The 288,358-nt window shown below is 42.7% G+C and overlaps 6 protein-coding genes, 1 long non-coding RNA gene and 2 pseudogenes across 11 annotated transcripts in view; 3 read left to right on the forward strand and 6 right to left on the reverse strand.

The window, feature by feature from the left end:
- Positions 1-5,488: 5,488 nt before the first annotated feature.
- LOC311126369 lies at positions 5,489-6,479 on the reverse strand. The gene is made up of 3 exons (XR_014612980.1): positions 6,395-6,479; positions 6,192-6,276; positions 5,489-5,537 (listed from the first exon to the last, which is right to left on the reverse strand). It is a non-coding gene; the product is annotated as an uncharacterized lncRNA (long non-coding RNA).
- Positions 6,480-17,058: 10,579 nt separating this feature from the next.
- On the forward strand, positions 17,059-36,459 carry LOC311126382 (dihydroorotate dehydrogenase (quinone), mitochondrial-like). 2 transcript variants are annotated; one of them, XM_084200386.1, is made up of 9 exons: positions 17,059-17,127; positions 17,585-17,794; positions 18,113-18,312; positions 31,294-31,376; positions 33,033-33,220; positions 33,724-33,837; positions 34,870-35,023; positions 35,163-35,322; positions 35,433-36,459. In XM_084200386.1, exons 1-9 carry the CDS (start codon positions 17,110-17,112, stop codon positions 35,524-35,526), a joined length of 1,221 nt encoding a protein of 406 aa, XP_084056512.1. In that variant the 5' UTR covers positions 17,059-17,109; the 3' UTR covers positions 35,527-36,459. The 2 variants fall into 2 exon arrangements, with proteins under 2 accessions (XP_084056512.1, XP_084056513.1); XM_084200387.1 differs by having other exon boundaries at positions 17,079-17,197.
- Positions 36,460-47,782: 11,323 nt separating this feature from the next.
- On the reverse strand, positions 47,783-62,319 carry LOC311126371 (trace amine-associated receptor 13c-like). The gene is made up of 3 exons (XM_084200378.1): positions 61,913-62,319; positions 53,286-53,639; positions 47,783-52,597 (listed from the first exon to the last, which is right to left on the reverse strand). Exons 2-3 carry the CDS (start codon positions 53,551-53,553, stop codon positions 51,696-51,698), a joined length of 1,170 nt encoding a protein of 389 aa, XP_084056504.1. The 5' UTR covers positions 53,554-53,639; positions 61,913-62,319; the 3' UTR covers positions 47,783-51,695.
- A 14,652-nt stretch (positions 62,320-76,971) lies between these two features.
- On the forward strand, positions 76,972-79,938 carry LOC311126372 (haptoglobin-like). Of its 2 annotated transcripts, XM_084200380.1 has the most exons (4): positions 77,118-77,206; positions 77,548-77,666; positions 78,722-78,990; positions 79,167-79,938. In XM_084200380.1, the coding sequence occupies exons 1-4, from the start codon at positions 77,202-77,204 to the stop codon at positions 79,740-79,742; spliced, it is 969 nt and encodes a 322-aa protein (XP_084056506.1). In that variant the 5' UTR covers positions 77,118-77,201; the 3' UTR covers positions 79,743-79,938. The 2 variants fall into 2 exon arrangements, with proteins under 2 accessions (XP_084056505.1, XP_084056506.1); XM_084200379.1 differs by lacking the exon at positions 77,548-77,666 and having other exon boundaries at positions 76,972-77,206.
- Positions 79,939-99,248: 19,310 nt separating this feature from the next.
- On the reverse strand, positions 99,249-101,610 carry LOC311126374 (sulfotransferase 2B1-like; the record flags this gene model as incomplete). Its single annotated transcript, XM_084200382.1, has 6 exons — positions 101,411-101,610; positions 100,822-101,030; positions 100,572-100,698; positions 100,378-100,475; positions 99,522-99,702; positions 99,249-99,373 (listed from the first exon to the last, which is right to left on the reverse strand). Exons 1-6 carry the CDS (start codon positions 101,547-101,549, stop codon positions 99,249-99,251), a joined length of 879 nt encoding a protein of 292 aa, XP_084056508.1. The 5' UTR covers positions 101,550-101,610.
- Positions 101,611-127,742: 26,132 nt separating this feature from the next.
- LOC311126375 (dipeptidase 1-like) lies at positions 127,743-140,241 on the forward strand (annotated as a pseudogene). The gene is made up of 10 exons: positions 127,743-127,870; positions 128,177-128,362; positions 128,798-128,877; positions 131,912-132,062; positions 132,579-132,647; positions 134,726-134,902; positions 135,766-135,850; positions 138,930-139,005; positions 139,682-139,815; positions 140,053-140,241. The product of its transcript is annotated as a dipeptidase 1-like (transcript).
- Positions 140,242-141,292: 1,051 nt separating this feature from the next.
- Positions 141,293-153,001, reverse strand: LOC311126377 (putative solute carrier family 22 member 31; the record flags this gene model as incomplete). The annotated part of the gene is made up of 8 exons (XM_084200383.1): positions 141,293-143,834; positions 144,048-144,159; positions 144,487-144,701; positions 144,903-145,011; positions 146,566-146,711; positions 146,851-147,019; positions 152,517-152,671; positions 152,880-153,001. Coding segments are annotated over 8 exons (1,473 nt in total), but the record flags the coding sequence as incomplete, so codon positions are not given.
- A 61,714-nt stretch (positions 153,002-214,715) lies between these two features.
- Positions 214,716-219,106, reverse strand: LOC311126378 (2-hydroxyacyl-CoA lyase 1-like; annotated as a pseudogene). Its single transcript has 8 exons — positions 219,009-219,106; positions 218,777-218,849; positions 218,511-218,588; positions 218,240-218,334; positions 217,828-217,940; positions 217,086-217,221; positions 216,632-216,738; positions 214,716-214,841 (listed from the first exon to the last, which is right to left on the reverse strand). The product of its transcript is annotated as a 2-hydroxyacyl-CoA lyase 1-like (transcript).
- Positions 219,107-236,490: 17,384 nt separating this feature from the next.
- The window catches only part of LOC311126379 (serine/threonine-protein phosphatase 6 regulatory ankyrin repeat subunit A-like), a gene marked incomplete at its 5' end in the record, with an annotated part of 89,409 nt that continues 37,541 nt past the window's right edge, over positions 236,491-288,358 (reverse strand). Inside the window, 23 exons of the mRNA XM_084200384.1 lie at positions 236,491-236,863; positions 237,069-237,160; positions 237,289-237,371; positions 237,466-237,548; positions 237,675-237,820; positions 238,034-238,205; positions 239,231-239,450; positions 239,674-239,791; positions 240,014-240,101; positions 240,584-240,785; positions 241,565-241,639; positions 241,816-241,842; positions 242,059-242,170; positions 242,632-242,772; positions 243,111-243,179; positions 243,764-243,910; positions 244,179-244,293; positions 244,565-244,643; positions 245,027-245,230; positions 247,485-247,636; positions 248,068-248,155; positions 253,158-253,358; positions 253,486-253,556. Coding sequence (XP_084056510.1) covers positions 236,571-236,863; positions 237,069-237,160; positions 237,289-237,371; positions 237,466-237,548; positions 237,675-237,820; positions 238,034-238,205; positions 239,231-239,450; positions 239,674-239,791; positions 240,014-240,101; positions 240,584-240,785; positions 241,565-241,639; positions 241,816-241,842; positions 242,059-242,170; positions 242,632-242,772; positions 243,111-243,179; positions 243,764-243,910; positions 244,179-244,293; positions 244,565-244,643; positions 245,027-245,230; positions 247,485-247,636; positions 248,068-248,155; positions 253,158-253,358; positions 253,486-253,556 — 2,978 coding nt within the window. The 3' untranslated portion in view covers positions 236,491-236,570. The remainder of the gene's footprint in view (positions 236,864-237,068; positions 237,161-237,288; positions 237,372-237,465; positions 237,549-237,674; positions 237,821-238,033; positions 238,206-239,230; positions 239,451-239,673; positions 239,792-240,013; positions 240,102-240,583; positions 240,786-241,564; positions 241,640-241,815; positions 241,843-242,058; positions 242,171-242,631; positions 242,773-243,110; positions 243,180-243,763; positions 243,911-244,178; positions 244,294-244,564; positions 244,644-245,026; positions 245,231-247,484; positions 247,637-248,067; positions 248,156-253,157; positions 253,359-253,485; positions 253,557-288,358) is intronic.

Below are 288,358 nucleotides of genomic sequence, written 5' to 3' on the forward strand. Positions count from 1 at the left end.
CGCTAAATACAGGGAGATTCTTGAGGGAAACCTGTTTCAGTCTTCCAGATATTTGAGACTGGGACGGAGGTTCACCTTCCAGCAGGACAATGACCCTAAGCATATTGCTAAATCAACACTTGAGTGGTTTAAGGCGAAACATTTAAATGTCTTGGAATGGCCTAGTCAAAGCCCAGACCTCAATCCAATTGAGAATATGTGGTATGACTTAAAGATTGCTGTACACCAGCGTAACCCATCCAACTTAAAGGAGCTGGAGCAGTTTTGCCTTGAAGAATGGGCAAAGCTTATAGAGACATACCCCAAGAGACTTGCAGCTGTAATTGCTGCAAAAGGTGGCTCTACAAAGTATTGACTTTGGGGGGGTGAATAGTTATGCACGCTCATGTTTTCTGTTTTTTGGTCTTATTTCTTGTTTGTTTCACAATAAAAAATATTTTGCATCTTCAAATTGGTAGGCATGTTGTGTCAATCAAATGATACAAACCCCCCAAAAATCAAATTTAATTCCAGGTTGTAAGGCAACAAAATAGGAAAAATGCCAAGGGGGGTGAATACTTTCGCAAGCCACTGTATACAGACTCTCTAATAGGTTTCTGATGAGGAGAGGAGAGTTCAGTTCATTAGACCAGTTATTTGTCACATCAGACTGCATGTTAAACTGTCACTTCCTTTTCAGCTCCGTATCATCTGTCAGTGCTAATGTCAGGAATGAGGAGTGAGTGACTCAACTGGTCCAGTCAACATTGTTACCATTATCAATACCAACATCAAAGAATTGTTATCCAAAAATCAACAGATTGATTTCAAACTGAACACCCATTTGTTGACAACTCCAACGTCTAATATCGATTTAAATTGGACGTTAGTCTGATGTATTTGCCCAGTGAGTTTTGTTGGAGACCGTTATGACCTGAGCACCCTTTCTTGTATGATTAGCATATCAGTAGTAATTATTCTGTTATGGGTTAGGTTGAATAATCTATGTGTATTGTATTTAGGCATAGGGAAAGTACAAAAGGGGCCTGTCTCTGAGTGCAAGAATGATTCCATAAGGGTCGGATAGGAGCCATTTATCTGGGGTTAGAACATGTTTTGCAGAAATTAATAGAAACCACCTGTCTGGGTTATGATAAGGTCGCGGTTAAGTTACTGTCCAACTGTTTAGTTTCTGTGGGAAGTGAGGAGATGGCTTTCAATGTCGTAGCTGGGGAGTGGAGTGAAGATAACAGGATGCAGATAGCGGAATCGTATCTCAAGAAGGGAGGACAGAGCCAGACCGCCATCTGACCCAGCCTGGATCATCCTACTGTGACATTTACCTCATGTACTGTACTGTAGTTAAAAGACTGTGTGACTCTGTATCATTATGTTATTCAGCTGAAGCATCCAATTGGGTGTAATAAATCTAGTTTGAGCCTTCTTTGTGTCCGCCTGGAGTTTGTACCAGAAAGTTAGAACGTAACAATTTAAACTGACTTGGATAGAGCTGTTTATTCACATGAGCTTTTGCTGGGCAATCCATTAACTCCATAGCTTGCAGTGACACACAGAGTTACGAACATGAGTCAGAGGAGTTGCTTCGACAATCTCAGACAGGAAGTAAGATAACTGTCTGGGGTGATATGAGTGTATTACTATTGGGTGTTACACCTTCTTTCATAACAATCTGCTGAGCACAGTGAAAGTAGGACTCATGTTGTGATGGGGATGGATCACTGGAATATAACCTTATTTAGGGAAAAACAGTCTCAAAGACATGCCTTGTTTTAATAATTTTGTAAATGTATTCCAATAAATAAATACATAATACTAATTGAATCCACAGATACAATCACCTCCCAAATTATTGGCGCCCTTGACAAAGATGAGCAAACAAGACTATAAAATAAATAATACAAATACTGAGGTCTATTGTATGCTCAGATTTTTTAAACTTTATTTTATACTAATACTGTTGAAAGAGATTTTGTTGAACCTTTTACTGCAGTGGGCTAAATCAGGGTCACACAGTGTTTCTTGGTAGTAGTCTTAAATTAATCTACTTTGAAACAAAAGTATACACCTCACACACGGTTATGTGCTTAAAAAAACAAGATATAGAGTTGAAATGTATTACATTTTGAGTTTGCATCCCATTATTACACTTTATATACATCACAGAAGACTGAAATATAACAAAACCGTTTGACATAAAAACACTGGATGTTTATTATGTTGATTCATTATGAAATTATGAAAAATATTAATAACATTCCACCCATGAGGCCACTAGGTCATTTCACTGCAGGAAAGGGTTACCAAGTAAAACAAAATCTCAAAAAGATACTGTAGGTGTCTGTCACGCCCTGGCTCTGGGGACTCTTGTATGTTGAGCCAGGGTGTGAGTTTTCATTGTTTTGTGTTCTAGTTTGGTATTTCTATGTTGGCCAGGGTGGTTCCCAATCAGAGACGGCTGTAGCTCGTTGTCTCTGATTGGGAGCCATACTTAGGTAGCCGTTTGGCATTGTTTTGGTGTGGTATCTTGTTCCGTTTGGTTTGTGTAACCGTAGGACTTCACGTTTCATATCGTTTGTTGTTTTGTTCGTTGTGTTGTACATTCAATAAATATTATGTACGCATATCACGCTGCGCCTTGGCCCGCTTCTTCTCAAGACGATCGTGACAGTGTCCCAATTATTGGCACCACTAAAGATTCTTATAAATAAAATCAAACAAAATAAAATCTGCATTAACATTCTACTTTTACAAAAATTTATCTCAGTTTAAGGAACTGTATCTTCCATGGCTTCCTGTTTCAGTGGGGTATAAAAATGAGGTAACACACATGTAAAATCCCTTTATCATCCATCACCATTGGGAAAGGCAAAGCACTCACAAATGAAGAGAGACAAATGGCTGTAGACCTTCATAAATCAGGCAATGGTTACACAATATATATGTGTATATATATACAGTGGGGAAAAAAAGTATTTAGTCAGCCACCAATTGTGCAAGTTCTCCCACTTAAAAAGATGAGAGAGGCCTGTAATTTTCATCAACAAATGAGAAGAAAATAATCCAGAAAATCACATTGTAGGATTTTTTATGAATTTATTTGCAAATTATGGTGGAAAATAAGTATTTGGTCAATAACAAAAGTTTCTCAATACTTTGTTATATACCCTTTGTTGGCAATGACACAGGTCAAACGTTTTCTGTAAGTCTTCACAAGGTTTTCACACACTGTTGCTGGTATTTTGGCCCATTCCTCCATGCAGATCTCCTCTAGAGCAGTGATGTTTTGGGGCTGTCGCTGGGCAACACGGACTTTCAACTCCCTCCAAAGATTTTCTATGGGGTTGAGATCTGGAGACTGGCTAGGCCACTCCAGGACCTTGAAATGCTTCTTACGAAGTCACTCCTTCGTTGCCCGGGCGGTGTGTTTGGAATCATTGTCATGCTGAAAGACCCAGCCACGTTTCATCTTCAATGCCCTTGCTGATGGAAGGAGGTTTTCACTCAAAATCTCACGATACATGGCCCCATTCATTCTTTCCTTTACACGGATCAGTCGTCCTGGTCCCTTTGCAGAAAAACAGCCCCAAAGCATGATGTTTCCACCCCCATGCTTCACAGTAGGTATGGTGTTCTTTGGATGCAACTCAGCATTCTTTGTCCTCCAAACACGACGAGTTGAGTTTTTACCAAAAAGTTCTATTTTGGTTTCATCTGACCATATGCCATTCTCCCAATCCTCTTCTGGATCATCCAAATGCACTCTAGCAAACTTCAGATGGGCCTGGACATGTACTGGCTTAAGCAGGGGGACACGTCTGGCACTGCAGGATTTGAGTCCCTGGCGGCGTAGTGTGTTACTGATGGTAGGCTTTGTTACTTTGGTCCCAGCTCTCTGCAGGTCATTCACTAGGTCCCCCCGTGTGGTTCTGGGATTTTTGCTCACCGTTCTTGTGATCATTTTGACCCCATGGGGTGAGATCTTGCGTGGAGCCCCAGATCGAGGGAGATTATCAGTGGTCTTGTATGTCTTCCATTTCCTAATAATTGCTCCCACAGTTGATTTCTTCAAACCAAGCTGCTTACCTATTGCAGATTCAGTCTTCCCAGCCTGGTGCAGGTCTACAATTTTGTTTCTGGTGTCCTTTGACAGCTCTTTGGTCTTGGCCATAGTGGAGTTTGGAGTGTGACTGTTTGAGGTTGTGGACAGGTGTCTTTTATACTGATAACAAGTTCAAACCGGTGCCATTAATACAGGTAACGAGTGGAGGACAGAGGAGCCTCTTAAAGAAGAAGTTACAGGTCTGTGAGAGCCAGAAATCTTGCTTGTTTGTAGGTGACCAAATACTTATTTTCCACCATAATTTGCAAATAAATTCATTAAAAATCCTACAATGTGATTTTCTGGATTTTTTTCTCTCAATTTGTCTGTCATAGTTGACGTGTACCTATAATGAAAATTACAGGCCTCTCTCATCTTTTTAAGTGGGAGAACTTGCACAATTGGTGGCTGACTAAATACTTTTTTCCCCACTGTATATATATATACATATACCACTAACAACTATTATGGCAACAATTAAGAAGTTTAAAACCACTGGCGCAGTGGTGAAGTTGCCTGGTAAAGGACCCAAGTGTATCTTGTCCCTACTCACGGTGAGGAAGACGGTTTGATTTTATGGGGCGGTTTTGCTTCCACTGGTCCTAGGGCCCTTGTTAAGGTCAACGAACAGTATCATGAACTGTACAAAGTACAGGGACAGTTGTTTGGCTAAAACTTGGATCTTCCAGCAAGACAATGACCCCAAGCACACATAAAAATCCACAAAGAAATGATTAATTTACCAAACAAATTACATTTTGCAATGGCCATCTCAGTCTCCCGACTTGAACCCCATTGAAAACCTGAGGTTTGAACTGAAGAGGGTAGTCCATAATCTCAGACCGAAGGATATCAAGGATCTGGAAAGATTATGTATGGAGGAATGGTCTATGATCCTTCCCAATGTGTTATTTAATCTCATAAAACATTCAATATAGCTCAGGTTTTGTATTATTTATGTTATTCAGTCTTGGGTGACAATGATTTTGGAGGTGTTACTTAAAAGTAATTATAAATGAACAGTGTAAAACAATATATCAGCAGTTTGTGATAAAATAAATATAATATAGAGTAATTCCATACATTGAGTAAGTTCATACAACGCACAAGAATAAACGTTTCTAACTATCAACATATTAAAAATATTACAATTTCAATGATACAATAGTTTTCAATACATTCATACATATTATGCTTTATACATTTCTTATAAGATAAGAGTAACAAGTATTCAATGAAAACATTACAACTGTATTTTCAAATAACTTATATTCTCAATTTGCCACATTGATAGTCAGTGCAGCAGAGCAGAGGATGTCTGTTGTAGGGCATCAGGCCTTCCAACCCCATTGATCCTCTGGAGACAGCATGTCAAGCTAAATTGTGTTTCCTCAGTGTATCTCCCTGCCCGAGTACAATTTACACATTTCCTGTTGTTCTGTAAAACAGATAAGACGGGCCTTTTTGTAAGGACTTTTCTTTTCAACATCTCAGAAGGGAAGCTCAACAGAACAGAATACCTGTGAGCCTCTCAGGCACAATGTCATGGTGTGACATACTAACACAGGTTTTTATATTTTTAAATGTTTTTAACCTTTATTTTACCAGGTTAGTCTCATTGATATTAAAATTCTATTTTGCAATAGAGGCCTGGCCAAAATAGCAGCAAAATACTACCAAAATACTATGCTTCTCATACTATTTCAGAGTAAAACAGACTTACAGCTCTATTCCAGTCTAACATGCATATACTATTAATTATGCAGAATAGACAGGTTTCAATAGTTTGACAGAAGCCATTCATATCCAAGGCTTTGTTGTATATCTGCATGAGAGTAGGTGTGGACATGAAAACCCCCCACATTTTCTTTGACTCTCTCTATGACAGTCACTTTAGATACTGACTGTAACCCTTCTCTCTCTGTAAAACCCTTGATCAATACTGAGAGTTGGGTTGATGTAATTGCCTTTTCTGAGTACTAGTACTGAGAAACACAGATAAAGTATGCCTTTGCAAAACTGTCACTAAGGTAAAGCATAATGGTTTTGTGAGAACCCTGTACAGTAGGTATTCTGTGGTAGATTATCTTACCTTTCAGGAGTAGTCCAACCTCCTCACTGTCTTCTACTGCCACTGGCTTGAGGAGGAGGGCAAAGAAGATCGCCATGCCAATCACCTGAGAATAAACCCAAGAATCAAATGAAATTCTTGTTTTTACATCTGCTGATAATTGACTGATTGAACAGAACTTCAGGACTATGTTCTTCATGTAAGATATAGAGCCCTGGTCTTACCTTAAGAGGCTGCATGATGAAGATGCTCTGGAAGAGGGACATGGCCAAAGAGATAACCCACTGGATGGACTTCTCCTTCCCATAGGAAAAGCCGTACATCAGGGTGAAGTACGTGGACACAACACTGATGGAGACGAGCAAGAACCAGCCCACGAACACAAACCACCAGGGTAGCCAGCAGCTTGAGCTTTTCCTTTTCTCCTTAGCAACACGGGCAGGACTTGGAGAGGAGTCACAGAGGAAACACAAGTCTGTTTAGGTACTTGGTCAGAGTAATGTATGACAACGATATTCACACAAATACAGAGAAATTCAACTGTATTGGAAATTGAGAGGAAGGGAATGACGTGTAAAGTGTTTTTTTGAAAAGCCAATCTTTTAATGTTATTTCTATTCCCCTCTCTGCACAAGTATATTGTCCAACCTGTAAGCCATGTGGCTGGTAAAAACCATCTCAGACGTCTTCAGTAGCAGGTGGACGGTGTTCAGGATGTGTTGACGGGCCTCTGGGGTGGGGAAGGCACTCTCATCCAGCCGCTCCAGGCACATGGACAGGTGGTGGAGGAAGTACATGACAAACTTGCTGCAGTAGACCCAGTGTGGGTCACTCTCACTCAACCCTAGTGATACGAAGGCAGATATGTCAAATTTCAAGACATCTCCAACAATTACAATGATATCAAAACCTGTGTGAACTGGAATTACGTGACTGCAATTCCAACTATTGCGTTAATGTGACTTCTAAGGTTGCTCTTGCAGTGTCAGTGAAGCACCTTGCATAAGCTGAATGACCCCTTGCACTCTGTCCAAGGCTGAGCAAAGGTCATCGCATGACTCCGGCTTTTTCTCTAGCTCAGGCACTTTGTTCCTCTGGCTCTTACAGAGCAGATTCACCATCTCCTCTGTGTCCTAGATAGGGACACAGTACACAGGAATACAGTACTTAAGGACAGAACAACTTATTGGTTGCTATAACCAATAATATATCGTATGGCCTTGAAGGTAAGACAAAGACACAGCTTAAAGGAATAAACAAAGGGAGTGTTTGAAGGTTATAGATAAAGTATGGAGCTGAACTATAACACAGCAACAACACTTTCTTTTGAAAATGTAAAGAGAGGACCTTAAGAATGGTTGGCATGGTAACAGCAATGGGTTTCAGGCCCTGCATATCGTGGGTTTTCTCCTTTGGTTGGACGAATCGTGGCTTGATACTGCGGAATATGGTGATGATGAGGATGTTGATGGGGAACATGAGCAAACCGCTTTCCACCCCCACCATGATCTCCTCCCAAGTGACCTCTAACGAACCTGGGACAAGAAAACACACACCATTATGGAGTCAAGGCACAATAACAGAGGTTATCTCACTCAATATATAATTCAATGTCTGAACACTTGTTGTGTTGTTCTGGGTCAAGTATGTCTCAGCCATATGAAAGGTTTATCAAGGGCTTGGGGTCATTGAATAACCACTATGTGCTGTGTGACAAGGTCTTTCAGGGCTGGTTAGTTGAAAGAATGTGGCTGAAACGTTGTCCATTGAAGGGTTATGAGGAGCCATCCACTGCCTACAACTACTAGTAACTCTGTGAACACCAAGGACAAAAAAGCCTTGAATGGGACCTGGCATTTATAACTGAGACAAGTCCTTGTCTTTGATACTTAACGCAGCTGCATCTAAAAAGTCAGATATGTTATCATCCATATTGCAGGCTAATCGTAATTCCCATGTATTGCACTGCTCTCTTTTTACTGTAGAAAATACTTTTTCCGGTAGCCAAAATGTCCCAATTCTATGTGAGTGGAGAATAAAATTGCCCATCCTTATCAGAGGCAGCTCATTAGCTGTGGGCTATGAACGGCACAGTCACAAAAGAGGACTGATTAACTCACCCACAAGGACTTATCCAGTTCCCAATATAATGTTGTATCTCTATGGATTTACCAATGGTGAAGATAACAGGAGACTGCTGGTTTTTGGGGATCTTCCAGAAGGCGATGTTGATGGCCATGGTGCAGAGCAGGAGGCTCATGCAGCAGGACACCCTCTGTGCTCGGGTGAAGGGGCTACGCCAGGGAGGGTCTACGATGGACACCCAGATGTGCTGATCTCTGAAGCCTGTCGACGTCCTGGTCTGGAAAATATTTCTAGGACATAGAAAGTGTGGGACATTAGGGGATGACCAGGGTGGAAGTCATGGATATTACTTTGGAAAAGCAGACTAGGATACAAGGGTTCAGAATTAACAATCCATGACACATTGCAAGATGTTTGATCTTGCTTAGAAATCCTCTACATAAATATTGTAACATTGTACTCTACTGGTGGTCAGTCACCTAAAGCTTCTGATCTCATTCTTCTTGGCAGCATTGAGGGTCTTCTTGGTCAGCCCCTTCCCTCTGTCGGAGCTCAGCCATGATGAGGACAGGAAGTGCCAAACCTTCTGTGTCTGCAGGTCTTGGATTGTCACCTTGTTGAGATACCTGGTGGGAGGAAACGTGACATCACACTCAGGAAACTGTGTATTATTCCCTCAGTGTAGAGATAGAGATTCCTAGAAAAGAAAACAAGTCCCTGCCAGCATAGCAGGGGTTGCAATGTTTTTCGTTGTGGTATTTAAAGGCCCAGGGCAGTCAAAACCTTGATTTTCCTGTGTTTTATATTTCCACACTATGAGGTTGGAAAAATACTGTGAAATTGATGATAATGCCTTTTAGTGTAAGAGCTGTTTAAAAAGACAGCCTGGAATTTCAGCCTGTTTTGGTGGGATGGAGTTTTGGCCTGCCTGGTGACAATAGACCAATAAGAAAGAGAGTTCCAAACCTCTCTCCCAATAACAGCTATTTTTCCCCTCTTAGCAAAATTCTTTCAATTTTCATTGAAAACAATCAAGGTACTTAATTGTTACCCAGAAATGATTTGATATTGAGATCAAAACGGCAGCATTGGACCTTTAAGACAGGTGTTAAACAGCCAGTTAAAGGGGCATTTTAGGAGAGGAGGAGGCAAAGATAATATTTTGAAGTGTCATTGTAATGAAACTCAACCAGGTCTCCTGGGGTGAGGGGAGCAAAGCTTGATAATGTCACCCCTAAACTACTTTAACAGCCCAGTATTTATAGGTCCTAGTTGTCCCTGCAGGTTCTTAACAGAACCTAAGAGTTCAGTGTGCCACAAATCATTTTTAAACATGCCAATGGAAAGTATGGAGTGATTTCAAAAAGATCTTGACTTAAACAAAAGTCATAATAATTACAAGGATGATGGTGTGATCTGCCCTGCTGCTTACCAGGAAGGGTGCCCCCCAGAGTTGTCATGGCACAGCTGGATGCCCGTCAGCTCCCCTAGGGGAAAGGGTGTGGTCACCAGGAACAAGTCCACACCCCTTCTCTCAAATACTGGTTTATCAGGGTCACTTAGGTGGTGGGGCTCGCTTTCCCCCTCTGTGCCAAACAACTTGACTGTAACCTACATAAAAAAATACTCTGATTAGGAGCATGGATACTGGTATTGATATTCCTATGCTAAGTAAACTGACCACAGAAATGAATGAAGGATCTATTCAGTTACCACCCCATCTTACATTGGCAGAGGTACCCGCCCCTCTCCGACTGCCAGTCTGGACATTCAGTAGGTAGTTATAACTGGCACATGGGTGGTTATCCTTCAGGAGTGTCATCTTCCTCTGCGAACAAAACAAGTGTTTCAGTGAGTGTGTGTGTATGTGTGTGTGTGTGTGTGTGTGTTTGTACACGCCTTGATAGACTCACCCTGGTGAGTGCCCTCCTGTCTGCATAGCAGGCCCAGAGCAGAGTGACCAGGTACAGGCCAAAGAAGGCAGAGAGCAACACCACCACCACATAGTTCTCATTCACTTTTGAAAAGTACTGAACTGTAAGCGACACGTCCACGTAGTTGGGCATCACAATGAAAGAGCTCCCAAACGATGTCAGGTGGTTACACAGACAATGTGTCATCCTGGGAGTTGACTGTATACCCACCTAGAACAAGACAACACAGACAAACCCAATGTCACAAACACACATACCTACACTGACCAATTGGGTTTGTTCATAAACTGATGTCAGCAGCCTCACCCAGCAGCCAGCTATGCTCCAGGTCAGCTGTTTAGTGTTCCAGTACATGCACTTAGTGGTGAAGGTGGTGATCTGTAGTGTCAGGCCCTTGCTCCACGTTGCGTTAAACAGACTGGCATTCACATACCAGGTGCCTATTTCCTTTTCCATCATCTCAGGGGTGACCAGCCAGCGATAACCCTCTGAAAGACCACAGTAGGCTATGAACATGGCTTACTCTGTACCACCCAGACTAAGAAAGCAAACCAACAGTACCTTTGAGAGCCTGACCTCCAATTACAGTGTGAAATGTCGGACCGACATGTCTTAAAGCTTGTGAGTCACCATGAATATCAAAGTAGTATGTGAATCTACGTACATACCAGTCAGCTAGATTGACTGAAAGCAGAAGCACAGCGGATGTATTGTTATGCCTAGCAGTAATTATGGTGGTAAAATCCTCCTCTACCTGTTTGTCTCAGGACGGTACGGTGTTTATAATGGGTGTCATTGGGTGGGGAGCCCAGGCCCAGCAGCAGCTGTAGGGACACATTGACACTGGGCTCTACGGTGAATATGACTGTGATGTTGGGGTCTGTAGTATTGAAAGAGGTCCCAACCCGAGCCCCTTCCTCCAAGGATACAGTCGTGCCAGAGAGCACAGGAGCATCTGGGCGTGGCAGAATGATCTATAGAGAAGGGAGAGAAACAACCAAACCTATTTACATTGGTTTCCTCATCTTTGTTAGGGAAACGAGGATGAAATGACAGCAGATTAAAGTTAAAGAAGTTGGCCTATCCTGTAGCCTACCTCAATTAGCTCTGTCAATTTTTGTACACTGATTTCCTTCAATCCATCCCTTAGTACAATAGTACACACTGTTCCTGTGATATTTTCAGTCGACGGAAATGGGTTGCCTATAAAAGTGGTCACCTGAGAGGAATAAAAAAAATATCAGAATAAAATACTATTTGCACAACAAAACAGCATCATCAATGTTGTTTATCGTACAGACCTGTACATTAACAACTGAGAGGTTTTTCAGAGAGGAATTCAATGCAGAGAAAGATGGAAGCTTGATGTATGCATCGTCCTCTGACCCTAGAACCTTGTTATCCATTTGTGATGGGGTGAGGCTGAGGGAGACGAGACAAGAGTCAGATGGCTCACATTCAAGTAGAGGACAGCAAGACGCATAGTTTTACTGGTGCTAAGTAGAACCATATATGGTTCTTTGATTTGTCCCCATAGGGGAACCCTTTTTGTTGCTAGGTAGAAACCTCTATGAAGGGTTCTGCCTAGAACCCTTTGATCCTCTAAAGGTTCTATCTAGAACCCTCTATGAAGTGTTCTACCGAGAACCCTTATATCTTTGAAGAGTTCTTCCTAGAACCCTCAATGAACGGTTTCCACCAGTCTTATAATCCTTTAAATTAAACTCTTTATGACAATACATTACATTTATCATAAGGCCTTTCTTTGAGGGCTTAGTTATACCCTAACACAGTGGTGTTAAGAAACTCCTGGTTTACAGGCCACATTATCCTGGCTTGCAAAGTGATGTGTAGTTCCTATTGGAATCCAGCCAGAGTGAGGATATCCAACAATTGGCACTTTCAATCGCCCACAACTCCTGAATCAACACTGGAAATTATTAATGGAATACCAGATAAATACACAAATATTCCCATATAGGTACAGTTTAAAACATTCTCACACCAATCTTTTTACATTTATCAGATTACTCAAACTCCGAATGCTAAAATTTAATAAAAATAAAAATAATAATAAACCTTACTCAGATTAAGAAGGGTTCTATGTAGAACTACGGTTATGAGTATGAAAAAGGTTCTAGGTAGAACTATTTGCCTTACAAAAAACCATTGTCTTTCAAAAAGGTTTCTTCAGATGAAAATGGTTCTTTGTAGAACCCTATCCCTCCGCAAAGAACCATTTTAGAACCCTTTTTTATAAGATTGTAGAATTGGAGGCTATACCAATGAGTGAGATGGAGGAGCCCCGGGTTGTAAACACTAACCTGATCTGGTAGATGCTGCCTGTTGGGTGCTTCATGAAGAAGGGCTCATTAGATTCTGTGGTCACCACTAAGCTTACTGCCTTATAAATCTCAAAGGCCAAATCAAACATTTCCTTGTCCTGTTTGAAGACAGCAGAACATCAGCGAAATGCCCTATCTATGACCTCCACTTTTGTCATATGTCCCAACATTAAAAACAGATGTATACTGTTGGTTTACAGTAGTATGTAGGCATACATTAACATTTTACATGCACCTACTGTGGAATAAAGATGAAAGTTATAATTGCTTGACCCACCACATTAGTGTCACTGTCCACGCCACATCTTTTCATTTTGAGGAGTATGACTCCCCCAGCGCAGTCGATGATGAGGCTAGAAGTCGTGTTATCTAATTTCAAATTACTTGGAAACAGTAGCTGGGCTCCCTGTAGTAGAAGCTCAAGGTATTTTATCTGCTGAAGAAGGGAACACAGGTCAGGCCCAAATTAACCAGATTAAGCACTATCACTTATTTAATCATATTCACTGTTTGCTGATTTGATAACAATACATCTCTGTGGTGAGAGAGAGCACTTTGACTGAAGGTTCCAGTGGCCCTAAACTCTGTAATCTACTCCACTGACCACACCCCTCTTACTACATGTCCATCGTCATTGTGATACTTTACCCCGTTGGCGTCTGTAGGCTCTCCTATAGCCATTTCCATTCTTTCCAGTTCCATTTGAGCCTCCTGAAACGAAACAGAGGATAAGACTATAAAACTCCCAACCACTGAAAACTATAATTGTGACAAATATCACACTGCACTTTTAACACAGCAGCATTTCTGACCTTGAGGAGCTCATCCATATTGGTCACCTTATTCTCCATGCTAGACAGACTCCTTGACATACCTGTAGGATAAGAGAGAGAGAGGGGGGGGGGAGAGAGAGAGAGAGGGGGGGAGAGAGAGAGAGAGAGAGAGAGGGAGAGAGAGAGAGAGAGAGAGAGAGGGGGGGAGAGAGAGAGAGAGGGAGAGAGAGAGAGAGAGGGGGGGGGGGGGAGAGAGAGAGAGAGAGAGAGAGAGAGAGAGAGAGAGAGAGAGAGAGAGAGAGAGGGAGAGAGAGAGAGCGAGAGAGCGAGACGTTTAGTTCATGGAAGTACATGATTGGTTAAAACGGTGAAACAAATTTGCCACCATACTTCCCACCAACTCACGGTTGACTTTAATTTGATGGCTTCTCTGGAGTCTTGATTTGCCACTTACTCCTTGTTTGTCCTATGGAAGTCAACAAGAACCATTCAAAATCATAATACCTTTACTGACACTGCACCATAGGATTACAACAACGGATAAAGCCCACTAATAAAAGCCACTTACCATACTCTTTGATGCATTTGAAGAGAAATTCAAATCTGTAGAACAAGCACAAATTTCATGCAGGATATCATTGAGGCCTCTACACTAAATAAGGAAAGAAAACGTTGCAACATATCTGTTTACAATAAGAATCAGGACACACTATATTTTTTTAAGGCATGTTAAAATGGGGTTACTGAAGGTGTTGTACCCAGGGTGCAGAGGTATCCACGCCGGGCACTGCAGTTGGTTGAGGTCACCAGCTGAAAGGGATCCATCATCACATATGTGCAGAGGAGCGGGGTACTCCCATTCCCCTTAGAAGTACCATTCTCTCCTGTAGCATTATACACCACATACACATGAAACAATTATTTGAAAAGCTATGAAATGTACTGTTTTCCTTATAATACTGTTATTTTAATATTCTGTTTTCCAACAACAATGTTTTATTTAAAATGTCCTTATATTATAGCTGATGGATCAAGTGTGAAAGCTTGGTTCTAAGCTTACCCTATGGCTATGTTCCAAGACTATGGTGGAAATATGTTATATTATATGAGCTTATGAAAATAATGGATTTCGCTGATATCATTTGATACTGATAATCTGTCAATAGTGAAGACATGTGCTTCTCACATGGTAGCTGTCAGAGTTTCCAGTTAAGACATGCTTGTCATTTACAAAGTGCCTCTGTACAGCTCAGAAATTCCTTTATGACCATAAGCAGTGGTTTAATTATGATTACTAAACTTTAGCATTTAATTACATTTACATTTACATCATTTAGCAGACGCTCTTATCCAGAGCGACTTACAAATAGGTGCATTCACCTTATAGCCAGTGGGATCACCACTTACAAATTCAATTCAATTCTCATGGTTCACAGAGAGCTTAAACCGGCAATCAGCAGTTGAAACAATAACAAAGCGTAATCCCCGCCACTGTTTCACTAAAAAGCTGAGGGATGGGGCTAGAGAAATGTACCCACTGGGCAAAAACTGGTTGAATCTATGTTGTTCCCACATAATTTCAACAAAAAAATTCAAGGTGATGAAGTTGAATCAATGTGAAAAACTGATTGGATTATTTAAAAAGTCATCAACGTAAGGGCATTTTGTCATTTTTTTCACCCAACTTTTAATATAAACTCAATGACATGGTGACATTTTTCTTTTGATTTCATGTTGAATTCATGTAAGTTGACAACTCAACCAAATGTAAATCAAAACTTGACGCGGAACTGATATCTGTGTCCAGTGGGTAACCACTGTCAAATTAATAGACAGGCCTATGAACACAAGGACTGGCCATCCATGATATCAACGTTATAGTTTTAAACATGTTTTGAGGCTATACAGTGTTTTGTTTTACATTTAGTTTGTTTACAAACATTGGAGTAAAACAAGCTTATATTTTGGGTTTTGATAGGGGTACGACACTTGAACTGAGCTCATGAGGCATTTATAAGTCATATTCTTCAAGAATCAATGGATACATATAATTAATTTATAATTTATGTGGTCCTCTGTAGCTCAACTGGTAGAGCACGGCGCTTCAAATCAAATCAAATCAAATCAAATTTTATTGGTCACATGCGCCGAATACAACAGGTGCAGACATTACAGTGAAATGCTTACTTACAGCCCTTAACCAACAGTGCATTTATTTTAAACAAAAAAAGTAAGAATAAAACAACAACAAAAAAAGTGTTGAGAAAAAAAGAGCAGAAGTAAAATAAAGTGACAGTAGGGAGGCTATATATACAGTAAAATAAAGTGACAGTAGGGAGGCTATATATACAGGGGGGTACCGTTGCAGAGTCAATTTTAATCGTCCATTTTATTTTATCTTATTTGTGCTTGTAACGCCAAGGTAGTGGGTTCGATCCCCGGGACCACCCATACACAAAAATTTATGCACGCATGACTGTAATTCGCTTTGGATAAAAGCGTCTGCTAAATGGCATATTATTATTATAAGTCCAAAAATATATGTAGCTACAGCAGATTGCCCAGTAATTTTTCAATTAGAGCTATAGAGAAATCAGTGTCAAACAAAACTTCTGCAAAAGAAAGGGTGCAGCCTGGAACCATAGTATAGAGTGGTTTTCTAGTGGTTTACCAGTATTTTTACTCACCAATCACCGGCCCCTGGTACTGCCCTAACACCCCCGTAGCTACCCACCAAGTGAGGTTCTCTGTGTGTCTCTCTTTTGAGAAGTCCTGAAGAAAGCTCTTAGTCTTGCAGTTCAGGGCCCTCAGAAGTTTCCCTCCTCGCTCCTTGCAGGACTCCTGGGCTTGAGACCAACTCTTTGGCTTTTGAGAAAACTCATAGGCCATATTCCTGAACACATGTTTGAATTCTATAGAAGTGGCATTATCTGCATCATCTTCACTGCATGGTGTACTGACGGTAGATACAATCCCAACAGAAATCCACAAAAAGAAAGAGGCTTGTATGAACAAATCCATTATAGGTGGTAGAGCTATGGTAGCCTACAAACTGCAACAAGTACTGCTCTCAGAAGAAAGGCACACTGCCCATCTTATGGAAATTAGAAAGCTTTCTTTAGAAAAACGGTGAATACACTCTTACTACATTAGGAAAATCACTGCAGACACTCAAACAACATGCAAAGTGAAAAAGTGCCTTTACGTCACTCAAGGGCAGAAATGTTGAAGAAAAACCTTTCCCAATCTACTCCACTTTACAAGTCAATTTGATGTAGCCTAATATTGACATTGAACAGGGTTGTAACAATACATCTTTGGTTTTCAATTGGTTTATGAAATTAATTTAGGCTCATACGCTATCCTTTAATTTTAATCGTCCATTTTATTTTATCTTATTTGTGCACATTTATGCAGAGAATTACTAGAGTTACTAATGAGTCCTTTGTCATATTCATATTAATTTGTTATATTCATCATAACAAATTGTAATGTTTATTATGCAGAATCATCATTGAACTCATCATTGTGGTCCTCTGTAGCTCAATTGGCAGAGCATGACGCTTGTAACGCCAGAGTAGTGGGTTCGATCCCCGGGACCACCCATACGTAAAAATGTATTCACACATGACTGTAAGTCGCTTTGGATAAAAGCGTCTGCTAAATGGCATATTATTATTATTTAACTCTTATTTGACATTTTCAGAGCTGCCTTTGAACTATCGCGAGATTACATTCAGGAAGTGATTCTCGGCAATGTGAGAGAAATGCTTCCAGACATTTTCAAAGTGATATAACATCCATGGCGGGACAGCTGAAGGTAACATCATTGATCAAACAGTGATGTTTTAATCGTTTGTATTTGTCATGAACAATGTTTTGACTATTTGGTAAGCGAAACTGGACAGTAGCCACTTCACGTTAGCTACTACAGTCAGAGTGTTGTTGAATGAAGTGAGCTTGCTAACTTTGCTTGCTACCCTGTGGCTAGTTAGCTTGTTCTTGTAACAAGTCTTTGTTAAGTGATAAGCTAGTTAACTGTTTGCTGGATGCTGAATGACTAGACAGACTCAGGCATGCTGAATTATACCCACTGGGTTGTACGCATGGGTTGTTAAAAGCTGGTAGTCTCTCTGGGTATTCTGGTTCACTCTCCCTCATCTAGTGATTGAACAATTATTGCAATTTCACCTGATGTGCTTCAACAACAGTATGCCAATTAGTAAACATCATATTTCAGTTTATTCCCATCACATTGTTTAATTTTTTGTTTGCAGCGTCTGAAGGACGCAGTGAAGATCATAGGGTCCGGCAGCGTCCTGTTTGTCTCCTACCTTACCGCTGTGGGAGATGAGCGCTTCTACGCCAACCAGCTCATGCCCTTGCTGCAGAGGATTATGGGAGCAGAGACAGCCCATGTCATGGCTGTGAGGTTCATCGGCCTGGGTCTGGTGCCTCAGAACCACTACCAGGACCCAGCATCACTGGTTAGTGTGGAAGGAGGTGTCCTCTAGCCTGGCATGCAAACTGATTTTGCTATGTTCGGGCTGGTTTGACCTGGCTAGGTTCATTCCTGTTTTGACTCCTCACTTACACTGAATTGCCTTTGTGCTGGTGTAAGATTAGAACGGAATGTATGCTTTGTTTGAGATTACCTTCACTCCCACTGTCTCATAACTCAACTAGCTAGTCAAATCTAATTTTAAACCTTTTTAATCTAAGTTGTGACTGTTCTTTTGGTCACTGTGTACTTCCATGGAATTTAGGCAACATTTATACCTGGTGTTGTTAATTCTTATCTCCAGGAAGTGAACGTCATGGGCCTTAAGTTCAAGAACCCCATAGGGATAGCAGCAGGATTTGACAAGCATGGGGAGGCTGTTGACGGGCTGTATAGACTAGGCTTTGGCTTCGTGGAGGTGGGGACCATCACCCCCAAACCCCAGGAGGGGAACCCCAAACCACGTGTGTTCAGACTGACCACTGACCAGGCGGTCATCAACCGGTACGGTTTGAATGAATAAGACATGGCTACTGAACCATGGCATGGCTGACTGTCATTCATTATAGACAAATGTTTTTAGCTTGTGAATTCTGTGTTGTTATCAGGGTGTTACACTGCCACCTCCTTGCGCTCGCTTTCATACTCTGAAAGGTGCTGTGAAATGAGATGCCATGGCATGGTTATACATATTCATGAGTTGTTAGAACACAGTACTTTGCGTATATGAAAGGACATATTGGTTGTCAGAGAAGTTCATCCTAAGCTCAAGAAAAAGCAGCCCAGATCCAAACGTAAATCAGGTATTTGTAAATAATTGTTACACAGTAAAGAAGTCTGCATGTTGTCATGGCTGTCTATGCTTGCTTGACATCGTTCTAAACATTTAAGAGCAAACCACTGGGGAAAAAAAATCTGAACCATCCCATTTTCTTCAGGGATGGGAGCGATAATTTTCTGTAATTTTCTTAAGTGTTTTGAATAGCAAATTCTAAACAGGCTGACTGACGTTGACACTGCCCTAGCACAACAACATACACTACCGGTCAAAAGTTTTAGAACACCTACTCATTCAAGGGTTTTTCTTTATTTTTACTATTTTCTACATTGTAGAATAAAAGTGTTAAACAAATATTTTATATTTGAGATTCTTCAAATAGCCACCGTTTGCCTTGATGACAGCTTTGCACACTCTTGGCATTCTCTCAACCAGCTTCACCTGGAATGCTTTTCCAACAGTCTTGAAGGAGTTCCCACATATGCTGAGCACTTGTTGGCTGCTTTTCCTTCACTCTGCCGTCCGACTCATCCCAAACCATCTCAATTGGGTTGAGGTCGGGGGATTGTGGAGGCCAGGTCATCTGATGCAGCACTCCATCACTCTCCTTCTTGGTAAAATAGCCCTTACACAGCCTGGAGGTGTGTTGGGTCATTGTCCTGTTGAAAAACACATGATAGTCTCACTAAGCCCAAACCAGATGGGGTGGCGTATCGCTGCAGAATACTGTGGTAGCCATGCTGGTTAAGTGTGCCTTGAATTCTAAATAAATCACAGACAGTGTCACCAGCAAAGCACCCCCACACCATAACACCTCCTCCATGCTTTATGGTGGGGTGGGAAATACACATGCGGAGATCATCCGTTCACCCACACCGCGTCTCACAAAGACACGGCGGTTGGAACCAAAAATCTCAAATTTGGACTCCAGACCAAAGGACAAATTTCCATTGCTGGTGTTTCTTGGCCCAAGCAAGTCTCTTCTTCTTGGTATTCTTTAGTAGTGGTTTCTTTGCAGCAATTCAACCATGAAGGCCTGATTCACACAATCTCCTCTAAACAGTTGATGTTGAGATGTGTCTGTTACTTGAACTTTGGGAAGCATTTATTTGGGCTGCAATTTCTGAGGCTGGTAACTCTAATGAACTTATCCTCTGCAGCAGAGGTAACTGGGTGTTCCATTCTTGTCGCGGTCCTCATGAGAGCCAGTTTCATCATAGTGCTTGATGGCTTTTGCGACTGCATTTATTATTTTTTTAACCTTTATTTAACTATGCAAGTCAGTTAAGAACAAATACTTATTTACAATGATGGCCTACCCCGGACAACTTGTGCGCTGCCCTATGGGACTCCCAATCACAGCCGGATTGTGATACAGCCTGGAATCGAACCAGGGTCTGTAGTGACGCCTCTAGCACTAAGATGCAGTGCCTTAGACTGCTGCGCCACTCGGGAGGCCAGGAAAATCACTTGAAGAAACATTAAACGTTTTTGACATTTTCCGTATTGATTGACCTTCATGTCTTAAAGTAATGATGGACTGTCGTTTCTCTGCTTATTTGAGCTGTTCTTGCCATAATATGGACTTGCTCTTTTACGAAATAGGGCTATCTTCTTTATACCCCCCTACCTTGTCACAACACAACTGATTGACTCAAACGCATTAAGAAGGAAATAAATTCCACAAATTAACTTTTAAGAAGGCCACCTGTTAATTGAAATGCATTCCAGGTGACTACCTCATGAAGCTGGTTGAGAGAATGCCAAGAGTGTGCAAAGCTGTCACCAAAGCAAAGGGTGGCTATTTGAAGAATCTCAAATTTAAAATATATTTGGATTTGTTTAACACTTTTTTGGTTACTACATGATTCCATATATGTTATGTCATAGTTTTGATGTCTTCACTGTTATTCTAAAATGTAGAAAATAGTAAAAATAAAGAACCCCTTGAATGAGTAGGTGTTCTAAAACCTTTGACCGATAGTGTAGTTGGGTTAATACAGTGAGCTCCAAAAGTATTAGGACAATGACAATTGTGTTGTTGTTTAGGCTCTGTATTGGGACAATGACTATGTGGTTAAAGTGCAGACTGTCAGCTTTAATTTGAGGGTATTTTCGTCCATATCAGGTGAACCGTTTAGAAATTACAGCACTTTCTGTACGTAGTTTCCCCATTTTAGGGGACCAAACGTATTGGGACAAATTCACTTACAGTATGTATATTAAAGTAGTAAAACGTTTAGTATTTGATCCCATATTCATAGCACACAATGACTATATCAAGCTTGTGACTACACACATTTGTTGGATCCATTTGCTGTTTGTTTTGGTTGTTTCAGATTATTTTGTGCCCAATAGAAATTAATGGTAAATAATGTATTGTCTCATTTTGGTAAATTTTATTGTAAATAAGAATAGAATATGTTTCTAAACACTTCTACATTAATGTGGATCCTACCATGATTATGGATAATTGTCATGTGAATTTCTATCTCTAATTCAACCTAAGCTTGAATCATTACCAGAGGTTGTAAGGCTCTGGTTTTAATCATCAATGTATCAAGGTCCACAACCCACAAGTATTATCTTTATATTTATTCATGGAGAGCTCTGACGCCAAAAACACAAACATACGATTTTATACCTCCTGAACTTGACTCCTCCCACCTTTAGGTGGCTTTTCTAAACAGTTTCCGCCTTCCCCTTCACCCTTGAATGTTTAGTACCGCCCCCTCTATTAGTGGGTTGACACTACATGATAATTCTAACATTTATACTGTATTTGGGGTGAAATCCTTTAGTCATTATTCTTAAAATCCAAATTAATCTAACAATCCACCCCTTTGACTAAATATTCCCACATTCAGGATAAATGTATTTTACAAGCATGATTAATCTCAGAGATCACATCAGAACTAATAAACATTTCATCCAATTGCGGTCTTTCAGGGTCCAAATCCTCGTCATCCACCAAGCCTGGAGGATAGTTTTTCACATTCCCCTGGTCAGAGTCCGGAGTCAGTCCATCTCTCATTGTTTAGATACTGCATTTCACCAACACCTGACTCACCAATCCTCGGACACAGGGAACAAGACAACAACCACATAATACAAGAATACCCATACAAACACTGACCGCTCCTAAGATGGTGGCTGCTAGGGTTTTCCATTTACCAAATATTTCATCAAACCACCCTATCCACAATGTACTAACTTCTGAGTTCAGTTCATCCTTCACTTAGTGCAGTTAATTCTGTAAGAGCTCTGGTGACTGTCCCATCCAGTGTGGTGTTGTTAGGGATAAATGTGCAACAATGGCTTATCTTTCTATAGACACCGGCCCTTTCTGCCTGATCTAGAACCAACCTCTACTAAGTTATGAGCGGGATGGCGGATAATCGCTCAGAGATCCCCTTTACTGCATCTCTAGTCTGATCAATAAATCGTTGTTGGTTGTAATATATATAATTTATCCAATCCATATTTTTGTTTATTGTCACCCACCAGAAAAATGTTGTAGTAAAACTCTCCCATATTTGATTCATAGCTTTGTATTCGTCTGGAACACCCCTGGGGATGCCTATACCATCTATCCAAATTGGGCTATTTCCTTCCTGACCTATATTTCTTTTTCTCACCACACATCAGTCAGAGGGATGGTTAGGCTCCTAATTTTTTTCCTCCCTTCCTTATCTAAATCAGTCACATTAATTATCTCCTTACAGCCATCAAAATCACCCAAGTTACGGGTGCCATTTCTATGTCTGTAACACTGGTATTCGCCAGGAGTTAAAGTGAATCTAGGTGGGCTGGCCCAGTATGTCAATTTTGCCAGCCCAATACCTGTGCAATTTGGCTCTTTTTGATTGGACCCCAGGTCTAATACACAGGGAAACATTGCCTTTGGCATTGGGGCGGTCAACATTGTCGGTCGCCCAATGGAGCATGCATAACAATTGGTCTCTCCCAAGGCCCTATAGCGGTGTACTTCATCCACTTTAACCAGATTCTCATCAGGGACCCCCTCCACTTCCCCTTGGTTCCATTCTTGGAGGAGAAAATCTTTCATAGTGGACGGGTTAGTCGAATTGACTCCGTCATCCCTTGACTGATTTACTCGGTCTATTGCTGTTAGTGGATTAATGACAGTACCTGTGCTTTCCATATCTTTTGACTCCATCAAATGTAATCTTAGACAAGTATCCCATCCGTATTTGTCCGTGCAAGCCCAGTAAGTTATTTTCATGTCCTCTTTAGTGACCTTTACTATCGTTACTACCATCTCCGTGGGGATGTCGTTATACCTTCTTATCCTCCATCTGGACGTCCAGCCCCCCCCCGTCTCATATCTCCGTCCCCCAGTATGTCTAAATACCTGAGCCCAGGAACAATCCGCCGAGGGAGCTGAACATAAATACAATGGGATTTTATAATCCCACCTTGCTTGCTTATCTGCCCTGATAAGATCCCTGATCCTAATTTTGAATCTTACTCCCCACCCTTCTCTGACCCCTATTTTGTAGATCACTCGTCCTTGACGGTCAGTATGTCGGGTTGCTTCCCTTTTATTTCTTAATAATGGTAAGGCCATAGCGTAATTGGTGCGAGGTGGTGGTGGATCTTGACATACCAAGACTATTGCCGAGACTATGATGCAGCTCAGGGTCACCCATATTCCCAAAAACCGCCAACCCTCTCCTGTCTTGAGTCCTTCTGCTCGGTACCACCCCATACTCACACCCTAGGAACACACTACAGTGATGATAGGTCTGGGTAGGAGATCTTCGTTGACAGAGGTGACCCCCGGACCCTGTGGCCCAGTTCTGCTCGCCAACTCTGCGTGTGCTAAGTGGTGCTTGTATGTGGTCTTACCTTCTTGCAGTGGGTAACATGGACCCAGGTTCCTCTCTCTGCTATTCTAATGGCCAAGGCGGTGACCAACATAACCTGATAGGGCCCTTCCCAACAGGCCTGCTTCCAGTTTTCCTTCTAGTGACTGGATGCTCACCAGTCACCTGGTTAGATAGTGGGTCACCTTCTCCTTTAGTTCACCTGTGGGGCACAAAACCTCTGACATACGGGTGTGGTTAATAAACTATCTTCACACATGTTCAGATTAATCTAACAATTTCTGACTGCATTCTCTTTTTAGACTGTATCTAAAACATTATTTTTTTAAAAAAGTATTTTGTCCTCTCCTTCGTATATTATTTAATCCTACAATTAGCCTCTTCCCCCCTCTTGACACATAGTTCTGCTCATGTGTCAATATTTACCACCTACCTAACATTCCCTTAGGTAATTTATCAACCAATTGCCAAGCCTTTCATTTTTGAGATTGTCTTTTGCTTCGTTATTGCTCCTCCCACTTCCTTTGTCTTTTATGGCGGCTAAATTCGACTTTCATTCAGTTCAGAATCAATTAGTAATCCAATCAATCAATCTCTTATCTTGTAAAAACACTTATGTTTAGTTCAAACTCTGTTCTACCCCAGCTCTCCCGGGCTTGACCTGAAGACTGATTGTTGGACATGACAAGTCCATATTTAGGTCACCTAAGTCTTCTGCCTAGCAACAAAGAATAAAAACCTCTATGTTCGTGATTAACCCAGTTATCTCTAATAGCCCACCAAAAAAAACCCCATCATCTTTAAATCACGACCAATGTCATATCCCTCTTTACTCTCTACCATTTGGGTAACATCCCTGATATATGTATGCCTCCCTAGAGTTCCCAATGATTTTACCATGGGCCGCCATTGCCTTCCCATAGATAAGATCACTTAATTTACCCGTATGCAGTACATAATGGAGTACCCAAGCTTTACAGCAGTCTATCCTTACCAAAAAGCTCATCATTCTTCATCTAAAAAAAATTTCTCTAGTCCCTATCTACCTGATCCTATTGCTAAATCAATGATCAAGGCAATAGTTGTCTCGCCTTAGATTGTACATTCCTCTGATTACTGCAGCTTATTCCATTAATTTAGGTTCAAATATCCCCCCAAAAAACGTTCCATGAACTGTTGAAAATCCCCTAAATTCAACATAACAACCCTTTATAAACATCATGCTGGGTGTGTTTTTTTTAATTTGAAAAACCCAATTGAAAAATAACAATCAAAGATAGTTAGGCTCAACTTAATTTGGTAGCTCCCTCTTATGACCTAAATACTGCCTAACTTCACTACTGCTCCCCCTTGCCCTGAGCAATATTCCAATGAGATAAGCTAATCTCTTTCTCCTGGTTATACATTTTGTTAACCTTCAATTACCATCCGTAATCTAAAGATGGTAGTACATACAAAACATGATACAGATATCCCCAGTCCTAACCCATGAATAATGTTTGTATCAATTTAATTCCTTATAACTAATCCATAAAATCACTCAAAATTCCTCGAGTATACAAAGATTATTTAATTGATTACTCTAAATCTGCTACATGTGATCTCATTTCAAATGATCCATTATCAATTATTTGATCCACCCCCTAAGAAAATCTCTCTCCCCTTCTATTCTGGAGTTCTACCTCTACCAGCTATTTCCCCTAGTGGCCATTAAATACTCAGCTCCCGTATGTTCTTTTTCTTACTCTATCCTGTCTACTATTCCGCTCATGATGGATTGCATCTCTCTTGACCTCGGCTAACGAAGTAGTTCCCCATCCCACTAAAGTCCTCTTAATATTCCTGCTTATTTCTGGTCATTTCGTGGTCCTCTGTAGCTCATGCTGGTAGAGCACGGCGCTTGTAACGCCAAGGCAGTGGGCTCGATCCCCGGGACCACCCACACACAAAAAATTTTATGCACGCATGACCGTAAGTCGCTTTGGATAAAAGCATCTGCCAAATGGCACATCATTATTATATTATATATTTCCCTGTCCCTGGGGAGGCTCAGGTATGCCACTTGGCCACTGTCTTCCTGTTTACATTCATGTACTTTGGAGAAGTCAGCATGTCGTTGGTAATGTTCCCTTAAATTATTACACAACTCAGTTATTTTCCCAACATATTGCCCATCATTTGCCCATGGTAGGACTGCTCCATTGGCATCCCCTGAAACCCACTGCCCCCGAACAGCTGCCCAATCTTTCCCAACTAGGGTTCTGACTGCCCTTTCAATTTCCCCTGTGTTTAGCTTAAAGCTTGCTGCTAGACTCTCCAAATCCCTCCTGAACCCCTTTATTCCTGTCTTAGGGTGCACTACACCCTCTATAGCTCTAACTACATCTCGCTGTGTCCACGCCCTATATACATCCAGTGTGTCTGGTGCTTGCTCCTCCCCAGCCCTTGGGCTCGGCAAGGCTATCAAAGGGTACTGGTCATCCCCTTAAACTGTGTATTTCCTCTCTACTCTCCCTGAGTTCTGTAATTTCCTTCTGTAAAACTGCTTGTTGTCTCATCTTCTCCTGCTTGTTTTTCAACCCTAAACAGTTGCCTTCTCTCCATTTATTTTATTCTCTCCTCCTTAAACTGTGTACTTATAACCAATGTTTTTTCAATCCATCATCCTAATAGTAAAAACGATATCCCATTGTTCACATAACGAAACCAAATTATTTTTTAGAATCCACCATTTATTTTCATCCACCACTGGTGTTACTCAACCTATACAATAAAGTAATAACCATTTGAATTCATCAAAGCACTTCCTCTCAGTAAAGTCTCCCGACCTCCACTTTTCCCGCCAACCAGAGCCACAAATCATTCTCCTTGTCCTCAACTCAACCCTCACAGCTCTATCGCTACTTCAGTTCGCCATCCAATTTCTTCAACTGTTCTCTCTGATTCGGCCCTAATCAATAAAACAAATACTTGATATCGTTGATAAGCATACACTTAAGGATGATATTCCATAATGTCATTCGTACTTGTAACATGTTTTCATAGACCTATCTAGAATACTACTAAAGCTATCTTATGCAACTTTTAATACACGTAAAAACTCTCTCTCTCTCCACCCATTCCCTATTGAATAAGTGAGTTTTTAACCCCCAACCACGCTCCAAATCTTCCCTTTAGCATTAACCAACCAAATACTAAGTAGTATCCGGTTACCATTCATCCCAGCCGTTGAATTCCCTCATACACACATATTTCACCTTATGCCATTCAAATGCCCAACACAACATAATAGTTCAATGCAACCCTCTATTGGTTCTGCAAGTCGCTCCGGACCAGAGCGTCTGCCAAATGACCAAAAATGCAAATGTAAATATTCTCTACTTTCTCACTCATGACGTACGTCTACGTTTGAGTGTGAAAGTTCATACATATGCATCGTTGGAATTTTATAGGTACCTCTCAAATAATCGCTTTGTGGTGTTTTTAGCCAATTCTTAATTGACACCAATCATTTTTTCAAACATTTTACCCGTTGAACCAAAAAATTGACTGTCCTATTCCTTTTCTTTACCCCTGCAGTCACGATGGTTAAATATTCCTTTGTTACCGTTAAAGCACTTTCGCGCTTAAAAAAACACTTGCTCTCTCTAGCCCCTCCTTTCGCTGTTTTTTCAAATTCATTTTATATGCATCTGCCTAATCATATACAGTGGGGAGAACAAGTATTTGATACACTGCCGATTTTGCAGGTTTTCCTACTTACAAAGCATGTAGAGGTCTGTCATTTTTATCATAGGTACACTTCAACTGTGAGAGACGGAATCTAAAACAAAAATCCAGAAAATCACATTGTATGATTTTTAAGTAATTAATTTGCATTTTATTGCATGACATAAGTATTTGATACATCAGAAAAGCAGAACTTAATATTTGGTACAGAAACCTTTGTTTGCAATTACAGAGATAATGTTTCCTGTAGGTCTTGACCAGGTTTGCACACACTGCAGCAGGGATTTTGGCCCACTCCTCCATACAGACCTTCTCCTTCAGGTTTCGGGGCTGTCGCTGGGCAATACGGACTTTCAGCTCCCTCCAAAGATTTTCTATTGGGTTCAGGTCTGGAGACTGGCTAGGCCACTCCAGGACCTTGAGATGCTTTTTACGGAGCCACTCCTTAGTTGCCCTGGCTGTGTGTTTCGGGTCGTTGTCATGCTGGAAGACCCAGCCACGACCCATCTTCAATGCTCTTACTGAGGGAAGGAGGTTGTTGGCCAAGATCTCACGATACATGGCCCCATCCATTCTCCCCTCAATACGGTGCAATCATCCTGTCCCCTTTGCAGAAAAGCATCCCCAAAGAATGATGTTTCCACCTCCATGCTTCACGGTTGGGATGGTGTTCTTGGGGTTGTACTCATCCTTCTTCTTCCTCCAAACACGGCGAGTGGAGTTTAGACCAAAAAGCTCAATTTTTGTCTCATCAGACCACATGACCTTCTCCCATTCCACCTCTGGATCATCCAGATGGTCATTGGCAAACTTCAGACGGGCCTGGACATGCGCTGGTTTGAGCAGGGGGACCTTGCGTGTGCTGCAGGATTTTAATCCATGACGGCGCAGTGTGTTACTAATGGTTTTCTTTGAGACTGTGGTCCCAGCTCTCTTCAGGTCATTGACCAGGTCCTGCCGTGTAGTTCTGGTCTGATCCCTCACCTTCCTCATGATCATTGATGCCCCACGAGGTGAGATCTTGCATGGAGCCCCAGACCGAGGGTGATTGACCGTCATCTTGAACTTCTTCCATTTTCTAATAATTGCGGCAACAGTTGTTGCCTTCTCAACAAGCTGCTTGCCTATTGTCCTGTAGCCCATCCCAGCCTTGTGCAGGTCTACAATTGTATCCCTGATGTCCTTACACAGCTCTCTGGTCTTGGCCATTGTGGAGAGGTTGGAGTCTGTTTGATTGAGTGTGTGGACAGGTGTCTTTTATACAGGTAACGATTTCAAACAGGTGCAGTTAATACAGGTAATGAGTGGAGAACAGGAGGGCTTCTTAAAGAAAAACTAACAGGTCTGTGAGAGCCGGAATTCTTACTGGTTGGTAGGTGATCAAATACTTATGTCATGCAATAAAATGCAAATTAATTACTTAAAAATCATACAATGTGATTTTCTGGATTTTTGTTTTAGATTCCGTCTCTCACAGTTGAAATGTACCTATGATAAAAATTACAGACCTCTACATGCTTTGTAAGTAGGAAAACCTACAAAATCGGCAGTGTATCAAATACTTGTTCTCCCCACTGTAACTTCTAACTTTTTACTTCGAGATGCCCAATAAATTCATACCTCTTCTCCCAAATGGATCCATAAAACATGTTTCTTCGATCTCTTCCTAACATATATCTTTCATCCCCCGTTAATTCTCGGACCTCTTTAGAAGATTTATTTCCCATGGTGGAAAAATAAAAATCCCCCCTTTAGTAATAATTCCCAGAATTATTCTTCTAGGAGCTATTATTTTAGTGCGTCTCTTGAGCCAATGTATGATCTGCTTTTGTAATTAACCATTTAAAATTATTTAACCCCTAACCCAGAGTTTTTTATTTAAAACTCCGGTTTCATGAAAGGGGTCGATAACCATTTTTTCTCACGCGACCAATTTTTTTTTTAGCTCCTTCCTTGAAACAATTATCACGTATACTGATGGATTCTCAAGTCTCACACGTACACAACATTATACAGTCATTTGCTAAACCTATTTGTAACCTAGAGGTCGTAACTGCTCTAGTTTCATGAAACACACAGAGTTCTAGCAAATCCCCAGTCGTATACGCGACTTTTGACCTGTTTTATGTATCCATAGCACACGACAAAAATCATCCCTTTCCCTGTTTATCGTAGCACTGTACCCAGTACAGTCTCAATAAAAACTAGTTTACATTGGTGATGGCCTTTCACCCCTTGTCATTTCGGACTAGATTATTCTGGTAATAGCTATTTACCTAGGGTCAATTGCGGACCCTCCCCGTTTCGTAATAATTATTACTTCCTTTGAGATTTTGGTAACTATTCTCTGCCCTCCACAAGAATTACTATTCTCATACAAGTTCAAATCATTTCACCAAAATCCATGAATAAAAATTACTGACCTTTTCCTTGCAGTTTGGATTTAAATGCTTTTTCAAACTCGTTAACGTCTTTATCGTTCATAAGAGTAATCACCGGCCTGTTTATAACCTTAACGTCGAAGGCCAGGACTATTCTCCACGGATGCAATCACCCGGCCGTGCACGGATTCGGTGTCCTTAGAACGATAAAGACGTATTTAAGCTCCGCTCAAAGGACCAATCTGTCATGTGAATTTCTATCTCTAATTCAACCTAAGCTTGAATCATTACCAGAGGTTGTAAGGCTCTGGTTTTAATCATCAATGATTCAAGCTATTATCTGTATATTTATTCATGGAGAGCTCTGACGCCAAAAACACAAACATACGATTTTATACCTCCTGAACTTGACTCCTCCCACCTTTAGGTGGCTTTTCTAAACAGTTTCCGCCTTCCCCTTCACCCTTGAATGTTTAGTACCGCCCCCTCTGTTAGTGGGTTGACACTACATGATAATTCTAACATTTATACTGTATTTGGGGTGAAATCCTTTAGTCATTATTCTTAAAATCCAAATTAATCTAACAATAATCCTGAATGAATTGTGAATAATGATGAGTGAGAAAGTTAGACGCACAAATACAGTATCATATCCCCCCCACCACCAAAAACTAAATGCTAACCTCCCCTGTTATTGTAATGGTGAGAGAATAGCATGTCTTGGCGGTATGATATGAATCACTCATCATTATTCACAATTCATTCAGGATTTTCCGTAATCATGGTAGCATCCACATTAATGTAGAAGTGTTTAAAAACATATTATATTCTTATTTACAATAAAAGTGACTCAAATGACACAATACATTATTTACCATTCATTTCTATTGGGCAAAGAATCATCTGAACAGCAAATGCATCCAACAAATTTGTGGAGTCACAAGCTTGATGTAGTCATTGCGTGCTATGAATATGGGACCAAATACTTAACTCTTTACTACTTTAATACACATATAAGTGAATTTGTCACGATACTTTTGTACAAAAAGTGCTGTAATTTCTAAATGGTTCACCCGATATGGATGAAAATACCCTCAAACTAAAGCTGAGTCTGCACTTTAACATCATTGTCATTGTATCATTTCAAATCAAAAGTGCAGGAGTACTGAGCCAATACAGCAACACATTTGTCACTGTCCTAATACTTTTGGAGCTCACTGTGGATGTATCCACGTTGTTTTTCTTTGATGTCATGTAGTCAGTAAATGAGAATAAGCATTCGTATATTAGGCTAGAATCAATATGATTAATTCAATTTAGCATGGACCATATGCAGGTATGTGAGGTGCTCAGACTAACAAACCTCTCATATATTAATATGCCAGAGTTCTTCTTTGACTACTCGGTGTACAACAACACAGCTTCCCAGAAGTTAAAGTCAAAAAGAGTGCATAAGAAGAGCATGAAATAAAGGCCTCATTTCATTATGGTGTTGTTTATTAAAGTTTTACTCCACTGACTGAAATTATTTTGCCAAAAAACACATCTGGATTTCATGTATCATGGATTTTAGTAATCAAATGAATTGAATATGCACTCTTGACAGTCAGGGATAAACACATACTGTATCATAATGGCATGATAAAGGAATGGATCCTAAATTGCTGATAGTTGCTTTTTTGACATGTATGGCATTTTGTGTATTACATAAACTTAACCTCTTGATTATGTTGTGGGTATGTTTCAGATATGGGTTCAACAGCTTTGGTCTTGCAGCAGCACAGGAGAGACTAAAGGCAAGAGAAGGCACCCAGGTAGAGCTGACTAAAGGTACTAGAGAGACAACTCATGTTTCTGTCCTGTCTGTCAGACTGATAGGTTTGACAGCGCGCTGATAAATGTCTCAGGGGCACACAGCCAATTACACTACACTAATCCTCTGCCCCTATTTTATATGGACATTATCTTTCCCCAGGCTCAGAGACGTTCCTAATACCAATCACACTCTAGCAGAGGAGCTAGTAAACGCTTACAAATGATTATCCAAGTCGGAACAGTACTAGCCTATACAGTCTTGTATTGACAGACAAAAAGCAAACAACTGAAATGTTTTTGTCAAGTGTTATCGACAAAACATTTTGACTGTTGTATTTTTAAAACATTGCTTTATATCTTTAATGAAGAGCATTTGGTTCAAGTTTCAAGTTTGATTTAATTCAATTTGCCATATTTTCAGTAAAATAGAGCATTAGTAACAAAATGTCCCCACTGATTTAGATTGTGACATTAAGCCAAAATCACACGGGGTGATGTCCGTCAACGGCGTGAATTTGCGCGTGCGAGAACAGCAAGCATTAATTCACATAGACCACGTACCGTAAACCAGTTATTAAGCCGTATTTGTCATGGAAAGCTATTATAAACAGTTGTATACTCTCTTGAAATCTTAGTTACCTCATTCCTCAAGTTTTCCAGCCATAGTAGCCTGGACTATATGCCCATGATCTAAATCAAAACAGGTAGACTGCTGTATTGTTTTCAAATAGGTAGTCTATTTGTCAGATAAACCATAGCCTACAACCAATTTACTTTTTAACCATACAACTTTACTTAGCAAAGTAGGGAAGATCATAACAATACCTAGAATTCCCTTTCTACAAACGAACAGATTTAATTAATTTGAACTAAGGCACTCACTAACCATGCACATTGTTTGAACTGTATTTCAATCCAATCAGCTGTAAGCAACAACAGTGATACTGTCAAGATATGACATTGACAACGAGATATATAATTCAGAAACACAATCCAGTTTATAAATGTAGAATGTCATTGCGTTCATGCATTGCTACACCGTTTTTCATAAGGACTAGCCTATAGGCCTACATAATGTTGGCTTGCAGTTAAACTTATGAACACTAAATAGACACTTTTTAACTATACATTTCACAATTCCAGAGGTAACAATGCACCAACAGTCTATTTTTTGACAATTTATCAGCTCATTTTACCAGCATTGTTCTGCGTAGACGCGAGAAAAATGTTCTTGCTTCCTAACGTCTCGATCACACCGACAGCGTTATTGCGCACAATGGTACGCAGCATCATCTGGATATGTGTGCAACAAAAGTTCAACATTCACCTTCTGCTACCATTTCTGTCAAGCCGTCTACACATACAGTTTGATGCATACGTTCGATAAATCCAACTTATGCACCACACAGAACGTACTGCAACTGCCTCTGCAACTCAATGCTGCAAGGCGAACACAGTGTTCCATTGGAAATTAATGGACTTCTGGCGTACCAAAACGCAATGTCGATGTGATCAAGGCGTAATTTGATGCGCTATACGCTCGTGACGCAGTTGACGCTTGCGGCCTGTCTGTTTTCTCTTAATTCACTCCCATGCATTCTATTTACGTTCTGACCTTAACCTCTCCCAGGGACTCAACTGGAATATATCCTGCTGTCTGTGTGTTTTTAGCTGGCCTGCCCCTGGGCATCAACCTGGGAAAGAACAAGCTGTCCCAGGATGCAGTGGCAGACTACCAGGAGGGGGTGCGGGCGCTGGGCCCGCTGGCTGATTACCTGGTGGTGAACGTGAGCAGCCCCAACACCCCAGGCCTCAGGGACCTGCAGGGGAAAGGGGAACTGCGAAAACTGCTGTACAAGGTCAGTGGCTGGCAATGTTTGACTGACCTAGATATGATTTATTTATATTTTATTTAACCAGGATGTCACACTCAAATGTGATATCATAAATTGTATTTATTTTATGTTTGTAGTGTATGTATCATTGGCTTTCCAGAGAGCATGTTGTTGCAACTTTTCCTTTATTGAAGTCTGGTGTTTCTGTTCAGTTCAACTTTATTGACATAGCTGGTGATGTTTTAATATGGATTTCTATGTCAAAAGATAATTGACTTCCCATTTAGACAACATACACATCACACAAGCAAGCAAGCACAGCACTGTTTGGATTGAACACGAATAACCTTAGAGAAAACTGCTTAGGTGTATTGCCGTTGTTTGGTCTTCATGTTGTGCTGTACATTGTCACATCTCATTGACCTGTGTGGATGTGATGGTTATAATTGATTGTGTGTCTGTGGTGGCTCATGTATATATCCCTGTACCCTCCTGTCTTCCCCCCCTGTTCCCCCTCTCCCATCCAGGTGCTGAAGGAGCGTGATGCCCTACAGGGGGGGAGCAGGCCACCTGTACTGGTAAAGATCGCCCCTGACCTCACCGCCCAGGATAAGCAGGACATTGCTGATGTGGTCACAGAGGTCAGTCAGAGGCCTAGCCACACAGGGGTCAGTCAGAGGCCTAGCCACACAGGGGTCAGTCAGAGGCCTAGCCACACAGGGGTCAGTCAGAGGCCTAGCCACACAGGGATCAGTCAGAGGCCTAGCCACACAGGGGTCAGTCAGAGGCCTAGCCACACAGGGGTCAGTCAGAGGCCTAGCCACACAGGGGTCAGTCAGAGGCCTAGCCACACAGGGGTCAGTGTGATCCTGTGGGCCTCTCTATGTAGCCTACTCACCAAGCCTTAACCTACAGTATATAGCCCCCAATGACTTGGGGCTGCTTACTTTGGTCATCCGTGTTTCTCCTGTTTGCTCATCTTCCTTGCCACACTTCTCACCCCACTCACGTAGTCAGCTTGTGTTCTGTAGGCGTCATCAGAGCAGTCCTGCTGCCGTGGGTCTTAGCCAGCAGAGGACATATCACCAAATTGATTTGAATGCATTAGTGTTGCCTCCTCTCCACTCTCTATGTTAAGGGGACTGGAGGAGTGTTTCTGTTTTTCTGTGTTCATGGAAGCAGACAGACTCCAAATGGGAAAAGGGAGACCGATAGAAAGCACAGCAAATATTTGAAGAGTATTAGATACGTTACGGTAAATCTGTGTCAGACAGTCCATTGGTGAGCTGTGTCCCAACATCGATGGCCAAATGTTGATATTTTTCCCACTAATTGGTCTTTTGACCAATCACATCCGATCTTTTCACATCCAATCTTTTTCAGAGCTAATCTGATTGGTCAAAAGACCAATTAGTGAAAAAAATATCAGAATTGGGCTGCCTGTCTTAACGCAGCCTGAGTGTATTCGTTCAAGTGTGCCTGGAACAATTAGAATGCTACACTAACTCCAATAGAATACAGGACTCACTTTTAAACAGATTACAAGTGTCTGTATCATGAAAAAAGAAAGTTAGGATTTGTTCATCTTAATTCTCAATGATTGGATTGCCTAAATTTGTTTGATGTGGTGTTATGGGGTAATGTCAAATAGGTAATTATGGTTTGTGTTTTAGCTTGGTGTGGATGGGCTGTTGGTGTCCAACACCACAGTATCCAGGCCTGAGACCCTACAGGACCCCCAGAGTAAAGAGGTGGGAGGGTTGAGCGGCCAGCCCATCAAGGAGCTCTCTACACGCACTGTGAGAGAGATGTACAGCTTGACAAAAGGTAGGTAGGCTCCGTGAAGGATCATCATAACACTGCTGCAGCTGATACTGGCCTGATTGATTGATTGATTGATTGATTGTGGGCTGGGGTGTATAGAATGTTCTCTTTATTCACCCAGTATTGCTCTTTCTCATTGAAGGTAAGGTGCCAATCATTGGAGTTGGGGGTGTAGCCAGTGGACAAGATGCCCTGGACAAGATCTGTGCTGGAGCCTCATTGGTCCAGTTGTACACCGCTTTAACCTATCAGGGTCCACCAGTTGTCACCAAAATCAAAAGGGAACTAGAACAGCTTTTAAAGTAAGTGTGAACTTGCATGTGTTTTTTTTTACTGCGTGACTTAATATGTAGTTTCATCTAGTCAAATTGCTTTTATTTGTCGTATTCTGACGTTATCCTATGTTTTACAGAGAACAAGGATTTGCAAGCATATCGGATGCTGTTGGAGCTGACCATAGAGGTGCTGACGGGAGATTTCAACAACAGTCTAGAGAGGGACAATGATCAGGATCAGTCGGCTCTACAGGTTAGATTGACTACCATACAGACTGATGCCTTTGTCAACTTCCTGCCTTTACTTGAAGTCTATAGTACATGAAGTTGCTTGTAACGACTAGCTAGAATGATATCTTTGCACTCAAATAGTATGGCAGTAACAGCAGTATTGGGAACCTGCCCCATTTCACGGTTCTTACTGGATCTGTTGGTTATTGGGCAATGTAACCGTAAGAATGGTTAAGTACCAAATGACACCAAAGTGCTGACAGTATTTTGACACTAGCAGTCACATTGTCATGTGTAATGTATGTAAAATAAAAATCGAATGTTTTTAAAATGATGTTAATATAATGTGTGCTCTATTTAGAAATACTGTGTGCTGCTATTTATGTAACTATGTGAATATAGAAATTGAACATTTGTTCACAAAGAACTTGGTTTCCATTCAAAGTGCTTAACTGCAAGTCCCTTGTAAATCGCTGAACTGCTACCCACATAATGGAGACCTCATCTGAAATTAGAAATCACCTAGCAATGAGCGGAATGACAATTACCTGACAATTACCATTTAAACTTGCGGCAGTAGTCAGTTAAACACTGAGGAAATATAACAGCTTTGACATTTAAAGAAAGGGCAATAGCACAATTACTGGCTTAGTGTCAGAAGGCTTTAAATACATATGATCACACTGTAAGATGGTAAAAACTGCCTTAACTCTCAGCAGTATAGCAGTGTAACTGATGAGAAGTGTACCAGAATAAGCTTCAGAGGTCAGTGACAAAGAGAGCCAAGTCCAAGAGGTTGCACTGATGGTTCTTTGTCCAATTCCTGACCTGTTGCGTACGCTGAATTGAATTGTAATGCCTCCTGTTATGAGTGTAATGTCAAGGGGGTACTTTATGTATGTTAAGTCATATACATTAAACTATATACATGAACCTTCGAGCACACGCCTCAGGCAATAATAAATGTCCAGTTCAATTCTTATGTCTTGACTGTGCATGTTTTTGGGTGGTACGGGAAATGCTGTAATTGATCATCATAATCCTGGTCGGTCTTATTGAGAGTCTATCAGAACCTGTTGGTACTCCTGTCATTCTCAGAACCTCGCTTGTACTTCTTCTCCCCTGCCAACATCTGGTGTCTTGGCAGTTGACCTCTTTAGAGATTATCCACTTCATGGCCCTTAAGGCCTTGTGTAAACCCTGTATGGCATTATAGCTCTCCTTCAGTAGAGGTTACTCACTCACCACCCCCTGAGCAAATGTTTCTGCCAGAGTTTGTCCATTGTACATATTTTCCCATGTCAGAATATCCTCTCACCACTACTCTCCTGAGTGAGTTTGATATATTCCTAGGGTAAAGAAGTTACTGTTCTTTATGTTGAGTCCTTCCAAAGGGATCATGAGAATTCAAGCAGGCACAAAAGCAATCTTACTTCCTCTGATATCCATGTTGACTGAATGTCTGGTCTGACTGCTGGGTTTTGATAAGAGAGGATTGATATAGGGGAATTGTAATGCTTATAAAAATGGCCTTTGTCTTCTCCTTAACTGAACTGCATCTCTGCAGTATATAGGCTGTGGGCATCGGCAACAACCCATGGCTCGTGATTAGATATCAGCCTGGCTTAACTCAGAGGCACTGTACTGTAGCATTGTGGGTAAATAAATGTTATTCTTAGTATGCTAACACATTTCCTGGAGGGTCTCCCTGACCCTGACTGCTGACGATCTATTGGCCACTGCTGCTGATCTCAGAATACATGTGGGTCAGAATGGACCACCTGTGGAGTGATCCTTCCCTTCCTCCAGAGAGTCCAGACAGACTTACTCCCCAAAAGCTGGATTTGTCAGAAAATGAGTGCGTTGACGGAGAAGACTGGCACATAAACAAAACAGACCCATCTGATAATCTGAGGAGAGACCACTTGTCAGACATACAGTTTATAGATGATGCTATGTGTATACAAAACATGACAGACTGACCAGGTGAATCCAGGTGAAAGCTATGATCCCTTATTGATGTCACTTGTTAAATTCACTTTAATCAGTGTAGATGAAGGGGATGAGACGGGTTAAAGAATGATTTTTAAGCCTTGAGACAATTGAGACATGGATTGTGTATGTGTGCCATTCAGAGGGTGAATGGGCAAGACAAAAGATGGAAGTGCCTTTGAACGTGGTATGGTAGTAGGTGCCAGGAGCACCGGTTTGTGTCAAGAACTGCAACACTGCAGGAGTGTATCAAGAATGGTCCACCACCCAAAGGAATTTTTACCATTTATGCACCTGCAAATTACCACGTGAGATAAATGACACAGTAAACAAGAACTTGCCTCCAAACAAACAGGCCATTTTTTGACTTTGAAGTGAAAAATCTCAATTTCAGTTAGGATTTTTTTAGGGGAGGGGGGGCCTGTGCAGTTGTTAATCAAACAAATACATGTGTGAACACATTTTTCTTTTTTTAAACTTATTTAAAAATTAATGGTGTATCGTTTAAGGGTGTCATTTATATATGACAATATCTGTACTTGTCTACAGTCATCAGGTGTGCTGTAAGTGTGAATCTTTGCCTGCTGTCAGCAGTGGTTCATAGTCACCCCTGCTCCCAGATGGTGTGATTCAGCTCCTTGTGAGCAGTAGCAGCTGTGTGGAGACATGTCTTGACAGCTAACCTCAGGCCCCAGTAATAGCACTGAATGCCTCTAAGTACTTACCTTCTTCGATTTAGGCATCCTCATTCGTTCAGAGAAAACACACTACAGTGAGTCAGTCCACCAACATGTGGATACCAATACACTCTTGCCCAGAATCTGCATGCAAAGCTTGTAAACATCTTTTATTTTTTTTTAGTCATTTTAGCAGACGCTCTTATCCAGAGCGACTTACAGTTATTGAGTGCATACATTTTTTTTTTTTTCATACTGGCACCCCGTGGGAATCGAACCCACAACCCTGGCGTTGCAAACGCCATGCTCTACCAACTGAGCTACATCCCTGCCGGCCAGTCCCTCCCCTACCCTGGACGACACTGTGCCAATTGTGCACCGCCCCATGGGTCTCCCGGTCGCGGCCGGCTACGACAGAGCCTGGATTCGAACCAGGATCTCTAGTGGCACAGCCTTAGACCACTGCGCCACTCGGGAGACATGTTGACCAAACTTAACAGCTGCTCTCTGTTCCTGGAGCATGCAAAAGAAAAATTAACTACCCTAATTTATTTTTGGGTCCTGACTCTTTGACTTTCCCCTGAACGAATTAGAAGACTGCGTCACATAGCCCCATATGTACTACTCGCTGCTGGCAGAATACACTGCCTGTGTGGCTATAATATTCAAATTGCTGGTCTATTTTTGTACTGATGTCCCCTCCCTCCGCTCTCTTGGTCCAGTCCAATGATGGTTCTCTCTTTTCTTTTATAGATGATGAGGTTTACTTAAATGTGATATTTGTGTTTTCTTGATGTGCATTGAACAGCAAAGTCAATAAACCATTGTTTAACTCAAATGGACTCTTATCTAGTTGTTTCAAAAGCTCCACTCATAAGATACATTAGAATTGAGTAGAGCTGAGTCTTTTGGATCGTTGGTCTTTATTAAACTAATCAACCTTGAAGGTTGATCCGATAGTGGATATATGGAGAATACAGTAGAAACTGTAGTCACGTAAGGTGGTATTTTTTATACTGTTTCTCAATGGCTGTGTTTACACAGGCAGCCCAATTCTGATCTTTTCAGAGCTGATCTGATTGGTCAAAAGATTTTGAAAATGTATGATTTCGATATATTCCCTTTAGTAGAATGTACTTACAGTAGTAAACCCAGTGTGCATTGAACATGTACAAATTCAGAATAGGTTGCAATACAATACAGAAGGGTATAATAAGGCTATAGGTATTTTCCTCCCTCCTTCTTCTGCAACACTTCTGGAGATCAGCTACTGTATCCATATCGACTCTGTAGGGTGGAGAGGTATCATCACCATATCAATGGAAGTTTTACATCTACCCTAGCTGATCTTTGGCTCGATGAGAAACATCCAGTTCCCTGGCGTTCAGTGAGAGTCAAGATGCCTTGGCTTTGAGTAGACAGGTAGGTACCAGTGTTGTAACTTTACTGTAGATTCCTAGTGAGAAAGCCCCAGAGATGTATTGTAGGCCTGGGTTTACTCCTGGCCTTCCATACAGAGTTTTTCTCTCATGTTTTACAATTGGGTTGTAAAGTAGGAATAGGTCAGACAGATAGGATGACATAAACAGAGTACCTGAGGCAGGAATGACAGCTGTTATCCTTTCAGGTCACCCACCTCACCTGGTGCTCTGTGAGTGTGCCTCTGTGCTCAGTGTTCAAGAGGGTCAGAACGGTTCTGCTGCTATGCCATGATACAAGGAACCTATGGCATCGTCAAGCAGTTCACAGCATACAGTTGAGCAGATTACACGACCGCGTGTTGGAATGTAGTTTGATTGAAGTGGTTGCTATAGCCTGGTGTCTTATCCCAGATGGCAGTTGTGAATTTTTGATTTAATTCAGGATCCCCATAAACCAGCGGCAATGGCGACAGCTAGTCTTACTGGGGTCCGACACATAACGAAAAAGACATTACAGACAGAAGACTTGGCAATTTATATACATTTAAAAAACATTAACATGTAGACATTCCAGACTTATATATATTAACTACAACTAAAGACAGACTTTAAAAAAAACAAAAAAACAATACAACCAAAGAATAATAATGTGTGTAGAGTGTGAATGCCAGGGGAGACTGTGTCTTGGTCCTTGCAGTCACAGGTGTGAGATTTGAGGGCTGTGCCATCCATACTTCCCTGCCCATTATCAGCTACTCTCTTGATAGAATTACACACAAACACACACACACAACAGCTCTGAATGTATGCAATAAAAGCAACGGACAAGGTTGTAAAATGCTATTGTGGGTCCTGTACTAATATTTAGGTTCTATTTGATCTTTATTTAGCTATGTCCTGTAGATATTTGGGTGTTATATAACAACACAGCTGCTGATAACCCAAGAAAACACACAGTACAGAGCCATGCAGGAAAACCATATGGGACTTCAGCTGCTCTTATCAGCTCAGGAGAGTGTGAAACAAACAGGCTAGTAGAACATGGGAGACAATAGTACTAATGGTGGTCCAGTGGCTGACAGGGTAGACTGCTGTTTCGTTATCAAGTGAGTTCTTCCTTGCTATATCTAAAGTTAACTATGGGGAAAAACAGCCATCTCAGACTTTGACAATCTCTTTATCCATCTATCACGCTCTCTCTTCATCACACTTGCAGTAGGATGGTGGGTCTGTAAAAATCTGGAGCTGTGAGTGGAGGATGTATTATTCTGTGTTTTTATGCTTTTCCAAAGAAGACAACCAGTCTTTCATAGTTATTTCGATACAATTTCCCCCTAGATTATGTGCCGTTATGACTAGGAGGCTGTGTGAATAATCAAGTTGACATGGCGGTTAGCTGGGGGAGGGGAGGTGGAAGGGAGGGGGTGGGAGGCGTAGCCTACCTGGTCTCGCCGAGGACACACTGTCCTGTCCTTGCTCTGCTGTGATCGTATGATGCAGGCATCCTCATATGACATCCATATTGGAAACTCAATTATCCTTCAGGTTGAAATTATACTGCATCTCTATTGTTAATTCCAATCGTTGCCAGGGGACAGAAATGTGTGTCCTTGAGTTTATTGTCTAGCTGATTGTTTGGGATTCACTCTACATTTCTGTCTGAGTTTTGAGTGACACTTGAGTCATTGTTGGAGTGAGGAGGAAAAGTAATAAGTATTAACTATGAATGTAGCTGATTTCAAGGCAAATAATGGGTATGAATGTATTGATCTATTAGTCTGAGAGGAGAGTATGAACTAGAAACTCTTTGCTGACACACACAATAACAAAACATCAAGTCCCTGACCCACTTTTACTATTTGCTGGATAATGGGGAAAAACTGTCTTCAAATTATTTCGATTTTTATATATTGAGCTCCCGAGTGGCGCAGCGGTCTAAGGCACTGCCTCCCAGTGCTAGAGGCGTCATTACAGACCCTGGTTCGATTCCAGGCTGTATCACAATCCGGCCGTGATTGGGAGTCCCATAGGGCGGCGCACAATTGGCCCAGCGTCGTCTGGGTTTGGCCGGTGTAGGCCGTCATTGAAAATAAGAATTTGTTCTTAACTGACTTGCCTAGTTAAATAAAGGTACAAAATATATATACAGTGAGGGAAAAAAGTATTTGATCCCCTGCTGATTTTGTACGTTTGCCCACTGACAAAGACATGATCAGTCTATAATTTTAATGGTAGGTTTATTTGAACAGTGAGAGACAGAATAACAACAAAAAAATCCAGAAAAACGCATGTCAAAAATGTTACAAATTGATTTGCATTTTAATGAGGGAAATAAGTATTTAACCCCATGACTTAGTACTTGGTGGCAAAACCCTTGTTGGCAATCACAGAGGTCAGACGTTTCTTGTAGTTGGCCACCAGGTTTGCACAAATCTCAGGAGGGATTTTTTTCCCCTCCTCTTTGCAGATCTTCTCCAAGTCATTAAGGTTTCGAGGCTGAAGTCTGGCAACTCGAACCTTCAACTCCCTCCACAGATTTTCTATGGGATTAAGGTCTGTAGACTGGCTAGGCCACTCCAGGACCTTAATGTGCTTCTTCTTGAGCCACTCCTTTGTTGCCTTGGCCGTGTGTTTTGGGTCATTGTCATGCTGGAATACCCATCCACGACCCATTTTCAATGCCCTGTCTGAGGGAAGGAGGTTCTCACCCAAGATTTGACGGTACATGGCCCCGTCCATCGTCCTTTTGATGCGGTGAAGTTGTCCTGTCCCCTTAGCAGAAAAACATCCCCAAAGCATAATGTTTCCACCTCCATGTTTGACGGTGGGGATGGTGTTCATGGGGTCATAGGCAGCATTCCTCCTCCTGCAAACACGGCGAGTTGAGTTGATGCCAAAGAGCTCGATTTTGGTCTCATCTGACCACAACACTTTCACCCAGTTCTCCTCTGAATCATTCAGATGTTCATTGGCAAACTTCAGACGGGCCTGTATATGTGCTTTCTTGAGCAGGGGGACCTTGCGGGCGCTGCAGGATTTCAGTCCTTCACGGCGTAGTGTGTTACCAATTGTTTTCTTGGTGACTATGGTCCCAGCTGCCTTGAGATCATTGACAAGATCCTCCCGTGTAGTTCTGGGCTGATTCCTCACCATTCTCATGATTATTGCAACTCCACGAGGTGAGCCCCAGGCCGAGGGAGATTGACAGTTCTTTTGTGTTTCTTCCATTTGCGAAAAATCGCACCAACTGTTGTCACCTTCTCACCAAGCTCCTTGGTGATGGTCTTGTAGCCCATTACAGCCTTGTGTAGGTCTACAATCTTGTCCCTGACATCCTTGGAGAGCTCTTTGGTCTTGGCCATGGTGGAGAGTTTGGAATCTGATTGATTGATTGCTTCTGTGGACAGGTGTCTTTTATACAGGTAACAAGCTGCGATTAGGAGCACTCCCTTTAAGAGTGTGCTCCTAATCTCAGCTCGTTACCTGTATAAAAGACACCTGGGAGCCAGACATTTTTCTGATTGAGAGGGGGTCAAATACTTATTTCCCTCATTAAAATGCAAATCAGTTTATACAATTTTTGACATGCGTTTTTCTGGATTTTGTTGTTGTTATTCTGTCTCTCACTGTTCAAATAAACCTACCATTAAAATTATAGACTGATCATTTCTTTGTCAGTGGGCAAACGTACAAAATCAGCAGGGGATCAAATACTTTTTTCCCTCACTGTATATATATATTTTCAGACTTTGCTACTGTAGACCAATACCATCTTTCCCTTCTGTGTCTTCTATATATGAATGCTATTGGCTACTTTCAGAATTTAAGCAGCAATCAATGCTCATCACTTTTTCTCACTCAAACAATGATTCTTGTGTCAGTAAAAACGAATTGATGGTTCAGAAATATAAAATGGATCACAAACAAAATAAGATAGATAATTAGCTCAAGTGCATATATTTCTGTTCCCTAGCCTCATCATCAATCCACATACAATACGTACATGGAGAAGAATGTCAGCAGGTCATTTTTTCAGAAACATATTTTATGGCATAGCTTTCAGACATCAGTAGCAGAGCAGCATTTTTACCTCAGCATCTTGGTGAAATATTAATGCCCATTGAGGGCATATGAGTTTACACCTCCTGATGTTCTGTTTCTAAACCTTGAGAGAGATGTATTTTACCCCAACAAGACCTGTTTGGTATTGTTTGAGAGTGTTCCCCCTGAGCGATCTCTGACTCTGTTCTCTGTACTCCTGCCAGGGCCAAAAAGAGACCCGGGCCACAAGTGGACATTGTTTATGACCAATTAACAATTCATAAGCACCATAAACATAGAGGGGGAAAACATAGCAGACTTCACGTAACGATGGTAAGGTTCTCAGTGTGCCCTAGAAAATCACCTCGCTGGCGGCCTTGTTTTCAAAGACCTGATTTCCATGTTGTGTTCATATGAGAGTGGAGGGGTGTGTGAGTGGAGCAGAGGTCTGAGATCAAGAGAACAATACTGCCCTGTTGTGACCCAGACTGAGATCACACACCAAGAGCCAGTTAGGTACCTGGAGACAGAGATAGGAACCAGGAACCAATACACTATACTGCTGCGTTAGGACGTATTTATATTGACGGCCATCCATTGTGAGCCAAGTTGTTGTGAGAAGTAGTTACATAAATGAAGTTGAACCATAGGCTTTGATCCCATAGTACACTAATGGACATTGGCTTAAGGAATGTCTGGGGGAAAGTGGCCACTGAGTGAGAGATTAATATTAGAAGGCTTTTCTTTTTGGTTGAGTTGGAGATGTGAATACAACATATAATTTGTTAAGTTGTCGACAAGTTAATAGGCTATTTATTGTTTTTCAAAAGTGATATTGAATTGTGTTTGGTTGTCAATGCAACCCAATATCAACATTTGAAGAAGATGGACCTTCTGCTTGGATAGTTCCATCTGTGCCACTGACTTAGTCTGGCTTTAAGAAGACCTATCTCCTTCAAATGTTGATATTTGGTTGCGTTGACAACCAAACACAATTCAATGTCACTAAATATCATTACATTTGAAATCAGGGGTTGAAACCCTAGGCCTATTGTATTGTCTATTGTTAGTTGAATTCTGGGTTGAATTGAAACAATAGCTGTTGATGACTTTGCAAATGCTATATGAGCCTCAATAGCATCATGGATGTTATATGAGTGGTAAAGTATTTTTTTTGTATATTTTATATATTTTTTATATATATTTTTATATTTTATATATTGTATATTGAATTTGTCTCTGTTAAACCTACCTTTAGGAATGACTTCGATAGCAACATTTAATCTATTTAGTTTTAAAGTGAAGATCTCTCAAGAATCATTCTCATGATAGCATATTGGTAATAGTCAGTGACTAATGTCATGGGCTGGGCTTGGTTAAAACCCTGGATGGGAGACCAAAGGGTTGCTGTAGATAGGTCCATTCTCCAGTAAAGGGTGCTGCCCAGCAAAAAAAATAATCTGATACTGGATTTAAAGTTGAAGATCTGACATTGTTTTAAAGGTGCAAATTCAACATATTTTATACAAGGTTTGTCTATGTTGGAATTTGGTTACCATGATGACATAATCCTGTGGTTGAAATTTCACCCTCAAAACAACCGTTTACGTTGATTACCTTTTTTCAAATCCTATGTATTTTTGACGTAGATTCCACATCACAATGCGTTGACAAATTACATTGAAACAACGTTGATTCAACTAGTTTGTGCCCAGTGGGAAGGCAATGCTTCAGTATTCATAGAATACAGTGATTGTTTAAAGGTTCTCCCTCAAATCCATTGTGCAGTTTTGTATGTTATGCTGAGGGTGGATGAATATTTTTCTTATAGTGAATCGATCTTTGTCTTTATCAATGGAGCCTCTGATTGTTGAATGGTGAATCACCCCATCTTCAGACAGACACTGCCCACCTGTATAGAGAACAAACCCATGACAGCTCTCCAAACTGTGACTGAAGAACACTGGCTGGCTCCATGCACGTGTCGTAAACATCTTCAAATCTCTCTGTGAATAACAAATGCATGAAGGTCTCTCCTTTTGTTTACTGGAAAATGTAAATGTGTTTGTTTAAAGCAAAGCATCTTTCTTTGTGTCATTTTAAAAGTAAATAAAGGAATGAATGGTGATATTTGACAGGGAGGTTGTTTTGTTGAGGTTGTTCCAAGAGCGTTATCAGTAGCTGACACTGTTCTTCCTGTTAATTGTTTGGGTCCTATTTACCTGGGTGGTAGTGAAAGGAGCTTCCCTCAGGCACCTTGCATCAGAGACCTTCGCTCTAGAGAGTAACAGGCGGGATTAATGCCAGCCTGCCTAATCGCCAGAGTTGCTATAAACATGACAATTGCAATGGAGTAATGCACTTTTTAAGCACTTGCTATAGTCAATCTGCTTTTCAACCTTTGTCTTTTGGTAGAAGACAAGCTTAAAATCATATCCAATGCCTAATACAATTTCAAGATGGTCAAACATTTTTTATTTATGTAAGCGTTGTGAATGGGTAAGTTCACTAACCTCAGACTGGCTAGTCACACAGCGAGAGCAAGCAGGCTACATCATCTCTTTTTCCATAAAAGTGTAGCCACCTCACCAAACACAGTGTTGCTAAGATGTCTACAAGGACTCTGTGTTTCTGTCCCTCACCAGCACACCAATATACCATGAAAATGAAAAACATCAAAAGGAACCAAAACATAATAGCTTTTGCTACCAAAGATATAAATATTCCCATGTGTGTATTTCTTTTAAGCCTAAAAGTTGTCTGTGAATCACTTGGCAGGTTAAAAAACATTTAAAGTAGCACCTTGTTTACCATGGAGTTGCTCGTTGTTACTGGAAAAATATACAACCTGTCAAGTTACCCCACGACAGTGCCTCAAATGAAAAATATTACCATAATTGGATTTCTCATCTTTATCCGGCAGCATACTTGGTGCCAACTATTTGAGATTTGCAATTAGGCAGTAGGAACTTTAACCATGAGCTGAGAACACCCTCTCATTAATGACTACCTTTCAGCTGAAAGGGAAAAAATGGTTTAGAGCTGGTTGGGTGGCAGAGATGTCTGCAGGGGCAGTTTAAGGATGCAATTAGCCAGTAGCTGTAGAGCTTTCCTTAACACAAAAAGGAGTTCCTGTTTTCATCTCAACACATAATTAGATGAACCACAGATGGGCTGTCAATGTCCAGAGTTCCTGGGGAAATGAACAGTGCTGTCATTCTGGTGGCCACGGAGTCAAAGCGCTGGGTACATACAGTATGCAAACAGAGACCTACAAACACTGTTGTCAGACTGTTAGTTGTGCCATAATGATACAGCCCAAATTATAGGTCCACTTTTAGATTGTGAAATGAACAACACACAGCAGCATATTCTAATCATGCTTCTCTCTCTCTCTCTTCTCCCTCCTCCCCATCTCTCTCTCTCTCCCAGTAAGCGGTTCTCTTGACAGTCCAGTGTTCTCCTGAGGCTTGCCTTGTGTCACATGACCAGCCATGTGTCAGATCATTTATGTCATGGTAGCGCTGCAGGAGGAATATGCTTTTATCACATCTCTGCCAGCCAGACCTCTGCTCTAACATTACATCAGCCTCTCCCCATCCATTTCCATCTAATGCTTCCTCGCAGCATATCCAGATTTCTCTAATTTTGAGGAGGGAATGTGATATCCAAACAACCCCCGCCAGCACATGGGAGTAAGGAGTAGCTTCCTGATTATATGCACATATACTAGGTCTACCATTTGGTGATCTGTTTTCAGTAAAATAACACATATTCTGGGATGGCATGGTCGTACATAAATAGTGATGGTAGATAAAAATCTATTATATATCTTTTTTTTTGACATATCACTCATAAGGATTTGTGTGAGAGATCACATTGTAGACATTGTCAGAACTCTTGAGGCATCCAGTGGCTTGTTGTCTACAGCTTGCAGGGTGTTCCCTTCTCCACTAACGTTTCTCAAATGGAAGGAAGTTTGATCCTGATGGGGCCACAAAATGGTTGGTTCTAGTGTAGCTTGTGTAACTGCTGAGACGGTGAATTTTAGAGCAGAGGCCTGAAAGACATTTGGTACTGTCTGAACACATTAATCTCATGAGTGAACACCATTCAACTCACAAATGAAGTGTTTCCAAATGCATTTATTACAAAATCTGAGATCATCATATAATGAATAATGCAATACTGATAATGTTCTGTACAGTGTTTAAATATTGACACAGCAATGTTCACATTGGTTTATGTACAAAGTCTCTAAGCTTGTAAAATATTTCAAAACAGATATTTAATTTTTCATGATATATCATCATTGTCATTGTGACAAAATGTACCAAAACAGCTTTTTAGTACAGGTCATATGGAAATTATCTTGATTTCTTTGGGTGATGTTTATTGAAAATGCTACAAAATGTTTATTTGCAGGTTTACTTTAAGTCATGTAATTTTGAGCTAGATATTATTTGAATTTAAATACATTGATTAGCATTTATTCGATCAACATTGTATGAGTGCTGTAAATATCTTAAGCATGTTTTTCCCTGAATAATAATTATTTTATACTCAACATACACTACCAATCAAAAGTTTGGACACACCTACTCATTCAAGGTTTTTTCTTTATTTTTACTATTTTCTACATTGTAGAATAATAGTGAAGACATCAAAACTATGAAATAACACATCAATCATGTAGTAACCAAAAAAGTGTTAAACAAACCAAATATTTTATATTTGAGATTCTTCAAATAGCCAACCTTTGCCTTTATGACAGCTTTGCACATTCTTGGCATTCTCTCAACCAGCTTCATGAGGTAGTCACCTGGAATGCATTTCAATTAACAGTTGTTCCTTCTTAAAAGTTATTTTGAGGAATTTCTTTCCTTCTTAATGCATTTGAGTCAATCAGTTGTGTTGTGACAAGGTAGGGGGGGTATACAGAAGATAGCCCTATTTGGTAAATTATGGCAAGGACAGCTCAAATAAGCAAAGAGAAACGACAGTCCATCATTACTTTAAGACATGAAGGTCAGTAAATACGGAACATTTCAAGAACTTTGAAAGCTTCTTCAAGTGCAGTCGCAAAAACCATCAAGCACTATGATGAAACTGGCTCTCATGAGGACCGCAACAGGAATTGAAGACCCAGAGTTACCTCTGCTGCAGAAGATAAGTTCATTAGAGTTACCAGCCTCAGACATTGCAGCCCAAATAAATACTTCACAGAGTTCAAGTCACAGACACATCTCAACATCAACTGTTCAGAGGGAACTGTGTGAATCAGGCCTCCATGGTCGAATTGCTGCAAAGAAACCACTACTAAAGGACACCAATAAGAAGAAGACACCAGTGGAAATTTGTCCTTTGGTCTGGAGTCCAAATTGGAGATTTTTGGTTCCAACTGCCGTGTCTTTGTGAGACGCGATGTGGGTGAACGGATGATCTCCGCATGTGTATTTCCCACCGTAAAGCAGGAGGTGTTATGGTGCTTTCTGGTGACACTGTCTGTGATTTATTTAGAATTCAAGGCACACTTAACCAGCATGGCTACCACAGCATTTGCAGTGATACGCCATCTCATCTGGTTTGCGCTTAGTGGGACTCTCATTTGTTTTTCAACAGGACAATGACCCAACACACCTCCATGCTGTGTAAGGGCTATTTTACCAAGAAGGAGAGTGATGGAGTGCTGCATCAGATGACCTGGCCTCCACAATCCCCCGACCTCAACCCAATTGAGATGGTTTGGGATGAGTTGGACGGCAGAGTGAAGGAAAAGCAACCAGCAAGTGCTCAGCATATGTGGGAACTCCTTCAAGACTGTTGGAAAAGCATTCCAAGTGAAGCTGGTTGAGAGAATGCCAAGAATGTGCAAAGCTGTCATAAAGGCTACGGTTGGCTATTTGAAGAATCTCAAATATATTTTGATTTGTTTAACACTTTTTTGGTTACTACATGATTCCATATGTGTTATGTCATAGTTTGATGTCTTCACTATTATTCTACATAAAAATTAAGAAAAACCCTTGAATGAGTGTGTGTCCAAACTTTTGACTGGTACTGTATAATGTTCAGAGAACATTCAGAGATGAATGAAGCACCTTTAATAGGATAAATATCAACTTTACAGCTGCTAAACAGAACAGATTAAAGAGATGATTTGGTCTTTGTGGGTCATTCACACTCAAAACATAAGATAAGGCATTTATAAATTGTTCATTTATGTTTCGTATACATTTTTGCTTGTTGTACCATTCATTTTTCCTTGTGTAGACTGGCATCCATGAGAAGAATAAGGTAATTTCCATGTAAAAGGACCCATGAACACCAACATGTAAAGTTCATAGGAGCATGTCAAATTGGGTGTCAAATGAAAGCGAAGTCTATCTTTTTTTTCAACCATTTTCCATCCTAGAAATGAGGAATAAGCAAGTGCTTTGATTTTCTGGAAAAGGAGGCTTAGAAAACATCTACCAGAAAAAGTCTTAAAAGGTATTAGAAATACATCAAAACACAATAATGTTGAAGTAAAGACCCCTGCCAACTAATATCAATACTTAAATTTCGTTTTGGAGAAATGTTTCTGCCTTCTGTAAGTTTAAGAAACATTACCTTGTGCCTTGAAATAGTAGTCACAAACCACAGTTGGGTTCACAAGTTTGGACAGCACAGTTCCGTACAGTAAAGAAAAGTAGAGTATAGTTCAGTACAGTACTGCACAGTAGAGTAGAGTTTAGTACAGTACAGAGTAGAGCACACTAAAGATGAGTACACTATATTGTACTGTACTGTACAGACCACTACTGTACTGATTTCTACTCTACTGAACTCTATTGTTCTGTACTCTACTGTGCTGTACTTTGATGTCTAAACTTGTGAAACAAAGGCATCTATGATTGGTTCAGATTTGGTCTGGTCCAGACCAACCAAATTTGGTCTTGTTTGGGGGCAGAGCTCATTAAAATAATAGCCAGTGTGTAGAATAATTCCCAAATATGCAAAAGAGGATATTGCATATTTATACCTTTGTGTACCTATTTAGAATACACCACCATGAGGAGAATGACATTCATATTCATATCCATAATTATGCATTTCTGTGTAGTACAGATCAGGGACCCATGATGAAATTCTGTTACCGCAATTCCGTTACCAGGTATAAATCCACTTCACTTACTGTAGTTCAATAACCAAAATAGATTTTTTCAAAGTCAATGTGTCATATCATAGCTGACATTCAATATTTTCTGCAAACATTGTTGAATCTTAATTTGGAACAGATATTTAACAGAGTTTTTGGAAAACGTGGACACATAAAAAAGTGAGGGAGATTTTACTGAATTCTGTTTCCAAATTTGCATCTGCACAGTTCTTCCAGTAAATGTGTTTTTTGTCCTTGTGCATTGTATGGTTGCTTAAACTTCTAAATCAATGTTTTTTTGTTTGGCATACATTTTAAGTGAAAAGAGTCTCAGTGCAATTCCGTTACCCACAACTATACAAAACATCAACATGTTTCTCTCTTCATTTAGATTCAAAACATTCTTACAATTCATTCACTCACATTTGATTAGGCCATCCTCATGAATATAATGTTATTATAGCAAAAATAAAAGCTATTATTGAGAAAGTTGTGCAAAATTAACATGTTTCTGGACAGTCACAAAACATGTCGCAAAACAAATGAAAACCATACATTACTTACATCTCTATGATAAAGTGCATGTTATTAAGATATTCCCAAAAGAAATCTCACCTAGTCCAATGAGAAGGCTTGAATCATATGATTTAAATGATGCTGGGAATAGCTGGCAACTACTAGATACCGCATAGGTTTACTACAGTTATGTTTCATTATTTAGACACAGTGAAAAAAATGGAAACAATTCCTTTTCCAGAATTGTGTCTTTTTATTTTTATTTTTTTTAAAACCTGAAGTTAAATGCCGATTAGATCCCTCTCTCCATAGTAAAGTTAAAGAAAAGGGCACTGGTTGTCTTTTCAAAATAGTTTCAAGGAGGTGGGGTTGGGAGTGTAGTCACAAGGTGTGTGGGGGGGGTGTAGCTCCACCTTTCTCCCCGTGGGAAGGTGAGTGCTCCCTCTGAAACAGCAGAGTCACTCCCTTCCTGAAGCGCTGGTCTCTCACGCTGTATATTATCACATTACAGCAGCTGTTCCCAGTCAGGATCCAGAAGGCTACGAAGGAGAAGTTGCACCAGGTGTAGCCCACCACGTTGCCCAGCACAAACACAGCGATGGGGGTGAAGGAAGCCGTGAAGGCAAACGTCAGAATGCTGATCGTCTTGGCAGCCTTGATGTCAGAGAAGGAGGGTCTGTGTTGGCAGCCGCCTCCCCCTCCCTCGACCCCCACATTCCCCTCTGACATGAGCTTACGTTTGCGTGTGTAGCGGCGGATGCTGGTGAAGGACAGGATGTTGAATAACAGGGTGCCGCCCAGAAGCGTGAAGTCAAAGACGGGGAACAGCAGGAGGATGCTGGCGTCAGAGGGCAGCGTGATTCCATCCCACAGGGGGACGTAGTTACACATCCGGCTGCACTCACTGTACTCCAGTGTGAAGTTGTTGCTGAGGATGAGGGGGGCCAGGGCCAGGAGGAAGCTGCCTGCCCAGGAGAAGAGCATGAGAAACAGGGTGCGTCTCCGTGTCACCAGGTGGTCCTTGTGGAGGGGCCATAAGATGGCCACACAGCGCTCTACCGTCATCAGGAAAATAGTACTGATGGAGACAAACGTACAGCCAGCGAAGACTGGACCAATCAGCATGCAGGGCTGCCAGGGGCCCACCAGACCCCCCATGGAGGGGTCAGTGGCCCCCTGGTACCAGACAGGAGGGGAGCTGGTCACCATCAGAGAGATCTCAGTGTAGACAGAGAAAGGAACCACCAGTACTCCAACCATCATGTCCGCTATGGCCAGAGAGACTGTCAGGAGAGAAAGGTCATGCAAAATTATATTCACAGTTCACACTCAACCACGTACAGTACAAATCCCTGTGTCCTTAAAGCTGATTTTACATTCAATTCCATGGGGAAAAAATCTACAGTACTGCGTGGAAATGGTTTTGCGGTTCTTGAGGCAATGCACAAAATAATCCTTGATTGTGACTGAACAGCATTGAAGATTGATTTAGTTATCTGCTAAACAACAAGCACCGATCGTCTTCCTGCCAATATAACCAATAAAGGGTGGCAGGTAGCCCAGCGGTTAAGCGCATTGGGCCAGTAACCGAAAGGTCTCTGGTTTGAATCCCCGAGCTGACTAGGTTAAACATCTGTCGATGTGCCCTTGAGCAAGGTATTTAACCTGTAAGTCGCTCTGGATAAGAGTTTGTTAAATTACTAAAAAGTGAAATGCAAGCAATATAAACAAACTCTAGAAACAGAACATTTAATGAATTAACCTGAAACCTGTTGGAATATAAATATATAAATAAGTATTTCACCTTTCAGTGTCAAGAACACCAAAGGTTGTTCTTCCATGTCAGTGAATCTATTGCACACGTGTAAACATAAGCAATTTACATGTGACTACCATTCTCCCCTATCCAAATCAACAGCATTTCTAGACAGTAAATGAGCTCATTCTGAATCAGTTTGTTTGTTTGTTTACCTTTGAGGTATCCCTGTGGTGTGCGGACCTGTCTTGTCTGCATGAAGACGGTTAGCGTGACCACGTTGCCCACCACTATGGCGAAGGCCAGACTGACCATGAACACAACGGCCAGGGTACGGTTCAGCAGGCCACAGCAGCAGAAGGTGCAGAAGGGGGCCAAAGACTGGCCTGATCCCGGCCTAACCAGGGCTGCTGCTGTCAGGTTGGGGCACACAATCGCCTGTGTGCCCCATGGAACACTCAGGTTGGCCAGGAGGTCAGTCATGGTAGTCCGGACAAGGCCCAGGACAAACCTCACTACTAGGAGGACTTTGTGCTCCTGGTGCCCATGTGCTGGACTGAGAGATGCTCCTGGAGAGACAAGCAGGAACATTATAACCAAGGTAAACCATCAAACCTGTCCAAAGGAAAACTACAAACACTGCTATGTAACACATCATACAGAGTTGATTTGCATGATAACACTCACATCACCTGCTGTGCTATCTAGCTATATGTTTCCTAAAATGACCTACAGGTAACTGCCAAAATAAAGGAAACACTTGAGTAAATGAGGGAAACAAAGTTTATTGAAAGCAGGTGCTTCCACACAGGTGTGTGTGTGTGTGTCAGTCACCAGATGTCAACCAAATTAAACACTTATGGGAGATTCTGGAGCAGCGCCTGAGACAGCGTTTTCCCCCACCATCAACAAAACACCAAATTATGGACTTTCTTGTGGAAGACTGGTGTCACATCCTTCCAATAAAGTTACAGACACTTGTAGAATCTATAACAAGGCACATTGAAGCTGTTCTGGTGGCTCGTGGTGGCCCTATTAAGACATTAAGACTTTATGTTAGTGTTTCCTTTATTTTGGCAGTTACCTATACAGTATGTTCTGCAGATGGGCACTGCTAATGACACCTCACAAATATCCATCAACAGACAAACTCTATTATTATACAACAATAAAGAAAATTGCTTGCTATTGAGGTATTGAATATACTGCAAAATGGGCAATCATGACGTATTCAAAGGAAATTACATGTACTGTATGCTTCCCAAATCATTGTAAGTACACTGTGTACCCCACAGCTATATGTATGGTGTTTATTTTTTATAGTACTTCTGATATTAAATCAATGCATTGTTGGGAAAGAGCAAGCAAGTAAGGCATTTCACTGTACTTGTGTACATGACAATCAAAACTTGGTGTTGCACTGTACTGTACATTTGTCATAAGCACATCATATTATTTTCAAAGGTTTTTTTATTCGGCATTTTTTATGATTATACAGATAACACAGACAGAACAGGTAGAGGACAAAACACACAGATCTCCTACCAAATCAAACCCACCCCAACCCTCCCATGCTCTAACAGAGCCCCACCCCAAAACCAGACTTAAAGCAGGAATGATATACAATGAGTAATATAATAAAATAGTTTTTTTTTTAAATACAAAGATATTGTAAAAAAAATAAGTAAAAAAAATAGAAAAATAATTATACAAATTCGAATTTGGGTTGGTTTATGGAGTTGTGAAATTGTCTTCTACAAAGAATAGGAAAGGTTGCCAGATATTATACAATGTAATTGCAGATCCCCTAACGGAGTGGCACATCATATTCTATGCACATCACACTGCTTGATTTGGGGACTTGTGAGATCCATTGTTTTGTTTCACTGTCATTTACAGTCAGGTCCAAAATTATTGGCACCCTTGATAAAGGGTCTGCTAAATGGCATATTATATTATTATAAAGATGAGCAAAAAATACTGTATAAAATAACAGCCTGGCCTCAAAGACTAGACGTAACATAGTAAAGGTACATTTGTTACACTCAAATTAGTACAGTATGATATGTTAGCGCAGTTTCTCTGGACCCCCCAGCAAAGTATAGACTACCAATTACTGTTCATGGTTCTGAAATTGTGACATCTACACGGCTGCCTAATCGATAGGCTAACAGATTATATGGTGTTAGTGCTTGTAGTAGCCTATAGCTTTGCTTTAATGGATACATGTTTATTTTTATTTGGTCCTCATTTTCTCATGTTAAGCCTAACCTATATGTTTCGTGAAGCTATAGGCCTACGGTGTCGCAATGATGCTATTTAGAATGCTGGCTGGCGCCAATAATGTATTGACTTGTTCAGTAATTAAAGTGGGAAATTCAACATTTCAGATTGTAAGATTCATTTTTGATGCAACAGCATACTAAATCAGTACCCAATAGATTTTTTAGAATATACAACTGTCCTATAGCCTATCTTAGCCGTCCTTGCACTCTCTCACAGCTTGGACAGAAAGTTTGTGCTGCATAAAACCAGTCTATTAATGCCAAATAATACAATCAGTCCACCGTCAAAACAATAGCTTACTAGGGATTGTTTCATTATGCAGACAATGCAGTCTAGCCTACTAGCCTATCTATAGCTATGAACAGTATTTAGCTGGTAGCTATTTTATATTACACATTGGAACTCGGGGCTATCAGTCTCATCACTAATAGGCTTTTACCGGGGCGGAGGGTTGCTCTCATGAGCGCCGCTGGGTCTCTGACAGTCATCAGCTTGGTTTTCTGGGAGAGGAGGAGGGCCGGCACTCTCGAGAGGAACTGTCACTATTCAAGGGGATGAAGAAGAGGAGAAGCAAGCTCACGGTCATTGCCTGGCCCAGGCAGTGGGGTCTCTAGTGCTAGCTACTGCATAACTAGGCATACTAGCTTCCACCTGCGATGGTGTTTTGTCAGACGAGGACGAGGTGGTAGCTTTGCTTTGCTGATGTGGTTATCTTCTGTAATTTGGCACGAGCTTGATCAGATAAAGCTTTTTGGTGGAGTTTTTGTGCACCACTTTGTCTTGCCTTTTGTTTATCCATCTTGAACAACTCACTCACTCTCCATCCGAGTCCGACCTGTATCACCTAACTTTTTTGATCTTGATAGCCGAGGCAGGTTGCCACCGGCGTCGCTGAGAAATGGGCTAATTAGATGCATGAAAACTATGTTTGCTGTCTGACTCAGCTACTACCCATGTTGATTGGACAACACAAACACTTTGCTTGCTACATGTGAAAATGAAAAAGGACGGTTACTTAAAAAATGTATTATTAAAACTTTGCAACTACTTACTACTTTTTAGCTTCTTTGCAACTACTTCCCTAACCCTAACCTTAACCCTAACCCTAACCCTAACCCTAACCCTAACCCTAACCTTAACCCTAACCCTAACCTTAACCCTAACCCCTAGCCCAGTGGTTCTCAAACTTTTTGGGGCCGTGGACACTTTTGTGATAGCAAATTCATCAGTGACCCCCTCATAATCAGAACACAACTCGAGTGAGATAGAAAATACCATACAAGGAGTTTTACCATGACTTCTTGTGCAAGGCCGGACAAACCAAGTCTCAGGCCCTGGGAAGGAACATATTAAAGGTCCAACTCTTGGCAATGGAGAGAAAAAAATTATGTTTTCAAGCTAATTTCCTGCAATTCTACACATTTTGTCACATGGCAGACAAATGTTTTGTTGTTGTAGCTATAAATCTAATATCCTGTTGTTCTACACATGTCATGTGGCAGAGAGAAAACCTGGCAGTTTTAAAAGACTGTCACCTCTCATTGAAGCCATGGAAGTTCAAGGCCGACCTCGCTACTGCAGGCATTGTTAGCAGAAAACAGGATCCCCCATTATAGTGAATGAATCATTGTGTAAATAAAAACATGGTACCAATAATTGCTTCTAATACACCAGATGTATGCCCTTGAACCGATTATGTTTAAATCACATTTAAAAAGCATTTTTGAAACGGTCTGTTTGAGATACAAGTTTGAGGTAGCTTTTTTAAGTGTTTTTTCTCCAATTTATGCTTTGGCCACAAATACGAGTATAGGATGAGAGTCAACATTATTTGGGTAGGAGTTACCAGAACATTAATTTTATACAGTTAGATTTTCACTGGACAATTACTTTAAATTACAGTGCATTTATGTTTAAAAAAATGATACATGAAGTATTGAGTTGAAAAATGTATAATTGGTGGAGTACTGTGGATACCAATATCCCTGTGAGCCTCCCAGGCCCATGTTGCCCAGGGTTTAACCCAAATATATCTGAATTCTAGTCTATGGACACAATAAGCAAAAATGTGTGAGATGTTTGAAATGATTCCCTTTGTTTTGGGCAATGATAATTAGTGCTGTAAATGCAGGATAATTGTGAGTTGTTTTCACTCACTCAGATTCACAATGTTCTTTAACACATTTCCACATTCTTTATTTAGTTTTCTTGCTTTCTGCTCACTGCAGTCAGTATAACAATTCATGATTTTGTTGCGCTGTTCTGTCAGTGTTCCCTCCAATTGCCTTTTTCTTACTAGATGTCTGTCTCTCTTGATATCTTCATGCACACCAGCCAAGGGGATATTGTGTAGGAGATTGAAAGGCAAAGGTATGTAGTTGTCAGCTGAAACCAAAATGTGGTTCTGAACATTGAGTACTCTTGGACTATTCGTTTCGAAGACAAGCATAAAAATGTTACGCAAAATTATTGGCACCCCTGTTTTCAATAATCTAGCATCCTCCCCTTGCGAGGATAACAACACAACCTTTTTCAAAAATGTTTTATGATGATTGGAGAACACATTGGGAGGGATCTTATACCATTCCTCCATACAGAATATTTCCAGATCCTTGATATCCTTTGTCTGCTCTTATGGACTGCCCTCTTCAATTCAAACCACAGGTTTTGAATAGAGATCAAGTCCGGTGACGGCCATTTCAAAATGTTGATATTGTGATCAATATAACAATTTCTTTGTGGATTTTGATGTGTGCTTAGGGTTATTGTCTTGCTGAAAGATCCACTTGCGGCCAAGTTTCATATGCATAAGTACTTCATACCTACTGTAAAATATGGTGGTGGATCTTTTAAGTTATGGGGCTATTTTGCTTCCACTGGTCCTGGGGCCCTTGTTAAGGTCAACGTTATAATGAACCTTACCAAATACCAGGACATTTTAGCCAAAAACCTGGTTGCCTTTGAAACTTGGCCGCAAGTGGATCTTCCAGCAAAACAATAACCCCAAGCATACATCAAAATCTACAAGAAAATGGTTCACTGACCACAAAATCATCATTTTGCAATGGCAATCTCAGTGTCCAGACTTGAACCCCATTGAAAACCTGTGGTTTGAATTGAAGAGGTCAATCCATAAGCACAGACAAAGGATATCAGGGATCTGGAAAGATTTTGTATGGAGGAATGGTCTAAGATCCCTCCCAATGTGTTCTCCAATCTAATACAACATTTTAGAAAAAAAGCTCAGTCGTTATACCTGTATTGAAAACAGGGATGCCAATAATTTTGATTTCTATCTTTTTGAGATTTGTTTTATTACTTATTAAACAAAATATCTTTCTCTGAGCAATTGTATTAGTATAAAATAATTTCCCATTTTTTTTTGCATACAATATAGCTAATTATTTATTTTCAACCAAGACTCAAGGATAGACATAACATAGTCAATATAAATCTGTCTCCCTCCATTTAGTATGATATGTTATGTTTCATATGGTGTGTGTTCATTTGTAGATGTCCATCATCCATTCCGTATGATATGTTGCGAATTACAATTTTATTGGTCGCGTACACATATTTTGCAGATGTTATCACAGGTGCGGGGAAATGCTTATTCTTCTAGCTCCAACAGTACAGTAATACCTAACAATACAAAACAATATACACAACATTCAGCCAACTTGACACAACTGTGGGAAGCACTGGAGTCAACATGGTCCAGCATCCCTGTGGAACGCTTTCGACACCTTGTAGAGTCCATTGGGCTGTTCTGAGGGCAAAAGGGGGTGTGGGAGGGGGTGCAACTCAATATTAGGAAGGTGTTCCTAATGTTTGGTATACATATATATACAGCTCCTCAGGCAGCAGCACTCCCACTTCATCTTACGTTAGGGACAAAGATCAAGGGTTCTCCAGGGACTGACAGTCTTCTTCAAGCAAATTTTCATCCAGTTTATTAACGTTGAGGATGAGTGCCATGGGATCTATCAGTATGGCCCAGCAGGACATGCCACAACAGGCCTAAGTGACATGCCTCACATGTTTAAGATAATGCACACAACATAATGGAGCCCTTAACCTTCAAGTCACATACAAAGGTTTTTTTCTCTACCATGCAATCTTCGAACACAGACGTATGTGTGTGTGCAACAGGTTGAATGAAGCTAATGAATCCAACATGGACAGAGAGGCTGCATTGTTTTGTTCATTATGAATCATGCCTATAGACTAATCACCATGACTAAATAACTCAACTAAGAGCAGCAATTGACTCCACGGGTCATAATGGGAGGTGGTAGCTCAACTCGCAATATTTAATGCTCTTATATAATGACACATAACCTGTGGTGTAAAGTACTTAACTAAAAATACTTTAAAGTACTACCTAAGTCGTTTTTGGGGGTATCTGTACTTTACTTTACTATTGATATTTTTGACTACTTTTACTTCACTACATTCCTAAAAAAATACTTTTTACTCCATACATTTTCCCTGACTCCCAAAAGTACTCATTACATTCCGAATGCTTAGCAAGACAGGAAAATTGTCAAATTCACACACTTATCAAGAGAACATGCCTGGTCATCTCTACTGCCTCTGATCTGGCGGACTCAAACACAAATGCTTTGTTTTTAAATGATGTCCGAGTGTTGGAGTGTGCCCCTGGCTATGTGTAAAAAAATACATTGTAAAAATTGTGCCGTCTGGTTTGCTTAATATAAGGAATGTGAAAGGATTTATACTTTTACTTCTGATACTTAAGTATATTTTAACAATTACATTCACTTTTGATATTTAAAACCAAATACTTTTAGACTTTTACTCAAGTAGTATTTTGTTGGGTGACTTTCCCTTTTACTTGAGTCATTTTCTATTAAGATATTTTTACTTTTACGCAAGTTTGACAATTGGGTACTTTTTCTACCACTGCACATAACTGAGATTCATAGCTGGTAAAATCCCTGAGTGGTCAAATAAAAACGGTGGGGATAGAGAAAATCTGATTATAGTTATTATTAGAAATTAAACTGAGCCTTACACTGAGCATTCCATCTCAATTATATGAGGATTAAGCACGACAAAGAAATCAAAATGCTGAACAAAAGAAAAAAAAACATTACAGACTTTTCTTTTGAGCTTTGGGGAGGTACAAGATCTGTACCCTTGTTAACAGTCTTTGGTTGTAACTAAAGTGGAGATGACAGGCAGAAATGTCCCCTGTGTGCCCATAACAACACCTGAGGCTGTGGGGGACAGGACACTGTAACAACAAATACACAACTGATCCTCACAGCAAGACATGACTTCATCCACACAATCTTTTAGTTTTACCACACAATTAATCTCACAACCTCCAAACCATTGCAAATGATAAAGGAGATGCAAGTGTGTGTGCATTAGCAGTATAGCAATAGACTAACAAATGCCTTGCCCTTGATACAAATTAAAATTGATACACAGGCGTCTGTGCAAAGTCAAATGTCTAAGTGGTAGGCAGAAGTGTGTGGTGAACCTTTGGGGAGCAGTGGTAGCGGGGCTCATGAGGTTTGTGTTTGTCATGCATGCAGTGGATGTATGTTTGTCTGTGTGAGGAGAGCTGTGGCGGTCTCCTTGGGTGAGAGGCGTGGGGAAGACTGCTAGATTAGGGGCTAGGTCAGGGCTCCCTCCCTGGAGCAGGAAACGCTCATCTGGAATAATGGGCTGGCCATCTCTACTCTATGTCCCCCCAAGCCAGGGCTGTCTTCACTGTCACGGCCTAGCTGTACATGAACACAGCAGTGACTCCTTCATCTCTCTCTCACACTCCCTCTCCTCCTTTCTTCACTTCTCCAGTCCACTCAGTCTCTGACTTCTCCTCATACTGCATCTCTCTTCCCACCTTTCCATTTTCACACCTTCTCTCATCTACCTCTTACTTTCTCAATCAATCCATTTTATTTTGCTGTTGCAGGATGTGTGAAGAGCACTGTGAAGAGCACTGTGAAGAGCACTGTGAAGGGCACTGTGAAGCGCACTGTGAAGAGCACTGTGAAGAGCACTGTGAAGAGCGCTTTATTCCTTAATCTGTCTAGCTATCCGTTGATCTACAGCTATTCCATCAATCCACCCCTCGCTTGCTCTGCTGATCTTTGTTGTGTTTGTTAAAAAAGTAGTCTCATTGCTCTACTCCCTGTCAATATACTGTAGTCTCAATCACACTCATCTAATGAACAGGCCCCCAACCCAGAGCACATCACTCCATCCACAGCTCTAGGGAGAGCCAGCAGCACAGGATTTACTGAGCACAAGCAACACATATTGTGAGTGTGACTGTATCTGTGTGTACGGTATGAGAGAGGGGAAAGAAGAGTGATAGCGAGACACAGTACGTCATTGTTTGCATGCATGAAATATCCATAACTCAGCACCTGGTAGATATTCAGTTTTCCCAATTATAAACAGATAGAAATGCCATGCATCACAAGTAATTAATTTCAATAAAAAGGTGTACCTCAAATCTAGGAAACCAAACACTATAATTTCAGTACAACATGCAGTTGAGTCAAGAGAATCTCACCTGCATTGTCACTGCACTTGTTAAAGGTCCACTTTTAGTGCCTGCAATATTGTGAAGAAGTATATGGTCCAATGGTCATTAATGTCCTTTTATGAGTAAATCCTGAAAGGAGACAAGTGGAGGAAACAGCAAATGTATAGTCCTGGTATCACACTGCCGCCATAGACACAACAGAATTCGTACACCTACAGCAGACAGAGAAGCACTGCGCCACTATACTGTCTTGCACTCTTTATTTACTTAATTAACTGCCTCTGTGCTTCAGCCTTCTCTTTCTCGGTCTGTCTCTCTTGTAACCTCTTTTGCGCCCTCTCTCTCACTATATCCCTCTCTCTCCCTCTCTAGTAGTCTCGGAGTCACTCTCACATGAGCACGCTCTCTTGCTCTTCCACAATTACAGCTGCAAGCTACAGTCCACACACAGCAGCTTCTCTCTCCCAGTCTCTTTCCCCCCACTCTCCCTCCCACGTCCCCTCCCCCTTCTGTCTCTCACCATTCCAAGCGACTTATACACTGCTCAAAAAAATTAAGGGAACACTTAAACAACACAATGTAACTCCAAGTCAATCACACTTCTGTGAAATCAAACTGTCCACTTAGGAAGCAACACTGATTGACAATACATTTCACATGCTGTTGTGCAAATGGAATAGACAACAGGTGGAGATTATAGGCAATTAGCAAGACACCCCCAATAAAGGACTGGTTTTGCAGGTGGTGACCACTGACCACTTCTCAGTTCCTATGCTTCCTGGCTGATGTTTTGGTCACTTTTGAATGCTGGCGGTGCTTTCACTCTAGTGGTAGCATGAGATGGAGTCTACAACCCACACAAGTGGCTCAGGTAGTGCAGCTCATCCAGGATGGCACATCAATGCGAGCTGTGGCAAGAAGGTTTGCTGTGTCTGTCAGCGTAGTGTCCAGAGCATGGAGGCGCTACCAGGAGACAGGCCAGTACATCAGGAGACGTGGAGGAGGCCGTAGGAGGGCAACAACCCAGCAGCAGGACTGCTACCTCCGCCTTTGTGCAAGGAGGAGCAGGAGGAGCACTGCCAGAGCCCTGCAAAATGACCTCCAGCAGGCCACAAATGTGCATGTGTCTGCTCAAACGGTCAGAAACAGACTTCATGAGGGTGGTATGAGGGCCCAACGTCCACAGGTGGGGGTTGTGCTTACAGCCCAACACCGTGCAGGACGTTTGGCATTTGCCAGAGAACACCAAGATTGGCAAATTCGCCACTGGCGCCCTGTGCTCTTCACAGATGAAAGCAGGTTCACACTGAGCACATGTGACAGACGTGACAGAGTCTGGAGACGCCGTGGAGAACGTTCTGCTGCCTGCAACATCCTCCAGCATGACCGGTTTGGCGGTGGGTCAGTCATGGTGTGGGGTGGCATTTCTTTGGGGGGCCGCACAGCCCTCCATGTGCTCGCCAGAGGTAGCCTGACTGCCATTAGGTACCGAGATGAGATCCTCAGACCCCTTGTGAGACCATATGCTGGTGCGGTTGGCCCTGGGTTCCTCCTAATGCAAGACAATGCTAGACCTCATGTGGCTGGAGTGTGTCAGGCATTGATGCTATGGACTGGCCCGCCCGTTCCCCAGACCTGAATCCAATTGAGCACATCTGGGACATCATGTCTCGCTCCATCCACCAACGCCACGTTGTACCACAGACTGTCCAGGAGTTGGCGGATGCTTTAGTCCAGGTCTGGGAGGAGATCCCTCAGGAGACCATCCGCCACCTCATCAGGAGTATGCCCAGGCGTAGGGAGGTCATACAGGCACGTGGAGGCCACACACACTACTGAGCCTCATTTTGACTTGTTTTAAGGACATTAACTCAAAGTTGGATCAGCCTGTAGTGTGGTTTTCCACTTTAATTTTGAGGGTGACTCCAAATCCAGACCTCCATGGGTTGATAAATTTGATTTCCATTGATCATTTTTGTGTGATTTTGTTGTCAGCACATTCAACTATGTAAAGAAAAAAGTATTTAATAAGATGATTTCATTCATTCAGATCTAGGATGTGTTATTTTAGTGTTCCCTTTATTTTTTTGAGCAGTGTAGTATATGCCCTATGTCTTGTGCCCTCTCTACACTCATATAAAAAAGGTGCTATCTAGAACCTAAAAGGGTTATTCGGCAGTCCTCATAGGAAAACCATTTGAATAACCCTTTTTGGTTCCAAGTAGAACCCTTTTAGTTCTTGGTAGAACCTTTTTGGGTTCCATGTAGAACCCTCTGTGGAAACTAGTGCTGGGCGATTAGTGGTTGAGGTCGATTCGGTTTTGGTTTTTCTAAAAAAATTATCACGTTTTTAGATTTTGGTTCCGATCATTAAAAAAAACATTAAATGCATTATGAAATAATTACATTTGTCACACCTACTCCTGCTCCCTCCCTCCGGCACTCGACGTCGCCGGTCTACTATCCTCTGTGACGTTCTGGCTCCGGGACTCTTAGTAGTGAGCCAGGGTTGTCATTTTCATTTGGGTGTAGTTCTATGTGGGATCTAGTTGTTTCATTTCTATGTTTGGTGTTGATGTTGATTTAGTCATATGACTCCCAATCGGAGGTAACGAGTGTCAGCTGTCGGCTCGTTATCTCTGATTGGGAGCCATATTTATACTGTGTGGTTTCACCTTGGTTTTGTGGGTTTTTGTTTCCTTGATGCTGTTAGTCTTTATCAGTATTGAACTTCACTTTCGTCATATTTGGTTTGTTGTTTTGATCGTGGTTTCTTTATAATAAAGTCTACGATGTTCGCTCAACACGCTGCGCTTTGGTCTCCTCCTTTTGACGATCGTGACAGAAAAACCCACCATAAAAGGACCAAGCAGCGCGTCCAGGAGCAAAGGGTCTGGACATGGATGGAACTGTTGGACGGTAAAGGGTCCTGGACTTGGGAGGAGATCCTGGATGGTATGGATCGCCGACCATGGAACGAGACGGTGGAGAGGCGACGGCGAGAGGAGCAACGGCATCGGCAGGGCCATCGTCGGAAGGACGAGAGGCAACCCCAAAAAGTTTTTTGGGGGGGGCACATGGCTTGGGCGACTGAGCAGCAGGAGGCTGCCACAAGGCAGATTCAGAAGGCTACCAGGTTAAGGGGGCTGACGGAGGCAGAGAAGGGACGGATTCAGGAGGCTACCAGGTTAAGGGGGCTACTGGGAAAAGCAGGGAAGGAAGGTGTAGAGGCACGGCGAGAGGTACTGGGGTGTGTAACCAGTCCGGTCCGGCCCGTTCCTAATCCCGAGGTACAGTCAGTAGTGTGTGTCCCCAGTACGGTACGGCCTGTTCCGGCCCCTCGCACTAAGTGTACGGTGCGCGTCGCCAGCCCAGCCCGGCCTGTTCCTGAGCCTCATACGAAGCCTACGGTGCGCGTCGCCAGCCCAGCCCGGCCTGTTCCGGCCACTCGCACCAGGGATACGGTGCGCGTCGCCAGCTCAGCCCGGCCTGTTCCTACTCCACGCACCAGGGATACGGTGCGCTTCGCCAGCCCGGCCCGGCCTGTTCCGGCCACTCGCACCAGGGATACGGTGCGCGTCGCCAGCCCAGCCCGGCCTGTTCCTACTCCACGCACCAGGGATACGGTGCGCTTCGCCAGCCCGGCCCGGCCTGTTCCGGCCTCTCGCACCAGAGATACGGTGCGCGTCGCCAGCCCAGCCCGGCCTGTTCCTGCTCTCCGCACTAGGCCTTATGTGCGTCCCCAGGGTCCAGCATGCCCTGTTGCTGCTCTCCGCACTAGGCCTTATGTGCGTCCCCAGGGCCAAGCATGCCCTGTTGCTGCTTCCCGCACTAGCCCTGAGATGCGTGTCCTCAGCCCGGTACCTCCAGTTCCGGCACCACGCATCAGGCCTACGGTGCGTCCCCAGGGCCAAGCATGCCCTGTTGCTTCTCCCCGCACTAGCCCTGAGATGCGTGTCCTCAGCCCGGTACCTCCAGTTCCGGCACCACGCACCAGGCCTACGGTGCGCCTCAGACGGCCAGAGTCTGCCGTCTGCCCAACGGGGCCTGAACTGTCCGTCTGCCCAACGCCGTCTGAACTGCCCGTCTGCCCAACGGCGCCTGAACTGCCCGTCTGCCCAACGCCGTCTGAACTGTCCGTCTGCCCAACGCCGTCTGAACTGCCCGTCTGTACTGAGCCTGCAAAGCCGCCCGTCTGCCATGAGCCTTCAGAGCCGTCCGCCAGACAGGATCAGCCAGAGCCTTCCGCCAGACAGGATCAGCCAGAGCCTTCCGCCAGACAGGATCAGCCAGAGCCTTCCGCCAGACAGGATCAGCCAGAGCCTTCCGCCAGACAGGAGCAGCCAGAGCCTTCCGTCAGACCGGATCAGCCAGAGCCTTCCGCCAGACGGGATCAGCCAGAGCCTTCCGCCAGACGGGATCAGCCAGAGCCTTCCGCCTGCCATGAGCAGCCAGATCCGTCAGCCAGCCATGAGCAGCCAGATCCGTCAGCCAGCCATGAGCAGCCAGATCCGTCAGCCAGCCATGAGCCGTCCAGCCAGGATCCGCCAGAGCCGTCCAGCCAGGATCCGCCAGAGCCGTCCAGCCAGGATCCGCCAGAGCCAGCCAGCCAGGATCCGCCATTTAGTCAGGTGCTGCCCCTTAGTCCAGTGCTGCCCCTTAGTCCAGTGCTGCCCCGTAGTCCGGTGCTGTCCCTCAGCCTGGTGCTGCCTCTTAGTCCGGTGCTGCCCCTTAATCCAGGTGGGTTTAAGTGGAGGGTGGTCATTGGGAGGAGGTTAAGAAAGCGGGTAGTAACTATAGTGGGGTGGTGGTCAAGCCCGGAGCCGGAACCGCCTCCGGGGAGCAACACCCACCCAGCCCTCCCCTATTGGGGGGTTGTGAGGCGCGGTCGCAGTCCGCGCCTTTAGGGGGGGGTACTGTGACGTTCTGGCTCCGGGACTCTTAGTAGTGAGCCAGGGTTGTCATTTTCATTTGGGTGTAGTTCTATGTGGGATCTAGTTGTTTCATTTCTATGTTTGGTGTTGATGTTGATTTAGTCATATGACTCCCAATCGGAGGTAACGAGTGTCAGCTGTCGGCTCGTTATCTCTGATTGGGAGCCATATTTATACTGTGTGGTTTCACCTTGGTTTTGTGGGTTTTTGTTTCCTTGATGCTGTTAGTCTTTATCAGTATTGAACTTCACTTTCGTCATATTTGGTTTGTTGTTTTGATCGTGGTTTCTTTATAATAAAGTCTACGATGTTCGCTCAACACGCTGCGCTTTGGTCTCCTCCTTTTGACGATCGTGACATCCTCCAGTCCTGGCAACCCACATTGCGCACACCTGGCAACCATCATTGCGCACATCTACTCCCCATCGTTAAGCACACCTGGACTTTATTACCACCCTGATTACTCTCCCTTCATATAGCCCTCACCAACCTCAGGCACTATTGGTTATGTTTTCATGTTCAGATGCTGCGCTTGTTTTATAATGAACCATGTTTGTTGTTCTTATTCAACTCACCATCTGTACCTGTGTCTTCCTTACAGAATACTGCCTCTGAAATTATGGAAGCAGCAGATGATTACACCATCTTTGGGACGGTCGAGGAACAGGGTCATCTACTTCACCACGACCAGCTGGCTCTACTGGGTACGACCATGAAGGAGGTCCTCCGCGTTCTCCACTGCCTCGACACCACCAGCGAGGTTCTACATATTTCTACCACAGGTCGTCACAGTGAGCCAGTCCCCCAGCCTACCCAGCCGTCCGCCCAGGTCAGCGATGCCCGACTGTCCCTTGTGGAGAAGGATGATGGCACTCCATTGAAATGCCGTGGCTTCCTACGCCAGTGCTCCCTCTATTTTGCCTATCAGACCGGAGCCCCCACCACCGAGAGGTTGCCATGGTTATTTCCCTGCTGTCCGGACGGGCGTGGGCTACGACCGTTTTGGAGAGGAGCAGCTGGGTTCCTATGAGAGGTTCAGGCTGGTCTTCGACCATCCTCCAGAGTGGGAGGTGAGCGACTTTTCCAACTCCAGCAGGGTGCCCAGACCGCTGCGGCGTACACCCTCACCTTTCGGACTGTGGCAGCCTCCAGCAGATGGAATGAGCCGGCGCACCGCACTCTATTCCACAGTGGTCTGCGTGAAGAGGTCCAGACGGAGTTGGCATGTCGGAATGACAACATATCCTTGGACGCTCTCATCGCGATGGCCATCCGTCTGGATAACCTTCTTCGGGAGCATTGGTGTCCACCTTGCCACTCACCACCCTTTTATTGACTGTCCTGAGGCAAAGCCTGAACCCATGGAGGTAGGGGCCACACTTCTCTGCGGCGACAGCTGGGGTTCTGTCTCTATTGCGGCCAGGCGGGGCACCAGCTTCAGTGGTTTCCGGTGCTTCCTAAGCCGGGGTCCACTAGAGCAGCGGGGCAGCCCCGTGACCTTCCGTCTCCCAGGATCGGCGCGAGTGTCCCATTATCGTTTTCCGCCAAACCCTTTCTGGTTGCCATTTCGCTGGCTGTCCCTCAAGTGTTGTCTCTACAGCTCTAGTGGACTCAGGTGCCGTGGGGAACTTTATCGACCAGGCCCTTGCCTCCTCCCTGAACTCAACTTCATACCCGCTCTTCTCTCCTTTCCCTGTCCAAGACCTGGATATGCAACCATTGGGATCTGGCACAATTACTCATGTCCCAGCACCACTCACCCTCACCGTGGGACCCAAGCACCAGGAAAGCCTTCCCTTCGTCATCATCACCACACCCGTACACAGTCATCCTCTGCCTCCCCTGGCTCCAACTCCATAACCCCACCATCTCCTGGTCAAAGATGCGTATCACCGCCTGGGGACCAGGATGCCGGAGGACCTGCTTTCCCACACACTGTGGTTCCACATCAGTGGAGGGTCCTGTGCGTGTCCTCCAGCCCATCAAGCAGTCCTCCTGTATCATTGGCCCCATGTTTTGGGATGTGGACAGCCGCCAGGCTCTGGAGAGGGAACCCGCTCCTGCCCTCCAGCGCGCATCTACGTCCCCACGGGGTGAGAGATCGGCTGTTGACCTGGGCACACACATCCCTTGCCGATGGACACCCAGGGAGCACCCGCACCATCCAATCGCTCTCTGATAAATACTGGTGGCCCACCTTGGTGCAGGACGTTGCCCACTATGTTAACTCATGTTCGGACCATTAACTTTGTAACTGATCTCCCCCTTTCTGATGGGTTTTACCACTATTCTGGTTGTTGACAGATTCTCCAAATCCTGCGTTTTCTTTTTGTTTACTCCTGCTCCCTCCAGCGCTTAACGTCACGGGTCTACTAACCACCGGTCCTGGCAACCCACATTGTGCACACCTGCCCCCCATCGTTAAGCACAACTGGACTTCATCACCACCCTGATTACTCTCCCTCCATATAGCCCTCACAACCTCCGTCATCAGGCAGTATTGGTTCTGTTTTCATGTCCAGATGCTGCGCTTGTTTAGTAATTCTCCATGTTCGTTATTAAACTCATCTGCACCTGCTTCCTGACTCCCTGCATCTTTGTTTCAACAAATTATTTTAGGGGAAATTCCAAAGAATATTAAATTGCCAAAACATTGAAATCAGGGTCAACATCAATAGGAAATAACAAAATATTTCAGTTGTGTATGTATATAAAGTAGTTTATTTGACTTTATTTTTCATTCCTTAAAGTCATCTCATCTAGCAGCCAGACAACGTTATTTCTGTGCTCCCCGTACTGTCTTTGGTCATCCTATTTAGCTAGGCTGGCCTGCCTAAGTATGATGCAGAGCTGTCTGACAAAATTAAAGCAAAGAAGCAACCTGGACTCAGTGGTAGACGTAAAATAGCAAAAGACATTCAGGACACTTCAATTATACTGAACTAAATATTAATGCAGCAATTTCAAAGATTTTACTGAGTTACAGTTCATATGAGGAAATGCATTAGGCCCTAATCTATGGATTTCATGACTGGGAATACAGATATGTGTCTGCTGGTCACATACAGTAACTGGTTTTTATTTTCTACATTGTGGAATAATAGTGAAGACAAAACATGTAGTATCCAAAAAGGTGTTAATCAAACTATATTTGAGATTCTTCAAAGTAGGCACCCTTTGCCTTGACAGTCTTGCGTTATCTCAACCAGCTTAATGAGGTAGTCACCTGGAATGCATTTCAATTAACAAGTGTGCTTTGTTAAAAGTTCATTTGTGGAATTTCTTTCCTTAATGCGTTTGAGCCAATCAGTTGTTGTGAAAAGGTAGAGGTGGTATACAGAGAGCCCTATTTGTTAAAAGACCAAGTGTCCCACATAGTTCTTGACTTGATTTCTCTCGTGAATAATTTGATTTCTCTCTAGAGAAACGGCGCGTTGGGATAACAAAAAAACGAACTAAATGGAATTCAAGTAATTGAACTGACCTCGGTCAATTAGTTGTTTAGTAACCGGGGGAAAAAACAAAATTTCAGTTAATCGCTGAACACTTCCAATCCTCGCTCTCCATTTACTGGGAGTGGATATTTTAGCTTCACCCCTCTTCATATCTCTCCATCCCTCGCTCTCTTTTCTCCCTCAATCAGTCCTTTTCCTGTCACTCCACAGTCAACAACGTCTAACCCAAATTCGATGCACAAGTGTCTATGGGTTTTTGGTTTTTCCTTTCAATAAAGACCTAGACAACCAGGTGAGGGGAGTTCCTTACTAATTATTGACCTTAATTCATCAATCAAGTACAAGGTGGAGCGAAAACCCTCTGTGGAATGAGGGCGACCGTCAGCCCAGCTCCTGTAGATGCGGTAACCGCACATCGCTTAGGGCCCCTGGCACGGGTCACATCCTGCCACGGCCCTGCTGCAGCCCTCAGGGAGGCACCACCCCAGTGAACTCCCCCCTCCACTATTCATGGCTGCTTCACCCAATCATAACATATCACAATAACATAACAACAGCTTGCAGTCAACGGTAGATCCACAGAGTCAGGCAAACACTTCTCACTAGATGTAATATTGGGGTGCTGAACTATTAATGACTTGCTACATAATTGTTAGCAACATATAAATGAGCTTCATATAAATGCACACACTCAATCTCATAGCAATATAACAAGGTAATTCTTCTTTCCGATATGGATAATCTGGCAACGTCAAAACATTCCCCCTAGCATGTCCATGTTTGTCTTGTCTTATAATGCATTTGTGTGGTATGGAGTCCACATACCTACAAACCCATAAGGCTATATTAAAATGGCGTGCTGACTGTTAATGGAGTAGGACAAACATATGACTTCACTGTCTATTGTGGCTTCAGTTAAAGCTCATGCAATGAATAATACAACAGTCTCCACCTGTATCTGTGCAGTCAATTGGCCTGACACTGATTGGTAGTTGCTATTTATATTTATATTTTCCCTCCAAGATCACTCTCAGTCAACTTGTCCTTGGATTACACAGACTAAATAGAAAAACAATACCGCAGAGAAAAGGCAGTTCTATGTTCATTATCCTATTTTAAAAGCTAATCAGCATGTGGTGACATAGACTGATGCAAAATAGAAATGCCAGGAGAAAAACTCTCCATGTAACTAAATGATGCTCTGAGTGAAAGTAAGTTCACCCATGCGGTTAATTTGACACATTTTCAGAAAGGACTTTTGTTTTGCATGAGGGAATGTAGCTAGCTAATGAGTTTGTCAGTCCACTCCAGCTGAATAATATGTATATATATCCTATTAAATTACTATTCTAGTATTCAAATTCCTAATTCTATGGTCATATGACCCACAATGACAGACAACTGGGGCATGCAGCTGATTGGTAGACTACTACGCTGACATCACAATGTCAGACCCAGGAAGCACTGATCCCATTGCCTTCCCATGCCTTCTTCCCATTTTCTCGGTCGGTCACAGCACCCCACCCACCCATTTCTCCACCCCCTCCCACTCAATGACCCCATACCTCATATGATCTGCAAAGTCCCTTGGTGTCCTCTCACCATATGGTCCCCCTCAGCACAGCACAGCCCACCCCATCTCTTTAAAGGTACAGCACCCTGGTGAGAATTTACTGTATTTTCAACCACATGGCTGTCAGGTAGAGTCATAGACTACAGATTTAGCATCTGTACTGAGAGTGGTGTTATTTATATTTTTGCTTTGAGTGCTTTACTCTGTAGATTCTCCTCTTTTCAATTGTCAATTCTTCCATCCTGTCTTAGAAGCAAGGGCAATCTGCAGTTCGAACAATAACAACATTTTAGTAAAGGGATGAGGGAGGGGGCTGGAGAAACGTAACCACTTTCAAAATTATAGACAGAGCTATGTATGCAAGGACTGACCATCCATGGTATCAGAATTATAGTTTTAACTATGTTTTGAGGCTATACAGTGTTTGTTTACATTTACATTGTTTACAAAGAATGGAGCAAAACAAGCTACTATTTTGCGTTCTGATGGGGTACAACAGTTAAACTAAGGTCATGAGGCATTCATAAGTTATATTCTTCATGAATCATTGGGTTTAAATCATTGATTTAAAAGTCAGAAAATTGATTCACACAAAAACTGCTATGCAAACTGAGATTGACAGGCGAAAGGTGTACATACTTGAAAAAACAGACAGAGAACACTATAACCCTGCCTGTGATGTTTCTCTGTGTGCTGGAAGTCTGCAATGTTAATCACATAAATAGATTTATTGAAATGTTGTTGACAAGCAGCCAGCAGCCAGTCCTCCAGACTTATGCCTGAGCATCTTGGTCTGCTCACACAAGTTGTGCTCTGCTTTGAAACTAACACAAAAATACATAGAAAGTCACTGATTTAATATGTAATATTTGTAACAAACATTTGTAACAACAGATGACTTGGTGTCTGTTTATATGTGGTCTGACAAAGGTTTGAGGACAGTGAAGGTCAAATGCGTGAACATAATAAATTATTGCATTCTGAAGAAACAAATCTATAAATTAAACTGTTGACATGATTGTAGGAGTCATTCAAACTAAAAGACTTAAAGAAAAGTTTCAACTTGCTTTTAGGTTGGGGTAACAGACGGTGCCAAACAAAGAAAGTCCATGGCCCACTTGCCTGACTCCTGCTATTCAGAAGAGGAAAAAAATGCATTAAGTGTCCGGAAAAATACACTGAACAATTTACGCAGATAGAGAGGCTCCTCAATGGGAGCATCACTTGTGAATCCAATTAATTCAACTGAAATACAATGAACTCTTATGACTCAGAGCAATGGATTTGAAATATTTGTTTAAATAAAATATCTAAGAAATGAATGACGTTCAGAGTTACAAAATTCCTGTAGTTGTCATTCAAGGCTATGTGATAACTTGTTGATCTAAGGAATCAGTGTGTGGTGTAAACCTTTGTTGATTCCCTATTGAATAGCAGTGATTGAATCAACATGAATAGCTTGAAACATTTGTGACTAAGACCTTTGTATAGACAGACATAGCTATCCTGATTTGTGCTGCAGCGAGAGTAGAGAGGATGCCGAATGCATAGTGCAGCAACGTGAAAGAGCAACCATACAGAGAACAGCTGAAGAGTAAAGGCTGGTAACAGTCCACTAACTCATCTCTTTCTCCTGCTTTAAAAAGCTTTTACTGCAGTGGACTAAATCAGTGTCACACAGTGTTTCTTGGTAGTCAAACAAATCTACTTTGAAACAAAAGTACTCCACTCGCAAGAGTGGAGTAATTTGTTCATAACCATCCTCCTTTTGACTGCAGGAAAGGCCTACAGCTGGAATCCTTAATGGTGAAACTGACACATCCGTTTGGGATATTACAACAACAAAGAAGTTACTGCAAACAACAAACACTGTTTTTTTTCCCTCTGACATCATTGCATGAGCGATAGAAGAGCACAATATGTACTGCCATTTTTTTTATGATGCTGCCGGAAGCTCCTCTCCTCTCCTCAGTTTCAACAACAAAACAAAAACAATAACAAAAAAGACACACACACACACACACAAACACACACACACACACACAGATTTGGCCCTCAGATCCTCAAGAAGTTCTACAGCTGCAACATTGAGAGCATCTTGACTGGCTGCATCACTGTCTGGTATGGCAACTGCACCGCCCTCGACCACAAGGCTCTACAGAGGATGGTGCGGATGGCCCAGTACATCGCTGGGGCCGAACTCCATGCCATACAGGACCTTTATACCAGGCGGTGTCTAAGGAAGGCCCAGAAAATTGCCAAAGACTTCAGCCACCCAAGCCATGGACTGTTCTCTGTGCTACCGTCAAGCAAGCGGTACCGGAGCAACGGGTCTCAGACCAACAGGCTCCGAGACAGCTTCTATCTTGAAAGCAATTAGACTGCTGAATAGCTAATCAATGGCTACCCGGACTATCTGTATGGACTATCTGCACTGACTCTACCTGCACTGGCTATATACACACTCACAGGTCTCTATCCACACACACACACACACACATACACCCAGCATATACGCTGCTGCTACTTTTATTATTATATCCTGATGCCTAGTCACTTTGCCCCTGCCTACATGTACATATGTACCTCAATTACCACGTATCCCTGCACATTGATATGGTATTGGTAGTCCTTGTATATAGCTTCATTCTTGTGCGTTTTATTTCTCATGTGTTTTTTATATTTTTATCTAAAACTCTGCATCTTTGGGAAAGAGCTTATAAGTAAGCATTTCACTGTTGTATTTGGCGCATGTTACGAATAACATTTGATTTGACACACACACACACACACACACACACACACGAAAACGCTAAATGAGATGGCTGTTGGCTGTTTTTATCTGTACACGTACCTGTACATCATGTCCTGTCCTGTAGTGTGCTACACCACACAACACACAGGTTCTAGTCTGGGATCACAAGGCCAACGGACAGTCAGTGTTTGTGAGAGTGTGACATAGATTATTATGTAACATCAGGCACTAAGAGCATGACAGTTCAGAGGCATCAACAGCATTATAGTGCCAGGCAAACAAGCAGGCAGGCAGGCAGGCAGGCAGGCAGGGCATCCATCCCTCTGTCCTTGAATCAGTCATTGCATTATGCCAGCCCACCTGTTTCAGAGGCATGAATGAATGAGACCAATGAGACCATCTGAGAGACAATCTGCAAACAAATTTTGCACTGACAAAAAGGAGGATGGTTATGAACAAACTACTCCACTCCTACGAGTGGCCATAAGAATGAGATCGCACACTGATGTCAGAAGGTGCTTTCAACTGGGATGTGGTAGTAGCACTGTCCTGCAGTCAAATGAACTAGTGGCCTCATGGGTGGAGTGTTATTCATATTTTTCATAATTTAATAATTAATAAACATTTATTTAAAAATTAACGCAGAAAATCCGGTGTTTCTATGTCTAAAAGTTTTGTTATATTTCAGTCTTCTATGATGTATATAAAGGGTAATATTGGGATGCAAACTTAAAATGGAATACATTTCAACTCTATATCTGACACTGTACAGGTGTCTTCTTTTTTTTAAGCCCATAACCATGTGTGTAAGGTGTATACTTTTGTTTCAAAGTAGATTTGTTTAAGACTACCAAGAAACACTATGTGATCCTGATTTAGCCCACTGCAGTAAAAGGTTAATAATACCACCAATCTCTGGTCTCTGGTCCACCAAACAAACATGCCCCCTCAGCCGTCCCTGGACAGGTGAACTTTACAGAATGATTCATTAAATAAACATAGTACTTTTCAGATAATGACCAGATTTCCCAGTAGAAGAAAGTCCTTAATCCTACAATTTCTTTCCCCAACATCAGAATATTATTTATTTGCAAGGCTGGACTTTTCCTAATGTTGTTGAGAGCCAAGAAGCATGGCAAAAGGACAGACAACTTGTTTACTCAACTTTACACAACCAGGCTACCTGTGCTTTCTCCCTCAGTCAACAGCCAAGTGGAATTCACATGATTTCGCAAAGCTGGTATTTTAAAAGCTTGGATCCTTTACAACAAATGCAAAGTTTGAAAGTTTGTTTCTTAAATACTTTGTTCTTGTACTGAATTCTTTATAGTTGTGTTTTTCCATCATATTTTATGATGGGCCCCGTGTAGCTCAGTAGAGTATGGCGCTTGCAACGCCAGGGTTGTGGGTTCGATTCCCACGGGGGGCCAGTATGAAAATGTATGCACTCACTAACTGTAAGTCGCTCTGGATAAGAGCGTCTGCTAAATGACTAAAATGTAAATGTACATTTTAAGTAACTTGTAGAAAATACACTTTCTGACACCGTCAAGAAGCATTATAACCATCATAATCATATAAGCCAGATTGGCCTATCACGTACAAGCCCTTATATCAGTCATTAGTCAAAAAGTGGGTGTCTTGTCCTGCTCCTGAAATCTGCTCCTGCATTCATCCCAGTCATCAGCAACAGAGAATTGGGGGAGGTGCATGTTTGACATCAATGTGTGCGCAATTAATTAACAATTTAATATGGTACTTTTTAAAAAGAAATTCTATAACATAAACATACTGATGACACGTAGGCTATGGTGTAATGGAATGTTTTGCCTTGCGTGGTAGGTTTTGTGGGTTTTGACAGTCTTTTGTAGGTGTCATAACCAGCCATAAAATAACGCAATATATGTCACAACAGGTCTAAACATATGTGTCATGACAGTGTTATGACCATATTATAACAGGTTATGACAAGTTATGTCAGCTGTTATGACATATTATGACATGGTTATGACCGTATCATAACGTGTTGTGAAGCTGGGTGTCAAGTAAAGTGTTACCAAAGTGAGTCATAAACAGCAAATGTGAGTCAACAACAACAATTTTTTATTGGGTTTTTCCAAATAACATAATCAAGCAAACGTTTGGGGGTAGTGATGGTACCACATTTTTTTAAATAACACACTCTGATGTAGCATTTATATGCACCTCATTTACTTGCAATAAGCCAAGCTGACACACAAATTATAGATGTGCTGTGTCCTGTTCTGTTCTGATTTCATAATTCAGACCCTATGAAATTATTTATCCCTCAGATGGTCTTCTCTAAAACTAGTTGGCTGTGGCTGAGCTCCAGATGGGGCCAGGGTTTGGACATGATCCCAATAATGGGTTGGCATGAACAGAGATATCGCAATCTCTCTGATTTTCGGGAATCAGAACTGAAGCTGTGTCCAGCAAAATTCCTAGGGGTGGGCAGACAGGGGGTGAGTTCTCTCCTCAGCATACATAAGGCCTTGGTCCCACAACTTCTCACAGAGTACATCATCTTTACAGAGACACAGCTCAACATACAAACTGATATACAGATATTTCCATCAAAATGTGGTATGTTATACTTTTCATATTCTTTCCTCAACAAAACCCTAGTTGCCTGGAAATTGTTGTCATTGCAATACCAATCCAAATGAATCTCTGAAATGTCTTTGGACAATGGATCTTTGTAAAATGGCAGGGAAATGGCAGGGAAATGCAGCTACTTAAATCTTTTAAAAATCTTTCAAACTGCTCTAGCTAGAAACTTTTTCTAAATATAGGTAAACATGCAAACCCAGAGAGGCCCTAAATAAAGCAACAGTTAGTTGTGGTACTAGTGAGTGTTTGGGCTCTCTCTGTCAGTTAGCTCTGTGTGTGTGTGTACTGTACTCATGTGTTCCTGCTGTCCCCAGGTTATCCCTAGCAGTGCTCCTCTCTGCCTCCTGTGTCTGTTTGGCACAGGATAAGGTAAAAATCAAAATCAAAATCAAAATCAAAACACCAGAAGCACTGGAGATGTCAGACAATCCAGGTGACTACCTATCTAACTGACACATAGCCAACTCCCTGCTTTATGCCAATACAGGCTTACTCCTTCTGATTTAGATTAAAATGTCAACAAAGTGAGAGGGCGGAAACGCTTTCTAACAAAAACATGTACATTTTAAAGATCAAGGAGCATGGACAGCCTTTCTTATCCCATGTCTATGTTAAGGTGGGTATTGGTTACACCATTGATGCAGAATATCCTCCAAAAATATTGGACATACACATTGCACACGTGTTTTCACACGTGCAATTCTTCTATTTCCAAAACATATTATTTTTGCTGGCCCATTGTGACTGGTTCGTGTAAGGCTATAATCGATGTTCTGAAGCCAATCTTCACTATGGCTCCCCTCAGGCTACTCTGAGCTGAGCAGATACAAGCTGTTCCTATTCAGCCTGTTGGCTTCTGTAAGAGGAAGGGAATACAGTAGCTGTGGCCAAAATTAGGATGTCACCATCACTTTCAAGTGAGAACCTTGTTAAGTCTCACAGCTCACAGCTATTATCCTGATTATCTTAAAAATCGATTCAGCAGCGACACACATGAGATGACAAAGATCAAAGAGAAGGCAAGCAGGGAAGAAAGGGAGGAGAGATCCTTAGTCTCAGCTTCCTCCAAGCTGAATGGTAAAATATGTCATTAGGAAAATCTGCAGAACATGAAAGCCTTTTAAAGCAAATTTCCACGAAAAATCCACCTCTCATCAAGCGTTTCAAGGAAAATGTTTGAGAAGAGAAACGACACTAATTCCATCCTCATCAGATTTCTGCGTATTGTGACCAGGTAATTCTGTGAAAGCTAACCTTGTCTGGCTCAAGTCATGAACACACTTCTTTTTTGGAGATAATTGTAGCTGATGAATGAATTTACTCAGATTTTGTCAGGTCAAAGCTAAATGTCTTTTACAGCTGTGTTTGATTTGCACAGCAGTATGTGCTAGGTGGTGCGAGGGAGTTGGGGGTGTTTTAACCATATAGAGATTGTATAGATTGTATAGAAATAATCTCAAACTCCATGTTGTTGTGTTTCTTGCCCAGGCCTGCGCTCCAGGCGTATGGTTGGGGGCATACTGGCCCCTCACGTCCCCTGGCAGGCCATGGTCTACCTGAGTGACAACGTCATGAACGGAGGCTTCGCTGGGGGAGCTCTAATCTCTGACCGCTGGGTCCTGACCGCTGGCAGGAACCTGTTTGTCAGGAAGAGTCGGCAGGACACCCAGGGGAAAGAACCAACCATCCCCAAGGTGTACCTAGGCATCACACGACACTCCCAAGCCGATGCCTCCAAAGAAGTTGCAGTAGAAAAGGTGAGCTAGTATGCCCATTACCATCTCGCTCAAAGAATATTCAGACAATTCAGCAAGCCGAACTGCACTGGGCCCTCTCACCTACAACATCATTTTCAGTCTTACAGGTAGTTAGAGCACAAATACAGTAGATCATCAAAAAGAGGTCCTATGAATTATTCATTTTCCCCTTCTAGGTGGTTCTGCACCCAGGCTTCCAGAATGTTTCAGACTGGGACAACGACCTGGCTCTGATTCAGCTGAAGGAGCCATTCAACCTGAGCGAGGCTGTGATGCCCATCCCTCTGCCTGAGAGGGGTGAGGACCTGGCTGAGGCAGCCCAAGAGAAAGGCATTATCACAGGCTGGGGCTGGGGGGTCCACTTCACGCCTGCTGAGTCACTGAAACACCTGGTGTTGCCTGTGGCATCGCACGGCTCCTGTAAGGCAGAGTACAACCCCGGTGGCCAGGTGCTGAGCAGCACTCCAACCGTAGACGACAACATGTTCTGTACTGGAGCCAGCAAGTACCAGGAGAATGTGTGCTTTGGGGATGCAGGCGGTGCACTGGCAGTCCAGGACCCCAAAGATGGCAGAGTGTATGCTGCAGGGATCCTGTCCTTCGATAAGGCCTGTGCCGTGAGGAAATACGCTGTCTACATGAAGCTCTCTGCCTACATGCCTTGGATCAACAGTGTCCTCAGGGACGACAGTGAGAAATCAACCAGTCTCCGCTCCAGTGTAATGTCTGAGATGTATTCAAGGCAGTTGTAGCCTCCACTCAGCACAGTTTCAGATATGAGAGCCTGGGCTCATAATCTCCATTATGCCTTTGCAAACAAAGTCATTTTCTGCCTTGATCTTGTAAAACTTGAATTGAGTGTGTGTCCCCGTCTGAATGTTATATACCCACACCCAATCCCTTGGGTTGATTTCAAAGGACTTTCAATAAATTCACCTCTCTTAAGAAGTTTGGTTTCCGATGTTTCACCTTACAACTTTTATTGACATTTTCTTCAACTCATATTAGAATGCTGGAAAACATGTTTTAGATCATCTCCACAAGCTGTAATATGAGAGCATGTTAGAGCCATTAAAACAAGTAGGATACAGCTAGGACATGAGACGATTTTCAAGTTAATTTAAGTGATGGAATTATTAAGGACAAAATGTCATCTGGCCAAGGAGGATATTGTGATGAGATTCTAGCTGCTAGATTTCTCCGGTCTTTGTCAACCAGGAAGGATTTTTAAATGGATTTTTCATGAAAACCACCCAAGAAGGAAATAACTTGTTTTTCAAACAAATTTGTAATGGTATTATTCTATTATAAGGTACTGCCCAGCTTTATGGAAGACAGGGGTGGGGGGCTAGAATCCCTCCCAGCAGGGGTATGGAGGTCCTGTCACTCCTGGTTAGTGACTCATTTAAATACAGATGACAAAAGTGTTGTTATCATAGCTCTCTTGCTTTGGAGCAGCCTGCTGTACCACCATTTTTTCAGTTTCAACAAGAGATATCTCAGATGTCACATGCATAACGTGATGATCATCTCAACCATATACATTTAATCTCAATTAAGGAAGTGAATTGAAATTCCATTTCAAGAATTGAAAAATCCTCTTTGATGATAAACGGTACCTTATGGTACTTTCCCCAACCCTGATCTCTTGAGTTGAAGTATTGTAGAGGTGCCAGCATGATATAGCATAGCTTTGACATAGCAGAGCCTATACGTATAATGGAATATGTTATCCAGCCCCCATAAAAAACTGAAAGTGAAAATGTTTCAAACTCCTTGTAAAACCTGAATTGCATAATGACACACAAATACAGTTCCATGAAAGATTCTAGCTTCTGCCAGTCACATGAAACTGCTTTCGTGTGTGCATGTGTTGCAGAGAAGGAGGGACAGAAAGAGTGAGAGGGAGAAGAAGAGAGAGAGATCGATTGTTGTGCATACTAGCCCTCTCTTCTGGAAATCCAAGAACCTGAGAGTGTTTGTATATTTTCTGCATTACATCGGAGGGACAGACAGATTGAGCTACCTTTCATCCATTTAAACAGTGGGAGCTCTTTGTCATGTAATTTGTCGCTGTGAAGTTAGTGAACGGTGGTTCCTCAGAGACTGACAGGCAGTAACGAGCCTCTGGCCACTGTTGTTTCATTACGTTCCAGAGCCATGGAACATTACAGACAGAACAGTTCTGCCCAGGAACGTCATGAACCCCAAATATCTGAGGTGGCACAAAGTATGTGAGGATGGCTGGGGGTGGTCCAATTTGGGATTTTTTAAACACCTGAAACAGATTTTACCAGCAATCTAGAGCCATAATGATTATGCTTAATTCTACTGTTATGTAAAAAAAATATACATCTATCTTTCTGCATATCTAAGCATACCTTCTTGAGCTGTCTGTATCCTGCTGGTTCTTTTTTTTAAAGAAACTAAATATGCTTCTTTGCATTTCTGTTAAAATCTGGGTAAAAGATTGAAATGAATGTGAGTCTTATTCAGTATATTTAGTTATTGCTTGTTTTTCTAAAGTCTACCAGCCTTGCCAGCAGGCATGCCAGCTAAGATAGTTAGACAAGCTAGCTACTTTAAATTGATTGACAGCTTTAAATGGCTTCTTGGTGGCTAGTTATGAGGTTGGTGTAACGATCTCGGTTGGACAGACGCTGGGAGACGGGAAGCAAGTACAGGGTGGTTATTTAATAAATAAAAAACATGGTTCAAAACACGGACAGCGTCTGGACAGGGGAAACGAAACAACATCAATGCAGACATGGGGATCAAACTGGGGAACAGACAGATATAGAAGGGGCAATCAACGGGAAGGAGTCCAGGTGAGTCCTATGAGCGCTGATGCGTTTAATGATGGTAACAGGTGTACGTAATGATGGGCAGCCTGGCGCCCTCAAGCGCCAGGGAGGGGGAGTGGAAGCAGGTGTGACAGTACCCCCCCCCCCTCTAGGGACGCCACCCGACATCCCACCTGGGCCAGCATGACGGGCTGGCCGAGGCATGGAAGCCTGACGAGCCGGCCGAGGCATGGAAGCCTGACAAGCCGGCCGAGGCGTGGGATGTGAGCCTGCTAAGGCGTGGGATGTGAGCCTGATGAACCGGCTGAGGCGTGGGAGGCTGACGAGCCGGCTGAGGCATTACGTGGGATGGGAGCCTGCTGAGCCAACCGAGGCAAGGAAACCTCTTGAGCCAGCTAAGGCATGGAAGCCCGACGAGCAAATTGAGGCACCCCCGGTTCCTTCGGCCGCGGCAACCGGACCTGACGTCACCAACAAAAAAACAAAACAAAGATCCTGAAGCTTCCTATATGGGTGTCTGCATTCTGTAACAATCTCGGTTCGACAGACGCTGGGAGACAGGAAGCAAGTACAGGGTGATGATTTAATAAATATAAAACATGGAACAAAACACGGACAGCGTCTGATGGTAACAGGTGTGCGTAGTGATGGGCAGCCTCCCCCTCCCTGGCCCTCGAGCGCCAGGGAGGGGGAGCAGGAGCAGGCGTGACAGTTGGGAGATTAGGAACCTATCTGGGCTAGCTAAAGCGAACTTCGTTATTATTATTATTATTTTTAACAGGATAAATCTGAGGCAGCCCCTGTGCCCACTATGGGCATAACGCCTCTGGTTCTGCCCTGGTTTCATGTCAGTCTGTCTGTCCATCTTCAGAGCCACAGTTATCATATTTTAGGAGAAGACCCAGATGCAGACAATGTTGAAGTAACAAAAGATTATTACAAAAACAGGGGGCAGGCAAACGACAGGTTAATGGCAGGCAGAGGTCAGTAATCAAGATCAGAGTCCAAAAGGTACAGAACGGCAGGCAGTCTCAGGGTCAGGGAAGGCAGAATGGTCAAAACCGGGAAAACAGGCACTTGCGAAAGACAGGCGCAAGGGGAAAACCGCTGGTAGGCTTGACAAAACAAAACAAACTAGCAACAGACAAACAGAGAACACAGGTATAAATACACTGGGGATAATGGGGAAGATGGGCGACACCTGGAGGGGGGTGGAGACAATCACAAAGACAGGTGAAACAGATCAGGGTGTGACAACAGTTGATACATACGGATTGTCATTCCTCACCAGTATACTGTCAATTGTACTGTAAGGATATGATTAATTATATTTTTTCTTCATATCAAAAAACTGTTGTGTAGTAACAGGTCCCAGAAAAGAGAACATTATCACTCAACAGGTATGCTCAGCTTTCCACCAAAATGTCTCAAAAGCCTAGCTTGATAGGGGCAATAACTCCTCCTTGTTTAACGATATACAAGTGACAGCATTTAGGCTAGTATTGTGAGATATCACATTATGAACTAAATTGAGCTTCTTGATGTTAGTCTGGTGGGATCTGATAAGCAAGACACAGTAGGTGAAAGATGAAGATGTCCATGTGACTACACAGTATGACGTAACATACTGTAAACTCATCACCACCTAGTGTTGAGAACTGAGGAGAACAGAGGAGAGGGCCATTTTGAGATATTGAAATTCCAAGAACGTGGAACGCTCTTCCGCTGCCACATGTACAGAGACGATGCGCTGTGGTTCTTGGTACTTCAACACCCATCTCTGTTGACAACAGGTTGTCCAATTCCCTAAAAAACTGTGGTGGAAAGGAACCATTGATCTCAGGAGAATAGAGTAGCTTACCTAAGATATCAACCCAGAAACTGTTATGACAGGTGGGAAGATTCAATTCATACTTGATCATTGAAAATGTACTTTAGTCACTCTTCTATAACGTAGCTATTTCATTACAAATGAGTGTGCATAAGGGAAATGGTTAACCAATCCTAATACACTACCAGAATGACTCAACATGATTTCTAAGCCATTTTTTGATGGAAACACGACCTTCGTGTTTGAGGTTTTAAGTAGGCATTTTTAAAGCAATTCGATAACAGAGTGAAGTGGTGGGTGCACCTCCGTCAAGTTAAAATATGAATGTCCCTGTCAGGGGTCATTACACTCTACTAGTCTCAGTGTGTGCACCCTCGCTAAGACTGGGGTTCCTGCTGTGCTGACAGAGTTACATAATGTCCCTCGCCCCCGTATTGAGGGGTGGTATCAAGGGCTAGGCCTCATGGTTTCTCTCAGCTCATTGGCGCTTAGATTCAGCAGCTTGGTAGTTTCATCACCTTATCCAACACATAGTCTAACCTAGGCCGGGTTCCTCAGGGGTCTACTGATAATGTGCTCTCCCTCATCATTGTTACTACGAGACTTGCTGTGTACACTTGACATCTGTGTGAGCTTTTGAAATTGTGTTGTTTTTTCCTGCAAGGATACACCGACAAACAACTGCAAAGCTACAAGTGATGCAACTATTAGAAAGAGAACATCAGGCATATATAGTACTTTATGTGTTAATGTTTGTACCTATTTTAAATACACATTTAAACACAGACAGCAAGTTCTGATGTAATCACAAATTCTTCTGGACAACTCTGATCTCCTTCATTGTCAACAGTGGAGCCCTTGCGTGCAGTGGTTGGCTTACCATTAGGCAGACGAGGCAATTGCCTCAGGCCTCATATACTGTATCATCAAAGGGCCTCATGAGTTGGGCATAATTGAAAAAAAAAATATATATATACAGTGAGGGAAAAAAGTATTTGATCCCCTGCTGATTTTGTACGTTTGCCCACTGACAAAGACATGATCAGTCTATAATTTTAATGGTAGGTTTATTTGAACATTGAGAGACAGAATAACAAAACAAAAATCCAGAAAAATGCATGTCAAAAATGTTATAAATTGATTTACATTTTAATGAGGGAAAAAAGTATTTGACCCCTCTGCAAAACATGACTTAGTACTTGGTGGCAAAACCCTTGTTGGCAATCACAGAGGTCAGACAATTCTTGTAGTTGGTCACCAGGTTTGCACACATCTCAGGAGGGATTTTGTCCCACTCCTCTTTGCAGATCTTTTCCAAGTCATTAAGGTTTTGAGGCTGACGTTTGGCAACTCGAACCTTCATCTCCCTCCACAGATTTTCTATGGGATTAAGGTCTGGAGACTGGCTAGGCCACTCCAGGACCTTAATGTGCTTCTTCTTGAGCCACTCCTTTGTTGCCTTGGCCATGTGTTTTGGGTAATTGTCATGCTGGAATACCCATCCATGACCCATTTTCAATGCCCTGGCTGAGGGAAGGAGGTTCTCACCCAAGATTTGACGGTACATGGCCCCGTCCATCGTCCCTTTGATGCGGTGAAGTTGTCCTGTCCCCTTAGCAGAGTCCCCTTAGCAGAAAAACACCCCCAAAGCATAATGTTTCCACCTCCATGTTTGACAGTGGGGATGGTGTTCTTGGGGTCATAGGCAGCATTCCTCCTCCTCCAAATACGGCGAGTTGAGTTGATGCCAAAGAGCTAGATTTTGGTCTCATCTGACCACAACACTTTCACCCAGTTCTCCTCTGAATCATTCAGATGTTCATTGGCAAACTTCAGACAGCCCTGTATATGTGCTTTCTTGAGCAGGGGGACCTTGCGGGCGCTGCAGGATTTCAGTCCTTCACGGCGTAGTGTGTTACCAATTGTTTTCTTGGTGACTATGGTCCCAGCTGCCTTGAGATCATTGACAAGATCCTCCCGTGTAGTTCTGGGCTGATTCCTCACCGTTCTCATGATCATTGCAACTCCACGAGGTGAGATCTTGCATGGAGCCCCAGGCCGAGGGAGATTGACAGGTCTTTTGTGTTTCTTCCATTTGCGAATAATCGCACCAACTCTTGTCACCTTCTCACCAAGCTGCTTGGCGATGGTCTTGTAGCCCATTCCAGCCTTGTGTAGGTCTACAATCTTGTCCCTGACATCCTTGGAGAGCTCTTTGGTCTTGGCCATGGTGAAGACTTTGGAATCTGATTGATTGATTGCTTCTGTGGACAGGGGTCTTTTATACAGGTAACAAGCTGAGATTAGGAGCACTCCCTTTAAGAGTGTGCTCCTAGTCTCAGCTCGTTACCTGTATAAAAGACACCTGGGAGCCAGAAATCTTTCTGATTGAGAGGGGGTCAAATACTTATTTCCCTCATTAAAATGCAAATCAATTTATAACATTTTTGACATGCATTTTTCTGGATTTTTTTGTTGTTATTCTGTCTCTCACTGTTCAAATAAACCTACCATTAAAATTATAGACTGATCATTTCTTTGTCAGTGGGCAAACATACAAAATCAGCTGGGGATCAAATACTTTTTTCCCTCACTGTATCTGCTTACCTAAGTTAACTAATTTCTTCAGTAAAAAGACAGGTGCTGGTGATAATACTGCCATTGTCGTCGAGGCAGAGGCCATGTATCTGATGCTGCCCATCTATCTGATGCTGTCTGATGCTGTCTGGCCTCAGACTGGACTCTGCCTGGAGCCTCCAAATCACTAAGTCCGCCCCTGCTTGCGTGCAACTCTTTGAGGAAGGTTTACAGTTCCATGCATTACATTTCATGCACTATTGCCTTCTCGCACACAGTTGAAAGCCCTGCCTCCTACACCTCTGATCCACTAACTGGCCTCTATAACCTTACACGACCTAGAGGGACCAAGACAATAGAGGAGAGTGGGTATTATGAGTACTGACACTCTCACTAGTTTCAATACCAGCATATCCCCACTTATGTAATCAGAGGCTAAATATTCCACATTTTGTTGTGTTACAGCCTGAATTCAAAATGGATAAAAAAAAGTATAATTCTCACCCATATACCCCATAATGAGAAAGTGAAAGCATGTTTTTAGAAATGTTGGCAAATTTATTGAAAATGAATTACAGAAATATTGCATTTACATAGTATTCACACTCCTGAGTCAATACATGTTAGAATCACCTTTGGCAGCAATTACAGCTGTTCGTCTCTAAGTGCTTTGCACACCTAGATTGTGCAACATTAGCAAATTATTCTTTAAAAATTCTTCAACCTCTGTCAAGTTGGTTGACAGCCATTTTAAATTCTTGGCATTTAAAAAATCCCTAGTCCTTCCTGATGACAAGCATACCCATAACCTGATGCAACCACCACCATGCTTGAAAATATGAAGAGTGGTACTAAGTGATGTGTTGTGTTGGTTTTGCCCCAAACATAACGCTTTGTATTCAGGATATCAAATTAATTTCTTTGCCACATTTTTTGCAGTTAATTTTTTTTGGGGGGGTCATAAGTGCCTTTCTTTGTGAGGCATTGGAAAACCTTCCTGTTCTTTGTGGTTGAATCTGTGTTTGAAATTCACTTCTTGACGGAGGGACCTTACAGATAATTGTATGTGTGGATTACAGAGATGAGGTTGTCATTCAAAAATCATGTTAAACACTATTATTGTACAGTGAGTCCATGCAACTTACACTACAGTATATATACAAAAGTATGTGGACACCCCTTCAAATTAGTGTATTCGGCTATTTTAGACACACCCGTTGCTGACAGGTGTATAGAATCGAGCACACAGCCATGCAATCTCCGTAGACAAACGTTGCCAGTAGAATGGCCTTACAGAAGAGCTCAGTGACTTTCAACGTAGCACCGTCATATGATGCCACATTTCCAACAGGTCAGTTCGTCACATTTCTGCCCTGCTAGAGCTTCCCCGGTCAACTGCAAGTGCTGTTATTGTGAAGTGGAAATGTCTAGGTGCAACAATGGCTCAGCTGCGAAGATGTAGGCCACACAAGCTCACAGAACGGGACCGCCGAGTGCTGAAGCGTTTAGCGCGTAAAAATCGTCTGTCCTCAGTTGCAACTCTCACTCCCGAGTTCCAAACTGCCTCTGGAAGCAACGTCAGCACAATAACTATTCTTCATGAAATGGGTTTCAATGTCCGAGCAGCGGCACACAAGCCTAATAATCTGGGTTTGGCGGATGCCAGGAGTATGCTACCTGCCCCTCGCTCTACAACCTAAATTCATGACGCAATCTGAAGTGAAGAGGAGGGTAGATTTAACTATTTGACAATCATTCCATGCAACTGAAATAAAGTATTTCCTTGTTTACCATAGCAACTCTACTGTGGTAATTTACTCTACATGTTTTATGAATGGAATACTCATGTTGGTGTAGCCTACTCTTTTATTTTTTTGTTTCCAATTTATGTAATAGATTAATTACAACAATATCCCTGCACTCTCCATATTTAAAATGTGTAACTAAATCAACCCAATTGTGATTGAATATAATCTATAATTTAATATTAAATTAAAGTTATTTCAAATGGCACATATAATATTTTGTCATTTAAGATGAAACATTTGAATGAAGTATAGGTCTACTACTCCTATACTGTATACTTCTACTGGTATTTTACATTCATCAGCCTTACGGTTTCTGATCCCCTGATTTCAATTGGGACGGGAATAGAGAGCCTAGACGACGAAAGTTGCAGCTGCCTTGTATCAAAGTGAGATCAGCTAAATCACTGGTTTATTTTTGTGGGTTTTGCGTTGTAATCAAGCTTCTTTTAGCAAGCTGGTGCATGTAATCTCCCGTTAGTATCGTTTTAAGAAAGCCATCGCTAACACAGTGCGAAGTTCAGCTTCTTCGTTAAAATTGACCCAAAATGTTTTGGCCCGTAGCCATAGTAAAAAAAAAACACGATGAAGGCTATAGGCCAAAACGTGTTGGTTTTAACAATAAATAAGCATTTTATTCACTTCCACACTCCCCCTAGGTTTGCTGAATTTCTTCTTTACTTTCTGCCCAGTCTTTAAAAGTGCGTAAAACACTTAGTCTCTCTTTCTGTTCTCATAGTCTCACCTACACTTGGCAGTGTCCTTTAGAAGAGACTTGAGACTTGTATGCAACTTCTGGGGCTTTGTGTCCAACAAAGAGACAGACACACACACACACGTTTGTTTTACTATCCTTGTGGGGACCAAACAATTGATTCCCATTCAAAATCCTATCTTCCCTAACCTTAACCCTAACCCTAATTGTAACCCTAAACTTAACCCTAACTCCTAACCCTAAACCCTAACCCTAATTGTAATCCTAACCCTAATTGTAACTCTAACCCTAAACTCTACCCCTAAGCCTAAAATAGCCTTTTTCCTTGGAGGGACCGGCGAAATGTCCCCACTTGTCAGAATTGTCCTTGTTTTAATGTAATACCAGAAGTCCTCACACGGATAGTAAAACCAAAAACACACACACACAGCTCATTCCCCAGACATTTGTCTCATGTGCATGAAACGTGAGTGAGGTGCTTTGTACTTTTATGTTGATATTGGGTGATCACAATGTGTTCTGAGGTCTGATTGGAGGCTGACTTTAATTTCCTGTCTTCCTGTTTCCCTTCTCATCTGCCTCCTCATGTGTTCCTCTGATATGAGTTAATGTTTGTGTGTGTGTGTGCAAGTGTGTTTCTGAGAACGTGTTTGTGTGTAAAAAAAAGACATTTCCCATAGGGCCTGAGTTATCAGACCATTGATAGATGGGTAGAATGTGGCTTTAGAGGGAGCCTTATCAGAAAGCCTTTCATGTTGCTGAACTGACAAATAAAAGTCAAACAGCCTTTCAGAGTAATATTCATTAATAATATGTTTTTTTCAATCGCTCTGACGTTGTGGAGAGGACACTGTGTACACAGCTGTTTGGCTGTGTCTCACGTCCTCCACTGCATCTGGGAAACGAATAGCTGCCAAGCCAACCATAAAGGAAACAGTGACAGCTGACACAAATGTACCTTTCCAACAAGCAACAGTATCAGAGATACTGTATATCCACAGAAGCCTGTGAACTCTACCAGAAAATTAATATTGAACTAGTCCGATATTTAATTGTTATAGATATGGCCGGTATACAAACACACATTTGATAACGCTAGTACACACTTAGAAAAGAGGGTTCGTCAAGTGTTCTTTGGTTAGGGTAATGGTGTTAAGTGGAACCATAATGACTCAACGACCCCTTTAATGATTATTGGCCTCCACCCACACCTGAGAAGCTGGGACAGCTCTGACTGGTTGTGGTGACCGTGGCTAACTCTCCCATGAATTAGCTCCCAAGGATACTACTAGACTCAATGGTGTTGTATGAGTGACAGCCCCTCACTCCAGGTGGGAGCTGAGGGGTAATGTTTTCCCAGTGACAGAATAAAGAGAAAGTAGAAAAGATAGAGAGAGTTTTATATGGAGTTGAGAGGACTGTATGACAGGATGCCAGAGACACCAACATGCAGAGATCAAGTCACTGAGAGATATGATGTAAGAGAATACTTTATCACACAGGGCATCAGAAAATACTGGAAAATATTGCACCTTTTGACAATTCTTCCATGTGTCCGAACCCCCTGCAACCCCAATCCTCTCCTGTTTAATGTGGCTTTTTAAATCACACACACAGTGGGGATAATTGAATTAAGTCACTAATAGAGACAGGGAGTTATCACTGTCTCCAAAAGCAGATGATCTGATTTGTTTATATCCCTGGCCTGTGCATAAGGGCTGAAGAAACCACTCTGAAAGTTACTGGATTTAAATAGATGACTATTCAGTGCTGCAGACAGTGCTGTGTATGTGTGACATATTTCATCTTTCGTTCTGTGGTTTCTCTGCCCTTTGTCATCCATTCTGATTGAGTTTGCAGATGAGGTTATATAACATAACTGGTTCACGTTCATTATGTTTGATTCATATAGCAGAGGACACGGCCATCTGAATTACATGATCAAAACATAGATAAGAAAGATAAGCAGCTAAAAAAAAAGAAATCAAATCAAATAATAACAAGCATTCAGTTTTGTCTGTACCTGTTGGAATAATGTCATAGCACATCATCTAGCTATTATTACCAGAATCCACAAATTATTTTCCCTTCTGACCCTAGATTGGCATATCTCACCATTTGACTGCAACAAGTGTAATTCTCCCTGACTACTGACATTACAAGCACTATGACAGTCAGTGTAGCATTAGAGACCTCTACAACAGTATGACTGGTAAAGCTCTCTGTAATGATGCTGTCTCTGTAGGAAGGCACAGGCTTTCAGCTGCTTGATTATGTTTGAGAATACATTTTACATTCAGATGAAGAACATTATTAATTATTGACTCATGAGACGGCATTTCAGAGTTGTTACTTAGTTCACTGATTCTTAGTTACTGAATGTCAACATGCTGCCCAGACAGGCTCTTAAGATGATAAGAAAAGAGGGAAAACGAGTTCAAATACAATATTGAAGCCAATTGGCTGAAAAGATCAGGCATGAAATTATGTTTTTCACAGTCTGAATCGCTTAGGGGAAACGTTGTGGTTCTGCTTCAACTGATCAGCAACCACTGTGCACAAACTCAACTGCTTCACTCTTCATTCATTCTTATTTTTTTCTTCTTGGGTCTGAGAGGCAGTGCTCATTGGCTTTGATGTCATCTGGTAATTAATTCACGATTAACAAGGTTCCGGCTGACAGAGTTTGATTGAACAAAAAGGCCAAGGCTTAACTTCCTGAGAAGTGGATGAGATGATGTTGTAATTGGAACCAATTTGGATAGAGGCACAGAGAGGAAAGGCAACTTCCACTCGACACTTACCTCTAGTCCCTTTGTATGCTGAAGTGAGTAGCACAGCCAATGAGGTTTACTTTTTTAGGAAATATTAATTATTCTGCTGCTGTTAGCAGTGGTTTGATGATCTCCCCTTCACCACTATTCCTGATGAATTTTAGTGATTCAAATGAATAATTCACCACATTCCCAAAAAAATTATGTTCCAGGCCTCCAATCTCACCTCCTCTGGAACATTTTTAATAAATTAATACAATTTACAGGAACTTCCTTCGGAATGGGAATCAGCCGATGATTCACAATGACCCTAGGCACCCCAAATCTCTGGGTGGTCTGTTTTTAACCAATTGTAAATTAAATATTTTTCATATTGAGTTCCTCATGGAAAGCTTTCAAAAGTTGCATAGTCATTTTATTTAAACATGTTTCTCTGACTAAAAGCTCTGCTGTGTGAGAGCCGGGTGATGATGATGATAATTTGGACAAAGAGACAGACCAACAGGCAGACAGACAGACAGACAGACAGACAGGCAGGCAGGCAGACAGACAGACAGGTAGACAGACAGACAGACAGACAGACAGACAGACAGACAGACAGACAGACAGACAGACAGACAGACAGACAGACAGACAGACAGGCAGGCAGGCAGGCAGGCAGGCAGGCAGGCAGGCAGGCAGGCAGGCAGGCAGGCAGGCAGGCAGGCAGACAGACAGGCCTGGTTTGGAACTATAAGAACTGGGGACGTTGGTCCCAGATGGCACAGGAACCCTGGCTGTCTCAGTGACTCTTCCAAGACACCTCCTCCACTCAGGAATGAAACGCTCATTACTGCCCCAGGCCAGGCTCTACACAGCTGCCCCATTACAACCAGGGTGTGCTGGACAGAGACATGATGTGTGTGTATGTGTGTGTGTCTCCTGGTCATCAGCATTGAGACACACTATGGAGTAAGGAGCTGCTCTGACACACACGGTACCCAACACTGTCACTCACACTCCACTACAGAAAAAACTCATTCTGTTACATGGCCTTTTAAGGGTCCTCTGTCTCTGTGGCTGAACGTCATGGACCAGCAGGTAATTATAACAATATGCTCTATTCAGTATTCCAGAGACACTCAACACTATGTGTGTGTGTGTGTGTGTCTTGTATGTTGTAAATATACTATAAGTTATATTGTATATCTGTGGAGCGCGTGCCTGTCTCTGAGCAGGAGTGACTGTGTTCTGTCTCTAAGGGTGGTTGGTGGGTGGGTTATAAGCACGGGGCTGGGCTTCTTTTCTTCACAGCTCCCTCAGTGGCTAAGTGCCTTTCCAGGTTCTGACACGATGGGGCATTACGATGGTGTAAATGAGAGTGGACAGGTATTAAATGCCATGTCTGTCACACCTGTTTTAGGCAGCAGCTTGCGATGGCCTTCTCTCTTGTCCTCACCCAGCCTTATTTACAGGAGAGGCATCTGGACCATGGGTAGAGGGGGAGCTCAGGTGGCCACACTGATCATCTCTCTCTCTCTCTCTCTCTCTCTCTCTCTCTCTCTCTCTCTCTCTCTCTCTCTCTCTCTCTCTCTCTCTCTCTCTCTCTCTCTCTCTCTCTCTCTCTCTCTCTCTCTGTCTCTCTCGCTCTCGATAGTTTTCTTGATCGTCTCTCTCCATCTCTCTGACACACACACACGCGCGCGAGCACACACACAGGGTCATCACCCGGGGCACTGTGGGGACGTTGAGGGTGAATGCCAGTGTATTGTGTTGGCTAAACATCCCAGAGCATGTCACACAGTTCCCCTGACACCCCTCCCCCCATTTCCCCAGAGGGATGCAGCTCTGTGTCCTTATGTCCCCATGTCTCTGAGACCACAGTCTGGCTGGAGCCACAGCCATGTGCTGCTGGATCTGAAGGAGGACATGTTATGTGACTCACAGCTGTAGTCATTTAGCATATAAAATAGTGTGTCTGTGTCACGCCTTTCTCAAAATCCATATGAAAACATGTTGATATTAAGATGGCTGGAGCCAGGTCTAGTCTATAATGGCATGGGTGATATGTGGACCTCAGTAGGGCAGATAGGGCTCTTGTTCTGTGAGAAATGTGACTTTGGATGTGAGAAATATGCTCTTTATTCAACCATGATGATTAATTATAATGGAATGCATATACAGTATAGTGCACAATGACTAAACACTTTGGTCACACAACCATCAGTGCTAGTCTCTGATACCTAGGAGGGTTCTGGGGAGAGTCCTCTTCAGACAGACAACTCTCCCAACAAATCACGAGGTTTGCTAAGGCAGGGCTTAAAATGTGGGCGGGAGCTGTGCTCATGTTTAGCTAGGGCAACAAGCGGATACGGCAGTGACGTCACCGGTGTCGCGCATCCCATTTCCAACTCGTTCTCTATGTCCCAACTCACGCCGGAACTTCTACAGACGCGTATGCAGGAAAATTGGTACATTGTGGGAGGCAACCCGTCTGTCTAGAGAGACTATTGTCATGCTACACATTCAAGGTCTGCTGAGATTTGTCTGATTTCACTCCCACACAACAATTTCTCTGTTATTTAATAAAAGAAAAAAGTGACTCAGTGGAGTCTCATACAGTGAAAGCTGTAAAACTTCAGAGCAGACCAATACCTATATTCACCAAATGTTGTGACAGATATTCACACTGACAATTATCTCTCCTCTTAGCCCAGTGCACAGGTGGAGTGGTGTGAAGAGGATCCCCACGAGCACTGTGCGTGTGTCTCAGTCAGAGTAAAACTGAGGTGGTCTCTGGACAACATGAGGACTCCAGAGGAACTTATGACAACAAACTGTGTTTTTCTCCTCTTAGCCTGTGTTTCCATTAATTGTTTCACTGCGCATAACTTAATTAGCAGTTGTTAAAATAACACGTGCACTGCACAGTTTGCATTAGCATAGCTATGATAATTATATGGAGTGAATGTGAGGACAGCTATTGTGAGGATTTTAGCCCTTTGCTGCCCTACTCCTCACTTAGCTCTGCCTGTTTGCTAGGTGCAATTCCACGACAGGTTGGCCCAAAGATATTTATGATGTTTTGGATCTTCCTGAAATAAAACCATATAAAGGCCCTTTGGGGGAAGGATGTTTTGAACACCTTTGAAGTCTAAATCCAAAATTATTATTGAGAAATAATTGATTAGAATTGGGAAATGTGTGACACTACAACGATGAGTCTGTATATGCTACAAAGTCAGTCTTGGTGTCATTTGAAATATGAGTAGTGTTTAGACTAAGAATAGCTAAATGTCTTTACATTCATTTATCCAAAACATCATAAATATCTTTGGGCCAATCTGGTGTGGAAATGCAAATTCAACATACACTATATATACAAAAGTATGTGGACACCCCTTCAATTGAGTGGATTCGGCTATTTCAGCCACACCCGTTGCTGACAGCTGTATAAAATCGAGCACACCGCCATGCAATTTCCATAGACAAACATTGGCAGTAAAATGGCCTTACTGAAAATCTCAGTGACTTTCAACATGGCACCATCATAGGATGCCACCTTTCCAACAAGTCAGTTTATAAAAATTTCGGCCCTGCTAGAGCTGTCCCGGTCAACTGTAAGTGCTGTTATTGTGAAGTGGAAATGTCTAGGAGCAACAACGCTCAGCCGTGAAGTGGTAGGCCACACAAGCTCACAGAACGTGTTGCAACACTCACTACAGAGTTCCAAACTGCCTCTGGAAGCAACCAGCACAAGAACTGTTCGTCGGGAGCTTCATGAAATGGATTTCCATGGCCAAGCAGCCGCACACAAGCCTAAGATCACCATGCGCAATGGGAAGCGTCAGCTGGAGAGGTGTAAAGCTTGCCGCCAACGGACTCTGGAGCAGTGGAAACGCGTTCTCTGGAGTACTGAATTACGCTTCACCATCTGGCAGTCCGACGGATGAATCTGAGTTTGGCGGATGCCAGGAGAACGCTACCTGCCCCAATGCACAGTGCCAACTGTAAAGTTTCATGGAGGAGGAATAATGGACTTGGGCTGTTTTTCATGGTTCGGGCTAGGCCCCTTAGTTCTAGTGAAGGGAAATCTTAATGCTACAGCATAGAATTACATTCTAGACGATTCTGTGCTTCCAACTTTGTGGCAACAATTTTGGGGAAGGCCCTTTCCTGTTTCAGCATGACAATGCCCCCATGCACAAAGTGAGGTCCATACAGAAATGGTTTGTCGAGATCAGTGTGGAATAACTTGACTGGCCTGCACAGAGCCCTGACCTCAACCCCATCAAACACCTTTGGGATGAATTGGAACACCGACTGCGAGCCAGGCCTAATCGCCCAACATCAGTGCCCGACCATAACTAATGCTCTTGTGGCTGAATGGAAGCAAGTCCCCTCAGCAATGTTCCAACATCTAGTGTAAAGCCTTCCCAGAAGAGTGGAGGCTGTTATAGCAGCAAAGGGTGGACCAACTCCATATTAATGCCCATGGTTTTGGAATAAGATGTTCGACGAGCAGGTGTCCACGTGTAGTGTATATTCATCCAAAGACCCATCACCATGCCCTTATTCTGAACTATAGATTCATAGAGTTATATTTGGGTGGTGTATGAGGGCAGCAGCAGGTCTCCAGGTGCAGTGATCTAGCTCTAGCTCTTTCCTCTGATAAACAGCAAACACTTCTCATCAAAGAAACATTCCTGCCAGGTATGCGCTCTCTGAAGCACCACTTGGCTTGTCGTGTAAGTACTAATCAAGGGAACACTCATTGGATCAGCGTGATACACTGCAACTCATTGATATAAGCTATGATCGGGGGGATTATGACCTTTGTTAGTGTTCGCATAACGTCACCATAATGTTCCCAGCTTGACAGGCCCAAGGGGGATGGTGACACATGACGCGGAACTTACCACCAGTGAAAGAAGAGACCATTTCCTCTTTGACTAAACCACTTCCTGTACTAATATTGCTGATACATGGCATACAGGGACAGAGTTCGGGTTGACCCCCAGAAATAGCTCTGTGGCACAACACTTTGAAATGGAATCCAGTGGTGTATCCTGACGTTTTTTTAAATTTATTTATTTTATTTCACCTTTATTTAACCAGGTAAGCCAGTTGAGAACAAGTTCTCATTTACAACTGCGACCTGGCCAAGATAAAGCAAAGCAGTGCGATAAAAAAACAACAACACAGAGTTACATATGGGGTAAAACAAAACATAAAGTCAAAAATACAACAGAAAATATATATACAGTGTGTGCAAATGTAGCAAGTTATTGAGGTAAGGCAATAAATAGGCCATAGTGCAGAAATAGTTACAATTTCGTATAACATTGGAATGATAGGTGTGCAAAAGATGATGTGCAAATAGAGATACTGGGGTGCAAATTAGCAAAATAAAAAACAATATGGGGATGAGGTAGTTGGGTGGGCTAATTTCAGAAAGGCTGTGTACAGGTGCAGTGATCGGTAAGCTGCTCTGACAACTGACGCTTAAAGTTAGTGAGGGAGATAAGAGTCTCCAGCTTCAGATATTTTTGCAGTTCGTTCCAGTCATTGGCAGCAGAGAACTGGAAGGAATGGCGGCCAAAGGAGATGTTGGCTTTGGGGATGACCAGTGAAATATACCTGCTGGAGCGCAGACTACGGGTGGGTGTTGCTATGGTGACCAGTGAGCTAAGATAAGACAGGGATTTGCCTAGCAGTGATTTATAGATGACCTGGAGCCAGTGGGTTTGGCGACGAATATGTAGTGAGGGCCAGCCAACAAGAGCGTACAGGTCACAATGGTGGGTAGTATATGGGGCTTTGGTGACAAAACGGATGGCACTGTGATAGACTACATCCAATTTGCTGAGTAGAGTGTTGGAGGCTATTTTGTAAATGACATCGCCGAAGTCAAAGATCGGTAGGATAGTCAGTTTTACGAGGGCATGTTTGGCAGCATGAGTGAAGGAGGCTTTGTTGCGAAATAGGAAGCAGATTCTAGATCTAACTTTTGATTGGAGATGCTTAATGTGAGTCTGGAAGGAGAGTTTACAGTCTAACCAGACACCTAGGTATTTGTAGTTGTCCACATACTCTAGGTCAGACCCGCCGAGAGTAGTGATTCTAGTCGGGTGGGCGGGTGCAAGCAGCGTTCGGTTGAAGAGCATGCATTTAGTTTTACTAGTGTTTAAGAGCAGTTGGAGGCTACGGAGTGTTGTATGGCGTTGAAGCTCGTTTGGAGGTTTGTTAACACAGTGTCCAATGAAGGGCCAGATGTATACAAAATGGTGTCGTCCGCATAGAGGTGGATCCAAGCGTCACCAGCAGCAAGAGCGACATCATTGATATACACAGAGAATAGAGTCGGCCCGAGAATTGAACCCTGTGGCACCCCCATAGAGACGGCCAGAGGTCCAGACAACAGGCCCTCCGATTTGACACATTGAACTCTATCTGAGAAGTAGTTGGTGAACCAGGCGAGGCAGTCATTAGAGAAACCAAGGCTATTTAGTCTGCCAATAAGAATGCGGTGGTTGACAGAGTCGAAAGCCTTGGCCAGGTCGATGAAGACGGCTGCACAGTACTGTCTATTATCGATCGCGTTTATAATATCATTTAGGACCTTGAGCGTGGCTGAGGTGCACCCCTGACCAGCTCGGAAACCGGATTGCATAGCGGAGAAGGTACGGTGGAATTCGAAATGGTCGGTGATCTGTTTGTTAACTTGGCTTTCAAATACTTTCGAAAGGCAGGGCAGGATGGATATAGGTCTATAACAGTCACTGACAGCTGACCACAAGACCCATGACACACAAGCCCCCACAAAGACAACTCTGGGTTCATCTTCAACAACCAACCCAGACTGAATTACATGGCATTAGGTGGACATATGTGGGTGTATATTTTAGCAGCATCAATGAGACAACCAGAGCACTATGATAAAGACACATGACCACAGTCTCTGGTGGGTGAGACAGTATCCTAACTGTCACGAACGCTTTCATTACACAACTCACCATCCTTCACATTATTTTAGTTGAGGAGCACATGGAATCTGGGATTTCATAGGCCTAATGATGATATCTGCCCATATGTTAGCATCAGTCACATAGTTTTCCAACAACTCAGGGCTATGAACCTTACTGATGGAAGTACAGTACGTAGCTATGAGCTATATATGGGAAATCCAGGTTGTTCGGAGTCAAGCTATGTGACTGACGTAACAACAGCTGTTAATGTACACGTCAGCCTTTCTGGAGTTAATGTATCAGCCCTTCTGCTTGATGCACTGCCACACACTGGGAGGTTTTCTAATATGTCAATGTCAGGGAGTTAAATGTTTCCCTCTCAGATCCCATCAGCAGGCTAATGAGAGGGACAGGCTGACAGTGCTAGCTAGGGAGGAGACATGGTTTATTCATCTAGCTATTGCAGCACAAGCCAAGATGGAGGAGAAACTTCAGTCTCATTCGGTTAACTGTAACATTTCGATTTTATTAGAGGTGGAAAAACCCAACTACAACAACAAATAGGTCACCCACCATATTTGTTTATATTAGCATATACATTTATTGTATAGTTTTACTATATTGGCTTATGTACATTACATTTACATTCATGAAAACACAGAGAACATCAGTGGGACAATTCCAGGGTTTGTATGAAGCGTATCCATCAATCTCCGGCGGCATGAATAAGGGCCCTATCCTGATCCCCAAAGGCCTGTCCTCCTCCTCCTCCTCCTCCTCCTCCTCCTCCTCCTCCTCCTCCCCCTCAGGACTCAGGAGGACACTCCCACAGGAAGGTCAGGGGACAGTCTTGCATCTGGCAGCTGTAGACAGTGTCGAAACAACCAATCTGCTCCTCTGTGAAAGTGTTTCTCCAGTCACCGATTTTACCTGCAAAAAGAACTTCATTATTATGGCCAATCTCTCTCCACAGCACTGTGAGTGCAGGGGAGGCCTATGGCATTGTTCTATCCTTCTGACGCTGACTGACACATAACTCTAGTCAGGATTGTACTCCTGTTGAGCAAGGGAGCCTCACCTTTCCTCATGAATTTGCCTTTGTTGTGGTCCATGATCTCCTGTGGGATCAGAGTGTAGTTCACCATGGCATTGTCTCTCATGCTGCTGAAGCTGCAGTGTCTTAGGGAGCTGGTTAATTCCTTGCCCACCAGGGGGCTCTGCAGGAAAGAGCTGATCCTCTCAATCGAGCCTCGCAGGTCCTGAGGAAGGTCAATGCTCTCTCTTATTATAGATATGGACAAAGAGGGTTGTTTTCACAAGAGGCTGAATCGATCCTCTATGTCTAGTCTATCCACAATATTTGTGGAATACTAAGAGATCAAACGCTCATTAAGTTGGATACAGTGAATATCTACAATGCAAGCAATTATTTTTCCTAAAACAATGTTCATGCAGTATTTGATGTGCACCTATTCTCCAAGAATAAATCCTAATGTCACTTAAAATAGCATCTCACAAAGGTCTATTTATAATCTATGATTAATATTTTAATGTCTCTGATTTAACCAAAAAATTTGTTATTTCATAGTTTTGATGTCTTCACTATAATTCTACAATGTAGAAATAGTGAAAATAAAGAAAAACCCTTGAATGAGTAGGTGTTCTAAAACCTTTGACTGGTAGTGTATGTCTGAAGGCTAGCCTATTTATGTAGTCAACACAACCTTAGAGACTCATGAGACTGCTGTGATACAAGTGTTGTGTTTTGATGTCCTTAAATGGACATGTCTACAATATGGTTAGTGGTGACAACTTCTATGAGGAAGAGCCTCATTTACTGAAGTTTTACTGCAGAGAATGTAATGGGTTGTTTGCTGAGCAATTTATGACAACAACAATAAATAGCAGACAGTAATAGACAATAGCTCTCTTACCAGCCACATCTCCTCATAGGAGATATAAAGAAAATGTGCCAAGACTCCTGCTTGACTGGTCCAGCCTTTCACATGATCGAACCAGGACCCATAACTCACTGTAAAAATGGTCAACATTGGATTAAATCTGACTGTTAACAGGAGGATTAAATCCCAGAACTGCCCAAGGTACAAATCATTAAGTGTCAACTCACCTGTACCCTCTAGAAAACCATCCAGAAACTCATCAAATGAGTTGGGCTCTGGGAGGAACTTGGCCATTTTATGGAAGTGGTAATATGACACAGCAACATCTTTGGGGTTTCTGGCGACATAGATTACCTAAGAGATGGGGTGGAGAGAGTGTCACTAACTGTCAACATATCATTTCCATAGAGTTGCTTTACAAAATAGGAAATGTCTCACAGCATTGAGAATAGTATTTTCAACATAACCACATCTTACCTTAGCTTTGGAACCCTGGAGGGCAGAGGCCAGCAGGTGGTAGGGCAGGTGAGTGGTGATGATTCGGGGGCCCTGGGAGGCCCCCAGCACCTTTGCACAGTAATGCTGTTCCAGCCAGGGGGCTCGGGCCCAGTTGGGCACAGTTTTGGAGAGTTGTGGGTCCCCTCTGTTTTTCACAAGAGTGACCACTTCCTGCATCCAGGTAGTCCCTTTAACCAGAGATCACAGAGAGAAAGAAAGAAAGAAGAGAGAGAGTTAAAGAGAGAGCGAGAGAGAGAGTGAGAGAGAGAACTATATACCTAATACCTCTTTCTTCATTGAACCCCTCCCTAAACCAGTACAAGTTCAATAAAGACAGGTGGTCTGAGAGAAGTGTATCCTGAAAACAATTCATCAATGACAAGTAAAACCAACAGTAACAATACAATAACCTACTATAGTCTGTACATATGCAGTTATTAAAGCCCTGACTGTCTGCTTCAACTGCAAAGTGTGTGAAAGAGGGAGAAGTACTGTAGTTGGCTATTGTTGCAGCATGTCTAATGTGTTGTGACACCGAGCAGGTGTGTGACAGCTGTCCTTTCCTCACCTGATTTGGGGTAGGTGGCAATGACTGTGTCCCTGTCCTGGAACTGGAAGTGGAGGGCATAGTTCAGGGAGTCCTGGGTGTGAATGTGCCCAGGGAATGAGATGTGATGGAAGGTCTCTGTCACGTCCAGCCTGGCCATGTCTGTCCGTCTGCCTGCCTGTCTGCCTGTCTGCTTGTCTACTTAACTGCCTGTCTGCCTGTCTGGCTGTCGGTCTGCCTGTCTGTCTCTCTGTCTGTTCGTCTGACTGACTATCTGTGAGGAGGGAAGTATGAAATGCTCTGGCTTGCTACAGACCTTAAATAGCCAACCAACAAGATACAACAGGAACTGTAAGAGGAACTCATGGGAGAAAAGCTGAGTGGGTGACCTTAATGTTGTCTGCATGGAGGGGAATCTCCCAGGAGGTACTGTAGCTATGGGAATTACCACTGAGTAAAATGATCTGCACTGCCTGTACATAGAAACTGTCTCTGAGCCTGGTGGTCTGGGTCTTAAAGCTGGAATCCCTAGTTTCTACATCAATTTTTGGACTTATAGACAAATTTTCTTTTTTTTTTCTCACCTTTATTTAACCAGGTAAGCCAGTTGAGAACAAGTTCTCATTTACAACTGCGACCTGGCCAAGATAAAGCAAAGCAGTGCGATAAAAAACAACAACTCAGAGTCACATATGGGGTAAACAAAACATAAAGTCAAAAATACCACAGAAAATATATATACAGTGTGTGCAAATGTAGTAAGTTATGGAGGTAAGGCAATAAATAGGCCATAGTGCAAAATAATTACAATTAGTATTAACACTGGAATGATAGATGTGCAAGAGATGATGTGCAAATAGAGATACTGGGGTGCAAATGAGCAAAATAAATAACAATATGGGGATGAGGTAGTTGAGTGGGCTAATTTCAGAAGGGCTGTGTACAGGTGCAGTGATCGGTAAGGTGCTCTGACAACTGACGCTTAAAGTTAGTGAGGGAGATAAGAGTCTCCAGCTTCAGAGATTTTTGCAGTTCGTTCCAGTCATATACTCATTGATGCTTAAAGAATATAACTTATAAATGCCTCATGAGTTTAGTTCAACTCCTACCGCATCAGAATCCAAAATACAAGCTTGTTTTACTCCAATGTTTGTAAACAAACAAGGCCCAGTGCAGAAAACATGTATTTTCCTGTGTTTTATATATATTTCCACACTATGAGGTTGGAATAATACTGTGAAATTGTAAAAATTATGATAATGCCATTTTAGTGTAAGAGCTGTTTGAAAAGACCACCTGAAATCTCAGCCTGTTTTGGTGGGATGGAGTTTTGACCTGCCTGGTGACATCACCAGGTGGTAAATTAGTAAGAAAGAAATAACAGCTAGTTTTCAGTTTCCCCTCCTCACTCAGACCACTCCCAGAAAGTCCTAGCAAAATTCTTGCTTGAGAAATTGCTATTTGCTAAAAAAGCTATTTTTGTTTCATTTTGACCATTTTAATTGAAAACAATCACAGTAAGGTATTTAATTGTTACCCAGAAATTATTTAATATTGAGATCAAAATGGCTGCATTGGACCTTTAAGGGCTCCTCTATTCAATCCTTACTGCGGAAATTCAGTGTTACAGAATGATTGAAATTTAAAGGCAATGTTCCTGCGTTAGCGGAGACAGCATTCACGGTAAACACTGCTTATGTCGGCTCAATCAGAAATGACCTTTACATTTATATTGCGCAATCTGTAATGCTTCAGCGATACAGATTGAATAGAGCCCTAAAACTATCATTTTGATATCATGGAGGTCCGTACTTGTATCCATAGCTCTGTCTATGAGTTTGAGAGTGGTTATATTTCTCTAGGCCCATCTCTCAGCTTTTTACCAAAACACAGGCAGGGTGACGGTTTTGTTATTGTTTCAATTAAGGATTCTAGCTTTAATACTTCAGTACTCTCTGCCAGACTGAAGGATTTGCCTGATTCATGACCAGGGTGAATGGGGTCCCTGATTATACTACAGTGTTGAGTTAAATTTTTTCCACTGCTTTATTGACTCAAGGACCAGAGTTGTTGATGATGAGCGAAGAGTCCGGAGGGCGCTCTAAGGACGTTTTATCTAAGAGTTGATTATCATAATGCAAACAAGTCATGACCTTCGCAACTCATCTCCATGGTCATGGATAGATAAGACTCAAGGCTCTCTTTACTGCTCCTGATAGAGAGCTGACTGTAATCTGATTCAAATTAACCTCTCACCTCCAAACACTTATCTTTAGAGAAGACTTCAAAGTAACCAATCATAAGAGGCTATTACGGGATGGTCCTCACAATAGTCAGGATGATAAGCTAATGATACCCATAAAAACGATGAATTCAGTCATAAATGAATAAACCAACACAATGGCCAACACAGTGGTTAGAGTGCTTGCACTGAGATTGGAAGACTGGGGGTTCCATCCCTGGTTGAGTCATACCAAGGATCGAACCTCATGCCTCTCTGCTTGGCACTCGACATTAAGGAAATGGATTGGGGGTAAGGTCCTGCGACTGACTAGCGTCCTGTCCAGGGGGTGTACTTGCTCCTGCCCCTATGTGTCATTCTGGCTCAGACAAGGCTTACTTGTCTAAGGCTTACTATTTAGGATTATTAGGAATACCTGTAATGTATCATATGCTATTTAGCAGCAAAAGTTTCCCAGATGTTAGAGTTGCTTTGCAGCGGGGGCGCTGTTGGAAGCCAAGGATGTAGCACGCGTCTCCCTATCGCTCCTGAATTAGTGACCAAATTTATATATTTAACTTTGCAAAATTGCATACATTTCTGTTTGCCCAGGCGTCTGAAGAGACCCATAAACAACTCAGTTCAAGTTTAATAAATTTAAATTCGTAATGACATCAACCCGGCCAAAAACAGAGTCTGCAAGAGCAGGCCGCAGCAAGCCTGCAACTTCTCCCGACTCACCCCCGCCACCGAACGCTGCCAATGCCGGCCCCACGGAAACACTGACTGTGGAGATGCTGCAATCCGTGATAGGCACCCTCAAAACCGACATTTTCGGAAAAATTGACTGTCTCTCTACCAATCTCAGGTCAGAGATATCAACGATCAAAGACGAGCTTAAAAAATCTATCGAGAGTATACAGAATAAGCTCGACGCACATGGGGTGACTTTATCGGATTTGGAGCGAGGTGCTACAGACCACAGCACTCGCATTAGCGAGCTAGAGGCTAACGTCGGCTCATTGACAACTAGGGTGGCATTCCTCGATAATAGATGCGAAGATATGGAAAGTAGAATGCGGAGGAACAACATTCGTCTACTGGGAATACCGGAGGGAGTGGAGGGCCCAAGGCCCACGGAGTACATGGCCCAGCTACTTCAGGAGCTGCTCGGGCTAGAGGAGAAGCCATTGCTAGACCGGGCTCACCGCACTCTGCGTAGCCGACCCAGGGATGGAGAACCCCCGCGACCATTTGTCATCAGGGTGCATTTCTTTCACGTCCGCAACGACATACTGAGAAGATCGGGAGAAGCATCCCCTCTTCTACATAAGGGTAAAAGAGTCTCGATATTTGCGGACTACACAACAGCTGTGGCTAAGAGGCGGGCTAGCTTTGGAGCTGTGAAACGCCAACTACACGCCTGCCCGGGCGTGAAGTTCGGCCTCATCTACCCTGCGGTTTTGAGACTGACTTTACCGGACGGCTCCATGCACAGATTCGAGGACCCGGCTATAGCGGCAGATTTCATCAACAAGAACGTGAAAGCGGCTGTTGTACCGCATGGTGTGTAACAAAAGGTTGGCTGGCTGGTCTTCCTAGCAGGCTAGTTAGCAGGCCGAATGGGTGACTAACGAAGCCATCTTTGCTGGGTTCATCGACATATGAAGGTCATTCTCTTTTTTATCTCTTTATTTCCAGCCCAGGTTTGCCGCCTCTAATGCCAATATCTGGGGGTCTGCATGGCTGTTTCAGTTTGATCATTTACCATCTGCGCCGAGGTTAAACCTCTCTTAATCGAGGATAGTTTTCCTTAGACTCTGTTGGGGACCATTCTATCCATGTTTGGCTTACTCTAGTTAAATGGTCACTAATCTTAGGTAGCACAGAGTAAGAGTTATCATGCTTAGCTCTAAACTTTCTTTGTATTTAGGGTTTTGCTTGCATCTCATTTGGGGAGATGCTTCGGCAAGGGCGGGTGTGAGGGAAGGGTTTGTTCACTCTCTATTTGTATATAGTTTGTATGTGTTTTTTGTGCCTCTTCGCTTGTCTTTGTTTTTTACATTTGCGCTTTTAGGTTCAACTAAGATCTTCAGTTTACATTGTACCTTGTCCTTTACACATCCTCTCTCTCTCTTAAGATATGACTCAGCCTAGTGTAGCCCATACTGCTGGAGGGAATGGCTTTAATTTTCTTACTTGGAACTGCAGGGGCATAAATAACCCAGTTAAACGTAGTAAGGTGCTACACCATCTTCATCATTTGAAAGCTCACATCATCTTTCTCCAAGAAACTCATCTGAAGGTATCACAACACTCAAGTCTTAGGTGCAGATGGGTGGGTCAGGTGTTCCATTCCTCATTTCAGAGTAAGGCGAGAGGGGTGGCTATTTTACTTCACAGATCGGTACCTTTTACATGTTCTAAGGTGATCGCAGATCCCCATGGTAGATATATAATTGTCAGTGGTAGGCTGCTCAATACAAAGGTTCTTCTTGTTAATATCTATGCTCCTAATTGGGACAATGGTGATTTTTTCAAATCGGTTTTCTCTACACTCCCAGATATGTCCACCCATATGTTGATTTTAGGAGGTGACTTTAACTGTTGGTTAGACCCACAATTGGATCGATCCTCCACTAAACCTACCACCTTATCAACCTCAGCTAGAGTTGTTCGAACCTTTATGTCTGAATTCGCAGTCTCAGATCCTTGGAGAATGGTTAATCCAGCTGGGAAAGCATACTCTTTTTTCTCATCGGTTCACCACACTTTTACGCGCATAGACTACTTCCTTGTTGACGACCGGCTCCTCCACTCCATATCTTCATGTTCATATAACCCAATTGTTGTATCTGACCACGCCCCTGTTACTATGGAAGTAGCTTTTCAAAATGTTGACAATCAGCGACCGCCTTGGCGACTAAAAACTCAACTGCTCAGTAATGAACACTTTGTCAATTTTGTTTTGAGTCAAATCGACTTTTTCATGATTACAAATAGAACCCCAAACATCTCTGCGTCTACTCTCTGGGAAACTTTGAAAGCTTATATCAGAGGTGAAATTATCTCCTACACCGCACATGAGAACAAATTGAAAAGGCATAGGTTATCTATGTTAACACGCTGTATTGCCCAATTAGATGACATTTATGCCGTTTCACCATCCCCGGATATTTATAAGGAACGTTTAACTCTGCAAGCAGAATTTGACACACTATTAACAGACCAGGTTACTGAAATGCTTGTCAAGTCTAGGAGCACTTACTATGAACAAGGAGATAAAGCCAGTAAATTATTAGCTCACAAGTTACGTCAACTATCATCATCATCTCAGATTACAAAAATTCGTACATCATCTGGGATATCATTAGATCCTGGGGGGATCAATGAGGAGTTCAAGAGATATTACCAGTCTCTATATACCTCTGAAAGTAAAGCGGATACACTGGAATTGGATGATTTCTTCCACTCACTTTCTGTGCCTTCGGTCGGCCGGGATTTGGTTAAAAAATTAGAGCAGCCGATCACTGTTGAAGAACTGTCTAACGCTGTCAAATCCCTTCAATCTGGGAGAAGCCCAGGGCCTGATGGCTACTCGACAGAGTTTTATAAAAAGTTTATCTCCAAAATAGCCCCTATTCTAATTGAAATGTACAATGATGCATTTGTAAATGGTGCTCTCCCACATACTCTCACTCAAGCAACCATTTGTGTTATTCTTAAAAAAAACAAAGACCCTCTTGACTGTGCATCATACCGTCCAATTAGCCTGCTAAATGTGGACTATAAAATTCTAGCCAAAATTCTGGCAACGCGGCTAGAAACAGTCCTCCCATCAATTATCTCTCCGGATCAAACAGGATTTATAAAAAATAGACACTCATTCTTCAATCTCCGAAGATTATTTAATATTATATACAATCCTTCTGTCGACAATACCTCTGAAGCCATTATATCCCTGGACGCGGAGAAAGCGTTTGATCGGGTGGAATGGAAATACCTTTTTTACACTCTAAATAAATTTGGCTTTGGCTCCAAATTCATGACCTGGATAAAACTTCTGTACTCATCCCCCCAAGCCTCTGTCAGGACTAATAACACTCAATCAGATCGCTTCCCTTTGCAAAGATCGACACGTCAGGGTTGCCCTTTAAGTCCCTTACTGTTTGCCCTCGCCATAGAGCCACTTGCAATAGCACTTCGCTCCAACCCCCTCATCAAAGGCATAGTCAGATACGGACACGAACACAAACTGTCTTTATATGCAGATGATTTATTAATATACACATCCAATCTTTCTGTCTCTGTCCCTGCTGCCCTTGCTACTTTCGCATCCTTCGGTCACTTATCAGGGTATAAACTAAATCTCAGTAAAAGTGAATTGATGCCACTTAACATGGCTGCAAAAAAATCCCCTTTACATAACTTGCCATTTAAAATAGCTCACAGTAGTTTTATTTATCTCGGGGTACATGTCACAATTAGGTTTGAAAACCTTTTTCAAGCCAACTTTGCTCCTCTCTTAACCCGTACTAAGGACGATTTGGAACGGTGGTCTTTACTACACCTCTCCTTAGTTGCTAGAATTAACTCTATTAAAATGAATACTCTCCCTAAATTCTTATACCTCTATCAGTGCCTTCCAATATTTCTACCCAATACATTTTTCAAAAAGATCGACGGCCTAATTCTACCCTTTATATGGGACAAAAAGCCTCCTAGGATGCGAAAACAGCTCTTGCAGAGGCCCAAACCAGACGGCGGTCTAGCTCTACCAGATTTCAGATTCTATTATTGGGCCGCTAACCTTAGGATCATTCAGTACTGGTTGCAGAGCAGAGTGATATTCCCACCCCCAACTTGGCTGGAGATGGAGGCTGCCTCGTCTACACCGGCATCATTGTCTTCCCTCGCTCACTCCTCTGTTACAGGCCCTTACTCCTCCTTCACCAATAATATATGTGTCAAAACAACATTGAAGATCTGGAATCAATTTAGGCGCCACTTTGGGTTTCAAACAACCTCTTCCTTGGCTCCGGTAGCCTCAAACCCAGCTTTTCCCCCATCTATGATTGATGGTGCTTTCTCAACATGGTCTAATCTCGGTATTAAAAGATTCAGAGATCTGTATACTAACAATACATTTAGTACGTTTCAACAATTATCAGCTAAATTTGGTCTCCCCAGACATCATTTTTTTAGGTTCTTACAAGTCCGGAGTTATGTCCGCAGCATAGATCCAGGATTCCCCAACCTTTCTGGTGGAACACAGTTCGACACATTTCTCACCCCACTTCCTAATCAGAAAGGCACATTGTCAATAATCTATAGTCAAATTTGCTCACTACAAGCCATCTCATTAAACAATATCAAATCCTCTTGGGAGGAGGAACTGGGTGAGGAAATATCTGATGAACTATGGGAAGGGGCACTCAAAAGGGTACATAGCTCTTCTATTTGCGCTCGACACGGCCTCATCCAATGCAAACTCATTCATAGGGCCCACTGGACCAAAGCAAGACTATCAAAAATTTACAAGGATGTGAACCCTAATTGTGTTCGATGTAACCAGTCCCCTGCTAATCATGTGCACATGTTTTGGTGCTGCCCATCTCTTGTTGGTTTCTGGAAAGACATCTTTAACACACTCTCAGAATTAAGCGGCACACAGATCGAGCCAGACCCTCTCATTGCATTATTTGGAGTTTCCTTACCCACAATACAATTGACCAAAATGAATAAGGATGTAATTGCCTTTGTCACGTTGTTAGCGAGACGATTAATTTTACTTAGATGGAAATCCCCTGCAGCCCCTTCTCATGCTCTTTGGATTAAATCTATTTTGAATTGCATAAAGTTGGAGAAAATAAAACAGACACTCAATGGGTCTGTAGACAAATTCTATGCAAAGTGGGCTCCCTTCTTTTCTTATGTTAAAAGAATACATTTCCCTGCAGTTCCAGAGTGATGTGTATTTATATATTGGTGATGTAAGAAGCCTGGTATGTGCATATACGACATCTCGGATGTTAAGGACGGTAATAACTGTGCTAGCTGACCTATAACAACTAGATCAAAACAGATATATTTCCCTCTTTTTTTTTTTATATAATTTTTTTTATTTTATTTATTTTTTATATTTTTATTTCTTTTTTTTTCTTCTTTTTTTTGTGTTTTATCTTATTTATGTGTTTAATGTCTATTTTTTCTTTCATGTCTGTCTCTCTATGTTTTGCTGTATCGTTGTCTTCAAATTGTTGTTCCATATTCATACCAAATAACTTTCAAGTGCAATTATTTACTAAATGCTGGTACTGAAAATTCAATAAACAAAGTATAAAAAAATAAATAAAAAAAAGAGTTACTTTGCAGCTTCCGGTTTCATTTCCAAAATAAAAGTCTAGAGCTTGTTTTAGAACTGCATTCAATAACAACGTTATACCAGTAGATGGCGTAGAATAGGATTGGGCCTTCAGCAAATGACTTGTGTAAATATGATAAAGACACAGAAGGGCCTTGTCTAGAATAACCGCCTGAGCTGCAAAACAGAAAGTAAATATGATTTAGGCTAGGCCTATTCCGCTATCTAAATATGACATGCTGTTGTGTGTTATTTAATGGCCAAATAATTGCTTAATTTATTTTTTATAGCCGAATGGGGCTACTGTGGTGATCATGTGTGAATCACACTTTTTCCAGTATTTGGGAGCACGGACAGTAGGCCTTATATTAGGCATTTTGACTGTTGTATTAGTGAATTCCACTCGGTATGTAGGCTTGTTACAGCCATTTGCGTTGCACAATCCCATCAAGCAGAGGCTATATCCATATCAATAAATGAGACAAAACAAAATATTGATTAAGTCTTGGCTATAACCTGTCCTGAGTTTAATAGCCAAGGGGTCCCAAATGGTCAAGACTATCTATAGCCTATTCTTATTGCCAGATCTGTTTTCCCTATCAGCCACTGCACATGCTTCTTCAACTATTTTGTTAAAAATATATTTAGAGGCTATATTTAGAGGCCCGTGAGCTAGGGACTCTTTTTAAGGGGATCCCTATAATAAACACAGTTATAAAACACAAATAGAGTTCTAAAATTATTCCGCAAGACACCAGTAACCAAAATGATAGCCTAAATTGCAATGCCTACAAGTTGAAGGCCTATTTTTTATTTGGATAGGTCTAAATTAAACATTTAATTATTAAAGTGATAGGCTAAAGAACTTTGGAGAATTTTGATAATTTTGAATACACACATGAATTTCAATAAACAAATGGATAAGACTGTTCTACTCTCTTTGATTTAGTTCCTTTTGCAACTCAGACAAATTACTGAATGGATGACATACTGACTGACTGAACTGAATGAAGGATTAATTAAATGTTCAAATATGTTGGAATAACGAGTTGCACGCATCATGCATGCTCTGCACTTTATTTGGCTAGTAGGCAAATAAGCCTACATTAGGGTATAATGACTCTATGGCTGCATGCCTCCAGAAGGGCATCTTCTGAGGCTGAGGGGTGCTTTTCCAAAGGCGCATGGTTCTGTGGTGTCGCATGGAGATCACAAGCTCTTCAACTGGGCAGCAGTGTGGCGATGGAGGGAATAACCTATAGGGAGACCACTGCGACAGAGTTATTGTAAAGTGTGGGAATAAGCTTATGCCAGATTTAGCCTACGTTTAACCTCTCTCTTGTTCATTTCAAAGTCCATATGTTTATGACCTGATTCATAGAAATCATGTAAAATCATTTAAAATTCATATTAACCCCTCCTACAGAATATGCTTTGGCAAGATTTTGAGTGACGAAATAAATATCAAAATGTTATATTTAAAAAACATTGAGTGGCAAAGACTCCAGTAGTCATACATGATTCATAGATTCACCAAACATCTATTATTGTTCTATGTTTCATTATTCCTGGTAGATACTATTGGTTATGATTGCAGACAGAGCCCAGAGAATGGGATGGTGCAATAATTAATTAGTCATATTTTGATAAGGTGCATGCATGGTGATGTCCACGTCACCCAGCGATATGCCCATGCTGTAGAGATACACCTGGCAGACTATAACACTTCACTGTTGTAGGCATAATACAGCGAGTGCTATCTAGACTTGCGCTGGCAAACAAATCCATTACATTAGCTACCTAAATGTGAAGTAAACTCAACTGAGAAGTAATAGAGAATGGAGACTTTTAAATTGAAAACGTGCAGAATACCTCTTTCTGGTTTTCCTGACTTCCGTTTCTTTTTTCACTGTGTTATGCTTGTTTGCGTAGCATTCCACACATCCCGTTTGGTGTATGTTTTTTTTGTTGGTGAGATGAAACTGTCAAAAATCTGAAAGGTATTATTGTACGACAGAATTGCAACACAAGATTTGTTCATGCCTAAAATGTCAGTCCGTAATCGTAACATGGTGTTTGTATGTTCTGTAGTATCTGAGGAATTTATGACTTTGTTAATGTTTGCAAATGGTAGCTTAGAGAATGTTGATTTGGCCCAGGGAGACATCTGGAGAGCAGTTCTATAGGAGTACCCTAAAGCAGAGGAAGTCTGTTAGGTGACCTCCTGGGATCCGATCATTTTTTAAATGTTTTTAAATATTAGTGTGATTTTAGTATTTGGTTATGAATCAAAGGGGCGAAATAGAATGTGATTCATTTTTATATTTTTAGTTGATATTGATGTTTTAATTTGAATGTGTTGTTTTGCAAAAGATACTGTTTGGTCTTTTCTTTTCTTCCAGAAGCATATGGGGGAATATGTAGAGGGGATTCAAATACTCAAACAAGGACAATATGAAGGGACAATATGAATGGACTGGAGGAAGTGGAACAAGGAAGATGTGGAAATGTTCAGATTCCATCATCAACAATGCATTGGAAGTCGACACTGCTGAGGAGATGAAGTGTAGTGGACTACATTCCAGTGTCTGCAATGATATATAGACATATTTGCATGTGTAATACATAATTTGTGTCATATTCTTTCTGTATTAAGTATTAATTTTTGAAGAATGATATTTGCTGTTATTGGGTACATGTGGGGATCTCAGATGTTTTTGTTTATTTCGTGGATGCTTAGGGACATGGGGTCTAGGCAGGGATAGAGAGAATCCACAGGAGGGTCCGATGGGTCGACCAGCCTGAATGTGGACATTTTTTGATAGTATTTTGTTTGCTGAGGCTTTCATGTGTATTTAATTGCATCATAGTTTCAAATGCATTGATAAAGATTTATGAATTGATCTGGAGTACTTAAGTGGTTGCCTGGGGCAGAGGGGCCGTGAGAGAAATTTACTGTCTTGATTGATGGATGGATATTTGGAAAGAAGGCTGCCAGACAGGTTTTTCGCTCTCACACTCCATAAAGATTTGTTCATATTTCATAGAAATGTATTTACACTCCATAAAGATTTGTTCATATTTCATAGAAATGTATTTACACTCCCTAGAAAAATGTCTTTTTGGTTTGTTGTTAAAAGATACTCAAGAAGAGAAATTGTTATTTGTCATAAACCTATTCTGTTTGTTTTCGAGACTTAATTTGTCTCGAAGGGGGGAATATGTAGTATCTGAGGAATTTATGACTTTGTTAATGTTTGCAAATGGTAGCTTAGAGAATGTTGATTTGGCCCAGGGAGACATCTGGAGAGCAGTTTTATAGGAGTACCCTAAAGCAGAGGAAGTCTGTTAGGTGACCTCCTGGGATTGGTCTGTAGGGGAAACACCCATATCAGATTACATAGGATATACAGTGGGGAAAAAAAGTTTTTAGTCAGCCACCAATTGTGCAAGTTCTCCCACTTAAAAAGATGAGAGAGGCCTTTAATTTTTATCATAGGTACACGTCAACTATGACAGACAAAATGAGAAAAAAAATTCTAGAAAATCACATTGTAGGATTTTTTATGAATTTATTTGCAAATTATGGTGGAAAATAAGTATTTGGTCAATAACAAAAGTTTCTCAATACTTTGTTATATACCCTTTGTTGGCAATGACACAGGTCAAACGTTTTCTGTAAGTCTTCACAAGGTTTTCACACACTATTTTGGCCCATTCCTCCATGCAGATCTCCTCTAGAGCAGTGATGTTTTGGGGCTGTCGCTGGGCAACACGGACTTTCAACTCCCTCAAAGATTTTCTATGGGGTTGAGATCTGGAGACTGGCTAGGCCACTCCAGGACCTTGAAATGCTTCTTACGAAGCCACTCCTTCGTTGCCCGGGCAGTGTGTTTGGGATCATTGTCATGCTGAAAGACCCAGCCACGTTTCATCTTCAATGCCCTTGCTGATGGAAGGAGGTTTTCACTCAAAATCTCACGATACATGGCCCCATTCATTCTTTCCTTTACACGGATCAGTCGTCCTGGTCCCTTTGCAGAAAAACAGCCCCAAAGCATGATGTTTCCACCCCCATGCTTCACAGTAGGTATGGTGTTCTTTGGATGCAACTCAGCATTCTTTGTCCTCCAAACACGACGAGTTGAGTTTTTACCAAAAAGTTATATTTTGGTTTCATCTGACCATATGACATTCTCCCAATCCTCTTCTGGATCATCCAAATGCACTCTAGCAAACTTCAGACGGGCCTGGATATGTACTGGCTTAAGCAGGGGGACACATCTGGAACTGCAGGATTTTAGTCCCTGGCGGCGTAGTGTGTTACTGATGGTAGGCTTTGTTACTTTGGTCCCAGCTCTATGCAGGTCATTCACTAGGTCCCCCTGTGTGGTTCTGGGATTTTTGCTCACCGTTCTTGTGATAATTTTGACCCCACGGGGTGAGATCTTGCGTGGAGCCCCAGATCGAGGGAGATTATCAGTGGACTTGTATGTCTTCCATTTCCTAATAATTGCTCCCACAGTTGATTTCTTCAAACCAAGCTGCTCACCTATTGCAGATTCAGTCTTCCCAGCCTGGTGCAGGTCTACAATTTTGTTTCTGGTGTCCTTTGACAGCTCTTTGGTCTTGGCCATAGTGGAGTTTGGAGTGTGACTGTTTGAGGTTGTGGACAGGTGTCTTTTATACTGATAACAAGTTCAAACAGGTGCTATTAATACAGGTAACGAGTGGAGGACAGAGGAGCCTCTTAAAGAAGAAGTTACAGGTCTGTGAGAGCCAGAAATCTTGCTTGTTTGTAGGTGACCAAATACTTATTTTCCACCATAATTTGCAAATAAATTCATTAAAAATCCTACAGTGTGATTTTCTGGAATTTTTTTTCTTAATTTGTCTGTCATAGTTGACGTGTACCTATGATGAAAATTACAGGTCTCTCTCATCTTTTTAAGTGGGAGAACCTGCACAATTGGTGGCTGACTAAATACTTTTTTTCCCCACTGTATGCTATGGTTTGGGACAAAGGACGGTGAGAATAGCATATTTGAATTTGGGTCGGCTGTTCTCCGGGTGCCTGCAGACATCCATAAATTGAAGCTGGAATACTCTGATATAATAAACCTTTATGATCAAAGTACAGCGTCAGCGGATTTCCTTGTCCTCCACAGCATAATTAGCAACGTTTTCTCGACACAACAGTTCACAGATGAAATTTCACACAATCCTAACAATTTACATATGGATTTTTTTACGATCCTTACGATACGTACGTTCAACCTTTTGGCAGGTATCTCGCTCGATATAGTACTGTTGACCAATCACTGACAAAGGGGATCCGATCTGTAATAGATTATGGAAGTATAGCATATGGTTCGGCAGCCCGGACCTCACTGGAAAGGCTAGATGTCATACAGCGGCAAGGACTCAGAATATGTAGTGGGGCGTTTCGAACGTCCCCAGTGGCTGCATTACAGGTGGAGATGGGGGATATGCCATTGCAGATTAGGAGACAGCAGTTGGCAATGAATTATTGGGTCAACCTACAGGGACATGGGGTGTCTCATCCTGCGAAAGGGATTTTACAGGCATGCTGGGAACATGAGCGAAGACAGAACACAAGCTTTGGGTGGATGGGTAATACCAGGCGAAGGAGATGGGGCTGTATGGAAGGGAGTTTAGTCCAACGGTAGTTATTCCTATAAATCCACCATGGCTACTCCCGCCTCCAGTAGTTGATCTAGAAGTGTTGGAGAGACTACAGAAAGATAATCTGGCTGTATATACGGCAGAGCTGATGGCCATACTGCTGTTGGCCTTGCAGTGGGTGGAGGAAGCTAGCAGAGTAGTTATTTGCTCTGACTCATGTGCAGTGTTAATGAGTCTCCAGTCCTTTAGCTCACGTAGCAGACAAGACCTTCTTTATGAGGTGCTACAAACCCATGGCAGGATTAAACAGATGGGTATTCAGATAAGATTTACTTGGGTTCCAGCCAATGTGGGGGTGGAGGGGAATGAGGCAGTAGATGCACAGGCTAAACAAGCACTTAGTAGTGGGGATGTTGATGTTGTAGTGTCAATGAGCAAGGCAGAGGCAAAAAGACTGATATATACAGTGATGGGCACTGCGTTCATCCACCTCTGGCCTGCTGGCTCCCCTACCTCTGCGGAAGCATAGTTCCCGCTCAGCCCAGTCAAAACTGTTCGCTGCTCTGGCACCCGAATGGTGGAACAAGCTCCCTCACGACGCCAGGACAGCGGAGTCACTCACCACCTTCCGGAGACATTTGAAACCCCACCTCTTTAAGGAATACCTGGGATAGGATAAAGTAATCCTTCTACCCCCCCCCCCCCCCCCCCCCCCCTTTACTCCACATAACAGACTTCCTCTGTTTTAGGGGGCCCCTATTGTAATGCTTTCCAGATGCTTTCGCAAGCTGAGTCAACTTCCTCTAACACACCATTTGCAAACGTCAGCAAAATTGTAAACTGTTTAAATACTACACCCTGCTGAGGCCAGATAATACCGTGGGAGAAGGCAATAACAATTCACTGGAAATAATGTCATTGTATAAGACTGAGCAATATCATTTCAGGTGAAATTCATTGTTACTCATATACAGTGGGGAAAAAATTAGTCAGCCACCAATTGTGCAAGTTCTCCCACTTAAAAAGATGAGAGAGGCCTGTAATTTTAATCATAGGTACACGTCAACTATGACAGACAAATTGAGAAATTGTTTCCCAGAAAATCACATTGTAGGATTTTTAATGAATTTATTTGCAAATTATGGTGGAAAATAAGTATTTGGTCACCTACAAACAAGCAAGATTTCTGGCTCTCACAGACCTGTAACTTCTTCTTTAAGAGGCTCCTCTGTCCTCCACTCGTTACCTGTATTAATGGCACCTGTTTGAACTTGTTATCAGTATAAAAGACACCTGTCCACAACCTCAAACAGTCACACTCCAAACTCCACTATGGCCAAGACCAAAGAGCTGTCAAAGGACACCAGAAACAAAATTGTAGACCTGCACCAGGCTGGGAAGACTGAATCTGCAATAGGTAAGCAGCTTGGTTTGAAGAAATCAACTGTGGGAGCAATTATTAGGAAATGGAAGACATACAAGACCACTGATAATCTCCCTCGATCTGGGGCTCCACGCAAGATCTCACCCCGTGGGGTCAAAATGATCACAAGAACGGTGAGCAAAAATCCCAGAACCACAACAGTGTGTGAGACAAGCAGCAACAGTGTGTGAAAACCTTGTGAAGACTTACAGAAAACGTTTGACCTGTGTCATTGCCAACAAAGGGTATATAACAAAGTATTGAGAAACTTTTGTTATTGACCAAATACTTATTTTCCACCATAATTTGCAAATAAATTCATTAAAAATCCTACAATGTGATTTTCTGGAATTTTTTTTCTAATTTTGCCTGTCATAGTTGACGTGTACCTATGATGAAAATTACAGGCCTCTCATCTTTTTAAGTGGGAGAACTTGGACAATTGGTGGCTGACTAAATACTTTTTTCCCCCACTGTATGTATATATATTTTTTAAACCTCAATTGTATTATACACTGAGTCTACCAAACATTAGGAATATGTCACGAGATTTTCTATCTCTAATTCAACCTAAGCTTGAATCATTACCAGGGGTTGTAAGGCTCTGGTTTTAATCATAAGTGATTCAAGGTCCACAAACAGCAAGAATTATCTGTATTTTTATTCATGGAGAGCTCTGGTGCCAAAACCCATACACTCCTGTTTTATACCCCTTGACACACAAAGGCACTTTGCTCCGCCCACCTTTAGGAGGCTTTTTTTTAACCAGTTTTCTCAGTCCCCTTCACCCTAGAATATTTAGTCCCGCCCCCCTCTGTTAGTGGGTTGCCACTACATTATAATTATAACACAGTTTACACATTTATACTGTATTTGGGGTGAAAACCTTTAGTCATTATTCTTAAAATACAAATTAATCTAACAATCCACCCCTTTGACTACATTTCTTCACATTCAGGATAAATGTATTTTACAAGCATGATTAATCTCAGAGATCACGTCAGAACTAATAAACATTTCATCCAATTGCGGTCTTTCAGGGTCCAAATCCTCGTCATCCACTATGCCTGGAGGATCGTTTTTCACATTCCCCTGGTCAGAGTCCGGAGTCAGTCCATCTCTCATCATTGTTTAGATACTGCATTTCACCAACGCCTGACTCACCAATCCTCGGACACAGGGAACAAGACAACAACCACATAATACAAGAATACCCATACAAACACTGATGGCTCCTAAGATGGTGGCTGCTATGGTTTTCCATTTACCAAATATTTCATCAAACCACCCTATCCACGATGTACTAACTTCTGAGTTCTCAGTTCATTCTTCACTTAGTGCAGTTAATTCTGTAAGAGCTCTGGTGACTGTCCCATCCAGTGTGGTGTTGTTAGGGATAAATGTGCAACAATGGTTTATCATTCTATAGACAACGGCCCTTTCTGCCTGATCTAGAACCAACCTCTACTAAGTTATGAGCGGGATGGCGGATAATCGCTCGGAGATCCCCTTTAATGCATCTCTAGTCTGGTCAATAAATCGTTGTTGGTTGTAATAGATATAATTTATCCAATCCACATTTTTGTTTATTCTCACCCACCAGAAAAATGTTGTGGTAAAACCCTCCCATATTTGATTCATAGCTTTGTATTCATCTGGAACACCCCTGGGGATGCCTATACCATCTATCCAAATTGGGCTATTTCCTTCCTGACCTATATTTCTCCTCCTCCTGATTATTCTTCCTGTCACTGGTCTTTGATGACTAATTCTTACAGGTTTGGACCAACAATATTGGTGCACAAATACCCACCCATCCTTCTGGTAATGTCTGTCGAATGCTCCCTTTGTTAGTACATGCCCACCCTTATCAGTCAGAGGGATGGTAAGGTTCCTAATTTTTCCCCTCCCTTCCTTATCTAAATCAGTCACATTATTTATCTCTTTACAGCCATCAAAATCACCCAAGTTACGGGTGCCATTTCTATGTCTGTAACACTGGTATTTGCCAGGAGTTAAAGTGAATCTAGGTGGGCTGGCCGAGTAAGTCAACTTTGCCAGCCCAATCCCTGTGCAATTTGGCTCTTTTTGATTGGACCCCAGGTCTAACACACAGGGAAACATTGCCTTTGGCTTTGGGGCGGTCAACATTGTCGGTCGCCCAATGGAGCATGCATAACAATTGGTCTCCCCCAAGGCCCTAGCGGTGTACTTCATCCACTTTAACCAGAGATTCTCATCAGGGACCCCCTCCACTTTCCCTTGGTTCCATTCTTGGAGGAGAAAATCTTTCATAGTGGACAGGTTAGTCGAATTGTCTCTGTCATCCCTTGACTGATCTACTCGGTCTATTGCTATTAATGGATTAATGACAGTACCTGTGCCCTCCATATCTTTTGACTCCATCAAATGTAATCTTAGACAAGTATCCCGTCCGTATTCGTCCGCGCAAGCCCAGTAAGTTATTTTCATGTCCTCTTTAGTGACCTTTACTATTGTTACTACCATCTCCGTGGGGATGCCGTTATACCTTCTTATCCTCCATCTGGACGTCCAGCCCCCCCCCCCCCCCCCCCCCCCGTCTCATATCTCCGTCCCCCAGTATCTCTACATACCTGAGCCCAGGAACAATCCGCAGAGGGAGCTGAACATAAATACAATGGGATCTTATAATCCCACGTTGCTTGCTTATCCGTCCTGATAAGATCCCTAATCCCAATGTTGAATCTTACTCCACACCCTTCTCTGACTCCTATCTTGTAGATCACTCGTCCTTGACGGTCAGTATGTCGGGTCGCTCCCCTTTTATTTCTTAATAATGGTAAGGCCATAGCGTAATTGGTGCGAGGTGGTGGTGGATCTTGACATACCAAGACTATTGCCGAGACTATGATGCAGCTCAGGGTCACCCATATTCCCAAAAACCGCCAACCCTCTCCTGCCTTTAGTCCTTCTGCTTGGTACCACCCCATACTCACACCCTAAGAACACACTACAGTGATGATAGGTCGGGGTAGGAGATCTTCGTTGACAGAGGTGATCCCCGGACCTTATTGGTCCAGTTCTGCTCTCCAACTCTGTGTGTGTTTCAGTGGTGCTTGTATGTGGTCTTACCTCTTGCAGTGGGTAACATGGACTCAGGTTACTCTCTCTGCTATTCTAATGGCCAAGGCAGTGACCAATATAACCTGATAGGGCCCTTCCCAACAGGCCTCCTTCCAGTTATTCTTCTAGTGACTGGAGGCTCACCAGTCACCTGGTTAGATGGAGTGGGTCACCTTCTCCTTTAGTTCACCTGTGGGGCACAAAACCTCTGACATACGGGTGTGGTTAATAAACTATCTTCACACATGTTCAGATTAATCTAACAATTTCTGACTGCATTCTCTTTCTAGACTGTATCTAAATTTTTTATTTTTTTAAAAAGTATTTTGTCCTCTCCTTCATATATGATTTAATCCTACAATTAGCCTCTTCCCCCCTCTTGACACATAGTTCTGCTCATGTGTCAATATTACCACCTACCTAAACAATCCCTTAGGTAATTTATCAACCAATTGCCATGCCTTTCATTTTTGAGATTGTCTTTTGCTTCTTTATTGCTCCTCCCACTTCCTTTGTCTTTATGGCGGCTAAATTCGACTTTCATTCAGTTCAGAATCAATTAGTAATCCAATCAATCAATCTCTTATCTTGTAAAAACACTTATGTTTAGTTCAAACTCTGTTCTACCCCAGCTCTCCCGGGCTTGACCTGAAGACTGATTGTTGGACATGAAAAGTCCATATTTAGGTCACCTAAGTCTTCTGCCTAGCAACAAAGAATAAAAACCTCTATGTTCGTGATTAACCCAGTTATATCTAATAGCCCACCAAAAAAAAACCTCATCATCTTTAAATCACGACCAATGTCATATCCCTCTTTACTCTCTACCATTTGGGTAACATCCCTGATATATGTATAAAAAGCTAAGACTGTTTGGGAAGAGAGCAACAACATAAACTGTTCTTCCTCCTCAGAGTTCCAAATGATTTTACCATGGGCTGCCATTGTCTTCCCATAGATAAGATCACTTAATTTACCAGTATGCAGTACATAATGGAGTACCCAAGCTTTACAGCAGCCCCTCACCCTTAGCAACATTCCAATGAGATAAGCTAATCTCTTTCTCCTGGTTATACATTTTGTTAACCTTCAATTACCATCAGTAATCTAAAGATGGTAGTACACACAAAACATGATACAGATATCCCCAGTCCTAAACCATCAATAATGTTTGTATCAATCTAATTCCTCATAACTAATCCATAAAACCACTCAAAATTCCTCGAGTATCCAATGATTATTTAATTGATTACCCTAAATCTGCTACATGTGATCTCCTTTCAAATTATCCATTATCAATTATTTGTTCAACCCCCTAGGAAAATCTGTCCCCCTTTCTATTGTTCCTGTCCCCCCTGTAAATGTCATATTTCAGTTTTTAGCCAATACAATCACGGTTACATCAAATGTTCCCTCAGTTAATGGTATTTTCTCCCTAATATTTCATACTCTTCTTATTTCCCTAAATGATATTTAATCCCTTGCCTTTCCTCTACTATCCTTCTATCATTACTGAATCAATGATAATAACTGTAATAACTATCAATAATAATTGTAATAACTATTACAAATTATATTGTGCCCTTTTTCTGATAATGTTATAATTGTAGCCTATTCCATCACTTTAGTTTAAAATATACGTTTCTTTATAACAAATCCAGAACCCACCACAGGCTGGCGCTATTCCCCCAGCACAACAGCCAATGCCACTTGCTTCCCCGTAACGAAAATAAATTATCGTTCTAAAATTTACCAACTATTTGTATTTTCCCGCTAACCCATTTCAGTTCGCTATTCAATCTCTTTAACCGTTCTCTCTGATTCGGCCCCAATCAATAAAACAAATACTTGATATCGTTGATAAGCATACACTTAATGACATTCCTACCATCTGAACTATGTACTGTCTCTCACCTCTCCCCCCTTCTCCTGCTCCTTCCTACATTATGGGGGAGGCGCGGGGACCTTCCCTACAAATCTTCCTTCTTAGGAAATAATGTCATTCGTACTTGTAACATATTTTCATAGACCTATCTAGAATACTACTAAAGCTATCTAATGCAACTTTTAATACACGTAAAAACTCTCTCTCCCTACACCCCTTCCCCATTGAATAAGTGTGTCTTCCTAGTTACCCCCCAACCACGCCTCAAATATTTTATTCAGCATTTAACCAACCAAATACTAAGTAGTATCCGGTTATCATTCATACCAGCCGTTGAATTCCCTCATACACACAGATTTTACCTTATGCCATTCAAATGCCCAACACAACATAATAGTTCAATGGAACCCTCTATTGGCTCTCTACTATTTATACATTACTTCTATAACCACTTTAGTTATGGTCCGATTACCCATTAAACCTTATCACAAAACCGTATCACCTAATCAAACAACGGCACAACCTTAAACTCATATCGGCCGGCTGGTAGCCCAGTAACCAAGAGCACCGTTTCAGTAACCGAGAGGTCGCCGGCTCCAACTCCCGAGCTGACCAGGCGAAAAATCTGCCGATGTGCCCCCGAGCAAGGCACACAACCCCCACTGCTCCTGCAAGTCGCTCCGGACCAGAGCGTCTGCCAAATGACCAAACATGCAAATGTAAATATTCTCTACTTTCTCACTCATGACGTACGTCTACGTTTGGGTGAGAAAGTTCATACGTATTTATCGTTGGAATTTTATAGGTACCTCTCAAATAATCGCTTCGTGGTGTTTTTAGCCAATTCTTAATCGACACTAATCATTTTTTCAAACATTTTACCCGTTGAACCAAAAAATAGACTGTCCTATCTCCGACACTGCCCTTTCCTTTACCCCTGCAGTCACGATGGTTATGACCTGTTCTGTTACAGTATCTACACGGGGCCATACACCCTTGCCAAATATTCCTTTGTTACAGTAAAAGCACTTCCTCTCTCCTTCGCGCTTCAAAAAGACCCTCGCTGTCTCTAGCCCCTCCTTTCGCTGTTTTTTCAAATCCGTTCCACAGTTTACATGCATCTGCTTAATCATAACTTCTAACTTTTCCACATCGAGATGCCCAATAAATCCATACCTCTTCTCCCGAATGGATCCATAAAACATATTTCTTCGATCTCTTCCTAACATATATATTTTATGCCCCGTTAATTCTCGGACCTTTTTAGAATATTTCTTTCCCATGGTGGAAAAATAAGAAATCCCCCCGTTTAGTAATAATTCAATCCAGAATTATTTTCCTAGGAGCTATTATTAGTGCGTCTCTTGAGCCAATGTTATGATCTGCTTTTGTAATTAACCATTTAAAATTATCTAACCCCTAACCCAGAGTTTTTTTTTAAACTCCGGTTTCATGAAAAGAGTCAGATAACAATTTTTTCTCACGCGACTAATTCAGTCCCTCCTTGAAACAATTATCACGTATTCCGATGGATTCTCAAGTCTCACACGTACACAACATTATACAATCATTTGCTAACCCTATCCGTAACCTAGAGGTCGCAACTGCTCCAGTTTCATGAAACAGACAGAGTTATAGCAAATCCCCAGTTGTTTACGCGACTTTTGACCTGTTTAATGTATCCATAGCACACAACGAAAATTATCCCCCTTCCTGTTTATATCGTAACACTGTACCTCGTACAATCTCAATATTAACTAGTTTACATTGGTGATGGCCATTCACCTCGTGTCATTTCGGACTAGATTATTTTGGTAATAGCTATTTACCTAGGGTCAATTACGGACCCTCCTTCCTTCCATCATAATAATTATTACTTCCTTTGAGATTTTGGTAACTATTCTCTGCCCTTCACAATAATTACTATTCTTATACAAGTTCAAATCATTTCACCAAAACCCATGAATAAAAATTACTGACCTTTTCCTTGCAGTTTGGATTTAAATGCTTTTTCAAACTCGTTAACGTCTTTATCGTTCATAAGAGTAATCACCGGCCTGTTTATAACCTTAACGTCGAAGGCCAGGACTATTCTCCACGGATGCAATCATTCGCCCGTGCACGGTTTCGGTGTCCTTAGAACGACAAAGACGTTTTTAAGCTCCGCTCAAAGGACCACTCTGTCACGAGAAATCTATCTCTAATTCAACCTAAGCTTGAATCATTACCAGGGGTTGTAAGGCTCTGGTTTTAATCATAAATGATTCAAGGTCCACAACCAGCAAGAATGATCTGTATTTTTTTTCATGGAGAGCTCTGGCGCCAAAACCCATACACTCCTGTTTTATACCTCTTGACACACAAAGGCACTTTGCTCCGCCCACCTTTAGGAGGCTTTCTTAAACAGTTTCCACCTTCTCCTTCACCCTGGAATGTTTAGTCTCGCCCCCCTCTGTTGGTGGGTTGATACTACATTATAATTATAACACAGTTTACACATTTATACTGTATTTGGGGTGAAAACCTTTAGTCATTATTCTTAAAATACAAATTAATCTAACAGAATACCTTCCTAACATTGAGTAGCTTTCACCTGGATTCACCTGGTCAGTCTATGTCATGGAAAGAGCAGATGTTCTTAATGTTTTGTATACTCAGTGTATACCACATATGTATTAATTGTGAGTCATACTGCGTAGTATCAGATTCGGGGTCCATGGTTTGATCTCCAACCAGGCTGTTCCCAAATTACAGCATCCAGCTATGATATACAGAATACATGGATCATGTGAAGTGTGCACTGTATCATCAAGTTTGTAAATGTCAACACACATTAAAAAATAATATAATAATTCAACAAGAAGCCATTTGACAGGAAGAACATGATATTTACCGCCTAATGGAAAAATAAGCCTTACCATATAAGATAAGAAAGAGACTATACAGTCGTGGTCAAAGGTTTTGAGAATGACACAAATACTAATTTTCACAAAGTCTGCTGCCTCAGTTTTGATGATGGCAATTTGCATATACTCCAGAATGTCATGAAGAGTGATCAGATTAATTGCAATTAATTGCTAAGTCCCTCTTTCCCATGAAAATGAACTTAATCCTCCAAAAAAACATTTCCACTGCATTTCAGCCCTGCCACAAAAGGACCAGCTGCCATCATGTCAGTGATTCTCTCGTCAACACAGGTGAGAGTGTTGACGAGGACAAAGCTGGAGATCACTCTGTCATGCTGATTGATTTAGAATAACAGACTGTAAGCTTTAAAAGGAGGGTGGTGCTTGAAATCATTGTTCTTCCTCTGTTAACCATGGTTACCTGCAAGGAAACACGTGCCGTCATCATTGCTTTGCACAAAAAGGGCTAGTAAGATTGCACCTAAATCAACCATTTATCGGATCATCAAGAACTTCAAGGAGAGAGGTTCAATTGTTGTGAAGAAGGCATCAGGGCGCCCAAGAAAGTCCAGCAAGCGCCAGGACCGTCTCCTAAAGTTGATTCAGCTGTGGGATCGGGGCACCACCCGTGCAGAGCTTGCTCAGGAATGGCAGCAGGCAGGTGTGAGTGCATCTGCACGCACAGTGAGGCGAAGACTTTTGGAGGATGGCCTGGTGTCAAGAAGGGCAGCAAAGAAGCCACTTCTCTCCAGGAAAAACATCAGGGACAGACTGATATTCTGCAAAAGGTACAGGGATTGGACTGCTGAGGACTAGGGTAAAGTCATTCTCTCTGATGAATCCCCTTTCCGATTATTTGGGGCATCCGGAAAAAAGCTTGTCCGGAGAAGACAAGGTGAGCGCTACCATCAGTCCTGTGTCATGCCAACAATAAAGCATCCTGAGACCATTCATGTGTGGGGTTGCTTCTCAGCCAAGGGAGTGGGCTCACTCACAATTTTGCCTAAGAACACAGCCATGAATAAAGAATGGTACCAACACATCCACCGAGAGCAACTTCTCCCAACCATCCAAGAACAGTTTGGTGACGACCAATGCCTTTTCCAGCATGATGGAGCACCTTGCCATAAGGCAAAAGTGATAACTAAGTGGCTCGGGGAACAAAACATCGAAATTTTGGGTCTGACAAACTCCAAGCATTGAATATGCAAGAATGGGCTGCCATCAGTCAGGATGTGGCCCAGAAGTTAATTGACAGCATGCCAGGGCGGATTGCAGAGGTCTTGAAAAAGAAGGGTCAACACTGCAAATATTGACTCTTTGCATAAACTTAATGTAATTGTCAATAAAAGCCTTTTACACTTATGGAATGCTTGTAATTATACTTCAGTATACCATAGTAACATCTGACAAAAATATCTCATAACACTGAAGCAGCGAACTTTGTGAAGACCAATACTTTTGACCATGACTATAGACTGACTACAAGGGTTATGTACTAGCATTCAGAAACCCACTGCTATAGTGATATACAGAGGCCAGTTTCACTGCCTGTCATTTGAGAAAATGATTAATGCTGAAAGCCAAATCATTTGATTTATTGAAAATTACAATTCAAAGAAAAACACATAAGATTTGAATTGTGTACATTGCACCTAGCTAATTATCTAGGAGCTGTATGAATTACAACTACGTTTCATACATTTTAATTCACTTTCTCATCAAAGGTTAGAGAGCTACCATGAAGCAGAAGCTGTGCAGAGACAGCATAGCTCAGCAGCATAGGCTCGTTAAAGTGTGGCTTAAGAGGGATGAAAACAAGAATGAGAAGAATGTTCCTCTATAATGATGGTTTTAAATGAGGGTGCAGAGGTTAACCTTATGTTTGCATTGAAGAGTCAATTGTGTGCTCTACTCATGAGCACAAAAAACATTTATATATATAAAACAACATGTACATTTAGCAGATGCTCTTATACAGGAGAAATAAGGGTTAAGTGCCTTGCTAAAGCACACATCTACAGATTTTTCACCTAGTCAGCTCAGGGATTCAAACCAGCAACCTTTCAGTTACTGGCCAAACACTCTTGACCACTAGGCTGTCTGTTGTCATGTCATACGCAGGTATTGTGACTCAAATATAGATTTATGTATCTTTTTAGATGTATTACAGTGACTCTACTCCAAGTACAGCAAAAGGTTAACCCTTTAGATAGATCTGATTAAACTTGCCCTCACCCCTGATAGACTCTGACCCTCAGCACATATTGTTGATATTTATAACACCTTTTTATATAATTTCTTATTTGAGTGGTCATGCCATTATCGGGTATCGGGCAGTGTCCAACGTTAATCCACATCTAAATCATTACTGGGGTTGTCTTGCATATGGATTTCAAATTTGAGGGAGTTGTCCTGAACGTTACACATTAACCAATATGCTTAACTTCATGCGTTTACTTTACAACCAAAGTGATAATGACAGAGGAACTGAGGAGGCATAATAAACTCTCTCTGTATTTGAGCCTGACCCACAAAGAGACACTTTGGGGACAGAGGAAGAGTGCGGAGGGAACACTGTGAAATCTGAAGAGGCACAAGACAGACCAAAGACAAACTAACTTAGTGTAGGCTGAGAAATTTATTGAAACAAGTCAAAAGACACCTTTTGAGTTAGTAACAAACAGAGTTAGTGAGAAAACCATAGTGGCTGTAGGGAACCAGAGGCTGTTGGAGAGGACAAGTCCAGGTCAGGCTGGATCAGATTGTGTGTTAGTTACGGTGTAGTGAGAGAGGGTAAGAGATGTTGTCTGGAAGTATTGTATGGGGGACTCTGCTGGTACTGTCCTGTGCTCTCAAACTCTCCTTGGCACAGGATGAACACATGAACAACGCACTGAGACTAATGTCAGAGACACCACTGATTGATGGGTAAGTGACCAACACATTTCTCTCTCATAAGACCCTAGGATGGGTGATTTTAATGTTTAAACCAAAATGAATATTTTATAATACATTACATCTACACATTTTATGCATACTGTAATGTTAATGGCACAAAACAAATGTCAATGTGAGCTGTGTACTGTACATGCTTCTATAAGATTTTGGAGGCTGTTTTTTAATGTTTCAAGATGGTTCTTTCCTAATGTACAGTTAAAGAATGGCCGTGTGTTAGCAGCACTGACTGCCCTGTATGAATAGTATAATGCGTTGTATCTCTCTGTCTGACTACAGCCATAATGACCTGCCCTGGCAGATGAGGATGAAGTTTAACAACCAGCTGAATAAAGTGGATCTGTACACCCTCAACAACACACACACCAACATCCCCAAGATCAGGGAGGGACGACTGGCAGCACAGGTACACACACGCATGCACGCACGCACACACACACAAACCGACAAGGACTCACCAAAGGTGTATGTGAGGGTGCCTGATAATAATACATGTATTACATAAGGGATCATCAACTAGATTCAGCCTCAAGCCGATTTATTTTCTTGAGCGGATGGTCGGGGGTCGGAACATAATTACAAATAATTTGTAGACTGCAAATTGACCACAAGAAGCCCAAACAGATATAATATTTGACTAAAACATAATAATTTCAAACCTTGCTTACATTTGTATATGATCAAGCATCTCTCTATTATACGTGGAAATACTTGGGAACAGATTTCCCAAATTAAAATCACTTGGAGCTGATTTCCTGGTGTTTTTACAGTTATTCATGTTCATCAATAAAAAAACAAAAAAACAAAAAAAATGTTCAGAAAACTTGGGGGGAGGGGGGGTCAAATAAAACCACCGCCAGTTGGGGAACCCTGTATTACACCATAACAATAATAAAAAACTGATCAAATGTTTATTGACGTCATCCACAGAATGTGCATGAAATACCCTGAAGCCTTCATGTTTGCTACCAGCAGCAAAGGTGAGACAGTCATCTACAAAAAATGTTTTAATAAAAAGTAATACAGTAAGGGCTCTACTCAATATGTAAAGCGGAAGTGTTGTAGATTCCGCTATATACAGTGCTATGAAAAAGTATTTGCCCCCTTTCTAATTTTCTCTACTTTTGCATATTTGTGATACTGAATGTTATCAGATCTTCAACCAAAACCTAATATTAGATAAAGGGAACATAAGTGAACAAATAACACAACAATTACAGTGGAGGAAAAAAGTATTTAGTCAGCCACCAATTGTGCAAGTTCTCCCACTTAAAAAGATGAGAGAGGCCTGTAATTTTCATCATAGGTACACGTCAACTATGACAGACAAAATCAGAATTTTTTTCTCCAGAAAATCACATTGTAGGATTTTTAATGAATTTATTTGCAAATTATGGTGGAAAATAAGTATTTGGTCAATAACAAAAGTTTCTCAATACTTTGTTATATACCCTTTGTTGGCAATGACACAGGTCAAACGTTTTCTGTAAGTCTTCACAAGGTTTTCACACACTGTTGCTGGTATTTTGGCCCATTCCTCCATGCAGATCTCCTCTAGAGCAGTGATGTTTTGGGGCTGTCGCTGGGCAACACAGACTTTCAACTCCCTCCAAAGATATTCTATGGGGTTGAGATCTGGAGACTGGCTAGGCCACTCCAGGACCATGAAATGCTTCTTACGAAGCCACTCCTTCGTTGCCCGGGCGGTGTGTTTGGGATCATTGTCATGCTGAAAGACCCAGCCACGTTTCATCTTCAATGCCCTTGCTGATGGAAGGAGGTTTTCACTCAAAATCTCACGATACATGGCCCCATTCATTCTTTCCTTTACACGGATCAGTCGTCCTGGTCCCTTTGCAGAAAAACAGCCCCAAAGCATGATGTTTCCACCCCCATGCTTCACAGTAGGTCTGGTGTTCTTTGGATGCAACTCAGCATTCTTTGTCCTCCAAACACGACGAGTTGAGTTTTTACCAAAAAGTTCTATTTTGGTTTCATCTGACCATATGACATTCTCCCAATCCTCTTCTGGATCATCCAAATGTACTCTAGCAAACTTCAGACGGGCCTGGACATGTACTGGCTTAAGTAGGGGGACACGTCTCGCACTGCAGGATTTGAGTCCCTGGCGGCGTAGTATGTTACTGATGGTAGGCTTTGTTACTTTGGTCCCAGCTCTCTGCAGGTCATTCACTAGGTCCCCCCGTGTGGTTCTGGGATTTTTGCTCACCGTTCTTGTGATCATTTTGACCCCACGGGGTGAGATCTTGCGTGGAGCCCCAGATCGAGGGAGATTATCAGTGGTCTTGTATGTCTTCCATTTCCTAATAATAGCTCCCACAGTTGATTTCTTCAAACCAAGCTGCTTACCTATTGCAGATTCAGTCTTCCCAGCCTGGTGCAGGTCTACAATTTTGTTTCTGGTGTCCTTTGACAGCTCTTTGGTCTTGGCCATAGTGGAGTTTGGAGTGTGACTGTTTGAGGTTGTGGACAGGTGTCTTTTATACTGATAACAAGTTCAAACAGGTGCCATTAATACAGGTAACGAGTGGAGGACAGAGGAGCCTCTTAAAGAAGAAGTTACAGGTCTGTGAGAGACAGAAATCTTGCTTGTTTGTAGGTGACCAAATACTTATTTTCCACCATAATTTGCAAATAAATTCATTAAAAATCCTACAATGTGATTTTCTGGAAAAGAAATTCTCAATTTGTCTGTCATAGTTGACGTGTACCTATGATGAAAATTACAGGCCTCTCTCATATTTTTAAGTGGGAGAACTTGCACAATTGGTGGCTGACTAAATACTTTTTTTCCCCACTGTACATATTTATTTCATTTATTTCATAAACAAAGTTATAATAATAATAATATGCCATTTAGCAGACGCTTTTATCCAAAGCGACTTACAGTCATGCGTGCATACATTTTTTTTGTGTATGGGTGGTCCCGGGGATCGAACCCACTACCTTGGCGTTACAAGCGCCGTGCTCTACCAGCTGAGCTACAGAGGACCACGTTATGCAACACCCAATTCCCCTGTGTGAAAAAGTAATTGCCCCCTTACACTCAATAACTGGTTGTGCCACCTTTAGCTGCAATGACTCCAACCAAATGCTTCCTGTAGTTGTTGATCAGTCTCTCACGTCGCTGTGGAGGAATTTTGGCCCACTCTTCCATGCAGAACTGCTTTAACTCAGTGACGTGTGGGTTTTCAAGCACGAACTGCTTGTTTCAAGTCCTGCCACAACATCTCAATTGGGATTAGGTCTGGACTTTGACTAGGCCATTCCAAAACTTCCAATTTGTTGCTTTTTAGCAATTTTCATGTAGACTTGATTGTGTGTTTTGGATCATTGTCTTGCTGCATGACCCAGCTGCTTTTCAGCTTCAGCTTCAGCTTCAGCTCACAGACGGATGGTCTGACATTCTCCTGTAGAATTCACTGATACAGAGCAGAATTAATGGTTCCTTCTATTAAGGCAAGTCGTCCATGTCCTGAGGCAGCAAAGCATCCCCAAACCATCACACCACCACCACCATGCTTGACCTTTGGTATGATGTTCTTACTGTGGAATGCAGTGTTTGGTTTTCGCCAGGCATAATGGGACCCATCTCGTCCAAAAAGTTGACTCAAGTTTGCCAAAAAGCACCTGGATGATCATCAAGACTCTTGGAAGAACGTTCTATGGACAGATTATTCAAAAGTATAACTTTTTGGACGACATGGTTCCAGTAATGCCTGGCGAAAACCAAACTCTGCATTCCACACTAAGAACATCATACCAAAGGTCAAGCATGGTGGTGGTGGTGTGATGGTTTGGGGATGGTTTGGGGAACATTGCCTTTAAATTTCAATCACACTGTAAAGCTGAACTTCTGCGATGCGGATTGAATAGAGCCCTACATTTGGTTGTGAGAATGAAACCCCTTTAGAACACTCAACTGTGAAATACCATAGATAACAGAGTTGTATTCACTTCCCACCTGTATTATCAAGTATATTTTTACCACAGATATCATGGATGCCTTTAGTCAGAACAGGACAGCCAGTCTCATCGGGGTGGAAGGAGGACACTCTTTGGACAGCAGCCTGGGCACCCTGCGCACCATGTACCACCTGGGGGTCCGCTACCTCACCCTCACACACAGCTGCAACACACCCTGGTGAGTAGGATAGGCTCTGCTAGCCTGCTGACGACAGGGCCACCCTGGTCTGGGGACAAGTTGCCACAGATTATACTTTGTAAGTGACAAGGTGTTTTTTTTTTGTGGTACTTTATAGTTGAGATTCCTAAGTATATCAACACTTTAGACCCCATATGATGCTCTCTCAAAGAGCTAGAAATGACAAGAATACAAATGAATGAGACAACAGGTAACAGCTGAAACAGCTTATTAATAGACAAACAAAATACTGTATTCAATGACTTCTGTGGTTGGGAAAATAGGGGATTCCTGTCGCCACCTGTTTCAGAGGTATCATATTCTGGGAGAGTTGTCTAAACAGATGGGCTAGCTAATCAAACCATGGCCCTGGACAGACCACAGAGCCTAGTGAATCCCCCATCAGCCCCTCACTGACTCAAATCATATTAGCAGGATATAGGAGCATGGAAAGGAAAGATCACTTTCAGAAGCTGACCTGGTGTTTTACTGCGGTTGTGTGTGTTTTCCCTCCAGGGCAGATAATTGGCTCGTGGATTCGGAGCCGAGCCATCACAGCACAATGGACTGTCTGAGTTTGGCAAGGTTGGTCCATCACACTGAGCCAAACACACACAGTGGAAATACCCACTCATTTCAAAGGTCAAATCTAAGATACTATTTAGTGCAGCTTGTAATACTTCTGCTTTTGAGTTTACTTGGAAATCAGACGTAAATGCCTGTCATAAACATAGGGAATATTTCAAGTAAATGTTTTAATCAAATGAGCAATTCCTCAGAAACTATTGGGTTACCCTCAAAGACTCATTTTCATCTACAGCTTGACATTTATGTTATAGCAGTATGACATCACCTGTATAAAACACTCTTGATGAAAACATGTTCATTCTCTTGACAGACTATCCTAGCTACAAACCATATCATTAGGTTTGATAGGCTGAATGAATCGCATATACAGTTGAAGTCGGAAGTTTACATACACCTTAGCCAAATACATTTAAACTCAGTTTTTCACAATTCCTGACATTTAATCCTAGTAAGAATTCCCTGTCTTAGGTCAGTTAGGATCACCACTTTACTTTAAGAATGTGAAATGTCAGAATAATAGTAGAGAGAATGATTTATTTCAGCTTTTATTTCTTTCATCACATTCCCAGTGGGTCAGAAGTTTACATACACTCAATTTGTATTTGGTAGCATTGCCTTTAAATTGTTTAACTTGGGTCAAACGTTTCGTGTAGCCTTCCACAAGCTTCCCACAATAAGTTGGGTGAATTTTGGCCCATTCCTCCTGACAGAGTTAGGTTTATAGGCCTCCTTGCTCGCACACGCTTTTTCAGTTCTGCCCACACATTTTCTATAGGATTGAGGTCAGGGCTTTGTGATGGCCACTCCAATACCTTGACTTTGTTGTCCTGAAGCCATTTTGCCACAACTTTGGAAGTATGCTTAGGGTCATTGTCCATTTGGAAGACCCATTTGCGACCAAGCTTTAACTTCATGACTGATGTCTTGAGATGTTGCTTCAATATATTCACATAATTTTCCTTCCTCATGATGCCATCTATTTTGTGAAGTGCACCAGTCTCTCCTGCAGAAAAGCACCCCCACAGCATGATGCTGCCACCCCTGTGCTTCACGGTTGGGATGGTGTTCTTCGGCTTGCAAGCTCCACCTTTTTCCTCCAAACATAACGATGGTCATTATGGCCAAACAGTTATATTTTTGTTTCATCAGACCAAGGACATTTCTCCAAAAAGTACCATCTTTGTCCCCACGTGCAGTTGCAAACCGTAGTCTGGCTTTTTTATGGCGGTTTTGGAGCAGTGGCTTCTTCCTTGCTGAGCGGTCTTTCAGGTTATGTCGATATAGGACTCATTTTACTGTGGATATAGATACTTTTGTACCTGTTTCCTCCAGCATCTTCACAAGGTCCTTCGCTGTTGTTCTGGGATTGATTTGCACTTTTCGCACCAAAGTACGTTCATCTCTAAGAGACAGAACGCGTCTACTTCCTGAGCGGTATGACGGCTGCGTGGTCCCATGGTGTTTATACTTGCGTACTATTGTTTGTACAGATGAACGTGGTACCTTCAGGCGTTTGGAAATTGCTCCCAAGGATGAACCAGACTTGTGAAGGTCTACAAATGTTTTTCTGAGGTCTTGGCTGATTTCTTTGGATTTTCCCATGATGTCAAGCAAAGAGGCAATGAGTTTGAAGGTAGGCCTTGAAATACATCCACAGGTACACCTCCAATTGACTAAAATGATGTCAATTAGCCTATCAGAAGCTTCTAAAGCCATGACATTATTTTCTGGAATTTTCCAAGCTGTTTAAAGGCACAGTGAACTTAGTGTATGTAAACTTCTGACCCACTGGAATTGTGATACAGTGAATTCTAAGTGAAATAATCTGTCTGTAAACAATTGTTGGAAAAATTACTACTAAAGTAGATGTCCTAACCGACTTGCCAAAACTATAGTTTGTTAACAAGAAATTTGTGGAGTGGTTGAAAAACGAGTTTTAATTACTCTAACCTAAGTGTATGTAAACTTCCGACTTCAACTGTAATTGTCTCTATGACACCAGTAGGATGCCACAGTAAGAGGGTAATTTCTCCCAGTCCTGGCAGAAACATTCATAATGGTTTTTCACTCGACAGCAACTGATATTTGAGATGAACCGCATTGGGATGTTGATTGACTTGGCCCACGTGTCAGAGAAAGTGATGAACCAGGTTCTGGACCTGTCCAAAGCCCCAGTCATCTTCAGCCACTCGTCTGCCTACGCTGTGTGCCCACACAAGAGGAACGTGCCTGACGATGTCCTGAGGAAAGTGGTGAGTGAAGGGGGAGAGGGGCAAGAGGATAGTGGATTACGGAATACATATGAGGAATTTAGCCATTCTTTCTCCTTAGACCTCATCCCTCCCCTGAGGAGGGTGGTGAGTCAGGGGAGAAGGGTGAGAGACGAGGGGATAGAGAATTGGGAGTCGGGTAGTGAGAGGAGAAGGACTAGGGGAGCAGGCAGAGTGAGGGGATTGGATGCTGAGGAAGGTGAGGTGTATAAAGCAATTGGACCTGAGAGTGGTGGTGAGTGGACATGTGATAGGATGAAGGGGTATGTGACAGGGGGGATAAGTGGAAGAAGATGGAGAGAAAACAGACAGGGAACAGAAAAGGGGTTTAAGAGTGAAAAGGAGGTGTCTGTGGGAATAGAGGCTGAGGGGATGAGAAAGAGGAAGGTTGAGACAGGTTGTTTTAGGCAAAGACAAAGAAAAGTAAGCAAAAAGATGTGGTTATGTCTACAGTAATATTAAAACTACAATGATATCAAAAGCAAGTTAGAAAAGCCATCAGATCTTTCCAATACTTTGGAAAACAGGCACAAACTAAGAAGTTTTATTACACTATTAAACCCAGCTCACGTCAGAAGGAAGGAGTTGAACATTTATTGTGAAATCCCTCAAGCTGACAGTAGCTTACAAAACAAGAGTACGGGAAACATTTTAGTTATTCACCTGTAAGGGCCCATAAAAACTGTTTCTGTATAGCACCATAAAATGTTAACAACAGAACATAAAAGCCCAACTGACTATACCAATATGGTAGCTACAGTTATTCATTGTAATGGTTAGTGACTTGAGTTTATAGTTCTGACTCCTCACACAGTTACATGTGTCTGCATCCTTTTTCTCACCAGCGAGACAAAAAAGGCATTGTCATGGTGAACTTTTACAACGACTATGTCACATGCAGCAATACAGCCAACCTATCACAGGTGGCAGGTGAGTAGCAGTTAAATAAAACATTGTTTTTATCATGACTTTTTACTCTCCACCACTCACTCACCCAACCTTGTCTCTCAAATTGTTATTACACAGTGCCTTCAGAAAGTATTCATACCCCTTGACTTATTCCACATTTTGTTGTGTTAGTCTGAATTCAAAATTAATTAAATAGATTATTTTATCACCCATCTACACACAATACCCCATAATGACCAAGTGAAAACATGTTTTTATAAATTTTTGCAAATTTATAAAAAATAAACTGAAATATGACATTTACATATGTATTCAGACCCTTTACTCAGTACTTTGTTGAAGCACCTTTGGCAGCGATTACAGCCTCGAGTCTTCTTGGGTATGACGCTACAAGCTTGGCACACCTGTATTTGGGGAGTTTCTCCCATTCTTTTCTGCAGATCCTCTCAAGCTCTGTCAGGTTGGATGGGGAGCGTCGCTGCACAGCTATTTTCAGGGCTCTCCAGAGATGTTCGATCGGGTTCAAGTCCGGGCTCTGGCTGGGCCACTCAAGGACATTCAGAGACTTGTCCCGAAGCCACTCCTGCATTGTCTTGGCTGTGTGCTTAGGGTCGTTGTCCTGTTGGAAAGAAAACCTCCGCCCCAGTTTGAGGTCCTGAGCACTCTGGAGCAGGTTTTCATCAAGGATCTCTCTTTACTTTGCTCCGTTCATCTTTGCCTCGATCCTGACTAGTCTCCCGGTCCCTGCCGCTGAAAAACATCCCCACAGCATGATGCTGCCACCACCATGCTTCACCGTAAGGATGGTTTCCTCCAGACGTGACACTTGGCATTCAGGCCAAAGAGTTCAATCTTGGTTTCATCAGACCAAATAATCTTGTTTCTCATGGTCTGAGTCCTTTAGTTGCCTTTTGGCAAATTCCAAGCAGGCTTTCAGGCCTTTTACTGAGGAGTGGCTTGCATCTGGCTACTCTACCATAAAGGCCTGATTGGTGGAGTGCTGCAGAGATGGTTGTCCTTCTGGAAGGTTCTCCCATCTCCACAGAGGAACTCTGGAGCTCTGTCAGTGACCATTGGGTTCTTGGTCACCTCCCTGACCAAAGCCCTTTTCCCCCAATTGCTCAGTTTGGCCAGGTGGCCAGCTCTAGAAAGAGTCTTGGTGGTTCCAAACTTCTTGCATTTAAGAATGCTGGAGGCCACTGTGTTCTTGGGGACCTTCAAAGCTGCAGAAAAGTTTTGGTACCCTTCCCCAGATCTGTGCCTCGTCACAATCCTGTCTCGGAGCTCTACGGACAATTCCTTCGACCTCATGGCTTGGTTTTTGCTCTGACATGCACTGTCAACTGTGGGACCTTATATAGCCTTTCCAAATCATGTCCAATCAATTGAATTTACCACAGGTGGACTCCATTCAAGTTGTAGAAACATCTCAAGGATGATCAATGGAAACAGGATGCACGAGCTCAATTTCGAGTCTGATAGCAAAGAGTCTGAATACTTATGTAAATAATGTACAGTTGAAGTCAGAAGTTTACATACACTTAGGTTGGAGACATTAAAACTAGTTTTTCAACCATTCCACACATTTCTTGTTAACAAACTATAGTCTTGGCAAGTCGGTTAGGACATCTACTTTGTGCATGACACAAGTAATTTTTCCAACAATTGTTTACAGACAGATTATTTCACTTATAATTCACTGTATCACAATTCCAGTGGGTCAGACGTTTACATACACTAAGTTGACGGTGCCTTTAAACAGTTTTGAAAATTCCAGAAAATGATGTCATGGCTTTAGAAGCTTCTGATAGGCTAATTGACATAATTTGAGTCAATTGGAGGTGTACCTGTGGATGTATTACAAGGCCTACCTTCAAACTCAGTGCCTCTTTGCTTGATATCATGGGAAAAGTAAAATAAATCAGCCAAGACCTCAGAAAGAAAATGGTAGACCTCCACAAGTCTGGTTCATCCTTGGGAGCAACTTCCAAATGCCTGAAGGTACCACGTTCATCTGTACAAACGTATCTATATCCACATTAAAACAAGTCCTATATCGTCATAACCTGAAAGGCCGCTCAGCAAGGAAGAAGCCACTACTCCAAAACCGCCATAAAAAAACAGACTACGGTTTGCAACTGCACATGGGGACAAAGATCTTACTTTTTGGAGAAATGTCCTCTGGTCTGATGAAACAAAAACAGAACTGTTTGGCCATAATGACCATCGTTATGTTTGGAGGAAAAAAGGGGAAGCTTGCAAGCCAAAGAACACCATCCCAACCGTGAAGCACGGAGGTGGCAACATCTTGCTGTGTGGGTGCTTTGCTGCAGGAGGGACTGGTGCACTTCACAAAATAGATGGCATCATGAGGAAGGAAAATTATGTGGATATATTGAAGCAACATCTCAAGACATCAGTCACGAAGTTAAAACTTGGTCGCAAATGGGTCTTCCAAATGGACAATCACCACAAGCATACTTTCAAAGTTGTGGCAAAATGGCTTAAGGACAAGTCAAGGTATTGGAGTGGCCATCACAAAGCCCTGACCTCAATCCTATAGAAAATGTGTGGGCAGGACTGAAAAAGGAATGGCCCAAAATTCACCCAACTTATTGTGGGAAGCTTGTGGAAGGCTAACCGAAACGTTTGACCCAAGTTAAACCATTTAAAGGCAATGCTACCAAATACTAATTGAGTGTATGTAAACTTCTGACACATTGGGAATGTGATGAAATAAATAAAAGCTGAAATAAATCATTCTCTCTACTATTATTCTGACATTTCACATTCTTAAAATAAAGTGGTGATCCTAACTGACCTAAGACAGGGCATTTTTACTCTGATTAAATGTCAGGAATTGTGAAAAACTGATTTTAAATTTATTTGACTAAGGTGTATGTAAACTTCCGACTTCAACTGTATTTCTGTTTTGTATTTTTTATAAATTAGCATTTTTTAATGGGATATTGATGAAAAACATTTTTCCCCATCCATTTTAGAATAAGGCTGTAACGTAACAAAATGTGGAAAAAGGGAAGGGGTCTGAATACTTTCCGAATGCACTGTATATTCACCTTTCTTTTCATGCTCAATCTAGATCACTTTGACCACATAAAGACTGTGGCTGGACACAGTATCATTGGTTTTGGTGGGGATTATGATGAAGTGGGCAGGTGAGTAGAGTGAATTGACCTAGGAGTTATTCACCTAGTTACAATAAAACACCAATGAACTTGATTGAGCAAAGTGTATTATCTTAAAAGTTGCTCATTGTAATATACCAGTAAAAAAAGTCTAAAGTAATATGTCTGAGTAGTAGTAGTAATTTTTTAAAATAAAGTCAAAAGTCATGTCTGAGTAGTAGTAGAAAAACATTTAATCAAAAGTAATGTCTGAGTAGTAGTAAAACATTATAAAAAGTCATGTCTGAGTAGTAGTAGTAAAACATTTGATCAAAAGTCATGTCTGAGTAGTAGTAGTAAAACATTTGATCAAAAGTCATGTCTGAGTAGTAGTAGTAAAACATAAAAAGTAATGTCTGAGTAGTAGTAGTAAAACATTATAAAAAGTCATGTCTGAGTAGTAGTAGTAAAACATTATAAAAAGTCATGTCTGAGTAGTAGTAGTAAAACATTATAAAAAGTCATGTCTGAGTAGTAGTAGTAAAACATTATAAAAAGTAATGTCTGAGTAGTAGTAGTAAAACATAAAAAGTCATGTCTGAGTAGTAGTAGTAAAACATTTTATAAATGTTTTACGTGGAAAGAAACCCATTCTGCTGGGGGAGGAGTGCATAATATTGGCTTCAGTTTGACACAAACACACACCTCTACCTGTGCTGTCTGTCAGGGTACCGGAGGGTCTGGAGGATGTGTCCAAGTACCCTGCCCTGGTGGCAGAGCTGCTGAGGAAAGGATGGACAGATGTTGAGGTGAAAGCTGCTCTGGGGGACAACCTGCTCAGTGTTCAGAGAGGTGGAGCATGTGAGTCCTACAGTAACAGTTACACACTGACCTCTACAGCTTAGCACCATTCACAACACCACTGTTTCCACAAGCTTGACATCAACACACAAGCCTCCATAGATCTATTTAAAAAGGGCAAAGGGCTGATGCAATGCAAAATACAGTGTCATACACACAGAGATTACAGGCATATTTAATGCACAATTTGGTCCAGTGCCTTGTTACCCTCCCTGACTCTGAACTCCTATCTTCCAGGTACGAGATAGCCTGAATGGTACGGCTCCAGATGATCTGCCTATCCCTTATGAAGAAGTGGAGAACGACTGCAGGACCAGCTATGGCTACCCTGTCCCCAACCCAGACAGTGCTGGGACGTTTCTGTCCCTCAGCCCTCTGGCCCTGGCAATAACACTGACTCTGAGCAGCCTGCTGTCCTGGGCATAGATTCACAAAACCTTCTGAAGAAGACATTTCTTCTTAACTGCCATTTTTTACTTAACTATATACTTAAGAAGAAAGTTAAGCAAAGTTATTATTCCTCGAAAAGGTTATTGGAAATTTGCTTGAGCTATTTCTTATGTTTCTCCTTAAGCAAAAAGTTAAAAAATTAGATTCTTGAAAGTTAAGTTCTTGGAAATGTTCTTTATTCCAAGATAGCTAAACCCTTGTCTTAAACTCAGGGCAGTGAGAGATAAAGCTCATGAAAGCAATTGAACATGTTAAATTCACTCACAAACTTCATCTGAAAGTGTCAGTATTGATTATTTTAAACCCAAGAACATGTTTTAGAACCATAGCATATTTCTTACTGAGATTAAGATGATTGCCATCGCTAGCTAGCTAAAACGATTGCCTAGCAACAAACAGCTTAAGATTTGCAAGAAGATATTTGTAAGAAAATCATTCATTCTTATGAACTTATTTTTTAAACGTTTTTACGTAAGTGTTTTGTGAATCTGGGCCCTGGTCTCCATAGGCCCCCTCTACATAGACCATGCTGGGTGTGATGGTATTATCACCCCTTGTCTATGGCAGTACGGCTGCCCAAGGCATTGTAACACCTTACTACTTGAGTTCTGTGGTCACTTCATCTTTCACAAGTTCTATTGGGGATGGAGTCCATGAACTGTGATTGAAGGAAGGATTTGTACATAGAAATGTTAACATTACTAAACCAGTAAGTGCTTCCGAAACGGTGTTGACCTTATACCAAGCAAACCCATGACCAGGCTACTTTACATTTTAGTTTAAATTGAATGGTTAAATGTGGCCCTCAGTAAATAAATAATCAGGAAAATAGTATAATCATTAGTTTTTTTGTATATAATAATATGCATCTAATAAAAACTTTACCATGCTGCCTTTTTTTGTTTTAGTGTGATGCATGTGACAAAGGAAATACTAAACAGACTGAAAAGCTTTCGGAGGGGAGTTTATGGTTGAGACAACATCTGCTTTACTTCCTTCCCCTGTTCTTATACAGCCTTAAGAGTCAATAGAACATTAATGGAACACTGTCCAATGAGCACAATGAACTTCATTTTCACATATACAATTCAAACTCAAGGCCAGGCCAGAACGGTGTGTTTCATTCAACAAAACTGTGTCTATTATCCCATCTGGTTCAATCATTTTGAGAATGCTGTACAAACAGACTTCATGAACTAGGCTGTTTGGCAATGGTGTGTTTGGACTAACTCCAAGCACCTGGCCATTATTTTATTCACACTCATAACATTTGCAATTCTTCAAAGTACAAAAATCTGACTGTTGATAATCAAACATAACACCCAGTTGAGAAAGACAAATGGTAGATTTTGTACATTCAATACATTTATAAGAGAACAGCACCATCTTGTGGTAAGCATTGTATCAGACATGAAGCACAGTGCAGAACTCGACACATTTTCAGTTTAGGCCATACAAACTTGATTAACTGTTTAACAGATTTCATTTTTGAAAAGTGAAGTGAACAAGCGAATAAAGTTAAAAATAGAAAAAGTGGACCAGCTTAAAAAAGTGACCTTGTTAAGACCCTGTTGAGGTCAAAAGTTGGATAGCATTGTTGAAAATGTCCTGGCCGGGTCTGAGGGACAGTGTGTTTTTCATAATCTGAAAGGAAATTGTGCATTTCTTTAATTTATGCTTGAGGACATAATTTTTGCAACTTTTTCAGATTTTTTTTTTTTTTTGAGAAATGTGTAGAGGGGCAAACAGTAAATCAACATTATATGGCCTCAGCTTCCAAATAAATCAAATTAAACTTCTGAGAGTTGGACAATTTATTCATTGCTGAAAAGAATAATACTTTGTATATTGAATTTAATATAAGTATCTCCAGAAGAACAGAATATTGTCCGCTGTGGGGGAAAGTTGATTCCTTCCCAAATCAACTTACTGTGCAGGGGGATTGTTCCCATGCAAGCAAAACAGAGGGGGATGAAAGAGAATGAGTTGGAATAATAAGAGTGTAAACATCCTATCCAACAATAATGTAAAACAGTTCCACAGATAGGCCAAGAAGGGCAACAACTCAAACCTCAAACCACAGTCAAATACCAAAGAGAGCAGTGAAAAGTGGTTTAATAGTTGATAAAAATGTATATTCAGTTAAATGACTTCTAGAATGTTAAGTATCATGTCCTAGCAACTGCCTTCTTTGAAAAGTAAAGTTCACAGTTTAAGGCAGAGAGATGGATGTGATACAACTACTACACAATACGAGGTAAAGTCCCATTTGAAAGTTTATAATGACTCAGAGTAGAGGTCATGACCTAAGCACATTTCAATAATCTAAAACAACTCTTTATCTAGGAACTTTGTTCGGGGTGCAAATCATCATGTGACAACATCTCATGTTCTTAACACATGTCCAACAAGTGGACAGGATGTAATGACATTTCATTGCTAAGGTCATAACTTAGGTCATATTATCAGTGACTGATACTTCCTTGTGTTCCCCCCAAATCAAACAAGGGGCTACAATACATTCCAGTTTGAGCCAAACTGACTTCTATCTTTGAGTTCCCCTCGTTGAGTCACCAGTGAATCAGATTAAGTAACAGTCAGGACCCTGCTCTCTCTCTCTCTCTCTCTCTCGTCACAGCACAAGACAGCAGTAATGAAAAGCATGAGTCACCAGTTAAGTGGACAAGCAACGCTTCTCAAGTGAGCCTTTAGCCTTAGTGGTTAATAAAGCCATAGCACCATACTGCACAACCTAGAGAAGAGAGGGTGTTAACACAGTCTTAGAAACAGCAGTTCTCCATCAGTACAAAAACAAAGGCCTAGCACTAGCATAGTATTTCAGTAGAGTCTGTGCAAGTACACACACATTGTTTTTTTGTATAGTTTGAAACATTTGGCACAACACAAAAAAAAGACACAGTAAATACACATATCATCTCCAACTCTCCCCTTCAAAATATTCACGAAGAGCCGTCGTTCAGAGCGATACGAGTCTGGATCACTGTGTCTCAGTCTGGTGAAAGGGAACCAGCCAGCTAGCCCAGTGGATGATCCGAGGGAGAGATATCCAGTGGGTTTGAGGCGAGGTCTCTCTGTGGGAGAGGAGGATGGTAGTTAGAGGCTGCTAGGACAAGTCTTCTCTTAGTGCCTCTTCCTCCAGTATGCAGTGCACCTCGCCGTTGGAAGGCAGCAGTGGGGGCTGGGAGGGCGCGACGATCTTATAGGGTAAATTGTCTTTGATGAGCATCTTCCTGGTGGCGGAGACCAGGCGTGAGTAGTTATCAGGGCTGTACTCGGAAGCTCGGCGGCGGGTATAGAGCAGGGGCAGGTTGTCTTCACGGGACAGGAAGAGAGGGGGCCGTCGCTGGCTCTCTCCGTCCTTCAGGGAGTCGGGTAGCGGCTTGCGCTTGCTCTCCGGCAGCAGCATGATGGACAGCACTGAGAGGACGGCGAAGGAGGCGAAGATGACGTGGTGGAGGAAGTAACCCCTGTTGTTCTGGAGCTCCATCATAGAGGAGGCAGCCATGCCCATACAGCCAGCCGCTAGCACCAGCCCCAGACAACCACCACTGAGACAGAGGGAGAGAGAGGGTCAGGAGAGATAGAGCTCACTAACATTGTCAAGGGCACCTGACCCAGCATTTTGCATTTGGTCCAGACATACAACCCACATTTCATATTCCTCCCTCAGACAGAAAATACATGGACAAACAAGCACCCACCCACAGACAAACTAATGACAGTTTAGTGTGATCAGGACAGTACAGACAGATAATACTTACCGGACTACGGTGGGCATGACCTCACTGGCGAAGAATGCACTGAGCATGGCCAGGGCCTGGGAGAAGAGGAGCCCCAGCACAGACAGCACCAACACCAGCACTCCACGCAGATCTACAGAAGGACAAGGACATGTTATTCTGATGACTCACTAAAAACTAGGCAAACTAGGAAACAGGCCCTTCAAAAAATTGACCTGAAATCACCTGAATAAATCAAATGGCCAATCAGAATCATAACAGTGACATTATGAATGGGGTTGTCATGGCAAACCTAGGGCTACTGTATGATGAGAATAATTACTAATGAACCATGTACAGGGGAGAGAAGATGGTATGAGACCCTGTATAGAGGCTCTAAAAGAATGTGTGTATAAAAATTGTATAGCAACATAGTTTCATCAGTCATAGCACATATATATATAGAGCAGGTTAAACCTACACTGTGTGAGGGCCAGAAGCAGCAGTGAGGACAGGCCGGTGATAATGGCAGACAGCAGCAGGATACCACGGCGACCAAAGCGGTTGACGGACAGGCAGAGGAAGATACAGCCCAGAGCTCCAGTCAGCACACGCAGGAAGTAACTAAAGTAGAAGTTGTGGGAGTAGCTGCGGAGGTTCCTGGTGAAGCAGTACTGGATGCCTGTGCCTATGAACCTGGAGGAGGAGGAGAGTTAGGAAGGTTAGGTCCTTGGCCCAAAACATGAAACTCACTCTGTCCAAACAGTACTATTAAAAGCAGCTGCGGTAAATGGTAACATTACCATTCCTCGTGGCTGTATTGTTCAGTGGAGGGAGTCATATAGAAGGTCATAAAAGCAGAAAATCATTCATCATCTATGTTAGATCCTAACTCACATAGTAAAGCTAAGGATGAGGCAGTTCCTCCAGATCACTCGGGTGGAATGCAACTCCAGGACTGAGTGGTAGCCAGGCTGGGTATCATCTGGGTACTCCGCATCTATCTCTACAGAGAACAAAAGGAGGGTGGGAGAGAAAGAGAAGGAGGGGGAAGGAGAGATATGAGCCTACATTCACACTACCAATGCCAAAGGGCACTTGACCCAAACACTGTTCACTTGGTGCAAACATATAACCCACATTCCATAGGGAAGTTATCTCCTCAGAACCAGTGCCTACTATTAAATCACACTAAATGGAACCATTAGTTCGGCCTAGAGGTTAAGAGCGTTGGCAGTAACCGAAAGGTCTCTGGTTCGAATCCCTGAGCCGACTAGGTGAAAAATCTGTCGATATGCCCTTGAGCAAGGCACTTAACCCCAATTGCTCTGCCAAATGACCAAAATGTAAACGTAAAATGTAATGGGTCTTGATTTGGACTGAGGTCATTCCAGTTTGCGATTTAGTACACTACGGTCGTATTGAAATGTCCAGTAAACAAAGAGCTCTTATCATGGCTACCACAGGAGAACTCATGTGTTGGGTGCTCTCTCTCACTCATTAAGTGACTGGTTGCCTGTGAGAGGTGGAGCTGTGAGAGAGCTCAGTTGTCTAGCTAGCACAGGTAACCAGGAACCATAGACACGTCTGAACCATCTCAGAAACGTCCTATGCCATGTGTACCTCAAACAAATATCACTAATATTGGATATGAGGGAATGCTGTGAGTGGACTGGATGGGTTGTTTGTTATGTGTTGCTGTGTTGATTGTGGATGAGTGAAAGCCAATAAGATATGGGGAAATCTGGTCATTTGGATGTATTACCCAAAGCATTAGTTAACCTTGTAGCGGTATTGTTAGAGGGGTAAAGATGTTTGTTTGGGCGCCAGGCAGGTATTAAGAGTAGGATAGAGAGAGTAATGATACCAGAGACACACACACACTAGCAGAAGACACTGCCTTAAGTGTAGCCTGTTTGCCAGATATCCTTTCTCTCCACTGGCTAAAACACAGCACAGGGGTAACCCAACCAATAATCCCAAGGATTATAACGATTCATAGGCAATTGACAATAATGAACCCAGTGATCTACAAATTATTTGTATTAATTACCAGGGGGAAGAGTGAATGAGTGTATGAAATTGTGTGGGTGTAGACAAAAAAAAAGAGGCCATAAAAATGTCCCAAAGTCTGTCTGATACACCTGTTGGTTTGTTGGTATATTTGTCAACGCTTCGCAACAATGTTGCTACTAATCCATGCGATCAATGACAAGAGCGGTCCCAACAGATTCCAAACCCGACATAGAGCGATAACACCGGCGATCGACTTAAAAACTTTACAAACTAAAGCACGCTGAAAATAAACAACACTTCTGCAAAGAGTTACACACGGTCGAAATTGCCGCGCCAACCGAGAGCTCTCACACAATGCCGGAAAAGTCATCTTTATTTCCTCCTTCCTGACTGCTGATGGGCTCTTAAAGTGGCAGCGCACAGTGAAGGCTCCGTGCAGGATTTCGCCGCAACCTGTTACACTACCCCAGGCAGCAGACATTATTCATTGACACAGACCAGCTAAAAGGGCCAGGATAGGGTGGGGGGTGGGGGATGATGATACCTGAGAGCAGGTTCTCAGCAGGGTAGATGTCCTCACGGAGACACACTCCGTTCCTGGTGGAGAAGCTCTGGAGACACCTCTTAGCCTGGTGGATCTGACCTGTGGCCAGAAGCCAGCGGGGAGACTCTGGAAACACTGATGGACAGCTGAAGATGATTAGAGAAAACAGGAATATAAAATACACCCCTCTCTTTCTTTATCCATGCCTCTATACTTTCTGTCCCATGACATAAACAATATACACTATACTGTGTCTACACAAAATAATGCTTATGACAGACTCACCACCAATAGGAGAGCAGCAGGAGCAGTGGCAAGGTTCCCACTGCTTGAAGAACTGGCCAATCACGACACAGCACCGCCAGCCCTGGCAACAAGAGCTCTGCCGCGACGGCAAAGAAGCCACTGACCATTTCAACCATGAGACGATGGGGAGGGTCACACAGCTCCAGTCCTGGAGAACACACAAAGGGAGATGGAGAGGATGAAGAAAGGAGATAGCGGAAAGAGAGAAGGAAAATGCAACTGGAACTAGTAGCCTGACTGACCATAAGACTATTCGTGACCGTTTGTGAAATTGAATGAAGTGGTTTGAAATTCCGCTCTACTTTGACCTAAACTCCAATGCCCTAGTTCTCCTCCTTCAAAACCCCTCACAGAGAAAAAATGAAAAAAATTAACACATTTCCTTCCACTATGTTCTGTCCTGCTATTGTTCCCCCACTTCTCCTTTGAAAAACTCTCTGGCAGTAGATCACTGAGAGGCAGTCCTCCAGAATTCAGCTTAAAACCAAAAGTCTGAAGTCAATTTACCAGTGACCTTAGAGGAATTTAAGAAGAACATGTATGTGTGTGGGTATGTTAAAGGCAGACTTCGGAGGGCCTCCCTCTCAGGCTGTATCTAGCACCATTACTCCCATAAACAGAAGGGTCTTAAAAACACATTGAGCACTCTTTGACTGCTTTCACTCAGCAAAGATTTGTCCACATACAAACACACACCATCTCCTCACAATCACAGGAAGGTTCCAGCAAGAAAACCCAGACCACCCTAACAATGGAACAACATCAGGGAGGGGACGACTCTTGGTCCAGGGGTGGCCTAGACATCCTAGCCCACAGAGCCTTGTGTTACCTCACACTCAAGCCATCTCTCTGAGAGAGGGAGGGGGGAAGGAGGGAGTCAGTGAATGAGGAATGCTCAGTTTGGCTCAGGGGTGTGATTCCAACCAGTGCCCTTTGAACCCCAACATCACAGCAGTGCAACAATATGGCACTCAGTGACCTGGGTATCGGACCACAGCCCAGACACATGGTCAATCCCTAACCTGTCATCTTTCCCTATCCCTTCAACATCCCCCTATCGCTTCTCCCTACAGTGATCCTTGATGTTTGTTGGCAACAGAGGGAAACCCCCAAGTGAGTAATGCTGAGGCTAGCGGTTGGTGTGGGATCATGGGGCATAATGTAAGGACTTTCTAACCCCCATAGCAGCAATAGAGGGCTATGGGCAACCTGGACGTAACATAAACATAAATCCGGGACACTCCAATTAGTATGACATGTTACATTTTGTATGGTATGTATTAATTTGTGGCTGTCCATCATCCATTTCGTACGACATGTTACGAATTGCAATTCGTACAATATGTTATGAATTTGCAAAACTTTTGATATGTTACGAATTCCAATTTGTTGTGACTAATGTTAGCTAAGTAGCTAGCATTAGCTGGGTTAGGGGTTTAGGTTAGGAGTTAGGTTAAAAGGTTAAGGTTAGGGTAAGGGATAGCTAACATGCTAAGTAGTTGCAAAGTAGCTTAAAAAGTAGAAAGTAGTAGCACATTTGCTAAAATTCTAAAGTTGTCCGTAATGAGATTCAAACACGCAACCTTTGGGTTGCTAGAAGTTCGGGTTATACACCCACCGATCCACCCTGCATTCGTTTTGCCATAAGTAACCTTCTGTCTTATGTAACCATACCAAAAGTAACATATCATACTCATGAGTGTCTCGGATTTACCTTTTACTATGTTACATCTAGTCTATGAGACCAGGTTGCTATGGGAAGTAGGGGGAATGCCACACAGCTAGCTGTCTACTGTCAGTAAAAGCCTTTTTCCTTTTTACTATGTCAATATGCATTTGTTCTCAATGTTTTGCAATCAAACTGGTGACAGTTGTGAAAAATGTCAATAGTTGGAAGAGTTGCAGAGTTAATAGAAAATAATGGCATTGTTGATAAGATGCTTTCATTCATTAATTAGGCTATTTTCTCTTGAACCATATGGTGTATCTGCTAGTTTCTCCTCATGGACAAATAACAAATGAAAACTATGAAGAAAAAAATATATATAGTTATCCAAGTATAAATTACCAGTGTTACGATAGATTGCCATATATTTTATGTTAATTATCGAAATGACTGAAGATTCCCGTAACTTTGGTAAATTACCAGTAGCTTTGCCCTACTTTTAGAAGAGTGCAAATGACATGTAGTGGCAGCGAATTGTCCCAGTTCCATTGATTTCCATACAATATTGACGTGATTGATTAACCTGTGCACGCTATTGATTAAAGTAGAACAAGGTAATCAATTGCAGTCTGGAGTGACCGCTTGGTAAATGTTGATGCGAGAGCAGTTAAGGTAATAATTTAGCTAAATACACTGAACAAAAATATAAACGCAACATGCAACTTCAATTGAAATAAATTCATTAGGCCCTAATCTATGGATTTCACATGAATGGGAATACAGATATGCATCTGTTGGTCACAGATACAGTCCCTTAAAAAGAAAAGTAGGGGCGTGGATCAGAAAACCAGTCAGTATCTGTTGTGACCACCATTTGCCTCATGCAACGCGACACATCTCCTTCGCATAGAGTTGATCAGGTTGTTGATTGTGGCCTGTGGAATGTTGTCCCACTCCTCTTCAATAGCTGTGCGAAGTTGCTGGATATTGGCGGGAACTGGAACGCGCTGTCAAACACGTTGATCTAGAGCATCCCAAACATCCTCAATGGGTGACATGTCTGGTGAGTATGCAGGCCATGGAAGAACGGGGACATTTTCAGCTTCCAGGAATTGTGTACAGATCCTTGTGACATGGGGCCGTGCATTATCATGCGGATGAATGGCACGACAATGGGCCTCAGAATCTCGTCACGGTACCTCTGTGCATTCAAATGGCCATCGATAAAATGCAATTGTGTTTGTTGTCTGTAGCCTATGCCTGCCCATATCATAACCCCACCGCCACCATGGGGCACTCTGTTCACAACGTTGACATCAGCAAACCGCTCGCCCACACAACGCTTCAGCCATCTGACCGGTACAGTTGAAACTGGGATTTATCCGTGAAGAGCATACTTTCCAAGCATGCCAGTGGCCATCGAAGGTGAGTATTTGCCCACTGAAGTCGGTTATGACGTCGAACGGCAGTCAGGTCAAGACCCTGGTGAGGACGACGATGAGCTTCCCTGAGATTGTTTCTGACAGTTTGTACAGAAATTATTCGGTTGTGCACACCCACAGTTTCATCAGCTGTCCGGGTGGCTTGTCTCAGACCATCCCGCAGGTGAAGAAGCCAGATGTGGAGGTCCTGGGCTGGCGTGGTTAGACGTGGCCAGCGGTTGTGAGGCTGGTTGGATGTACTGCCAACTTCTCTAAAATGACGTTGATAGTGGCTTATTGTAGAGAAATTAACATTCAATTCTCTGGTAACAGCTCTGGTGGACATTCCTGCAGTCAGCATGCCAATTGCACGCTTCCTCAAAACTTGAGACATCTGTAGAATTGTGTTGTGTGACAAAACTGCACATTTTAGGGTGGCCTTTTATTGTCCCCAGCACAAGGTGCACCTGTGTAATGATCATACTGTTTAATCAGCTTCTTGATATGCCACACCTGTCAGGTGGATGGATTATCTTGGCAAAGGTGAAATGCTCACTAACAGGGATGTAAACTAATTTGTACACAAAATTTGACAGAAGTAAGCTTTTTGTGCGTATGGAAGATTTCTGGGATCTTATTTCAGCTCATGAAACCAACACGTTACATGTTGCATTTATATTTTTGTTCAGTATACAAGTAATCTGAACACAAGTGTGACGTGTGTATAGGAAGTATTTTTTATGTATTATCTTCAACATATCAGGACTTATTTCAGCATACTGAATTGGAATTTGGACATTTAAAACAGGTGTTTTGACACTCTGCTATAAATCAAAAATACATGACAACAGGAAGCGGCAACAGTATTAACTTATGTTTTACAAATGGTACTTAACATAATTTTTCAACATGATTCTACTTAAATCAGGTAAAAACAACTGAATGAACCCAAAAACGTGCTTTGATTAATTGATTTTGATGATATTAGTGAAATCGTGAAAATGACTTTGTCCTGGCTTCCCATAGACCAGTGTCCCTACACAGCACTATGGAAAGCACTTTGTGAGGGAGCTTCTGATATATGGGTTAGCTCTATATTTATCCAACAGACATTAGCCACTGACACATTTCCAAGTGAGAAGAAGTAATAAAAACTGCTATTAATACATTTTGCTGACTGCTTTAATTCAGCTAAACAAAGTCTTAGGTAGAACTCCCAAGGGCACAATCAGGTTAAATAATATATTCAAACTGAACTGTCCAGAATACAGAAATCTACAATATGATCCACATGACCATTTTACAAACAATATTACATTTTGAAGAGGAAACGTGATTACATTTCACAGAAATACACTGAACTGACGTAGGAACAATAACCAGTAACTGCCCTAGGCTTGGGCGGTATACCGTATACCGGGGTATTTGGAAATAGCCACAGGATGGTTTTTCAATACCGTCAATACAGTTGAAACTATTTATTTGAAGTTTGTCAATAAATTGACATATTTATAGCTTTAAGTAAATACCTGCAGTCAACTTTTGCAATACGTTAGGAAATAAAGCAGACCGCGTTCTTCATTTCACCTTTCACATTATAAAGCTTACCGTAGTTCCCCAGAACAGTTGAGCCAGTCAAGTGTTTGTTTGTAAATAGCACAACGGGGAAAAAGCGGGAGCAGGTGAGTCCAGCTGTGTATTGACAGGGGACACGTTTTATATTGAAAGTAAACCGTTTTTTGGCTTCAATAGAGTGATCAGGGATGTGCAACTATATCGTTTTCCTTCACAGAAAATACATTTGTGCAACACATTCAGAAAGTGCGCAACACTATTTGGCTAGCAGCCACACAAGTAAATGAGCTTACAATGAAATAGCAAGGTTTTTATTGCATAAACGATGCATCGCCATCATATTTCCAATGTTTATCATAGAAAGAATGTAGCCAGCTACATTTCCTAAGGTTTTGCTTAAATGTAATCTTGCATTTTACCGGAGAAAAGTAGGCTACACTGAGAAAAGTACAGGAGAAAAGTAGCTACACATCAGTCAGTGCGCTGTCTGCTGATAGAATGCCCATTGGATATTTCTTATGTGTTTTATATATTTTTTCTGGGTGAAAAAACACCTGCATTTTGCATTAACGCAACCCGTAAAATGTAACTTGCTAGTTGTCTAAGTAAGTGACTGAATTAATAAGGGGACGGGGCATCATATAGTGTTAGCTTTCTTCCGTGTTTGAGAAGTCAAAGCCCTTTGGATGAGTTATCTGTACAGCTGCCCCTGCCATCTTGATTTCCTAGCATTTTTTTTAATCCTCTCCGTTCTCGTCCCATCTGCTATTACTTTTGTTAATTTTGTTAGCATTCTGGTAATAGATGCCCAATGGGCTTTTTTGAATTTTTTGGGATACTAAACCGGTAATACCATTAATCCCGAGATGAGAGAAGGACGGTATGACGATTTGAAAATCTGGATACCGCCCAACCCTAAACTGCCCCATTAAGAGTGTACTCAGGAGTGAGAGGTATTAGTAGGGTAAGTCAAGTATACTCACTGGCGAGGTAAGAGGAGAGGAAGACCCCAGCCAACATGGCGCCTTGAGACAGGCGTAGCAGCAGAAACACTACAGGGCTGTTGGACAGACACACAGCTACTCCTAACAGACCGGACAGAGACACAGACAGCAGGAAGCCCTGTCGACGACCCAACCTGAACATAGAGAAAATAATACAGTTAGATACATAGCTTCCTATGCGTACAGCCACATACACACATATTAAACACTCATAATAGCATCAATAACAGAAACATAAAATACGTAGGGTGAAATTAATAAAATTGTAGTTTACAATTATACAAACATACAACAGAAACATCATGAACACACACACATGAAACATGCAGAGGGTGGAGTTACCAGTCACACACTGTGCCCAGGAGGACATATCCCACAATCCACCCTGTCATGAAGCAGATGTGCTGCAGAGGAATCTTCCAGTAGTCCCCACACACTAGGTTCCACTGTGGAGCAGAGCGAGAGAGCGAGATGGTGAGTCATTCCACCTCAAAAAGAACAATAAAGAGGATTTCAACACCCGCCATCTCAGATTGTTCTGAAATCGTTTCTGTAGTTAGAAACAGATAAGATTAGCATTCCTCAAACATTATTTGTTGAAACATAATTTAATCTCTGAGAAATTAAGCTAATTGATTTTACCCAAATTGGCCATTTTAAATGTATAGGATTCATATAGTAACTATTTGGGTGCAATCAATTAGCTTAATTTCTCAGAGATACAATCTTATTTCAACAAAACAATGTTTCAGGAAGGCTAATCTTATCTGTTTCTAACTACAGAAACGATTTCAGAACAATCTGAGAGGGCGGGTGTCATGGCTTTCTGAAATGACATGGAATGACCCTGTTGCCACATACAGTACCAGTCAAAAGTTTGGACACACCTACTCATTCAAGGGTTTTTCTTTATTTTTACTATTTTCTACATTGTAGAATAATAGTGAAGACATCAAAACTTTGAAATAACACATATGGAATCATGTAGTAACTAAAAAAGTGTTAAACAAATCAAAATACACTACCGTTCAAAAGTTTGGGGTCACTTAGAAATGTCCTTGTTTTCGAAAGAAAGGCAAAAAATTTTGTCCATTAAAATAACATAAAATTGATCAGAAATACAGTGTAGACATTGTTAATGTTGGAAACGGCTATTGTAGCTGGAAACGGCTGATTTTTTTATGGAATATCTACATAGACGTACAGAGGCCCATTATCAGCAACCATCAGTCCTGTGTTCCAATTGCACGTTGTGTTTGCTAATCCAAGTTTATCATTTTAAAAAGGCTAATTGATCATTAGAAAACCCTTTTGCAATTATGTTAGTACAGCTGAAAACTGTTGTGCTGATTAAAGAAGCAATAAAACTGGCCTTCTTGAGACTAGTTGAGTATCTAGAGCATCAGCAATTGTGGGTTCGATTACAGGCTAAAAATGGCCAGAAACAAATAACTTTCTTCTGAAACTCGTCAGTCTATTCTTGTTCTGAGAAATGAAGGCTATTCCATGCGAGAAACTGCCAAGAAACTGAAGATCTCGTACAACGCTGTGTACTACTCCCTTCACAGAACAGCGCAATCTGTCTCTAACCAGAATAGAAAGAGGAGTGGGAGGCCCCGGTGCACAACTGAGCAAGAAGACAAATACATTAGTGTCTAGTTTGAGAAACAGACGCCTCACGTCCTCAACTGGCAGCTTCATTAAATAGTACCCGCAAAACACCAGTCTCAACGTCAACAGTGAAGAGGCGACTCTGGGATGCTGACCTTCTAGGCAGAGTTGCAAAGAAAAAGCCATATCTCAGATTGGCCAATAAAACTAAAAGATTAAGATGGGCAAAAGAACACAGACACTGGACTTTTTCTTTGCAACTCTGCCTAGGTCAGCATCCTGGAGTCGCCTCTTCACTGTTGACGTTGAGACTGGTGTTTTGCGTGTCTCGCATGGAATAGCCTTCATTTCTCAGAACAAGAATAGACTGACAAGTTTCAGAAGAAAGTTCTTTGTTTCTGGCCATTTTAAGCCTGTAATCGAACCCACAATTGCTGATGCTCCAGATACTCAACTAGTCTCAAGAAGGCCAGTTTTATTGCTTCTTTAAATCAGCACAACAGTTTTCAGCGGTGCTACCATAATTGCCAAATAATTTTCTAAGGATCAATTAGCCTTTTAAAATGATAAACTTGGATTAGCAAACACAACGTGCCATTGGAACACAGGACTGATGGTTGCTGATAATGGGTCTCTGTACGTCTGAGATATTCATTTATTATTTTTTTTTTTTAATCAGCCGTTTCCAGCTACAATAGCCAGTTACAACGTTAACAATGTCTACACTGTATTTCTGATCAATTTGATGTTATTTTAAATGGACAAAAAAAATGATTTTCTTTCGAAAACAAGGACATTTCTAAGTGACCCCAAACTTTTGAACGGTATTGTATATTTTATTTTAGAGATTCTTCAAATAGCCACCCTTTGCCTTTATGACAGCTTTGCATTCTCTCAACCAGCTTCACCTGGAATGCTTTTCCAACAGTCTTGAAGGAGTTCCCACATATGCTGAGCACTTGTTGGCTGCTTTTCCTTCACTCTGCGGTCCGACTCATCCCAAACCATCTCAATTGGGTTGAGGTCGGGTGATTGTGGAGGCCAGGTCATCTGATGCAGCACTCCATCACTCTCCTTCTTGGTCAAATACAGTGGTCTTACACAGCCTGGAGGTGTGTTTTGGGTCATTGTCCTGTTGAAAAACAAATGATAGTCCCACTAAGCCCAAACCAGATGGGATGGCGTATCGCTGCAGAATGCTGTGGTAGCCATGCTTGTATGTTTTGTTTTTCTCTTCCCTTCCAGAGATGGAGTCAATTTAGCCGACCAGCTCACAGGAAGGACAGGAAGAGGAGAGGAGTTGTCTGGTTGTTGTTTTGACCTCCCTCATTGTACCTTTCTTTTCACACACACATCAGTTTCGTTTAAATTCAGTCAATTCATAAAGTAATTTGTTTCTAAAGTCTTAGGATAGCATTCATTATTTGGGTTACATAGATTTCTGAATTGACAGATTTGAAACTCACACACTGGAGAATTCACAGATGCTCTTGTTGGTCTCTTACAAGACTAAAGGTGAATATATTTATTTTATTTAAAACCACTTGAAAACCAGGGTGTTAAAACTTTTTGTGAAGTTATGTTCCATCGACTGGTCCATGACGTCCAGGGGCCATTTGTTTGTTTAGCTGTGTTATGGCTACACAGTATTTTCTTATTTTCAGAGAGCCACACACACACACATCTCCTCTCTGTACCTCAGATCTCCAGTGCCCTGCCCCCTCTCTCTTTATGGCCATGTCTGAAGTCCCCCTACTATGTCTAGGCTTTATGAGTAGTCCCTGTATCTGTCTGCAGTTGTGCCAAAAAGACATGCTCTTGTTGTTCTCTTACAGATTACAGGCTACACATTAATTTAGGTATTTTACATGCACACACACACACACACACACACACACACACACACACACACACACACACACACACACACACACACACACACACACACACCTTTCAATAGTTGTTTTATTTTTTGTAAAACTTTTTATTTTTTAAAGGTGCTATCTAGAACCTAAAAGGGTTCTCCGGCTGTCCCCATAGGAGAACCCTTTGAAGAACCCTTTTGGGTTCCATGTATAACCTTTTCCCCAAAGGTGTCATTGTACGCTGATGATTCATGTTTTCTTTTAAATCCACAACTAGAATCCCTCCACAGCTTCATAGAGGATCTAGATACATTTTCTAACCTCTCTGGATTACAACCAAATTATGATAAATGTACTATATTATGTATTGGATCACTGAAAAATAAAAATTTTACATTACCATGTAGTTTACCAATAAAATGGTCTGATGGTGATGTGGATATACTCTGAATACATATCCCAAAAGGAAATGATCTCACTCCAAAACATTTTAATAGAAAGTTAGCAAAAATTGTTAAGATCTTGCTACCATGGAAAGGTAAATACCTGTCAATTTGTGGAAAAATCACCCTGATTAACTCTTTAGTATTATCCCAGTTTACCTATTTGCTTATGGTCTTGCCTATGCCTAGCGAACAGTTTTTTAAATTATATATGAGAAAAAAAATATTCCATTTTATTTGGAACGGCAAGCCAGACAAAATTAAACGGGCCTATTTATATAATAAATATGAATTCGGAGGACAGAAATTATTAAATATTAAAGCTTTAGACCTATCACTAAAAGCTTCAGTCATACAAAAGTTATACTTAAATGCGAACTGGTTCTCCAGCAAATTAGTAAGATTCTTGAACATTGGGTGAGACAATGGCCTTTTTCCCTTTACTCAGATTACAACCTCTCACTTTCAGTTATTTAAAAAGGAAATCATCTCCCAAATATCACAATTTCTAAAACAAGCCATAGAAAGTTGGTTGCAATTTCAATGTAATCCTCCAGAAACGACAGAACAAATAATGCAACAAATATTGTGGTTAAACTCAAATATACTAATTGACAAAACATTTTTTTTTTTTTGACAAAATGTTTAAAAATGGTATAATCTTCGTAAATGATATCATCGGTAGGACTGGTGGAGTTGTCGCACATGCAGCTAACAAAAATATATGGAAATGTCTGCTCTACCCAAAATTACAACCAAATAATTGCAGCCTTACCGCAAAAATGGAAGAGGAAATTGGAAGGGGGAGAAAGTAAGGAACTTGTCTGTCGGCCTTGCATTAAAGAACATAATTGGTTAAAGAAAACTGTGATAATTAAAAAAGTATACCCGTTTCATTTAAGGACCAAAGGATTGACAGGCATCCCATATAGATTGCAAAATAGTTAGGAAGAGATTTTTGACGTACCGATCCCGTACCGATCCCATGGCATAGTTTTTATAAATTATTATATACAATTCTTGCTACCAATAGAATGTTATTTATATGGGGGATACAATCTTCCCAGCTCTGCAGATTTTGCTGCGAAGAGAGAATCATTAGATCATTTGTTTTGGTACTGTCCATTTGTTGCTTATTTACCTGGAGCTAACCTTACAGATAGCATTACTGGGTGATCTGAAAAGTCATAGTAAATCGATCAATAATATAATAATACTTTTAGCAACAAAAAAAAAATGCAATTTACAATCTGTAGAAACAATGAGAATAGAAAGGTTCAGAACTTTTGTAAAACATCACAGTACAGTTGAAAAATATATGGCAAATAGAAATCCTATATGGATGGTGTTAAGAGATAGATGGGTGGTGTCGAATGGAGTTGAAGGATGGGACTAATAACAATAACTAATAACAAGATAACTAATAATGTAAGCATACTGTGTCCATAATAAGTATATAGGTTGTAGGTTGGGAGCTACACATTAATTTAGGTATTTTTACATGCACACACACACACACACACACCTTTCAATAGTTGTTTTATTAGCTGGCTGCCTACAATAATTACATACAATAATTGCCTACCATTCAGCTGTTTTCTAACCTCATTGTCTGAACCGTTAACGTTAGGCAGCAAGTGGCTACTGTGCTCGAAAATTAGCAAGCTTGTTGCAACCTGGATAGCTACTTGTAAACAATAGCTGGAACGACCGAGCGAACAGACGCGAACTGGCTGAGTCAATTCAGTGGCTAGCTTTGCACTTGGCTAGCTAACAGTAGCTGCTAGGGGTAAGTCATAACCTACACTTGTGTTTAGTTTTTTACATATTGATAGCCCGAGTCGCTCAAGGAATTCGGGACATGGGTGACTAGTTAACGTTAGTTTGGCTCTCTCTGTGTGTTCGTGCCATGAAAGGAGGGGTTCTTCTTTGTCTGAAAGCAATGGCTAGCTAGTTTGCTAACTATTCTAGCTAACTAACTGGCTGAATAAATTGACGACGGACTCGCTCAAGCTGTCGGGACTAACCCACAACGTTAGACACGGACGATCTGCTTGTGTGTTGATACACTGGTGGTTGTTGTGGCTGAGTATTGGCGCTAAACCCTGCTGTTGGAGACCGGCATGCTAGCTGGCTGTGGCGTCTTATGACGAGGTGCCCGGACGTTTTTCACGGAATAATACTGCACCTAGTTAGCTAGCTGAATTAACTAGGTTAGTCTATTCCTAGAAAACATTGAGCCGCTGTAGTTTACAACAATTATAGTTTCTGAGGTGGAAGTTGGGAGAGTTATATTTGGGAGTTGTGGTGAGGGAGGCCCCGCTCTCTCCTTTCCCTGATGTTTAGTTCATTTTATTCCGATCTCCTCTGCATTATTGTAGCCATCTGCTGCAGCCTGTCAACTATGCCTCTGCCTATCCCTGTTCTCTCCTCCGCACAGGCTACACAAACGCCTCGCACCGCGTGGCTGCTGCCTCACTAGCCTGGTGGTCCCTGCACGCACGACCCACGTGGAGTTCCAGGTCTCAGGCAGCCTCTGGAACTGCCGTTCTGCTGCCAACAAGGCAGACTTCATCCCAGCCTATGCTACCCTCCAGTCCCTCGACTTCTTGGCGCTGACGGAAACATGGATTACCACTGAAAACACTGCTACTCCTGCTGCTCTCTCCTCGTCTGACCATGTGTTCTCGCATACCCCGAGAGCATCTGGTCAGCGGGGTGGTGGCACAGGAATCCTCATCTCTCCCAAGTGGACATTCTCAATTTTTCCCCTGACCCATCTGTCTGTCTCCTCATTTGAATTCCATGCTGTCACAGTCACTAGCCCATTTAAGCTTAATATCCTTGTCATCTATCGCCCTCCAGGTTCCCTTGGAGAGTTCATCAATGAGCTTGACGCCTTGATAAGTTCCTTTCCTGAGGATGGCTCACCACTCACAGTTCTGGGGGATTTCAACCTCCCTACGTCTAAATTTGACTCATTTCTCTCTGCCTCCTTCTTTCCACTCCTCTCCTCTTTTGACCTAACCCTCTCACCGTCCCCCCCTACTCACAAGGCAGGCAATACGCTTGACCTCATCTTTACTAGATGCTGTTCTTCTACTAATCTCACTGCAACTCCCCTCCAAGTCTCCGACCACTACTTTGTATCCTTTTCTATCTCCCTCTCCTCCAACACTACTCACTCTGCCCCTACACAGATGGTAATGCGCCGTCGCAACCTTCGCTCTCTCTCTCCCGCTACTCTCTCCTCTTCCATCCTATCATCTCTTCCCTCTGCTCAATCCTTCTCCCTCCAATCTCCTGATTCTGCCTCCTCAACCCTCCTCTCCTCCCTTTCTGCATCCTTTGACTCTCTATGTCCCCTATCCTCCCGGCCGGCTCGGTCCTCCCCTCCAGCTCCGTGGCTTGATGACTCATTGCGAGCTCACAGAACAGAGCTCCGGGCAGCTGAGCGGAAATGGAAGAAAACTAGACTCCCTGCAGACCTGGCATCTTTTCACTCCCTCCTCTCTACATTTTCTTCATCTGTTTCTGCTGCTAAGGCCACTTTCTACCACTCTAAATTCCAAGCATCCGCCTCTAACCCTAGGAAGCTCTTTGCCACATTCTCCTCCCTGCTGAATCCCCCCCCCCCCTCCTCCCTCTCTGTGGATGACTTCGTCAACCATTTTGAAAAGAAGGTTGACGACATCCGATCCTCGTTTGTTAAGTCAAATGACACTGCTGGTCCTGCTCACACTGCCCTACCCTATGCTTTGACTTCTTTCTCCCCTCTCTCTCCAGATAAAATCTTGCGACTTGTGACAGCAGGCCGCCCAACAACCTGCCCGCTTGACCCTATCCCCTCCTCTCTTCTCCAGACCATCTCCGGTGACCTTCTCCCTTACCTCACCTCGCTGATCAACTCATCCTTGACCGCTGGCTATGTCCCTTCCGTCTTCAAGAGAGCGAGAGTTGCACCCCTTCTCAAAAAACCAACACTCGATCCCTCTGATGTCAACAACTACAGACCAGTATCCCTTCTTTCTTTTCTCTCCAAAACTATTGAGCGTGCCGTCTTTAGCCAACTCTCTTGCTATCTCTCTCAGAATGACCTTCTTGATCCAAACCAGTCAGGTTTCAAGACTGGTCATTCAACTGAGACTGCTCTTCTCTTTGTCACAGAGGCTCTCCGCACTGCTAAAGCTAACTCTCTCTCCTCTGCTCTTGTCCTTCTAGACCTGTCTGCTGCCTTTGATACTGTGAACCATCAGATCCTCCTCTCCACCCTCTCCGAGCTGGGCATCTCCGGCGCAGCTCACTCTTGGATTGCGTCCTACCTGACCGGTCGCTCCTACCAAGTGGCGTGGCGAGAAGCTGTCTCGGCACCACGTGCTCTCACCACTGGTGTCCCCCAGGGCTCAGTTCTAGGCCCTCTCCTATTCTCGCTATACACCAAGTCACTTGGCTCTGTCATATCCTCACATGGCCTCTCCTATCATTGCTACGCTGACGACACACAACTAATCTTCTCCTTTCCCCCTTCTGATAACCAGGTGGCGAATCGCATCTCTGCATGTCTGGCAGACATATCAGTATGGATGACGGATCACCACCTCAAGCTGAACCTCGGCAAGACGGAGCTGCTCTTCCTCCCGGGGAAGGACTGCCCGTTCCATGATCTCGCCATCACGGTTGACAACTCCGTTGTGTCCTCCTCCCAGAGTGCGAAGAGCCTTGGCGTGACCCTGGACAACACCCTGTCGTTCTCCGCTAACATCAAGGCGGTGACCCGATCCTGTAGGTTCATGCTCTACAACATTCGGAGAGTACGACCCTGCCTTACACAGGAAGCGGCACAGGTCCTAATCCAGGCACTTGTCATCTCCTGTCTGGATTACTGCAACTCGCTGTTGGCTGGGCTCCCTGCCTGTGCCATTAAACCCCTACAACTCATCCAGAATGCCGCAGCCCGTCTGGTGTTCAACCTTCCCAAGTTCTCTCACGTCACCCCGCTCCTCCGCACACTCCACTGGCTTCCAGTTGAAGCTCGCATCTGCTACAAGACCATGGTGCTTGCCTACGGAGCTGTGAGGGGAACGGCACCTCCGTACCTTCAGGCTCTGATCAGTCCCTACACCCACTGCGTTCATCCACCTCTGGCCTGCTGGCTCCCCTATCTCTGCGGAAGCATAGTTCCCGCTCAGCCCAGTCAAAACTGTTCGCTGCTCTGGCACCCCAATGGTGGAACAAGCTCCCTCACGACGCCAGGACAGCGGAGTCACTCACCACCTTCCGGAGACATTTGAAACCCCACCTCTTTAAGGAATACCTGGGATAGGATAAAGTAATCCTTCTACCCCCCCCCCCCCCCCCCCTTTACTCCAACCCCCCCCCCCCAAAAAAAGAAAAGAAAAAAAAAGGGTAAAGTGGTTATCCCACTGGCTATAAGGTGAATGCACCTATTTGTAAGTCGCTCTGGATAAGAGCGTCTGCTAAATGACGTAAATGTAAATTTATCACCCTAATAATATCCTGTATTTTTATTGGACTAAATGCAGTTTGTATGTGCTGTCCTAACCTGATCAAATTAAATAATAGACTGAAAATATAGGCAGTACATTCAGCCTTTGTTTTTAGTCATTTCATTAAGTTGCATGGAAATACGAATCGCTGATACATTTTGTTCATGTCTTTATATAGTGTACCAAGAGTTGTTCCTGCGTTTACGGCCATACCAGCCTGAATATGCCTGATCTCGTCCGATCTCGGAAGCTAAGCATGATCGGGCCTGGTTAGTACTTGGATGGAAGACCGCCTGGGAATACCAGGTGCTGTAAGCTTTTTGTTCCACTAGAGGGTACTCTTGTGTCATGGAGCAACTGCCTTTTATTTATCACCCTAATAATATCATGTATTTTTATTGGACTAAATGCAGTTTGTATGTGCTGCCCTGCCCTGGTCAAATTAAATAATAGACAGTGCGTTTCCCTCAAAATATATGTGTCATGGAGCAACTACCTTTTATTTATCACCCTAATAATATCATGTATTTTTATTGGTCTAAATGCAGTTTGTGTGTGCTGCCCTGCCCTGCCCTGATCAAATTAAATAATAGACAGTGCGTTTCCCTCAAAATATAGACAGTACATTCAGCCTTTGTTTTTAGTCGGTTCATTAAGTTGCATGGAAATACGAATCACTGATACATTTTGTTCATTTCTTTATATTGTGTCCCAAGAGTGGCTCCTGTGCTTACTGCCATACCAGCCTGAATATGCCCGATGTCGTCCGATCTCGGAAGCTAAGCATGATCGGGCCTGGTTAGTAGTTGGATGGGAGACTGCCTGGGAATAGCAGGTGCTGTAAGCTTTTTTTTCCACTAGAGAGTACTCTTGTGTCATGGAGCAACTGCCTTTTATTTATCACCCTAATAATATCATGTATTTTTATTGGACTAAATGCAGTTTGTATGTGCTGCCCTGCCCTGCCCTGCCCTGATCAATTTAAATAATAGACAGTGCGTTTCCCTCAAAATATATGTGTCATGGAGCAACTGCCTTTTATTTATCACCCTAATAATATCATGTATTTTTATTGGACTAAATGCAGTTTGTATGTGCTGTCCTAACCTGATCAAATTAAATAATATACAATGTGTTTCCCTGAAAATATAGGCAGTACATTCAGCCTTTGTTTTTAGTCGGTTCATTAAGTTGCATGGAAATACTAATCACTGATACATTTTGTTCATGTCTTTTTATATAGTGTACCAAGATTTGTTCCCAAGCTTACGGCCATACCAGCCGGAATACGTCTGATCTCGGAAGCTAAGCAGGATCGGGCCTGGTTAGTACTTGGATGGGAGACTGCCTGGGAATACCAGGTGCTGTAAGCTTTTTGTTCCACTAGAGAGTACTCTTGTGTCATGGAGCAACTGCCTTTTATTTATCACCCTAATAATATCATGTATTTTTATTGGACTAAATGCTGTTTGTATGTGCTGCCCTGCCCTGCCTTGATCAAATTAAATAATAGACAGTACGTTTCCCTCAAAATATAGGCAGTACATTCAGCCTTTGTTTTTAGTCGGTTCATTAAGTTGCACGGAAATACGAATCACTGATACATTTTGTTCATGTCGTTATATAGTGTACCAAGAGTTGTTACTGCGCTTACGGCCATACCAGCCTGAATACGCCCCTTTTTGGAATTTCAGGAAGTGGATGAGCGGCAGGTGTCTGAGTGCTTGAGAGAGGATATCGTTTGTTTGGAGGTTTTTTTGATTTATAAGTTTGAAAGTTTGTGTGTGATTGTAGTTGATTTTCTTTGAAACTTTTTTGTTATTATCCCCCATCGGCGTGAGCTGTTTGGGGGATATTGATTAAAATAACCGGATGGACAACATGGCGTCAACATCAAGAATACAAACGACGACGAGAAAGGACAACAGTGAAATCAGAATTTCAAATGAAGAACTGAAGAAAAGAAAGTATGAGAAGGAACTGACGGTGAACGTGGAAATAATTGGAGAAGGGAAAATAACAACGATGGAATTGCTGAGAGGAATAAGGGAAGTTTGTGGAACAATACTTGGATGTAGAATGAGAGACGGAAATAAGTATGAAATAACAATGTCTCATGTAAAGGGAAAAGAAAGACTAATGGACGGGCTAAAGATAAAGAACTGTCAAATCATGGCTAAAGAGCTAGGGAACGATGAGCTTGTGGTGTCCTTTTTGAACTTGCCTGCATACATTACAGATGGGGAGATATATGAGAAACTAAGAGGCTGGAAAGTGAAGGCGACCACGCCAATCAAGAGGAGGATGTGGCCAGGAACAGACATTGTAGACGGGACGAGATTTTGCAAGGTGAAGTTCACAGACAATGTGCAATCCTTGCCATATTCTACCAAATTTAACACTGTCGAGGGATTTGAATATTTTCGTGTAATCCATGACAATCAAGTGAAGGTATGTAGACTATGTATTCAGCCGGGGCACATACTTAAGGAATGTCCAGAATTCACTTGCCATAAATGTAGTGAACAAGGGCATTATGCCAGAGAATGTTTGAACATAGGTAATGTGTGTGAAATGTGTGACAGACCGAAAGTTAGATGTAGCTGTAAGAAGGGAAAAGATCACTTACTTTTGCAAACAATGGACCTCACTTCTGAGGAAGAGGAGGGGAGTGTGTTTATGGAAGGAGAAAAAGAGAGTGACATGGGGAGTGTGACTTCAGAGACAGTGGCAGATATGCCTGAAGAGCCTGTAATGTCTTCTGGCAAAACACGAGACGCAGTTTTGGTCTCTGCTGCTGACAAGGTGGAACAGCAGCACATGATGGGTGAAATACATACACAGGTAGAGATGGTGCAAGGTGCTTCTCAGGTGCCTGAGCCAGTTTCAAGCGTGTGTAAAAATGACACCAAAGAGCGAGCTGGGTCCACTGAAGTCACTGGCACTGTTAAAGCGCACTTTTCAAAAGGCTTCCCTGCCGCTCCAAATCAGGAGACGGAGGATGAAATAGATAGTGAGGATCATCAGTTGTTTGCAAAAAATAAGAGGTCATTGTCGAAAACTAGGGAGATGATGGGATTTGGAAAAAAGAAAAAGTAGGTTTTGAAAGGACTTGTTTTGCTCTGATTATACCTCTGCACACATTACTAATGATTACAGTCGCATCCCTAAATGATAACAGTTTGAGAAACATGAGCAAATTTCAATGTCATGGAAGTGATAAAACATGTGGTGTGGCTATTTTGATAAAAAACGATGTGGTTCAAAATGTAAAACAAATATATGCTGACAATGATGGCAGACTTATTGCAATTGAATTTGAAGTGCAAAATGTAGTTTTTCGTTTAATCAATGTTTATGCTTCAAACATTGAATCTGAAAGGAGAGAAATGTTTCACAACTTAAAAACACTGTGCTCAGAAAACTGTATATTGATAGGAGACTTTAATGTGAGGTGTAGTAGAATGGATGCCTCTAGTTGTGCTAGATTCAGATATGACTCTTCTAGAAATGCATTATGGAAACTTATGAATGAGGAGAATCTAGTAGATATATGGAGGGCTGAAAATCCAAACAGAAGAGTGTTTTCTAGAAGGCAGGTGGTGCTAAAGGAATTAAAACAAAGCAGAATTGATTTATGTCTAGCAAAACAAGAATTGGTGCAGCATGTTAAGAAGATGTCATATAACTTTACAGCATATAGTGATCACGCAGTAATGTCATTTCAAATGGGTTTTGGTGTGGAGAGGAGAGGGGGAGGTGTCTGGTGTTTAAATGCCAGTCTGTTAAAGGAGGAAGGATATAGAAATGAAATTGTTGAATGTATTAATGATGAAATGTCTAATGTACTGTTAAAAGAGAATGTGTGTTTATGGTGGGAGGAAGTGAAAGGAAAAGTAAAAAACAGGAGTATTAGGTATGCTAGAAATCACAACCGGTTAGATAAGCAGAAAGAAACAATGCTTAGAAATAGGATGTTGCATGAACTTGAAAAGGCTGATACTGATCCAGACTATGATGTTGTGAATTATTTGAAAATCCATGCAGAGCTGGGTCGTTATGAAAAAAAGAAATGTTTGGGTGCTATTGTTAGGAGTAGGGCACAGTACGCTTTGGAGGGAGAGAAATGTACATCCTTTTTTTTGGGGCTTGAAAAAAGAAAACAAACTAAGAGTTACATTGTAGAGTTGGAAAATGAAAAAGGTGTAAAGGTAAACGATTTTGTTGAGATCTTAGATACAGTTGAATCCTTTTACAGAAATCTTTACAAAAAGAATGATGTAGATAAAGTATGTGTTGAAAAAGTGCTGGATACAATTAGTGCCAAAGTATCTCAGGTAGATAGAATGATGTGTGATGAAGAGATTTCGATTATGGAAATCAAGGAAGCAATTGTTAACACTCAAGGCAATAAAAGTCCGGGTTTGGATGGTTTAACAAATGAGTTCTATAAAGTCTTTGTAGATATTTTGGCACCCATTTTAGGGAAGGTGTTTCATTATATGGAAGAGAATAAGGAAATCCCTGAGTCTATGTCAACTGGTATGTTAACGATTTTATTCAAGAATAGGGGCAGTAGATTCAAGTTAGAAAATTATAGGCCTATTAGTCTTCTAAATTCCGATTATAAGATATTGACTAAAGTGTTAGCGAATAGGATGAAAAAGGTGATTGGGAGTATTATTGCATCAACACAAGCCTACGGTATACCTGGAAGAGATGTTGCAGATGTAATTTGTACAATTAGAGATGTTGTTAATCAAATGAAAAATTAAGGCGGTATAGTATTAAGTTTGGATTTTAACAAAGCCTTTGATAGTGTGGAGCATAGCTTCCTAGTACAGACTATGGAGAGGTTTGGTTTTGGGCCAAAGTTTGTAGCTTGGATCAACCTGTTGTACAGCGGGGCTAAAAGTTGTGTCAAATGTAACGGAGTGGTAACAGATACTTTTCCTGTAGAGAGGTCAGTAAGGCAGGGCTGTCCTTTGTCAGCTCTGTTGTACAGTATTTCTACAGAACCGTTAGCTACTTTAATAAATAGTAATAAAGAGGTAAGGGGTGTCGGAATCCCAGGTGGTGGTATCAGTGTTGTACATCAGTACGCTGATGACACTACTTGCACTGTGAAAGATATAGGAAGCATTGGAAGCATTATGAGAATCATAGATATATATGGTAAGGCATCGGGCGCTAAAGTTAATATAGAGAAGACTGAAATAATGTTTGTTGGGGATATCGATGCAAATAAGTGTGAGATTCCATTCAAGATAGCAAGGGATTTTATTAAAGTGCTGGGAGTAAACATTGGTGTAAAGGAGAAAGAGGCAAAAGATATAACTTGGACTGGGATCCTTAATAAAGTCAAGCTAACGTTAAATTTCTGGAAAAATAGAAAATTAAGGTTAAAAGGTAAAGTAATTGTTGCAAATGCTTTGGTATTATCTAAATTTGTGTATGTTTTGGGAGTCCTGGACATGCCTGAGTGGGTGCTAAATGAATTAAATAAGGTGGTGTCTAATTTTATATGGGATGGTAAAGGTGTTAGAATATCTCAGAAAACATTGATAGCTGACTATGTGGATGGAGGTTTAAAACTTGTAGATTTAGATGTCAAAAGAAAAGCTATTAGGATAAAAACAGTAAAGAAATATTTGTATGACAGTGAAGATTATGGCTGGAAACACTTCTTTAAGGTCTACTTAGAGGAGAGTGGTGGATGTGGAGATAATGGTTTATTGATGGGGCTTAAAAGGAAAATGTTTGAAAAGGTACCAGATTTTTATAAAGAGGTGCTAAATGCATGGGCAGAGTTGTTGCCTAATGTATATTATGAATGTGGTCATATTGACCTGATTATGAATCAACCTATATTTCTGAATGAGAAAATCAAGAACAAAGAACAAGTTTTGTATAATAAAGTATTTAGGAGTGCTGGTCTACGACAAATAAAAGATTATACCTATGAGGTAATTCCAGGGTTTTTACCTGAAGAAGCTATTTTTGATATTATCAAGGAATGGGATGAAGAGGTGGGAAGGGGAACAGTGAATAATATGTATGACAAGATAAAGAATAGCATACCAAGCGCATGGGTGGATCTAATAAATAGTGAGGTTGAAAGAGAAAATCTGTTTGTATTTCCTAATTTGTTCATTGGTAGCAGTGAGAAGAAAGTACATTTATCTACTATACCAGTGAAAATATTGTATAGAATAATGGTAGGAAAATGTTATAGAAGGCCGGCTGCTGAAAAATTTTGGAAAACAGTTTTTCCAGAATTGGATGAAAAAAAGATATGGGAAAATTTAAATGTAAAATATAATAGTAAGGAGTGTGAAAATAATGATTTTAAGTTAAGACACAATAGAATATTTACAAAGGTGGTGTTACATCAAATTAATTGTGAAGTAAAAAGGGAATGCGATATATGTGGATGTTTCCCAGAAACGCTTATGCATTTGTTTATAGAATGTGAGGAATTAAAAGATATGTTTTGTAAAGTTAAGGAAATGTTAAGTAAAAACTGGGGGGGTGATTTCTTGAAAAAGTATGTGTGGGAGGAACTTGTGTTATTTGGAGTGTCTGGTAAATGTGATGGCGTTAATGTGTGCTTGTTGAATATTGTTTTGAGTTTTGTGAGGTATGCTATTTTTTGTAGGAGGAATTATGGTTTTTTTGACAGGAAGAGGGTGAAGGTGTGGGGTATTTTTATATCACTGTTTAGTAAACACATGGATATGTTGTTTAATTATGGGATGGAAGATTTTGATGAACATTTTGTTGAGGGGTGTGGGTTGATTGCAAAGGTGGATGGTGGAGGAATCACTTATAATTTTTGAAAGAATTATTTTGAATATTTTCTTTGTTTTTTTTTTATTTGATAGGGGGTGGCTTTTATCTGCCTATTTTGTGGGTGGAATTTGTTATGTCTTAGTCATGTCTGTTTTTTTTTGTATAATAGTTTTTTTTTGTATTTTTATTTCTTTGGGTTCTTTGATTTGATAGGGGGTGAATTGTTCACCTGCCTATGTTAGGCTAGTGTCTTCTGTATTGTTCTTTGTAATATTGTACTGTAAATATTGTAAAAAATTGAATTTTTTGATAATAAAAAAAAAATATATATATATTTATATATATACCTGATCTCGTCCGATCTCGGAAGCTAAGCAGGATCGGGCCTGGTTAGTACTTGGATGGGAGACCTCCTGGGAATACCAGGTGCTGTAAGCTTTTTGTTCCACTAGAGGGTACTCTTGTGTCATGGAGCAACTGCCTTTTATTTATCACCCTAATAATATCATGTATTGTTATTGGACTAAATGCAGTTTGTATGTGCTGCCCTGCCCTGGTCAAATTAAATAATAGACAGTGCGTTTCCCTCAAAATATATGTGTCATGGAGCAACTGCCTTTTATTTATCACCCTAATAATATCATGTATTTTTATTGGTCTAAATGCAGTTTGTGTGTGCTGCCCTAACCTGCCCTGATCAAATTAAATAATAGACAGTGCGTTTCCCTCAAAATATAGACAGTACATTCAGCCTTTGTTTTTAGTCGGTTCATTAAGTTGCATGGAAATACGAATCGCTGATACATTTTGTTCATTTCTTTATATTGTGTCCCAAGAGTGGTTCCTGTGCGTACTGCCATACCAGCCTGAATATGCCCGATGTCGTCCGATCTCGGAAGCTAAGCATGATCGGGCCTGGTTAGTAGTTGGATGGGAGACTGCCTGGGAATAGCAGGTGCTGTAAGCTTTTTTTTCCACTAGAGAGTACTCTTGTGTCATGGAGCAACTGCCTTTTATTTATCACCCTAATAATATCATGTATTTTTATTGGACTAAATGCAGTTTGTATGTGCTGCCCTGCCCTGCCCTGATCAATTTAAATAATAGACAGTGCGTTTCCCTCAAAATATATGTGTCATGGAGCAACTGCCTTTTATTTATCACCCTAATAATATCATGTATTTTTATTGGACTAAATGCAGTTTGTATGTGCTGTCCTAACCTGATCAAATTAAATAATATACGATGTGTTTCCCTGAAAATATAGGCAGTACATTCAGCCTTTGTTTTTAGTCGGTTCATTAAGTTGCATGGAAATACTAATCACTGATACATTTTGTTCATGTCTTTATATACTGTACCAAGATTTGTTCCCATGCTTACGGCCATACCAGCCGGAATACGCCCGCTCTCGTCTGATCTCGGAAGCTAAGCAGGATCGGGCCTGGTTAGTACTTGGATGGGAGACTGCCTTGGAATACCAGGTGCTGTAAGCTTTTTGTTCCACTAGAGAGTACTCTTGTGTCATGGAGCAACTGCCTTTTATTTATCACCCTAATAATATCATGTATTTTTATTGGACTAAATGCAGTTTGTATGTGCTGCCCTGCCCTGCCCTGATCAATTTAAATAATAAACAGTGCATTTCCCTCAAAATATATGTGTCATGGAGCAACTGCCTTTTATTTATCACCCTAATAATATCATGAATTTTTATTGGACTAAATGCTGTTTGTATGTGCTGCCCTGCCCTGCCCTGATCAAATTAAATAATAGACAGTACGTTTCCCTCAAAATATAGGCAGTACATTCAGCCTTTGTTTTTAGTCGGTTCATTAAGTTGCACGGAAATACGAATCGCTGATACATTTTGTTCATGTCGTTATATAGTGTACCAAGAGTTGTTACTGCGCTTACGGCCATACCAGCCTGAATATACCTGATCTCGTCCGATCTCGGAAGCTAAGCAGGATCGGGCCTGGTTAGTACTTAGATGGGACACCGGCTGGGATTACCAGGTGCTGTAAGCTTCTTGTTCCACTAGAGAGTACTCTTGTGTCGTGGAACAACTGCCTTTTATTTATCACCCTAATAATATCATGTATTTTTATTGGACTAAATGCAGTTTGTATGTGCTGCCCTGCCCTGCCCTGATCAATTTAAATAATAGACAGTGCGTTTCCCTCAAAATATATGTGTCATGGAGCAACTGCATTTTATTTATCACCCCAATAATATAATGTATTTTTATTGGACTAAATGCAGTTTGTATGTGCTGTCTTTCCCTGCCCTGATCAATTTAAATAATAGACAGTGCGTTTCCCTCAAAATATATGTGCCATGGAGCAACTGCCTTTTATTTATCACCCTAATAATATCATGTATTTTTATTGGACTAAATGCAGTTTGTATGTGCTGCCCTTCCCTGCCCTGCCCTGATCAATTTAAATAATAGACAGTGCGTTTCCCTCAAAATATCTGTGTCATGGAGCAACTGCCTTTTATTTATCACCCTAATAATATCCTGTATTTTTATTGGACTAAATGCAGTTTGTATGTGCTGTCCTAACCTGATCAAATTAAATAATAGACATTACGTTTCCCTGAAAATATAGGCAGTACATTCAGCCTTTGTTTTTAGTCGGTTCATTAAGTTGCATGGAAATACTAATCACTGATACATTTTGTTCATGTCTTTATATAGTGTACCAAGATTTGTTCTCAAGTTTACGGCCATACCAGCCTGAATATGCACAATCTCATCTGATCTCGGAAGCTTAGCAGAGTCGGACATGGCTGGGAGACTGCCTGGGAATACCAGGTGCTGTAAGCTTCTTGTTCCACTAGAGAGTACTCTTGTGTCATAGAGCAACAGCCTTTTATTTATCACCCTAATAATATCATGTATTTTTATTGGACTAAATGCAGTTTGTATGTGCTGCCCTGCCCTGCCCTGATCAATTTAAATAATAGACAGTGCGTTTGCCTCAAAATATATGTGTCATGGAGCAACTGCCTTTTATTGATCACCCTAATAATATCATGTATTTTTATTGGACTAAATGCAGTTTGTATGTGCTGTCCTAACCTGATCAAATTAAATAATAGACAGTGCGTTTCCCTGAAAATATAGGAAGTACTTTCAGTCTTTGTTTTTAGTTTGTTCATTAAGTTACATGGAAATACGAATCACTGATACATTTTGTTCATGTCTTTATATAGTGTACCAAGAGTTGTTCCTGCGCTTACGGCCATACCATCCTGAATATGCCTGATCTCGTCCGATCTCGGAAACTAAGCAGGATCGGGTCTGGTTAGTACTTGGATGGGAGACCGCCTGGGAATACCAGGTGCTGTACGCTTTTTGTTCCACTAGAGAGTACTCTTGTGTCATGGAGCAGCTGCCTTTTATTTATCACCCTAATAATATCATGTATTTTTTTTGGACTAAATGCAGTTTGTATGTGCTGCCCTGCCCTGCCCTAATCAATTTAAATAATAGACAGTGCGTTTCCCTCAAAATATATGTGTCATGGAGCAACTGTCTTTTATTTATCACCCTAATAATATCATGTATTTTTATTGGACTAAATGCAGTTTGTATGTGCTGCCCTGCCCTGGTCAAATTAAATAATAGACAAAGCGTTTCCCTCAACATATAGGCAGTACATTCAGCCTTTGTTTTTAGTCGGTTCATTAAGTTGCACGGAAATTCGAATCACTGGTAAATTTTGTTCATGTCTTTATATAGTGTACCAAGATTTTTTCTCAAGCTTACGGCCATACCAGCCTGAAAATGCCCGATCTTGTCTGATCTCGGAAGCTAAGCAGAGTCGGGCCTGGATAGTAATTGGATGGGAGACCGGCTGGGAATACCAGGTGCTGTAAGCTTCTTGTTCCACTACAGAGTACTCTTGTGTCATGGAGCAACTGCCTTTTATTTATCACCCTAATAATATCATGTATTTTTATTGGACTAAATGCAGTTTGTATGTGCTGCCCTGCCCTGCCCTGATCAATTTAAATAATAGACAGTGCGTTTCCCTCAAAATATATGTGTCATGGAGCAACTGCCTTTTATTTATCACCCTAAAAATATTATGTATTTTTATTGGACTAAATGCAGTTTGTATGTGCTGTCCTGCCCTGCCCTGCCCTGCCCTGATCAATTTAAATAATAGACAGTGCGTTTCCCTCAAAAGATATGTGTCATGGAGCAACTGCCTTTTATTTATCACCTTAATAATATCATGTATTTTTATTGGACTAAATACAGATTGTATGTGCTTCCCTGCCCTGCCCTGCCCTGATCAAATTAAATAATAGACAGTGCGTTTCCCTTAAAATATATGTGTCATGGAGCAACTGCCTTTTATTTATCACCCTAATAATATCCTGTATTTTTATTGGAATAAATGCAGTTTGTATGTGCTGTCCTAACCTGATCTAATTAAATAATAGACAGTGCGTTCCCATGAAAATATAGGCAGTACATTCAGCCTTTGTTTTTAGTTGGTTCATTAAGTTGCATGGAAATACTAACCCCATGGAACAGACATAGCATCTCTTGTGTCACCCTAATAATAAATGACATATATTTTGAGGGAACAAAATGTATCAGTGATTCGTATTTCCGTGCAACTTAATGAACCGACTAAAAACAAAGGCTGAATGTACTGCCTATATTTTGAGGGAAACGCACTGTTTATTATTTAATTTGATCAGGTTAGGACAGCACATACAAACTGCATTTAGTCCAATAAAAATACAGGATATTATTAGGGTGATAAATAAAAGGCAGTTGCTCCATGACACATATATTTTGAGGGAAACGCACTGTTTATTATTTAATTTGATCAGGGCAGGGCAGCACATACAAACTGCATTTAGTCCAATAAAATACATGATATTATTAGAGTGATGAATAAAAGGCAGTTGCTCCATGACACAAGAGCACTCTCTAGTGGAACAAGAAGCTTACAGCACCTGGTATTCCCAGGCAGTCTCCCATCCAAGTACTAACCAGGCACAATCCTGCTTACCTTCCAAGATCAGACGAGTTCGGGTGTATTCAGGCTGGTATGGCCATAAGCAAATGAACAACTCTTGGTACACTATATAAATACATGAACAAAATTGATCAGTGATTCGAATATCCGTGCAACTTAATGAACCGACTAAAAACAAAGGCTGAATGTACTGCCTATATTTTGAGGGAAACGCTTTGTCTATTATTTAATTTGATCAGGGCAGGTTAGGACAGCACATACAAACTGCATTTAGTGCAATAAATATACATGATATTATTAGGGTGATAAATAAAAGGCAGTTGCTCCATGACACAAGAGCACTCTCTAGTGGAACAAAAAGCCTACAGCACCTGGTATTCCCAGGCAGTCTCCCATCCAAGTACTAACCAGGCCCAACCCTGCTTAGCTTCCGAGATCAGACGAGATCAGGCATATTCAGGCTGGTATGGCTGTAAGCGCAGAAGCAACTCTTGGTACACTATATAAAGACATGAACAAAATGTATCAAATCAAATCAAATCAAATTTTATTGGTCACATGCGCCGAATACAACAGGTGCAGACATTACAGTGAAATGCTTACTTACAGCCCTTAACCAACAGTGCATTTATTTTAAACAAAAAAAGTAAGAATAAAACAACAAAAAAAGTGTTGAGAAAAAAAGAGCAGAAGTAAAATAAAGTGACAGTAGGGAGGCTATATATACAGGGGGGTACCGTTGCAGAGTCAATGTGCGGGGGCACCGGCTAGTTGAGGTAGTTGAGGTAATATGTACATGTGGGTAGAGTTAAAGTGACTATGCATAAATACTTAACAGAGTAGCAGCAGCGTAAAAAGGATGGGGTGGGGGGGCAGTGCAAATAGTCCGGGTAGCCATGATTAGCTGTTCAGGAGTCTTATGGCTTGGGGGTAGAAGCTGTTGAGAAGTCTTTTGGACCTAGACTTGGCACTCCGGTACCGCTTGCCGTGCGGTAGCAGAGAGAACAGTCTATGACTAGGGTGGCTGGAGTCTTTGACAATTTTGAGGGCCTTCCTCTGACACCGCCTGGTATAGAGGTCCTGGATGGCAGGAAGCTTTGCCCCAGTGATGTACTGGGCCGTACGCACTACCCTCTGTAGTGCCTTGCGGTCGGAGGCCAAGCAGTTGCCATACCAGGCGGTGATGCAACCAGTCAGGATGCTCTCGATGGTGCAGCTGTAGAATTTTTTGAGGATCTGAGGACCCATGCCAAATCTTTTTAGTCTCCTGAGGGGGAATAGGCTTTGTCGTGCCCTCTTCACGACTGTCTTGGTGTGTTTGGACCATGATAGTTCGTTGGTGATGTGGACACCAAGGAACTTGAAGCTCTCAACCTGTTCCACTACAGCCCGTCGATGAGAATGGGGGCGTGCTCAGTCCTCTTTTTTTTTCCTGTAGTCCACAATCATCTCCTTTGTCTTGGTCACGTTGAGGGAGAGGTTGTTGTCCTGGCACCACACGGCCAGATCTCTGACCTCCTCCCTATAGGCTGTCTCATCGTTGTCGGTGATCAGGCCTACCACTGTTGTGTCGTCGGCAGACTTAATGATGGTGTTGGAGTCGTGCCTGGCCATGCAGTCATGGATGAACAGAGAGTACAGGAGGGGACTGAGCACGCACCCCTGAGGGGCCCCCGTGTTGAGGATCAGTGTGGCAGATGTGTTGTTACCTACCCTTACCACCTGGGGGCGGCCCGTCAGGAAGTCCAGGATCCAGTTGCAGAGGGAGGTGTTTAGTCCCAGGATCCTTAGTTTAGTGATGAGCTTAGAGGGCACTATGGTGTTGAATGCTGAGCTGTAGTCAATGAATAGCATTCTCACGTAGGTGTTCCTCTTGTCCAGGTGGGAAAGGGCAGTGTGGAGTGCGATAGAGATTGCATCATCTGTGGATCTGTTGGGGCGGTATGCAAATTGGAGTGGGTCTAGGGTTTCTGGGATTATGCTGTTGATGTGAGCCATGACCAGTCTTTCAATCAGTGATTCGTATTTCCGTGCAACTTAATGAACAGACGAAAAACAAAGGCTGAATGTACTGCCTATATTTTCAGGGAAACGCACTGTCTATTATTTAATTCGACCAGGGCAGGGCAGCACATACAAACTGCATTTAGTCCACTAAAAATACATGATATTATTAGGGTGATAAATAAAAGGCAGTTGCTCCATGACACATATATTTTGAGGGAAACTCACTGTCTATTATTTAAATTGATCAGGGCAGGGCAGGGCAGCACATACAAACTGCATTTAGTCCAATAAAAATACATGATATTTTTAGGGTGATAAATAAAAGGCAGTTGCTCCATGACACAAGAGCACTCTCTAGTATCAACAAAAGGCTTACAGCACCTAGTATTCCAGGAAGTCTCCCATCCAAGTACTAACCAGGCACGATCCTGCTTAGCTTCCGAGATCAGACGAGATCAGGTGTATTCAGGCTGGTATGGCCGTAAGCGAGTGAACAACTCTTGGTACACTATATAAATACTTGAACAAAATTTACCAGTGATTCGAATTTCCGTGCAACTTAATGAACCGACTAAAAACAAAGGCTGAATGTACTGCCTATATTTTGAGGGAAACGCTTTGTCTATTATTTAATTTGACCAGGGCAGGGCAGCACATACAAACTGCATTTAGTCCAATAAAATACATTATATTATTAGGGTGATAAATAAAAGGCAGTTGCTCCATGACACATGTATTTTGAGGGAAACGCACTTACTATTATTTAATTTGATCAGGGCAGGGCAGGGCAGCACATACAAACTGCATTTAGTCCTATAAAATACATGATATTATTAGGGTGATAAATAAAAGGTAGTTGCTCCATGACACAAGAGCACTCTCTAGTATCAACAAAAGGCTTACAGCACCTAGTATTCCCAGGAAGTCTCCCATCCAAGTACTAACCAGGCCCGATCCTGCTTAGCTTCCGAGATCGGATTAGATCAGGCATATTCAGGCTGGTATGGCTGTAAGCACAGGAACAACTCTTGGTACACTATATAAAGACATGAACAAAATGTATCAGTGATTCGTATTTCCATGCAACTTAATGAACAGACTAAAAACAAAGGCTGAATGTACTGCCTATATTTTCAGGGAAACGCACTGTCTATTATTTAATTTGATCAGGTTAGGACAGCACATACAAACTGCATTTAGTCCAATAAAAATACAGGATATTATTAAGGTGATAAATAAAAGGCAGTTGCTCCAAGACACATGTATTTTGAGGGAAACGCACTGACTATTATTTAATTTGATCAGGGCAGGGCAGGGCAGCACATACAAACTGCATTTAGTCCAATAAAAATACATGATATTTTTAGGGTGATAAATAAAAGGCAGTTGCTCCATGACACAAGAGCACTCTCTAGTATCAACAAAAGGCTTACAGCACCTATTATTCCAGGAAGTCTCCCATCCAAGTACTAACCAAGCACGATCCTGCTTAGCTTCCGAGATCAGACGAGATCAGGTGTATTCAGGCTGGTATGGCCGTAAGCGAGTGAACAACTCTTGGTACACTATATAAATACTTGAACAAAATGTACCAGTGATTCGAATTTCCGTGCAACTTAATGAACCGACTAAAAACAAAGGCTGAATGTACTGCCTATATTTTGAGGGAAACGCTTTGTCTATTATTTAATTTGACCAGGGCAGGGCAGCACATACAAACTGCATTTAGTCCAATAAAATACATGATATTATTAGGGTGATAAATAAAAGGAAGTTGCTCCATGACACATGTATTTTGAGGGAAAACCACTTACTATTATTTAATTTGATCAGGGCAGGGCAGGGCAGCACATACAAACTGCATTTAGTCCAATAAAATACATGATATTATTAGGGTGATAAATAAAAGGCAGTTGCTCCATGACACAAGAGCACTCTCTAGTATCAACAAAAGGCATACAGCACCTAGTATTCCGAGGAAGTCTCCCATCCAAGTACTAACCAGGCCCGATCCTGCTTAGCTTCCGAGATCGGATTAGATCAGGCATATTCAGGCTGGTATGGCTGTAAGCACAGGAACAACTCTTGGTACACTATATAAAGACATGAACAAAATGTATCAGTGATTCGTATTTCCATGCAACTTAATGAACAGACTAAAAACAAAGGCTGAATGTACTGCCTATATTTTCAGGGAAACGCACTGTCTATTATTTAATTTGATCAGGTTAGGACAGCACATACAAACTGCATTTAGTCCAATAAAAATACATGATATTATTAGGGTGATAAATAAAAGGCAGTTGCTCCATGACACAAGAGCACTCTCTAGTGGAACAAAAAGTTTACAGCAACTGGTATTCCCAGGCGGTCTCCCATCCAAGTACTAACCAGGCCCAATCCTGCTTAGCTTGCGAGATCAGACGAGATCGGGTGTATTTTTTTTTTTAATTTTTTTTTTATTTTATTTTTTATTTATTTATTTTTTTTTTTTTTATCATAGCTCCACAGCTTCTTTTTACATATCATAGCTTCATATTTCACATCATTTCTTCACATCTCATAGCTTCACAGCTTCTTTTTTACATATCATAGCTTCATATTTCACATCTCTCATAGCTTCACAGCTTATTTTTTTACATATCATAGCTTCATATTTCACATCACTTCTTCACATCTCATAGCTTCACAGCTTCTTTTTTACATATCATAGCTTCATATTTCACATCACTTCTTCACAGCTTCTTTTTACATATCATAGCTTCATATTTCACATCTCATAGCTTCACAGCTTATTTTTACATATCATAGCTTCATATTTCACATCTCATAGCTTCACAGCTTATTTTTTCCATATCATATCTTCATATTTCACATCTTCACATCTCAGCCTATAACGCAGATTATCAGTCCACGTCATAGCTTCTTACATGCTTTTACAGCAACTGGTATTCCAAGGTGGTCCCCCATCCAAGTACTAACCAGCCCTAAACCTGCTTAGCTTCCGAGATCTGACGAGATCGGGCGTATTTTTTTTTTTTTTTTTTTTTTTAAAGAATTAACCCATCATAGCTTTTTACAGCTTATATTTTTTACATATCATAGCTTCATATTTCACATCACATCTTCACATCTCATAGCTTCACAGCTTATTTTTACATATCATAGCTTCATATTTCACATCTCATAGCTTCACAGCTTATTTTTACATATCATAGCTTCATATTTCACATCACATCTTCACATCTCATAGCTTCACAGCTTATTTTTTACATATCATAGCTTCATATTTCACATCACATCTTCACAGCTTATTTTTTTACATATCATAGCTTCATATTTCACATCTTCACATCTCAGCCTATAACGCAGATTATCAGTCCACGTCATAGCTTCTTACATGCTTTTACAGCAACTGGTATTCCAAGGTGGTCCCCCATCCAAGTACTAACCAGCCCTAAACCTGCTTAGCTTCCGAGATCTGACGAGATCGGGCGTATTCAGGCTGGTATGGCCGTAAGCGCAGGAATAACTCTTGGTACACTATATAAAGACATGAACAAAATGTATCAGTGATTCGTATTTCCGTGCAACTTAATGAACAGAGGAAAAACAAAGGCTGAATGTACTGCCTATATTTTCAGGGAAACGCACTGTCTATTATTTAATTTGATCAGGTTAGGACAGCACATACAAACTGCATTTAGTCCAATAAAAATACAGGATATTATTAAGGTGATAAATAAAAGGCAGTTGCTCCAAGACACATGTATTTTGAGGGAAACGCACTGACTATTATTTAATTTGATCAGGGCAGGGCTAGGCAGCACATACAAACTGCATTTAGTCCAATAAAATACATGATATTATTAGGGTGATAAATAAAAGGCAGTTGCTCCATGACACATGCATTTTACGGGAAACGCACTGACTATTATTTAATTTGATCAGGGCAGGTTAGGGCAGCACACACAAACTGCATTTAGACCAATAAAAATACATGATATTATTAGGGTGATAAATAAAAGGCAGTTGCTCCATGACACATATATTTTGAGGGAAACGCACTGTCTATTATTTAATTTGACCAGGGCAGGGCAGCACATACAAACTGCATTTAGTCCAATAAAAATACATGATATTATTAGGGTGATAAATAAAAGGCAGTTGCTCCATGACACAAGAGTACCCTCTAGTGGAACAAAAAGCTTACAGCACCTGGTATTCCCAGGAGGTCTCCCATCCAAGTACTAACCAGGCCCGATCCTGCTTAGCTTCCGAGATCGGACGAGATCAGGCATATATATATTTTTTTTTTTTTTTTTTTTATTATCAAAAAATTCAATTTTTTACAATATTTACAGTACAATATTACAAAGAACAATACAGAAGACACTAGCCTAACATAGGCAGGTGAACAATTCACCCCCTATCAAATCAAAGAACCCAAAGAAATAAAAATACAAAAAAAAACTATTATACAAAAAAAACAGACATGACTAAGACATAACAAATTCCACCCACAAAATAGGCAGATAAAAGCCACCCCCTATCAAATAAAAAAAACTAAGAAAATATTCAAAATAATTCTTTCAAAAATTATAAGTGATTCCTCCACCATCCACCTTTGCAATCAACCCACACCCCTCAACAAAATGTTCATCAAAATCTTCCATCCCATAATTAAACAACATATCCATGTGTTTACTAAACAGTGATATAAAAATACCCCACACCTTCACCCTCTTCCTGTCAAAAAAACCATAATTCCTCCTACAAAAAATAGCATACCTCACAAAACTCAAAACAATATTCAACAAGCACACATTAACACCATCACATTTACCAGACACTCCAAATAACACAAGTTCCTCCCACACATACTTTTTCAAGAAATCACCCCCCCAGTTTTTACTTAACATTTCCTTAACTTTACAAAACATATCTTTTAATTCCTCACATTCTATAAACAAATGCATAAGCGTTTCTGGGAAACATCCACATATATCGCATTCCCTTTTTACTTCACAATTAATTTGATGTAACACCACCTTTGTAAATATTCTATTGTGTCTTAACTTAAAATCATTATTTTCACACTCCTTACTATTATATTTTACATTTAAATTTTCCCATATCTTTTTTTCATCCAATTCTGGAAAAACTGTTTTCCAAAATTTTTCAGCAGCCGGCCTTCTATAACATTTTCCTACCATTATTCTATACAATATTTTCACTGGTATAGTAGATAAATGTACTTTCTTCTCACTGCTACCAATGAACAAATTAGGAAATACAAACAGATTTTCTCTTTCAACCTCACTATTTATTAGAGCCACCCATGCGCTTGGTATGCTATTCTTTATCTTGTCATACATATTATTCACTGTTCCCCTTCCCACCTCTTCATCCCATTCCTTGATAATATCAAAAATAGCTTCTTCAGGTAAAAACCCTGGAATTACCTCATAGGTATAATCTTTTATTTGTCGTAGACCTGCACTCCTAAATACTTTATTATACAAAACTTGTTCTTTGTTCTTGATTTTCTCATTCAGAAATATAGGTTGATTCATAATCAGGTCAATATGACCACATTCATAATATACATTAGGCAACAACTCTGCCCATGCATTTAGCACCTCTTTATAAAAATCTGGTACCTTTTCAAACATTTTCCTTTTAAGCCCCATCAATAAACCATTATCTCCACATCCACCACTCTCCTCTAAGTAGACCTTAAAGAAGTGTTTCCAGCCATAATCTTCACTGTCATACAAATATTTCTTTACTGTTTTTATCCTAATAGCTTTTCTTTTGACATCTAAATCTACAAGTTTTAAACCTCCATCCACATAGTCAGCTATCAATGTTTTCTGAGCTATTCTAACACCTTTACCATCCCATATAAAATTAGACACCACCTTATTTAATTCATTTAGCACCCACTCAGGCATGTCCAGGACTCCCAAAACATACACAAATTTAGATAATACCAAAGCATTTGCAACAATTACTTTACCTTTTAACCTTAATTTTCTATTTTTCCAGAAATTTAACGTTAGCTTGACTTTATTAAGGATCCCAGTCCAAGTTATATCTTTTGCCTCTTTCTCCTTTACACCAATGTTTACTCCCAGCACTTTAATAAAATCCCTTGCTATCTTGAATGGAATCTCACACTTATTTGCATCGATATCCCCAACAAACATTATTTCAGTCTTCTCTATATTAACTTTAGCGCCCGATGCCTTACCATATATATCTATGATTCTCATAATGCTTCCAATGCTTCCTATATCTTTCACAGTGCAAGTAGTGTCATCAGCGTACTGATGTACAACACTGATACCACCACCTGGGATTCCGACACCCCTTACCTCTTTATTACTATTTATTAAAGTAGCTAACGGTTCTGTAGAAATACTGTACAACAGAGCTGACAAAGGACAGCCCTGCCTTACTGACCTCTCTACAGGAAAAGTATCTGTTACCACTCCGTTACATTTGACACAACTTTTAGCCCCGCTGTACAACAGGTTGATCCAAGCTACAAACTTTGGCCCAAAACCAAACCTCTCCATAGTCTGTAATAGGAAGCTATGCTCCACTCTATCAAAGGCTTTGTTAAAATCCAAACTTAATACTATACCGCCTTCATTTTTCATTTGATTAACAACATCTCTAATTGTACAAATTACATCTGCAACATCTCTTCCAGGTATACCGTAGGCTTGTGTTGATGCAATAATACTCCCAATCACCTTTTTCATCCTATTCGCTAACACTTTAGTCAATATCTTATAATCGGAATTTAGAAGACTAATAGGCCTATAATTTTCTAACTTGAATCTACTGCCCCTATTCTTGAATAAAATCGTTAACATACCAGTTGACATAGACTCAGGGATTTCCTTATTCTCTTCCATATAATGAAACACCTTCCCTAAAATGGGTGCCAAAATATCTACAAAGACTTTATAGAACTCGTTTGTTAAACCATCCAAACCCGGACTTTTATTGCCTTGAGTGTTAACAATTGCTTCCTTGATTTCCATAATCGAAATCTCTTCATCACACATCATTCTATCTACCTGAGATACTTTGGCACTAATTGTATCCAGCACTTTTTCAACACATACTTTATCTACATCATTCTTTTTGTAAAGATTTCTGTAAAAGGATTCAACTGTATCTAAGATCTCAACAAAATCGTTTACCTTTACACCTTTTTCATTTTCCAACTCTACAATGTAACTCTTAGTTTGTTTTCTTTTTTCAAGCCCCAAAAAAAAGGATGTACATTTCTCTCCCTCCAAAGCGTACTGTGCCCTACTCCTAACAATAGCACCCAAACATTTCTTTTTTTCATAACGACCCAGCTCTGCATGGATTTTCAAATAATTCACAACATCATAGTCTGGATCAGTATCAGCCTTTTCAAGTTCATGCAACATCCTATTTCTAAGCATTGTTTCTTTCTGCTTATCTAACCGGTTGTGATTTCTAGCATACCTAATACTCCTGTTTTTTACTTTTCCTTTCACTTCCTCCCACCATAAAGACACATTCTCTTTTAACAGTACATTAGACATTTCATCATTAATACATTCAACAATTTCATTTCTATATCCTTCCTCCTTTAACAGACTGGCATTTAAACACCAGACACCTCCCCCTCTCCTCTCCACACCAAAACCCATTTGAAATGACATTACTGCGTGATCACTATATGCTGTAAAGTTATATGACATCTTCTTAACATGCTGCACCAATTCTTGTTTTGCTAGACATAAATCAATTCTGCTTTGTTTTAATTCCTTTAGCACCACCTGCCTTCTAGAAAACACTCTTCTGTTTGGATTTTCAGCCCTCCATATATCTACTAGATTCTCCTCATTCATAAGTTTCCATAATGCATTTCTAGAAGAGTCATATCTGAATCTAGCACAACTAGAGGCATCCATTCTACTACACCTCACATTAAAGTCTCCTATCAATATACAGTTTTCTGAGCACAGTGTTTTTAAGTTGTGAAACATTTCTCTCCTTTCAGATTCAATGTTTGAAGCATAAACATTGATTAAACGAAAAACTACATTTTGCACTTCAAATTCAATTGCAATAAGTCTGCCATCATTGTCAGCATATATTTGTTTTACATTTTGAACCACATCGTTTTTTATCAAAATAGCCACACCACATGTTTTATCACTTCCATGACTACAAAAAATTAAATCAGACCATTTACTCTTAATCTCCTGTATTTTGGAATCTGTCCAATTGGTCTCTTGAAAACACAACATGTCTGCCTTAACAGACACTAAAACCTGCTCAAATTTGCTCATGTTTCTCAAACTGTTACCATTTAGGGATGCGACTGTAATCATTAGTAATGTGTGCAGAGGTATAATCAGAGCAAAACAAGTCCTTTCAAAACCGACTTTTTCTTTTTTCCAAATCCCATCATCTCCCTAGTTTTCGACAATGACCTCTTATTTTTTGCAAACAACTGATGATCCTCACTATCTATTTCATCCTCCGTCTCCTGATTTGGAGCGGCAGGGAAGCCTTTTGAAAAGTGCGCTTTAACAGTGCCAGTGACTTCAGTGGACCCAGCTCGCTCTTTGGTGTCATTTTTACACACGCTTGAAACTGGCTCAGGCACCTGAGAAGCACCTTGCACCATCTCTACCTGTGTATGTATTTCACCCATCATGTGCTGCTGTTCCACCTTGTCAGCAGCAGAGACCAAAACTGCGTCTCGTGTTTTGCCAGAAGACATTACAGGCTCTTCAGGCATATCTGCCACTGTCTCTGAAGTCACACTCCCCATGTCACTCTCTTTTTCTCCTTCCATAAACACACTCCCCTCCTCTTCCTCAGAAGTGAGGTCCATTGTTTGCAAAAGTAAGTGATCTTTTCCCTTCTTACAGCTACATCTAACTTTCGGTCTGTCACACATTTCACACACATTACCTATGTTCAAACATTCTCTGGCATAATGCCCTTGTTCACTACATTTATGGCAAGTGAATTCTGGACATTCCTTAAGTATGTGCCCCGGCTGAATACATAGTCTACATACCTTCACTTGATTGTCATGGATTACACGAAAATATTCAAATCCCTCGACAGTGTTAAATTTGGTAGAATATGGCAAGGATTGCACATTGTCTGTGAACTTCACCTTGCAAAATCTCGTCCCGTCCACAATGTCTGTTCCTGGCCACATCCTCCTCTTGATTGGCGTGGTCGCCTTCACTTTCCAGCCTCTTAGTTTCTCATATATCTCCCCATCTGTAATGTATGCAGGCAAGTTCAAAAAGGACACCACAAGCTCATCGTTCCCTAGCTCTTTAGCCATGATTTGACAGTTCTTTATCTTTAGCCCGTCCATTAGTCTTTCTTTTCCCTTTACATGAGACATTGTTATTTCATACTTATTTCCGTCTCTCATTCTACATCCAAGTATTGTTCCACAAACTTCCCTTATTCCTCTCAGCAATTCCATCGTTGTTATTTTCCCTTCTCCAATTATTTCCACGTTCACCGTCAGTTCCTTCTCATACTTTCTTTTCTTCAGTTCTTCATTTGAAATTCTGATTTCACTGTTGTCCTTTCTCGTCGTCGTTTGTATTCTTGATGTTGACGCCATGTTGTCCATCCGGTTATTTTAATCAATATCCCCCAAACAGCTCACGCCGATGGGGGATAATAACAAAAAAGTTTCAAAGAAAATCAACTACAATCACACACAAACTTTCAAACTTATAAATAAAAAAAAACTCCAAACAAACGATATCCTCTCTCAAGCACTCAGACACCTGACGCTCATCCACTTCCTGAAATTCCAAAAAGGGGCGTATTCAGGCTGGTATGGCCGTAAGCGCAGGAACAACTTTTGGTACACTATATAAAGACATGAACAAAATTTGTCAGTGATTCGTATTTCCATGAAACTTAATGAACCGACTAAAAACAAAGGCTGAATGTACTGCCTTTATTTTCAGGGAAATGCACTGTCTATTATTTAATTTGATCAGGTTAGGACAGCACATACAAACTGCATTTAGTCCAATAAAAATACAGGATATTATTAGGGTGATAAATAAAAGGCAGTTGCTCCATGACACATGTATTTTGAGGGAAACGCACTGACTATTATTTAATTTGATCAGGGCAGGGCAGGGCAGCACATACAAACTGCATTTAGTCCAATAAAATACATGATATTATTAGGGTGATAAATAGAAGGCAGTTGCTCCATGACACAAGAGTACTCTTTAGTCGAACAAAAAGCTTACAGCACCTGGTATTCCCAGGCAGTCTCCCATCCAAGTACTAACCAGGCCCGATCCTGCTTAGCTTCCGAGATCAGGCATATTCAGGATGGTATGGCAGTACGCGAGTGAACAACTCTTGGTACACTATATAAAGACATGAACAAAATGTATCAGTGATTCGTATCTCCGTGCAACTTAATGAACCAACTAAAAACAAAGGCTGAATGTACTGCCTATATTTTCAGGGAAACGCACTGTCTATTATTTAATTTGATCAGGTTAGGACAGCACATACAAACTGCATTTAGTCCAATAAAAATACAGGATATTATTAGGGTGATAAATAAAAGGCAGTTGCTCCATGACACATATATTTTGAGGGAAACGCACTGTCTATTATTTAAATTGATCAGGGTAGGGCAGGGCAGCACATACAAACTGCATTTAGTCCAATAAAAATACATGATATTATTAGGGTGATAAATAAAAGGCAGTTGCTCCATGACACATATAGTTTGAGGGAAACGCACTGTCTATTATTTAAATTGTTCAGGGCAGGTCAGGGCAGCACATACAAACTGCATTTAGTCCAATAAAATTACATGATATTATTAGGGTGATAAATAAAAGGCAGTTGCTCCATGACACAAGAGTACTCTCTAGTGGAACAAAAAGCTTACAGCACCTGGTATTCCCAGGTAGTCTCCCATCCAAGTACTAACATGGCCCGATCCTGCTTAGCTTCCGAGATCGGACGAGATCAGGCATATTCAGGCTGGTATGGCCGTAAGCGCAGGAACATCTTTTTGTACACTATATAAAGACATGAACAAAATTTGTCAGTGATTCGTATTTCCATGCAACTTAATGAACCGACTAAAAACAAAGGCTGAATGTACTGCCTATATTTTCAGGGAAATGCACTGTCTATTATTTAATTTGATCAGGTTAGGACAGCACATACAAACTGATTTAGTCCAATAAAAATACATGATATTATTAGGGTGATAAATAAAAGGCAGTTGTTCCATGACACAAGAGCACTCTCTAGTGGAAGCAAAAGCTTACAGCAACTGGTATTCACAGGCGGTCTCCCATCCAAGTACTAACCAGGCCCAATCCTGCTTAGCTTCCGAGATCAGACAAGATCGGGTGTATTCAGGAGGGTATGGCCGTAAGCGCAGGAACAACTTTTGGTACACTATATAAAGACATGAACAAAATTTGTCAGTGATTCGTATTTCCATGCAACTTAATGAACCGACTAAAAACAAAGGCTGAATGTACTGCCTTTATTTTCAGGGAAATGCACTGTCTATTATTTAATTTGATCAGGTTAGGACAGCACATACAAACTGCATTTAGTCCAATAAAAATACAGGATATTATTAGGGTGATAAATAAAAGGCAGTTGCTCCATGACACATGTATTTTGAGGGAAACGCACTGACTAATATTTAATTTGATCAGGGCAGGGCAGGGCAGCACACACAAACTGCATTTAGTCCAATAACAATCCATGATATTATTAGGGTGATAAATAAAAGGCAGTTGCTCCATGACACAAGAGCACGCTCTACTGGGACAAAAAGCTTACAGCACCTGGTATTCCCAGGCGGTCTCCCATCCAAGTACTAAACAGGCCCGACCCTGCTTAGCTTCCAAGATCGGACGAGATCGGGCGTATTCAGGCTGGTATGGCCGTAAGCGAGGGAACAACTCTTGGTACACTATATAAAGTCAATGTGTCACTCACTCTGAAAGGGACACAGAAACGTATCCACTTTGTGACACAAACTGAAGAAGCTCAACCCTTGCTTACATTTCCAATATATATATATATAAGAGGGCATATCCTATGTTGATTTATGACAAGTTCATTGACTAGGGCCCTATAAAATAGGCGTTGCGGACCGAATCACGGAATCCAGACATTAAACCGAAATTCAACAATATTCAAACATTTATTGAACTTAGTAAGAAATCAACTAAATCTATTCAACTTGTTAGAAAACGCATTCATTTGCCCAAGTCAATCATAAGACATGAACAAAATGCATCAGTGATTCGTATTTCCATGAACTTTCTGAAACGGCACAGGAATGCCCCTGTCTGTGTGCATGTGTGCGGTGCGCGCGTATGTCTACACTTTGTGTAGCCGTTAGCGATGATGCTAATGATAACCTTCTTCTGGTAGGGAAGGAATGGCTTTCCCCAAAACCTTCGCAAGTAAATGTTAACTACAAAGTAGCCTATGCCTGCCTGGCAGAATTATACCGTGATCATTTGCATCACTCCAGTGGCCATTTGTTCTACAGCAACACCGCTTAACCAAACAAAGGTCTCTTCCTGGTGCACGCTTGCATTTAAGGGTAACTACACCCCAAAATCTAAATGTCTTACATTTTTCCCAGACCTCACAAATGGTCACCTGATAGGGTTTAAACATTGTTGTGGACATAGAACATCCAATTGTGCTGTTTTGCTATTAAAAAGGTGTACTTTTGAGAGCGAAAACCTGCCAAAACAGGGACAAACGGTCAACGGGGAAATCTAAACGGAGAAAAGGGAACTTGGGAATTAACGGAATCAGGCAAAACATTGAAGGGATTTTATAGTGCCCTAATGGACTACAGACATTGACTGTCTCCTAGACTAAAAACAAAGGCTGCATGTACTGCCTATATTTTGAGGGAAACGCACTGTCCATTATTTGATTTGATCAGGGCAGGGCAGCACACACAAACTGCATTTAGTCCAATAACAATCCATGATATTATTAGGGTGATAAATAAAAGGCAGTTGCTCCATGACACAAGAGCACGCTCTACTGGATCAAAAAGCTTACAGCACCTGGTATTCACAGGCGGTCTCCCATCCAAGTACTGACCAGGCCCGACCCTGCTTAGCTTCCGAGATCAGACGAGATCGGGTGTATTCAGGCTGGTATGGCCGTAAGCGAGGGAACAAGTCTTGGTACACTATATAAAGTCAATGTGTCACTCACTCTGAAAGGGACACAGAAACGTTTCCACTTTGTGACACAAACTGAAGAAGCTCAACCCTTGCTTACATTTCCAATATATATATATATATATATATATATATATATATATATATATATATTTTAGTCTTGTTGGGGGGGGGGGAAGACGGCATATCCTATGTTGATTTATGACAAGTTCATTGACTAGGGCCCTATAAAATAGGCGTTGCGGACCAAATCACGGAATCCAGACATTAAACCGAAATTCAACAATATTCAAACATTTATTGAACTTAGTAAGAAATCAACTAAATCTATTCAACTTGTTAGAAAACGCATTCATTTGCCCAAGTCAATCATAAGACATGAACAAAATGCATCAGTGATTCGTATTTCCATGAACTTTCTGAAACGGCACAGGAATGCCCCTGTCTGTGTGCATGTGTGCGGTGCGCGCGTATGTCTACACTTTGTGTAGCCGTTAGCGATGATGCTAATGATAACCTTCTTCTGGTAGGGAAGGAATGGCTTTCCCCAAAACCTTCGCAAGTAAATGTTAACTACAAAGTAGCCTATGCCTGCCTGGCAGAATTATACCGTGATCATTTGCATCACTCCAGTGGCCATTTGTTCTACAGCAACACCGCTTAACCAAACAAAGGTCTCTTCCTGGTGCACGCTTGCATTTAAGGGTAACTACACCCCAAAATCTAAATGTCTTACATTTTTCCCAGACCTCACAAATGGTCACAAATGGCTTTGTAGAGCAGTCTGTGCTGTGCTGTGGTCGGGAGAGGTTGTGTTTTCTCTAGCAGGAGGTAAGCTTGAGGTAAGCTTGGCTTCTTATATGGTGTTGAGTAAAGCTTAAACCATGCATTTGATCGTAGGTAGGTAGTTGTAGTTAGGTATTGTAGGTAGTTTATTTAGGTAGTTATTGTAGGTTTCCGTAGGTAATTATTGTAGGTAAGTATTGTTTACGGCGGAGCCCGGAGAAAGCACGAGGCTAGCTAGCTAGCGGGTAGCTACTGGCAGTGGTGTAGTGGTCCCTGGAGAAGTGGGTATACTCTCAGTATTCACCTTTTTTTTTTTTAAGTAGTCCAGAAAAAAGCCCTGTTTTAGAAACAGTGACATGTAAGACTATGATTTAGTTTACCCAAAAATATGTAATTTCTACTTGCACACTATTATAAAATGATCATGACTTGATTAGGAGCAGTTTGTAGTTACTACTGGTCACAAGAGCAGCCTGGATGAATGTAAAATGTATTTATCATGAGGCAAACAGGAAATGGTGTTTCGATTATTTTTTGCACATTTATTTAAATAAAATACTTCAAATCTGAAGGTGACAATGCATCCTTGTTCATATTGCTATATGCTTTGTTTTGAACATGTTCATTTACCGGTAAATCATTCAACAAAATATGTTACAACAATATTTAGTTAACAATTAACAAAAATATATGCATTAACAACACATCAACAGTGATATACTCTCTCAACCCAGCACTGGGTTTCTGACCTTTGCTCATACTACAGTATATTCCAGACAAATTTGCTTTCTGCAGGAGCTTTCACACTGCACTGTCTAGAACGCACCGAAGAGGCAGCACGATGGCTCTTCAACCAGGTCCTTGTATATTTTCTAGGATCAAACTTGGAAGTTGGTGGGCCGTTGATATTAATCATCATCAAGTTTGATATGTTTGAGATCAGAAGGACAGCCCTCTTGTCTGAGCTTATATTGTTCATAAGGCTAAAATTCCTCTCACACTCTGCTGTACCGACAGGGAATGTTTTCATACAGTTCATAAGTGGTTTTAGGTCCTTGGGCTCACTACTGGGCTCTTCCAGTAGGTCCCGCATCCCATTCAGTGCTTGGTCTGTGCACAAGTTAAATCGCTTGCACAGTCGCTTAACTTGTTCTTCACCATGGCGGATGCTGGGCTTTGATGGCCACTTACTCTGATCAAGGATGCTGAGGTCCATGATGGTCTCATCTTCAAAAGACAAGCGTTTCTCCAGATTGTTCACAAGGCTTTGTAAGAACTGGCCTGGATTGATAGACTTCAGCTTTGCATTTGTTTTCAGGGCTATAGACCGATACTCCCCAGTCTGTTTTGCTTCTAAAGCCTCACTATATTTCTCACCTGGACTCTCTTTGAATGACTGGATCACTCTGATTGAGCGTTTCAGCAGATGCTCTGCTCTGAGGAGCGTTATAGAACGAGACTGAAGCTCCTGTGACAGGAGACTTAGTTCATGGAGAGTGTCGTACATGAGGCCAAGGTCACAAATGAATTCTGGACTTTGAACACGGTCTAACAAACCTCTGTACATCTGCCTCTCTTTGGTGGACCTCATCTCATCACTGCAAGCATTTTTAAAGTGCTGCACAAGAGCTCCCAGGGATGTCCAAACAGCACGAACAGTCCGAAAGCTACTGGCCACCCAGCGTACATCCAAGATTCTGCCAATGCGAAGAAGTTGTGAGCCTACTTCAGCTGCTGCATTAACAAGTTCACGTTCATTTTTGTTTGACACACTATACAGAGAGTATAGCTTCTGGATAAAAGTTTTAAAGTGATTGACAGAGTTTACCTCATCAACTGCATCTGACACAGCAAGTTCAAGTCTATGGTTCATGCAGTGCCATACAAAAAGCTTTGGGAATCTCAAAGTCAGTCTGGTTGCTACTCCTGACTTCTTTCCTAGCATGACACTGGCTCCATCAGATACAAATGTTACCCAGTTTTCATGAAGCCACTCTTCTGTAAAGCCAGCATTAGTTAAACAGGTGAGTAACGCCTGTAATATGCCATCTGCTCTCTGATTTTCCAGTTCAACAAGTTCCAGGAATATGAACTCAGGGCTTTCTTCTTGAATTGATGCTTTAATAGAAACTGTCATGACAGCTTTGTGACTTAAAGAAGATGCCTCGTCAATTAGGACAGCTAACTTACTGGATGATGCTATAATGCTACTGATGATTTTGCTCTGCATCTCACTAGCAACATGTTGTATTATTTGTGTTGCACTGTAACGTGAATGAAGTATTGAGCCCATTTTTACACCATTCAGTTCCTGCAGCTCAATGAGGCTCTCATGGTCAGAAAAGGGTCGGTTCTTTTTGGCCAGATGGTAGGCTGTTCGAAACACAGCTTCAGTTTCCTTCATGTAGGACTCAGTCATAGTCTCCACTGCATTCTCAATGGCAGCTTCTTTCTGTTGCTCTGCCACCTTCACAGCCTGAGTGTGGGCCTTGGACAACGCATGTTTCCTCACCTTATTTCTCAAGATTGACAAACTTGTTGTTCTACTTCCCTGGCCAGACACTTGAATTTCAAAGTTCATCCATTCTCTTGAGAGCGATACACCTTGTCCTTGCTCCTTGTCGATCCCAATGGAGTTCACACTGCTACAGACCAGACATCCTGCGAAGCATAAACAAACAATGTAACTACTCCTGTATCCACAGCTGTACGTGTGCATGGTCCTTTACACACACACACACACACACACACACACACACACAAAGTTATCTGTGCCCACTGTTTCAGAAGTTACCCAAACTAGCAATCTACCTAAACTTACCCAATTTTTTGTTTTTGGATCCCAACCAGGGGTTCTTGGATTTGAAGTCTTCTGTTTGTTTAGCACTCCACAGGTCTGGCCAGTCATTATTGATGTCTACAGACAACAACAAAACTAATTATGCATCTCCCTGTCTCTCTCTCTCTCACACACTTACACACACACACACACACACACACACTACTGTGATCACAATAGTCATCAGCAAGACATGGGTCCCCCTCTTTACATTAACAATCTGCATAACCAAGTGGAAATATTTTCAGCAAGTGAAGCTGAAGCATACAGGAGATTAGTGAGTGAAATACTTGGGAGAGTTTATTTAACAAAAAAACAACAAATTTAACACAAAATGTTATATAACAGTAGCATTGTAAAAAACAAACATGGATACAGACAAAATAAATAGAAGGGCAATAAAATAAATAACATCACACAGAAATTCAAAATGAGGCTTAATCTGTCAAAATCACCTTTTGTTACAGTGTGAGGCTTCACTTTTCAATAAACTGGAGATGCAATTTACTGCCTGTGTGTTCTGACCTGGTGGTGGTAGACTGGATCCTTCTCTATGCTCACACTGACTTGCCTGGCTAGCTCCCGGTTGAGAGCTGCCAGGGCTGCTGGTTTTAGGGGTGGGGTCTGCCTGGGCCTGATCTGGGCCTGATTTGTGCCTCTTTACAAAAAAGTCTGCAATATCTCCCTTCCTTTTCATGGTTACCTGTCCCTATACAAAATAAGACAGCCTGATTAGACCTCAATATTGTTTTAGGCTGAATCTTAAACTATTTGTCCCCATTCTTGTGTTTTAACTTACTTAAAAATCAACTACCAGCTTAGCTACTATGCAATTAAACTAGATCATATAGGTTAGTTAGGGCTAAGTAACTTGGCTAATGTTATAATTTAGGGCTTAGTAACTTGGCTAACGTTATAATTTAGACCTTTACAATAATAAACAAGCTTCATAAACATTGAGATAATCAGTTTCATCAGTCTGGTATGAAATTCTTATGAACTGGGTTGATTAAACACTTACTGAAAACCAACAATGCCCCGGTTTCCCCACATTATCCCAATCTACGTAGCTAGCTTCATAACGTTAGCCGACTCGCACTAACTATTGGCGGCAACATCTCTTCTCCTCTAAATGTGCAGTCACTGGCAATTTGCCAGTAGTTTAAAATAATGATTCATTTGGAAACCACCTTAAAACTTACCTCAGAATGATGTCTTCCATCAACTGGGGTGGCACACCGCCGCTTGTGTCCTTTCTTCATCCGTTGTTTGGTCTGCTGCCGTTATCGTAGTCAAGTGGCACCGGCACCTGAGTTTTTTTTTTTTTTTTTTTCACTGGCACCTGAGGTATTAGCGATATTTTCCTCGGCATGACCCGCCCTACTCTGCCTCTGATTGGCTCATCAGTCCTCATGCCTAAAGTTAACCAATCTAATCAGTGAAAGCAGCGAGTACCAGCTAATTAGAGGCAGAGGAGGGTGGGTCATGGCTTCACTATCCCCGAGGAAGAAAATAGGCAATCTGACTCACAGATATTACTGAATGATGCGCATCAGGGGGGATTTAGAAGTGGGTATACGCAATGCTGACTGAAAAATAAGTAGGTATACGCCGTATACCAGCGTATACCCTGGACTACACCTCTGGCTACTGGTAACGTTTAGCAACGGTGGAGAGTTGTTTCCAATGTTAATGTGCTAGCTAGCCAACGTTTAATTATTGCTGCGTTATGAAAGGAACTAGACACGGACACGAATTATCTGTTTAGTGTGTTAACACACTATTGGTAGTCTGTTGTAACCAAGTATTGGTGCTAAACTGTGTGTTATTGGATGCTAGCATGCTAGTTAGCTATGGTGTCATAGTTAGGCATCGTGGGCTGTTGTGGGTAGTTAATGTAGGTTGGCATTGTCTTCGGTGTAGCACGTTACTGCTATCTTCAACTTAATGGTGCCCACTTTATCTGGGATGGAGTCTCCTCTCCATCTCTCCAGATTTGACATCACACTGGCTAGAGGAACCTGGTGTACCCTCCACCCGCCAGTAGCTGTCATTTGATTTGAACTGTCTAATCAGAGACTTCAACACATTAGTTCCCACAATGAGTTCATCAACCTGCCCATCAACAATAAGCACTGGGACTACATAACAGAAGCCATAAAGTTGAATTTTTAAGTCACACATGCCCACTGGGCTAGTTTGTTCCCACCACAACCCACCAGGATGATGTCTGAAGGAGCTAGAAAGTTCCCCTCTACCACTCCTGCCTCCCTCAACCGAGGTACAATATCTGCGCGCAGAGTAGTAGCCATGGACCCACTATCTAACATCCCCTTCAGCTCAACTTTATCCTGTACTAGCACAGTGGTGTAAAACAAACTGTCATTCTGATTGTGTTCTGAAAAATGACTGTGTTGTTCTTGGGTACTGACTCACAAAAGTAAGAATAAACAGATTGGATATCATCATCAGTGGAGAAAAAATAAGAATGCCCCACATTGCCCTCATTTAGCAGACGCTCTTATCCAGAGCGACTTACAGTTAGTGCATACGTTATTAATTTTTTTCATACCCCCCGTGGGAATCGAACCCACAACCCTGGCGTTGCAAACACCATGCTCTACAAACTGAGCCGGCCATTCCCTCCACTACCCTAGGCGATGCTGGTCCAATTGTGCGCCGCCCCATGGGTCTCCCGGTCGCGGCCGGCTACGACAGAGCCTGGATTCAAACCAGGATCTCTAGTGGCACAGCTAGCACTGCGATGCAGTGCCTTAGACCACTGCGCCACTCACAGACTGAGTATTGCTGAGTATTGCTGACCAGAGCCTTCTCTAACAAAGTCAAAACTTTATTTAATGTCCCACCCTCAGATACAGATGGTGCCTGGTCTGGTTCACGGCCACATTGAGAAAAAGATGACACATTAGGTCTTTTCACAGGACCCACTCCCTCCTGAGGGCAGTCAAAAACAGCAGCAACCTGCTGTGAAAGTTGTGTTCTACATGCTTTACGTTCCCTTAACAGTTCATCCAACCGATCCTGTACCTCACTGGCTGTCCAGTCACGAATGGGTTTGCTCTTGAACACTTGGGCCAACTCTTTATCAGGACAGTTGCGTACAAACATGACTGCCAACTCTGAGCACTGATTGGGTAAGGTCCTGCCCTCACTCACAAGGTACTGTTCGGCTGCCTCTGCAGCTTTGTTAAGCCTAATCCAGAAATCTATTGGACCCTCATTAGCATATGGTTTGATTGAATAGAAATCAGCTAATGGCATACCTGAGCAGACAGTATCCCCAAAGTGTTGCTTGAAAACACTGAACACCGCCTTAACATCTGTGACAACAAGGTTGTTACGCTTCCAGACTTTGGTCACATCCCGTGCCCTCCCCATGAGCCTAGACATCACCTCCCCAACATTCCCAGACCCAGTGTAACCCCTCTTCTCTAGGTAGACTTCCATTAACTCCTCCCACTCCAGGACAGAGTACTTATCTGAGCCATCACCCCTAAAAAGAGGTGGAGCACTAACATCTGACTTCACAACCAGATTCAGCTTGGACGCATCAATAAAGGTTGACCCACACTGCTCAGGCAGGGGAAACTGCTGGGGTTGGTGAGGGGGACGGGAAGGAGAAAGACTTGAAACCCCAGGCTGCAGTAAACTCGCTCTGATAGATTCTCCTATCTCTGAACCAATCTGCTTAATAAGGTCACTAAGCTGACTCGGAGGCGTCCCATTATCACCGAGTACTGTGGATGATGGTACATCAAAAGACAGAGGTGGGATACCCTGGTCAGGTGGAAAAAACAGCCTACCCCTCCCAGTGCTTGCAAACTCAGGACTAGCAAACGCTCTACTCCCAGGAGCTGACTGTACAATTGGTGTAAATGGAAGGACACCCCTCCCTCTACCCACACTAAAATCCCCAGCATAACACGTCTTATGGATTTGAGAATCTTCCATGGCTCAACAGAGCACTAAAATACAATGTAATTTAGTGCATTCAAATACCAAAAAAAATAAATGCAATAAACAAATTCATCCAAAACATACAAATAAGCACGAATACCTGTATCTAATGAATATGCTACATTCACTTTCACTGTTTACAGTATATATTCACTTACAGTAAGCCATCAACAAATTCACATGCACAGGTCGTGCACCTCATCCACATGCACAGCTCCGGCGGTCGGCTTGAGCTGACCAGTCGGCAGGTCACGTAATTAGGACACTGCCACAACTGGAATTCTGATGGTTGGATAATTTTTATTCGACCTGCACACGAAGAGACAACACACAATATGTTAGCTCTTGGTGCAGCCACAGCTCTCGGGCACCTTGCTAGTTGAAGGTCAGGCAAAAATGAACAGGTGCTGCATGCACACATTCAGTGCCTAACAACACACTATACAATACAAGTAAAATGATATACAACATAATTCTGACAAAATAAATGACATACCTGTACACGAAGAGACAACACACAATAGCTTAGCCCTTGGTGCAGCCACAGCTCTCGGGCACCTGCGTGAGCACATAGAAACTCACTCAAACACTGCCCCAAATACTCCCGAGTTACAATAGGTACCCTAATTAGCGAGCTCGGTGAAAGTTGTTAACATACATCTTTATATTGTCCACATTGTAACAAAACCTGTAGTTGCGTAACAGCACTTTGTGTAACTTTACCACAGTTTTATATCGACAAATTACGGCGCCAAGGACAACATACCTTGCTAGTTGAAGGTCAGGCAAAAGAGAACAATAAGAGGGTACATAAATACAGATAACCCGCGATGGACCAAACCAAAATATACACAACTTTTACAATTAGGTCTATTTGCAATATAGATACATAAAAATGTTTGTACACCAAAAAATAACATTAGCTATGCAGCTGTAATTAAATAAAGAAACCACATTGAATTATTATTATTATTAACTTATTAACATCCCCTCTTGACCTGGCCTACTTGAACTGTCCTTGTGTGCAATTTGGTGCATAATCTAGGGGAACAACATCACACTACTACACATATAATTCAAGTCATACCTTTATTGTCATTCATGCTCTTATTTTTAACCTAGTAGTTTTGCAAAAGTGTAACCTGCGTCAATTCTAGGAAATATTGGAATAACGTGCTTAAGAGGAGCCCTGACACGCACAACAGGATAACACAACTACCACATTTTCAATTGACAATCATTGATTTAAATGGATGTGGTCAATAGATTTGTATAGGCATATATACTAATTTAATTTAACTTGTAAACCAAGGTTGGATTAGTAGGTCTATGCAACATGCACCTGGATAACCGCGTCATGAATCGGAACGGGCTCCAACGTCCTCATATACACATTATGACAAAATAAAGATCTTAATATTTCACGAAATAAAGACATAGAAGAAAACAGGTTCTAGAAACTCAATTTCTCCATGGCAATAGAATGTAAACATGTAAATTGCGCCAAACATATCCAAATATCGCCTACAACTCAATTCTCAGCGCAGCATATTGGACGACTCCACAGGCATTGATCATTCGCGACTTTAAGTCATTCCTGTTATCTCTAGAGCATCCCGTATATTTATAGCGCTGCATTTCGTCCCCCTCTGACCATGGATAGGGTTGGGAGCATTCCTGAGTTCACTTATGGTCCCACTAAGGTAATCTTAGGAGATATTCCTTTTGGCATACTGTAAATGCCTGTGCATAATGTACCTAATAAAGCATAATTGTTTTAATTATCTTCAAAGGAATTCTGTAGAAGCAGCCTTTATTTTCAGACTCTGCAGGCCTGCTGGGAGGAAGCATATTACAATAAACAGGTAAGATTCATCCCACAAAAAAAGTAACCACAGAAAAAAAGAGATAGATTTAATCCCAAAACAAGAGTTTTATTTCAAGACAGTTTAGAGAAGATGGTCATAAGAGTTTTTAATATCACTTGCAAATTGTGAGACATGAGCAGTTGTGAAATGTTGCGAGAGGCCCTTCTGAAAGCACATTATATGGTCTTTAGTGGCACGGTCTCACACCTTACCTCATCTTGCAGAAGAAGTTCATGGTCCACTATCTGCTGCTCCAGAGTCGAGGCCAGGTCTCGCCCCATGTCACCATGGAGCACATGAGCGACTGGCTGGTGTCTCAGGGCAAAAAATCCCTTAGGGAGAGGTGAGTACCATGTCAGCTCTCACCTTCACTGCCATTCTCTGTCACCAGCAGCACTCCAGGAGGTGTGGGTAAAATAAACAACAGATAAATAGGAAGCCAGGAAAGTTGAAATGCTTTGTGTTTTATTTGAAGGGTGTGGAAGGAAACCCTGGAGGAGGGGAACGAACTCGCTCGGCTGGTAAGAGAATGAGAGTTAGAGACTTAGACTATCAGTCAGTGAGCTCCTTTCTAGCCTTTCAACAACTAGTCAGTACAGCAGAATATATCTGTTGTGAAATTACACTAATGGGACTTCCTGTTTCTTACGGCAGACCTGGGAAGTAAACACCTGCCTAAAAATGATTGACATGGAGCACAAGGCTGTCTGCAAGCTCCGCCGCTCTATGTACACCACCTCTCCAGCTGGCGCTGACATGTGAGTTCCATGTACTGCCCTGCATACAGCTTGCTCCATTCATCTACACATCTGGAGCTATGCAGAAAATAACTAGGGCAGTGTTCTCTGTGTGAACATTGCACATCGTTTAGCGTTCTCTGCTGCTTTTTGTTGATTTCAGCGACCCCAAGGTCCACATCATCGTGGAGAGAGCTGTGAGGAGCATTCTGGACAAGCTGTCCAATAAGCCCTGTAGCAACCTGCTCAGCCCATCCCAGGTGGTGGTGGAGCTGGTGCCCAGGATCCTCCTGGCCCTGTGGCTTCAGCCAGAGGAAGGCCATTCAGATCACCCCATCCTCCTAAGCGGGATGGCTGTGAGTATGGTGGTGGCCGTAGGGGAGAAGCTCTCCAACACGTTGAAGGCCTCTTCTCCTCACACCCCTTTCTCCCGGGCTGCTGCTTTTGACTCTGTGAGGTCGATCCTCGGGAGAATCAGCCAGTCCTTCTCCCTGGATGACCTCAAGACCCCTTTTTTTATGAGCTCTGTCTGTGCCTTTGTGGCGGACGAGGTGAAAAGCTACTTCCAGCCTACTCCAGACACCCTGCGAGTTCCCCCTGTCCTAGTGGTGGCCTTCTCCGCCACACTACCAGCTGATATCCAAGCAGGTGAGTAGCACTCATAGAAAGCACTCTGACAGATGCCTTTTGTCATGACATCCTGGTGCCTTGTAGTAGTAGAGCCAATCAGGATTTTAATTGTCACCCCTAACACAGATGCAGACCAGGCTTCTTCCCACCTGGAGGTTGTGGAAATCCCCCATAACACAGAGGCAGACCCAGCTTCTTCCCACCCGGAGGTTGTGGACATCACCCCTAACACAGAGAAAGACCCGGCTTCTGCCCACCTGGAGGTTGAGGGATTCACCCCTAACACAGAGTTTGACCCAGCTTCTCCCCACCTAGATGTTGTTGACATCACCCGTAGCAGAGAGGAAGACCCGGCTTCTTCCCACATAGTGGTTTTGGACATCACCCCTAACACAGAGGCACACCTGGCTTCTTCCCACCTGGAGGTTGCTGACAAAACCCGTAGCACAGAGGCAGACCCGGTATCTTACCACCTGGAAGTTGAGGACATCACCCCTAACACAGAGGCACACCTGGCTTCTTCCCATCAGGAGCTTGTGGACATCACCCCAAACACAGAGGCAGACCCGGGTTCTTCCCACCTAGAGATTGCGGTCATCAACCCTAACAAAGAGATACACCTGGCTTCTTCCCACCTGGAGGTTGTGAACGTCACCCCTAACACAGAGGCTGAGACGGTTTCTACCCACCTGAAGTTTGTGGACATCACCCCTAACACAGAGTCAGACCCTGCTTCTTCCCACCGTATGGTTGTTGACATCACCCATAACTCAGAGGCAGACCCAGCATCTTCCCACCTGGAGGTTGTGGACATCACCCCTAACACAGAGGCAGACCCGGCTTCTTCTCACCTGGAGGTTGTGGACATCACCCCTAACAAAGAGGCACACCTTGCTTCTTCCCACCTGGAGGTTGTGGACATCACCCCTAACAAAGAGGCACACCTTGCTTCTTCCCACAAGGAGCTTGTGGACATCACCCCTAACACAGAGGCTGAGACGGCTTCTACCCACCTGAAGTTTGTGGTCATCACCCCTAACACAGAGTTAGACCCGGCTTCTTCCTATCAGGAGGTTGTGGAAACCACCCCTAACACAGAGACAGACCCGGCTTCTTCCCACCTGGAGCTTGTGGACATCACCCCAAACACAGAGGCAGACCCGGCTTCTTCCCACCTAGAGATTGCGGACATCAATTCTAACAAAGAGGCACACCTGGCTTCTTCCCACCTGGAGGTTGTGAACATCACCCCTAACAAAGAGGCAGACCCGGCTTCTTCCCACCTGAAGGTTGTGGACATCAACCCTAACACAGAGGCAGATCCTGCTTCTTCCCACCTGGAGTTTGTGGACATCACCCCTAACACAGATGCAGACCCGGCTTCTTCCCACCTAGAGGTTGTGGACATCACCCCAAACACAGAGGCAGATCCCGCTTCTTCCCACCTGGAGCTTGTGGACCTCACCCCTAACACAGATGCATACCCTGCTTCTTCACTCTTGGAGGTTGTGGACGTCACACCTGAAGAAAAGCCTCTCATGGTGGCCGTCTATGCCACTCTGCCATCTGACATCCAAGCAGGTGAGTAAGACTTATAGAAAGCACTCTGACAGGTGCCGTTCATCATGATAACATGTAAAGTGTTGGTCCCATGTTTCATGAGCTGAAATAAAAGATCCCATTCAACTGGCCAGTGTTTAGAACCTACGGTTTGCATTTATTTACATTCTGTCCCGCTTTTGTCCCTTTCCAGAGGATGTTGCTGTGGTCACCCTGGACGTCACCCCACACGTCACCAAGGACGTGACCCTGGATGTTCCATCCAGGGCGAGGAAAGGGGCAGTCAAGCGTTTTTTTTGCAGGCTTTGGAGGGCAGTGTGCTGCTGCGCTTGCCACAAGGAATAGGAGGAACAATATTAACTATTCATTAGACCAGAAACAGGATTGAACCATATACCATTAAATTCTTTGCATTATAGTTGCCTTCAATTCTGATTTTCTTCTGTTTAATTCTTAATTAATTTCAGAACATTCTCTAAACTTTGTGGAGTAGGTTGTATAAATAGGTGGGAAACATCCCAATCGCAATTTTAATGCTTTTAATAATTAACTTATTACATTTTTTTTAGATGTATTATTTGACAAAAAAGTGGAGGGCGCGACAAAAAAACTTTAATCATCATAGAAAACTCTTGCTCACTATTAAAAATGCATTGTTTTATTTAAGCAAGGTTAAAAGATTAACGTTTCGGCCTAGTCTATGACAATATGCAAGTTGTGTTTGCCCAGTTAAAGGGGGACCCAGACTCACCCTGGTTCTTGAGGGTTGCAGACACTGAATAATTATCATTTGAAATAAATGGCACTTTTCAAGTCTTGACTAAAAATATTTAATGAATATGAATTTAAATACAATTGACTTGAGGATCAGAGCAGGCAGGCTGACTGGCTTGCCCTGAAGGCCCTCTGCCTCTACCTCTGTGTGGTTAATCTCAGCCAAGAGGTTGTATGGGTTGTCTGTCTCTCTCTGGGTGTGAATCACTATCACTATGACCTCTCGCTCCGCCTGCCCGTTGGCCTGATTAGAAGGCTTCCCCTCTCATTCCTTGCTCACAGGAGCAGGGGTGATGGCATCCGGGGTAACCTCCTCCTCTCCTGTATCTAACCCATCTTTCTGGCTGTGAGTTCGACTGAGGTCACTCGTTCTCTCTCCCAGGGTGTTGGATAGTTTCTCCTCCTCTGTGTCTTGTGTATTTTCTACATTGTAGAATAATAGTGAAGACATCAAAACTATTAAATAACACATATGGCATCATGTAGTAACCCAAAATGTGTTACACATATCAAAATATATTTCAGATTTGAGATTCTTCAAAGTAGCCACCCTTTGCCTTGATCACAGCTTTGTACATACAGAATAATACGAAATGTTCTGAGACCAGGTTGCGCTTTCACCTCCCCCGGTAAGAGGGGAATAAGGCAACCTCAGAGTTACATTCAAGGATACTTTATTGACACACACGGATGAAATGGACATGGAAAGGTATTGGAATGATAGTGGTCCTGTAATGGACAGATAACAGGGGTAATGAATATGCACAATAATTGATAGCACAAGTAGAGCAACAACGCTATTAACAAAGGAAGGGCTGTATTAATGGCATAATGCTACCTGCGGAGTATTACACAACACAGTAAAACACAGAGAGGCAACTTACAATAGGCAATGGTAGTAAATATAAAGAACAACAAGTAAGAATGATATACATGTTACAAACTCACTTTGTGCACGTACACTATCCCACGGTATATCTGTGCATTCAAATTGTCATCGATAAATGCAATTGTGTTCATTGTCTTTAGCTTATGCCTGCCCATACCATAACCCCACTGCCACCATGGAGCATTCACAACGTTGACATCAGCCAACAGCTCGCCCATACGCTGCTTTACAAGTGGTCTGAAGTCGTGAGGCCAGTTAGAAGTACTGCCAAATTCTCTAAAGCCGCCTTGGCTTATGGTTGAGAAATTAACATAAACGTATCTGTTAACAGCTCTGGTGGACATTCCTGCAGTCCGTAAGCCAATTGCACGCTGCCTCAAAACTTGAAACATCTGTGCATTGTGTTGTGTGACAAAACTGCACATTTTAGAGTGGCATTTTATTATCCTCAGCACAAGGTGCACCTGTGTAATTATCATGCTGTTTAATCAGCTTCTTGATATGCCATATTTGTCAGGTGGATGGATTATCTTGGCAAAGGAGAAATGCTCGCTTACAGGGATGTAAACAAATTTGTGCACACAATTTGAGAAAAATAAGCTTTTTGTGCGAACAAAATATTTCACGCTTTTATTTCAGCTCATGAAACATGGGACCAACACTTTACATATTGCGTTAATATTTTTGTTCAGTGTAGTTATTAGGTTGGGAGAATGGGATCCTATCTGGGCTAGCTAAAGCCAACTTCATGGTTAGTAGTATGACAGAGAAAAAATAACAAGACAAATTTAAACATCACAAATCTGAGGGGGTAGGTGACCCTGTGCCCCCTTTGGGCATGACGTCTCTGCTATCAACCACATCATTCTGTCTCCGTGAATATTCAAAACAGACACATTCATTCAGGTCTGGTACAGTTCCTACCATATAGATCAGGGATGGACAATTCCTGTCCTTGGGGGCCGGAGTGGTGTCACACTTTTTCCGCACACTCTAGGAGCTCAGATGCAATAATTTAATAACCTAATAACCAAAGTTTCGACAGACAAGCTGTCTTCATCAGGGTATCCTGACGTTGGTTATTAAGTTATTAAATTATTGCATCTGAGCTCCTAGAGTGTGCGGCTCTCCTTTTCTTTTTCAAGTGTTCTACTCCGATAGCCAGCACCTCGCCTAAATAGGTGTGCGTTTCTTTCGCCTCCATATTAATCTGGTACTGGTCCTACCATATAGATCAGGCATGGACAATTCCAGTCCTTGGGGGTCGGAGTGGTGTCACACTTTTTCCCCATCCCTAGCAAACACAGCTGATTAAACTTATTGCATTCTAAACTGAAGCCCATGAGTACTTGATTATTAGAGTCAAATGTGTTAGCTGGGGCTGGGGAACAAGTGTAACACCAATCAGGTCCCGAGGACTGGAGTTGCCCATCCCTGATATAGATGCTCTGTTTGCACACATCGAGGGATGTGGTGACAGTGCAGACAAGGGAACACACATAAACAGCTTTGTCCTTTTAGAAGGTCGTCATAATCCTTACATAAATATGATGTGTATGCAAGAAATGCAGAGCCACTTCCAAAAACATATTGACAGAGTCTAGTATCTAGTAATCTAATCAATTAGTTTTCGACCCCTTTGTTATGGCAAGCCTAAATAATCTCAGGAGTAAAAATGTGCTTAACAAGTCACATAATCAGTTAGATGGACTCACTATGTGTGCAATAATAGTGATTTTCAAATGACTACATAATCTCTGTACCCCACACATACAATTATCTATAAGGTCCCTCAGTCCAGCAGTGAATTTGAAACATAGATTCAACCACAAAGACCAGGGAGGTTTTCCAATGCCTCGCAAAGTAGGGCACCTTTTGGTAGATGGGTACAATTAAAGCAGACATTGAATATTCCTTTGAGCATGGTGAAGGTATTAATTACGCTTTGGATGGTGTATTAATACACCCAGTCACTACAAAAATACAGGCGTCCTTCCTAACTCAGATGCCGGAGAGGAAGGAAAACTATCAGGGATTTCACCATGAGGCCAATGGTGGCTTTAAAACAGTTAGAAAGTTTAATGGCTTTGATAGGAGAAAACTGAGGATGAATCATCAACATTGTAGTTACTCCACAATACTAACCTAATTGACAGAGTATGCACTCACTAACTGTAAGTCGCTCTGGATAAGAGCGTCTGCTAAATGACTAAAATGTAAATGTAAAAGAAGGAAACCTTACATGCATTGTGTTTGCAATAAGGCACTAAAGTAAAACTGCAAATAATGTGGCAAAGAAATTAACTTTATGTCCTGAATACAAAGTGTAATGTTTGGGCCAAATCCAACACAACACATCACTGAGTACCACTCTTCATATTTCCAAGCATGGTGGTGGCTGCATCATGTTATGGGTATGCATGTCATTGGCAAGGACTAGAGACTTTTTTAGGATAAAAAGAAACAGAATAGAGCTAAGTACAGTCAGAATCCTAGAGGAAAACCTGGTTCAGTCTGCTTTCCAACAGACACTGGGAGACAAATTCCCTCTTCAGCAGGACAATAACCTAAAACACAAGGCCAAATATTCACTGGAGTTGCTTACCAAGATGACATTGAATGTTCCTGAGTGGCTTAGTTACAGTTTTGACTTAATTCGGCTTGAAAACTTATGGCAAAAAAAAAAAATGTCTGTCTATATAATGTATATTGCATATATTTTACAATCCAGTTGTGCAAAGCTCTTGGAGACTTACCCAGAAAGACACAGCTTTAATCGACTCAGGGGTGTGAATACTTATATAAATGAGATATTTCTATATTTCATTTCCAATACATTTGCAAAAATTTCAAAAACGTGTTTTCACTTTGTCATTATGGGGTATTGTATGTAGCTGCGTGAGAGAAAATATTATAATTGAATCCATTTTGAATTCAGGCTGTAAGAAAACAACATGTGGAATAAGTTAAGGGGTATGAATACTTTCTGAATGTACTGTATATCTGCAAGAAAATGATAAATATGTGAATGTTTGAAAGGGGGTCATATAAACATTGCCTTATTTATATTTTTACAGACAATATTAAGTGAATTCTGTCTGAAATAGTCATGCTATAATGGGCATAGTTTCTCAGACCAAATTTCCATTCTGGCTGAAACAAAGCAATCTGATCATGCTCCAGTCAAATACAGCTATAGGGAATGCCTATACATTGTCCAATCTCCTTCCACACATTGATTTCATTCTTCGCATCTTTATTCAGAAACAAACAAACTTGAAATTAAGTGCTGTTTCAGTGTCTTGTTGCAGGTTGTGCAATGTTCAAAAGTGTGTGTGATATTAGCATTAACTTGTGTGTGTGGTGTCAAGTGTGGATGGTCCTATGTATGCAAATAACCGAGATTGGATATTTCAGCACCATGGACAGCAGCGACATTGGGATAGCGAGATCTGTAATTCAGCAACACATGACACTGGATAGCGGCTGTCTCAGGTGAACTTGGCATTGGGAAAATCCCATCTAATAGGAAACGAGGCATAGGAGGCAAAAAGACTGAAGGAGAAGACTCCCACAGGAACTCTATGCTTAACTGTTCTGCCACATTCATTTCAAATGTTACATTTTTCGATTTGTAAATAAAAGGGAACACATCTGCAAATAATGTAAATTGACTTTTCTAACTACACTGTACAGCTTTAGTGTGTCTGTGCGTCATATGTACAACTGCAAGCAATTCGCTTCTCAAATCCTTCTCAAATGTCTGTTTAATGTGAGAAACTAAATTAAAAACAACCGTTAGACTAATACAATGCGTACTGTCACAAATTATTACTATTCCCAACAAGACAACGAAGTGATGGTCTTTACCCACCATGGAGACTTATAAAGGCTACTTCCCCCCCACCAAAAGTTCCCACGCAGAGCGATGTTGTTTACTACATCATTATGCATATGTAGCGTGGTTCGTTCTGCGTTGTGTACTTTTAATTAGGACACTGCCACAACTGGAATTCTGATGGTTGGATAATTTTTATTCGACCTGCACACGAAGAGACAAAAAAATGATGTTAGCCCTTGGTGCAGCCACAGCTCTCGGGCACCTTGCTAGTTGAAGGTCAGGCAAAAGAGAACAGGTGCTGCATGCACACATTCAGTGCCTAACAACACACTATACAATACAAGTAAAATGATATTCAACATAATTCTGACAAAATAAATGACATACCTGTACACGAAGAGACAACACACAATAGGTTAGCCCTTGGTGCAGCCACAGCTCTCGGGCACCTGCGTGAGCACATAGAAACTCACTCAAACACTGACCCAAATACTCCCGAGTTACAATAGGTACCCAAATTAGCGAGCTTGGTGAAAGTTGTTAACATAAATCTTTATATTGTCCACATTGTAACAAAACCTATAGTTGCATAACAGCACTTTGTGTAACTTTACCACAGTTTTATATTGACAAATTACGGCGCCAAGGACAACATACCTTGCTAGTTGAAGGACAGCCAAAAGAGAACAATAAGAGGGTACATAAATACAGATAACCCGCGATGGACCAAACCAAAATATACAAAACTTTTACAATTAGGTGTATTTACAATATAGATATATAAAAATGTTTGTACACCAAAAAATTACATTAGCTATGCAGCTGTAATTAAATAAAAACCACATTGAATTAATATTATTATTATTAACTTATTAACATCCCCTCTTGACCTGGCCTAGTTGAACTGTCCTTGTGTGCAACTTGGTGCATAATCTAGGGGAACAACATCACACTACTACATTCACCCCTACTGTTTTACACTATATTATAAACACAAAACAAAACACATTACCTCGAAGGTAACAAAGCAAAGAAAGAAAAAAAACATTCCACACCCACAGGGCGACAGAGTAACCCAGTGTAGTCCCTTAATTCTAGACCCACAAATGGTCGATCAGCTGGAAAGCTATCCCGTGAAGGATTAGGAAAAATAAGAGGTAGCTAATCGCTTATTCAACCCTATACAAAAAATGCCAAATACATTTTATGCTGATGAACTACACACAAAGTTACATGAATTGTCAAAAATATTAGACAAACCCACAAATCACTCTAAGACCCACTTAGATTACCGCATACACACAACAAAGAAAAGGTAGGCAATATCCTACCGTCACTGAGAAACCAAGAATTGTTTCATTTCCTGTGTAGACATAGTTTGGATTAGCCTATTCACTGGATTAATAAATCTACCTAGTCTAGTCCGAACACCCTCACCCAAAAACCTAGCAGGAATGTCACGGACAGCACCAACCGTGCTCAAAGGTCTAACCTCAGGTTGGGGAGTACTACAGATCAGCATATCCGGAGCCAGCACACTTTCAATTTCCGACTCAACACTAGTAGTGTCAGACGACTGATCAGAATCCTGGTAGATTGTCACAGACCAGACTGACAAAGCATCTTCAACCAAGTTAACAACATCAGGCACAGCACCATCCCAGCTGAGTGGAGTTTCACTATCAGAATTCTTGTAGGCTTTGGGGATCTCAGCCCCGAAACCTGAAGGATCTGGAGAAGGTCTGTATGGAGGAGCGGGCCAAAATCCCTGCTGCAGTGTGTGCAAACCTGGTCAAGACCTACAGGAAATGTATGATCTCTGTAATTGCAAACAAAGGTTTCTGTACCAAATAATAAGTTCTGCTTTTCTGATGTATCAAATACTTATGTCATGCAATAAAATGCAAATTAATTACTTAAAAATCATACAATGTGATTTTCTGGATTTTTGTTTTACATTCCGTCTCTCACAGTTGAAGTGTATGTATGATAAAAATTACAGACCTCTACATGCTTTGTAAGTAGGAAAACCTGCAAAATCGGCAGTGTATCAAATACTTGTTCTCCCCACTGTATGTACTGGATATCATTTTTATTTTACATTTTTAGTCATTTAGCAGACGCTCTTATCCAGAGCGACTTACAGTTAGTGAGTGCATACATCATTTTTATTTTTCATACTGGCCCCCCGTGGGAATCGAACCCACAACCCTGGCGTTGCAAACGCCATGCTCTACCAACTGAGCAACATCCCTGCCGGCCATTCCCTCCCCTACCCTGGACAACGCTGGGCCAATTGTGCGGCGCCCCATGGGTCTCCCGGTCGCAGCCGGCTACGACAGAGCCTGGATTCGAACCAGAATCTCTAGTGGCACAGCTAGCACTGCGATGCAGTGCCTTAGACCACTGCGCCACTCAAAGGGTGCCAGCTTTGCAACCCATCTCTGCTCGCATGCATCGTCTCGGCTTTGTAAGAATATATTTGAGTGGATCGTTGTCGGTCCACACAGTAAACTTATGCCCTCGCAGCCAATGGCTGAATTTATCATGAATGGCCCATTTCATGGCTAGAAATTCCAGCCGGTGAGCAGGATACTTGGATTGTGCATGATTAAGAGATTTACTAGCAAAAGCTATCGGCCTGGCTATGTCCTTCCCATCTTGCACTTGTGATAGTACAGCTCCCAAACCACTAGTAGATGCATCCACGGAAAGTAGAAATGGCTGAGAAAAATCTGGATGAACCAGCAGTGCCTGGTCAACTAGTGCTGATTTCAAAGCTTCAAAAGCGAGTCGACATTCGGCAGTCCAGTCTGCAGCAGTGAGCCTGCGAGGGGGACCAGGCCTCTTCCTACCCTTGCCTCTCCTAGGCTTCTTCTGACCTGTAGTTAGCTGAAACAATGGCCTAGCAACCATGGAACAATTCTCAATGTAGTGCTAATAGTATACTACCATACCAAGGAAAGAACCTATTTTGATAGGAGACGGTGTGACACCATCAGCTTCACTCTCAGCTTCACTCTCAGTCACATTCAAAATGGTTTGAACTTTAGCAGGGTCAGTGGCTACACCCTCCTGAGAAATGATGTGGCCCAAAAACTTTACAGACCTCCTCAGAAACTTGCACTTAGACGGAGACAGTTTAAGGTTGTGCGCCTGCAACCGCTGAAAAACCATCTCAAGTCTCTGCAGACTCTCTTCCTCCGTCTTAGCAAAAACCATCAGATCATCCAAGTAACAAAGGAGACTTAGAACGTTTTGGTCACCAAAGATGGTCAGCATCATTCTCATAAAAGTAGCCGGGCTGTTGCAGAGGCCCTGAGGTAACCGATTGTACTCGTGCAGACCTAAAGGGGAGGAAAAGGCAGTGTATTTCTTGTCCTCTTCATGCAGTGGCACGTTGTAATACCCTGACGTCAAATCCATTGTGCTGAAGAAGGCATTACCTCCCAGCGCGGCCAGTGCATCAGCCTGATGAGGCAGGGGATGAGCATCCTTTACTGTGCGGGCATTTAACCACCTGAAGTCAGTACATAGGCGCAAGTCCCCATTCTTTTTCCATACCAGCACCAATGGTGAGGCATACTCGCTGCTGGATTTTCTGACGATTTCCTTTTCCTCCATATCATCCAGTGTTTCCCTGAGTTTTTGCTAATGAGCTGGAGACAGCCTACGATAAGGTCATCGAAATGGGCAGTCATCAGTCAGCCATATGCGAAGGCAGAACTCCTTTGCCTCGCCACAATCTAGGCTATGTCTAGAGAACACTGTGTCATACTTCCCAATTAAGTTGACAAGTTTATCTTTCCAGAACTGTGAAACTGGACACTCCTCAACAGACAGGCCTTGAAGTCCAAGATTCCTCAGTGTACTGTTGCCATTATCTACACTGCCACCAACTGAACTCTTAGCTGTCAGACTGCCATGTGATCTGTCACATTGAGCCTTTGCCACATTCTGATGAGCTGCTTGCTGCTTGACATCATTAAAATACTCCAATGCAATGCAAGGGTACACATCCGCCACTTTAGCATTTCGTCTCAGGGTAACTGGCGATGTTGTTGGATTCACAATCTTCACAGGGAGCCATCCATCCCCCCACAGAGGCGTAACTACTCTCCCCACTAGTATGTGTCGATTCACACAACGAGACGTGCTGGGCTCGACAACAACAGTACTGCCCACAGAGAGTTTTGTCTTTGGCGGTAGGCGGCCCCACACCAGATGCTCACTCATGGGTTGGAGCGTTACTGCTATCTTCAACTTAATGGTGCCCACTTTATCTGGGATGGAGTCTCCTCTCCATCTCTCCAGATTTGACATCACACTGGCTAGAGGAACCTGGTGTACCCGCCACCCGCCAGTAGCTGTCATTTGATTTGAACTGTCTAATCAGAGACTTCAACACATTAGTTCCCACAATGAGTTCATCAACCTGCCCATCAACAATAAGCACTGGGACTACATAACAGAAGCCATAAAGTTGAATTTTTAAGTCACACATGCCCACTGGGCTAGTTTGTTCCCACCACAACCCACCAGGATGATGTCTGAAGGAGCTAGAAAGTTCCCCTCTACCACTCCTGCCTCCCTCAACCGAGGTACAATATCTGCGCGCAGAGTAGTAGCCATGGACCCACTATCTAACATCCCCTTCAGCTCAACTTTATCCTGTACTAGCACAGTGGTGTAAAACAAACTGTCATTCTGATTGTGTTCTGAAAAATGACTGTGTTGTTCTTGGGTACTGACTCACAAAAGTAAGAATAAACAGATTGGATATCATCATCAGTGGAGGAAAAATAAGAATGCCCCACATTGCCCTCATTTAGCAGACGCTCTTATCCAGAGCGACTTACAGTTAGTGCATACGTTATTAATTTTTTTCATACCCCCCGTGGGAATCGAACCCACAACCCTGGCGTTGCAAACACCATGCTCTACGAACTGAGCCGGCCATTCCCTCCACTACCCTAGGCGACGCTGGTCCAATTGTGCGCCGCCCCATGGGTCTCCCGGTCGCGGCCGGCTACGACAGAGCCTGGATTCGAACCAGGATCTCTAGTGGCACAGCTAGCACTGCGATGTAGTGCCTTAGACCACTGCGCCACTCACAGACTGAGTATTGCTGACCAGAGCCTTCTCTAACAAAGTCAAAACTTTCTTTAATGTCCCACCCTCAGATACAGATGGTGCCTGGTCTGGTTCACGGCCACATTGAGAAAAAGATGACACATTAGGTCTTTTCACAGGACCCACTCCCTCCTGAGGGCAGTCAAAAACAGCAGCAACCTGCTGTGAAAGTTGTGTTCTACATGCTTTACGTTCCCTTAACAGTTCATCCAACCGATCCTGTACCTCACTGGCTGTCCAGTCACGAATGGGTTTGCTCTTGAACACTTGGGCCAACTCTTTATCAGGACAGTTGCGTACAAACATGACTGCCAACTCTGAGCACTGATTGGGTAAGGTCCTGCCCTCACTCACAAGGTACTGTTCGGCTGCCTCTGCAGCTTTGTTAAGCCTAATCCAGAAATCTATTGGACCCTCATTAGCATATGGTTTGATTGAATAGAAATCAGCTAATGGCATACCTGAGCAGACAGTATCCCCAAAGTGTTGCTTGAAAACACTGAACACCGCCTTAACATCTGTGACAACAAGGTTGTTACGCTTCCAGACTTTGGTCACATCCCGTGCCCTCCCCATGAGCCTAGACATCACCTCCCCAACATTCCCAGACCCAGTGTAACCCCTCTTCTCTAGGTAGACTTCCATTAACTCCTCCCACTCCAGGACAGAGTACTTATCTGAGCCATCACCCCTAAAAAGAGGTGGAGCACTAACATCTGACTTCACAACCAGATTCAGCTTGGACGCATCAATAAAGGTTGACCCACACTGCTCAGGCAGGGGAAACTGCTGGGGTTGGTGAGGGGGACGGGAAGGAGAAAGACTTGAAACCCCAGGCTGCAGTAAACTCGCTCTGATAGATTCTCCTATCTCTGAACCAATCTGCTTAATAAGGTCACTAAGCTGACTCGGAGGCGTCCCATTATCACCGAGTACTGTGGATGATGGTACATCAAAAGACAGAGGTGGGATACCCTGGTCAGGTGGAACAAACAGCCTACCCCTCCCAGTGCTTGCAAACTCAGGACTAGCAAACGCTCTACTCCCAGGAGCTGACTGTACAATTGGTGTAAATGGAAGGACACCCCTCCCTCTACCCACACTAAAATCCCCAGCATAACACGTCTTATGGATTTGAGAATCTTCCATGGCTCAACAGAGCACTAAAATACAATGTAATTTAGTGCATTCAAATACCCAAAAAAATTTATGCAATAAACAAATTCATCCAAAACATACAAATAAGCACGAATACCTGTATCTAATGAATATGCTACATTCACTTTCACTGTTTACAGTATATATTCACTTACAGTAAGCCATCAACAAATTCACATGCGCAGGTCGTGCACCTCATCCACATGCACAGCTCCGGCAGTCGGCTTGAGCTGACCAGTCGGCAGGTCACGTAATTAGGACACTGCCACAACTGGAATTCTGATGGTTGGATAATTTTTATTCGACCTGCACACGAAGAGACAACACACAATATGTTAGCTCTTGGTGCAGCCACAGCTCTCGGGCACCTTGCTAGTTGAAGGTCAGGCAAAAGAGAACAGGTGCTGCATGCACACATTCAGTGCCTAACAACACACTATACAATACAAGTAAAATGATATACAACATAATTCTGACAAAATAAATGACATACCTGTACACGAAGAGACAACACACAATAGCTTAGCCCTTGGTGCAGCCACAGCTCTCGGGCACCTGCGTGAGCACATAGAAACTCACTGTCTAATCAGAGACTTCAACACATTAGTTCCCACAATGAGTTCATCAACCTGCCCATCAACAATAAGCACTGGGACTACATAACAGAAGCCATAAAGTTGCATTTTTAAGTCACACATGCCCACTGGGCTAGTTTGTTCCCACCACAATCCACCAGGATAATGTCTGAAGGAGCTAGAAAGTTCCCCTCTACCACTCCTGCCTCCCTCAACCGAGGTACAATATCTGCGCGCTGAGTAGTAGCCATGGACCCACTATCTAACATCCCCTTCAGCTCAACTTTATCCTGTACTAGCACAGTGGTGTAAAACAAACTGTCATTCTGAGAAATTCTCATTGTGTTCTGAAAAATGACTGTGTTGTTCTTGGGTACTGACTCACAAAAGTAAGAATAAACAGATTGGATATCATCATCAGTGGAGGAAAAATAAGAATGCCCCACATTGCCCTCCTCAGAACGGAGGCTTTCTAGTTTTCCTGAGACCTGCCAGTCTGTCCACATCCAGGGTTCTGTCGCTGCCCAGCCTCACTACAGTCAAAGCTCATGTGGCCCGGAGAAAAGCACTTGACGCACAGCTGGTGCATCTGACAGTGAGCTTTGGTCCAGTGATTAGTGCTTCCACAGTCAGCGCACTCATGCTGACGTTTGTGGAACTGTTTACGGGGCCCTCTACATTTAACATGTTTAAGTCATTTAGCAGACGCTCTTATCCAGAGCGACTTACAGTTAGTGCATACGTAACTTTTTTTTTTCATACCCCCCGTGGGAATCGAACCCACAACCCTGGCGTTGCAAACACCATGCTCTACGAACTGAGCCGGCCATTCCCTCCACTACCCTAGGCGACGCTGGTCCAATTGTGCGCCGCCCCATGGGTCTCCCGGTCGCGGCCGGCTACGACAGAGCCTGGATTCAAACCAGGATCTCCAGTCCCCCAGGACTGTGTTGTGTTACCTGCTTGACAATAGTATTGATGTCCCCCAGGAGAGCAGCAGCAGGTTGCACGTTGTTCCCCATCTCCTCAGCACACAGATCAACCTTGACATTGACCTTGACATAAATAACGTATGTGGAACGTTACTACAACATACCAGCAACGACACGACAGGAAGAGCGCCGTGCGTGACACATGTAACAGCAGCTGGAGGAGTGGCCAAACCTCAAGCTAAACACAACAGAAATAACCAGGCACCACCACATAATGCTAAGGCTGACACACACACGTTCCCTTTTATAAACCGGGTGACTCGAGCCCTGAATGCTGATTGGCTGAAAGCTGTGGTATATCTGACCGTATAACATGGGTCACGTTGAGGGAGGAGGTCAGAGACCTGGCCGTGTTGTGCCAGGATAACAACCTCTCCCTCAACGTGACCAAGACAAAGGAGATGATTGTGGACTACAGGAAAAAAAAGAGGACTGAGCACGCCCCCATTCTCATCGACGGGGCTGTAGTGGAACAGGTTGAGAGCTTCAAGTTCCTTGGTGTCCACATCACCAACGAACTATCATGGTCCAAACACACCAAGACAGTCGTGAAGAGGGCACGACAAAACCTATTCCCCCTCAGGAGATTGAAAAGATTTGGCATGGGTCCTCAGATCCTCAAAAAATTATACAGCTGCACCATCGAGAGCATCCTGACTGGTTGCATCACCGCCTGGTATGGCAACTGCTTGGCCTCCGACCGCAAGGCACTACAGAGGGTAGTGCGTACGGCCCAGTACATCACTGGGGCCAAGTTTCCTGCCATCCAGGACCTCTATACCAGGCGGTGTCAGAGGAAGGCCCTCAAAATTGTCAAAGACTCCAGCCACCCTAGTCATAGACTGTTCTCTCTGCTACCGCACGGCAAGCGGTACCGGAGTGCCAAGTCTAGGTCCAAAAGACTTCTCAACAGCTTCTACCCCCAAGCCTTAAGACTCCTGAACAGCTAATCATGGCTACCCGGACTATTTGCACTGCCCCCCCACCCCATCCTTTTACGCTGCTGCTACTCTGTTAATTATTTATGCATAGTCACTTTAACTCTACCCACATGTACATATTACTTCAACTACCTCAACTAGCCGGTGCCCCCACACATTGACTCTGCACCGGTACCCCCCTGTATATATAGCCTCCCTACTGTTATTTTATTTTACTTCTGCTCTTTTTTTCTCAACACTTTTTTTGTTGTTGTTTTATTTTTACTTTTTTGTTAAAAATAAATGCACTGTTGGTTAAGGGCTGTAAGTAAGCATTTCACTGTAATGTCTGCACCTGTTGTATTTCGGCGCATGTGGCCAATAAAATTTGATTTGATTTGATTTGAAATGTATTTTGACTGTTCGAATTACGTTGGTAACCAGTTTATAATAGCAATAAGGCACCTCTGGGGTTTGTGGTATAGGGCCAATATACCACGGCTAAGGGCTGTATCGTCGAGGCACTCCGCGTTGCATCGTGCTTAAGAACAGCCCCTAGACGTGGTATATTGGCCATATACCACACCCCCTCGGGCCTTATTGCTTAAATATAGATGTACTGTACAGCACTAAGACAGCCATGACATTATTTGGAGAGACCACAAAGACTTATAGAGAAGCTATATAATTGATAGACTAAATCCAATAGACTGAGTCAAATACCTTTATACCTGGTTACAATGAAATGTAGTTCACTATGAAATGACCTGTGACTAGGGTTGCAAAATTACAGTTACTTTCCCAAAATTCCCAGAAATCCCTGTTGGAAGATTCCAGAAATCAGAACGGAATAAGCAGAAAATCTGGAATCCGAAAAAAAGAAGGAAAAAAAAGAAACCCTACTGGTGACCTTTGACCTAGCTGGATGACCTTTACTTGGGTGTCAAACCTGGGGGGGAAGGCCAAAGTGCAGGATCCAGTTGAGTCTGGCACCAAGTAGGACAACAACATCAGACTGGAGCAGAGCTCTGCAGTCCCCACCAAGACCATAGAACCAGGAGGATAGGAAGAGGAGGAGGAGGAGGAAGAGAGGAGGAGGAGGATAGGAAGAGAGGAGGAGGAGGATAGGAAGAGAGGAGGAGGAGAGCAGGGACAAAACAAAATGTAATGAAAAGAGGCTAGTTATAGGAGTAGTATAGTTGTTTGATTGACACCAGTTTACATTGACATGACCTGGCCAGGAGAGACTAGTTATAGATAGGGATTTCAGGAGTTTCGTGGTCCGTTCAAATGGTCAGGGAAATTCTTGGTCCTACTTATACAGTCAATGGTCTGTACATGAATATGATGCCAGCTGAGAGAAGGAGAGGCTGACCTGGAGCGGGCAGCAGCAACACAGTTGGGGTGATCGTCAGGCAGCACCCCTTTACCCATGGGGGTGGGCAGGAAGGGCAGGTCACACCCCTCCACCAGCTCCTTCAGAGCCCCCTCTGCTCTTCAATGGGCTGCACCTGCAGAGGGACACAGACAGAGGGCACTGCCACACGGATTTCAACAGACTGGTCTTCACAACTGGGATGCATTCAGCTGAGCAAAACGTTGTGCAACGTTCAGATAGAAATATAGCATGTAGAACGAACGTGCCTCTCGGACAGGTAGAATGAGAAATCATGTCAACAACATTTGTCGACTGAACGTGGCCCAGTTTTCAACTGAACCGTGGTACAGTGCTATATGTGTTACAGTGCGTCTCAGCTGGCTATTGATCTCTCTTGGACAGACGCACGTAACATAACTGGAAGTAGCGTCTGTCAACAGAATGGGATGTGACAACTTTGTTCCGGTACGCTGATTTTTCACCACTAATCATTTGGACAAATCCCGATTTCGCAGGTGCTCGCATCTTTTCAATTTCAGAACGGGAGGGGACATTTGGCCCATAAACTTGCCGGAAACATGCAGAGAGTTTCCGTTTAGGGGGGTGGAGAGTTCGCAAGTGGCGTTAGTATCTTTCTCTTAACATCTCCCCAGACCTTATCCAAGTATCTGACGCAATTATGCAAGATTTTAGTTCTGTTTCCCCCAGATTATCTGGCTATTAAAAAAGCAATGCCTACCTTTGCCAATGATGAGTAAAGTCCGTTTGGCTCCTTTCAGGACCGCCAGTGCTTCTGTGATCGCCATATGGTCAGCCATACTCACAGGAGGAGGTGGACTACAGGGCACCTCTCTGACAAAGGAAATAATAAATAATAGGTCAAACATTAAACATGTTACCTAGCAACTTTATTGCATATGTAAATAAACCATGAAGGTCTATCGAGGCTTATTGCTATTCTCTGATGAGAATATTTTGATATAGTGCTATATTTTCTAAGTAATTTAATTTCTGGTTCACTTCAGACGTTAAAAGGTATAACAAGATAAAATAAAAATGACTACGGTGATGTGAATTCAGAGGTATACATATTCAACAGTAACACATTAGTATACATTTTAAATGGATGAAAGACAGTGATGGCCACTAACCTGGCTCTGCTCCTGTCCAATTTAGCATTGACCATGTCCCCAGATATGTCTACGTATACAGCACCTGGACGTCCATACATGCTAGTGCGTGCTGCCTTAGACATACCAAACACCCTTCCATTCAGATCAATTAAGGCTGTGCTGTGCTCTTATGAAGCAGTTAAGGTACCTTGCTAAGCTGGAAAATTAGAGGTCAGAAAACAGACAATTGCAGGTGATACCAAATGATATGAAGAGGACTACACAGAGGGAGTCAGAGTAGACTGTATACCTTCTCTACCACTGAGGAGATCATATCCAGACTGCTAGACCTAGCAGAGAACTTACTGTACAATCTGCATGCCTCCACCTGACAGAGAAAGAGGACCACAAATAACAAATGATTTCCTCTTTCAGCAATTAAACTGCTAGGGCCAGTTTCCCAGACAGAGATTCTCTATTGAGTTTGCTTTTTAGGCCATGACTAGGCTTAATCTGTGTCCTGGGAAACAACCCCCTAATGTTCAAAAGTCATAAATATCATGGTTCAATCGGTACCTGTGGAAACTCTTGAAACGCCCCAGTGGTCTCTTGGTTTTGATCGGAGGAGCCTCCAATAACAATCACAGGCCTACAGAGAGAGAGGTATCACACAATGACATCAACTGACAATCTCAGATAGTTTGGAGTCCTCAGATCATTTTTTGCAGTGTGCGGATAGCATCCCTTCTTTTGAAAGGACCACTGAACATGAGTAGTAGGGTCTTCTGTTTGTGGAGTTCTAGCATACCAGCAGTTCATGTTAGCGTTGGCCATTCCACCAAGTGCATGGATGAGTCCCGGTCCAGACACAACCAGACACGCACCTGGACTGGAGAGGAACAGACAGACAGAGGGACAGACAGGAAGACAGGCAGACAGACACACAAAGGGTCAGACAGACAGGCAGACATAATTAGCAATGCAAAAAAGCTATGAAACTGACCCTCACACACTACACGCTCCTGTAGTCTATGTACGGGTAGTTAATATCACATGATTTGGGGAGAGCTGGTTTAGTAATAAAAAGGTGGCTTATGGCTTGTTCATTGCGCATTCCCACATACTTGATTCCTGAGGCTTGAGCTGCCTTAGCTACTTCAATGACTGGAACACCAACTATTCCAAACATATATTCTACATTCTGTAGAGAGTTACATGTAGATACAGTATATTTACCTTTTTTTAAACATTTTTAGTCATTTAGCAGACGCTCTTATCCAGAGCGATTTACAGTTAGTGAGTGCATACATTTTCATACTGAATTGTATATGAATTGTTACAATGTAGTTTAGATTTTCTTTGCATTGACACACACATTGGCATGCATCAACAAGGGTGTTAACATATACTATTCCACATAAACATCTAAATGTTTTTCTACAACAATATTAATAGTTAGCTATACCAGTGCAATGACCTATGGCACACTTTCACAACTCATAGTGTTACATTCTCACTGCCAAGGACATGATCAGCGACTAATATATTATTAGCAACACGGTTACACAGTATAACACTGTTTTATATATATTGCACACACTTCACCTGAGCTTTTAGTGCCTCTGCAATGAGCTGAGCCCCAGTCACATCTTCCATTATTATTGTCGAGAAATCTGTTCAAAGTGCAAACGCGGTTAGCAATGATTTCTTGGACTTGTTGTTCAGTAGCTTATAAATCGTGTTTAGATCTCTTGCAAATCATTAGTTTTGTCTGCTTTCCAGCATGCATTACATGAGTAGCTTTTTCTTCTTCAGTGGGGTTTATAGGCAGTTGGCATCCAACGTTATGGTGCATTACTGCCCCCTATTGTACAGAAGTGTGGACATGAGCCGTGCAATAGCAGTCATGAATATTTAATAAACTAGTAGCATTTTTCTTTTTTTATTGCAAGAAATACATAATAAGCCCTCATTATGTGTTTATAACTGCACTTTACTTAACACTTAACTCAATTAAGTCATTATGAGTGTATGACAGTATGAAAAAAAAAATGTATGCACTCACTAACTGTAAGTCGCTCTGGATAAGAGCTTCTGCTAAATGACTAAAATGTAAAATGTAAATGACTTGAGTGTATGCATTATAGATATAGGCTTCATAGAAAGTGTTACAAATGTTCTCCTGTCATCTTATAGGAGATCCATTCATGGATTTAGTTATGGCTTGAGAATGTGACTGGTCTACGGAGTTCTCCTTTATGTCTGTCTTTATATGTGACAACAACTTTTCTGTATTATGTGTATTTCCACAATCAATAATCATAAACGGTACTTCACTATGAATACTTTTGACTATGTGGTTTGAAGTACTTTACCGTTATCTTGCACATACATGAAGACTACTATAGACAGAAATCAATGCAGTAATGTTTTATTAAATAAAGGCTCTGATTAAAATATCATATTAATAAAATCAGGCATTTGGCTAATTCTTCTTCCCAGAAGCTCCTCTGAATGGTTTGGAGATGGCTCTGGAGAGAGCGTGTAACACCCTGACTATGAGTGGGCGTTTACGGGACTGGGACTCCTGGGGAGCAGGGGCCGGTGTGGTTGTCAGGTCCTCCTTGGGTGGGGAAGTGGATGGAACCTCTGGAACCTCACACTCAGCATCTGTCATAAGAACATTTCATAATCAGAAAATGAATGTGTGTGTTTGTGTCTGTCCGTCTGTCCGTCTGTCCGTCTGCCTGTCCGTCTGTCTGCCTGTCTGCCTGTCTGTCCGTCTGCCTGTCTGTCCGTCTGTATGCCTGTCTGCCTGTCTGTCTGTCTGTCCGTCAGTCTGTCTGTCTGTCTGTCTGTCTGCCTGCCTGCCTGCCTGTCCGTCTGCCTGTCCGTCTGTCTGTCTGCCTGTTTGCCTGTCTTTTTGTCTGCCTGTATGTCTGTCTGCCCGTCCGTCTGCCTGTCAGTCTGCCTGTCTGTCTGCATGTCTGTCCGTCGGTCTGCCTGTATCTGTTGTCACTGTTTTAACAAGCTTGTCATAGGGTGATACATCAATATGACATTATCGATGCTTATCACTTACCCTGTGAAATATGAGTCTCTCTGAGACGTTTGGTAGGCAGAGCATCCTGTTCTGGATGTCTCTTCGGTTTCCCTTTTGTCTTGAACAGCTGTTGACAAAACACATCAGGACAACTGAGCCTGTGTAAAATACAGAGTGTGCATCCTAAAAGGCACCCTATTCGCTACGTAAGGCACTACTTTTGACAAGGGCCCAGAGAGCTCTGGTAAAAAGTCGTGCACTATATAGGGAATAGGGTGCCATTTGGGACATAACCATTGACTCTCTCCCATGTGTATTAGGATTGCATTACAGCGTCCTCACTCAACCTCCTAAAGACAATGACAACAGTTTTGTTCTAATGCTGAGAGACAATAGGGGTGTAGTGAATCTGTAGGGTAAATTTCAGCCCTGCCTTACAGAGGTAATCTCAAAACACAGAGCACCCTACCTTAATCATGATCTTTGGAAACTTATGCATTTTCGGTAGGAAACGCCACTTCCTGTTCTTCTTAGTCTCTTCCCCTCTGGCAGAGGGAAGACGGGCCATGCCGTCAGCCTTTACATCAGCCGGGCTAAGGCTCCTGGCAGGGAATTCCTCAGTAGCATTAAGGTCAGCTACAACACCATGAGTGATGTCACTTGTGGCATTGCTGGTGTCTGAGTGAGAAGAGCACGCTAGTGTGACCGACCTGTGTACAATAACTGGGAGAAGAGGACGCAGCCATTGAAGTCAGTCACTGCATCCCAAATGGCATTCTCTTCACTTTATAGTGCACTACTTTTGACCAGGGCCCATAGGGTCTGGTCAAAAGTAGTGCACTAAATATGGAAGAAGGTGCCATTTTGGACACAACCAGTGAATTTCACATCATAAAACGCAATGTATTGAGCATCATGTTACAATTAAGTCCTATGCAGATGAAAATAGGTACTTTCACTTACCATCCTCCATTGTAGACTTGGACACATAAGTCAGGCTGTCCATCACCACGTCTGTCATCAACTTGATGACCTGATCCAAAACCATTTCAGCCGATGGTGGCATAGGCCTTCCCATACACTGCCCCAGGAGTCTCCTAACAGAAGTCTGGGCAAAGTTGTAAATGAGCTCTGAGGCATCGTCCTTTGACAGCTTCCTCAGGGCTGGTTTAGGCAGCGCTGGTTGAGAGAGGCTTCTGTGGCCAACCATGGATTGAAGCTGGCGGTTTATGGTTATCTCCTGAATGAGACCATGGACCTTTGCGATCAGGTTGCCAGATGCACCTTGAAGGGCTTCAACTGACAGGAGCCTATCCAGATGTTCTTCTGCTGAAGTCATCTCTGGGTCGTCCGTCTTCAATGTGTCCATTATAGTTTTCACTATGATATTGGTGTCAGATATGTTTATTTCTTGTTGGCTCACAAGCGTTGACCGTGAACCTGTCTCGTCCATTGCGATAGAGGTATGGGATTCTGTCCTTGTGATTTCATCGGCAGCGCTCATGTCAGGCAACTGGTCAAGGCTCTCCAGTACAGAGTCTAACATGTTAGTGGCTATCAGACACTCCTCACTTGCAATCTGCCCAACAGATGAACTCTCAGAGTTGGCCACTCTACACTTGATCACATTTAGGATCAAGCTGAGCGTCTTCTTTGCAGTTTTGCTAAAGCCTTCTTGGCTGACTGCCACTGTTACGTCTTTTAGAGCCACAAGAGGTTTGCAATTTTCACTCAATCCACTGCCGTGGAGAGGAGAGGCTCTCTTCAAACTGTTGTTGCTCACAACTGACATACTCCTGGTGGGCAGAGTGACATCCTCACTGCATGTGTCAATTACATGGTGGTCTGTTGAAGAGCCACTCGAAGACAGAAGGGTTTTAGACCTTTTAGCCAAACAGACTTTTGACAAAGGCTTCTCACTTCTCACAGACGGAGGGCGGCTCCTGTCCTCAACAAGAGCAGTGTCAGCGGACTTAGAACGTCTGAGTGTCTCCACAGGGGCGGAGTCCAGCACATATTTGGCTGTGGTGACTGACACTGGTGGAAAAGAGAAAAAGATGTTCAGTCTATCCTTTACTCTGTGGTACATGGTTTGAGCAGCATCCAATAAGTTGTCAAAGACAACTCTGGGTTTGAGCTGGAACTCCAGCTTTTTCTCTCCTAGTGGGAAGGAGTCTGCGTCGTCCACAGTGTACTGGGATACACTTTCAAGGTCTTGCATGATAATATTTACTATATCTTCGGCTGTAGAAACCGCATGGTGTGAGAAGGTGGTGCTAGGCATGCTCTGTAGCAAAGAATGGCTGGCTTTGCTAGCAGCTCTGAGAATGGTCTCACTCACAATGTGTTTGGCCTTAGCTCGGAACTCAGCACTGTGAAAGCTCTGGATGGAAATGTTAGAGGTTCTGCTGGCTGCACTAAGAGATCGCGTGAGTGTGGCAATCTCGGCTGACGTCACATCACTCGAAATGGTGAGGTCCTCCAATTTCGAAATTATTGAGTCCAACTTCTGGTTGAAGTCGAAGGATGAATTTGACGTGCTCTCCCCAACGGAAGCGGAGCAGTCTTCCTTTGAAGTGTCCAACCTCAGCACCGAGATCACCTGTTTGATTACCCCTTTAGTGCAGGTGTCGAGGGTGAGCTGGTAGGCTGAGGCTGGGGACTTAGAAGGGGTCTTACTGTCTGTCTTCTGTACAGGAGACACTGCCAAAGTGGCCTCAGTTACAGGAGATTCCTGCACAGTGGCCTCAGTTACAAGTAGTCCAGTTGCAGAAAGCTCGATTTGCACAGGAGTATTTTTTCCCTCAGTGAGATGGTGGGAGGTGAACAGCTTCCTTAGTTTGTCCAGGGTTTTGGTATAAATCTTCTGGGAACCTGAACTCACTTCCACCCAGAACATTTTGCGACCTGATTTCGTACGCATGGAGGCCTTATTGACCTCAGATACCTCATGCAGGTCGGAAATAATTCCACCAAAGAGATCAGAGGATGCCTCCTCAATATTCTCTGAGGAAACATGGACAGATAGGATTTCCGACAGTTTTCCACAAGTGTCGGTTTTATCCAGCGCAGCAGTATATGTCACAGCTGCATCCTGAATGACCTGAGTGATGCATTGCTCAGCTTTGACAATATACTCCTCCACTGGTTGACCATGGAGGATGTCAACTTTATCAGCAGGGAGCTCCTTCTGAATACTCACATTCTCCTCTGATGGGCATGGGTTGTTGAAGATAATGCTCTCAGTGACCATCTTAGAGGAGGCGAGAGATGAGTCGAGAAGCAGAGATCTGTATATTGTCGAGGTGGACATCTCTGGGTGCTTTATCACAGCAGCCTCCTCCAAAATGGCCGACGGGCCCTGGAGGATGTCAGAGATATCCATGTCCTCAATGGTCTCTACCAGAGACGATAGTAGGTCTCTGGCTGCCAGGTTGGTAGGTCTCTGGTTCTCGAGCTCTGTTTTGATTGCTTGACAGGCAGTTGCCAGAGCAACAACAGAGCGAGAACACAACTGCTTCAAGGTGGAGTCAGAAAAAGATGATGACAGATCTGTCATGGACATGGTGGAGAGTTGACTCTCAGAGACAAATGGGCTGAGTTTGACAGACACCTGTCTGACCAAGTCCCCAGCAAGAGCTCTCATATCTATTGCTCCACTAGCTGAGTTGTGGGAGCAGGCACTCTGTGGCCTTGACGGGTTCCTGTTATCCAAAAATCCTGTTATCCAAAAAACCTCAAGTACAAGATCCACAACATCGGATGACACTTCTGTCACTCTGTTGTCGGACAGAAATGTACTTGGATGAATGGTGCCTGCATTCACAGTCCAGTCGCAAATTGAGTTGTTGGACTGACTCTGGACTAGTGGAACTAGACAGGTTTCACTTGGACCTTGGCCAAAGAGCTCTGCCATTTTGAGCAGAACTGATCTTAAGACCTTTGACTTGGAAATGTTCAGCAGTGGGTCGTTGTTGGACAGTCTGGTGGATGGTCTGCTAGCCGATCTGTGAACCACTAGGCTTTGTATTTCTGCCGAAATGGCAGTTAGAAAATAGGTCAAGGGGCTGGACGCTCTCCCCTCATTTCCTCCGTTGGCTTTAGCCTTGATGATGCTATCTATGATGATGACTATGACCTGTCCAGCCAGAGGACCCAAGATGGCCTCAAGCTCCCTCTCTAACTCAAGGGGAGACTTGTGGCCGAGCGCAATATGCTCTATGGCATGGGAATACATCTTAGAAGTCGCCATGCTTAGCATCTCTTGGGCAAACTGTTGACTTGCTGAGATACTTCCAGTCAGCAGAACTAGAGTTCCCTGACTGACACTTCGCATTAGCTCAGCCAATCTGGAGTTGAGAAGGTTTATAACCAACTCGACAATACCCATCATAAACTTGCCATCCGTTGACATTTTGCTAGGTCTGTATTTCTCCTGTCTACTCCGTTTGGGCAGCGGTACGATGTCACCCTGCGACTGGCCGCTCTGGACCATGTCGAAGACAGAGTCCTCAGAGATGCCAAACACAGATCTCAGTGGTGCTGAGTGTTGTCTGTGTCTCATCTCTCTATCGCCACCCTCAGGTGAGGAGACATATCGCTCTTCGTTCTCACTTAGCAAAGAGGTCATGGACCTGCAGAATGCACAACATAAATGAATAGTATATGGTAACAAAATAAAAAATATGATCCAAGAATTTGGGACACAAACTCAACCTTGTTATTGTTATTCAAAGGAAGCATTGTGAACCATCTCAAACCACACTCAGAGCAAACATTAACATTCAGAGTAAACGTTTTAGAGTGGTTGTGTAGTATCTAAGTAGTATTTCTCACTAAGTGGATCTGGAATGGATATTTGTACCTATAACAGGAAATACCTGCAAAAAGAGGAGGGGATAGAGCTAGGTATCTGTGAGAGGAGGGGATAGGGCTAGATACCTGTGAGAGGAGGGGATAGGGCTACGTACCTGTGAGAGGAGGGGATAGGGCTAGGTACCTGTGAGAGGAGGGGATAGGGCTAGGTACCTGTGAGAGGCGTGGATAGGGGTAGGTACCTGTGAGAGGAGGGGATAGGGCTAGGTACCTGTGAAAGGAGGGGATAGGGCTAGGTACCTTTGAGAGGCGTGGATAGGGGTAGGTACCTGTGAGAGGAGGGGATAGGGCTAGGTACCTTTGAGAGGCGTGGATAGGGGTAGGTACCTGTGAGAGGAGGGGATAGGGGTAGGTACCTGTGAGAGGAGAGGATAGGGCTAGGTACCTTTGAGAGGAGGGGATAGGGCTAGGTACCTGTGAGAGGAGAGGATAGGGCTAGGTACCTTTGAGAGGAGGGGATAGGGCTAGGTACCTGTGAGAGGCATGGATAGGGCTAGGTACCTGTTAGAGGCATGGATAGGGCTAGGTACCTGTGAGAGGCATGGATCAGGCTAGGTACCTGTGAGAGGCGTGGATAGGGCTAGGTACCTGTGAGAGGAGGTGATAGGGCTAGGTACCTGTTAGAGGCATGGATAGGGCTAGGTACCTGTGAGAGGAGGGGATAGGGCTAGGTACCTGTGAGAGGAGGGGATAGGGCTAGGTACCTGTGAGAGGCGTGGATAGGGGTAGGTACCTGTGAGAGGAGGGGATAGGGCTAGGTACCTGTGAGAGGCGTGGATAGGGGTAGGTACCTGTGAGAGGAGGGGATAGGGGTAGGTACCTGTGAGAGGAGGGGATAGGGCTAGGTACCTGTGAGAGGAGGGGATAGGGCTAGGTACCTGTGAGAGGAGGGGATAGGGCTAGGTACCTGTGAGAGGCGTGGATAGGGGTAGGTACCTGTGAGAGGAGGGGATAGGGCTAGGTACCTGTGAAAGGAGGGGATAGGGCTAGGTACCTTTGAGAGGCGTGGATAGGGGTAGGTACCTGTGAGAGGAGGGGATAGGGCTAGGTACCTTTGAGAGGCGTGGATAGGGGTAGGTACCTGTGAGAGGAGGGGATAGGGGTAGGTACCTTTGAGAGGAGGGGATAGGGCTAGGTACCTGTGCGAGGAGAGGATAGGGCTAGGTACCTTTGAGAGGAGCGGATAGGGCTAGGTACCTGTGAGAGGCATGGATAGGGCTAGGTACCTGTTAGAGGCATGGATAGGGCTAGGTACCTGTGAGAGGAGGGGAAAGGCGTGGGAGTGCGTGTGCTGCAGGCGGTTCTGGCGCTGGTGCACCTGCTGGGTCCTCCACTACAGCTGAATCTGACGCTGCGGCCAAGAGAGGTCACCTCTCCTGCCTCATTACTTCCTGATCCAGAAGAGCTTGGCGAATCAGAGAGCTCTATCTGCATGGTGAGGTCAAGGGCGGGAACAACCACAGTGGATGTAGACTCCATCACCCATGCTACAATATCCATGCACTTGGCACTAAACTCATGTCTGCTCATCTGCAATGTTAAAAGACCATACAGAGTTAGTTTGTTAAAGGGGCTGCACTGATATAAAACGTAGAACCATTTACTCAAGCTAGTCAATTAAAGCAGTGGTTCAGGATTAAAGGTCCTGCAGGATTTCCACAAATTAATGTTTGGTCCATTTTACCAACATTAACTACTTTAGAGGTGACTATAACTCACCCCGGCACGCATATTCTCACTCAGCAGATTCCAATGGCTGAAAAGTAAATAAATGCAAGTACACAATGAACTACATGACATTACCTCTATTATCTTAGACTACGTTATGGATGGACATTACCTCTATTATTTTAGATTACGTTATGGATGGACATTACCTCTATGATTTTAGATTACGTTATGGATGGACATTACCTCTATTATTTTAGATTACGTTATGGATGGACATTACCTCTATTATTTTAGATTACGTTATGGATGGACATTACCTCTATTATTTTAGATTACGTTATGGATGGACATTACCTCTATTATCTTAGATTACGTTATGGATGGACATTACCTCTATTATCTTAGACTACGTTATGGATGGACCTCTATGGAACTAGGCCACACCCAGACATCCCTGATTGGTTATTTGGTCCGTTGAGTCCTTTGTATTGGCCCGAGACTATGGGAGACTCTCAATCTCCTCGCCTCCTTCTCAAAACCCATTGGATGAGAAGGTCAGAAGGGCGGGACCTCTGGCTTTCTCATCCAATGGGTTTTGAGAAGAGAGGACACGAGGAGTATGCAATTGAGATAGGGAACATATCTAGGGGATGCATGGGGAAGCCAAAGAGCAACTTACTCGTCCTTCATGCCCTGCACAAAGGTGTGTAGGTCTGGGTAGCTTCTCTTTCCCCTGCTGAGGGTGAGGCTGGTCTGGGAAGTTTCATCCTTGTGGGTCACGGTAGTGAAGGTCACCACTGCAGCCTGATGGCGACAACAGAAAGCAGAGTTAGGCTGTAATTGAATTTTGCGTCATTAAAACACAAAATATCTCAATGAAATGTCATACATGTAATAGAAAAATACATCAAATACATCAACTTGTCCGACAGAGATTTACATGGTTACAAAAACGTCACGCCACTTTTTTCCAAGATGGCGAAGTAGTGCAGTCCTGTTTCTGTCGTGTGTCTGTAAATAGCCTGTAAATACCCTGTTTTTTGTATTTTTCGTACATATTTCCCTATCAGACTTTTCATCCTTCTACAAAATATACTTTCCTGCAACCCGCCTCACTCAATGTGGAACGGATTCTATTATCGACTTACCTTTATCTAGAATCTAGAATCTCCAGTTGAAACTAGCTAGCCAGCTAACTAGCTACTTGCTATTAGCCACAGCTAGCGGTGTTTCACCCAGAACATTGGATTTTTTTCCGCGGGATTAATTTTCATCACTGGACATTGATCACCGGATATTCGGCCAGTCTGCACAGCGCGTTATCGACCCAGAACATATCAGTTTTTCCGCCGGAATCACTGAATCACTGGACCTTTAACTCCGGATTCATCGCTACCAGCTGGCTACAACAAAACGGACGCTGTGGTCTGGCTAATCATCCTGAGCTAGGCCCATCTCCCGGCTATCTACCTCTCTGTCAACCGGACGGGACCACCTAGTGTTGACACGGAGCCCCGCCGATCCTACACGACTGGTCTGCCGACGAAATCGTCTGATGTGGTTACGACGTTAACCACGAAGATTCCATCCATCTGCTAGCCCTGGCCCGCTAGCACACGCTATCTGTGGCCTCTTACTCACTAAACTGAACTAGCTACTGAACTAGCTACTTGCTATTAGCCACAGCTAGCGGTGTTTCACCCAGAACATTGGATTTTTTTTTCCCGCGGGATTAATTTTAATCACTGGACATTGATCACCGGATATTCGGCCAGTCTGCACAGCGCGTTATCGACCCAGAACATATCAGTTTTTCCGCCTGAATCACTGAATCACTGGACCTTTAACTCCGGATTCATCGCTACCAGCTAGCTACCACCAGCCAGCTACAACAAAACGGACGCTGTGGTCTGGCTAATCATCCTGAGCTAGGCCCATCGCCCATCTCCCGGCTATCTACCTCTCTGTCAACCGGACGGGACCACCTAGTGTTGACACGGAGCCCCGCCGATCCTACACGACTGGTCTGCCGACGAAATCGTCTGATGTGGTTACGACGTTAACCACGAAGATTCCATCCATCTGCTAGCCCTGGCCCGCTAGCACACGCTAGCCGTGGCCTCTTACTAGTGCTTCACCACCGGACCTTATGATAACTCAGCTATACAGCTGATATCTGCTGGACTGTTCCTTTTTACGGTACTACATCCTGTTTATGTTTAGCCTCAGCCCAAACATGGTTAGTTTATTGTTGTTTCGGTTATTTCTAATTGTACTATATCACTGTAGACCCCCCAGCCTAGCTAAACCTGCCTTAGATAGCTCCTTTGCACCTCCCCCTATACACGCGGAGACCGACTCAATTGATGACTCCAGCGATGCTATCTCTTTCATTGTTACCCAATGCTTAGGTTTACCTCCACTTTACTCATATCCTTCCATATCCTTGTCTGTACATAATGCCCTGAATCTTTTCTATAACACCCGGAAATCTGCCCCCTTTATTCTATGTACCCAACGCACTAGAAGACCAGTTCTTAAAGCCTTTAGCCGTATCCTTATTCTAGTCCTCCTCTGATCCTCTGGTGATGTAGAGGCTAACCCAGGCCCTGCAGCCCTCAGTATCACTCCTACTCCCCAGGCGCTATCATTTGATGACTTCTGTAATCGCAAAAGTCTTGGTTTCTTGCACATAAATATCAGAAGTCTACTTCCTAAGTTTGAGTTATTCACTGCGTTAGCACACTCTGCCAACCCTGATGTTCTAGCAGTGTCTGAATCCTGGCTCAGGAAGGCCACCAGAAATTCTGAAATTTCCATCCCCAACTATAACATTTTCCGTCTAGATAGAACTGCCAAAGGGGGTGGAGTTGCAATCTACTGTAGAGATAGCCTGCAGAGCTCTATCATACTATCCAGGTCTGTGCCCAAACAGTTTGAGCTTCTACTTCTAAAAATCCACCTTTCCAGAAATAAGTCTCTCACTGTTGCCGCTTGCTACAGACCCCCCTCAGCCCCCAGCTGTGCCCTGGACACCATATGTGAATTGATTGCCCCCCATTTATCCTCAGAGTTTGTACTGCTTGGTGACCTAAATTGGGATATGCTTAATACCCCAGCCATCCTACAATCCAAGCTAGATGCCCTCAACCTCACGCAAATTATCAACGAAACTACCAGGTACAACCCTAAATCCGTAAACATGGGTACCCTCATAGATATCATCCTGACTAACATACCCTCTAAATACACCTCAGCTGTCTTCAACCAGGATCTCAGCGATCACTGCCTTATTGCCTGCGTCCGTAACGGGTCCGCGGTCAAACGACCACCCCTCATCACTGTCAAACGCTCCCTAAAACACTTTAGCGAGGAGGCCTTCCTAATTGACCTGGCCCAGGTATCCTGGATGGATATAGATCTCATTCCGTCAGTAGAGGATGCCTGGTTGTTCCTTAAAAGTAATTTCCTCTCAATCTTAAATAAACATGCCCCATTCAAAAAATACAGAACTAAGAACCGATATAGCCCCTGGTTCTCCTCAGACTTGACTGCCCTTGACCAGCACAAAAACATCCTGTGGCGTACAGCATTAGCATCAAATAGCCCCCGCGATATGCAACTTTTCAGGGAAGTTAGGAACCAATATACACAAGCAGTCAGGAAAGCAAAGGCTAACTTTTTCAAACAGAAATTTGCATCCTGTAGCACTAACTCCAAAAAGTTTTGGGACACTGTAAAGTCCATGGAGAATAAGAGCACTTCCTCCCAGCTGCCCACTGCACTGAGGCTAGGAAACACTATCACCACCGATAAATCTACAATAATCGAGAATTTCAACAAGCATTTTGCTACAGCTGGCCATGCTTTCCATCTGGCTACCACTAACCCGGCCACCAACTCTGCACCCTCTGCTGCAACTTGCCCATGCCCCCCCCGCTTCTCCTTCACACAAATTCAGACAGCTGATGTTTTGAAAGCGCTGCAAAATCTGGACCCCTACAAATCAGCTGGGCTAGACAATCTGGACCCTTTCTTTCTAAAACTAGCCGCCGAAATTGTCGCAACCCCTATTACTAGTCTGTTCAACCTCTCTTTCATAACATCTGAGATCCCCAGAGATTGGAAAGCTGCCGCGGTCATCCCCCTCTTCAAAGGGGGTGACACTCTAGATCCAAACTGCTACAGACCTATATCCATCCTGCCCTGCCTTTCGAAAGTATTCGAAAGCCAAGTTAACAAACAGATCATCGACCATTTCGAATACCACCGTACCTTCTCCGCTATGCAATCCGGTTTCCGAGCTGGTCACGGGTGCACTTCAGCCACGCTCAAGGTCCTAAACGATATTATAACCGCGATTGATAATAGACAGTACTGTGCAGCCGTCTTCATCGACCTGGCCAAGGCTTTCGACTCTGTCAACCACCGCATTCTTATTGGCAGACTAAATAGCCTTGGTTTCTCAAATGACTGCCTCGCCTGGTTCACCAACTACTTCTCAGATAGAGTTCAGTGTGTCAAATCGGAGGGCCTGTTGTCTGGACCTATGGCAGTCTCTATGGGGGTGCCACAGGGTTCAATTCTTGGGCCGACACTTTTCTCCGTGTATATCAATGATGTCGCTCTTGCTGCTGGTGACTCTCAGATCCACCTCTACGCAGACGACACCATTTTGTATACATCTGGCCCTTCATTGGACACTGTGTTAACAAACCTCCAAACGAGCTTCAATGCCATACAACAATCCTTCAGTAGCCTTCAACTGCTCTTAAACACTAGTAAAACTAAATGCATGCTTTTCAATCGAACGCTGCTAGCACCCGCCCACCCGACTAGAATCACCACTCTCGACGGGTCTGACCTAGAGTATGTGGACAACTACAAATATCTAGGTGTCTGGTTAGACTGTAAACTCAACTTCCAGACTCACATAAAGAATCTCCAATCCAAAGTTAAATCTAGAATCGGCTTCCTATTTCGCAACAAAGCCTCCTTCACTCATGCTGCCAAACATGCCCTCGTAAAACTGACTATCCTACCGATCCTTGACTTCGGCGATGTCATTTACAAAATAGCCTCCAACACTCTACTCAGCAAATTGGATGTAGTCTATCACAGTGCCATCCGTTTTGTCTCCAAAGCCCCATACACTACCCACCACTGTGACCTGTACGCTCTTGTTGGCTGGTCCTCACTACATGTTCGTCGTCAAACCCACTGGCTCCAGGCCATCTATAAATCACTGCTAGGCAAATCCCCGCCTTATCTTAGCTCATTGGTCACCATAGCAGCACCCACCCGTAGTCTGCGCTCCAGCAGGTATATCTCACTGGTCATTCCCAAAGCCAACACCTCCTTTGGCCGCCATTCCTTCCAGTTCTCTGCTGCCAATGACTGGAACGAATTGCAAAAATCTCTGAAGCTGGAGACTCTTATCTCCCTCAATAACTTTAAGCATCAGTTGTCAGAGCACCTTACCGATCACTGCACCTGTACACAGCCCATCTGAAATTAGCCCACCCAACTACCTCATCCCTATATTGTTATTTATTTTGCTCTTTTGCACCCCAGTATCTCTATTTGCACATAATCTCTTGCACATCTAGCATTCCAGTGTTAATACTATTGTAATTATTCTGCACTATAGCCTATTTATTGCCTTACCTCCATAACTTGCTACATTTGCACACACTGTATATATATTTTCTGTTCTATTTCTGACTTTATGTTTTTTTACCCCATATGTAACTCTGTGTTGTTTTTATTGCACTACTTTGCTTTATCTTGGCCAGGTCGCAGTTGTAAATGAGAACCTGTTCTCAACTGGCTTACCTGGTTAAATAAAGGTGAAATAAAATAAAAAATAAATAAAATAAAAAGCCTACACGATTATTTTATGTGTTTCTAAAATCGCCTATGGGAAAAATTAATGGTGGAAAAACGATTGGAACCATTTCCCTGTTTGACCGCTAGGTTTTATGGGTATTATCACACCTCCACTGTAACACTCTATAGAGGGGTTGGTTGTTTAGCAACAAAACTGGCATGCAACTATGGGGCAAAATAGACAGGGTTTGACTTAGACAACATGTAAACTATATTTAGTCTCTAAATGTTTAATGCAAACATAAATACATTTGAACAATGAACTCGTCTCAAATACATTGTTACAGTTGTTGTTGGTTAGCTAGGTAGCGAATTTTAGTCATTGCATAGACATGATATCAGTCAAAACACCTCAAAACAAGACATGGTATCAATAACACCATACAACGAGCTGAAACATGCCATAGAGCTACGATTCCCCACATGGCAGCTTGTTGTTAGCTGAGGTACAGAATCATAACAAGATACACGACTTCCGGCCATCGATGCGCGAGCATCATTTTCGTGACGTCAGCCAACCCTTCTATGGCTCCTGGTCAAAAGTAGTACACTAGCCTACATAGGGAATAGGGTGCCATTTTGGACGAATTTATGAAGGTGCTGTCATAACCTTTGACCCCCATTTGACCCTACTGTACCTTTAGCCAACTCTCATGACTCCCCGGCCATATACTTTCTAGTTTGATATTACAGCATGAATAGCACATTATTTCATTTGTTAAACAATATTACACAGTAATTAATATAATTGTAATTATTATATTATTAAATAAATAAATTAAATAAATAAATATTACACAGTAATTAATATAATTGAAGATTTAAAAATAAATAACATGTCTACCTTGAACTCTTTATTCTCCATCTCCTTGCAAAATCAGCACATTTCCTTGCCAAAATGAACGCGCATCCAAAGCGAAAACAAACGCAATCCTCCAGCACCGCTCCAGCGGTTTTTGATCAGTTTCAACGTTTATCAGTGATGACGTAACAATGCTGTACAGATTTGACGCACTTTCGATCTCGTGCTGATGCAACACTCTGTGTTGTTGAAAGCTCACGTATGGAAATCCTGCGAGTTGTAAACAAATTTAGGCTATTGTTGCCCTTAAAACTGTAATGTTGAGGACGCCATGAAAAATAAAATACATAACCCACACCGTTAGGCCAAGGTACATGCAATATTCATCACTTTGCCAATAGACTTCTTGTTCCTTTTTGTATGTAGCCTTTCTTTTGGGATTAGCACCACTGTCACCTAGAAATTGATACTGCGGTTGTCACATAAAACAGATAACCCATAGTTCATTATTAAATAACATAACTCATTTCTTTATTTTATTACTCATAAAATATACAGCAATCTTCAGATACTGAAAGAATTCATGGGAGTTTCGAATTCAGTCACTATTTCATATGTACATGCTAGTTTCATCCTTTTAAAGAAAAAAAAGGACACGAAAAAACCTGTGAACCTCCTGATCCTGATTTGACGAACATAGCATATGTATTGTACATATTTCCAGTTAAAATTATTTTCAAAAATAGACAAAAACGGGGGTTTGAACAAGCAATCACATAAAAGGATTGAGTGGTTTCATTTTTTTGAAGAAGTTAAGCAAGCAAAACCTGTCAAAATACATTGATTATAAGACCAAGACAAATAATATATATATATTTTTTTCAACAGAAGAAAATCTAAATGCTGCTGTCCTACCATTGGTTTACAGTGTTTCTCCTCTCCAAGGGAGGCATGTTTTCCCCCTCGTATGCCTCGGAATAGTATCAGTGCTTTTCACAAACGTTGTAGTACTTAGTGTGCATCATTGTTTTCGCTCATACAGCTGCCCCTACTCTCCTAACCTCCCCTCAGTAACTAAAGAAGGCACAAAATGATGACATAAATATCACAAGAAAGAATACATGAATTAATAATTTACTTTCTAAAATATTTTCTAGAGGGCAAAGGACAGGTAGGTTTAATAACGCAAATGTAAAAAGTCCTGTCGCTCACATACAAATGCAAAATCTAAATGGCACCCTATTCTTTATAGAGTACACTACTTTTGACCAGAACCCTATGGCCCTGGTCAAAAGTAGTGTACTATAAAGGGAATAGGGTGCCATTGGGGATGGAAATTCTTTGAAATTACTCATGAGAGCAAATACTACGATTCTTTGGTTCCCACAGAGGGTCAGGAGCTTAAGACATGAATGATATTATTAAAATGTTTGTTCATAAAAAATAAATGATTTCCCCTCCTCCCACATGGATTACAGACAAGAGGCTAGGTGCGTTCTGACTGTCTTAGTGTGCGGATAAACATGACCATCACTCTCATAAAACTTAAATGAAACATCACTCCTTATGTTTTTTCTCAGCCCAAAACGCTCAATCCCATTTCTACTGTCAAAACAGGTTTTGAAAAGGCTTCTTCCACATCTTTTGGTCCATGTCTGTTTTTCACTCAGTGAAGTGCTACTATCCCCTTGGACTACAGGTTATTGCCGTCATAAGGTGTCCGTCTGTCTGTTGGCTGGACAGTTTCTACCGTTTAGGACCTTTGTGGGTAAAGGTAAAGGTGGGGTATAGCAGCAGCAGTTCCAGGTCCAAGTCCAGTATCTGCTGGAAGGACACCTGGTGGTACGAGAGGATGAGTGTGGCCAGCCAGCCTGTTGTGCCTCCCCCTCTCCCTCCCTCCATTTCTCTCTCTCCAACTGCGGGACTCTTAAGGCTCCTGTGCGGACTGTCTCGGCTCGTGCCCTCCCAAAGCTGGCTGTGGTGATTTAAGACACGGTGTGTATGTGTGGATTTGTTTGTGGCCTCTGCCCCACTTCACTGTCCATCCGCCTGCCCTTGGCTCCCCTCCTGGGCAGCGACCACCACCCCCCTCAGTATGTCTCTGAGTCTGAGTCGTTGAGTTCCTCATCCTTGTAGAAGCCTCCATCGTGGTCGCGGTGGCCGATGTTGTTGAAGCTGCAGTAGGAGCTGTGCTCGCTGCGCAGCACGGGCAGGCTGTCGAAGGTCACACTCTTGGAGGGGCTGGTGGTGTAGTGGTTAATGGCACTGAAGGACAGGCTGGGCGCCGGGTTGCAGGGGGACACGGGCATCATGGTGGCCAGGATCAGCGCCAGGCAGTCCGCCACGTCTTTGTTGGGGGCGCAGGCCAAGGCAGGCGTGTAACCTGAGGGGTTCAAACAGAACAGCAGAGGGTCACTTCAGGAGCATCACCGTTTACTATAACACTTTTGGTGAAAAACATGAAATAACAGCAGGCTAGGAGATACAAAGTTAAGACAATAACCAAGCAGTGGACTAGAGAGAAACATTTGTGGACACATTGAGAAGAGAAGTACAGAAGAAAACGGTGTTAGCGTTATGGATCTTACCATTCTCATCGACTGCTAGCACGCTAGCACCCTTCACTAGTAGCTCCTGAACCACCACCGTCAGACCATTTCTGGCTGCAACGTGCAACGGCCTGAGGAGAAAGTACCGTCAGATTAGCCAGCAGCAAATGAGGATACCTCCCAAATGCCAGACTATTCCCTATATAGTGCACTTCTTCTAATTCTTCTGGCCCAATTAATACAGCTGAACCATACATACGTCTGTAAGGCTGCGTTAGTCGAGTTGATGAGGTTCCTGTCTGTAATCTTCTCCAATATCAACAAGGCACTGGTTTCATGCCCCTTTAAAAACCAGAGTCAAACATGTCAGACCAAAATTTCAACCAGAGAGAGCCAACTGTTCAGATGAACGTCATCTTCATGTGGGGATGCTCACCTTACTGCAGGCCAGATGAAGAGCAGTGTTCTTGACTGCATCCTGCAGGGTGAGCTCTGCTTTGGCACTGCTCACCAACAGCTCTGACACAGACAGAGAAACATAAAGAAACTCAATTAGGAAATTAAGCGACTTATTAAAATGTAAAACAGACATGTTGAACTTAAGCCGGCTGGGCGAGGCAAAGCGGAGGAGAGGGGGCTGCGTACCGACAGCGTTGGTTTGTCCGTTCTCAGCAGCCATCATGAGGGAGGTCTTCCCGGAGGCATCGGGGGAGTTGACCTGGGCGTTGTGGCCTAGCAGCAGCTGAAGACACTCCACGTGGTCCGTGAAAGCCGCCGCATGCAGGGGGGTCCTGGAGAGAGAGGAAACTTATTTCACCGATATCATGTAGGACTGTTATAAACAAGTTTGTTCAATTAACCCTGTTTATACCATAGAAATATAAAATCACTAATAGATGTATTAAAAGTAATCTACAATCCCTCATCCAACCCCAGAGGTCATTTTATTCCCAAAACAACATTATTCTCCAGAAGAAAAGGACTTTGTCATGTGCTGTAGTTACCGGTTCTTGGTGTCAGTGGCGTTGACAATGGCCGGCCCCAGAGTGTCAATCAGCATCTCTGCAGCCCCCTCGTTGTCATTGATCACAGCACAGTGGAGGGGGCTGAACGAGTTGCCCTCGGTCTTGTGGAAAACCTCCTGTTCCAGCAGCACCTCTACACACGTGTCATGGCCTAGTGGAAGATTGATTCATACCGGAAAAAGATGACGTCGCTGCAGACCACAACAATACTCTCAGAGAAAGCTACACATCTGACAATGGTGAAGTCACAAAATATGTTTTAGCTACAACATATGCTATGTCAATCCCTGACAAAGTCCTGTTTCAGTGTAAGGTCCTCCACTGAGAGTCATAACCCCTAATTCTGTTGTAGTCTTGTTCATTCCCCCACATGGCTCCGTCCACACCAATCGAATGCTTTTCAAGCCACAAGAGGGAGTGAATGAGTGTACACTTCATGGAGGAGAGAACAGAGCTACAGTCCAGTTAGTCAGTACGTACCGTTGTATGTAGGGGTGTAATGATCCATCTACTACATCGATGTATCGATTTATATTCCTATGATCCAACTACATCGATCTGTGCTCGGCGAGTTGGCCTTTTGGACAACATATATCACTCTAACATCGTTTTAAAATGTAATAAATCGATTGTATCGATACTAGGAAATAACCCATTGGATTTAAGCAGGTCAGACTTTATATGGATGTTTTTTCTTAGCACTTTTAATGATAAAGGCTTTAAACATTACTCGATTCAGTCTGCCTATCCGTGACGTGATCGCCCCACGCCAGCAGCAGCGCAAAGGCGCAAAGACAACAAAACATAGCATGGCGGACGACAGAGGAGAAGCCGACGAGCGAGAAATTATCAAGCCACCATTGCGGTCCTTACAAGAAACAGGAATCTAGGAAACTTCACCTGCACTGTCCAGTATCCAGGTATTTATTTCAGTCACACTGGTTGAATTTTTGGCTAAAAGGTTACTGAATCGATTTCAAGTCACTGAATCGTTTCGGATCGTATCGTTCTAAATGAACCAATATCGTCCTTGAATCGTATCGACAACCACGAATCGTGATACAAATCGAATCGTTACACCCCTAGTTGTATGGCCTGCCTAATTCAGGGACATGTTTACGGTGCTGAAGAGAGAAAATCAGAAAAGATCTAGTGTTCCGTTAGTCCAGTACGTACCGTTGTAGCAGGCCCAGTGTAGTGGCGTGTAGCCCTGGTTGTCTGTGATGACGGGGAGGGTCTCCACTGACTGGGCGGCGTGTAGGAGCCCCCCCAGCACCCCGATGTGTCCGGATGCCGCCTCCAGGTGGACAGGGGTCCGCCCCTTACAGTCCCGAACCAGGAAGCTGGCGCTGTGCTGCAGCAGGGCCTCCACACACTCCTGATGACCCGTCAACGCCTGGGAGGAAGGGCGGGGAGACAAGAATGGATTTGAATAACTAATAATCAATGATATAATAATGAATCATCAATTATTACAAATGATGTCTGGAGACAGGTCCCCCTACAGGGATGAATACACCACTACCCATGGACAACTACTTTTCTGAAGATAATATGTATATTTGAGCCTCCCCGTCTCTTTCTGTGTGTGAGCGTATACAGCCAGCTCTCCTCCTCACCCCTCTGTGTAGCGCTGTTCTGCCCCACTTGTCTTTGGCTTCTACGCTGGCTCCCTTGTTGAGCAGTGAGTACACACAGTCTGTGTGTCCGCTCAGCACCGACAGCATCAGAGGGGTTCTGATACACAAGACAACAAGGTCATATTACAAACTGGTAATAACCAGGCTGAGTCCCAAATGGCAACCTATTCCCTATATGGTACACTACTTTTGACCCGAGCCCATAGGGTTCTGGTTTAAAGTAGTGCACCAAGTAGGGCATAGGGTGCCATTTGGGACGTAGAACTAGTGTCAAAATCTCTTTATTTCAGGAATTGTATCCAAAACCCAATTGACTTACTGTCCATTCCCGTCTTGAACGTCCACTGGACTCTGGAGGTCAGCATTTCCAATCAGCAAACGCAAACACTCCGAATGACCGTTGGTAGCTAGAGGAGGATAAACAGAGAGGATATAAGAATGTGAGATGATTGACCGTTGGTAGCTAGAGGAGGCTAAACAGAGAGGATATGAGCTGATTGCTGGACGACTATTACCTTCACATGAACAGACAGATTTCTAGAACAGTGGTATTGGTAGATGACATCCTCATGATGTTAACACTGCAGATAATAAAACATTTTGGGACTGAGGCCCTCGAAGCCTGTCACCTGCTAGCTGTGTACCTGGCTCTGGATAGAAGTCCCCCTGTGCACTGATCTAGGATCAGCTTACCCTCCCCAGATCCTCAGCAATAATGACAAAAAATGACCTTAGATCAGTGTGTAGTGGGCATTTTCACACTATGCTATATAATATCCCTAGAGTGGACATTGGCGTCCTAGCAACATGACCAAACAAATGTCCATCTTGGTAAGGAAAACTTTTGAATTACAGAATCTCTAGGTCTTACGTGATATCCTATGCGTACCTGCAGCGTGGATGGGGGTCCTCTTCAGGGTGAAGTCTTTAACCAGGATGGAGGCTCCCTGGTTGATGAGGACGTCAACACACTCCACATGGCCTTTAAAGGCATTCAGGTCCAGAGGGGTGCGCCCCTGGCTGTTCCTCACGTCTAGATCCAGCAGAGACTGAACCAGGACCTCCATAGCATGGTGGTGGCCGTGGTACGCCTGAATGGAAACAAACACACAGTCTGAAGCAAAGTCCAGTGGTATGCCTGAACAGATATACACTCCTAATATAATCAATGTCCTATAGTAGACCAGTGGTATGCCAGAACAGATATACACTCCTAATATAATCAATGTCCTATAGTAGACCAGTGGTATGCCAGAACAGATATACACTCCTAATATAATCAATGTCCTATAGTAGACCAGTGGTATGCCTGAACAGAAATACACTCCTAATATAATCAATGTCCTATAGTAGACCAGTGGTGCGCCTGAACAGATATACACTCTTAATATATTCAATGTCCTATAGTAGACCAGTGGTATGCCTGAACAGAAACAGTCCTAGACCTCTAAAGTAGACCAGTGTCTCTCAAATCGGGTGCCCATTTTTTCTCCCGCCCAGCATCAACATCGAAGGTCCCTGCCAAGCGTGAGATTTAGAAACAAACACACTACTACTCCTCTGTTGGAGGTTGAGTAACTCAAATGGCAAAATAAGGAAATCATCCTCATCATCACCGTGTCAAAATATGCATGTATTTTACACTAATCAGGAACAGATAGGAACATGGTGTGTGAGTGTCTGGACAATCAACTTTTCGTGGAAAAACAACACCATGCCTGCATCCCAGATAGCACCCTATTTCCCATGTAGTGCAGTACTTTTGATCTGGGCCCATAAGGTTCTGGTCAAAAGTAGTGCACTAAATAGGGAATAGGGTGCCATTTGTCATGTGGCGAGACCCCTACAGGAGCAGGTAGGCTTTACTCACAGCTAAGTGTAGGGGGCTGATGGGAGCTCTGATGTCAGAGTCGTTCAGGATGTCTGTCCCTGAGGTTTCCATTAGCTGGGGAAAGACAAGGACGGGCCAGTTTAGACTTGTAACATATTTACTTTGAAGGTTAGTCTAGTAGCATGTTTCATGTTGTAAATCTCAGTGACCAGCCCCTGCAGACATACTGGGGTGTTGCATTCGTATCTTAAACAAGCTAGTGTGAGGAAAAGTAACCAACTGGTACTTACCACATCTAAAGGTGTTTCACTTGCAATCTGGAAAAAGAACATCAAGAGTGACGATGCGGCCACGACAAACATGCAACCACACCTTAAAACCTACTGAATATCAACGTCTGTCCCAAATGGCACCCTATTCCCTATATAGTGCATTACTTTTGACCAGAGCCCTATGGGCCCTACATCCATTTGGGACGCAGACAAAATGGTCTGTGAATGCAGGGCGTCTAGTCCCCTGTGGTTCTGACTCACCAGCTCCAGACAGAGGCGGTGTCCGTACGCAGACGCGTAATGGACTGCGTTGTAGCCCTGATTGTCCCTGATCCCTGGGTTAGCGTCGTTTCGCAGCAAATATTCCAGACACCTAGAGGTCAGAGGTCAAGAGTTCACTAATCATTATACCAACATCAAGACAGACAGATAAGCAAGCAGAGACACTTTCCCAAAGGAGACGTGGCCAAGCTTTCACACTGCAGATTTAACACTAGTATGTATTCAAACACGGCCAACAACATACTCTAGACTACAGTGAAATGTGAAAGGTCATGGCACCACAACATACTCTCCAGACTACAGTGAAATGTGAAAGGTCATGGCACCACAACATACTCTCCAGACTACAGTGAAATGTGAAAGGTCATGGCACCACAACATACTCTCCAGACTACAGTGAAATGTGAAAGGTCATGGCACCACAACATACTCTCCAGACTACAGTGAAATGTGAAAGGTCATGGCACCACAACATACTCTCCAGACTACAGTGAAATGTGAAAGGTCATGGCACCACAACACACACAACAGTAAGAGAGGTGTGAGACGTACTTTCCGTCTGTGTCGGAGGCAGCAGCGTAGTGGAGCGGGGTGCAACCCCTTTTATCCAGATCGTTCACACTGGCCCCAGACCCCACCAAGGCAAACAGACACTGGTAGTTACAATTGGCTGCCGCATAATGCAGAGGACTCCTAGAAGAACGCACAGAAACCATTCAACATCAACAACAGAAACAGCTTATTGGAGCTGTAAAACATTTACATTTTACATTTACGTAATTTAGCAGACACTCTTATCCAGTGCGACTTACAGGAGCAATTAGGGTTAAGTGCCTTGCTGCAGTGCACATAGACACATTTTTCACCTAGGGGATTTGAACCAGCAACCTTTCGGTTACTGACCCAACGCTCTTAACCGCTAGGCTACCTGCCGCCCAATATTTCCCCTAATAATTCCTATATGCCCCTATACTATATTCCCCATTATCATAAAGATCACATATGAAAGTTATTTGATGCCACAGACAGACCTTCCGAAGCTGTCCTTTCTGTTGAAGTCTGCCCCTGTGTTGAGCAGCAGATTCAGACAGTCCAGGTTCCTGGTAACAAGATATCAAGTTCAGAAAGGCCCTCGTACATCTGAGCTATCAGGTGAATGGTAACAAGATATCAAGTTCAGAAAGGCTCTCGTACATCTGAGCTATCAGGTGGATGGTAACAAGATATCAAGTTCAGAAAGGCTCTCGTACATCTGAGCTATCAGGTGGATGGTAACAAGATATCAAGTTCAGAAAGGCCCTTTCACATCTGAGCTATCAGGTGGATGGTAACAATGAGAACCTTAAAGAAAAGAGAAACCCGTACACTGCTCTTGCTAGTATCACTGTTTTTATAATGCTAATAAAAGCAATAATAAAAAGTTATACTAGCAAGAGCAGTTTGCAGGTTTCTCTTCTCTTTCAAGAAGATATAAAGACAATTTAGACCAGAGCGCAAGTCAATACCACCATGGCATGGAACCACATTATACAGAAATGATACCGCACTAATGATCTATACGATTTTTTTATACTGCTAAACAATGTGAAATGTAAGAGTGTGAATATGTGTTTGTTCTTTCTGGTGGCTTTCCAGTTCATGAACTAAATATTCCTTGGTGTAAAGCCTGGACCAGTCCACTCACCCAACAGCTGCTGCAGCATGTAAACAGGTCCTTCCAAAGTCGTCAGGGGTGTCTATATCAAAGCCTGATGAGAGGAGCTTCCGACAGCAGTCAGAGAACCCACTGAGAGCAGACAGGTGGAGGCGGAACATCCCATGGACGCCTCGCCTGCAACACATTTTTACATTTTAGACTTTAAGCAGACACTCTTATCCAGAGCGATTTACAGTTGATTCAGCTAAGATTGGAAACAGCACCACATCACAGTCCTCATTAAACCCCACAGCAGATCAACACATCAGCATGCTGCAATGCCCTGTCTATCAACCCCCCACACACCACAATGTGTTGAGCATAGTCTCCAAGCGGGAATTCGGTCAATGACAGAATTGCAGATGCATGTTGCATTTTTGCTGGAAACTGTGTGTGTTCTCACTTGGCTGTGTCAGCTCCGTTCGTGATGAGTGTATTGATGAGTAACTCATGGCCGTAGCGAGCAGAGATGTGCAGAGGTGTGTTTCCATTCTTTTCTTCACAGTCGATCTCAGCACCTACAGAACACACACACACACACACACAGACACACACAGACACACACAGACACACACAGACACACACAGACACACACACACACACATACACACACACAGACACACACACACGTCAACCACTTGACCCTAGAGGCCTCATGAAGCTTCATGTTCAACCACATTGCAAGTAACATTGCTCTGTGCCAGTGAATCATGGTTTGAAGACAAAAGACAATGCTGAAGAGCCTACTGGTTCATATATATTCAGTTGAGAGCATTCACAGCGACTCACCATTCTGGATGATGGCTTGAGATCTGGAGAAGCGTCCGTGGATGGCCGTCATGTGGAGGGGGGTCTTTCCATCTTTACTCTGCAGATAGAAAGACAAAGATGGTTCACACGGCAGTCTGTGCTGCTGACCACAGGCAAAATCAAACACGTATTGGAGGAGCGCTTGATGGCATTTAGTTTGCATTGTTAGGCCTATTCCATTGGTATTTGAATGTAGACCAGGGCCAAATACTAAGCCATGTGCTGCGTCAGTGTGTGCGTCCCAAATGGCACCCTATTTATAAGTACACTACTTTTTGAACCAAAGTAGTGTACTTATAAAGGGAACAGGGTGCCATTTGGGACACAGGCAGTGTCATCACGGCTCCTTGCTCTATGGGCCCCTGGTCAAAAGTAGTGCACTACATAGGGAATAGGGTGTTATTTAGTTCAGACACAGTGTTGGTCATCCGGTCTCCTCACCTTGATGTTGACGAGGGCCCCGTTGCCCACCAGCAGCTCCAGGCAGAGCGCCCCATGGCGCGAGGCGGCCGTGAAGTGGAGTGGGGCGAAACCCTTCTCGTACACCTGGTTCACGTTGGCGCCACACTCGATCAGCTCATTCACCACCACATCCTGCCCGTTGTAGCATGCCACGTGGAGGGGGGTGTTACCGTACCCATTGGGCTAATTTATCTGGAGGGAGCAAGGGAGGGAAAAGAGTGGAGAGAGAGAGAGGGGGGGGGGGGGGGGAACAAAACAATACATTCCTGATCAGGTCACTTGGTTCTGAAAACCCCCTGGTCCAACCTCTCTCTCTTCATTACTTGGTTCTGAAAACCCCCTGGTCCAACCTCTCTCTCTTCATTACTTGGTTATGAAAACCCCCTGGTCCAACCTCTCTCTCTTCATTACTTGGTTATGAAAACCCCCTGGTCCAACCTCTCTCTCTTCATTACTTGGTTATGAAAACCCCCTGGTCCAACCTCTCTCTCTTCATTACTTGGTTCTGAAACCCCCCTGGTCCAACCTCTCTCTCTTCATTACTTGGTTCTGAAACCCCCCTGGTCCAACCTCTCTCTCTTCATTACTTGGTTATGAAAACCCCCTGGTCCAACCTCTCTCTCTTCATTACTTGGTTCTGAAACCCCCCTGGTCCAACCTCTCTCTCTTCATTACTTGGTTATGAAACCCCCCTGGTCCAACCTCTCTCTCTTCATTACTTGGTTATGAAAACCCCCTGGTCCAACCTCTCTCTCTTCATTACTTGGTTATGAAAACCCCCTGGTCCAACCTCTCTCTCTTCATTACTTGGTTATGAAAAACCCCTGGTCCAACCTCTCTCTCTTCATTACTTGGTTATGAAAACCCCCTGGTCCAACCTCTCTCTCTTCATTACTTGGTTATGAAAACCCCCTGGTCTAACCTCTCTCTCTTCATTACTTGGTTATGAAAAACCCCTGGTCCAACCTCTCTCTCTTCATTACTTGGTTATGAAAACCCCCTGGTCCAACCTCTCTCTCTTCATTACTTGGTTATGAAAACCCCCTGGTCCAACCTCTCTCTCTTCATTACTTGGTTATGAAAACACCCTGGTCCAACCTCTCTCTCTTCATTACTTGGTTATGAAAACCCCCTGGTCCAACCTCTCTCTCTTCATTACTTGGTTATGAAAACCCCCTGGTCCAACCTCTCTCTCTTCATTACTTGGTTCTGAAAAACCCCTGGTCCAACCTCTCTCTCTTCATTACTTGGTTATGAAAACCCCCTGGTCCAACCTCTCTCTCTTCATTATGGTTATGAAAACCCCCTGGTCCAACCTCTCTCTCTTCATTACTTGGTTATGAAAACCCCCTGGTCCAACCTCTCTCTCTTCATTACTTGGTTCTGAAAAACCCCTGGTCCAACCTCTCTCTCTTCATTACTTGGTTATGAAAACACCCTGGTCCAACCTCTCTCTCTTCATTACTTGGTTATGAAAACCCCCTGGTCCAACCTCTCTCTCTTCATTACTTGGTTCTGAAAACCCCCTGGTCCAACCTCTCTCTCTTCATTACTTGGTTATGAAAACCCCCTGGTCCAACCTCTCTCTCTTCATTACTTGGTTCTGAAAACCCCCTGGTCCAACCTCTCTCTCTTCATTACTTGGTTATGAAAACCCCCTGGTCCAACCTCTCTCTCTTCATTACTTGGTTCTGAAAACCCCCTGGTCCAACCTCTCTCTCTTCATTACTTGGTTCTGAAACCCCCCTGGTCCAACCTCTCTCTCTTCATTACTTGGTTATGAAAACCCCCTGGTCCAACCTCTCTCTCTTCATCACTTGGTTATGAAAACCCCTTGGTCCAACCTCTCTCTCTTCATTACTTGGTTATGAAAACCCCCTGGTCCAACCTCTCTCTCTTCATTACTTGGTTATGAAAACCCCCTGGTCCAACCTCTCTCTCTTCATTACTTGGTTATGAAAACCCCCTGGTCCAACCTCTCTCTCTTCATTACTTGGTTATGAAAACCCCCTGGTCCAACCTCTCTCTCTTCATCACTTGGTTATGAAAACCCCCTGGTCCAACCTCTCTCTCTTCATTACTTGGTTATGAAAACCCCCTGGTCCAACCTCTCTCTCTTCATTACTTGGTTATGAAAACCCCCTGGTCCAACCTCTCTCTCTTCATTACTTGGTTATGAAAACCCCCTGGTCCAACCTCTCTCTCTTCATTACTTGGTTATGAAAACCCCCTGGTCCAACCTCTCTCTCTTCATTACTTGGTTCTGAAAACCCCCTGGTCCAACCTCTCTCTCTTCATTACTTGGTTCTGAAAACCCCCTGGTCCAACCTCTCTCTCTTCATTACTTGGTTATGAAAACCCCCTGGTCCAAATCACTGGCTCTAACCTCTCTCTCTTCATTACTATTATGAAAACCCCCTACACATTTGAATGCGTGTTGACTCACATCCACACCAAGGTCCAGGAGGTACTTGACCACACTGATCATTCCACTGGAGGCTGCAGAGTGGAGAGGGGTGTAGGCCTTCTTGTTTTTACAGGACACCTCTGATCCATGAGAGGCCAGCAGTTTCACCACCTCAATGTGCCCTATGGTAGAGAGAGAAGGGGAGGGATAAATAGAGAGAGAGAGAGAGAGAGAGAGAGAGAGAGAGAGAGAGAGAGAGAGAGAGAGAGAGAGAGAGAGAGAGAGAGAGAGAGAGAGAGAGAGAGAGAGAGAGGGGAGGGAGATAGTAAGGGGGTTAAGAGAGAAACAGAGATACAAACACAGAGAGATAGGCAGAGAGAGGGAGAGATAGATTAGTTTACAGTGGTACACAGCACCATAAGCAACACCTACATCATGTTAGTACAACTGAAAACATCTAATCAACCTACTTAGTACATGATTCTGACATAATAACACACTAGACGTGGCTCATACAGCTGAGCTGTGAGACTAACACACAGTCCATTCATTCATTCATTCATTGGTATAAAGGACATTAGTCAGAATGTAAATGATGTGGTAAACTCATCACCCATGTAAGCAGCCCAGTGGATTGCTCGGCGATCCTTCTTGTCAAAGGCATTAATGTTGGCTCCTCTGGAGAGAAGCAGCCTCACCATCTAACAGGGAGAGGAGAGAGAAACAAAACACAGGTTGAGGAAAACTAAACAGCAAAATCCGCTAAATCTGGCTTCAAAGCCTTCCCTTTAAAATTATATATTTTGTATTCACAATGAATGAAAGATAACATGTAAAGACATGGTACATTTCTCCCCTTTTAGTCCCCCTTTGACCTCCCCCTCCCCCCAGAATGCCTCCAAACACATTTAAAAAGAAAGGGAAAGTAATTGAGTTACATGTCAGAAAACAAAACAAAAGTATACAACAACGTTACTTCAAGCAAAAATGTAATAGCCTAACAATTTCAGGTGATTAAGTGATTTTATAGGCCTATATAGCAGTAATCTCAAGGTGGGGCCAAGAGTACTAATCTGGAGGAAGTGTTTGGAGCTGTTCAAAATAGGATATCATCGGGTCCCAGGAGGAATAAAATGAGTTGGTTGACCCTCGAATGGTAACTTCATTTTTTCTCATTTTAGGAACAGCTTCAGATCTTTGAGCCAAAGAGAGGCTAAGGGAGGATTGATAGATTTCCAATCCAATAAAATCCTTCTGCGGGCTAACATGGAGGCAAAGGCAATGGCATCTAGCTGTCTATTGGTCAGAGAAGGATTGTTGTTTGGTACTCCAAAAATAGCAATTTCTGCACTAGGCTGCAACTTTATATCAAATGCTTCAGAAAGGGTTTTAAATAGTGGACAAATAATCTGCCAGACGGGGACAGTACCAGAACATGTGGGTCAAGTCCACCAAGGAGCTTTTACACCTGTCACATGTACCATCAATATTTGGGTAGAATTTGGACAATCTGGCCTTACTGAAATGGATACGGTAAAGTACCTTAAACTGTATAAGGCTGAGCCGGGCACAAGAGGAGCTTCCATTTACCCTCAGTAAGGCATTTCACACTCAGATCGGATTTTATTCAAAGCCTCCTCTGAACAAACTCAAGCATACAACTAGGGCTGTGATGGTCATGGAACTTCAGGTGTCGGTGATTGGCGTGTCTTATGTACGTGGTCATCGACAAAACTGACAGCTGACAGGGGGGCGGGACGGACATTAGCAAAGGAAAACATTAGCGCGTTTAGGCCAGTCTTGCTCTCAAGTTTGGGGAAGCTAATTTTCTCCATGAAAAATATCAAGCATTCCATGCATCATCACATTTGCAAACTTATAAAAAATAAAAAAAATTGTTCACCTTTATTTAACCAGGTAAGCCAGTTGAGAACAAGTTCTCATTTACAACTGCGACCTGGCCAAGATAAAGCAAAGCAGTGCGATAAAAACAACACAGAGTTACATTTGGGGTAAAAAAACATAAAGTCAAAAATACAACAGAAAATATATATACAGTGTGTGCAAATGTAGCAAGTTATGGAGGTAAGGCAATAAATAGGCTATAGTGCAAAATAATTACAATAGTATTAACACTGGAATGCTAGATGTGCAAGAGATTATGTGCAAATAGAGATACCGGGGTGCAAAAGAGCAAAATAAATAACAATATAGGGATGAGGTAGTTGGGTGGGCTAATTTCAGATGGGCTGTGTACAGGTGCAGTGATCGGTAAGGTGCTCTGACAACTGATGCTTAAAGTTATTGAGGGAGATAAGAGTCTCCAGCTTCAGAGATTTTTGCAATTCGTTCCAGTCATTGGCAGCAGAGAACTGGAAGGAATGGCGGCCAAAGGAGGTGTTGGCTTTGGGAATGACCAGTGAGATATACCTGCTGGAGCGCAGACTACGGGTGGGTGCTGCTATGGTGACCAATGAGCTAAGATAAGGCGGGGATTTGCCTAGCAGTGATTTATAGATGGCCTGGAGCCAGTGGGTTTGACGACGAACATGTAGTGAGGACCAGCCAACAAGAGCGTACAGGTCACAGTGGTGGGTAGTGTATGGGGCTTTGGAGACAAAACGGATGGCACTGTGATAGACTACATCCAGTTTGCTGAGTAGAGTGTTGGAGGCTATTTTGTAAATGACATCGCCGAAGTCAAGGATCGGTAGGATAGTCAGTTTTACGAGGGCATGTTTGGCAGCATGAGTGAAGGAGGCTTTGTTTGCGAAATAGGAAGCCGATTCTAGATTTAACTTTGGATTGGAGATTCTTTATGTGAGTCTGGAAGGAGAGTTTACAGTCTAACCAGACACCTAGGTATTTGTAGTTGTCCACATACTCTAGGTCAGACCCGTCGAGAGTGGTGATTCTAGTCGGGTGGGCGGGTGCCAGCAGCGTTCGATTGAAAAGCATACATTTAGTTTTACTAGTGTTTAAGAGCAGTTGGAGGCTACTGAAGGAGTGTTGTATGGCATTGAAGCTCGTTTGGAGGTTTGTTAACACAGTGTCCAATGAAGGGCCAGATGTATACAAAATGGTGTCGTCTGCGTAGAGGTGGATCTGAGAGTCACCAGCAGCAAGAGCGACATCATTGATATACACGGAGAAAAGTGTCGGCCCAAGAATTGAACCCTGTGGCACCCCCATAGAGACTGCCATAGGTCCAGACAACAGGCCCTCCGATTTGACACACTGAACTCTATCTGAGAAGTAGTTGGTGAACCAGGCGAGGCAGTCATTTGAGAAACCAAGGCTATTTAGTCTGCCAATAAGAATGCGGTGGTTGACAGAGTCGAAAGCCTTGGCCAGGTCGATGAAGACGGCTGCACAGTACTGTCTATTATCAATTGCGGTTATAATATCGTTTAGGACCTTGAGCGTGGCTGAAGTGCACCCATGACCAGCTCGGAACTTATGTAAAATAGCTGACTATTCCTAATGTGATTAGTAAATTGGATAGTCATAATTTAGGCTAATAATATAACTCAATCACAGGCTGTTCAATGCAGCGGGTGGTGGAGTAGGTTTCTTTTCACTGGAAAAATGTGGCCTTTTATTATTTTAAAATCACGCAATTCTACTACACTTTATATGACTAGAGAGATTAGCAGAATCTTTTTCAACACGACTTTCAAGTGGCACTGACCCAGTGATAAAGACAGTGAATATGCACACTCACCGGGGATATAGCCGATGCCAATAATACTGTTCCCTCAATTAAGTTGAGGATTTTGATCATTAAAAAGACATTAGTATTTTCATCTTCTTCTCTTTGAAGCAATAAGCCAATTGCTTTCCAAACTGTTTTCCCTCCATTGTATTTTGAAAAATTGCGATATGCCTGGTTGAGCCTCTCTTTCACTGACATTCACAACTCAACAGTCATCTATTTGGAAGCCTATTCGCCGCACCCGCTGCCTTCCGACAGGCTACGCGATTTAAAACAATCCAGAAGAAGCTAATGATCATGCTTTCTGGTATAGTATACACACGTAACATGTAGGATTCCCAGAATATGTTCTATATTCTCATTATTAACTCATTATAATCAGTGGTTTAATTAGAGTATGATTGGCTAAATAAAACAATGGGCCTATGGTAATGCAACATTAAGTGATTCAAGGAAACTAGCCTATTTTGTTTGTTTATTTGCTCGGGCATCTGAATTACAATTATTCATGAACAATAATTTTGCATAGCTTATTCTTTTAACATTGAATAGCCTATAAATGGTTATTACAGCTTAGTTATTAAAACTTCATTTCTCACAAGAATGAGGTTGTGAATTGGGAGGTTCAGCTCGGTCTGGGCCTTACTAGGTCCCTCTTTTAAATCGCCAGCTCTGCTAAAAAGTGCCCACCAGAGTTCTACATAGGCCTAGAACACGGCCTGTGCTCTGGCTTCACATTGATGGTGACAGCGAGATGGAGATTGTGGCCAAAGCAATTTAGCCAAGGCCAGTTCAGTTGCCTCACTTCAGCCACAATGTTGGCCCTGTTGTCTGTGGCGATACAGGACATTAGATTTTCGTCAAGGGCCCAGTCAAGGAATTCCGGAATGTAGGTTGTTTCCAAACAGTTGGATTTCAGTGTCCAGTCTTTCGTCAGATAGTGCACTGTTAGGTTCATGTAAGGAGTCATATTTACACTTGACCACATGTCCATATTCAGTGCAAAAATAAACAAATCTACGTCCTTTAGCTCTGCCTGAACCTCCCCCTTCACCTTGTTGAACAAGGTAGGGACCGCTGTTTGAGACAAATACTTTCTCCCCGGTAACTCGTATAGTCTGTCAAATTTCCAGAGCATTTATTTGAAGGCGGGTTTCTCCACCGTTCGTAAAGGCACCATTCCTATGACTAAATAACGAGTTCCAGTGTCTGGCAGTGCTCGCCACTTATCGGTGTCCCGTTTGTGGTGCTGGAATTCTTAGTAGGTAGCCTATGGGTTTTGCGCATATTCTGCAAACAGGCTGGCCAAGTCATCTGGTTCTCCATCGTCGTTAGGTGTGAAACTGAAATGTGCCCAAACAGGTTGTTATGGGTTTTTTTTTGCAATGAGAGCCATCTTTTTCACCTCACTCCTCTGATCTACTGTAACAATGAAAAAGGTCAGAGGTGAAGGTCAGAGGTCAGAGGCTACCCACCCACCCCCAGCCTGTAGGCTATAGATCTAGAGGTACTATAGTTACCCCCGGTCCCCACTTTTCACCTCACCCCCCCCCCCCCCTCTTCAATTAACCTGAATTGACCTTCAAAGATTCTCTCCTATTCGCGCATAGAGCAGATTTGGTGATTGCGGTGCATCAAAAGATAGTCCATCTATTAAACTGTCTATATCTCCTCCAACTAAGTCAGCAAAACAATACCATATAATCAATAGTTAACACTCCCGCTATGGATAAAGTATATCTACATTAAAATAAAGGTGATAAAACATTTTATGGAGAGAAAATCATACTTCTTTTTGGTTTTGACGGTAATTTTATTTTCATGGTGTTCTTCATCCAAAACCGTCAATGTCACGGTTATCCAATTACCGTCACAGCCCTACATACAACCATTGTAAGTAATCGGATGCACAGTAAGCTCAACGTGGGGATAGGACAGGTATAAAGTGTAGACTACAGTGTGTAATCATGTCCATGCTAATTGCTAACCTCCTGGTGTCCACTGAAGGCTGCATGGTGCAGCGCCGTGCGCCCGGCCCGGTCTGACACGTTCACGTTGCTGAGGAGAGGGACCAGGGCCTCGGCACAGCGGACTGCCTTATTGGCCGCAGCGATGTGGAGCGGCGTTTGCCAGTTCTTGTCCCTGGCGTTCACGTCAGTAGAGTGTTTCAATAACACCTGGACAGCCTCCTACAGGAACACAGTTCAAATCATGTTCAACTTTGTTTAAAGTGCATTTAAAAATCACAACACACTTAACAGTCAAACACATATGCACAGGAGTGTGTGTGAGGGCTGACAGTATCACTACACGTACCTCACTGCAGGAAGCCAAGGCCCGGTGCAGAGGAGTGAGCCACTTGTTGTCTTTGGCATTTACTCTGGCTCCTGGGACACAGACAGAAAAACAGGTGACAGACCGACAGGGGGACAGACCGACAGGGGACACATTCAGTGCCTAACAACACACTATACAATACAAGTAAAATGATATACAACATAATTCTGACAAAATAAATGACATACCTGTACACGAAGAGACAACACACAATAGCTTAGCCCTTGGTGCAGCCACAGCTCTCGGGCACCTGCGTGAGCACATAGAAACTCACTGTCTAATCAGAGACTTCAACACATTAGTTCCCACAATGAGTTCATCAACCTGCCCATCAACAATAAGCACTGGGACTACATAACAGAAGCCATAAAGTTGCATTTTTAAGTCACACATGCCCACTGGGCTAGTTTGTTCCCACCACAACCCACCAGGATGATGTCTGAAGGAGCTAGAAAGTTCCCCTCTACCACTCCTGCCTCCCTCAACCGAGGTACAATATCTGCGCGCAGAGTAGTAGCCATGGACCCACTATCTAACATCCCCTTCAGCTCAACTTTATCCTGTACTAGCACAGTGGTGTAAAACAAACTGTCATTCTGAGTAATTCTCATTGTGTTCTGAAAAATGACTGTGTTGTTCTTGGGTACTGACTCACAAAAGTAAGAATAAACAGATTGGATATCATCATCAGTGGAGGAAAAATAAGAATGCCCCACATTGCCCTCCTCAGAACGGAGGCTTTCTAGTTTTCCTGAGACCTGCCAGTCTGTCCACATCCAGGGTTCTGTCGCTGCCCAGCCTCACTACAGTCAAAGCTCATGTGGCCCGGAGAAAAGCACTTGACGCACAGCTGGTGCATCTGACACTGAGCTTTGGTCCAGTGATTAGTGCTTCCACAGTCAGCGCACTCATGCTGAAGTTTGTGGAACTGTTTACGGGGCCCTCTACATTTAACATGTTTAAGTCATTTAGCAGACGCTCTTATCCAGAGCGACTTACAGTTAGTGCATACGTTACTTTTTTTTTTTTTCATACCCCCCGTGGGAATCGAACCCACAACCCTGGCGTTGCAAACACCATGCTCTACGAACTGAGCCGGCCATTCCCTCCACTACCCTAGGCGACGCTGGTCCAATTGTGTGCCGCCCCATGGGTCTCCCGGTCGCGGCCGGCTACGACAGAGCCTGGATTCAAACCAGGATCTCTAGTGGCACAGCTAGCACTGCGATGTAGTGCCTTAGACCACTGTGCCACTCACAGACTGAGTATTGCTGAGTATTGCTGACCAGAGCCTTCTCTAACAAAGTCAAAACTTTCTTTAATGTCCCACCCTCAGATACAGATGATGCCTGGTCTGGTTCACGGCCACATTGAGAAAAAGATGACACATTAGGTCTTTTCACAGGACCCACTCCCTCCTGAGGGCAGTCAAAAACAGCAGCAACCTGCTGTGAAAGTTGTGTTCTACATGCTTTACGTTCCCTTAACAGTTCATCCAACCGATCCTGTACCTCACTGGCTGTCCAGTCACGAATGGGTTTGCTCTTGAACACTTGGGCCAACTCTTTACCAGGACAGTTGCGTACAAACATGACTGCCAATTCTGAGCACTGATTGGGTAAGGTCCTGCCCTCACTCACAAGGTACTGTTCGGCTGCCTCTGCAGCTTTGTTAAGCCTAATCCAGAAATCTATTGGACCCTCATTAGCATATGGTTTGATTGAATAGAAATCAGCTAATGGCATACCTGAGCAGACAGTATCCCCAAAGTGTTGCTTGAAAACACTGAACACCGCCTTAACATCTGTGACAACAAGGTTGTTACGCTTCCAGACTTTGGTCACATCCCGTGCCCTCCCCATGAGCCTAGACATCACCTCCCCAACATTCCCAGACCCAGTGTAACCCCTCTTCTCTAGGTAGACTTCCATTAACTCCTCCCACTCCAGGACAGAGTACTTATCTGAGCCATCACCCCTAAAAAGAGGTGGAGCACTAACATCTGACTTCACAACCAGATTCAGCTTGGACGCATCAATAAAGGTTGACCCACACTGCTCAGGCAGGGGAAACTGCTGGGGTTGGTGAGGGGGACGGGCAGGAGAAAGACTTGAAACCCCAGGCTGCAGTAAACTCGCTCTGATAGATTCTCCTATCTCTGAACCAATCTGCTTAATAAGGTCACTAAGCTGACTCGGAGGCGTCCCATTATCACCGAGTACTGTGGATGATGGTACATCAAAAGACAGAGGTGGGATACCCTGGTCAGGTGGAACAAACAGCCTACCCCTCCCAGTGCTTGCAAACTCAGGACAAGCAAACGCTCTACTCCCAGGAGCTGACTGTACAATTGGTGTAAATGGAAGGACACCCCTCCCTCTACCCACACTAAAATCCATAGCATAACACGTCTTATGGATTTGAGAATCTTCCATGGCTCAACAGAGCACTAAAATACAATGTAATTTAGTGCATTCAAATACCCAAAAAAATTAATGCAATAAACAAATTCATCCAAAACATACAAATAAGCACGAATACCTGTATCTAATGAATATTCTACATTCACTTTCACTGTTTACAGTATATATTCACTTACAGTAAGCCATCAACAAATTCACATGCACAGGTCGTGCACCTCATCCACATGCACAGCTCCGACAGTCGGCTTGAGCTGACCAGTCGGCAGGTCACGTAATTAGGACACTGCCACAACTGGAATTCTGATGGTTGGATAATTTTTATTCGACCTGCACACGAAGAGACAACACACAATATGTTAGCTCTTGGTGCAGCCACAGCTCTCGGGCACCTTGCTAGTTGAAGGTCAGGCAAAAATGAACAGGTGCTGCATGCACACATTCAGTGCCTAACAACACACTATACAATACAAGTAAAATGATATACAACATAATTCTGACAAAATAAATGACATACCTGTACACGAAGAGACAACACACAATAGCTTAGCCCTTGGTGCAGCCACAGCTCTCGGGCACCTGCGTGAGCACATAGAAACTCACTCAAACACTGACCCAAATACTCCCGAGTTACAATAGGTACCCTAATTAGCGAGCTCGGTGAAAGTTGTTAACATACATCTTTATATTGTCCACATTGTAACAAAACCTGTAGTTGCGTAACAGCACTTTGTGTAACTTTACCACAGTTTTATATCGACAAATTACGGCGCCAAGGACAACATACCTTGCTAGTTGAAGGTCAGGCAAAAGAGAACAATAAGAGGGTACATAAATACAGATAACCCGCGATGGACCAAACCAAAATATACACAACTTTTACAATTAGGTCTATTTGCAATATAGATACATAAAAATGTTTGTACACCAAAAAATAACATTAGCTATGCAGCTGTAATTAAATAAAGAAACCACATTGAATTATTATTATTATTAACTTATTAACATCCCCTCTTGACCTGGCCTACTTGAACTGTCCTTGTGTGCAATTTGGTGCATAATCTAGGGGAACAACATCACACTACTACACATATAAATCAAGTCATACCTTTATTGTCATTCATGCTCTTATTTTTAACCTAGTAGTTTTGCAAAAGTGTAACCTGCGTCAATTCTAGGAAATATTGGAATAACGTGCTTAAGAGGAGCCCTGACACGCACAACAGGATAACACAACTACCACATTTTCAATTGACAATCATTGATTTAAATGGATGTGGTCAATAGATTTGTATAGGCATATATACTAATTTAATTTAATTTGTAAACCAAAGTTGGATTAGTAGGTCTATGCAACATGCACCTGGATAACCGCGTCATGAATCGGAACGGGCTCCAACGTCCTCATATACACATTATGACAAAATAAAGATCTTAATATTTCACGAAATAAAGACATAGAAGAAAACAGGTTCTAGAAACTCAATTTCTCCATGGCAATAGAATGTAAACATGTAAATTGCGCCAAACATATCCAAATATCGCCTACAACTCAATTCTCAGCGCAGCATATTGGACGACTCCACAGGCATTGATCATTCGCGACTTTAAGTCATTCCTGTTATCTCTAGAGCATCCCGTATATTTATAGCGCTGCATTTCGTCCCCCTCTGACCATGGATAGGGTTGGGAGCATTCCTGAGTTCACTTATGGTCCCACTAAGGTAATCTTAGGAGATATTCCTTTTGGCATACTGTAAATGCCTGTGCATAATGTACCTAATAAAGCATAATTGTTTTAATTATCTTCAAAGGAATTCTGTAGAAGCAGCCTTTATTTTCAGACTCTGCAGGCCTGCTGGGAGGAAGCATATTACAATAAACAGGTAAGATTCATCCCACAAAAAAAGTAACCACAGAAAAAAAGAGATAGATTTAATCCCAAAACAAGAGTTTTATTTCAAGACAGTTTAGAGAAGATGGTCATAAGAGTTTTTAGTATCACTTGCAAATTGTGAGACATGAGCAGTTGTGAAATGAGGCCCTTCTGAAAGCACATTATATGGTCTTTAGTGGCACGGTCTCACACCTTACCTCATCTTGCAGAAGAAGTTCATGGTCCACTATCTGCTGCTCCAGAGTCGAGGCCAGGTCTCGCCCCATGTCACCATGGAGCACATGAGCGACTGGCTGGTGTCTCAGGGCAAAAAATCCCTTAGGGAGAGGTGAGTACCACGTCAGCTCTCACCTTCACTGCCATTCTCTGTCACCAGCAGCACTCCAGGAGGTGTGGGTAAAATAAACAACAGATCAATAGGAAGCCAGGAAAGTTGAAATGCTTTGTGTTTTATTTGAAGGGTGTGGAAGGAAACCCTGGAGGAGGGGAACGAACTCACACGGCTGGTAAGAGAATGAGAGTTAGAGACTTAGACTATCAGTCAGTGAGCTCCTTTCTAGCCTTTCAACAACTAGTCAGTACAGCAGAATATATCTGTTGTGAAATTACACTAATGGGACTTCCTGTTTCCTACGGCAGACCTGGGAAGTAAACACCTGCCTAAAAATGATTGACATGGAGCACAAGGCTGTCTTCAAGCTCCGCCGCTCTATGCACACCTCCTCTCCAGCTGGCGCTGACATGTGAGTTCCATGTACTGCCCTGCATACAGCTTGCTCCATTCATCTACACATCTGGAGCTATGCAGAAAATAACTAGGGCAGTGTTCTCTGTGTGAACATTGCACATCGTTTAGCGTTCTCTGCTGCTTTTTGTTGATTTCAGCGACCCCAAGGTCCACATCATCGTGGAGAGAGCTGTGAGGAGCATTCTGGACAAGCTGTCCAATAAGCCCTGTAGCAACCTGCTCAGCCCATCCCAGGTGGTGGTGGAGCTGGTGCCCAGGATCCTCCTGGCCCTGTGGCTTCAGCCAGAGGAAGGCCATTCAGATCACCCCATCCTCCTAAGCGGGATGGCTGTGAGTATGGTGGTGGCCGTAGGGGAGAAGCTCTCCAACACGTTGAAGGCCTCTTCTCCTCACACCCCTTTCTCCCGGGCTGCTGCTTTTGACTCTGTGAGGTCGATCCTCGGGAGAATCAGCCAGTCCTTCTCCCTGGATGACCTCAAGACCCCTTTTTTTATGAGCTCTGTCTGTGCCTTTGTGGCGGACGAGGTGAAAAGCTACTTCCAGCCTACTGCAGACACCCTGCGAGTTCCCCCTGTCCTAGTGGTGGCCTTCTCCGCCACACTACCAGCTGATATCCAAGCAGGTGAGTAGCACTCATAGAAAGCACTCTGACAGATGCCTTTTGTCATGACATCCTGGTGCCTTGTAGTAGTAGAGCCAATCAGGATTTTAATTGTCACCCCTAACACAGATGCAGACCAGGCTTCTTCCCACCTGGAGGTTGTGGAAATCCCCCATAACACAGAGGCAGACCCAGCTTCTTCCCACCCGGAGGTTGTGGACATCACCCCTAACACAGAGAAAGACCCGGCTTCTGCCCACCTGGAGGTTGAGGGATTCACCCCTAACACAGAGTTTGACCCAGCTTCTCCCCACCTAGATGTTGTTGACATCACCCGTAGCAGAGAGGAAGACCCGGCTTCTTCCCACATAGTGGTTTTGGACATCACCCCTAACACAGAGGCACACCTGGCTTCTTCCCACCTGGAGGTTGCTGACAAAACCCGTAGCACAGAGGCAGACCCAGTATCTTACCACCTGGAAGTTGAGGACATCACCCCTAACACAGAGGCACACCTGGCTTCTTCCCATCAGGAGCTTGTGGACATCACCCCAAACACAGAGGCAGACCCGGGTTCTTCCCACCTAGAGATTGCGGTCATCAACCCTAACAAAGAGGCACACCTGGCTTCTTCCCACATGGAGGTTGTGAACGTCACCCCTAACACAGAGGCTGAGACGGCTTCTACCCACCTGAAGTTTGTGGACATCACCCCTAACATAGAGTCAGACCCTGCTTCTTCCCACCGTATGGTTGTTGACATCACCCATAACTCAGAGGCAGACCCAGCATCTTCCCACCTGGAGGTTGTGGACATCACCCCTAACACAGAGGCAGACCCGGCTTCTTCTCACCTGGAGGTTGTGGACATCACCCCTAACAAAGAGGCACACCTTGCTTCTTCCCACCTGGAGGTTGTGGACATCACCCCTAACAAAGAGGCACACCTGGCTTCTTCCCACAAGGAGCTTGTGGACATCACCCCTAACACAGAGGCTGAGACGGCTTCTACCCACCTGAAGTTTGTGGTCATCACCCCTAACACAGAGTTAGACCCGGCTTCTTCCTATCAGGAGGTTGTGGAAACCACCCCTAACATAGAGACAGACCCGGCTTCTTCCCACCTGGAGCTTGTGGACATCACCCCAAACACAGAGGCAGACCCGGCTTCTTCCCACCTAGAGATTGCGGACATCAATTCTAACAAAGAGGCACACCTGGCTTCTTCCCACCTGGAGGTTGTGAACATCACCCCTAACAAAGAGGCAGACCCGGCTTCTTCCCACCAGAAGGTTGTGGACATCAACCCTAACACAGAGGCAGAGCCAGCTTCTTCCCACCTGGAGGTTGTGGACATCATCACTAACACAGACGCAGACCCAGTATCTTCCCACCTGGAGGTTGTGGACATCATCCCTAACACAGAGGCAGATCCTGCTTCTTCCCACCTGGAGTTTGTGGACATCACCCCTAACACAGATGCAGACCCGGCTTCTTCCCACCTAGAGGTTGTGGACATCACCCCAAACACAGAGGCAGATCCTGCTTCTTCCCACCTGGAGCTTGTGGACCTCACCCCTAACACAGATGCATACCCTGCTTCTTCACTCTTGGAGGTTGTGGACGTCACACCTGAAGAAAAGCCTCTCATGGTGGCCGTCTACGCCACTCTGCCATCTGACATCCAAGCAGGTGAGTAAGACTTATAGAAAGCACTCTGACAGGTGCCGTTCATCATGATAACATGTCAAGTGTTGGTCCCATGTTTCATGAGCTGAAATAAAAGATCCCATTCAACTGGCCAGTGTTTAGAACCTACGGTTTGCATTTATTTACATTCTGTCCTGCTTTTGTCCCTTTCCAGAGGATGTTGCTGTGGTCACCCTGGACGTCACCCCACACGTCACCAAGGACGTGACCCTGGATGTTCCATGCAGGGCGAGGAAAGGGGCAGTCCAGCGTTTTTTTTGCAGGCTTTGGAGGGCAGTGTGCTGCTGCGCTTGCCACAAGGAATAGGAGGAACAATATTAATTATTCATTAGACCAGAAACAGGATTGAACCATAGACCATTAAATTCTTTGCATTATAGTTGCCTTCAATTCTGATTTTCTTCTGTTTAATTCTTAATTAATTTCAGAACATTTCTCTAAACTTTGTGGAGTAGGTTGTATAAATAAGTGGGAAACATCCCAATCGCAATTTTAATGCTTTTAATAATTAACTTATTACATTTTTTTTAGATGTATTATTTGACAAAAAAGTGGAGGGCGCGACAAAAAAACTTTAATCATCATAGAAAACTCTTGCTCACTATTAAAAATGCATTGTTTTATTTAAGCAAGGTTAAAAGATTAACGTTTCGGTCTAGTCTATGACGATATGCAAGTTGTGTTTGCCCAGTTAAAGGGCGACCCAGACTCACCCTGGTTCTTGAGGGTTGCAGACACTGAATAATTATCATTTGAAATAAATGGCACTTTTCAAGTCTTGACTAAAAATCTTTAATGAATATGAATTTAAATACAATTGACTTGAGGATCAGAGCAGGCAGGCTGACTGGCTTGCCCTGAAGGCCCTCTGCCTCTACCTCTGTGTGGTTAATCTCAGCCAAGAGGTTGTATGGGTTGTCTGTCTCTCTCTGGGTGTGAATCACTATCACTATGACCTCTCATTCCTTGCTCACAGGAGCAGGGGTGATGGCATCCGGGGTAACCTCCTCCTCTCCTGTATCTAACCCATCTTTCTGGCTGTGAGTTCGACTGAGGTCACTCGTTCTCTCTCCCAGGGTGTTGGATAGTTTCTCCTCCTCTGTGTCTTGTGTATTTTCTACATTGTAGAATAATAGTGAAGACATCAAAACTATTAAATAACACATATGGCATCATGTAGTAACCAAAAACGTGTTACACATATCAAAATATGTTTGAGATGTGAGATTCTTCAAAGTAGCCACCCTTTGCCTTGATCACAGCTTTGTACATACAGAATAATACGAAATGTTCTGAGACCAGGTTGCGCTTTCACCTCCCCCGGTAAGAGGGGAATAAGGCAACCTCAGAGTTACATTCAAGGATACTTTATTGACACACACGGATGAAATGGACATGGAAAGGTATTGGAATGATAGTGGTCCTGTAATGGACAGATAACAGGGGTAATGAATATGCACAATAACTGATAGCACAAGTAGAGCAACAACGCTATTAACAAAGGAAGGGCTGTATTAATGGCATAATGCTACCTGCGGAGTATTACACAACACAGTAAAACACAGAGAGGCAACTTACAATAGGCAATGGTAGTAAATATAAAGAACAACAAGTAAGAATGATATACATGTTACAAATTCACTTTGTGCACGTACACTATCCCACGGTATATCTGTGCATTCAAATTGTCATCGATAAAATGCAATTGTATTCATTGTCCGTAGCTTATGCCTGCCCATACCATAACCCCACTGCCACCATGGGGCATTCACAACATTGACATCAGCCAACAGCTCGCCCATACGCTGCTTTACAAGTGGTCTGAAGTCGTGAGGCCAGTTAGAAGTACTGCCAAATTCTCTAAAGCCGCCTTGGCTTATGGTTGAGAAATAAACATAAACGTATCTGGCAACAGCTCTGGTGGACATTCCTGCAGTCCGTAAGCCAATTGCACGCTGCCTCAAAACTTGAAACATCTGTGCATTGTGTTGTGTGACAAAACTGCACATTTTAGAGTGGCATTTTATTGTCCTCAGCACAAGGTGCACCTGTGTAATTATCATGCTGTTTAATCAGCTTCTTGATATGCCATATTTGTCAGGTGGATGGATTATCTTGGCAAAGGAGAAATGCTCGCTTACAGGGATGTAAACAAATTTGTGTACACAATTTGAGAAAAATAAGCTTTTTGTGCGAATGGAACATTTCTGGGATTTTTATTTCAGTTCATGAAACATGGGACCAACACTTTACATAATGCGTTTATATTTTTGTTCAGTGTAGTTATTAGGTTGGGAGATTGGGATCCTATCTGGGCTAGCTAAAGCCAACTTCATGGTTAGTAGTATGACAGAGAAAATATAACAAGACAAATTTAAACATCACAAATCTGAGGGGGCAAGTGACCCTGTGCCCCCTTTGGGCATGACGTCTCTGCTATCAACCACATCATTCTGTCTCCGTGAATATTCAAAACAGACACATTCATTCAGGTCTGGTACTGGTCCTACCATATAGATCAGGGATGGACAATTCCAGTCCTTGGGGGTCGGAGGGGGTCACACTTTTTCCCCATCCCTAGCAAACACAGATGATTAAACTTATTGCATTCTAAACTGAAACCCATGAGTACTTGATTATTAGAGTCAAACGTGTTAGCTGGGGCTGGGGAAAAAGTTTAACACCAATCAGGTCCCGAGGACTGGAGTTGCCCATCCCTAATATAGATGCTCTGTTTGCACGCATCGAGGGATGTGGTGAGTGACAGTGGAGACAAGGGAGCACACAGAAACAGCTTTGTCCTTTTAGAAAGTCGTCATAATCCTTAAATAAATATGATATGTATGCAAGAAATGCAGAGCCACTTCCAAAAACATATTGACAGAGTCTAGTATCTAGTAATCTAATCAATTAGTTTTCAACCCTTTGTTATGGCAAGCCTAAATAAGCTCAGGAGTAAAAATGTGCTTAACAAGTCACATAATCAGTTAGATGGACTCACTATGTGTGCAATAATAGTGATTTTTGAACGACTACACAATCTCTGTACCCCACACATGCAATTATCTATTAGGTCCCTCAGTCGAGCAGTGAATTTCAAACATAGATTCAACCATGAAGACCAGGGAGGTTTTCCAATGCCTCGCAAAAAAGGGCACCTTTTGGTAGATGGGTACAAAAAAAGCAGACATTGAATATTCCTTTGAGCATGGTGAAGGTATTAATTACGCTTTGGATGGTGTATCAATACACCCAGTCACCACATAAATACAGGTGTCCATCCTAACTCAGCTGCCAGAGAGGAAGGAAAACGCTCAGGGATTTCACCATGAGGCCAATGGTGACTTTAAAACAGTTAGAAAGTTTAATGCTTTGATAGGAGAAAACTGAGGATGAATCATCAACATTGTAGTTACTCCACAATACTAACCTAATTGACAGAGTATGCACTCACTAACTGTAAGTCGCTCTGGATAAGAGCGTCTGCTAAATGACTAAAATGTAAATGTAAAAGAAGGAAACCTGTACATGCATTGTGTTTGCAATCAGGCACTAAAGTAAAACTGCAAATAATGTGGCAAAGAAATGAACTTCATGCCCTGAATACAAAGCGTAATGTTTTGGGCAAATCCAACACAACACATCACTGAGTACCACTCTTCATATTTCCAAGCATGGTGGTGGCTGCATCATGTTATGGGTATGCATGTCATTGGCAAGGACTAGATACTTTTTTAGGATAAAAATAAACGGCATAGAGCTAAGTACAGGCAGATTCCTAGAGGAAAACCTGGTTCAGTCTGCTTTCCAACAAACACTGGGAGACAAATTCCCTCTTCAGCAGGACAATAACCTAAAACACAAGGCCAAATATTCACTGGAGTTGCTTACCAAGACGACATTGAATGTTTCTGAGTGGCTTAGTTACAGTTTTGACTTAATTCGGCTTGAAAACCTATGGCAAAAAAAAAATGGCTGTCTATATAATGTATATTGCATATATTTTACAATCCAGTTGTGCAAAGCTCTTGGAGATTTACCCAGAAAGACACAGCTTTAATCGACTCAGGGGTGGGAATACTTATGTAAATGAGATATTTCTGTATGTAATTTCCAATACATTTGCAGAAATTTCAAAAGCGTGTTTTCACTTTGTCATTATGGGGTATTGTGTGTAGCTGCGTGAGAGAAAATATTATAATTGAATCCATTTTGAATTCAGGCTGTAAGAAAACAACATGTGGAATAAGTTAAGGGGTATGAATACTTTCTGAATGCACTGTATATCTGCAAGAAAGTGATAAATAAGTGACTGTTTGAAAGGGGGTCATATAAACACTGCCTTATTTATATTTTTACATATAACATAAAGTTAATTCTGTCTGAAATAGTCATGCTATAATGGGCGTCGTTTCTCAGACCAAATTTCCATTCTGGCTCAAACAAAGCAATCGGATCATGCTCCAGTCAAAAACAGCTATAGGGAATGCCTATACATTGTCCAATCTCCTTCCACACATTGATTTCATCTTTATTCAGAAAGAAACAAACTTGAAATTAAGTGTTGTTTCAGTGTCTTGTTGCAGGTTGTACAATGTTCAAAAGTGTGTGAGAGAAAAAGCATTAACTTGTTTGTGTGGTGTCAAGTGTGAATGGTCCTATGTATGCAAATAGCCGAGATTGGATATTTCAGCACCATGGACAGCAGCGACATTGGGATAGCGAGATCTGTAATTCAGCAACACATGACACTGGATAGCGGCTGTCTCAGGTGAAGTTGGCATTGGGAAAATCCCATCTAATGGGAAACGAGGCATAGGAGGCAAAAAGACTGAAGGAGAAGACTCCCACAGGAACTCTTGGCTTAACTGTTCTGCCACATTCATTTCAAATGTTAAATTTTTCGATTTGTAAATAAAAGGGAACACATCTGCAAATAATGTAAACTGTCTTTTCTAACTACACTGTACAGCTTTAGTGTGTCTGTGCGTCATATGTACAACTGCAAGCAATTCGCTTCTCAAATCCTTCTCAAATGTCTTTTTAATGTGAGAAATAAAATGAAAAACAACTCTTAGACTAATACAATGCGTACTGTCACAAATTATTACTATTCCCAACAAGACAACGAAGTGATGGTCTTTACCCACCATGGAGACTTATAAAGGCTACTTCCCCCCCACCAAAAGTTCCCACGCTGAGCGATGTTGTTTACTACATCATTATGCATATAATTAACTGCAAGCAATTCGCTTCTCAAATCCTTCTCAAATGTCTTTTTAATGTGAGAAATAAAATGAAAAACAACTCTTAGACTAATACAATGCGTACTGTCACAAATTATTACTATTCCCAACAAGACAACGAAGTGATGGTCTTTACCCACCATGGAGACTTATAAAGGCTACTTCCCCCCCACCAAAAGTTCCCACGCTGAGCGATGTTGTTTACTACATCATTATGCATATAATTAAAGTCATACCTTTATTGTCATTCATGCTCTTATTTTTAACCGAGTAGTTTTGCAAAAGTGTAACCTGCGTCAATTCAGAGCTAGGAAATATTGAAATAATGTGCTTAAGAGGACCACACCCGTCGCTATGGGCGGGCCATAGGGGGCCGGGCCCGCCCCCAAAAATGCTTGGCAACCCCCACTTGAGGCACAGATCTCTTAAAAAGTGAGGTGGATCTTTCTGAGGTGGAAGTTGGGAGAGTTATATTTCAGTGAAACGTAAGTGAAGGAGGCCCCGCTCTCTCGCTTTCCCAGATGTTTAGTTCATTTCATTCCGATCTCCTTTGCATTATTATAGCCATTTTCTGTAGCCTGTCAACTATGCGTCTGTCTATCCCTGTTCTCTCCTCTCCGCACAGGCTATACAAACGCCTCACACCGCGTGGCTGCTGCCACTCTAACCTGGTGGTTCCTGCGCGCACGACCCACATGGAGTTCCAGGTCTCCGGCAGCATCTGGAACTGCCGTTCTGCGGCCAATAGGGCAGAGTTCATCTCAGCCTATGCTACCCTCCAGTTCCTCGACTTCTTGGCGCTGACGGAAACATGGATTACCACTGAAAACACTGCTACTCCTACTGCTCTCTCCTCGTCTGACCATGTGTTCTTGCATACCCCGAGAGCATCTGGTCAGCGGGGTGGTGGCACAGGAATCCTCATCTCTCCCAAGTGGACATTCTCTCTTTTTCCCCTGACCCATCTGTCTATCTCCTCATTTGAATTTCATGCTGTCACAGTCACTAGCCCATTCAAGCTTAACATCCTTATCATTTATCGCCCTCCAGGTTCCCTTGGAGAGTTCATCAATGAGCTTGACGCCTTGATAAGTTCCTTTCCTGAGGATGGCTCACCCCTCACAGTTCTGGGTGACTTTAACCTCCCTACGTCAACCTTTGATGCATTTCTCTCTGCCTCCTTCTTTCCACTCCTCTCCTCTTTTGACCTCACCCTCTCACCGTCCCCCCCTACTCACAAGGCAGGCAATACGCTTGACCTCATCTTTACTAGATGCTGTTCTTCTACTAATCTCACTGCAACTCCCCTCCATGTCTCCGACCACTACTTTGTATCCTTTTCTCTCTCGCTCTCCTCCAACACTACTCACTCTGTCCCTACTCAGATGGTAATGCGTCGTCGCAACCTTCCCTCTCTCTCTCCCACTACTCTCTCCTCCTCCATCCTATCATCTCTTCCCTCTGCTCAATCCTTCTCCCTCCAATCTCCTGATTCTGCCTCCTCAACCCTCCTCTCCTCCCTTTCTGCATCCTTTGACTCTCTATGTCCCCTATCCTCCCGGCCGGCTCGGTCCTCCCCTCCTGCTCCATGGCATGACGACTTATTGCGAGCTCACAGAACAGGGCTCCGGGCAGCCGAGCGGAAATGGAGGAAAACTAAACTCCCTGCGGGTTTGGCATCTTTTCACTCCCTCCTCTCTACATTTTCTTCCTCTGTTTCTGCTGCTAAAGCCACTTTCTACTACTCTAAATTCCAAGCATCTGCCTCTAACCCTAGGAAGCTCTTTACCACCTTCACCTCCCTGCTGAATCCATTTTGAAAAGAAGGTTGACGAAATCCGATCCTCGTTTGTTAAGTCAAATGACACTGCTGGTCCTGCTCACACTGCCCTACCCTATGCTTTGACTTCTTTCTCCCCTCTCTCTCCAGATGAAATCTTGCGACTTGTGACGGCCGGCCGCCCTACAACCTGCCCGCTTGACCCTATCCCCTCCTCTCTTCTCCAGACCATTTCCGGAGACCTTCTCCCTTACCTCACCTCGCTCATCAACTCATCCTTGACCGCTGGCTATGTCCCTTCCGTCTTCAAGAGAGCGAGAGTTGCACCCCTTCTCAAAAAACCTACACTCGATCCCTCCGATGTCAACAACTACAGACTAGTCTCCCTTCTTTCTTTTCTCTCCAAAACTCTTGAGCGTGCCGTCTTTAGCCAACTCTCTTGCTATCTCTCTCAGAATGACCTTCTTGATCCAAACCAGTCAGGTTTCAAGACTGGTCATTCAACTGAGACTGCTCTTCTCTGTGTCACGGAGGCTCTCCGCACTGCCAAAGCTAACTCTCTTTCCTCTGCTCTTGTCCTTCTAGACCTGTCTGCTGCCTTTGATACTGTGAACCATCAGATCCTCCTCTCCACCCTCTCCGAGTTGGGCATCTCCGGCGCGGCTCACTCTTGGATTGCGTCCTACCTGACAGGTCGCTCCTACCAAGTGGTGTGGCAAGAATCTGTCTCCGCACCACGTGCTCTCACCACTGGTGTCCCCCAGGGCTCAGTTCTAGGCCCCCTTCTATTCTCGCTATACACCAAGTCACTTGGCTCTGTCATATCCTCACATGGCCTCTCCTATCATTGCTACGCAGACGAAACAAAACTAATCTTCTCCTTTCCCCCTTCTGATAACCAGGTTGCGAATCGCATCTCTGCATGTTTGGCAGACATATCAGTGTGGATGACAGATCACCACGTCAAGCTGAACCTCCCGGGGAAGGACTGCCTGTTCCATGATCTCGCCATCACGGTTGACAACTCTGTTGTGTCCTCCTCCCAGAGTGCAAAAAGCCTTGGCGTGACCCTGGACAACACCCTGTCGTTCTCCGCTAACATCAAGGCGGTGACCAGATCCTGTAGGTTCATGCTCTACTACATTTGGAGAGTACGACCCTGCCTTACACAGGTCCTAATCCAGGCACTTGTCATCTCCCGTCTGGATTACTGCAACTCGCTGTTGGCTGGGCTCCCTGCCTGTGCCATTAAACCCCTACAACTCATCCAGAATGCCGCAGCCCGTCTGGTGTTCAACCTTCCCAAGTTCTCTCACGTCACCCCGCTCCTCTGCACACTCCACTGGCTTCCAGTTGAAGCTCGCATCTGCTACAAGACCATGGTGCTTGCCTACGGAGCTGTGAAGGCACCTCCGTACCTTCAGGCTCTGATCAGTCCCTACACCCAAACGAGGGCATTGCGTTCATCCACCTCTGGCCTGCTGGCCCCCCTACCTCTGTGGAAGCACAGTTCCCGCTCAGCCCAGTCAAAACTGTTCGCTGCTCTCGCACCCCAATGGTGGAACAACACTTGAAACCCCACCTCTTTAAGGAATACCTGGGTTAGGATAAAGTAATCCTTCTACCCCCCCCTTACCTCACCCCACAAAAAAATAAAAAAATAAAATGGTTGTAAAGTGGTTATCCACTGGCTGTAAGGTGAATGCACCAATTTTGTAAGTCGCTCTGGATAAGAGCGTCTGCTAAATGACGTAAATGTAAATGTAAATGTAAAAAAAAAAAATTTATATATATATATATATATATATTATAATAGTTGCTAATTTTGTGTTGCATTAATGTTGCATTCTTTATCATTAAAACATAAAAAATATAAAGAAACAATGGTGTGATTTTGTTTGATTGATGGGAATCTACACTGCAACAGCCTATCACGGCCTTAATAAAAAGAAAGTTAGGCTACGTACGTGACGTAGCCTACGTCAGTGTAGCCGCTCAACAGTTACCGCGCATTTTTGAAAGCTGGATGAGTTTTCGCCGGCTTACTCGCTTCAGTTCGTCATATATATCCGTAAGTGGTTGAAAAGCCCACCAACAGTCTCCTCTGCCAAATTGGATACGACACCGACGCTTCCTGATGTTGTAGTTGGAGAAGGAGACCCTGGACGACAGTCTGAGCCTGATGCTAGTAGCTCCGTGGAGTCCGGGGCAGCATTTGGGCCACAACTGCCTGTTGAATCAGTGGGTATGAGTGACCTCGGCATGGACAAACCCAAACAGGTTGTGTTGAGGAAATATTCAGTCAAAATGTTTGGTTAAAAAAAACGATCATTTTCCTCTAGCTCAGGGGTGTCAAACTCATTTTAGCTCAGGGGCCACATGGAGGAAAATCTATTCCCAAGTGGGCCGGACCGGAAAAATCATGGTATATATAACTTAAAAACAACAACTTCAGATTGTTTTCTTTGTTTTAATACGATCAACATACAACATAAAGCTGGAGCCTGAGGACAGTGTGTCCAAAATAGTACAAGCACAACATCACTATTAATCATAAAACACGTCAAGTTTATTTGAACATTTTAAAGAAAAAGAACACACAAACACACAATGCCTCAGTGATTAACAGAACTGTTTCACAGATCACAGAACTATATCAGGGTGTCATTTCTCAGGCAGAAATGTAGATAAAAATAATGAAATCCTGTTCCCCAAACAAGTGCAAGAACCACAGAGTCAAGAATAGGTTAAATATACAAATAAAATAAAATCAATTAAAAACAATAGCACATCAACATAAAAACATATAAACATAAATCTGAAAGCGTTGCTCAAACTCCCGTAACAGTCCAGTTATTTTATCTTTGAACCGCTTCATGTCTGCCACATGTTGGGTCGCGCACACATTTTTCAGACAGGGGAAGTGAGCTGCATCACCACCGGCAAGTTGCGTCTCCCACAATGACAGCTTCAACTTGAAAGAACGTATGCTGTCATAATACTGCGTGACAACTTTGTTGCGCCCTTGCAGCTGTTTGTTCAAGTTATTCAGGTGCTCTGTAACATCCACCATAAATGCAAGGTCCGGCATCCATTCTGCGGAATGAAATTCTAACACTGGTTTGCCATTTTCTTCCATGAACTGTTCAATTTCTTCTCGTAAATCAAAGAAACGCCTCAGCACAGCACCTCGGCTTAACCATCTTACCTCAGTGTGGTATGGCAGGCCATAGATGTGGTCTTTCTCTCTGAGAAGGCTGTCAAACTGACGGTGATTCAGGCTTCTGGATCGGATGAAATTAACAGTTTGGATGACCACCTTCATGACGTTATCCATCTTTAATGACTTGCAACACAAAGCTTGCTCTGCCCCGGTATAAACAGTTTGCTTGCTTAACACAATTGCTATTGCGCCGTCCAGTGGACGAAATTGGAACAGCAGTTTATTTTATTGAAAAATTGCAGCGCATTTTTATACTTAAATAATATAAAAATAATATATATATTTTTTTTTAATCATCTCGCGGGCCGGATTAAACCCGTTTGCGGGCCTGATCCGGCCCGCGGGCCGTACGTTTGACACCCCTGCTCTAGCTGGTATTTGAACAGGGACTGGCTTGAGTACTCGGTGGAAAAGGACTCCGCATTTTGTTATGCGTGCAGGAAATTCAAATCTGTATCATCGGACGCGAACTTCTCCATTAAGGGATGTAATGATTGGAAGCATGCAATTGGAACAGGCAAGGGCTTAAATAAGCATGCAGCTTCAAAAGAACAGTTAGCCTGTGAAGCAATGTGGAGAGATTCAGAAAAACGTAGAGAGACAGGAAAAGAGATTTCCACTCATAAATTTAGAGCAACTGGCTCGCAACAGATACTACATGTCAGCTGTAATTGATATGCTGGAGTTTTTAGTGGTGAATCAATTGCCGTTACGTGGAGATAATGCTGGTTTTGCCAGTGTGCTAGATGATAATTGCTCAATGGGGCTGTTTTTGTCTCTCTTTGAGTACACCATGCGCAAAGATCCTGAACTGACACGGATTACAAAAACAATCCCACAGAATGCACGCTATACCAGCCCACAGATACAAAACGAGATTCTCGAAATGATGAGCAATCTCGTGACAGAGGAGATAGTGAGACAAGTCGGCGATAGCTGGTATTAAAGTGGATGTCACACGGGATCCTTTAAGCCAAGAAAACATATCTGTAGTTGTGCGTTTTGTTGACAAACACTATGGTCTGTGTGAGCGCCTCTTGGTAATGGCCACATCTGAGAAAAATGATGCAGAGGCTCTGACAGGTGTCATCATTGATGAGCTCACCAGCGCCGGACTCAGCACGGACAAAATCCTGAGTCAAGTTAATGATGGCGCATCACTCATGTCTGGCAGGCATGGTGGTGTGCAGAAATTGCTCCAAAACAAGCTGGATCATAACATACCATATATTCACTGCTTTAATCACCAACTTCATCTGGTTGTGATTCATGCCATGTCCAGTGAAGCAGCTGTCGATTATTTTTTTGGAGTATGCAACATGCTGTACAACTTCATCAGGAAGCCAACCGTGGCTATTCTGTACAAAGGCGATACCCTGAAACGTCTCTTGAACCAGAGATGGACTGGCCACTTGACAACGGTCAAAGTTGTGGTGAAGAGTTTTCACGACATATCCACATTACTGACCGAGGTGGAAAACACACGAGGCCTTGGAGCGGAGGTGCGCGTCGAGGCTACCGGGCTGCTTCGTGCCATTACGCAGCGCAGTTTTCTTTTCATTGCGCACCTTGTTATGAAACTGTTGTCACTTTTCGAGCCGCCTAACAGACTACTACAGGCCGAAGATATGGACTTGTTCTCTGCGGTGACACTTGTGAACAGCGCTTCTGACTGCGTGAAGACAATGACATGCAAATTACATCGACAGCTATATGCCTCCATACATAGCAACAGAGAGTCATGGTAATTTGGAAACATTTGTGAATGTGGAATGAAAAACCTTCATAACCTGGTGTTGACATCATTTCATATTCTTTCATAATAATAATAATACATGATTACACTAATAATATGTATATGTTTTTTTACAAAATAACCCACTTAACAATACAGCCATTGAAAAGCCATTTTTAAATAAAGCTTACTTCGAATTTCCATAAAGGCAGTTAGCTACAGTACACATGACAGGTGACACTACTACATTGTTCCATCTCAAAGCAGCATCAGGAATGCCGATTGCGAACCCTGGGTGACCCTCAATTGTAATTGGGTGATTCCTCATGTCATCTCTGCTTTCCCCTTTCTCAAAATGCGGGAGAAGGGAGGAAAGGAAGATGGATACGGGGTTGATGACAATGATGATGTTCAACTGATAGTATTGAACAAAATATAAACGCCATATGCAACAATTTCAACAATTTTACTGAGTTACAGTTCAAATAAAGAAATCAGTTAATTGAATAAAATAATTAGGCCCTAATCTATGGATTTCACATGACTGGAAATACAGAAATGCATCTGTTGGTCACAGATACCTTTAAAAAAAGATAGAGGCGTGGATCAGAAAACCAGTCAGTATCTGGTGTGAACACCATTTGCCTCTTGCATCAGGCTGTTGATCAGGCTGTTGATTGTGGCCTGTAGAATGTTGTCCCACTCCTCTTCAATGGCTGTGCGAAGTTGCTGGATATTGGCAGGTACTGGAACACACTGTCGTACACGTCGATCCAGAGCATCCCAAACATGCTCAATGGATGACATTTATGGTGAGTTTGCAGGCAATGGAAGAACTGGGACATTTTCAGCTTCCAGGAATTGTGTACAGATCCTCGCGACATGGGGCTGTGCATTATCATGCTGAAACATGAGGTGAGGGCGGCGGATGAATGGCACGACAATGGCCCTCAGGATCTCGTCACGGTAACTATGTGCATTGAAATTGCCATCAATAAAATGCAATCGTGTTCGTTGTCCGTAGCTTATGCCTGCTCATACCATAACCCCACCACCACCATGGGGTGTTCACAACGTTGACATCAGCAAACCGCTCACCCACACAACCTCATACACGCTGTCTGCCATCTGCCCGGTACAGTGTAAACCGGGATTAATCTGTGAAAAGCACACTTCTCCAGCGTGCCAGTGGCCATCGAAGGTGAGCATTTGTCCACTGAAGTCGGTTACGATGCCGAACTACAGTCAGATCAAGACCCTGGTGAGGAGGTGGCTTATGGTAGAGAAATGAACATTAAATTCTCTGGCAACAGCTCTGGTGGACATTCCTGCAGTCTACATGCCAATTGCACTCTCCCTTAAAACTTGAGACATCTGTAGCATTGTGTTGTGTGACAAAACTGCACATTTTAGTGGCCTTTTCTTGTCTCCAGCACAAGGTGCACCTATGTAATGATCATGCTCTTTAATCAGCTTCTTGATATGCCACACCTGTCAGGTGGATGGATCATCTTGGCAAAGGTGAAATGCTCACTAACAGCGATGTAAACATATTTGTGCAAAACATTTGAGAGAAATAAGCGTTTTGTGCATATAGTCATTTCTGGGATCTATTATTTCAGCATACTACAGCGTTTCATGCATGGTGGCTAGCTATGACAATCGGTTTGTATTGCTAGTACTGTATTGGTTGGGATAATTTTTCATTGTTTAACTAGCTAGCTAGCTAATTTACATGTCTAAACAAAAGACTCCACTTCGCCAGATGATTACATGATCTGCTTAGTAATATTATATATATCTCAAAAAATCATTTGCATTGCTAGTTATAGCCTAATGTTAGCTAGATAGCTAAAATGGAACCTAGTTGGTTAGCTTTAGCTACCTGCAGATTCATACTACAGCATTTCATGCGTCGTGGCTAGCTATGGCAATTGGTTTGTATTCCTAGTACTGTATAGATTGGGATAATGGTTCATTGTTTTGCTAGCTAGCTATCTAGCTAATTTACATATCTAAACAAAAGACTCCACTTTGCCCAATGATTACATGACCCATCAAGTTAGCCAGGTGTGTCTGGGGGTGATTACGCCCATCTATTGTATTTCATGAACATGTGAACAGGTCTAGACAATAGAGACCCATCCACTTAGCTAGATGTCAATTTAGAGAATTGTGTCTGGGTAAGCCTCATCTTTTATTGCTAAAATATTTGTAACTGGAATTTGTTTTTCAGCATCAATAGAACACGCCTGACTCTCCTCCACAAGTCATACAAGAAGAATGGTCTAATTCAAAAATAGATGGCCCAAGCAAGCGCAGGTTACACCTGAAGCATGAGGACTTGCAGCGAGTTATGAACTTCATCAACAACTATGCAGAGGATAATGCAATAGTATTACCAGGACGCCACCCAGGACACAAACACTTTGGTGGAAAGCTGCTGCCATCTCATGTGACAAAAATAGCGGTGTGGCGTCTCTACAAGGAATCAATGACAACACTTGTAAAGTATGTAAAGCATAAACAAACCCTTTTTTATTATTGCATTTACCGGCAACATGATTGGCACTATTTTTATTGATCTTACATTATTTGTGTATTTTCCAGAGGTACGTGCAGTCGGGCTGTCTTCCTTCAAGACTCTGTGGTGACAATTGCTACCCCACGTCTCAAGCACTAAGCCCAGGACAGACCTGTGCTGGCAGTGCAAGAGGAACAACTATCAGGTCTTCAGATCTGCCAATCTGAAAAAACAAGAGCAGCATCTCCTGCTTGTTCAAAGTGAGCAGTCTGTCTACCAGAAGATGGTTGCTGACTACATGACCACCTGTCAAGACCTGTAGTTGTCTCTGAGGTGCCCTACTGACCCAGCAAGCAAAGACATCAGGATGCATTACAGCTTTAACAGGACAGGTTCCACTCAGAACAGGCCTCACCATGGTCGACCAAAGAAGTTGAGTGCACGTGCTCAGCGTCATATCCAGAGGATGTCTTTGGGAAATAGACATATGAGTGCTGCCAGCATTGCTGCAGAGGTTGAAGGGGTGGGGGGTCAGCCTGTCAGTGCTCAGACCATACGCCGCACACTGCATCAAATTGGTCTGCATGGCTGTCGTCCCAGAAGGAAGCCTCTTCTAAAGATGATGCACAAGAAAGCCCGCAAACAGTTTGCTGAAGACAAGCAGACTAAGGACATGGATTACTGGAACCATGTCCTGTGGTCTGATGAGACCAAGATAAACTTATTTGGTTCAGATGGTGTCAAGCGTGTGTGGCGGCAACTAGGTGAGGAGTACAAGCATGGTGGTGGGAGTGTCATGGTCTGGGGCTGCATGAGTGCTGCCGGCACTGGGGAGTTACAGTTCATTGAGGGAACCATGAATGCCAACATGTACTGTGACATACTGAAGCAGGGCATGATCCCTTCCCTTCGGAGACTGGTCCGCAGGGCAGTATTCCAACATGATAACGACCCCAAACACACCTCCAAGACTACCACTGCCTTGCTAAAGAAGCTGAGGGTAAAGATGATGGACTGGCCAAGCATGTCTCCAGACCTAAACCCTATTGAGCATCTGTGGGGCATCCTCAAACGGAAGGTGGAAGAGTGCAAGGTCTCTAACATCCACCAGCTCCGTGATGTCGTCATGGAGGAGTGGAAGAGGACTCCAGTGGCAACCTGTGAAGCTCTGGCGAACTCCATGCCCAAGAGGGTTAAGGCAGTGCTGGAAAATGATGGTGGCCACACAAAATATTGACACTTTGGGCCCAATTTGGACATTTTCACTTAGGGGTGTACTCACTTTTGTTGCCAGCGGTTTAGACATTAATGGCTGTGTGCTGTGTTATTTTGAGGGGACAGCAAATGTACACTGTTATACAAGCTGTACACTCACTACTTTACATTGTAGCAAAGTGTCATTTCTTCAGTGAAAAGATATACTCAAATATTTACAAAAATGTAGATACTGTATATGTACACTGATTTATTTCAGCTTCAGAAGTTGACATACTTGTGGGAGGTGCTTCAGGAAGCATGGGGTGAAATCTCTTCAGATTACCTCAACAAATTGACAACTAGAATGCCAAAGGTCTGCAAGGCTGTAATTGCTGCAAATGGAGGATTCTTTGACAAAAGCAAAGTTTGAAGGACACAATTATTATTTCAATTAAAGATCATTATTTCTAACCTTGTCAATGACTACATTTCCTATTCATTTTGCTATATTTCCTATTCAAACTCATTTCATGTATGTTTTCATGGAAAACAAGGACATTTCTAAGTGACCCCAAACTTTTGAACGGTAGTGTGTGTATATATATATTTGCGAGGAAAAAATACATATGGGGGATTGGAAGTGATGCAGGCAATTACATTGATGGAAGTTACAATCTATCTGCAATATTAAAGCTGATCTACCCCCAAAAATAAAAAATAAAATAACAGAAACACAGCATGGTAGCAATACCACATGGCGACACAACATGGCAGCAGCACAACATGGTAGCAGCACAAAACATGGTACAAACATTATTGGGCACAGACAACCCCACGAAGGCAAGAAGGTAGAGGTAAAAATTCATCACGCAAAGCAGCCACAACTGTCAGTAAGAGTGTTCTTGATTGAGTCTTTGAATGAAGATATGGAGATAAAGCTGTCCAGTTTGAATGTTTTTTGAAGCTCAATCCAGTTGCTAGCTGCAGCAAACTGAAAAGAGGAGCGACCCAGGGATGTGTGTGCTTTGGGGAACTTTAACAGAATGTGACTGACAGAATGGGTGTTGTATGTGGAGGCTGAGGGCTGCAGTATGTGTCTCAGATAAGGGGGAGTGAGGCCTAAGAGGGTTTTCTAAATAAGCATCAACCAGTGGGTCTTGTGATGGGTATACAGATATGACCAGTTTACAGAGGAGTGTAGAGTGCAGTGATGTGTCCTATAAGGAGCATTGGTGGCAAATCTGATGGCCGAATGGTAAAGAACATCTAGCCACTCGAGAGCACCCTAACCTGCTTATCTATAAATTACGTGCCCGTAATCTAGCATTGGAAGGATGGTCATCTGAATCAGGGTTAGTTTGGCAGCTGGGGTGAAAGAGGAGTGATTACGACAGAGGAAACCAAGTCTAGATTTAACGTTAGCCTGCAGCTTTGATATGTGCTGAGAGAAGGATAGTGTACCATCTAGCCATACTCCCAAGTACTTGTATGAGTTGAATACCTCAAGCTCTAAACCCTCAGAGGTAGTAATCACACCGGTAGGGAGAGGGGCATTCTTCTTACCAAACCGCATTACCTTTGTTTTGGAGGTATTCAGAACAAGGTTAAGGGCAGAGAAAGCTTGTTGGACACTTAGAAAGCTTTGTAGTAGAGCATTTAACACAAAATCCGGGGAGGGGCCAGCTGAGTATAAGACTGTATCATCTTCATGTAAATGGATGAGAGAGCATCCTACTACCTGAGCTATGTTGTTGATGTAAATTGAGAAGAGCGTGGGGCCTAGGATCGAGCCTTGGGGTACTCTCTTGGTGACAGGCAGTGGCTGAGACAGCAGATGTTCTGACTTTATACACTCCACTCTTTGAGAGACGTAGTTAGCAAACCAGGCCAAAGACCCCTAAGAGACACCAATACTCCTTAGTTGGCCCACAAGAATGGAATTGTCTACCGTATCAATAGCAGCACAACATTGCTTAGAATCAAGGGCACTGGTGACATCATTAAGGACCTTTAAGGTTGCAGTGACACATCCATAACCTGAGTGGAAACCAGATTGCATACCAGAGAGAATACTATAGACATCAAGAAAGCCAGTCAGTTGATTATTGACAAGTTTTTCCAACACTTTTGATAAACAGGGCAGAATATTATATTAATGAGTGTGGTGGAGTGCATCCGGGGAATGAGAAAACATAACTGTGGCTTGGGCATTGCCAACCCAAAATCCTATGTTGCCCACCCAATTGATTATGCCAGAATCATGTTAAACGGTTAAAATAGCAGTAAGAAAGCTTTGAAACAGACAGAAAATGTCTGGCTGCCCACCCAGACATATCATCCTGAAGCGGCCCTAGGAATCACACAATTTATTGTTTATTGTGAATTATGTTAATGGTTCGCTGAGAAAAAAACGGGGACATTGATATATACTTTCACTTTGATAACACTGTTTCATTCAACAACAATAAGAGCATTAGAGCAGAGAGGCATGTACACTAGTATTTGGTTTATGTCACGAGTGCTGAAGGTGGGTGTGGTGCAGGAATCAAGCGCAGGACGCAGAAACAAAGTCCAAAAGACTTTAGTGAAATATTCACGTAGTACACGAGCACAACAGGCCCGGAGGCGAAATAAAGGCGCACACAGGCATCAAACAAAAGGCACACTAACATGTGCGAAAACCTCTCCAAAACAACGGAGGGAAACACGTAGCACAGAACACCAAACAGAAGCGTAATCACACACAACACCTGACACACACAACGAGAACTAAATAGGACACTAACTAGAAACAGGTGTACAACATCAAGACAAAACCAAACGAACATGAAACATACAACGATGGCAGCTAGTACTCCGGGGGACGACGACCGCCGAAACCTGCCCGAGCAAGGAGGAGGAGCAGCCTCGGCAGATTCCGTGACAGTTTATCTAAGCAACAGGTCTGAGATTGCTTCCAGAGTATGTGATCAGAGTTGAACAGTTGGAAATCCCACTCATTGCTCACGGACAGCACCAGCGCTCAATGTCCTTTCCCCCATTCCGCTAAAAAACGCTCAGCACTCACAGGAAAAACAACTGCCGCTCCAAATTCACTCCATTCATAAAATATTAAAATATAAGATAATTTAACAAACACCCTATCTATTTTTGTGACTATGTACCATTTGGTTTTGAAGTAGGCTATTGTAAGAGAGAAGGGTGAATTTGTGGCCTGCAATTTGGGGCGTTATTGCATATGGGCATTCCTCAATCTGCAGGAACCCCTCTTTATACTTCTATTGGCCATTTTTAAACTAGGACTCCACTACACAGGCAGGAGGCAGGGGCAGTCCAGTACAGTAGGTGGCGGTAATGCACCATAACATTGGATGCCAACCGCCGATAAACCCCACAGAAGAAGAGCTTGATATGTCAATGGTAGACAGTGTCCTTCGCCTTCGCCTGTCGAGCACTGTTTTCCCGCGGGAATGCCCACATGCAGGAACGGCGAATTGCGAGCCGCAATCACACTCTATTGTCGTAAGAAGTTTCAACATTACAACAACATGTCATAGGCTATTAAACAAGGACCTAACTGATGAAATGCGGCTGCTGTGTTAAAAAACGAATAGCTTTTTCTCTAATCTATTGATGATCAGATACTTCAGTTGTAACAAAACATAATTTTTTTGCATTGTTGGTTAAGGGCTTGTAAGTAAGCATTTCACTGTAAGGGCTACACCTGTTGTATTCGAAGCATGGGCTACCGAGTGACGCAGCGGTCTAAGGCACTGCATCTCAGTGCTTGAGGCGTCATTACAGACCCCCTGGTTCGATTCCAGGCTGTATCACAACCGGCCGTGATTGGGAGTCCCATAGGGCAGTGCACAATTGGCCAAGCGTCGTCCGGGTTTGGCCGGTGTAGGCTGTCATTGTAAATAAGAATTTGTTCATAACTGACTTGCCTGGTAAAATAAAAATGTGCCAAATTTGATTTGATTTTAACTAGCTCAGTTGCGCTCACATTTTTTAGTTGATAAACAACTTTAGCAATGTTACAAACTTAGACTCCTCTTTTTTAACAATAGCCTATATAGAAATCAAAATGTCTCTGGGTAGGGTAGACGTAACATAGTAAACGTAAATCCAGGACACTCCAATTAGTATGATATGTTAAGTTTCTTATGGTATGTACAGTATTCATTTATGGATGTCCATCATCCATTTCGAATTATATGTTATGAATTACAATATTCGTACAATATGTTATGAATTACAATTCGTACAATATGTTATGAATTACAATTCGTACAATATGTTATGAATTACAATATGTTGTGGCTAACGTTAGCTAGGTGGCTAATTTTAGCTAGGCTAGGAGTTAGGGGTTAAGGTTAGTGATAATGAAACCAGAAACATGTCTGTGAACATCCCAGATGCTAGATGGCACTGTCAGGGGAAACCTCAAGACGGGCTATATTTATAACGTGTTAGAAGTGCTGCTGCTTAGAGTCTGAGGGGTATGATGATGTGAGACTGCTGTGCTGAATTTTTACATGGCTATTGAAAGTGACTGTACCTGAATCCCAAATGACACCCTATTACCTAGATAGTGCACTACTTTTGACCAGAGCCCTAGGGTTCCATTCGTGAGGCAAGTTGTATCTGCAGCATTGGAATCCTCTGGTGCCCACACTGTAATGGAAAACTGTAATTTATACGGTAATTTGGATATTAACAGTAAAATACTCTGACATTTTTTATTGCAGCATACTGTAAGTTATGGCGCATTGTGGGAAAATATTGTGGGCAGGGAAAGAATTGTTGTGTTTCGTGGCATTTTTCAAATGTGAAAAAGGGGGCCCTGGGGAAGAAAGGTTGGGAACCCCTACTCTACAAGTGCAAGTGATATATAACACCAAATATTCATTGATATGCTGTAATGTGTAAACACATTATCTAACAGCCACCCTGCTTGCACCAATCTCTTGTAATTACAGTAAAATACTGTGAAATACAAACCCCCTCCCCTCAATTAATTTCATTCATTCAGATTATGGTGGCATTTACTTTTGTACAGTATAATACAATAAATGTACTTGCTTTGATACCATAACTAGATTATATTACAGTAGATTACAGTAGTATGAAATACAGAGATTTACTTTCAGTGCCTTGCAAAAGTATTCATCCCCCTTGGCGTTTTTCCTATTTTACAACCTGTAATTTAAATGAATTTTTATTTGGATTTCATGTAATGGACATACACAAAATAGTCAAAATTGGTGAAGTGAAATGAAAAAAAAGATGTTGATTCAAAGAATTCTAAAAAATTAATAACGGAAAAGTGGTGCGTGCATATATATTCACCCCCTTTGCTATGAAGCCCCTAAATAACATCAGGTGAAACCAATTACCTTCAGAAGTCACATAATAAGTTAAATAAAGTCCACCTGTGTGCAATCTAAGTGTCACATGATCTCAGTATGTATATACACCTGTTCTGAAAGGCCCCAGTGTCTGCAACTCCACCAAGCAAGGGGCACCACCAAGCAAGCCGCACCATTAAAACCAAGTGGCTCTCCAAACAGGTCAGGGACAAAGTTGTGGAGATGTACAGATCAGGGTTGGGTTATAAAAAAATATCAGAAACTTTGAACATCCCACGGAGCACCATTAAATCCATTATTAAAAAATGGAAAGAATATGGCACCACAACAAACCTGCCAAGAGAGGGCCGCCCACCAAAACTCACGGACCAAGCAAGGAGGGCATTAATCATAGAGGCAACAAAGAGACCAACGATAACCCTGAAGGAGCTGCAAAGCTCCACAGCGGAGATTGGAGTACATGTCCATAGGACCACTATAAGCCGTACACTCCAAAGAGCTGGGCTTTACGGAAGAGTGGCCAGAAAAAAGCAGTTGCTTCAAGAAAGAAATAAGCAAACACATTTTGTGGTTGCCAAAAGGCATGTGGGAGACTCCCCAAACATATGGAAGAAGGTACTCTGATCAGATGAGACTAAAATCGAGGTTTTGGCCATCAAGGAAAACACTATGTCTGGCGCAAACCCAACACTTCTCATCACCCCGAGAACACCATCCCCACAGTGAAGCATGGTGGTGGCAGATTCATGCTGTGGGGATGGTTTTCATCGGCAGGGACTGGGAATCTGGTCAGAATTGAAGGAATGATGGATGGCGCTAAAGACAGGGAAATTCTTGAGGGAAACCTGTTTAAGCCTTCCAGAGATTTGAGACTGGGATGGAGGTTCACATTCCAGCAGGACAATGACCCTAAGCATACTGCTAAAGTAACACTCGAGTGGTTTAAGGGGAAACATTAAAATGTCTTGGAATGGCCTAGTCAAATCCCAGACCTCAATCTAATTGAGAATCTGGTGTATTTATTTTTTATTTTTCATTCACCTTTATTTAACCAGGTAAACCAGTTGAGAACAAGTTCTCATTTACAACTGTGTCACGTACGTTGATGAATGGGTCAGACCAAGGCGCAGTGTGATATGCAAACATGTTTATTTGACTTATAAACACAATGACAAAACAAGAAACGAAACGTGAAGTCCAAGGTACACAAACAACATACCTCACACAAAACAAGATCCCACAACCCACTAGTGCCAATAGGCTGCCTAAGTATGGCCCCCAATCAGAGACAATGAGCGACAGCTGCCTCTGATTTGGAACATTTTACATTTACATTTTAGTCATTTAGCAGACGCTCTTATCCAGAGCGACTTACAGTTAGTGATTACATATTTTTTTTATACTGGCCCCCCGTGGGAATCGAACCCACAACCCTGGCGTTGCAAACATGCTCTATCAACTGAGCTACATCCCTGCCGGCCATTCCCTCCCCTACCCTAGACGACGCTGGGCCAATTGTGCGCCGCCCATGAGTCTCCCGGTCGCGGCCGGCTGCGACAGAGCCTGGATTCGAACCAGGATCTCTAGTGGCACAGTTAGCACTGCGATGCAGTGCCTTAGACCACTGCGCCACTCAGGAGCTCAACACCGGCCAACATAGAAATAGACATACTAGATTCTACAACAAGAACTAACACAACAAAGAATACACACAGCCTGAATCAACATATAAGCGTCCCCTGAGTCAGGGCGTGACAGTACCCCCCCCCCCCCCCCCAAAGGTGCGGACTCCGACCGCACAGCATAAACATAAGAGGGTAGGGGCCGGGTGGGCATTCCGCCTCGGAGGCGGATCCGGCTCCGGGCGTGACAACCACCGATTCTCCGCCTCCCTGTTGCGCCCCTGGCTTGGTGCGAGGAGCAGGAACAGGCCGGGCCGGGCTGGCGACGCGCACCACTGGCTTGGTGCGAGGGGCAGGAACAGGCCGGGCCGGGCTGGCGACGCGCACCACTGGCTTGGTGCGAAGAACAGGAACAGGCCGGACCGGGCTGGCGACGCGCACCACTGGCTTGGTGCGAAGAACAGGAACAGGCCGGACCGGGCTGGTGACGCGCACCACTGGCTTGGTGCGAGGGACAGGAACAGGCCGGACCGGGCTGGCGACGCGCACCACTGGCTTGGTGCGAGGGGCAGGAACAGGCTGGGCCGGTGACGCGCACCACTAGCTCGGTGCGAGGGGCAGGAACAGGCCGGGCCGGGCTGATGACGCGCACCACTATCTTGGTGCGAGGGGCAGGAACAGGCCGGACCGGGCTGGCGTCGCACACCACTGGCTTGGTGCGAGGGGAAGGAACAGGCCGGGCCGGGCTGGCGACGCGCACCACTAGCTTGGTGCGAGGGGCAGGAACAGGTTGGGCCGGGCTGGCGACGCGCACCACTGGCTTGGTGCGAGGGTCAGGAACAGACGGGCCTGGCTGGCGACACGCACCACTAGCTTGGTGCGAGGGGCAGGAACAGGCCGGACCGGGCTGGCGACGCGCACCACTGGCTTGGTGCGAGGGACAGGAACAGGCCGGACCGGGCTGGCGACGCGCACCACTTGCTTGGTGAGGGGAGCAGGAATGGGCCGGACCGGACTAGCGACATGCACCACTTTCTTGGTGCGAGGAGCGGGACTGGGTTCCTTTATTAACCCCCGCTCCTTCTGCTGCCTAACCAGCTCCTCTCGCCGTGCCTCTACACTTTTCTTCTCCCTTTTAGCCTCCTGTAGCCTCGTCATCCACCCCGTGTGCCCCCCCCCAAAAAAATTATTGGGGTTGCCTCTCGGGTCTCCGTCGTTGGCACGGTTGGCGCCGTTTCACCTCTCCTGCCTGGGCATCTACAGTGGGGAAAAACAGTATTTAGTCAGCCACCAATTGTGCAAGTTCTCCCACTTAAAAAGATGAGAGAGGCCTGTAATTTTCATCATAGGTACAGGTGTATACAGTTGAAGTCGGAAGTTTACATACACCTTAGCCAAATACATTTAAACTCAGTTTTTCACAATTCCTGACATTTAATCCTAGTAAAAAATCCCTGTCTTAGGTCAGTTAGGATCACCACTTTATTTTAAGAATGTGAAATGTCAGAATAATAGTAGAAATAATGATTTATTTCAGATTTTATTTATTTCATCACATTCCCAGTGGGTCAGAAGTTTACATACACTCATTTAGTATTTGGTAGCATTGCCTTTCAGTTGTTTAACTTGGCTCAAACGTTTCTGGTAGCCTTCCACAAGCTTCCCACAATAAGTTGGGTGAATTTTGGCCCATTCCTCCTGACAGAGCTGGTGTAACTGAGTCAGGTTTGTAGGCCTCCTTGGTCGCACACGCTTTTTCAGTTCTGCCCACACATTTTCTATAGGATTGAGGTCAGGGCTTTGTGATGGCCACTCCAATACCTTGACTTTGTTCTCCTTAAGCCATTTTGCCACAACTTTGGAAGTATGGTTGGGGTCATTGTCCATTTGGAAGACCCATTTGCGACCAAGCTTTAACTTCCTGACTGATGTCTTGAGATGTTGCTTCAATATATCCACATAATTTTCCTTCCTCATGATGCCATCTATTTTGTGAAGTGCACCAGTCCCTCCTGCAGCAAAGCACCCACACAGCATGATGCTGCCACCCCCGTGCTTCACGGTTGGGATGGTGTTCTTCGACTTGCAATTTACCCCCTTTTTCCTCCAAACATAACGATGGTCATTATGGTCAAACAGTTCTATTTTTGTTTCATCAAACCAGAGGACATTTCTCCAAAAAGTACGATCTTTGTCCCCATGTGCAGTTGCAAACCATAGTCTGGCTTTTTTATGGTTGTTTTGGAGCAGTGGCTTCTTCCTTGCTGAGCGGCCTTTCAGGTTATGTCGATATAGGACTAGTTTTACTGTTGATATAGATACTTTTGTACATGTTTCCTCCAGCATCTTCACAGGGTCCTTTGCTGTTGTTCTGGGATTGATTTGCACTTTTTGAACCAAAGTACGTTCATCTCTGGGAGACAGAACGCATCTCCTTCCTGAGCTGTATGACAGCTGTGTGGTCCCATGGTGTTTATACTTGTGTACAATTGTTTGTACAGATGAACGTGGTACCTTCAGGCATTTGGAAATTGCTCCCAAGGATGAACCAGACTTGTGGAGGTCTACCATTTTGTTTCTGAGGTCATGGCTGATTTCTTTTGATTTTCCCATGATGTCAAACAAAGAGGCACTGAGTTTGAAGGTATGCCTTGAAATACATTACAGTTACACCTCCAATTGACTCAAATGATGTCAATTAGCCTATCAGAAGCTTCTAAAGCCATGATAACAATAATATGCCATTTAGCAGACCCTTTTATCCAAAGCGACTTACAGTCATGCGTGCATACATTTTTGTGTATGGGTGGTCCCGGGAATCGAACCCACTACCTTGGCGTTACAAGCGCCGTGCTCTACCAGCTGAGCTACAGAATTTTCCAAGCTGTTTAAAGGCACAGTCAACTTAGTGTATGGAAACTTCTGACCCACTGGAATTGTGATACAGTGAATTATAAGTGAAATAATCTGTCTGTAAACAATTGTTGGACATAGAAGCACATAGAAGATGTCCTAACCGACTTGCCAAAACTATAGTTTGTTAACAAGAAATTTGTGGAGTGGTTGAAAAACAAGTTTTAATGACTCCAACCTAAGTGTATGTAATCTTCCGACTTCAACTGTATATACTGAGATCATGTGACACTTAGATTGCACACAGGTGGACTTTATTTAACAAATTATGTGACTTCTGAAGGTAATTGGTTGCATCAGATCTTATTTAGGGGCTTCATAGCAAAGGGGGTGAATACATATGCACGCACAACTTTTCCGTTATTTATTTTGTTGAATTTTTTGAAACAAGTAATTTTTTTCATTTCCCTTCACCAATTTTGACTATTTTGTGTATGTCCATTACATGACATCCTAATTAGAATCCATTTAAATTTGAAGTTGAATACAACAAAATAGGAAAAACGCCAAGGTGAATTAATACTTTTGCAAGGCACTGTAACTCCTCACAGGCTATACGACTGCGCTATCGATCTCCTGACGGGCGCCATGCCCACACGAGTGCAATTGTTTTCCTTGTCCCTGCCGGAGACACTGGCAATGAGGAAGTATATCGACGAGGCACTCGTCAAGGGTCTCATCTGCCCCCTCTACCTCACCGCGGGCGCGGGCTTCTTCTTCGTGGGCAAAAAGGACGGTGGGCAGCGGCCGTGCATTGATTACCAGGCGCTCAATGACATCACGGTTAAGAACCGCTACCCACTCCCCCTGACGGCATTCGAGTCATTGCAGGGAGCCCGGGTCTTCACCAAGCTGGACTTACGAAATGTTGCCAATGCGCCTGCGGTGTACATTTACTAGTTAGCTAGCACTGTAGTGGCATCTAATATAGGATACTTGTATCAGCTGTTATAGATTAATTTCATGACGATGAGCTCCTACATGTGCTCCAGTATTAAAGTTGCCCTCCAGTGGCCGCCACATCTGGAACTCCAAGACGGACAGATAGACACACACACACATACACACACAGTGTGAGAGCTGGGTAAAATAGAATAACGCAAAACAAATGTTGCTATTCATAGGTTGCACCTCCGTCACTGGGTTACATCATGCCATTGTTATGAACGTTCTCAAGCCGCCCACTGGCGCCTTAGTGGTGTGATAAATGGAAGCTAATGGCTGTTTAGTCTAAATAACACTATAGTGGCCTGGAAATATGATGGCATTGCTAAAGTAGGCAAATGTTTAGTAGGAAACAACTTTGCCATCATTATCATGTCGTCAAATGGATGGCAACGTTGTCATTAGCTAACAAAGTTAATCAAAAATAGCTATCAATGCTAATGTTAGCTAGCTAGCTAAAATCGGTGGTCTCCCCTAAATCTTAGCTATCTAGCTAGCTAACGTTATACTGCACCTAAAGTCAATCTGATGACATCAAAATGATGAAAATATGTTTTCCTACTAATTATTTGCCTCATTTTGCAATGTCATTGTATTTCCAAGCCACTCTAATGCACTTTTTATGAAATCATGTGTTCATTGACAATGCATTGAATAGAATACTCGATCAGTCGAACATGCTTCTCAGATAGGGGCTTGCTTGTTCCTGAGAATAGCCATTGCTAACTACCATAGTGACCCCTCAGTCGCTAATTTCAGCGCATTATTCATATATTTTGCTTGCTAGTTGTTGGCTGTGCTAGAAATGAAATAATAATTTTGTTTCAGTGCACCTTCCAAATGTGAAATTACAAGACAAAAAGGACACTTAGCTAGCTAAGCTGTTCCTCTATGTCGTCTTTCTTGTTTGTGAAGGTAA

This window comes from Coregonus lavaretus, assembly GCF_964263955.1.
Source record: "Coregonus lavaretus genome assembly, contig: HAP1_SCAFFOLD_172, whole genome shotgun sequence".
NCBI classification, from domain to species: domain Eukaryota; kingdom Metazoa; phylum Chordata; class Actinopteri; order Salmoniformes; family Salmonidae; genus Coregonus; species Coregonus lavaretus.

Coding starts and splice junctions, on each gene's coding strand:
- LOC311126382 (XM_084200386.1), top strand. Junction 31,377..33,032: donor CCAGGTAGAGCTGACTAAAG/GTACTAGAGAGA, acceptor GTGTGTTTTTAG/CTGGCCTGCCCCTGGGCATC. Junction 35,024..35,162: donor GATGTACAGCTTGACAAAAG/GTAGGTAGGCTC, acceptor TTCTCATTGAAG/GTAAGGTGCCAATCATTGGA.
- LOC311126371 (XM_084200378.1), bottom strand. CDS start 53,553: ATGACTGACCTCCTGGCCAACCTGAGTGTTCCATGGGGCACACAGGCG. Junction 52,598..53,285: donor ACCACAGGGATACCTCAAAG/GTAAACAAACAA, acceptor CTCTCCTGACAG/TCTCTCTGGCCATAGCGGAC.
- LOC311126372 (XM_084200379.1), top strand. CDS start 76,975: ATGATCCCAATAATGGGTTGGCATGAACAGAGATATCGCAATCTCTCT. Junction 77,207..78,721: donor GATATTTCCATCAAAATGTG/GTATGTTATACT, acceptor TTTCTTGCCCAG/GCCTGCGCTCCAGGCGTATG. Junction 78,991..79,166: donor AAGAAGTTGCAGTAGAAAAG/GTGAGCTAGTAT, acceptor TTCCCCTTCTAG/GTGGTTCTGCACCCAGGCTT.